Source organism: Mytilus galloprovincialis, chromosome 5 (genome assembly GCF_965363235.1).
Source record: "Mytilus galloprovincialis chromosome 5, xbMytGall1.hap1.1, whole genome shotgun sequence".
NCBI lineage: Eukaryota > Metazoa > Mollusca > Bivalvia > Mytilida > Mytilidae > Mytilus > Mytilus galloprovincialis.
The window spans coordinates 65,592,625-65,858,454 of NC_134842.1; the positions used below are offsets into that span (position 1 = coordinate 65,592,625).

The following is a 265,830-nucleotide window of genomic DNA, read 5'->3' on the forward strand; positions in this document are numbered from 1 at the left end:
TGAGTGTTGGAACTTTAGAAACAAAAGGTGCCTCAATTGTTTTTGATGGAGATGTTCACAAATTTGCACAAAATATAGTAAATCACAGTGTCCACGAGAAAGCATATGAAATTAATCTTGGATTCAGACTCAGTAAACCGAATAAAATGTTAAAAGGGAAAAAGAAACTCAATGGTAGCATAAAATTTGCAAAGGGACAATATCATTCATGCATAGTTTCTAAATCCGACATAGTAGATTCATCCGTTGCCGAACAAGTTATAACTGACCTAAGTAAACGCAGACAGTTGGATCATTCACTGTCGTTTTCATTTTCTGCCGAATTCGAAGGGAAAATATCACAACACATAACGAGAATTGGAAAAGATCTGGTGAAAGCTGTAGGAAAAGAGGCAATACAGGAAATAAGCAACATTCTTGCTACTAGATTAGGTATACCACAAGACATAATAAACAGTTTAGTATGTATCGTTGAAGGAGGAATAACACAGGATAAAGTATTTAAGTTCCTTAAAGCAAATCTCGATAGATTAAAGATTCCAGGTAATTTTTCTGCTGTATTACAATCTTTGCTGGTAGATGGCAATCCAGAGAATCTCATTTCATGGATTTGTGGTGCTGCAAACATTGATAAAAAACTTGTTTTGACTATAATAGGAATCGTTCGTGGTAAAACGATTAAGAGAGAGGAAATATTGACAATAGTTAAGCATACTGGAAAATATTTTGGTTTGTCCGAAGAACTTTTCCAATTTATAACCATTATAATATCATCATGTGACAATAAAAAGCTACAACAAAATCAGTGGACTATGGTAGAAATTTTTTTCAAGAGTCATGAGGGACAAAGAATAATCAAGGAAGTTCTGAATGCCGTGCATATTTCAGAAGAAATAATTGACTTCTTCACCACTATTCTAATCAAACCAAACAATTTGGAAAAGGCCATGTTTTGTTTACATGCAATTGGACAAAGAGTCGGTATTCCGAAAAGTATTCTTGAGGTTTTGATAGACATGATGCATGGCAAAGCGAATACAACCTTAGTAAATATATTGTGCAACGCTATTGGTCTAGATACCAATCTAACAGCAACTATAGAGTTGTCGTTAAATGACTGTTGCAATCTGAAATCTGCAGTTATATCTTTTGTAACTTCTCTATCAACACATATTGGGCTCTCATCGGATATGGCCAGAGAAATAAAACATATCATTGACGGCAATATGCCAGAATGTGGAATGCAGACATTTGTCTTACAAATCTGCATTCAGATAAGTAAGTCATCTGTAATTTCACAGGAAAATCCTGTCACACAGTTTTTTGAAAAGCTGTTACCTTTAGCATCGGAGTCAGCAGGACAAATAACAAATGCCATAAATCTTGGAAAACAAATACTAAACGGAGAGATTCCAACGGCAGGTATCCCATTTCTATTATTTCTATTGCAACATGTCAGAGTCGAAGGAGATACCATTAATGCAATCAAAGATTTTGCAAAAGAAGGGAATGTTGATGTACTCATCGCATGGCTGTCGAAAAAATCTGATGTAAATCAGTCTGTTCTCAATGAGCTTGGCACAACTCTTATGAATGACTGTAGTATTATAAGTATTTTCAATGTCATCTTTATTACTTACTCCAAAAAGCACGATCTTCATCCAGCTATCAGATCAGATTTAGAACTCATAATGAACGCGAAACCGCCAGAACAAAAACTAAAAGAAATACGTTACATCTTTAACCAAATTGAGGATACGGATAAAAGATCGACTGTTTTCATAGAATGTAAAGCAATTGGTGCTGATGATCAAGTCTCTAAACTTTTATGGAATTTACTGCAAGCTGATGCTCCTGAAGACATGATCTGTCAGTGTTTTATGTCAATTGCGATTGACTTTGGACTCCCCGAAGGATTTGTGCGTGGTGTCATTGAATTAGATCAGAAGAAAGATTGTACTTTGTTAACTTCATGGATTACACAAGCAACAGGTACAACAGGTGAGCTTGTAACGTTTGTCTTAAATTGCATTGTAAAACGCAAACTAGACTATACCAGCATAGTTCCCGTAATTAGTAGCATTGGTCAAATGATTGGACTGTCCAAGAATCAGCAACACCTTTTGGATTCGATTCTAGAGGGAAACATTTCAGTAAAAGATATTGGAAAGTTGTTTGTTCATATGCTGTTTGCGATTTTAAAACCGTACATCCCAGCACTTGCCAATGGATTTGGCATTCCACCTGACATTCTTGTTACACTTGTTGATTTAGAAGACCCGTTTGATCCATGTGAACTTTTTCTTGCTGTGGCGGAAATCGTCAGTGCAAAGATCGGAATACCGTTGGAATTGCCAAGGTCAATAAAGTCTATTGTATTTGAAGGCGACTGTGAACCTATATCTGAATGCTTAGGAACATGGATAAACATTGACTCAAAGCTGCTACTTACAATATTACAAACCATTCAAAATGAACAAAGTCAAACCACGTGGCTAAAGAAGATTCCTATTTGCATTGCCAAATACTACAACATATCAGAAAAAACTATTGAATGTTTTCAGAGTCTGTTGAACGGGAAAACACCAACATATGATACAAAAGAACTTATAGTTGCAATTATACAAGATACGTTGAAAATATTTATTAGTCAGGAACAGTTTGACACTTTTTTGCAATTGTTTGAACGAAGATTAGGAATTTCGAAAGAATTTTTATACATAGTAACAGATCTGTTGAAAAATGAAACTGAAAAAATGATGATAAAAATAGTCCAATGGGGATGCAAGAATTTAAGTATCGATGAACGCATAATGCCAATTATACTCAAAATATTTAAATGTGAAAAGAATTTGAAAGCAGTGCTGACTGAAGTTGTGGGTGGTATTGGAGAGTTCTTTGGCATACAGTCAGATGTCAGTATTGATTTGAATAAAGTATTGACTGGACAAAATCCTAAAAGGTCTATCCCATCGCTTATATTAGAGATTTTTTTACAAGTAGCTAAATCAGTTGAAGCTAAACCAGAACTAATCGAATCACTGGAGACCATTAAATCCCTAACACGGAAACCAACGAAGCAAACTGACAATAATGTAATATTAGATAAATTAAATCAGTACATTCCAATGATTTCCGACGAACTAGGAATTCCTTCTGATATCATTGAAAGATTAGTTGGTATGCGATATCCATTCAAATTATCCAATCTAAGTTTCATTCTCATTGAAATTTTGACAATGAAGGCAGGAGTGTCGCAAGACATTCTAAAAGCTGTCCAGGTTTATGTGTTCAAAGGTGAAATCAATATGTTGTGTAGATGGATCAGTGAACACAGTAAAATCGATAAAAAGCTAATTTCGTCTATTTTGAAATCTCTCTTGAATGAGACATCTCTACTGGAAGGAATGAAGAAGATTCATATTTGCATTTCTCACCACTATAACTTTTCCACTGAAACCATTGGCTTCTTACATAGCTTAGTTGACGGAAAGATACAGAACTGTGATATAAAACTTATAATATATATACTGAAAGACGTGAGTAAACTTTGTTTGGATAAACCCAAACGAGAAATATTTGACATGTGTTTTACGATCATGCAAACTCCTGACTGGTTGGATAGGGTCTTTTCTCTGCTGCGTTACTTTTCTAGTCAATTGGACATCCCGAAAATATATATTGACTGTTTTATAGACCTAGTGAAAGATAAGAATATTTCAACTCTTGTTGGGCACTTAGCAGTTAAACTTGAAATCGACAAAAGAATTTTGCTAACTCTCGTTAATGCCGTAAAGAACGGAGAAAGTCCTAAACAAATATTCAAAAACCTTGCCAAAATCGCTGGAGTACCCACTCCTGCAGTTGATATAGTTATTGAAGTAATAAAGCAGCAAGGTTTGAAAAATAAGACAGACTTGGCTTCCTGCTTTACAAAACGTATTAAATGGCCGGACACCATTAGAGCCATAACAGTGAAAGCATAAGTAAATGTTCCGAATAAAGAAAACATTTACAAAGATATTTTAGTTTTATTTTAGTGTTTGTTATTGTATTACCCTCCGAGTGAAATCTTGTGCTTTTTTCAATTTAGATGTATTGTACAGTTTTTATTCAGCATATTTTATTTTGTCTTTCAAGGTCATCAGCATTCCAATAGTCAGCACCTCAGAGTGAAATATCATTTCTTCAATCTTTTGGTGTTTTTATAAAACGTCTGAAAAAATATCCGATACATGAAGGTTCTTCTAACCCATGGATAAATAGCCTAAGCTAAATTTAGCATCACCTTGTAAAAGTTTCAGTTTTCAATGCCCTCCAAATTCAAATCTTTTTTGACCTTATAACTGGTTAGATTCGAGTGGCACTTGTGCTTCGTGTGTAGACTTAATGCGGTCTGGTGAATCAATTATCAATAAGTCTGGACTATTTGTTGATTTTTGTTTACAAACAGCGTTACTAATGTTTATTTACCACTTTTTCCTCGTTATTTGTTTGGGGGATTGTCAACCATAGTTCATTATTTCATCCTAAAATAGATCATAATGAAACCATTTTTTTAATTTTTTTGCTGTACATTTCGTAGAGTGACATTTATTTCCATTGCTTTATGCTTGATATTTTTAACGGCAACTGATTTTTTCTTGAAATGGATAATGTTTTATCATTCACGAAAAAAGATATAATATAACAGCATTTTAGATAAAACAATAAAATATCACATTTTTTAATATTTATGTAGTATTGATATGACATATATATTATGTATACATTTGTGCTTAACTAGATAGGAATGGCGGCGATGATCAACTAAGGTCATTATTTGGCCCCTTGAAATCTGAGATTAAGTTATTATAATTACATCTGATTCAAATAATTTATATCAAATATTCTGTCAGCTATCATTTTTCATCTACTTGATTTTGGTCTGAAAATATTTAAACTTCTACAATGATATTTTTTTCTTCATTTTCATTTGAAATTCTGTACTTTACAACCTCACACAACTATCGTGTTTCAAGATCATGTCTTATACGAAGATTGTAAAATGCGTCAGGGTAAAATGTTTTTGCAAGCTTTAACTTTCACATCTCTGTTAAGAACTAAGTGCATAATGACAGTTTGCCTGATATTTGCACATTTATTTTTATTGACAATGTAGTGATATCATAGGTAAGATGTTTTTTGCTTCCAATTTTTTTTTTTTTTTTTTACATTTTATTGTCTCATTTTAAAGTATCCTATTAACCATGTTAACACTTGATATGTGTTCTGTTGAAAAAAAATATACCACTGATGTCATAGTAGTGTACTGAGTATCATAACGTCAGAAATTCACGGACATACGAAATAAATGTCTATTCATTATACTCGATGTCCTCATTTTTACAAAATGTTAGGCTTTTTAGTATAAAAAATGAGAAGATGAGGTATTATTCAGATAAAACAACTATCCATTATTTACGGTATTTATTGTAAATATAAAACAAAATTATTGATCTGTTCATCATAACATTTGCAAACATAAACAAATCTAAACATGTTGTGAATTGACTATTTTTTTCTCATTCTAAGCATTGTATATATGTAAGAATTGCATTTCCCTTATTGCATCTATGTAATGAACTGGTAAATGAGTAAGTAAAGCTACGAAAGTTGTATTTATTTTTATTGTTATCTATAATTGAATTTCGTTTAATTCTATGATGAATTTTTGAATTTACTTCTATGCTCTTTTGTACTTTTTTGTAGTAATTTTGATTTTATTCGTATGCTTTTAAATCAGAAAGTATTTCTCGATCTATTTCTTTAAAAACGATTTAATAACATACGACTACTAAAGTATGACAGTGGTCCGTGTAATGATACCGGCGTTTATTATTTATATTGTTTTGCATATAAGTGTACACAAATTAATTTATTCAAATACCTTTGTGTTAACATACTTTTGTTAAATCTTTAAATACTTTTGTAACCTCTGTTATGCTATCCATATTTTGTATATAGATATTAAAAGTTTACATTTTATGAACATCAAATAAACAAAAATAGATGTTTGCAACATTGATAATTTTGCTAACTGCATGATATCCTTATCGGGCAGGAATTTTATTTCAGTTAGAATGTATTTTTTTCTTTTGTTTTTTTTCTTTTATTTATTCTGTTTGTTCTTCACAATGTTTTGAAAAAATGACAGATGTCATTTTACTCAGTGTTTTAATCAAGTGTATCAATAAATTGATAACATGTACTCAGCATTACCTGATTTCTTAAATTATAAACAAGTATTTCAGGTTTTTTTCAAGGTAACTATGAAAAGGAATCCTTTTGAAGTATCAAATCAATATCAGTTGCACAATTTTTTAAACATTGTTGTTTTAGTGCATAATTTTTGTACAAAGGTGTCTAAGTCATTTTCTGGTCTTTGTGACTGTATTTTTTTAAGTTTTACGACTTAATATAAGAGGGTATGGATACTGTTTAAAAAATTAGAGATATTATCAGAAAAGGGCAGCACAAACGGCAAAACATAATAGAGAAAATAGGCAAAAAAAAAGAGTTCGAATGATTGACAAAATTAATAAAGAAATGCGAACAATGATCTTAAAAATAAAAAAAACATAACGAATTGACAAACCCCCATGCAGACCTTCTCATAGGCTTACGTATTGTAGATTGATAAATGTGCAAAGGGTAGAAAAGGGGTAATGTCATATTCAGTAGTGAGGTTTAGATGAAGCAAGTTAGATATACTAAGTAATTTTGTAAATTTAGATTTTTATTTCTTTACTTGTGTTTGAGATATGATATAGAGGTTATCATTGTGTGTACTAAATATACACATGTATTAAGCTATTTAATGTAGATGAGTAAAGGCATGTGTAGTTGATTTATTGTTTTTCAAATTGTTTTTTTAATTACAGAAAATTGAATACATAATAAAGCCAGAGGTGAAAAATAGTTTTAATGCTGAAACAATATATATCATCCAGTAAAAGTGGGAATGATCATTATCTTCCCCCTCACCCCCACCATGGATCCGCATCTACTAAGTCCAATGGGCTGTGTTATGTGTTAAGTGATTAAGGGTCATGAGTATTGTGGAGTTTATGGAGTAAATTATTTATGTTACATATATTCGACCACACATTTTCTATAATAGATAAATGTATGGTTAGAGAGTATAATATTGAACTTGAATGGAACTGTTTTACATTTTTCTAGTTGAATGTACTTTTATGTTTGTTTGAGATTTATAACTATTTTTATTCTGACTGTTTTAAATATTGTTAATGCATGAATTGTTACTGTATAGTAAAAATTGCTACTTGAACTTCTGATTGAGTTAAGTTTGCATTCTTTTGAGAGGTAATATGAAACAGATCATCAATCAGTAAAATAGTGCATCAGAGTCATAAAATCGTCTTAGATTTTCTAAAACAAAATCTAGATTTCATCAAATCCTTGGTTGCATGACTATCAAACTTTGAAAAGATCATATACATGTACTGCAAATGAAAGAAGGAACTTAATGTACATTTGAATAGAAAAGGAGTGTTTTATTCTTGAATTGCTCTACATCATCAAACATGGAAGGGGAAAACATCTAACATAAGCAAAGAGATATGACAGAAGTTGACCTTGAAATATTCAACTGGCTCGGGTAAGAAACGTTAAATTTTGATTAACCTATTATACATGTAACGAAGAGTAAAACATGGCTACACCAGTAAAATCTACAAACAATACCTACCAATTAATTGCTGTGAGAAGGGAGATCTTGTTGCAGAAAAAATAGGGTTTATTCTTATTTGTCAAAAACAATCAAAGGCAACACTCCATCCTAGCATGCCTTATAAATATAAAAGAAAACACGATGATATTTATTTCTAATTAAAATTTCACACTTTTATAGATTGGAGAGAAATACTTAATGCATAGCGGGGTATCCCCAGCCTGTTTACTAGTAATTGTTTAATTATTAAGTATATATTACTGCTTGTAAATCACTGGCTTTAAAAAAAAACTATTTCTAATAGTTTATACAATTATAAAATCGAGGTACACCTACATGGCATATGCACAAACCAATGCAATGCTAAACATTGAATACTACAATTAAGAATGATATCTTTATAGCTCAACAGTCTATCATCAAATTGATATCATGATGACTCAATGACCTTACTTAATGCCAAGGACATCAACTATCAACTAAAATATAATGACATGGATTATGTAAAAAAAACTACACATGTAAAATTGTAAATTCAGAAACTAGTAACGTGCGATATTTTTATTAATGCGAATAATACGATAAGGTTTGTATTATTGCACGAATAAGAACTCGCATTATAATACCCGATACATATTTCTTTTTGCAGCTTTTACTGAAATCACAATAATCAAAATTAATCTTGATATTAGTTGGTCATGACGAAATTGCAATAATTTCTGAATTCACTATCCACATATTAAAGGTATCCATACAGCAAACAATAATAAGCGACACCCGTTACAGAAGACAAACTTAAAAATTTCCTGGTTTGCAAAATGTTAAATGAATCATTAGATAAAACTTACGGCATCTACTCATATTCTATTAAGGTGGTACCTAACACTGCAGGGAGATAACTCTGTAAAATCAGCTAAACGTTTTAACTACGTTAGGTCGTTAAGGGAACATTAAGCTTCTAAATGATCAAAATTATTTGCAATATAACCAGTGTAATTTTTCCCGATAAATTGGTTGGTTCAAATTTTTTGAAATTTTTATATTTTTGTCAAAGGGTCAAAGTAAATATTTTGTCAAAACTTTATGAAAATTAAACGAGCCAAATAATTTTTAGTCAAGGTGTTGGGTACCACCTTAAAGCTATCGCTTAGTGTTAAAGATAGCTATAGGCCTATTTAATTTATGAGTCGCTGCAGAGAAAATGCTACTTCAGATATGCTTATAAATTTTGCATACAATGTTTACATGTTTGATATACAGATGTACGTAGGAGTGTAGTGAGAAACACAAATTAAAGTGAAGTACAGATTGGACCTAATTTTAAAGAAGAGCTCAGAGGTACATTCCTTAACTCATTACAGATAAATTTACCAAAAATATTAAATAAGCTAGTATAATGGGCTGTAAAACGAACATCAAAAAAATGAAAAAGAAGATGTTGTATAATTGCCAATGAGACAACTCTCCACAAGAGACCAACTGACACAGAAATTAACAGCCTGTTTCCTTTTCAGTTCCGCACCACAGGCAAAATTTGCAAAAAGGCAAACTAGTGGACATTGATTTTTATTATCAACAATTATCTAAATTTTAAAAGAATCTGTAAATAAGTAATTCGATATACACACATTTAAGGTAGCACAATACAAAGATTTTATAACTCCAACTCCCAAGTTTTAAAATGCTGTAACTTTCTTAATAATGCTTGAAAATTTATAAAAGTGGTAGTTTTGGCTAGCTAACAGATTACTCTTTCAAATTAACGCAATGTTAGTATTATGCAACAATTCTATAACCAATTATAATGTTAACTGTGTCTAAAATATTTATCACCAAATTTCCACTTTCAAATGAAATTAGCTTCTGCATAGGTATCCCTAGAGGGTTGATTTTATTATATGTTGTTCCTATGGCCATTATCTACAAAAGGGTGTCTCAGGTTTCAGATAGAATGTATAGAGCAAATTTTACACCTAATTAAACATTATCTTCTTTTATGTGGTTAGGATGTTTATACTAGTTAGAGATTTATGAGAGAATGGAATACCATAGAGACAATGTGAGACACCCTTTTGAAGCCCATGATATGTTGATTAAGATTTCGTTAAAATTTTCTGTATAGTTAAAGAGATGATAGAGCTAAATTCATTCAAGTGAACTTACCAAGGTTTTGCCACTAATTACATAATGATTGATTTCATAATGATTGCATAATAAAAATATTGCATTCATTTAAAAGATTAATCTTTTATCTATCTATATATACCTCTTTTATTATTTGCTATGCATTCATAAGAAAGTTACAGCATTTCAAAGGTTAGTGATTGGAAGTAAAAAAATCTTTGTATTGTGCTACCTTAAATAGCTCCAAATTTCCTTTTACTATCAAACCATGAATACCTATTCACTTTGCGAGTTGCTGCATAGATGATGCTACCTTTACATATGCTTATAAATTTTGAATACATTGTTTACATGTTTAAAGTACAGGTGTACGTAAGAGCGTATTAGAACCACACATTAAAGTGAAGTAGAGATTGGACCTAATTTGAAAGAAGAGCTCAGAGGTACATAACATTAAGTCATTCTTAAAATTAAAAAAATCAATTTGAATTTGGAGTATTGACAGTTATCTAAATTTGATAAAAACCGGTTTACAAGTAATTCGATAACTACACATATAAATAGCTCCAATTTTCATTTTACTATCAAACATGTGGGTTGTTGCATAGCAGATGCTACTTTACCAATGCTTATAAATTGTGCATTCATAGTTTACATGTTTAATATACAGAAGTGTATTTAGAAGCACAAATTGGCTCAAAGGTACATCCTTAAACACATTATAGATAAATGTACCAAACAGATTAAATACGCTTTTAGAATAGACTGTCAAACGAACAGCATATATATGAACAAGAAGGTGTGGTATGATTCCCAGTGAGATAACTCCACAATGACACAGAAATAAACTGCAAAATGACACAGAAATTAACAGCTAACCCCAAATTTGTGAAAAGACTATCGGTACTGGCTATTGAAAAAAAATATTTTTGAATATCAACAATTACCTAAATTTGATTAGGATCGGTTAATTAGTCTTGGATATACATGCATATAAATAGCTAAATTCTAATTTTACTATCAAACTAGGACTACCAGACGTGATTATTGACAAATTGATGTTCACCTGCAACTTACAAAACTGATGAATTTTTAAGAAGAATGGTAATTATTTATTAATTGTTTAGTGATTTTAAAGTTTATTGACCTGCTCTATATTGTTTAAAATCAAGTGAAAATCGTACATTGATTTATATGTTTTGCTGTAAGTATAAAGTTACAAGTAGAATATTAAAAATTCAAATATTGTCTTCAACTTTTTAAAAAGGTAAGCATTATGAATTATTAACCTATTTCTTTTCGAGCTTTGACATCTGGCAAAAATGAATAATCTAAGTCTCGCAATTGCGAAAATTGATATGTAATAAAATCACTACTTAAATAATATAAATGCACTTTTTTATAATGGTTGCATGTTGGATGTTGTTTCGCATCAACCCCATGATTCTAGAATTTATGAGAGAAATAGGATAATTGTCTATGAAACAACCCAAAAAGTACAAAATGAGAAAGAAAAGACGAATAGTAGTACATACATGTACTGTTCGATGAAGAAAAGAGAAAAATAGGGTAGTAAAGAATAGGACATAAAGTGTAAAATCGAAAAGTTGGCCCAAAAAACAGTTACAGAAGTTAAGACCCTCCTTTCTTCAATCTGACCCACGTAGATAATTACCAGTTTTCCAATTATTCTCTTTGGTGCTATAAATAAAACACTCGTATCATGCAAGTTAAAATATAATTAGTAGAATAAAATATTTATTATTCATTTTCAGAAAACAGTTTCTTCAAAACGTCCAGAAACAAATCGGGCTCCAAGAAAGCAATGAAGCATCAAGGACATTTTCCATACTTTGAACTAGACACATCCTTATGCATGTACTAGTGATTTTAAGAAAAAAGACCACCTTTTCATTGATTAACATGTATATGATGATGAGAAATAAGATTGTGTTACTTTTGCTAACACATACCGGAAACTTGACTTGTACTTTGATTTTTAAGAATTTTTATTGAATTGAAAATTTAGCTTATGTGATTATAAAGTGAGTGGCATTAATAACGAATAGCATTACGATATGATACACGATAAATTCTGACTTGGGACAAGCTCATGAAAATGTGCTGGGGAACTTTTTTTTTGTCTTAACATAGTCTTCTTTTAATCTCGATCAATTATTTTTTTAAAGTTATATAAATAAAATCATAAACTATATACTTCTCCTAACATCAAAGAAACAGTAAAGAACAACGATAGTCTACTCATAACCTTTCATTATATTGTCGTTTGGTATTTATAGACAGTTGTCTTATTGGCAATCAAGCCACATCTATTCTTCTATGTATCATTATGTTGTCAAGTCATACAGACAGGTAACTTTGCTGTGTGTATGTCTAATCTAAACTGGTTAGAGGTATTAAGGGGAGGTTGAGATCTCACAAAACACATTTAACCCCGCCGCATTTTTTATCTTGTCCCAAATCATGAGCCACTGGCCCTAATTGTTCGTCTTCTATGGGATGTTCTCAATGTGTTGAAGATCCATTGCCATTGGTGGCCTTCTAAGATATTTTTGTTCTTTTTTATTTGTGTCTCTTGTTTTTTTCTCCACGGTTTTTCCTTATATTTCTGTTCAAAATCATCTAGTGATATGCCCAGTATCTCGAATCATCTTTTTAAAGGGAAATTCTACTGTTTCACAACTTCACATTGTCTCAACATGCTAGACAAAATTTAAGCTTTGCGTAATGTTCCACATGTCCAATATTGTAAACGGATATTATTACCGATTTCGTTTCATTTCTGACTTTGACAACAAGTAATTGTTGTATTGCTTAGGAATTTTTATGCTTGTTGATGCATGTATCACAGGAAGTGCTAATATAGTCGATATATCCGGTTCCACAACGGTCATAGCTCTGGGGTTTGACTTTCAGCTCACCTTGATCAAATATCAAGCTATGTCCATCACATGGCGCCTATCGTCGGCAGTTTTCATCTATCTGTCACACAAAATTTGTTTTCTTCTCTGAAACTGCTGAATGGATAACGACAATATTTGACCACAATCAATACATGTATTGTTGAATCTATTGGCTATTTTGTCCATAAGTTACTCGAGCAGGGAAAATTATCGCTGTAACTTTGAATAAAACAAAAATAAAGACGGCGTCTTTGACTTATCTCTTTAACGTTAGCAGTTGGAAACAAACTAAACAAGAAGGGATCAACCGGTTGAAATCTTTCAGTTTAGAATTTTCAAAGAAATTGGACAAACAATTTTGCCGTTAACATCCTTTGTAGATAAAGAGGAAATGTTGAGCAAGATGTGTAAGTAATTTGACGCCTTATAAGGTAAGTGTTCTTTAATTATGTGTTTGTCTATTTTGCACTTGTGGTTTGAGCGTTCCGTCAAATAGATGATAAGCACTTTGTAAAATTATGAAGTACAGGAGTTATTGTAAAAATTAGCGATCTCTGCATATTTCATGTATTTTGCTTTTAAGAAATACAACTAGGAGTCATTTAAAATATAACATTAAAAAGAGGGATTTTATACAATATCATTATTAGTGAGACAAGATCTACAAATATGTCACACGAACAGAATTAGTTCACTAGTTATTACTCTGCTAAGAGGATTTTTGTCAATAATAATAAACTTCTAACATATACAGGGGATGTCTTTGAATTAGTCGGAATGACCGATTTGATCAGTCGTCTGATCTTGTGGGTTACTGTTTTGCAATTCAATTTCCTAAATTATTTGGAGATTTGGCAAAACATTTAATCCATAGAAAAAAACTATACAAATAAAATAAGAAAATAATAAACACTATTTCTTATAATAAGTTTATTGTCTGTAATGATAACTATACGTTTAATGTTTTAACAGAAGACCGTTTTTAAGAACGAATATGACACCTTATTTATAAATGATGTGCGTTCGAATTGGGTTTTTGTATTTTACATTACCAACATTCAACAGGAACACTTAAACCCAACAATTTGAAAACCATAAACTTGAAAACTATTTAACTAATATAAAAAAGACCGAAATGTATTTAATTTCCCGGGTCTTATTTTAATTTTTCATAAGGAGTTTGAACCTGATCACAAACGTTTTAAGTTTTTTTACTTTTTTTTAATTTGATAATTATCATCAAAGAATTGTAGAAAGCTGATCATCTGGTAGTTTTATGCATTTATATATATAATATTGAAACCTGTAAAGTGTAAAAAATTACAAAAATCTGGAACTCCGAGGAAAATTCTCAACAGAAAGTCCTTAGTACATGTAGTTAGCAAATGAGAAAAAAATCAAAAGCTCAAACACATCAAACTGTCTTATTCTTGATTTGGTAAAGGCATTTTCTTTTGCAGAAAATGATGATTTAAATCTGGTACTACAGATAGCTAAACCTCTCACTTGTATGACAGTCGGATAAAATTTCATTATATTGCCAACGATGTATGAACAATACAAACAGACTTGAGACGTAAACATGTAAAAAAAAATATGTCAATAACAAAAAATTAAAAGGTATATACTAGACAAAGCATATTATTGTATAGCAATATAATATTTCCCACAGAAAGTAACCAAAAGTTAGCGTGCAATAAATCGTAAAAATTCATGACGTCATCAACGACATAATCTTAGTTTAAGTCAATTTTTACTTTCAAATATTATATTGCTATACAATAAAAGGGTTATTGCATGAATATTGGGGAATATTGTCCCTCGTAGAACATATATTGCACTCGCAAGCTCGTGCAATATAAAATTCTACTCGGGACAATATTCCCCAATATTCATGCAATAACCCTATATTATTAAACCGCGTCAATTGGATATAATAAAAAATTAACTACACAGTAAAAGTAATAATTTACAAAGACAAACATAAAAATACTATTACACATTATTAAGATGATAAACAACTTTAATGCCTAGAATAAAGACACATTTAAAGAAAGAGAAAAACTTAAATAACAAAAATAATTCGCTACCAAAAATATGCAATTAAGTCAGTGTGAACAATATCATCAGTCGAACCATATAGCAGTTACTTTTGTCCTATCAATAACGACTCTTACCGATATTTATGGGTATTTTAAATGACAATTGTTGCACAGAGAGAGATCAAGAGCAGCAACATTTATCAGCAAACAAAGATCACCAAATAAGTAAACATATCTTAAATCAGACTGTAATTAACGATTGCCAAATAAATTGATCACAAAGATGTAACAAAATGGATCTTTATATCAATTTAATACCAAACAGATAACAATAAGCTTGCGTCAAAGACGGTAAAGCACAAACATTAGGTGCTAACTTTGTTTTTTACACCATATCGGGATTTCGACAATTAAAGTCTCTTCAGTGATGTTAGGGATCGAAAAAGTATTCAAAAGGCCATATTATTTACCTCAATTTAGGAAAAACTCTTGAATTTTAAAGAGTCGAAATAGGATAAACGGATTATATAAATCGGAGGGAAAATATATTACAAGCCCAAACGAAATAAATATAAACACATCTAAATTGAAAACAACGTTCAAACCTATGACTGCGTACCGCAATTTTTATACGTGTGCATGTAAAACAAATTTCGTTGTAGAGGGGTCTATATATATTAAGTAAATTTGTTTCTGTTTAGAATTAAATTTATATTAAGATCCATTTTGTTACATCTTGTGATCAATTTTATTTGGCAATCGCCAATGGCAGTCAGCAGGGTTAAAGAACATCAGTTGTTCGACCTGCTAGTCAAATGCGTTTTGTTTAAATATACTTTTCACTTTTTTGGTCTTTTGGAAAATGTTGTTTGTGCTGTTTTTAGACCCTTCTACAACGAAATTTGTTTTACATGCACACGTATAAAAATAGTGGTTTTTATCCAACGCAATCATAGGTTTGAACGTAGTTTTCAATTTAGACTCGTGTATATTTTTTCGTTTGGGCTTGTATCATATTTTCCCTCCGGTTTATATGATCTGTTCATCCTATATTGACTCTTAAAATTCAAGAGTCTTATCTAAAAATGAGGGTACTTTTTCTAAAAATGAGGGTACTTTTTATATGGCCTTCCAAATACCGTTTCGATCCCTAACATCACTGAAGAGACATTTATTGTCGAAATCAGGATCTAGTGTACTAACAAAGTATTGACACCGTATGTTTGTGGCATAACATCGTGGCCACAAGTTAAAACATTTTTTTCTGTTTAGTATTAAATTTATATTAAGATCCATTTTGTTACATCTTGTGATCAATTTTATTTGGCAATCGCCAATGGCAGTCAGCAGGGTTAAAGAACATCAGTTGTTCTACCTGTTAGTCAAATGCGTTTTGTTTAAATATACTTTTTCACTTTTTTGGTCTTTTGGAATATGTTGTTTGTGCTGTTTTTAGACCCTTCTACGAACATAATACCTTGTTTGACTGGTCTACGAAGGTAATACCATGGATGTTAAGGGCCGATATCTAAGTAGATGGATTAGGGTCATTTCCCAACTCTCGTGCTGTCGAGAAGTTATTTAACAACATAGGAAGAGAAATTGTTCCCTAAACGAGATGTTTCCAAATGTTCATGTTTTCATCTGTCTCCTTATTATGTTACAATTCCACACTGAGAAACAACAGGGTATCTTTAATAATGTGATTAAACCAATTAGGTCAGTTATTTTAGCAATTAAGGGACAACATCAATGGTATACAGACATCAACCGTTGAGAGTTTGGAAATACGAGAAGTTAATGAATCAAGAAACTTTGGTAGACTATAAGCTCACCACTTGGTTTCCCACAACTTACAGATAACTCAGCCATCAGATGTCACATCAGAAAATACTTGTCACCCCGAATCCTCATCTTAACTCATAAAACAATGCCTACCCGTTACCGTTAAGTGTGTGTTAGTAGGATTATCCTGTATATATAGAGCATTACAACAAATTCATAACTGGTGTGAGTATCATGTGCATAAATTAATGCAGATCACAATTTCTACATACAAATGTATAGTTCCTATACGAAGAGGTTTACTTATATACAGAGGTAAGGTAAGGTTACCACACTTTTTAGTTTTTAATAGCCTTATTTATATGGTATTCAGATGTGTATTCGTTCAGAATTACTTCAGGGTCTCAAATAATTTGGTTCTGAATTAATTCCGATTAACTCACACTGACATCGACTGCACTGTTCGTTGTCTATATGACGACTGTATTAATGCAGGAAAATAAATATATGTCATCATGGAACCTTCATTTGGAGTAGATAGAAGACCTTTGCTTTATTTGTTACATATTTGTTTGTTTTCATACTGATTAAGATTATAACACAATGTTGACTGCTGAACCCCTTTTTGTACATGTCTGTTTGTTTTGTTCACACATCGTTCTCAATATAAAGGAATGTGATGCGACTGTCATACAAGTGAGAGATTTAGCTAGCTAAGAAAATGTCTGTACCAAGTCAGGATTATGACAGTTGTAATCCATTCGTTTGATGCTTTTTGTTTAGGGACTTTCAATTATCGTTGAAGTACACTCTGGAAAGGCCGCTCTTAATTTCAACATAATAAATCCGTTGTTATATACATTGGTGTTGCCTTACCATTATTGTGTACAGGACCTTATGTTTTCGTGACTTATGACTGCCAATCGGCAGACATATTTACAGCACCCCAACCACACAATATCAAAGCACATCTATAAGAAGTCAACAAACAAAATAGACAAGTATGTATATAGATACAATTTGTCAAAATGCAAGTCACCACGAGACTAGAAAAGTAATGAATATAACAGAAACTTTCACAGATCTTCCGTCAAATTCCATTGAAGACAAAAAATGCAATTGATGTCTAATTGAAAATTGCTGATGAAAAAATCAAATTTTCAATTTCAATTAACATAGAGTTAAATAATTAAGTCTTAATTTGTTGTATATGTTTAATTCTGTCTAATGGTATTCGTCTAATGCATATAAATATATATATATTTGTAATAACCATGTCACGTGTAATCCATTCTATTGATTTGATAAGTCCATGTTCATGTTGTTAGTTAGTTTAAAGGCTCGGTTCTCATGTAATTGCGAATTTTTTGCCCTATTGTTTGAATATATTTTTCTATATTTAGAATAACAATAAGCATCAAAACAATAATATCAAAATTATCATAAAGAATCCATATCGCTATAAATTTTATCACGCAAAGAGTCAGGGAAATGATAAATGCTACAAATAACGATAAGTTGAAGTTTTTTGATGCAAGGAGAAGAATCCCACATAATATTGAAATGTCATTTGCAACAAAATCGAACCAGTAATAAATATTATATGAAATAGACACAAGAATCATAATAGAGTAATAAAGAAAAATATATAACATATATACTACGAAACAGAACATTAACACTAATACAGTAACCATACCTAAAGTTAGGGTACACTCAAAATATTTGAGAAGAACTGTTAAAATAAGTACGATCCGTAAGCACATGCGTATTAGTTGTGAAAATGTATGGCTGTCAATAAATAATACATAAAGTAGTTTTATAAAAGCAACTGTGGCAAATCCTATCAAAAGCAATGTTCCTAACATAATCAAGATGTTTAAAATATCTAAGTTTTCCAATATGAATTTCTTTTTTACAATTATGCAATAAGTTCTTATATCCATCGGTGTAACAGACCCTTTCCATGACAGCAGTTTCAATAACGAACTAAGAACCTGGTGTTTTGATCCAACTACCAACGCATCTCGAACTACTGTTGCACAGTTACGCGCAAACAGATGATATTGTTTACTTGGCTTGTTGTGTTCCCACCAATTAGTTATTTTTGAATCGCTGACAAGATCACGTGGTATTATAAATATCCCATCTGCAGGTCTCATAGCAAAAGTTTTACAGTCTTCTTCGTATGATAGTGGTAATGCTTTTCTTATGGTAGTCTAAAATCAACATGATAAAGGCATATAAAAATATAGATATTGTAAAAAAGCCGTAAATCTATTTTTCTTAATAGGAACCATAAAAAAGCCGTTATTGTAAAGACAAAATGGTGGATTTGCCACTTAAAACATTTGTTTGTTCGCTATATAATGAACATAATTTAAAAAAGCAAAACAGTCTATTTCTACAATTACTGCAGCTTTCGATAATTTGACAGCTGGTAGAAGCTATATCTAATATACATGTACAGCAACAAAAGGGGGGTTAAAGAGGGGGATCTGGTCCTGGATCCCGCTTATTTTTTTGTCAGATTCCCGCATCTCGTTCATCTATACTACAATAGGATGAGACTGATTTTTTTAGCCGCAATTCCTCTGAAACCATACAAAGTCGGAAGTATTTGTGATATGACATATCCTAAATTTGTCTTTGAAATAATCTTTTTTTTTTCACCGAAAACGCCAATTTTATAGGAAATGTCCAAATTCGGAGACCGTTATCGATCCAGGTCTTATACGCTTTCGTACATGCTCAGTCGACTCCGATTAAGATGGGATTATTTTCATTGTGTTACTGATTTTGATCCCTTTCAGTAATGTCAACGGATTTTAAGTAACTCATACGGTTATTGAGGCTATTAAAAGGGGGGTAAATCTACTGAAAATCACACTTTTCCACAATTTTCTTAGGGTATTTAATATTTTTATTTTCCAACCGAGATGAATGGAACTAAAAGATTAACCGTTTCTAAATCCGGACTGTGACCACCTTATCATTTTTTCAACACTTGCACGCCCAATTGTACCTCGATTTCGCGGGCATCTTCGAGTCATTTTAGAAATAACGCTTGTAACTTAATATGTCCCATCCGACTTTGTTTCCCGTTTTCACATACACACACACACACACACATCACGTGTACAATAATTTGGCCAATCCTGTATCACGATTAGATCCCATTGAGACTGACCTCAAATGGAATGTCCATCGCATTAGAAATGAGGAAAAAGGTGAAAGACATATACAGCTTCCTCTTCAAAATAACCGTTAAAGCCCAAATATATTATCTAGTCTTTTTACATCTCTTTTCATCAACACTAATTTAATTAATTTAATTTAAACATATATTATTGTACAAAAAGACAAATGGATTAGACACAAGTTTTTCAACTTAGTAACGTCTTCTCAAACACTAAAAGTATATGAAACAAATAGTGTTAATTTCTATAACATATAATGAGCATCATAAGTTCTAGTTTTAAATGCTTACTTTTCGTTGAAGTTTAGTCTTGTTATCAAGTGGATACCAGCTTATATATGTTGAGCTGTTGTCAACCTCCAAGGAAACATGTCCTACACTCCCTATTTCGGCGTCTGGATTCCAAACATAAATCGTTACCATAGTTACACTGTTAAAACAATTAAAATGTTTATAAATCTGTAAAACAATGCTTTTTATCAATATGCATACTTACGCCAACAGCTACCAACTTTTCATTCTGGAGACAAATGCGTTTTGAAATCAAATACTTTACTATGATACTATTGAGTACATTTACACAATATAAATATTGATGAACTTCGTTTTACAAAATTTAGTGATACAAGTAGTCAGCCAAAATAAACTATCAGTAGACTGATTAAAAGATTACTTGAGTTGTAAATTTTATAGGATTAAACGCCTTTTTAAAGGAATGTATTGGTGTATAAACTCGACCAATTCACTCACATACAAATAAAAGTCCGAATGACTTTTATGATATGTTTGTGAGTGACTTGGTCCAGTTTATACACAAATAAATTCCTATAAAAAGGCGTTTAATCCTTATAATTCTTTAAAATTGGAGATAACAAATTTAATTTCCACATGCTTAGCTCTATCACATGTATAAATTGTATATTTATGTCATTGAATTGGCCCAGCGTATGAATACATATTTTGGTTAACGCCAAAAAAATGTACTACATGAAATTTGCTATCTGATAAAAAATAAACTGCAAACATATCTTATTATCATTCAAATGAATGTTTTTTGTGCTTATTATTGAATTTAATGATGCACGCAAATGAAAATAAATATTATAACGTCGCCGCCATCTTGTTTACATTGGTTACAAATAAAGTACTGGAAAATACAAGTACCTAAATATTACAATAATTCTAAAGTAACGAAATAGTACTACATGTAAATATTAAAAGTAGATTTCCAATACAACAGATTTTAAGTACAGAAATAGTACCTATGCAAAAGTAGCTGTGTATAGTTTGGCATTTGATTACATACTTTTAATGAACAGTTCTGTTGTATATTTATTTTTGTGTCAGAAAATATATTAGCATTAATTTAGAAAAAAAGTACCCCCCCCCCCCCTAGACAAAAAAAAAGAAAAAAACAATGATTGTCGTCTTGTCGAAAGCAGGGAGATCTTCAAGATTTATGAGTAAAATAACTGCCTACTTGGATCTTTTGACATACATCCTTCTTTTTGTTATGCTTGCGAAAATTATTTCGGGAAAGCGAGACTTGGCGATCCTAGATTCCGGCGTCGTAGGTTTAGTCTGTGGTTAAAGTTTGTTTTGCATCAAAATCTTTGTCAAACATAATGGAATTTTCGGGAAATTGGGACAGAAGTTTCTTTATGACTAAAATACAGTATCCAGTGCAAAATTTTGCAAATATTTATTTTCATTTTTCCGTATTTTACTACTAAATGGACTTTGTTTTTCCCCAACAGTTGAATTCATGTTTTGTCTGAGGTTAAAGTTTTTCATGCAGTCATCAATAACCATTTTGTTTAATCGTCTAGTTGCAAGTTAAATGCAGGTCAAGATCATGATAATGATATATATGAATGTTGAAACTGTTTTGTTCTACATTGCGCTGGACTTTTCACTTGTTTGTTCAAAATGCAACAGTCCGAGTAAAGACATTGTATAATAGATTTTTAGTGGGTGTGGCTTTTTTGCTAAGAGTTTAATTCCATACGACGACCTGTAGCTGTTTGTTTTTATAGGAACTTTTTCATTATGGGTTGAACAAGGAACGTATATACTGTTCCAAGATTAAACGATCAGACTATTTTTACAGTTTTGAAACAGCATTTATGAAGCCATGATGGTTATATTTTATTGAATACTACGCATAATGCATGTAATATCATTCATGATATCGACTTTGTGTTATGACCAGCAACAACTTTTCTAAAAGCTCCGTTTTATATGGCAATCATATGGTTTAAATTGTTTATCTATATCCGTCCGACACAAGCCAAAGAGAATAAATTATGTAGTGTCACCGTTGAATGATATACTGTTTTTGGCAATTAATGCCATTACGTTAGCATGTATCAAGGAATTATTCTCAATTTCCAAAGATGATATTTCTGCACATAAACTTCCTCAAAGTTCTTGGAAGCTTCAAGGGCCTTGTAGGCCCTCGTTCCTTCTTTATAAAACATTTCTTTTTGGTTATTTGCAAGGTAAATTTCAAGTTTTCTTCAAATTTCTTTCCCCAATTTTCTCCCGTAATTTTCAAACACTATGTCTCGAAATTTTACACAATATTGTTTTTACTTTTATATTAAATATAAACATAAACCAAAAAATAGATGATACTCAACAACTTTTAACTTCGAATATTGATTTGTACCAAATGACTTTGCCCCCAGTTCATCCAAATCTCACATTTTCTCGCATGAATTTTAATTAAGGGAGCTACCATTTGATTTTTATGGGGGGCTAGGATGAAATTTGAAAAAAATAGGCAGGACAGGAGTTTTGAGTTAAAAAAAAAAAGGCAGGATGAGACACTTGCAAAAAAATAGTCAGGACGACAATTTAGGTAAAAAAAAGTCAGGATAAACATAAAAAAAAAGGCAGGACCGAACAGAGTGAAAAATAAAAAGGCAGGACAGAGATTACAGCTAAAAAAAAATGCAGGCCAAAATTTTTCATCCTAGCCCCCCCCCCCCCCCCCCCCCCATAAAAATCAAATGGTAGCTCCCTAAACGTTCGACCCACTCAGAATTCTAGGTCGCGAACAAGCTTTCCCTGAACTAGAGTATTCCAACCGTCTCATCATATTAGTTCAGTCATCGAATAATGTCTAAACACTATTTATAAAAATTTCCTAAGTCCACATTATAAGAAAGACCCTGCATTAACAAGACATATCTATAAATGAAATGTCTAAAAAGACAAACGATCGTTCTTTATCATGGAGAAAGGAATAATCATTTTCTTGCAAATACTTATTATCCTTTCAAACTGACAAATGTGCTTCAGATAGTTGTTACCAATTCAAATATAAAATACTGTGAGTAACAAATAGAACAATTCTTTACATGCTTTACATTCATTCCTCACATGCAATGACAGAGGGCATAAATGAAAAAAAACATATAATGTGTCACTCAGTTTCCCTACCATCACTTGTTTTCAGTAACTCAAGCTTCCGTACTGGACTTATCAGTTTTGAGAAGTTTATTCCTCCCTCCAAACATCAATATTGAAAAAAATTATCAGCGTGACGGTATTGATTATTGTTAATTTGTATAGTGTTCAAGATTTCTATCTCAGTTTGACAACCACATGTCAAGATAATATTCATTTTACATCTTACTGATGAAGGATATTAGTTATCCGAAATATCTAAAAATTTGTTCATGATTTTATTATTTTTTGGTGATGTTGTACTCTCTTAGACTTGTTATAATTATTAAAATGTATACTTTACAAAATGCAATATATATATTGCGAGGTTGTGGTACAAGCTATAGCCTAGTTAATTTTTCTTCCTTCAACAATCAGTTCAAAAGGTTGCCCCTTCGTTTTTCTTTTCGAGTGCTAAAACGAAAGGGAAAGTACTTGAAAATGTGATGGAAATTTTAGTTTCTTTAATATAGAAATTGTTTGCATAAAAATGCAAAAACATAGATCTATTTTTTGGGGGGATTAACCAGTACATGAAGTAATCCTAGTAATACGAAAGTAATTAAGATATACAATTCCTTGGTAATACTTACAATTACTGCGTCGTGATAAGACAGCTACTTGTCAAACTATTTACACAGAACTTTCATCACACATACGTCAGGTAAAAATAGCTTACATATTTTTTTTAGATAAGGTACAAATTATACACAGTTAATGATACACAAACATATAAATGTCTTATTTAAATACTTGCGTACCTCTGTAGTGTCAAAATGTACAACGTTTTGTTTCGAAAATTCTATTGACATAATGCCAGGAAAAACTATACGTTAATTTTCGTGTAGGATCAAACACTGAAGGAGAACAATTTACCCTATCTTTGTGAGAATCATGATTTCACCTTTTGGAATAGTGTTATTTCGAGATTACTATTGTTGACATTGTCTCATTTAATTATTTCTTCTTTTGATATTGTGTAATTACATGAGGGTTTGGATGGGGTTAAATGATTAAAGAATAATGCCCTTAAAAATGAAGATTAGAGAATAGTGGGCAAAAACAAATGAAGATTAGAGGAAAAAAGGGGTTAATTTTTTGATGATCAGAGAAAATGGGGTTAATATTTTAATGATTAGAGAAAAAAGGGGTGAAAATTAAATGTTTACAGAATAACAGACCCCCATCCAGACCCTCTTACATGATACTCCTTTTTGTATTATGTGATTTTATGACAGCTCCAATAGGTAAACTTGTGATTTCATGATTACTCTTAAATTGGTATTTAGTAATTTTCATGATTACTTCTTTTAGTATTGAGTGACTTCATGATTACTCCTGTTGGTATTATGTGATTCCATGATTACTCCTTATAAAATTTGAGTGACTTCATGATTACTCTTTTTGATATTGAGTGACTTCATGATTATTTTTTTAATTTTAGTATTGAGTGACTTCATGATTACTTTTTTTAATTTTAGAATTAAGTGACTTCATGATTACTTTTTTTAGTATTGAGTGACTTCATGCATACTTCTTTTACTTTTGTGTGATTTAATGATTACTTCTTCTAGCATAGTATTGTGCTACTTCATGATTTCTACTTTTATTATGTGTGACTTCATGATTACTCCTTTTTGTATAATGGGATTTAATGATTACTTCTTTTAGTATTGAGTGACTTCATGATTACTCCTGTTGGTATAATGTGGTTTTATGATTACTTCTTTTAATATTTAGTGACTTCATGATTACTCAGGTTGATATAGTATGATTAAATGGTTACTCTTGTTGGTATTGCACTCTGCACTGTTAGCCACTAGTCCGTAGGCCCAGACTGGTAAACTATTATTCGGTTTAGTAAGTATTTGCAAATCTTTGTTTAGAAACGTAAGAAAAATGTTGGAATATTGGTATTCAGACTAGTAGAAGGAGATGATTGTGGTGCAGACTGGTATCCCTCGTCTCCTTTAGTTACAGAATACCGTCAACGTTTTGATAATTACTTTCCGGCACATGCCTGTATTAGGTTGTTTTCAGATAATTTCAATTTTTTTTTTATCTATGAAATTTACAATTTTTCTTTTATCTATGAAATTTACAATTTTTATAATTTTAATTTTTTATGTTTTTTTTTATATTAAGATAAAAACAATAGGCACATTTAGTTTAGGTGAGAGAATTATTTAAGGAGGACTTTATGAGTGAGTGCATCCTTAAGGCTGTCTGTTTGGGTTTGGTTTGACATATCAGGTGGTAATTTATTCCAATCTTTGATTGTTTGGCTGAAGAATGAAAATTCAAAACTGTCTTTGTTACATTGAAGTTGTCTGTATGTTTGTTGATGGGTAGATCTTGTTTTAGACTGACTTTTTATGAGTATATCTTGCGATGTTATTGCAATTTCATTGTTTATGACTTTGTGAAACATTAAGATTTTCTTGCATTTCAGATACGCTGCTGGTATTGTGATATCTGTTGCAAGTAAATGTATATCGTGCAGCTCTTCGTTGTTCTTGTTCCAATCTATAAATATTTTCTGAGGTGTGTGGATCCTAAACTGTGCAGCAGTATTCTAATGTTGGTCTTACTATAGTTTGATAAGCTCTTTCCTTTACTAATTTTGAGTTAATTTTTAGATTTCGTCTGATGAATAATAATGATTGATTTGCTTTTGCTGCTGATTGTTGAATGTGTTTGTTCCATTTGAGGTCTGAAGAAAGTGTAATGCCTAGATAGTTTGCTGATTGGACTTGTTCTGAGATATGACCATACATGTTGTAATAGAAATGTATTTGTTTTTTTCTTTTTTGAGACTCTTAGGATGTTACATTTGTTCGGGTGGAATGACATGAGCCAGTCATTCTCCCATTTTATAGCTGCTTCTATGTCTTCTTGATTCTTAAGACAATCGTTTTTGGCAGGTTATGAGCCGATAGATAATGCTGTCGTCTGCAAAGAGTCTTATTTTGCTGTGTTTTAGAGAGTCAGGTTGGTCGTTAATATATATGAGAAAGAGTATTGGCCCTGGTGCAGTGCCCTGAGGAACACCTCATGTTACTGGAATTATGTCTGAAGTTGTGTTTTCGAGAAGGACTGTTTGGGTCCTGTTGGAGAGGAATGATTCGATCCAATGAGTTGCCTGATCTGAAATGTCGTAGTGTTTTAATTTGTAAAGTAGACGTTTATGTGGCACTTTATCAAATGCTTTGGCAAAACTCATGTTTACTAGATCAGTTTGTATGTTTTTATCGTTGTTCTGAGCTAGTTGGTGAACAAGAGATATTACTTGTGATTCACATGATCTTTTAGCTCTGAATCCGTGTTGTAGTTCATATAATATTTTATATGTTTCAAGGTGTTTCATTATGTTACTATAGCTAGTAAATGTTCAAGTAATTCGCCGTTTCAGAATCTAATGCATCCTGGGTAATATTTTCAAAAGTGTACACCACAACGTCCTGATTGGTGAAAATGTCATAAACAATGGAAATTTAACCAATGACGTGGCGTTATTTTCATTTTGGGGTACGAACAATGAAATTACCCATGATTCTTTAGATTCTGAAACGGCTAATTAACATGAGATTCAGTTGAGTGATATTAGTCTGTAATTTCCTGATGATGTTTGTCTCCTTTTTTAAATACTGATGTAACGTTAGCATGGTTCCATTCTAAATGTACTTTACCTGTTTCAAGAGATTTGCTAAAGATCATTTTAAGAATATCTGAAGTTATTTCGATGTTTTTCTTCGGTATTTTGCCAGCAATAGTATCAAATAGTATTGTTTGTGTTTATATCTTTTATTAGTTTATATACTCCTTCTCGACTGCTGTTTATTTTTTCCATTTTAGGGTGTGAACTAGGTTCTTTCTTTGGTATTTCTATATTTGTTTCTGATGTGAAAGCAGATTGGAATTTCTTGTTTATGATGTTGGCTTTTTCAGAGGGGTTGCTATGAAGGGTACCTTCACTTCGTAAAGATGCAATGTCTGCGTTCTCATTACTTTGGCTTCTTATATATGAGTATAGCTTTTTGGGTTGCTTGCTGAAACATTGCTGGTCTGGTTCTTTTATGTCGATGTCAAATATCATATTTTCAATGGATGCCCAGTATGCTTTTCTCATCTCTATTTGATTTTTGGTCTTTATCTCTTTGTATGTATTGTTGTATGATGAGCCATGATTTTTCTTTTTGTAAAGTTTGTTTTTGATTCTGATGAATATTTTTAGGTCTTTATTTACCCATGGTAATTTTGGGGTTTTTTTTCTCCATTTTCTTTCGTTGGTATATTTTTATTGGTGGTTTCTGTCGTTTTGGTTTTAAATGAGATCCATAGATCATCGACAGTCATATTTGTCCTGTTCACTTTCAAATAATCATGTGTTAGAATGAGATATTTCTTTATGTTCTCCCAATCTGCTTTTTTACTTATGTGGGTGTTGTTTTGATGATGGTATATCAAACTTTATTTCACAAAAGACAATGTCATGGTCACCATAGGTGGAAGGGTCTCAATTCTATTGACAAAGGATAGATTTGTCATGCACAGTAAGTCCAAAGTTCTATAATTTCTGGTTTTCTTGTTTATTACTTGTGCTAAATTATTATCATCATGAATATTAAGCAGTTGTTGGTGTAATGCTGAGTCAGGTTAATTTGTTAAGTACTATCAAATTTTTCTCCCTTTATATGTGGCCAAGATTAAAGTCACCACTTAGCCAGATGTTTGCATTTGATTTTTGCACGCAGTATTAGAAAAGATACGAATGTTTTCTAATGATTCCCCTTTATCTGGAGGTGGTCTATAGTATGCACATTAGTGTAGTGTTTTATTGTTTAGATATGTTATTTTTGCCCAGATTATTTCGAAGTCTGTGTCAAATTCAGTTACTTGTGATGAGATGTATGTATTTGAGACTGCTAGCAATATTCCTCTATATCCATCTATTTTATTTTTGTTGTTAACAGTGTATTTGGACGGTAATATATACTCGTATGGTGATATAAAATTTAAGAATAAGGTTTCTGTGCCATTGATTATGTCTGGTTTAAAAGGACTCAATTAATATTTGTTCTATTTCAGGTAAATCTCTTATTTTTCATAGACTGAAAAATTATGGTTAGTGTTCTCATTGGGGTTTTATTTGGTTTATGTTTTTTTTATATTGTCTATAATTTTATTGGGCGATTTAATATAACTAATGTTGGTTTTTGTGTGATTCATTATGACTGCTGTTGGTATTGTGTGGTTTCCTGATAACTTCTTTAAGTATGGGGTGACTTCATGATTACTCCTGTTGGTATTAAATGATTTCATGATTACTTCTGTTAGTATTGTATGACTTCATGATTACTCCTTTTGTTATAGTGTGACTTCATTATTACTCCTTTTGTTATAGTGTGACTTCATTATTACTCCTTATGTTATAGTGTGACTTCATGATTACTCCTTTTGGTATAGTGTGACTTCATAATAACTCCAAAATGTGTGTGATATCATGATTACTGATGTTGTTATTGCATGATTTCATGATTCCTACAATTGCCATTGTGTAATATCTTGATTACTCCTGTTAGTAACGTATGATTTCATCATTACTCCTCTTAGTTACGTATGATTTCATGACTACTCCTGTTAGTTACGTATGATTTCATGATTACTTCTGTTGGTATTGTGTGATTTCATAATTACTACTTCTGTTATAGTATGAATTCATGATAACTCCTTTTTTATAGTTTGATTTCATGATTGCTCCTTTTGTTTTAGTATGATTTCATTGCTACTTCTTTTTTTCCTTTTGTTATAGTATGATTTCATGATTACTCCTGTTGGTAGTTTTTGATTTCATGATAACTCCTGTTGGTAGTTTTTGATTTCATGATAACTCCTGTTGGTAGTTTTTGATTTCATGATAACTCCTTTTTTATAGTATGAATTGATGATTACTCCTTTTGTTCTAGTATGATTCCATTATTACTCCTTTTGTTATTGTATGATTTCATGATTACTCCTTTTGTTTAAGTATGCTTTCATGATAACTCCTTTTTGATAGTTTGATTTCATGATAACTCCTTTTGTTATAGTATGCTTTCATGATTACTACTTTTGTTTTAGTATGATTTCATGATTACTCCTTTTGTTAATGTGTGACTTCATGAAACTCCTTTTGGTATTGTATGATTTCATGATGACTCCAAAAGGTAAAGCATGATATCATGATTACTGATGTTGGTATTTTGTAATTTCATTATTACTTCTGTTTGTATATCTGATTTCATGATTACTTGTTTTTGTAATGTGTGAAAATTTTCAAGATGCTCTGATTTATAGTTCCTGAGGAAAATGTGACAAATTTGTTTTGGATGACCAAACATACAGACTGATAGAAACACAGAGGTAAAACAGTATATCATTTCCTTTTTAAAACAAAGGACTGAAAATTTATGGTTAGTGTTCTCAGTGGTGTTTTACTTGGTTAAGGTTTATTTTTGTGATTTTTATATTGACAATGATTTTATTGGGTGATTTAATATAACACGACGGGTGCCACATGTGGAGCAGGATCTGCTTACCCTTCCGGAGCACCTGAGATCACCCCTAGTTTTTGGTGGGGTTCGTGTTGTTTATTCTTTAGTTTTCTATGTTGTGTCATGTGTACTATTGTTTTTCTGTTTGTCTTTTTCATTTTTAGCCATGGCGTTGTCAGTTTGTTTTAGATTTATGAGTTTGAATGTCCCTTTGGTATCTTTCGTCCCTCTTTTAATATAACTGATGTTGTTTTTTTGTGTGATTCATGATGACTGCTGTTGGTATTGAGTGACTTCATGATTACTCCAGTGGGTATAATGTGGTTTTATGATAACTTCTTTCAGTATTGAGTGACTTCATGATTACTTCTGTTGGTATTGTGTAATATCATGATTAGTCCTATTTGTATATGTGATTTCATGATTACTTCTGTTGATATTTTGTAATTTCATTATTTCTCCTATTTGTATATGTGATTTCATGATGACTTCTGTTGGTATTTTGTGATTTCATTATTACTTCTGTCGATATTTTGTAATTTCATTATTACTTCTGTTGATATTTTGTAATTTCATGATTACATCTGTTGGTATTGTGTAATATCATGATTACTTCTATTTGTATATGTGATTTCATGATTACTTCTGTTGATATTTTGTAATTTCATTATTACTCATATTTGTATATGTGATTTCATGATGACTTCTGTTGGAATTTTGTAATTTCATTATTACTCCTATTTGCATATGTGATTTCATTATTACTTCTGTTGATATTTTGTAATTTCATTATTACTTCTGTTGATATTTTGTAATTTCATTTTTACTTCTGTTGATATTTTGTAATTTCATTATTACTCCTATTTGCATATGTGATTTCATTATTACTTCTGTCGATATTTTGTAATTTCATTATTACTTCTGTTGATATTTTGTAATTTCATTATTACTTCTGTTGATATTTTGTAATTTCATTATTACTCCTATTAGTATATGTGATTTCATGATTACTTCTGTTTGTATTTTGTAATTTCATTATTACTCCTATTTGCATCTGTGATTTCATTATTACTTCTGTTGATATTTGTAATTTCATTATTACTTCTGTTGATATTTTGTAATTTCATTATTACTTCTGTTGATATTTTGTAATTTCATTATTTCTTCTGTTGATATTTTGTAATTTCATTATTACTCCTATTTGTATATGTGATTTCATGATTACTTCTGTTGGTATTTTGTAATTTAATTATTACTCCTATTTGTATATGTGATTTCATTATTACTTCTGTCGATATTTTGTAATTTCATTATTACTTCTGTTGATATTTTGTAATTTCATTATTACTTCTGTTGATATTTTGTAATTTCGTTATTTCTTCTGTTGATATTTTGTAATTTCATTATTACTCCTATTTGTATATGTGATTTCATGATTACTTCTGTTGGTATTTTGTTATTTCATTATTACTCCTATTTGCATGTGTGATTTCATTATTACTTCTGTTGATATTTTGTAATTTCATTATTACTACTGTTGATATTTTGTAATTTCATTTTTACTCCTATTTGTATATGTGATTTCAGGATTACTTTTTTTTTAGTATTGTGTGACAAATTTCAGGAAGCTCTGATTTATAGTTCCTGAGGAATATGCGACAAGTTGGTTTTGGGTGACCAAACATACAGACTGATAGAAACAGAGAGGTAAAACAGTATATCCCATTCCTTTTTAAAACAAAATCCAAGCAAAACCAGCAAGAATATAATTTTAAACTGAATGTAGATAAACTTATCATAGACACCAGGACTAAATCTAGCATACACGCCAGACGCATGCCCCGCCTACAAAAGACCCACCAGCGACGCCCGAATCCAAAAAAAGTTAAAAAGGCCAAATAAAGTACGAAGTTGAAGAGCACCGAGGACCACAATTCCTTACAGTTAGGAGAGATAAGTATTTAATACAAGACCAAAATATCTTCTTTTCTTTTATTTGTTACTCATAATTATCATTTCTTAATGAATAATATTACTTTTTTTTTTTAACAAAATAGGAAAAATATTGAGTAAAAACATTCAAAACACTAGTTTCAGCTACACAATTTAATACAAAGTAGCAATTTTGTTACCTGTTTTCACAAATTTGAAAGCAAGATGTATTTCAATAAAGTTGCCAACAATAAAGTAGGTGAAATCAAACCAGATTATTTTCAGTGAGAAAATGAGGCTAATAGAACAAAAAGGTCAAATTCACAACATCAATATAGAAAGAAGCTTTGATGTTTAAAAGAGAAATCTTTTAAAAAAAAAACGTGGTATGCATTATCATATCTGAGGGTCTGGATGGGGGTCCTCCATTTTTGTATTCTTTATATTTTTTGTCCATTATTCTCTATTCTGTAACCCCATCTATACACCCTCATATAAATAAAAAGAGATTGTGTCAATGAAAAACATGCTTTTGTGTACAAAGATTTCTTCTTACCAATTTAATTGTGTAAAACACAGTATAATCGATGGGAAATGTACTTTCCCTTATTTATGTACTTTCCCTTATTTCATATAAAAATTCAACAGTATGTATATGTATATATTTATTTTGTATATATTTAATAATAATAATACAATGGTTGAATATTGCAGTTCACATCATTTCATCTCCCTCTTCCACATCTTTCAAACTTATTACTTCTAGCTGACCTTTGCCCTTTGTATCATGTCTCACAAGCTCATCTATTTCCCGAAAACAACCAGGGTCAACCAATATGACCTATAAATACATACAGTAGTTATAATACCTGTAGGTCTAATTTCATGGTTATAAAACATAACTTTACTTGTTAAAAAATTTTCATTTGAAAGTCCTAACAGAAATATGATAGATAACAAAATCACAACATTTAAAGCCAACTATACAACATGTTTTCTCAATGTTGAAGGCTGTATGATTGCCTATAATTGTTTACTACACTCCATTTGACCTTTGAAGGATAGTTGTCTCATTGGCATTCGTTATTTTTAAATGAACAACAAATCATTCTGTAATAATGTGGATTAATTTATTTTTGTGGGTACCAATTTTCGTGTTTTTGCCAATCTCTGTATTCAAAGTCTATTAAAACATGTTATCCATTGAACATTTGAATCTGTGCTTCACCTTTACCCAAGAAACCCACGAAAAAAATAATATCTAACGAATGATAATGAATCCACAGTATAAACAGTTTGAAACACTTACCATTTCCAAGTCACCATCAAAATCATCAGACTCAATTTTCTTTGCAATTTTTCTTATTTTCTCCCTAACTTTTTTTCCATCTTTGGCTAAAAAATATTTGAAAGATGATAAATATTTGTTTGGACTAGCCTAATTACTAGGGCACATATGGTTGGATATTGTCCCCATGGGGTTGGAGATTAGAGCTGCTTCTTTGTATGACAAAATGAGATGTTAGGTACACAATTAGGTCATTTCTTTTACTATTTATATTGTTATCTTTGCATTATTCCACATCATTGAAAATTGATTGATTGAATGGAATTTAACTCCACTTCCAGCACTTTTGTGCTTTTTCGAGGCGATCAGTTTTTATTGGTGAAGGAAGCAGGTGTATCAACAGAGAACCATGACCTTCGTTTGGAAACTGACAATCCTAGTCAATTAAGACTAGGGTAGAGCTCACCTGCTACATGCAGGATTTGAAGAGACAACATTTGACGGGCTAGATACATTGTATACAGTGTTTTACTACATAAGACCACTTAACCATGAAGGCCCCTCACTGAAAAATGTGTAACATATTTATAATATTAGATAAACAATCAAATAGCAAAAATTGAACCATGCATTTAATGGAACAATGTGAAAATTGAACATGTCATGTTTTCAGGAGCAAATCAGAAGCAAAAGACTACAAGAGAGGGTCCTGATATACCTCAATACAGAGCTATGACATATAAATGTTAATTTGATCAATTGTTCAACCATATTCAAAATTTAGAGAACCAAACCTATTTAATGCAAAGTGTAGTGTACCCCTTAACTGTTTAGAAACACATATATTGCAATTATTTTTTATCTAGTGCCTTGTTCACACGTACATTAAATTCGAATTGAATGCGAATCAAATTCCCTAATCTCGTTCATACACTTTTCTTTTTTAATTCAAATTGTCCAATTCACATTAGAAATACGTTTTTGTCAATACAAATTAAAATTATACAGCAAAAACACGCATTGCAATTTGAATTAGAATTGACGTTAGGACGTAAAACATTTTGAATGCGAATTAAACTAATTCGAATTAGTTAATGCGAATTAAATTCGAATTATGTGTGAACTCATCATAAATTACCTGGCACTGTAATTTTCAGCCTCATGAAAGCCTTTTGTATTTTGATGGTTTCGGTTTCTGTTAATTGCTTAATGACTTCTAATGCCTGAAAAGACAAATAAAAAAAACTGTAAAAGAAAAAAAAAATATAATATATATAAAGCAAAAGTCGAAAGTCAACAGCTTTATACGACTCCATAGGTCAAACCCTGAACAGTTGGGGCAAGTATGGCCACAAAATTCAAGCTTGATACAGCTCTAAATTTGGATTGTGATAAAATTTTTGACATAATTTAGGTTTCTGACACAAAACAAATGTGAAGATCTTACAAATCTATTGTGCAATACTGTGCAATGAAAGATTTCTTCTTGAAACTTTTCAAAAATTTGAAATTTGAGACTCTTTAAAAAATTGGAACCCCCCAAACTTTTTGAATTCCTCCTTGGAGCAATTAGCCCAAACTTGATCTCAGCCGTTCCATTGTAATATGTGGAACCTTGTAGTACAATTTCAGAGAGATCCAAACACTTAAACACAAGTTATTGTAAAGAAACTAGAAAAATGCTTGATTTTAGCCCTTTTTTGGCCCCTAATTCCATTATGTATGATGGGGCAGTAGCCCAAAAACTCAATCCCAACCTTCCTTTTTTGATTTGGAACTTTGTGGTATAATGTCAGAGAAATCCACAAACTTCCACACAAGTTATTGTACAGAACCTACAGAAATGCTTGTTTTTGGCCCCTTTTTGGCCCTTAACTCCTAAACTGTTGGCACCATAACCCCCAAAAATGAATCCAACCCTTCGACTTGTGGTAATAAACATAGTGGTAAAATTGCAGAGCAATTGAAATACTCATACACAAGTTATTATCCTGAAAGTAGAAAATGCTTGTTTTGGCCGCTTTTGGGCTTAACGGTAGGGTTCATTATCCAAAAATCAATCCCAGCCTTCCTTTAGGGGTATTGAACCTTCTTATTAAATTTCAAAGAGATCCATTCACGTAAACTAAAGTTATTGTCTGAACACCAAATGTGTCTTCAGACGACGTAGATGACGACACAGACGATATGACAACACAGACGATATGACGACATCATACCATTATACGATTCCAAAAATATTTTGGCAGTCATATAAAAATGATAACTGACATAGTTCCCTAAGAATTCAAAAGATGTCCTTATCATCATTTTTACACAATCATTGGACAACAGGTCAATATGTTTTAGACCTAGGCGTGTGGACCAAAAGAAATTTTGTTTCCTGTTTTCATCAATTTCATTTTCAAACGTTCAAAAAGTCCTTGTAATTTACTTATGAAAAAAAAAGACTGTGTCTGAGGAGAGTTAGCATTTTTCCATATAAAAAAGGGGAATACACTCCAGAACAGTAATTTATAGCCAAAATTCAAACTCTGCTGGAAGTTTTGGTTTTAGCAGTACATATGAATTCCATAAAAATGTGCATGCAGCAAACTAAAGTTAGAGTGTGTCCAGAAACAAAATTAGGTCATACAAACAGAAGAACAAAAAGATGGTGGGTGGAAAGACAGTCGACGATAACACCTAATTCCCTTTACCAGGTACCTCAACAGGAGACACTCCCAAATATTTGTATGATTTTCAAATGCATTAATATAAACATTTAAGGCGGTAAACAAAACCTTGAATAAAATTTATCTGGCTGGTTAAATTTTCATAAAATTGTGACCAAATATTTAATATGACCTTTGACAAAAATATAAATATTACAAAAAAAAAAGGAACCACACACTTTATTGGAAAAATTTCATTTGATATATAGCAGTTGAGAAGCATAAAATTTCCTTTTAAACAATAGAATGTGATTAAAACATAGAGCTGATTTTTTCAGAGTTATCTCCCTGGAGTGTCATCATCATCACCTACCTGCTGTTTTGTACTTTTGGTGGGTTTGACTGAGAAATGTAAATCTTTCATGGCACCTTCTATCAGTGTGACTGTATACGGTCTATTCGTGTCAGGATTAACACATTTATCTGCTACTGTTGTAGCAATGTCTCTAAACATTGATTCTAACTGGGCATGCCTTTCTTTTTCAGATACTTGTAACTCCCCTTTTGCTAAAATCTGAAATAGAGCATTACTGTTATCATTTCATAGTGCTTTACATAGTTCGGATTGTTTTTACAGCAAATGAATCAATATCTTTTATAGCTGAAACAACAAGTTAAAATGAGAAATGTCAGCTCCTATCATTATCTTATTCATTTTCAAGATATATGAAAGATGTATTCTACACAGTACCACTTTTGTATTAAAGTTCCTTCAACAAGGTAACCACATAATTGACTTTCTTTGACAAATTTGCTTTTTCTTGTTATCTTTTCTTTCATATTTCTTGTATATGGAATCAACAAAATTTTAATAATCACATATAAAATGATAGTTATTCTTGTAACATGTATTGTAACCCTTTAAAACATGTATGCAGTGAAGGGTTGAGATCTCACAAAACATGTTTCACCCTGTCACATTTTTGCGCCTGGTCCAAGTCAGGAGCCTCTGGTCTTAATCATTTGTGTTTTTTTTATTTTAGTTCATTTACATGTTGTGGAATTTAATATGACATCCTTTTTTTCACTGAACTAGTTCACATTTTTATTTTGGGCCTGCTGAAACCCAGCTCTGGGTGAGGGATTTTCTCACTGCTTAAAAACCCATTGGTGGCCTTCAGCTGTTTTCTGCGCTTTGGTCAGGTTGTTGTCTCTTTGTCATATATATTCCCCATGTCCAAACTACAAATGTATTCCAAATATGTCATTCCAATTGTATTTCAGTATTTACAATTTGAAGCTTATTTGAGGTAGCACATTATTTCAGCAAAAGAAAAATCAGGGATTTTTCTAAATTTTGCAGTTCACCAAACAAGAAATGTAATAATGATGTATTAGTTCATTGCATTGAAAGGTCAAGTTTTGGTTAAAGGTAGTTTACAATGCAGTCATGGTCACATCTTTTGAAATTAAGTACACATGTTCATAACAATTTGAACTTACTGTAACTTTTGACCTACAAATGACCTAGAGCATAACATAATGTCTAAAAGGTATCCTGTTTAGTCTCAGCTTTTAAATATTATGGGTTTTTTTTTGTTTAAGCATTTCTAATGAAGGTTAATAAGAAAGGTGTATTGGAAATTGGCTGTATCTACAATAGGTACCTGTAGGCATATTTCTGGTTGGTTATCATTGCTGAAAGCTTTCTTCAGTATATCAGACTTAGCAACTTCTCCCTTAGAAACATTAGTGAACACTGTATGGGTCTGTAAAACTTCATCAATGTCTGTTTCACTGAAATTGAAATATGTATTATGTATATATATTTTGGTGATCCTATATTCATGATATTTATTATTTTTAATTGCATATTTCTAAGTAGGCAAAAACCATGCATTGACATGTGTGAATTACAACCACATCTGACAGTCAGGGGTAATACTTATACAAGCCATGTTTATATACTTGAGATGCATATAGCATGTATAGATATGTTCAAATAGGGCCAGTTGGCAGACCTTCATAATTTTCATTCATCAGCATTCAACTACTTTTCAGTATTGGGGCCAGCTGATACATTTGTGTAGGCCTTAAATAATTGGGGTTTAACTATATTTCATAAGTGAGGGTATATTCATGGACAAAAAATGATGGAGGTACATGTACCTTCAGGTTGATTACAGTAAAAATTTTCGCTGAATAACGTTAATGTTAATCATGTTAATTTTTGATGCCTCATCATGCTCATGTAAATGTACTTTCTTATAAACAATAAAAAATCCACCAAAAATGACAGTAACGATATCTATTTCAATATTTGAGACCTCTGATGAATCATGATCAAAATATTTCGACTAATCACAATAAAATTTTAACCAATTTATGATGCAAACAGAAGCCGATAATGATCATTTGACGCCTGACATCAAATCATTGGGGGGTTTTGATCCCTGATCCTGCTTACTGTTTTGTCAGATTTCCATATCCCCCTTACACTATATAATTATGCACGTAAGAAATTCTCATTTTTTTGTGATTTCCCACTAGACTTTATTTCACGTTTTCACAGCACCATAATTTGACTTTCCCATGTCACGCTTACAAAAATTCAGTAATCCCATGTCACTCTTAGACCCCAATTAGACCAACATCAAAGGGCATTACTACATTCATAAGTGGGGCGAATTGGTTTACATGTTCTTCATGAGAGAGGGGTGAGTTAGTAGAAAGTGGGGCTAGCTGGTAAAAATTTGGGGCAAATTGGACTGGGGCTTTTGATAGTTGGGAAAGCTATCATGGATTCTTGTTTAAATATTGAGCACTGGACATGGATGGATAGCTGAAGTATAAAAAGGGGGGGACATTTGGTAATTTTTTATAAGCAATTAAAATCAATCACAGATTTCTATCAAATGACTATTCAAAATTAAGCCTTACACTTTATTTCTCCATGACAATACTTTGTTTGGATAACATGCTATTTCAAATCTTTTTCCTCCCTTTTTCATCCGCACCACTGCAACATTGGTCAATCTTTTCTGTCCTGTCGGCTGAAAAACAGCCATTCTCCAATCTAGAAATTTGACTGATCAAAGATTTTAATTGCAACTGTCAAGACACGTCGAAGAACTAAACTTTTTCCAAAAATTGCCAAATATGAGCATTTACATGCTTGTCAGCAATACCGGAAGTTATTGTTTTTTGTACCGTTTGTGAATTCAACGCAAAAGAGTTCCTCTGCAGGTGCGCAAATGAAAATGATTGACAGTTGATGAATCAGGGATTACAAGTTGCTGAGGATAAAGATGTAACTATGTAGGAGATAACACATATTTCGTTAAGGATCTTGTTTATATTTTTTCGATAATGGTGGATTGACAATGACTAACAACAACAACAATACACCTCCAGTATCTATTCATGAGTTGATACAGGTATAATTTTTAGACACAGTATTTTATGAGTAAACAGTGACACTGTCACACACTTGCTCACAGGCCCTTGTTTCATACACAGATAGAGAGAGGGAGCCTTAACCTGTTAACCATTTGCATGAAACAATAGCATGTGATAAAAAACTGATATAACTACATGGCTAAGAATAAATAAATAATATGAGGCAGGCATTACCTGTAAATGGGGACGAAGTCTGTATGAATTATTTTTTTGTAACTTAAATATTTGTTTAAAAAAAAAGAAACGGAAATACCGTAACGTTTCCGATTTTGGTTCTGTTGTTAGGGATTTAATTGTGACGTTATTTAAATTATGACGTCATATGCAATGTAAACAAAGAAACGCTATCATCAAGTAACGTTTTTTCATATGAAGTAATTATTAAAAATGAAATTGGTATTGCGCGTTCCTTCCTATTTTATACTAGACTGATAAATATATATTTTACTCAAAGTTTCATACAAACGAGACCGGAAAAAGGAAGTACATTGTACATTTCTGCGCAGGTCCGGGATTTCAAAACATGACATAAAAAAAATTGAACGATTTTGAGTTCATTAGTACAATGAAAAATTCGGGAAATTTTCCCGAATTATTTTTTTTATTGAATTTTCTACTGTTATTGGGGACTTCGTCCCCATATTATGCACTAGCTCATATGTACAGTCATAATTTACATGTTTTTAGTTCTTCTTTGTCAACATTCCTTAAATATAAGTGGAAAACGTTTTCACAGGGTCTCAGACACTAAGGGATGTCCTATTGCCGGGGGCAAGTAATTTAATGCTGAATTATGACAATTAAAAACATCATCTTCATGATCTTGGTTGTTCAATTTGGCGAGTGAAAAAAAAATGTTATATGATAAAAATTTCACAAAGATTACTCAGTGATAACACTGCACAGTTGAGTTAAGTGGTCTTGACCTCCTTCTAATCATGAATGCACATATTTCGTCATTTGTTCGCACTGAATTCCCCAATTTTACCAAAAATAGATCACATTTAAAAATATTGGCCTCTCAGGCAGCCATGGTGTTGCTTCATCGTTATCATTATCAATCAGGACAGCACTCTGGCGTTTACGAGAAACGTACATGTTATTCCCACCGACCAATGGAAAGTGGATGTCTATTTTAGTTGTTCTAACTGTAGAATTTGACACAAATTTGTCAGATGTTGTCAGTTTATCAATTTTTTCAAACATAAATATATATATAAGAAATGAAAGAGAATAATTAACTTCATGAACAAAGCATATGAATTAAATAAAATGCAAACATGTTGCACAAGAATATCAGTCTATTATGTAAATGTAACTCACGAAATAGACCTCTCCGATTTTTATATGCCCGTCTAAGATGGGACATATTATGGTATACCGTTGTCCGTTCGTCGTCCACACTTCGGACAATTACTTAAAAACGCTTCCATCAACTTAAATGAAACATTGTTGAATTGTTAATATCAATTGACGTAAGCTCCCTTTCGATTTTTATAAATTTTAGATATTTCATTTCCATGTTATGAAGTTTTATCCTTAGAAAAAGGAGGATTTGCCAGTTTTCGGACAATAACTCAAAAATGCTTCCTTCAACTTTAACATGTTTAATGAAACTTTGGTGAATTGTTTATATCTATTGACAAAAAATGATTGACGTACGCTCCCTTTCGATTTTTATAAATTTCAAATTTTACATTTCCGTGTTATGAGTTTTTATGCTTAAAAAGGGGAGATTTTCCAGTTTTTGGACAATCACTCATTAACGTGATTAACACTATTACAAAAATTTATGAAACACTGGTGAATTGTTTATATCTGTTGACTTAGCTACCTTTCAAAAATTAAAAGAAAATTAACAACTATACATGTTTTAGGTAACAGTATGGCCTTCAACAATGAGCAAAACCCACGCCGTCACCGTTTCAGAAACTTATGCTGTGTCATCTGTTTAATCACAATCCCAATTCAGAGCTGTATCTATCAAGCTTGAATGTTGTGTCCATACTTGCCCCAACTGTTCAGGATTCGACCTCTGAGGTCGTTTAAAGCTGCGCCCTGTGGAGCACCTGGAAATCTATATCATTATTAATTAACAAATTTTGAAATTAAGTGTAACTTTTTCCTACATACATGTACATGTAAATATGAATTTGTTAGAACATGTTAGAAAGCACTTACAATTTAAAATTTTGATTTTTCCATGATTCAAATCTTGAACTCCTTTCACTATAAACTTCTTTAAGAAAATCTTAGTATATGTACAGGATTACTCTGAAACGTACCCATATATTCTATAATTCAAAATCTTATTAAATACTGTGAATTCATTATTTTTCATTGGATACCAATTTTCCTAGATTTGGTGGGTACAGGTAAATCTTCAACGAATTACAAATTTTTCATAGTACAAATCCTTGCATCTATAGGCTAGCTAAATGCATGCAGACTTTTCTGCTATTGCAAAACCACAAAATTGAATATCTATCCATACAAGCTAGTTTAACTTTTCCTCCAACTACGAAAATTGGTACCCACAAAAATAGATGAATTCACATAACTAAATATTTTTTAGCTGTCAAACATTGGGATACCTCCTGACCAAGTAACATGGAACAGAGTGACTATGACGTCAGATCGATGGATAGCCATTCGACACTGCAACAAGGAGGATTCTTCGTCTATGGTAAAACAAAAATTGTAGTTAAATTTTCACAATTTTGAAGTTAATTTATTTAAAATTGAAGAGTTTATATTTATAAGGGATGACATGTATTCCCACTTTAAATATAATATGTAATCACCACACCAAATGGTGAAATAATTTATTAAGTTGAGTTTCCTGAAATAGTTTTTTTTTTTATTTTGGGTGGTTTATTTTTCTCTCACTCAGATTCAGATACCTTTATTTTACATGTTTTATCATGTTTTATATGAAGCAATTTATAAAATAAGTATAACTTTTTTTTAAAGTTGCTGAAATTGATTTGAGTTTACAATTTAAATGGATGACCTGTACATGTCCCATCCGCATGCATAATAAGCTAAACATTGAAATGTACCAATGAAATATATAGAAAGTTTTATCAATTCAGTGCCTAAAATATTTTTTATTCCTCTCTAAAACTACAATGTACATGTACGAAATGTGTAATTCATTAGTGCATCAATTTAATGTGAGAAGTGTAATTTTCAATTGGACTATCTTGTTACATTATGTATCACTTAAAGATATACTTCATCATGTTCATATAATGCATCCTATTGTCATAATAGTTTTATATACATGCATATGGACATCATTTTTGTACATACTCAATACACTTAATAATGGGTCACTATATTTAGTTCATAATTTTATCCTGGACAAACCATTACGTTGTATAAGATATCTACATGTATGATATTCTAGGAGTACTTTTGTTCATAAAAAGGTTATTAACCACTATTATTTCATTAAAAAAAGAAGACAGTTTATATAGATTAGATCGTTGGTTTTCCAGTTTGAATGGTTTTACACTAGTAATTTGGGGGCCCTTTATCATAAGCTTGTTGTTCGATGTGAGCTAAGGCTCCGTGTTGAAGGCGGTACCTTGACCTATAATGGTTTACGTTTATAAATTGTTATTTCGATGGAGAGTTGTCTCATTGGCACTCATACCACATCTTCATATATCTAGTTAAAATATTGAACCTGAAGGTATATGATATATGGTCTAGATTAAGTGACATTTTTTTCATCAATTTGTCTTTAAGTTCACATGGCAGGGTTAACATTATAATCATCAAAAATGTACTGCTTTTGCTCTTTCCCCCAACTATTGACATTTAAATAAGCTAAGTTACACATGTAAAAAAAACTAATATGAAGAGCAATTAATTTAAAAAAAAAACGTTGTTACACTTTTTTTTTTTACAAATGTACATCCTCGATATACCTTATAAGAATCATTAAATAGAATTTAGCCATTAGTGATATTGAGAGAAAATAAAATATCTATCTCATCAACATGATCAACATAAAAACAATTTTGTCAGACTATTAAATCATCAAGGACAAAAGTGCAGTGGTTTCTCAAATAAAGGGAAAATTGAGATAATTTGATTATCATCGCTGCAGTGGTCGACTAACTATTTCCTGTATGTAATAACATGGGAAGGTTTATTTTTCTACGTTTATTGTCAACATCCTATTGTGATTATTTTAATTTTTCTCTATAAAATTACAGTAAAATCTGTTGTTTTTAGAAATACAGTAAAATCTGTTGTATCTGTTCTTTTTATATAAATTATTAAGATTTGCTACTAATGTTTTCATCTTTTACTTAATATTTTGTTACCCTTGTATCTAGACATAATGCATTAACACAATTTGCTTGCCAACTCTTTCTTTGTTAAAGTTTTTAGTGTAAAAAAATAAACCTTAACATTTCAAATTAAAATTCTAGAAAAATATTTTGAATTTCTTGATAGTAAAATAGTTAACAGGGTAATTTCAATCAGAATATCTTTCATTTTTTCCCATATTTCACTGTGCTTAATTGTTGTTATCTTTTCATTTTAAAAGCAAATATTCTTTAATATTATAAGTCTGACACTCTCTTATATACAAGCATTCCTTTGTTACTATTACTGTACAACTTTGTTTATCAAAATTATTAATCTGGATTAAGGGTTTTATGGTCATGTTTATTATGAATGAATAAGTTTACATTGTACATATTTTTTTTCTTTCTCACAGTTGATATGCTTAACTATTTAGTGACCTTAAAAAAAACACATAAACCATATGTCATGTGTGAAACTCTTTCAAGGGGTCTATTAAAATTTGTATGCTCATGCAATATTTTCAAAAATAGTATACTTTCAAAAACTGATCAGGTGACAGCCTTTTATAGTGTCAGATTTTAAGCATTAGGCATTAGAGTTGGCATTAGGTCAAATTCGGCTTAATAGATGAAAGCCATCCAAACATTTGGACTTCAACGTTTCAGTTTCTGAATCAGTAAATTGTTTTGACCATAAAACAACATGGACAAGTATCTACCAAATTGGACTTGATAATTCCCCATAGCATACAAAATACATGTGATGATTCTATTGATGGATAGAATTTTGGCAAAAGTTTGGTTTCTAGATATTATCTTTTGAACCCAAATTATCATGATAATGCCCAATTTTCACTAACCTTTATATGGGATAGGAAAAACTGGTACCCAGAAAAATTAATTTATTCACAGAATACACTGAGTTATCACCCTGTCATGAGTGCCATGTATTGTCATGGAATTTCCAAAAATAAATTTCAGAGTAAATCACCTATAATCAACAGCATTCAAGGTAAAAAATCACCATCAATGGTGTTTTCTGACAAATCACCACATGTGTACAACCCACTTAAAAATATCAAACACTGACAATACTAATTACATTTCCAGGTGACAGTATTGAATCCTAAGGAGGGCAGTATATCGTATGTAGGACAGACCACAGCAGACTCAGTACAAATCAACCCCACGGAACCTATCATAGCATTAAAAGGTAACCATAGTAATAGATCATGATTTGAAGTATCTCATCCTGAATTTGTATTTCTGCTTTGTTTTTAAGAATTTTTTTACTACCCTTGACTTTCCTTTTATGGTGAACCCTGGGATATATAGATTTTTCAGGATTCAAGATTAAAGCTCTATATGATTCTACTTCCACAGTATAAACTGATATCACAATAGAATTGAGAACAGCAATGGTGAATGGGTCAAAGGGACAGCCCGACCAATGAGCAGAAAACAGGCCATAGCCACCAATGGGTCTTCAGCACTTCAAAAAATCCTACACCTTGAAGGGGCTTCAGGTGGCCCTTAAACAAAAAAAGTTTACTAGTTCAGTGAAAATGGATTCCTAAAATATGTAGATCTGTGCCGTAATGTAGATATTCTTTTAAAATGAACATGATCATAAGTTGATTGTATTTTCTAATTGCAGCTGGGATACGATTTGAAGTATTCAATTTTAATACCAAACAGTTAATAAGTAAAACAAAACTGCATGATCCTGTTGTATACTGGACATGGCTGAACACAGAGGTCATTGCTATGGTTACAGAAACCCTGGTATATCATTGGCCAATATGGGAAGGTATGTTATAATGTATTTTACATAACAAAAATTATCAAAAATTATGGACAACACAAGAAAGCACACCAACAACCAACACCCGACTTTATGGTTGAAGCATCAAATGACAATTTTAAAGTCTTTTGTTTGACTCGTCGGGGTTCCAACCTCATGATTTGATTTCTCACACTTGAGACAAACAGGCTGCCACAAGACCACTGAAGTGGAAACTTGAACAAGATAATAACACACCAAAACAAAAATAAATCAGAAACAACAAGTTACATGAGGTACAATCATAAATTAAATTAAAACATGTGATGTTTGTGATGGGCCAATCAATTTTTTAAAGTTCTGCTTTAAAGATATAAAGGATATTCGAGGAAGCTATAATTTTAGCAAGCACATGAATATGAGTTTGCCACTTCTATTGTTATCATATTAAGCATTTGCTAACAGTTCCTAGCATACATGTCAAGTGACATGATATTCGCGTGTAATACACGCTTTTTCAACGGTTTACACGCGAGGATTTTGTCACATGGCGTGTACACGCTTTTCACCACTTTACACGCAATTACACGCTTTTTCGTTCTTTTCATTTTTTGGTCGTTAGTGATATCGCTATTCTCGGGTTTTTTCCTTATTCGGCAATAAATACCGAAAAATGCGAAGTAATTGTTGGCTGCCGTATTGTTTATTTTTCTATATGGACAAACAGATTTCTACAGGCCATGGGGATAAAAATATCACAGAACTGTTGGATCAGCTCTCATAGTACCAGCTTTCGTCTGATGAACTACCCAGTTTTTACCAGGCAATAGCAATGGGAACAATGGCAGAGATAATAGATGACATTTTGCATTGCCAAAAAAACCAACATTATGACATTCTTTCAAATCTTGATGAAGCTAATTCAGTCAAATATCATTTCCTACTGTGGGAGAGCCTTTTCAATTATAAAGAAATTGACACTGAATTCTGATCAGAACTTGACATTTGTATTGTGTGCTATTATCAAATAAATGTAACTAAACTTAAAACTGGCAGTTGTTTTGAATATATGCCTATAGCTAGTGGTGGTGCTTTAAAAGCAACATAACAGACCACTGCTTAATACAATAAAAGTTCACAGTAGAATATGTATTGTTTTTTATATTCACAAATTTGTAAGTATTAATAAGTCCGCATCTACGTCACGCGTTTTCACACGCTTTTTGACATATCATGTCATGTCATGACATGATTTCCCATTGTCAGAGGTTGACATGTATGGTTCCTAGTATTGCATAAAACTGATCTTGTATAATGTATATTGATTAAATAAAATTCTATTTTCAGATTGTGCTCCTGAAAAAGTATTTTTAAGACATCACCGATTAGAATTTACAGAAATAATAAGTTACAAGGCAGATCCCAGTTTAAAATGGCTGGCCATGACTGGTCTGATGCCTGAGGTACGTAATGCATGATTTGTTAACTATGCCAAGCAGTTTTTTCTAGTATTACATTCACTTTCTGTTTTGAGATTAAAGATAGGAGTAAAGACAACAAAAGTTTAGAATAGATTACTTCCACTTTACCTGAAGTTTAAGAACCCTAAGTTCAATAGGTTATAGACCTTGTAAGCAGTTACCCTTATAAAGTCATAATACAACACTAGTCCCTGGAATATCCTATCAAAGGGGAAATAATTACACCATATACAGGTGTTACCAGAATGTTTCAACATAAACTGAAAGCATATTTTTAACGTAAACTTTTAAAATTTTCAATTACTGTGAAAGTACTTTTATTCGAGGGGAACCAATTTTTGTAGCTTTCGTGGATGACCTTATCAACGAATTTAAGTTTCCAACGGAATTAAACAACAGTTGTCAAAATCAAGACATAATTTTGAAAGTCACAGGGCAAACACACTATGAACTATAACTGCAGGCATGATTATACCCATTTAATCTATAAAATCTTAACTGTGCAACTTTTGGTCTTTTAATTCTCATAAAAAAATATATTTTTGACCGATGAAATTCAAATTTCTGGTATTGATATGCTATAATAAAGTGTTCATTTTATATCCTCAAAATTATCGTACGGATGGGCAATAATAATTTCATGCTTGTCTTGCTTTTGAGACTTTAATAAACTATTGAATCTTGAATCTTAATAGTTTTATTTTACCATTCAAGATATGTTTATAACATTTCTGTAACTGTTTTCTTTAGGTGACATGTTTATGGCCTAATTAACACCTTTGATGGTCTTTAATCTGCTCTCTTTCACAGTATCTTATAGAACATGACAAATAGAAAATACTTAGAATTTCATTTTTTTAACTAATTTCATATAGCTTGTAGTTTTTATCCATTAGCTAATTGAATTGACCATGCACCATGTGCAGCAAGATCTGCCTACCATTCCAGAGCACCTAAGATCCCTCCCAGATTTTGGTTGGGTTTATGTTGATCGGTCTTTAATATTCTATTAAATGTACTGGTCTTTTTAGCCATGATATTGTCATATAAAAAAGAAGATGAGGTATGATTGCCAATGAGACAACTGTCCACAAGAGACCAAAATGACACAGACATTAACAACTATAGGACTCTGTACGGCCTTCAACAATGAGCAAAGCCCATACCGCATAGTCAGTTTATTTTCAATTTTGAGTTTGAATGTCTTTTTGGTATCCCACACCTTACTTTACCACAAATATATATTAGTAAGTGTATTTGACCTTTTCAGGAGGAGAAGATATCAGGTTTAACACAGCTTTACTATGTAGACGAGGACATTACTCAGTGTATAACAGCCCATGCTGTATGTTTTACTAATTACCAGTATAATGACAATCCACTACCATCAACAGTACTATGTGCTGCCACCAGAGATGCTGTGGATATAGGAAAGGTAAAGTTATATACATTACTTAGTAGCCCTTTTGAGAGCAGAATTTGTCAGATTTGCAGCTTGTAAAATATGTATACCTTTATAAATAAAGAAGATACCCCTCATGCTCATTTTATTGAACATTGTGGAGCAGGCTCTGCTTACCCTTCCAAAGCACCTGAGATCACCCCAGTTTTTGGTGGGGTTCGTGTTGCTTAGTCTTTAGTTTTTTATGTTTTGTCTTCTGTACTATTATTTGTCTGTATGTCTTTTTATTTTTAGCCATGGCGTTGTCAGTTTATTTTCAATCTATGACTTTTACTTTCCTTCTGGTATCTTTTGTCCCTCCTATTTTAAAGTTTAATAATCAACAGATATAAGAAGATGTGGTATGAGTGTTCGCCCATGAGACAACTCTCCATCCAAGACACAATTTGTAAAAGATAAAACATTATAGGTCAAAGTATGGTCTTCAACACGCAGCCTTTGGTCATACCGAACAGTAAGCTATAAAGGACCCCAAAATATGTTTAGTGAATGTCTATATGAAACTTCTTGTATTTAATTACTTAGTTAATTTGCATTGTGCACATACACCTGGCAAATTGTCAAAATTTTAATTTTGAATTGCTTGATATATATTTTCAGATCCATGTAATAGAACTTGGTCCATACAAGCAAGGAAATTTTGCTCCCAGAAATAATTATGATCATGTGCAATTTTATGATGGTGCTGATACTTATGACTTCCCTGTTTCACTCCATGTAAGTCTTTAAACAATACATGTCTCGGACTTCTCTTGAACTGAATTTTAATGTGCGTATTGTTATGCGTTTACTTTTCTACATTGGTTAGAGGTATAGGGGGAGGGTTGAGATCTAACAAACATGTTTAACCCCGCCGCATTTTTGTGCCTGTCCCAAGTCAGGAGCCTCTGGCCTTTGATAGTCTTGTATTATTTTAATTTTAGTTTCTTGTGTACAATTTGGAAATTAGTATGGCGTTCATTATCACTGGACTAGTATATATTTGTTTAGGGGCTAGCTGAAGGACGCCTCCGGGTGCGGGAATTTCTCGCTACATTGAAGACTTGTTGGTAACCCTCTGCTGTTGTTTTTTATTTGGTCGGGTTTTTGTCTCTTTGACGCATTCCCCATTTCCATTCTCAATTTTATGTGGTAGCTGTAAATTAACAAATTATTGAGTGGTTTTTATCACTGTGAATAATGCAACAGGTTTAGTATCGCTATAAGAACTTGCATCCTAATAGTTGATGCATATAAATGTATGTAAATTTTTTTTGAAATCGCAATACTAAATCTCACATAAGTATCCTTTCTTCAAAGATCACAATAATTTCAAAATTACAGTAACTAATGTATTTTTATACATCTTTATATTGTAGATTATGATAAATAAGAATATTCGTCCAGGGGACATCATGTCCAACTTGCGGTATCATTTTCCTATTCAGTGAATTGTGAAAAAGGCTTTAATACAGACAATAATTCAACATTTGATTTAAAAGCTACACATTATTTAGATGTGTGTAACAAGTTTCAAGTTGATGGGACCTTGATTGCATGGCGACCTACCTTAACCAAAACTTTAACCTTTAAGCTACGCATAGAAAGTAAAATTGAGTAATTTGAATTTTTATTTTTCAGGTTTCAGAGAAGTACGGTTTATTGTTCACCATTACTAAATACGGCTACCTCTACCTCTCGGATATGGAGACAGCAGCGTGTCTGTGTTGTAATAAAATCTCCAACTTTATCATGTTTACATCAACCCTCAACACGGATACACAAGGAATTATGGGTGTTACTAGGGGAGGCCAGGTAAGTTACTTTGGAAACAATATTCCTCATTGTTTGTAAGTCATATCTCAAGTCAATAATATTTAGAATGAGTCAATATAAAAAAAGATGTGGTATGATTGCCAATGAGACAACTCTCCACAAGACACCAAAATGACACAGAAATTAACAACTAAAGGTCACAGTATGACCTCCAACAATGAGCAAAGCCCATTCCCAAAATCGCCTGTAAAAGGCCCCAAAATGACAAATGTAAAACAATAAAAACGAGAAAACTAACGGCATGATTTATGTAAAAAAAATGAACCAATAACAAATATGCAAAACATCAACAAGTGACAACCACTGAATTACAGGTTCCTGACTTGGGACAGGCACATTCATACAAAATGTGGCAGGGTTAAACATGTTAGCGGGATACCAACCCTCCTGTTAACCTGGGACAGTGGTGTAACAGTACAACATAAGAACAAACTATAAAAATCAGTTGAAAAAGGCTAAACTCATTAAATGAATACACATATTTTCTCCAGTTATCTTGATGATGTTCACTTTATTCCATGAAACATTACCTAAGCTGAAATCTTGTTTAATTAAAGATTGACTGTAAAAAAAAATTGTCTATGAAGAATTAAGGACAAAAATGTGGTGCATACTGAATTACATGCATTTTAAGGTTATTACGAATAGACAAGAAAATTAATAGTTATTCCTTATAACTTAATTCTTAATTCCATTCTTTAGGATTAAATCATGAAAAAATGTTAATGTTAGGGTCACATGACAAAATTATGTCTAAGAGCTGGTAGACAAAAAGCTTTCAGCCATTTAGAAGAGGTGTGACATTCAAAACTTAATTATATGTATATAATTTTCTATGTCATATTAAAAAAAATCTATGCGTAGTTGATACTGTGAATTCAGAAATTATTGCATGCATTTATTATTGTGATTTTGTCATTTTAGACTAAAATGCTATTTCAATTTTTGCAATATCGCGAAAAATCTTGTTTAGTTCATACAAAAACATTTAAAATGCGAGTTTAAATGATTGCGATTCTAACCCTGTTCCATTTTTTGTAATAATAAATAATTTTTGAATTTACTGTACTTTATTTTCAATGCCTGTTGATCTTTTTTCTCATGTCTCTTTTATTTTTAACAGGTAATGACAATAAAGATAAAGAAAGAAGGACTTGTGTCACATGTCAGAGACAAAGCAAAAAGAACAAACCAAGCTGACAGACTTGAAAAAGCTATCTCATGTTAATAGTACCATTGTATTAGTATCTCATTTACCTGCCAACCTTTTACATCTTATAATACACCATGTTCAAATATACCATTGAAAGATCTTTATTTTACCAAAGCGATTGGAAGGAGTGGCTTATTATGATGGGTGTTTGTCTTAAGCTTGGTCAAGTCGTACAACTTTTACATCTTATGCACCAAGTATAGGTATACCATTGAAAGATCTCTATTTTTCCGAAGCGATTGGAAGGAGTGGCTTATTATGATGGGTGTTTGTCTTGGTCAAGTCGTACAACTTTTACATCTTATACACCAAGTATAGATATACCATTGAAAGATCATTATTTTAAACAGACACTTGGAAGGGGTGGCTTATTATGATGGGGCGTGTGTCTTTTATCCCTCTCTTGGTCAAGTCATACAACTTTTGTATCTGCACCATTGAACAGAGTTTTATAAATCTTTCACAGAATTTAACTCTCATAGTGCCCTTTTGAACTGCCTATTTCCTGTCTTTGTCCGATGGAGTTCAAGTTACCTTTCATTTGACAAGGACATGTCATATATGCAAATTAACATCAGTCTCTAATTCTTTGGCAATTTCTGGGCTCATTCTAGCTGACTCTGCTATAAGGGTTACACTCATTGTTGACAGTTTTACAATGAACTATTGTTAACTTCAATGTCATTTGGTCTGTAGTGGAGAGTTGTCTCATTGGCAATTATAATACATCTTTTATTTTATATATTCAAAGGTATGGGGTTTGCTCATTGTTGAAGGCTGTACTGTGACCTATAGTTGTTAATTTCTGTGTCATTTGGTATGTAGTGGAGAGTTGTCTCATTGGCAATTATAATACATCTTTTAATTTATATATTCAAAGGTATGGGGTTTGCTCATTGTTGAAGGCCGTACTGTGACCTATAGTTGTTAATTTCTGTGTCAATTGGTATGTAGTGGAGAGTTGTCTCATTGGCAATTATAATACATCTTTTAATTTATATATTCAAAGGTATGAGGTTTGCTCATTGTTGAAGGCTGTACAGTGACCTATAGTTGTTAATTTCGGTATCATTTTTGTCTCTTGTGGAGAGTTGTCTCATTGGCAATGATACCTCATCTTATTTTTTTTGTAAAACATCCAAAAATATCTTTTAAATTTAGATAAGTATTCTGTGTTAAGGTCAGAAGGTTGGCAGGTAAGATCAAATGAGGGCTATTCCAGAAAAAAATGTAAGGAGGGGTTGGAAGGCAGTTTTTGTCAGCACCCACCACCCAGACAATTGTAATTGAGAATTATAGTGCATTATAGTGTGAAAAGTTGCTCTGATACTAATCACCCATGTATTATTAATACAATGTGCCTTCCAACCCCCCCCCCCCCCCCCCCCCATACATTTTTTTCTGGAATAACCCTGATCTAAATATGCCAAATCAATAGCGTATTATTGTATACTTATGTTTGTTATTGTTTGATATTAGAATGCCATATTTATTGTTTGTATGAATTGTTATTTATTATGTATGTATTGTTTTGTTTTCTTTGTAAGATCTTTAATCTTCATTTTATTTGAAAGGAGATATTGTCTGATTATAGGGCTTTACTGTAAATGTTCTGAAATGGATATTATTTTTATGCCCCACCTACGATAGTAGAGGGGCATTATGTTTTCTGGTCTGTGTGTCCGTCCGTCCGTTCGTTCGTTCGTCCGTTCGTCCGTCTGTTCCGCTTCAGGTTAAAGTTTTTGGTCAAGGTAGTTTTTGATGAAGTTGAAGTCCAATCGACTTCAAACTTAGTATACATGTTCCCTATGATATGATCTTTTTAATTTTAATGCCAAATTAGAGGGTTTACCCCAATTTCACGGTCCACTGAACATAGAAAATGATAGTGCGAGTGGGGCATTCGTGTACTGGGGACACATTCTTGTTTTTACATTTTATGCTTAAGTTTTAAAATTGAATTTTGAGAAACTCAAATGGAAATGTATTGTTCTACTAAAATACGGTTGATATGTAAAATGATGATAACAGTCCTTTTTACACATTTTTTTTCATCTCTTTTTTGTTTATGAAATATTTTATTCTTTTAAACTAGTCTACTAAAGTAAGTTTGATATATAAAATGATAAATAACAAATTAATAGAATATTGAAAACAGTAATATTTACACATTTTATTTTTTTCTCCTTTTTTCTTTGTGAAATATTTTATCTTTTAAACTAGTATTATGGATTTATTATAGGGTTTATGTAATATATCTTTGTCACAGATATTATTTCAGGGTATATACAGTGGGTTTGAATGCTTATGATTAATGTATAACTCTATACTGAATTTGATACTTGCCAACATCAATCTATTATTTTACTGTCTCAATTAAGTTTCCAAAATGGAACTAATTTAAATTGCAGCTGTCTTACACCAAGACAAAAATTTAAATCATATTTATATTAAAAATATTTCAAAGACACCTGTTTGTAATTTTGTAATGTGGGATGTCAATTTTTTACATAGAAAATGTTTTAAAGGTTTTATAATCATAGTGAATATTAGCATTACAAAGGGTCTATTCACAGGTCACATTTTATTGCTTTTAAATTCATATTACCATATATGTGTTCATACCCATTTTGAAGAATTTATTTTGTAGTTCAGATTTTTTTTCCATTTAGTTTTATATTATTTTCTTAATATTTCATAATAAGACTGTCTCTAGGTTTTCATTAGAATTCAAGAGCAGTGAAGATGTTCATTAACATTTTACAAAATGATCCTTGCAAATCCATTTCAATTCAAAAAGTTAAAATAAAAAATCTAGAAAACTTTTTGAGTCAACATAAAAAATATGTTTTCATAGTCTCAGTAGCATTCACAAGCAGGGGATATTTTCATTTTCCATTTCCAAAATGATCATTGCAAATCCATTTCAGTTTTAAAAAGTGGAAAGAAAATCTAGGAAACTTTTTATGATAGCATAAACAATATGTTTCTAGATTCTTGATAGCATTTTACAAAAATCATAGATGTTCAAAACGATCCTTTCAAATCCATTTCAGTTTTTAAAAGTGGAAAGAATATCTGGACAACTTTTTATGATATCATAAACATATGTTTTCAGATTCTCAGTAGCATTTACAAGTATTTGAGATGTTCATTTTCTCAATTTCCAAAATGATCCTTGCAAATCCATTTCAATTTTTTTTTAAAGTTGAAAGAAAATCTTAATATCTTTTATGTTAGCATTACATGTATATGAAAATCATGAGAAGTCGATAATAGTCTTTAAACTGAATAGGAAATACTTGTTTGTTAAAACATGTTTTATATAAGTATAAATTTGTAAAATGTTTTGATTGTGGCAAAGAATTTAGAATTGTTATTTTTTTTTATTTCTTTGTAATAGAGAAAATCTTATTAGACTGTGATGGAAGATCTATGTGTAGCTTTTCTATTTAATTATATATTTCTTGATCATTGAGGGGATCAATGCTCTCACAAAAAAAACTGAAATTTTGTCATTATTTTCAAGAAAGGTTTTTTCTTTAATTTATACATACGTTTTTATTTATATGTATTACAATGTATAAACAATATATAGAAAAACATGTCCTCTCCCTGACTAAATATTAAGTAATTATGCATATGTAATTAAATTGTGTGTAACACATGTATTTGCAGTGCATATTGTTATTCATGATAGCATCGAAAATAGAATTCCATATCAGCTCTGTAAACAAACATATATATTCAGTGTAAACAGGATTTTTTGGGCATTTAAGATGTATAATTTTGTACCATTGTTAGAGATTACCATTTGATTTTTATGGGGGGCTAGGATGAAATTTGAAAAAAATAGGCAGGACAGGAGTTTCGAGTAAAAAAAAGGCAGGATGTGACACTTGCAAAAAAAAAAGTCAGGACAACAATTTAGGTAAAAAAAAGTCAGGATAAACTAAAAAAAAAAAGGCAGGACTGATTAGAGTGAAAAATAAAAACGCAGGACAGAGATTACAGCTAAAAAAAAATGCAGGACAAAATTTTTCATCCTAGCCCCCCCATAAAAATCAAATGGTAGCTCCCTTATTGGATCTTTCTATTCTTCAATGTTCAATATTTATTTATTTTTCTCAGTGAACGTAAATTGCTTTCAAACAATATTTGATTTGCAGCTTTTGTTTTGAATCTATACAAAATCATTAATTCTCTACTTATGTAATCTGATGTAACTTCATTGCCAGAATAGCTTTGCATATATTATACTCACAAAGCATTTTGCTTTTGATAGCCACAGCTTTTTAACTTGTCTGTCTCAAATACTAACAAATTTATAAGAGAATATCTGTTATTTATTAATTGTTATGAATGTTTTAGAATTGTTTTTGTGCAGCCTGTATGACTGACCATGGCCTCAATTATGATATTGGTTATGCAAACACGAAAAACTCATTATTTACAATATTTCAGAAAAAGCAACTGAAAAAAATGTTCTTTTGGAAAAACGCATGACAATATTTTTTTAAAGGATTGCATTCTGTAAACAAAAATTTTGTGTATTGATAGTTAAGTACAATGTATATCAATACTTTCTAATCTCTGCCTATAAAAGCAGTAGACATTATGACTTCCCTGTGGTATGTTTGTCAGTATTTTGAAGTGTAGTGGTTAGTGCATTGGACTACTAACAAAGGTTCATGGTTTGATTTCCGTTCCGAGATGAAAATTTCAGGGACTGAATTTTCGGCTCTCTCTTGAGACCATTTATGAGTATGGTCTTGAGGAAACGATGATAGTCCATCAGAAGGGGGCGATAAATGGCTGACACATGTTAAGATAGAGCCATATCTCTTGCACGTAAAAGACACCCTTGTAGATTTTCAATAAAGAGCAGGCTAATGCTGCTATAAGGCAGCACTCACATCTGCAATGTGGAAAGGGATTAATATAAGTTGCAAACTTGTTTTCCAATCCACTATAAATAAATATGTTTAAACTAGTATTTTGACTGTACTCAACTTATACCTCAAATTGATAATCTGTAAAATTTTACATTTTTGAGTTCACTTATGATAACATGTTCAACAAAATGCATTTAATGAAAAAAACGCTTTTTATTAAAAATATTCAAAGAATCAAACCATAAAAATTGCAGTTTTTGCACAAAATGAACTAGGGAGGTTATTTTTGACATTGAAAAAAAAATGTAACACAAATTATTTCTAGTTCTCATTTAGAACTAAGGGTATGGTCAGCCATATTTTGAAGATACATTGTATATAAGGGATATTATGTGATACTTAGGGTATATTTTTGTAGTAACTGGTATTTCTACAAAATGACAGGAGAGACTATGTTTATTTTACTCTATTAGTAATTATATGTTGAGAACATTGTGATGATTTTTTCCAAATAACTTTTATATCAAAGGACCTTTTGTCTTAGGGAAAACAAAATCTTAGAAATAAAAAGGTTTTAATGAAATTTGGTGGGACACCTTTCCAAAAGAAAAGTTAAATAGTGGATAATGAAATGTTGTCCGTTTTCACAAACTTTGCTGTTGTTTTATGTCTTAAAATAGTGTTCCATTTTATCACTTTTTCTCTCTCAAATTTCATTTAATATTTTATAGAACAATTTGGGATTGTTTCTAGGATATTCATTTGCATAACAATTAATCTGTACAGAAGACGGGTACAACAGGCAGGTGTAAATTTTATAATATTTTAGTGAAGTATTTTATCGTATTCTTTAGTTGATATTTAAGCATTTTTGAATAGAGATGTATTGTTATTGATATTTTGTTTTGAAATAAAGTGCTAACATAGCTTAAATAAATTGTTTATTCTTTGTATGAATAAAGAAAAATTTGAAGTGTATATCAAAGAGATAGCATCCCAACAACACAAGTAACCAAAATATCTAGAGGGCAACAAACAATAGTCTTAAAAAAATAAACCAGTGGCTATGCAATTTTTTAAAGCTCTATAGAATATAAGAGTCTGCAAAGGTTGAGAATAAATCCAATAGAAACCTAACATAGGTCAATAAAAATCCACGCCAAATTCTTTTAGATAACAACAAAACATTAAGATATTAAAGAAGACTGTTCATGACTTTAGACAGCCAAATGCATATGTGGTGGTGTTAGTTTTTCCAAGGTAGTATCTCTCCACTTTTCATCTCTGTCAGTGGACTTACAAAAAAACAACCTAAATGGATATAACAGTCATTTCGGGGCCTTTTATAGCTTACTATGCGGTATGGGGAGAAGCAGAAACAAAGGTGGAACTGGATGGCAAAATCTTGTGGCGACCTTATGCTTCGCCACCTATAGTTGTCAATTCCTGTCATTTTGGTCTCTTGTGGACAGTTGTCAACCAACTAAGATGGCTGCCATGTCTAAAAATAGAACATAGGGGTGAAATGTAGATTTTGGCATATATCTCTGAAACCAAAGCATTTAGAGCAAATTTGACATGGGGTAAAACTGATTACCAGGTCAAGATCTATCTGCCATGAAATTTTCAGACAAATCGGACAACCCGTTGTTTGGTTGCTGCCCCGAAATTAGTAATTTGAAGGAAATTTTGCAGCTTTTGGTAATAATCTTGAATATTATTATAGAAAGAGATAAACTGTAAACAGCAATAATGTTCAGCAAAGTAATATCTACAAATGAGTCACATGAACAAATTGGTCAGTTGACCCACTAAGGAGTTATTGCCCTTTATAGTCAATTTTTATACGACCCCAAAAAAATTTTGGGTCGTATAATGGTATGATGTTGTCGTCTGCATCGTCGTCCGAAGACACTTTGGTTTCCGAATAATATCTTTAGTTTAAGTGAATAGATCTTAATAAAAAAAATTTCAGAAGGTTCAATACCACAACAGGAAGGTTGGGATGATGGTCCGAACTGTTTAGGAATTAGGGGCCCAAAAGGGGCCAAAACAAGCATTTTTCTAGTTTCAGGATAATAACTTGTTAACCAGTATTTCAATTGCTCTGAAAGTATACTGCAATGTTTAAAATCACAAGTAGAAGGTTTGGATTCATTTAAGGGGTTATGGGGCCAAAGTTTAGGAATTAAGGGCCAAAAAAGGGCCAAAACAAGCATTTTTCTAGTTTCCAGACAATACCTTGTGTGTAATTGCATGGATCTCTCTGAAATTGTACCACAATGTACCATATAACAAAGGGGAGGCTGGGATTAAGTTTTGGGTTAATTTCCCAAAATATGTAGGAATTAAGGGCCAAAAAGGGCCAAAAAGAAGCATGTTTCTAGTTTCCAAACAATCATGACAATAACTTGTGTTTAAGTGTATGGAACTCTCTGAAATCGTACTACAAGGTTCAATATTACAAAGGAAAGCATGGGATTGAGTTTAAGGGTTATTGCTCCAAGGGTGGGGGTTTCAATAAATTGGGGGGGGGGGGGGATCTCAGTTTACCATTTTTTTAAGGGATTTTTTTTTTTTTCAACATTTTTCAAATTTCAAATTTTGAAAAGTTTCAATAAGAAATATTCAATTGCACAATATTGTGCAATAGATGTGTTAGATCTTGAACCACATTAATTTTGTGGCAAAAACCTATATTATGTCAAAAATTTGATCACAATCAAAATTCAATCAGTATCAAGCTTGAATATTGTGACCAAATTTGCCCCAACTGTTTAGGGTTCGACCACTGGGGTCGTATAAAGCTGCGCCCTGCGGAGCACCTGGTTAGCAATTTTCATAAATTTTTGTAAATTTTTAGAAAATATTTTCCATTGTAGTTATTTGGCCAAGTTCATTATAGATAAAGATAATTGTAGCAACAAGAATGTTCAGTAAATAAAGATCTAAAAACACATCACCATCACCAAACACAATTTTGTCATGAATTTATCTGTGTCCATTGTTTAATATGCACATAGACCAAGGTGAGCGACACAGGCTCTTGAGAGCCTCTAGTTATATTTACAGTAAATATGCATGAATCTAATTCACAGTGCTTAGTGAAAAAAAGTTACTTTTACCACACTTTTACTATTCTGGAGTTATGCCCTATATACAAATGATAAAATTTCTGAATTTTTTAATTTGTTCTCCAACTTAAGTTTGCCTCAACCTCAACAGTATGAAACTTATACACATCACTTATTACATGAACTACATAACTCAGATCGAATATGAAATTTGGTAACGTTAACTTTTACCTTTCATGAGTTATGTCCCTTTATAACAATAATTGCAAGATGTGTAACTGGTACTGTATGTCATACAGACCTATTTTATTTGGATTTTTGAAGTCATTACCTGGTTTGATGTTAAAGGTCAGTCATATTTTGCTCATTGTTGAATGTACTATAGTGACCTACAGTTGTTTAAATTCTCATTCATTGGTCTCTGGGCGATTTATCTCATTAGAATCATACAAACTCATAAAATTTGATTTTGAAGGTATACTTCTTGCAGGTCAAGGTCATAGAAACTTAAAAAAGATCAAAATCAGTATTGGTATATATTATCAACTGAAGAACCATTGGTTTCCAAATAACTGATTAGGGTTTAAATATTCTATTAACAAGAACTATTCTCTCCTTCAGTACTTTTTTTAAAAATCTTAAATTCTTCCTTTCCATTTGAAAATAAACTTTCTATGTGCATCTTTCTTATTGAAATTTTTTATGAATTACAAAAATGGAGATTAAATTTAACCTTCCCAGGAAACAATGCAATTAGCATACAAATTATGAGTCAAACATAAAGATGATTTTTTTATTATTTTTGAAATAATAAAAACATCACAAAAATTTCTCTGAATTTACATGGATATAGGAAGAATATCAACTGGCATCCAAAATATTATATACTTAAAATCCCATCTGTCATTGCAGGCAATAACCTTTTTATAAAAATTAAAATTGCAGGAGAAAAAGTTTATTTTTGTATGTCATACATTGTAAATCTGCATTGATCTGAAAAGCTATAGTTCCATATTAAAGTCCTCTGACCCTGGGAATTTCAGATGAATAACAGCAATCAATGCACTTTTTCTTGCATAATACACCCTACCATTCTTTTTTTTCAATATTAATTAAGATTTTTCTAATGACATAATTAGATCAATCCTTGAAATAAATTGAGGTTGAACATGTTAAATAAGGTTTCATCGTAGGAATTTTTCTAATCTTGAATTGAACTGATTACAGTAAATGAAAATACATTTAATTTCAAAATCTAATAATATAAATATCACAACATATACAATAACAAATGGACTATTTCTGCAATAAAAATTGTTCAATGAATTCTTTTTGATCATCTTCAGTCTTTTTTAAGGCATCATGTTGTATTCGTAATCTACAAAGAAATAAAATAAACAAATTAACATGTGTCAAGGGGAGATAATAAATTAATAAAATCTGATACAAATTTTAATTAAAAAATTGTATAAATTTAAAACATGCATGGTAAATATTATTTTGCAAAGAATAAACTATTTAGAAGTAACTTCAATATTTCATACAACTGTCATGGTTTTATGTGTGGATAAGACACATAGTACTGTCACATCACTGTCACAGTTTTGGGAGGTTTGGGCGACTACAAACATTTTTAAACCCATCACATTCTGTATGCATGTGTCTTTACCAAGTCCAGATCCTCTAACTCAGTAGGTGTCTTTTGTAACATATTTGTTTTTTTTTTTGTACATAAATTAGGCTGTTAGTTTTTTATTTGATTTGTTTTACATTTTTCATTTCATGTCATTTTATAGCTGACTTTGCGGTATGGACTTTGCTTATTGTTGAAGGCCATATGGTGACCTATAGACTAGTTGATTATTTCTGTGTCATTTGGTCTCTCATGAAGAGATGTCCCATTGGGAAGCATACCACATTTTCTTTTTTATATAGACATAGTCACAATTGTGAACTACAGAACACTACACCAGAATGTTTTTCTCAACTTGGGGAATTTATAGATTGAAATATTGTAGACACCTTTATTTGTTTAAGATTGTATGGTGACATCATGGATGTTTTTTAAATATTTTTATATGTAATTGTGCTTTTTCACTTTTATCCATCTACAAGCACTTAATTAATGAATAGAGAATATATTCACCGATTTAAGTGTATGCTTGTAGACAATATACTGTAGGATATCCTTATTAAACTGTTAATACAGATATGTTTCATCTTTTTGTTATTTTGAAAGTAAAATGCAAATGTTGAAATTAAAATATCAATACCTTATATATAATTAACATTTAAGTTATTCAAAATATGTGGCTCAATGAACCATGACTGAAGGTACAGGGCCAAACAATCTCCATAGATTTTTTTTATGTATGATAAATAACAAGTTATAATAAATAATAAATAAGCTTTATCTAGAGTGGGCAAGGTATACAAACAGAGACAACATAAGCTCTAATGAACTTTTAACCTTTTTTTCAAGTTGGTGTTAGAATTTCATATAATGAACTAACACTCATTATACCATTTAAATCTTTACAGCAGATTCCATTGATTAGTTTGCTTGCTAGCTGAACTGTGAAGTTCTTATTAGGTCATGTAAATAACCCTCCATTAAAAGTAGACTAGTCCGAAAGATAACCAATCTATCTGTCTGTAGAACTAGGCTACTTCGAAAGGTGGGAAGTATACCTTACCTAATAATGACTCCATGGTACAGCTAGCAAGTAAGCTAACCATAAATATTACTTTTGCCTACACACTCAATGGAATCGGCTGTAATCATTAAAATAGAAATACAACCAAACTTAATTTTTTGGGTTTTATTGAGATCAAATAAAAACAACAAAGAACTATTTTTGTTTGTAAGATTTGTAAATTTTTACCTCTCTAATTGCATTTTCTTTTCTGTGATTAAAGCATGCAGCTGTTGTTGCTGTGCTTCTCTTTGTTTTGCTATAGATTTTAATAAATTTCTAGATCCTATTGCCTGAAATGTACAAATAATAAAAAAGATAAGAATTTTTAAAAAAAAGTTGATTGATGTACTGTGACAAAACTTCTTGCCAAAGTTTAATAATTCTATGGATTGTATGTTGACATCTTTTATTCAACAGTGTATGCATTAAATTACATATAAATTAAGTCTTTATGAGAAAAAAAAATATTAGTAAGCCCAAAAAATCTGTCTCCAGTTCACTTATTTATTTATTTTCATGGGTAGCAATATTAATTTCAGTGTATTTTCTAGATGATTTACACCGCATTGATTATTTGAATTTGTGGTTTGCCTCTACTCAAGAAATCAACAAAAATTGGTACTCATCGAAAAATAATTCAGTATCATAAAATTTCTTAAAACTAAAATGGCATCATTTGAATGGCCTTTGTCTAAACCTGATCTACACATGATTACAATATGATTAACAGCTATAAAAAAAATCCCATACTGATATATTTGTTTGAAATAATAAAAAAAAATTAATTCAATGTATAACACATTTTAGCAGTTCATCTTCTTTCTATTATATATATTCTGTGTGGGCCTGTACTAAGCATAAGAAAGGAGGCTGTTATAATGTATTTGATGTTTGACCTTGGTAGATGTCTGTCATGTTTGTTGTTTAACCAAAAGTCAGGTTATTTTCTCATTTGAACTGCTTTAAAGTTTTTCAATGTATTGGTCTTTTTAACTTACTATGCGGTATGGGGTTTTCTCATTGTTGAAGAACACACATTCACAGAGCTCCAGATAAGCTGCGTATTTGCGTGATCACGCAATACAAATAATAAAAAAACCAATGCAATTGCCCATTGCAGGGTTCAATAACCCAATTAATTCAAAGGAAAACCCAATTATATTCCAAAACCATGAGTTCTCAACCCTTTTATTGGCTACCATTTGCGGTGTTTACCCTTATCTGTTTACAGTCGTCGCGTAAACTATTTTTATTTTTCATAATATTTTATAATTGGATATTTCCTTTCATTCTAAAAATAGATCCCTGCATCAAGTAGCTGAAATGGGTCCCTGTTAGAGTTTGCCGTTGCTCAATAGGTACACGTGTTTTTGAAAACATTTCGATCTTCTCTCGACGTTTATCCAATTAGCGTGTGTCATGTAGTCATATTTCTTTCGCATTGCTCAGGATTTATCATAACATACATTGAATTAAAACGAAAGTGAATGTTCGGTTAAAATATTGAATAGAATAAATTTGAGAAAGGAAATGGTGAATATGTCAAAGCGACAACCACCCAACCATAGAGCAAACAACAGCCGAAGGCAACCAATGGGTCTTCAATGTAGCGAGAATTCCCGCACCCGTAGGTGTCCTTCAGCTGGCCCCTAAAATATGCATAATAGTACAGTGATAATGGACGTCATACTAAACTCCGAATTATACACAAGAAACTAAAATTTAAAATAATACAAGACTAACAAAGGCCAGAGGCTCCTGACTTGGGACAGGCGCAAAATTGCGGCGGGGTTAAACATGTTTATGAGATCTCAACCCTCCCCCTATACCTCTAGCCAATGTAAAAAAGTAAAACAATAACAATACGCACATTAAAATTCAGTTCAAGAGAAGTCCGAGTCTAATGTCAAAAGATGTAACAAAAGAAAATAAATAAAATGACAATAATACATAAATAACAACAGACTACTAGCAGTTAACTGACATGCCAGCTCCAGACCTCAATTAAACTGATTGAAAGATTATGTCTTCATCATATGAATATCAGGTACAATCCCTCCCGTTAGGGGTTTAGTATCATACTATCATAAAATATATGAGAAGAACATAACCCGTGTCATGCCAACAACATGTTTTCTGCTTCTTTTGAAAAGCTGAGGAAAAGTTATGATGATAACAACACTCAGTCAGTGTTTTTAGGAAGCCGTCGAACACACGGGCGTGTGTGCTTACCTTAACGAGAACATTGCTAATAAAAACAGGGTTTCCTCAAAAAGAAATCAGTTGGAAAAAGTGAAAGGCCAAACACGTGAGGCCATATCAATTATGACATGATAAAGCATCAGAAACCAAAAGTTCTAATAAAAGACAACTAAACCTAGATTTATGAAAATTGGAATAAAACAAAAACATTCAAGTATAATTAGAGTTTATAAACTATTTTTTGTTTCATTTTACACCGATCTCAGAATTTATTATATAAAGGTATAAGACGAGTGCATGTGAATACACATATCCGTTTTATACAGTATATATGAGAAAATACAAAACTGGCAGAAGGTTTGAAACGGAACAAAAATTAAACCTACAATTGCTCCTCAGTGAATAAACCAAATAAAACAGCTAGCAAATAACCCTAACTCTAAACCAAATAAAACAGCTAATCAAAGAAAGAAGCATATTTAAGATGGAAAAAAATCTGGGGTTGATATTGCCTAAATATTCAATATTGTGTTGATGAAAAAACCCAATACAATAAGGAGCTTGGTGGTGAAAAACCCAATTTGATATTAACATGAGGGGTGAATTGGAATTGATAATGCAATTAAAAAAGTTTATCACCCAATTATATAAGGAAATGGTGGGTAAAAAACCCAATTTGTGAATTCTTATCTGGAGCTCTGCATTCACCTATATTCATTTTAGCATTTCCTCATTTTGTCTCTGCTAGTTGTCTCATTTGTAAACATTTATCACATCTACTTATTTTAGATCAAATATATTATTAAGAAAAATTTAGCAAGACAGTTTAGGAAATCCACCATCTTCTTTTATGGGTAGTAAAAATTAGTTATATTTACAATGTATTCTGAGTTGTGTTTAAAACCCACCTTCATCTTTTCTTTTTCTACTTCTTTGGAAACATTATCAACAACTTCTATAAAAGTTCCTACAATCTTCTGAAAATCTCCAATTTCTGCAAAGAAAGAGAAAAAAAATGACAAGTGCTAAAAAATATTTTCACATCTCTAGGCAGCTGGCTGAAATTTTAGTCGTCATGCAATCTAACGAGTTTAAAAGATATATAAATATTTCCTTGCCATGTGAGTTTTCATGCTATTTATCATGTTAATAGGATCTCACTTATAAGTGACAAGAAGAAACAATGAAGGATAGTTAATACATGTATAATCAAATGATTAATTTTCTATAAATCTATTGTTTTGACATGTTTGATACAATAACAGTAAATAGTTTCTTGTCACAATTTTTTCTTCTTGTTCCTTATAAATTTCTTCTTGTTGGTATTTATTGAGACCATATTATGGGGACAAAGTCCCCAAAAACAGTAGAAAAATCAATAAAAAAAAAAAAAAAAAAAAATCGAGGAAAATTTTCCCGAAATTTTCATTGTCCTACACATTTGTCCTAATGACAATGAATGAACTCAAAATCATTCAATTTTTTTGATGTCATGTTTTGAATTCCCGCATCTGCGCAGAAATCTACAATGTATTTCCTTTTTCCGGTCTCGTTTGTATGAAACTTTGAGTAAAATATGTTTATCAGTCTAGTACAAAATAGGAAGGAACGCAATACCAATTTCATTTTTAATAATTCCTTGATATGAAAAAACGTTACCTGATGATAGCGTTTCTTTGTTAACATTGCATATGACGTCATAACTTAAATAGTGTCACAACTAAAATCCCTAACAACAGAACTAACATCGGAAACGTTACGGTATTTCCGTTTCTTGTTTTTTAACAAATATTTAAGTTACAAAACAATAATTCATACAGACTTCGTCCCCATTTACAGGTAATGCCTGCCTCATATTAAGAATGTATTGTGACCTCACAATTTCCATTTAAAAAGCATGCATAACACGAAAACATATGATCTAACCAAAAATAATTATTCAATACAATAAAATTGAAATGGTTTAATCAGTATTACAATATTTCTCAATTAGTATATGTCATACTTTCAACGAATTCTCTACATTCTTCTTTCAATTCTTGTGTTTGCTGTGCTACTTCGGGTTCAAGGACTCTAATTTTGTTAATTTCATCAAAGTGTAAACCAGCTCTTGAAAGAGCTTCGTCTGCCATCTTCAAACAGAATGGAATGTCAAGGAAGTTGTCCAATCAATTTTGTGCTTGAAAGAATAACGTAGCTACTGTGAAACAAAGCGCAAATAAAACAAAGATTTTTCAAACCAGCAGGTACTTGTTTACATTTACTGTTTCGTATAATACAAAATATTAAAACATAATAAAATTAATTTTGTATTTTAAGTAATATAATAAAAGATTTGTTTGTAACTTCCAAACTTGAAAGGAAAAACTTAAACAGAGATTAAGTTGTTTTCATATGCATACGAAACCAACATTCTTTTAACTTTGCATATCACTCCCAGGACATTACGCATTACGTCAACTTTGCATTAAATAATTCTATATTTAGAAATTGGTATAAATACACTGTTTAAAATGTCAGTAAGACAAACATGTTCTTTCATTCAAGAAGGAAACATGTTGAATTATCATATCTCATAAATAGGAAAACAATTATTACAACAATTGGACAAATTTTACCACAGAACAAACTGTATTAGCAGGTCCACCTGATTAGTGAAGATTTTATAACAAATTTGTATTTAATGTCACTTACTATGTCTGGGGAGACAAAAACTGTGATAAAAGGAACATCTTCCAAGTATGTGAAGCTGAATGTTGGTGGATCACTCCACTATACAACAATTGGGACATTAACCAAACAAGACACAATGCTGAGGGCAATGTTTAGTGGCAGAATGGAGGTTCTAACAGATTCAGAAGGTAAAAATCATGTTAAATTAACTGTGATGACACAGATGATGCTATTAAACTCTTGTTCATTTAGCATTAAATGCTGCATATATATTAGTGTTATTATTCCTAATCGGTAAACAATAATATACATATAATTTGATATTTTCATTGCACTTTAATTCCACTTTGTTTAAATTGGAGTAAAAATATTGTAAATAATCCATGTATGCCAACAGCATGTAATCATCGGATGTCGATGGAATATTGTATACTAAAAGAAGAAGACATGTATGTGAAATCAATGACGATGTTGGCATCTGTTTCTGATGATACTATGTACATGTATATCTAATGGGAAGCAGGACAAATTGCCCCACTCTTTTATAAACTAGCACCATTTTCTAAAATTGCCCCATTTCTGAAAAGGGTTAGATCCTGTTTCTCCTGCCAACTCAGTTGGTAAACAAGAGTGGGGCGAGTTGGTGAAAAAGTGGGGTGATACAGTGGCAGATCCAGGGGGGGGGGGGGGTGTCCGGGGTTGGAATCCCCCCTTTTTTTTGGCCGATCAATGCATTTGAATGGGAGCATATAGTTGGAACCCCCCTTTTACTCTTGGTTGGGAACCCCCCCTTTTTAAAATGGCTAGATCCGCCACTGCGATATGTCATGGATTCATCTAATGTATAGGTTTATACAGTCGATTGGTATAAGCTGGTGGTACACAGTCTTTAAAATTGAGTCTTATATTTTTGTAGACTAAGAACAAGCATATAAGAGGGGGTATAGCACAGTAGCACCAATATACATGTACATGTGGAACTTCTGACAAGACTTGAGCTGCTGTTGAATTTGCTCCGTTATGATTTAATAGAAATGATAAATGTCATAATCATGATAACGAAACGGTTCTTTTTTTTTAACTTTACCATGTTTATACTTACCATTGCTTATCTTGGGAAATAAGTACATAAATTGATCATCATGAACCCACCAATTAATTTTAAATTTTAAATCTGTCCCTCATGATAAAATTGATACTTGAAAAACTAATTAACCTTACACATCTTATATGTTTACTTAGCCATAGAAATTAGATAAGCATTATATATGTATATATCAATTTGTGTATATTTTAGGATGGATATTAATAGACAGGAGTGGAAGCCACTTTGGAGAAATCCTGAATTTCCTTCGAGATGGGTCTGTACCATTACCAGAAACCAGAAAAGAATTGTTAGAACTTTTACAAGAAGCTAAATACTTCTTAGTTCAAGATTTAGTACGAATTATTGAAGCAGCTGTAAAACAGATGGAAGCTGCTGTTGATCCTATCTGCAAAGTACCTCTAATCACGTCAGGCAGAGAAGAACAACATTTAATCACAAATACACAAAAGGTATACAACATGTACTGTTATACAATTATACTTGATGTTATTATCTAGAGTAAAAAAGAAATAATTAACTGTACACAGGGGTTAGGTCATGTGTACCTCTGACTGTTTATGATGTCGTTTAGACCTTACAATAAATTAAATTTGCTCGATGTTTATTGATTGATAATCTACATTTGTACATGTAGTCCCGGAAAACATGATCATATATAAATAGAATGTATCTAAAGCCAACAGAAAAGTTCAATAGAGTATATCATGAATATAACAGTTTGATTACAAGTACATGAAAATTTCTCATTTTGTATAGGCTGTCATTTTTTACCTTATGACATGTATGAAGAAAGATTTTTTTAATATTACAATAAGAAGATGTGGTATGATTGCCAATGAGACAACTACGGTATCCACCAGAGTTAGAAAAAATGACATGGATATAAACAAATATAGGTCACTATATGGCCTTCAACAATGAGAAAAATCACACCATATAGTTGAAAATTAAAAGCCCTGAAATGAAAAAAATATTTAAGATTGAAATGCCAATGGGGAAACTAACACTCTTATTAACAAATGATTAATAAAAATGCAATAAACTTAAAAAATGGTACTGAACTATTTATTTAAAAATGTACATGGATGGATGTCACACTAAAAAGAGTGCAAGACAAGGAAATCTCATACACATAGATACAGCCTGACATGGGTTAGGTTTCTTGTGTGTGATTGATTCTTTTTTTTCACCCATTGTCATTCATCTTTGCTAAAAAAACATCCAAATATATTATGTATAATATTTTTATTAACTTGCTGTTTATTTTTCAGCCTGTGGTGAAGTTAATTTGCAACAGACACAACAATAAATACTCTTACACAAGGTAAGTACAGGTAGTGTGTATTTCTGTACAAACAAGAGGAAAGTTGTTTTATTTATGATTAAACAACTATTAGTTTCTAATTAGAAAAAGAAGAATCTTTGATAATTTCTAGTTTAAACATATTTTTTTGTTCAAAATGACAAACGAATTAGACAATTTGAACAATAAAATATGTTTAAACTAGAAATTATCTTCTGATAATTTTTGCACACACCAAACCTGATATATACTCAAAGAATGAAGCAATATGCCTGTAGCCAGCTAACAATACACTGAATACAGTTTAATATTCATAAGGAAGGTCAGGAGACACAGAGTTTAGTGCATTTTTTTCAATACCTTTCTTGGATTTAAAACTAATTAACCCTATATAATTGTTACAAAAGTTTTGTTAATCAATATCATTTTGGACCTCTACAGTACATTTTTGAAGGTAATTGTTGATGGCAAAACATTGTTAAGATTTAATCAAATAAAAAAAGGTTAATGCCATCATATATACTTTGTACAAGGTTACTTTTTTGAGGAAACAATATTTGTTCAGAAATAATCATAGAAATTTTACAGAAATTCAAACATTTTTATACGACCGCAAATTTTGAAAAAATTTTCGTCGTATATTGCTATCACGTTGGCGTCGGCGTTGTCGTCGTCGTCGTCGTCGTCGTCCGTCGTCCGAATACTTTTAGTTTTCGCACTCTAACTTTAGTAAAAGTGAATGGAAATCTATGAAATTTTAACACAAGGTTTATGACCACAAAAGGAAGGTTGGTATTGATTTTGGGAGTTTTGGTCCCAACATTGTAGGAATTAGGGGCCAAAAAGGGCCCAAATAAGCATTTTCTTGGTTTTCGCACTATAACTTTAGTTTAAGTTAATAGAAATCTATGAAATTTTGACACAAGGTTTATGACCACAAAAGAAAGATTGGGATTGATTTTGGGAGTTTTGGTTTCAATAGTTTAGGAATAAGGGGCCAATAAAGGGCCCAAATAAGCATTTTTCTTGGTTTTTGCACAATAACCTTAGGTTAAGTTAATAGAAATCTATGAAATTTAAACACAATGTTTATGGCCACAAAAGGAAGGTTGGTATTGATTTTGGGAGTTTAGGACCCAACAGTTTAGGAATTAGGGGCCAAAAAGGGACCCAAATAAGCATTTTTCTTGGTTTTCGCACTATAATGTTAGTATAAGTAAATACAAATCTATGAAATTTAAACACAAGGCTTATGACCATAAAAGGAAGGTTGGTATTAATTTTGGGAGTTTTGGTCCCAACAATTTAGGAAAAAGGGGCCCAAAGGGTCCAAAATTAAACTTTGTTTGATTTCATCAAAATTGAATAATTGGGGTTCTTTGATATGCCGAATCTAACTGTATATGTAGATTCTCAACTTTTGGTCCCGTTTTCAAATTGGTCTACATTAAGGTCCAAAGGGTCCAAAATTAAACTAAGTTTGATTTTGACAAAAAATGAATCGGTTGGGTTCTTTGATATGTTGAATCTAAAAATGTACTTAGATTCTTGATTATTGAAGTTTTTTGGTCCAGTTTTCAAATTGGTCTACATTAAGGTCCAAAGGGTCCAAAATTAAACTTTGTTTGATTTCATCAAAAATTGAATCCTTGGGGTTCTTTGATATGCCAAATCTAACTGTGTATGTAGATTCTTCATTTTTGGTCCTGTTTTCAAATTTCAAATTCTACATTAAAGTCCAAAGGGTCCAAAATTAAACTAAGTTTGATTTAAACAAAAATTGAATTCTTGGGCCTCTTTGATATGCTGAATCTTAACATGTACTTAGATTTTTGATTATGGGCCCAGTTTTCAAGTTGGTCCAAATCAGGATCTAAAATTATTATATTAAGTATTGTGCAATAGCAAGTCTTTTCAATTGCACAGTATTGTGCAATGGCAAGAAATATCTAATTGCACAATATTGTGAAATAGCAAATTTTTTTTAATTAGAGTTATCTTTCTTTGTCCAGAATAGTAAGCAAGAAATATCCTATTGCACAATATTGTGCAATAGCAAGAATTTTTTTTAATTGGAGTTATCTTTCTTTGTCCAGAATCAACTTAAATCTTTGTTATATACAATATACAATGTATATACACTTTTTACTACCAACTGATAAATTTAAATAATCTTTACCATTCAGTGATAACAGGCAGTTTTTTTACATCTTAATATTTTATGATGTATTTAAATGAGTAGTTATTGTTGCAAACTCCATTAGAAATTTGAATTGATATCAGTTTTGAAAAAGGGAAACGGGGATGTGAAAAAAAAGGGGGGGGGGTTAAATTTTTCTCATTTCAGATTTCATAAATAAAAAGAAAATTTCTTCAAACATTTTTTTGAGAGGATTAATATTCAACAGCATAGTGATTTGCTCAAAGGCAAAAAAAACCTTTTAAGTTCATTAGACCACATTCATTCTGTGTCAGAAACCTATGCTGTGTCAACTATTTAATTTTAGATTTAAAAAGTTTGAAGAAGAAATCTTTAATTGATTTGTAAAATCTTGGCATTTGTTTTGTGTAAAAAAAAACCATGTAATGTCAAAAATTTGATCACAATCCAAATTCAGAGCTGTATCATGCTTGAATGTTTTGTCCATACTTGCCCCAACTGTTCAGGGTTCGACCTCTGCGGTCGTATAAAGCTGCGCCCTGCGGAGCACCTGGTTTGTTTTGTCAAATAAAATAAAAATAAGGAAATGTGGTATGATTGCTGTAAACACCGAAAGGGCACTATAAAAGGCCATGACAATAAAAATGTGATGAGATTTGAATGACAAAATGAACAGCTTAATTCATGACAAAACCAATTAAGATTGAAAAAGGGGAATGTGTCAAAGAGACAACAACCCGACCATAGAAAAGACAACAGCAGAAGGTCACCAACAGGTCTTCAATGCAGTAAGAAATTTCCGCACCCGGAGGCATCTTTCAGCTAAATAAGAAAAACAGATGAAAACATAATTTGGATACCTTATTTTTCATGGGTACTCATTTTTATGGGTACTCATGATCATTTTCATGGATTGAGAAAACATTATATTTCATTGTAGCCCAAAGTCAGCACACAAATAAAAGATATCAAATTTATCTCCCCTTGACCACTGATTCTTTCCTCATGCATTTGAATTATTATTTTATGTTTCTTTAATCACTCTGTAATGTTTATGTCATAATATATCAGCAGTATAGGAAGAAAATAATACTATTATTTTCTTTAAATATATTTTTTGTCTTTTTCAGCAATTCTGATGATAATTTACTGAAGAATTTAGAATTATTTGACAAATTATCATTGCGATTCAACAGAAGAGTTTTATTTATCAAAGATGTCATTGGTAGTAATGAGATTTGTTGCTGGTTTTTCTTTGGACATGGTACAAAAATAGCAGAAGTGTGTTGTACATCTATTGTATATGGATCTGACAAGAAAAATACCAAGGTATGTTATTTTTACAAATATAAAAAGTAAAATCACAAAAATACTGAACTCTGAGGAAAATTATAAACGGAAAGTCCCTAATTAAAAGCTCAAACACATCAAAAGAATGGATAACAACTGTCATATTCCTGACTTGGTACTTGGCACAGGCATTTTCTTATGTAGAAAATGGTGGATTGAACTTGGTTTTATAGCTAGCTAAACCTCTCACTTGACAGTCACATCAAATTCCATTATATTGACAAATAAAAGGAACTGGTCAATGTTGCAACTGCCAAAAACGCACACAAAATAATGAAAATTATTTTACTGAAATATTTATCAAATATTTTGACACTAGGGGTTTGAGAGAGTTGTTACCATTAAAAATAAAACCATAAAAGCACAAGAAGTTAGGAAAGTACATAACAATAGAATTAAAAGTCAGAAAATGAAAACCCAACATTTTGACCTCAATGTATGTTATTTGTTGTGATTATAACTTGGTACCAATACTGGTCTCTGCATCAAAATGTTAGTGCAAGAAAAATATCTCTGTGAAAAAATTATATTTGGTAAATATATTAAAACAAAAGGAATATCAGTGAATGTAAAAAAGTCCATACACACACACACTTATCAAAAGGAACATAAAAACCACACTTTTAACATGATTCTTCATTTCAGTCTCATGAAAGCAGACCTTGATCTTACTCCAAAAAGTCTATGTACCTTACAATACTTCTAATGTTGTTATATTTTTCTAACTACAGGTTGAATTCCCTGAAGCAAGAATTTATGAAGAGACATTAAATGTTTTACTGTATGAAAATAGAGATAAAGGTCCTGATCAGGAATTGATGCAGGCTACTAGGGGATATACTGTTGGTGTAAATGGGTACCAGAGTGACGAAGAGGTAGATGACAAAGAAAGACGTGGACGACGAAAATAAAGAATTCATATTGTAAAATTGAATATTGCTTAATTGATTTGTTTAGGCTGCATCTGTGATGTAAATGTTCTATGTCTGTGTCATTTGATTATCATGTGATGTCTAGTCATTTTGGATATTTTTTTTTATCATATTGATAAAGGATATTTTGTTCTGTCATTCATATTCATATTTTCCTATCCTTTCCGTATGGTCTTAATGACGATAGTTGTCTTATTGGCAATTAATCATACCACATGTCTTTTTTCATACTTGTACCTTGTATTTGATTATGCTTCTTTTGTACAAAATAAATTAATGATTAACTTTTGATATATTTCAACCCTGTTAACATTTATATTTTCATACATATTAATATTTAACATTTTTTTTTTTTAATATTTTGAAAAATTTAATTTAATTTTATAAATATCTTTGAATAAAGGGTATTTTTTGTTTAAATAGTTATCAAAAGTACTATATCATTTAAAGATGTATATCTTTTCCTTTTTATGTTATTTATAATTTAAATCAACAGCATTATAGCATAAACAGATATGACACAATCATAGTGAAAAAGGGGAAACAACTGTTTTTTTTTTTTTTAAATTGAACTGCCAGAGTTATCTTCCATTAACTGTAATATTGCATAAGGAGATTATTATTGTTTTGTTAAAAAAAAATATACAGTTCTTAAAAACTGAGAAGTTGCAATATACATGTGTTTGAAAAGATTTTAATCATATGAGTTTAAAAATTTATTTCAAGAAAGACATCATCAAAATGGACATAGTAAAAATTAAATGACTACAATATATTTTATAGATTAGTTTTACTTTACAAAACATTACTTTTGGTCAATCAGTGTATTGGTCTGTTGTTGCAATGACAAGATATTGTTTACTGTTTCTTTATATTTAAAGCTTTCAATTATTAAATAAAATTGTTATACATGCTTTTGAATTTCTTGAATTATCAGTCAAATATTGTTAAAGTTTTAAAAAGCGATTGCATGCATTCTGCAGTGGTCATTGCAAAAATACTTCTAAAATTCATAAATTTATAGTAAAGCAGGTTAAACTTTTCCTTTACCACATATTCCTACCTTTGTTTGTTGAAAATTTTTTAATAACTGCTCCTTATTTTGAACCTTTATTATAAAGGCATTTTTTATTAACACTTTTTATAGAAACATTGAATAGAGGATATTTTACCAAACATTATAGAAAAAAATGCTGAGTGGATATTGTTACCTTGGTACATGTTCATCTGTCCATATAGCAAGATGTGCAACAAAAGTCACAGAATAAGAGGTATAAGGTTTACAATCTGGCTGCAGTTATATAAATGTAAACTTTTTGTTTAAAGGTTAATATTTCAAAGGGTGGAAGATCTAGATGCTTCATACCTTGTGTACAGATGCCTTATAAAACGATTTTTACTTTTGTCATATCAGACATATTTCCCTTTTCCTGGACCTCATTTTACTTGGCTCAACAACTGCTTGCTGATATAAGAGATTACAAAAAAATGCTTAAAGACGCATTGAAACAAAGAAGGCACTTGAAATCTCAATCTCAAATTGGATGTTTTTGTTCAGTGAAAGTGTAATAGAAAGTTTGAAATAAATAGAATAGATATGAAGATGATTATCCCAGTTTCAAAGTGTCTTCTGTGGATACCTTATAAGTTTAAATGAGGGATTTCAGAATCACTGATCAGACCCCAAGATTAGTATTCTTGTTTCCTGTCTCATGGCAGAAAAAGAAGAGTAGGTAGGTAAAAATGTCAAAATTTAAAAAAGTGCTTTTAAAGAAGTCAAGAAATTATGTAAGGATGGGTTATGCTACTTCAAGAAACATATTCTCAATTTTCTGTGATGTCTATTAAGAAAAATGTGTAATCCATGTCAGAAAAAATAGTAAAACAATGACTTAAATCACTATGATGTATTAAAGATAACTAGAATTATCACATTTTATCAAAAAGGTATTGTAAGTGTAATCAAATATATCAAAGATATTAGAAATTACCAATATACAATAGACTTAAAGAAATTACCATGAAATATAATAGTAAAAATTTCAATGATTTTTTTTTTTTGCAAACCAAGAGATTCTTTTATAGTAAAAAATGTTCAAAAAAAGGTAAAACATGCAATTAAGTCAACATGAACACTTCTACAAGAGATATTGCCTTAGAAAAGCTAATTGTTACCCATTTTTGCGCAGATATGATGGAAAAAGTAACAACCAATAGAAAAATGATCAGCAAAATAAGATCTACAAATAGGCTACTAAGCAAAAGTTGTGAAATAACCCTTTGTAGGAGCTGTTGCCCTTATAGCTGTTTTTTCCTCATCTTTGCAGGATGAAGATAGGTAGGGAATTTATTTTAAGCAAAATGGTTCAGCAAAGTATTTTTAAAGATCTACAAACAAATTACCACAACTGAAATTGTCAAATGAACCCTTATAGGAGTTATTGCATTAGAGAGACAACTTTTCCACATTTTTGCTGAAACTATAATAAAAAATTATAACATCAAATAGCCAACAAATGTGCAGCAAAATAAGATATACCAAAAAAAATATCAAAATGGCATGTTTTTACCAGGTGAGCGATTCAAGAAAAGAGTGAATACCAAAAAAAAAGACCATTGGAGTTTATTGACTTTAATATACGGTAGTTAAGAGAAAAGTAGAATCCAAAAATGATTAGCACAAGTTCAAATTCACTCCACCTGCCTTTTTTTGTTCAGTTAATTTTGAGTAAATTATCATTTTGATTTAGTTATTTTATTGCTGGAGTTATTTCCCTTTTGTCCATTTTATAACTTTCATTTAGAAATACAACTTAGCTGTGATGTTTTGGCTTATACTTTTCATCGTTTAAAAATAGACGTTTCGTTATTATGATAGCAGGTATAAATTGTGTATACTTTCATCTCCTTATATATATATTAGTAAGAGTGTTGGTTTTGTCAAGAATTAGTATAATTAGTCTAACTATACAAATTTTAGACCGTTGGTTTTGAATGGTTTTACACTAGTAATTTTGGGGCCCTTTATAGCTTGTTGTTCGGTGTGAGCCAATGCTCCGTGTTGAAGGCCGTACATTGACCTATAATGGTTTACTTTTATAAAATTGTTATTTGGATGGAGAGTTGTCACATCTTCCTATATCTAAATCCATGGTTTAGTACAAAACAGATGATAAATTAATGAAAGGAGTAGGTCCGGTAAGGACCGATTTTGGCCTCAAATTTCAGGTTCATCTGACATAAGATTTTGAACACCTTTTAAACACTTAAGTGTCTATTTCATTGAAATCAATTAGTTTATGTGAAAGATTTTGACTGATTTAGTCATTAAAAACGATCTGATTCAAGCTCAAATAAAAACAATCTACAAATTATGCCGAAAAATGTCACTTTTTAGATGGTTTTTGTCAAAAATGAAAGTGGCAGCATCCGTGTTCATCCTCAACCTTTATATATGTTATGTATTATCATTAAATACAACTAACATTTCAATATTATGGATGAACACGAATGCGGCCACTTTTGTTTTACACGAAAACCGTCTAAAATTTAACTAAAATGATAGAATAGTAAAGATTTCAGTAATTTAGCATGACTAAATGGTGCTAGTACCCGATATTTGTGCATTGTATTGTCAAAAACAGGCTATATTTATGTAGCAGAACCATTCTACTGTCCAATAAATAACTAATAGTTTAAAGTCTAACAATTTTGTAAAACTGCTATATTTTGGGGCCAAAAAGGGGTCTTACTGAACCTACTCCTTTGATGCATTAAAATAATCTAAAAAAATATGGGTATGCATGAAATACTTGCTGCTGGATATTTCACAACCATACACCTATCCATCCAAACACCTTCGAGTAATGTGTCTTAGAACATGCTACAGAAGATGCTTAACATGGCACATTCTTGGACAATTTATTATTTTTATTATTACTACCGGCATACAGGCCAACCCTGTTTTTAAACGACAACAAAAATTGAAAATATTTTGGTCGTATATTGGTATCACGTTGGCGTCGTCGGCCGTCGTCGTGGTCGGCCAAAGACATTTGGTTTTCGCACTCTAACTTTAGTAAAAGTAAATAGAAATCTATGAAATTTAAACACAAGGTTTAGGACCATAAAAAGAAGGTTTGGATTGATTTTCGGTGTTTTGGTCCCAACAGTTTAGGAATTAGGGGCCAAAAAGGGCCCAAATAAGCATTTTCTTGGTTTTTGCACAATAACTTTAGTTTAAGTAAACAGAAATATATGAAATTTTAACATAAGGTCTATGACCACAAAAGGAAGGTTTGGATTGATTTTGGGAGTTTTAGTCTTAACAGTTTAGGAATTAGGGGCCAAAAACAGGTCCCAAATAAGCATTTTTCTTGGTTTTTGCACAATAACTTTAGTATAAGTTAATAGAAATCTATGAAATTTTAACACAAGGTTTATGACTACAAAAGGAAGGTTTGGATTGATTTTGGGAGTTTTGGTCCCAACGAATTAGGGTCCAAAAGGGTCCAAAATTAAACTTTGTTTGATTTCATCAAAAAATGAATTATTGGGGGTCTTTGATATGCCAAATCTAACTGTGTATTCAGATTCTTAATTTTTGGTCCTGTTTTCAAATTGGTCTACATTAAGGTCCAAAGGGTCCAAAATTTAACTTAGCTTGATTTTAACAAAAATTGAATTCTTGGGGTTTCTTTGATATGCTGAATCTAAACATTAACTTAGATTTTCAAGTTGGTCCAAATCGGGGTCCAAAATTATTATATTAAGTATTGTGCAATAGCAAGAAATTTTCAATTGCACAGTATTGCGCAATAGCAAGAAATCTTCAATTGCACAGTATTGTGCAATAGCAAGATATTTTCAATTGCACAGTATTGTGCAATAGCAAGAAATCTTCAATTGCACAGTATTGCACAATAGCAAGAAATATCTAATTGCACAATATTGCGCAATAGCAAGAAATTTTCAATTGCACAGTTTTTATGAAATATTCTTTGAAAATTGGAGTTATCTTTCTTTGTCCAGAATAGTACCGTAGTTGAATCAACTTAAATCATTGTTTTATACAATATACAATGTATATTCACTTTTACTACCAACTAATAAATTAAAACAATCTTTACCATTCGGTGATTACAAGCACTTTTTTACATTTTTAAAATATTTTTCTCCTTTCAGATTTCATAAATAAAAAGAAAATTTCTTTAAACATTTTTTTGAGAGGATTAATATTCAACAGCATAGTGAATTGCTCAAATTTAAGTTCATTAGACCACATTCATTCTGGTCAAAAACCTATGCTGTGTCAACTATTTAATCACAATCCAAATTTAGAGCTGAATCCAGCTTGAATGTTGTGTCCATACTTGCCCCAACCGTTCAGGGTTCAACCTCTGCGGTCGTATAAAACTGCGCCCTGCGGAGGATCTGGTTCTATCTGAAACCTGAAAATCGATCACATCTGTATTGTAGACTACGATTCCTTTTAAACAAGAGTAGAAGTATACATAAGCATGTCATAGTATAGGCTCATTCAAGTACTACTTGTGTTACATATGGAATAAATTAAGGCTCAATTTACTTAAAACATTTCGACAAGTGTTTTAAATCTGATGCAGTTCATATATCTAATCTCGGACTATTCATATATAAATGTGAGTCTATCCATCAAGTGTTTGAAAAAATTGGGACGGCAGTAGTCAATCAGCTGTCATTTGATTCTCATAAATATGTTTGTTACCCATTTACTTACTTTGAACAGAAGTGTACAATTATTGTAACATTCTAACCTTACATAAGCTGTGAAAATTTGTTTCCTTGGCCATACCACATTTCTATCTATTACTCTATCCTAGTTATTGACCTATATAACAACACATGCTTGAGAGTGTTTAGTGAACAATGTAGCTAAGTTTTATTCATTGATATATAAACAATTATAAGGTGTAGTCGATGTGTTTCGTCTGCAAGGAAAATAAATATTTACAATAGTTTGGTATCGATACTATACTTTGATCAGCAAAAATCTTCTGCCCAAATTTCATCAAATTCCATTAAGGTTTAACAAAGTTATGGATTACTGAAAAACTTAAACTTCAGACTGTATAAAAAAGCTAAGTCCATTTATCAGTAAAATATGATGAAAATAAATATTTACAAAATTTTGCTCCGGTTGCTGTCTTATATATAGTCATAGTGAAGCTAATGTCCAAATGTTCTAAAATCCATGAAAGATTGACTAAGTCATTGGTAACTGAAAAACTTTAAGACTAAATCTGAATATCAACTATAAGAAAAATTACCGTTAGTCCACTTATCAGTGAAATACAAAAAAATGAAAATTAATATTTTCAAACTTTACTCTGGAAACTGTATTTTGATCATAAACAAGCTTCTGTCCAAAAAAAACGTAAAAGAAAAATGTGAAAGATATAGAACATGTCATGCATGTTGAGAGCTCCAGTTCTGAACTGAATCGTGTTAGCTTATGACTTGCAGACAGTATAGCCTTTACTCGATCTGCGCTAATTCTGATTTTCTAGTCCGAATACATAGGAAATGCTGCATCAAATGTCAACTCGTCTGTGCATTATAATATAATTCCCAGGTCATCAGACGTTTCCCCTTTAACCGGTTAATTTACAAGCCGTTTCTATACTTGCATTATGAATTGTTAGTTTCAACTGACATCACAGTTTTTGGCTTTATAAGGACATGCATCGACCTTCACAATGCGATGGTAATGTTCAATTAATGCACAATTTATTCGCGTAATCCATCATCTAAAGGTTTATATATACATGTACTTTAACATTTTTTTAAATAAAATGTGTATAATGATAATAGGAACAAGTGACATATAAACGTGAGATTGCATTGCATTTTCTTGGTTTGTTTTCGGTGAATTGTTTTTGCATTGCATGTCTTTTCATTGCAGGCATAAGTTATACACATTTTTGTCTAGCAACTGATAGTGGTTCAGTTTTTAACTGAAATCTAAAGTTAACTGAAAATAAAAACTTAAGTAAAGCCGAGTGATCTTTGCAACTTAAATTTGAATACACAATCATCTATGTACTGTTCACAAACTTTTGATTTTGTTGAAGATATATATTCTACCAAAGGAATAGATTACCTTAGCTGTGTTTGGCACAACCTGTCGGAACTTTTGGTCATCCATGTTCTCCTACTTTGGACTTCTTAAGCCTTTTAAAACTTGTTGACTCGATACACTGGCAGTATTTTGTAGACGTACACAATTTTAATTCTGGTATCTTCGGTGTTTTGCTTTAGCGGAGCTTGAATAATTGTTATTTCAACCTCAGAAAACGTTTATAGAATATCTGCACATAAAATTGAAAAAAAGAATTGATCATGAACTCATAAGAATACTGATTTAAACTCGAATAGATTCAATTGTAACTTGATAAATGTGTACAACCTGGTCATTTGTCTAAAATATTGAGATAATCAGACATATCATAAGGATGAATGTGAATTCAAAGATGGTTTAAGTATTAACGCAGTAGTTTTTAAAAAGATATTTTTTGTCTCGCTTATGTCATTTCGGCAAGTTGAATCGCCGATCCTTTCCATGGTTTTAAAAGAGAACTTTCAGTTTCGAAGTAAGGTCCATTTGTCAGATCATCCTTTAAAACTATATTTTGTGCATGGAACAATTGTAAGGTGCAGATTGGTTTCATTTCTCAGATATAGTTAACAATAGATTGTTTATTAGGTGAACACGTAGCCTGTAATTCAGTGGAAGTTGTCGTTTGTTTATGTGTTACATATTTATTTTTTCTTTCATTTTTTTTTATATCAATAAGGCCGTTGGTTTTCTCGTTTGAATTGTTTTACATTGTTATATCGGGGGCTTTTGTAGCCAACTATGCGGTATGGGCTTTGCTCAAGGCCGTACGGTGACCTATAGTTGTTAATGTCTGTGTCATTTTGGTCTCTTGTGGACATTTGTCTCATTGGCAATCATACCACATCTTTTTATACGTACATGACGTACGTCTGTTGGCCTCTTCCTGGTTTACCATAGTTCCTTTGCCGCAACGTTTAAGTGTTTTGGTGTATGAAATGATTGTAATGTGCACATGTCTGTCTGCCAGGTTTAATCTTACCTTGACCTCACTTTCATAGATCATGTACAATGCAAAGGTTGGGGAATTAACGTGTATTGCAACTGTTATCTTCAAGGCTTTCATTGATATACAAACAAATCATGATTAGTAAAGCAGGCGAGACTATTGAGGAGGGTATTTTGAAATTCTTATGGTGTTTCGTGTTGCCTTTTTTGGAAGCTGATTATATATACCCGTTTTAAGCATAAGAATTGTCAGAGTACTCATCGACTATTTCCTGCATGGTTGGATAAAAATCAGTTGTTGTTGAAACAAGTAACATATATATGTTTGTATGTTTGTCTGTCTGTCTCTGTTGAAATGAATTGATTTATGATTTTTGAAATCTTTAATGGACATAGAATGTGTTAACTACTAGACTAAGTGATGATTACAACAGATTTGGTATCAATATAATAATACAAAGGCCAAACAATGGTAATATCGTCGCTGCTTATAGTTTGCTGGTACAAACACATTTAAAAGTATTATTTTTTTTCGATCTTGATGTTTCTTTAGTAATGGTAAGCTGATAGACTAATTGTTTAAAGCTTATCATGCGTTATGGATTTTGCTCATTATTGAAGGTCGTACGTTGACCTACACTTGTTTTAACTATTACATGTATCTCATCTTTGTCTGCATGGTGGAGAGTTGTCTCGTTTGCAAGTATAATACCACATGCACCTTCCTATTTTTATTTTTATGGAAAAAAAATGCAATATACCACGTGCATGAGTACCAAACACAGAATAAACAGCATGTGATAAAACCACATGATAAAACCACATACTATAAATGTCATTATGATCAAAGAGGTTGTCACATGATCCTTCCCATAAAACCTCCTTGTCAATTATGATGGCATATACGGTTAGTCAGTTCCGCATTATCTTGACATCATTTCGAAGACATTAATTCACGACTACTATGTTGGGGAAAATTATTTTTTTTCTAATTTTAAAATCCTTTCCATATATATATAATATGCTACAGTTCCTTGCTTTTTTTCTAAATTTAAATTCCTTTCCATTATATAAGCTTTAGTACCTTGCTTCTTTCTCAACGCTTGTCGTCAAAACTTAAAATATGTTCTTATAAACAGTATTGAAAGATTGTCTACAAATATACTATAGCTATTATCGATCTGAATCTGTGTTCCTTTTATAGTGCCTTACGTAATAATACATCAATTAAGTTTTTACTGAAAAGGGAATATTAATTGGGTGTAAATAGGTTTTGAGGTAGCTTTCAGGCAGTAGTACCGCATCACTTTCGGTCTGTACTACTTATATGTGTAAATTTGCGAGATTTTCATCATTTGTGTGGTTTTTATAGTTCTGATCTGACGTGTCTTGCCCTTTCAATCGATTTTTTGTGGTTTGTTCTATTTTTTTCTATTCAGGTGCAGGGTTTACATTATCGTATCTAAATATATATATTTAAATTATATTAGTTCCAAAGTTGTTTATATATATAAATAAGTTTAAAAAATCACATATACATATTTTTAGTTTTATATTTAGTATTATTTCAAACGTATAGTGGTTAGTACGTCGAGTTGTGGCGGCTACATGTTCGAATGCCGGCAAACGTGCAACTGCATGTGTAAAGTCGAAATTACAACATTTTCAGGTACTTTTTTCCCTTTATATTCAAGAAATTGTTAATAGTGCCATATATTTGCAGATATATAAGATATATGCTGATAACGATTTTTGTCGAACCTGTGTATCGTAGTAAGCACAGGTTCTTTGGGACATAGGGATAGTGATCCGGCTGCAGTAGCATTAACTATAACTTCTTAAAAGCTTAAAATTCAGAAGGTATAGACCACTTGAATCATTCATACTTTGTTTATAGATGCCTTATGTTACGAAATTTACGTCCGTCATATATCCATTATCCTGGACCTCATTTTCATGGTTCAGTGACATCTTTGGAAAAAAAATTAGAAATTTAGTATACTTAGTTTCTGTTTCTTATTTTGAGAAATTTGATGACTATATATTTGGTATGTGTGTATCGTGTCCGTCAGACAGTTTTCACTTGACTCGATCTCTTTACATTGATCAGTGAATTACAAAAACTTTAGGTTATGTTTTCGTGGTCAAGTCCATATGATCTCAGGCACTTTAAGCACTAGGTCTACTATACTTTGTGTATGGCCGGAAGGATTGTAATTTGTACATGTACACCTTGCTGGTGTCATGTGACCTTGACCTCATGTTCATGGTTCAGTGGTTAAAGTTATGGGTTTTTTTTGTGTTTTGTCTGTTTTTCTAGCACTGTATGCAATAAGTCAACTATATTTGGTGAATGGAAATATTTTATACCTATAATGGTTTATTTTTATAAATTGTTATTTGGATGGAGAGTTGTCTCATTGGCACTAATACCACACCTTCTTATTTCTATGTCAGTCTGGCATGTTTTATTTGACCTTGACCTCATTTTTACGGTTCATTGCTTAATGTTAAGTTGTTTTTTATCTGATTTTTTTTATGCTATATGAAAATAAATTGCACATTACAGAATAATGGGTCAAAACCATAATGAAGGACATAAAGGGTAGAGACAAACAGAGCGCTAAAATATAAAGAATAGAGAAAAAAATAGGTTAAAAGAATCAATGAGTATAGAAACATGTCTGAGTAAATGAATTAAAAAGCAACATTGACAGATTTCAGAGGAGCCGTCATGATGGCGAATGACTATTTTTAAAATTGTATCTGTATGGTGTGACTTGTAATTGTCCAAAAATTTAGCATCGCCACACCGAGTGACATTTTTTTCTCTCTTTTTTAATTGCTCCCCCTTCTCTCCCCTTTTTCCAGAATTCTGGTATCGACCAGGTATGAGAATCCCATACTTACCCGTCTTTGATGGTGCAATTTATGTTTCAAATAAATGTTCAACAAATCTTTTTTTTTACTAACTAAAACTAAAAAGGCACACCGTGGCAGGTTGAGTCTGGTTTGACAGCTTGTCAAACTTTGAACTTCTTTGGTCACAGCACCAGTTTTTTTTTTTCAGTTCTGAGGTGTATTAAATAAAATATACAGGACAAGAATAATAAAAAAAACTTAAGACTGCAGGACCAACTATATGAAGACCTTTCGCAATGATAAAGACACACATGCAACGGCTGATAATTTATACAAAGTTCCCTATATATGAAATTAAGAGAGAGAACAAAAAACAGAGCTGTATGTTTACGTGTCATTGGTGGGTGGGGTAATTAAGGGGGTTGTTGTCCTCATCTTTATCCTAGAAGTCCCAATTAAGTTTCATAATAACGACTGTTCTAGTATTTTTTTAATTTTTTTTTTCATTTCAGTATATTACCTCTGACCTCTTTACACCGATGTGCCGAATATGAAATATATGTTGCTGGGCATTTTACAAGCTACAAATAATCGCGCAATTGTCTCTTGTTAATTGAATTAAAAAAAAAAAACCTTCAATTTAATATGAAAAACATGACGTTGGTAATGAGTGGTGCATTTATATATATTCAAATAACCAAATATTCGTACTCTACATGCATTGCAATGCTATAAGAACACAAAATTTATGTCTTGTATGAAATCATAATTTAATTATTACTAATTAAATGTACATTTATACCCCGATGGGTTGAAGCTTTAAAAACAATTGATACAGCGATGTAATTTAGAATCGACAAAATTTGAACGAAATCGATTATGAAAATTGCTAAAATTTAAATCTTTGACACTGCCAAAGAATGTTTCTTCTTTTACAAATCAATTGATACGAAACGTCAGTATGGCTGTATTCGTGCCGCTATTAAGATGCTCCTGGTGTGGTTCGATATATCCTTTGTTTTGTCTTTTTGTTTTTCTTCAAAATTTACTAACGAATGTGTATGCGCTGTTCATTAATCTCCACAGTGGCGGATCCAGAAATGTTCATAGAGGAGGTGTAAGAGCACTGATGCCAAAGATGGACCCGCTCCTGACATACTTTGAACAGTGATTCCCTAAATAATCAATTAAATTTTTCCAACAAAAGGGCGACTTGGGCACAATGCCCTATTTAGTCAGTCTCTTGTTCATTATTCTTAAATCGTTTATTGTGTTCTTTGATGCTTTTTATGTTTATTTGTGTGTTTATTCTGGTTCTCATTTTCTATTTCCTGTAAGTCTGGTTTTTTTCGCGCAGCGTTTTTCGTAGTTGACTTCATAGATGAAGATTAATCTGACCACACTGGCCGACTGCATGGTTGTTAACACATATATAGCAAAAACAAGGGCTAAAATATTTTGGTTTATATATAGTCAAATTCCGTGATATTCTTGGTGAGTCATTAAAGCATTTTTTCCTGGGGAGTAATATATATTGCATTAGGTCCTAATGGTACTAACAGTGGCGGATCCAGGGATCCAGAAATTTTCATAAGTGGGGGCCAACTGACTGACCTAATGTTTTGAGTTTAAATATATGTTTGCGGTCTACCTTCACCTCTGTTTCTTTCTATGTGTATTTTGATGAATACTCTTTGACGCGGCTCGGTATTTATACATCCCACCAGTTCGTTATAGCGTTATGATTTTTTTAATATGTTTGCTAGTATGTTTTTTTTCTCTCTTTGTATGTTATCAGGGGTTGTTAGACTATTAAATTACCCTGTTGTCCTACGTAGTTATTTATATTTGTATATACTATGTCGAATTGTTACACTATGTTGACTGCTCTTTTCCTTTTAATGTCACTGACTTTTACCTATTGTGTCTTTTAGTTTTATTCAGTTTAATGAGATTTAAAGCAACTTACATACAAATGAAATATGCAGCTAGCTGTAAAACTAGGTTTATTCATTTATACAAAATGTCCTTTTTTTAAGTTTTCCCATTTACTGTAAATCTTGGCCAGTGTGCCTCAATATCACCGTTCGCAACGTCCCAGTGTGTCCAGATTGACACCCCTTTTATTTTACTGTCAATGCAGATGGGATTTGTTTTTGTGGGGATGAGAGAAAAGTGTTTTTGGCTTTTTTCAAAAATGACGGAAAAATTTTGTGCACTTAAGTCTCGTATAGTCTATCCACTGCATGCCTGGGCAATTTGGGTTCCCCTCCAAAATCCCGGATTCACGCTACCCTTGTCGTTGCTGGCAGAAAATCAGTAAGTGTATACATGCTACATGTATGTGTAAAAAATACTTGTGTAGTCTACTTGTTCAAAAATAAAAACGAACAATGATGTTTCAACAGTTTATCTGCTATGATCGGAAACAACCCTCCGAACTAGGCGATTCGGGTACCCCGACGTTATACAAAATGAGACCCGAGTTTTGCGGATTTATCGTGATTTTTTTCATATTTTTCCCAATTTTGTCTTCCATCGATACAATGAATTATATCATACTAGACATCTACTTCGTTTTGTGAATATGTATTCGATGCAATCTCTATCATCAGTTTAAACATTACATCCGCGTATGTCGATTCTTTGAAAGTTACGGACATCTCTATTGGTATGATGAAAAAAGTTACGGACAAGCTTTTTTGAAGTTACGGACAGCCTAAGTGTTTTTTAAAATCGTGCTGTGATCGTTTATTTTGTAGAATTTAATCACCTTTCCAGTTAAGGGGTTTCCCTAAACGATTAATACAACTTTTAAATTCAGTTGTTTAATTAATGCATTCGTGGTATTGTTATTCTATAGAAGAAAAGTATCTAACCGACGCAAGGCGGCTCCATCTTGGGCTGTGGGTAACTTAAGTTACCCACAGCCGTTTAAGCACAGTGAGAGGGGGCCCGCTCCAGTCACGCTTCAGTGATTCCCTATATAAGCAACCAATTTGTCAAGTTCCCATAAACGGGGGCCCGCCCCCCCCCCCCCCCCTAAATCCGCCTCTGACTAACACGGCTTTAAAATTTTAATTCAAATTATTATTTTTTTTTCTATTATTACGGTGTCTTTTACAAAAAAAAATGGATTTCATCTTCAATTTGTTTGCAGTTTTTGCATAATCTTCTTTTGGTATTTTAAGGTTTTCTGGTCACTTTTATTCTAAAATCGAGTTCTAAATTTCGTTATCAGTTTTCTAAATTCGTACAGATTTTAAGCAAGTTAAATATTTTACTTCTGAATTATTTAGTTTCACATGTTTAAAAAGAGTGAGTTTGCTGTTATCCTTTACACTTTTTTTTCATATTTTATATTTTTCATTTTTTATATTTTCATATTTTTAAATTTAAATTTTTTTTTTTTTTTTTTTTTTTTTTTTTTAGATATTTGGACTGTAGAAACTGAATAGCGCTTTAAACCCATCGACCAAATTAAAATTGATCAAATAAACAAGAATTTGATCAAACAATTAAAAATTGCTAAACATCAAAGACATCAAATCTATTCCGGAACATTTACACGCGCATTACAGGTGAAGGAAGCGCATTAGAATCGCCATTTGAAAAGAGGAATGGAGAAGAAATTTGAAGATACAAGAACTTGAAATATTCCACTAAGAAATAGTATTACTTAGTAACTAATGTTTCCATTATCCAAATTTATAATGCAACATAATTTTCTTATATTTTACCTGTATACAACACAACAGTTCAACAAAACACTAGAAACATAATTCTATTTAAATATGCCGGGAAGGAATTAGCTCCCCTTAATTTTCACCTGAGTTTTTCTGTCCAGGTGTGTTTATAGCGTCTGATACCTATGTAATATGTATATACGGTAGTCAGTTTCACTTAACACCTAACTATGTTATCTGGATATATACAACAATATACATACACCTTATGAATAGTACTGGGATTTATATGAGAAATTGTGATAAATCTAGTTTCTATAATATTCATAATTAGGATTATAAAATTTATTCACTGAAATTGATTAGTTAGAATTATCAACAAATATGGCGGATAAATATTAGTTGTGTTTATAAAATGTAAAATACAATTTACCTTTAATAGGTGTAGGAATTATTCTTAAGACAGATGAGGTGTGGAAAATGGAATGGCATTGCTCGTCTAATTTAAAATGGATCGAGCTGAAACGAAAGGATCAAGAAAATCTGGGACTGTCAGTAAGGTATGAGGCAAAAAATAAACACATGTTTGATAAGTTAATTAACATGTTAATCAAGTCCGACATTTAATACTGTCATAGGTTTTTATTTATAAACAACTTGTTAATTGAAATCAATTATCATCACATAATCAATTTCGCTTATCAAATTGATTTTGGTTGACATTCAATTTACATTACTTAGACCACCTTCGCAATGTATTTTCAATGCCTACAGGTAACAGTTTTATTAGTTTTGAGAAATATAAAGTATGGGTCATAAAACAATACACCAGAATGCTTGACACCTGACTTTAAGTTTATATGACAGTTTTTATGGTTTCAACAGTACATATTGTGATGTTCTGAAGTGTCATAAGCAATCGTTAAACAACAAAAAAGAAATATGATTTATATTGGTCTGTACACAAATTAACATGCCATGTAAACTTCCATATATACAATGATATACAAACTTGTTGAGAAAACAAATAAACAATAAACGTATCATATGTATCAGGAGAAATCAATTTATGTCTTGAATGTTTTAAACATGAATAAGAAAGATTGAAATAATAGATAAGGAAATATTATCAGGAAGTTTTAACCTTGTGAAGACATACACATAACTCAAATGTACACAAAGCGCATACATGTACACTAAAATGTACTTTATTTTTGATATTTTAAAACATTAAGTTTGAACAACACTATAAATTTTTCAGGTACAGACTTGTACTAGACAGAAATTCAGTAGTACCTGTTAATTCTAGCAAAATATAATACAATATACACAGATACATGTATAGCGTAATTTTTTTTGGCAATTTGTATTTTTTTCTGATTTAGATTAACCTGTAATAAAGTAACTATTCAGGTCAAAATTGAAATTAGGTAGGCTCCTTTAGTTCGATTCGTTACAAATTCTATTTTGGATGTTTTCATTTTGTTTATTGATTTATATAAAATGTTATAAGTATTAGGAAATATTGATATGAATTTTGACCTACACATAAACAGACTTCATTTGTAACATTTCCATGAGTGACAGGTCTGTCTATCATGGGTTTGTTGATCAGATATAAAGTCTCAAACTGTATCAAAACATTATGTTTATCCATCTGCAGTTGGTTTTTTTCCCCCGTCAGAACAATGATAAATTTGTTAATTTGATAATCTATATAAATCCTTGATCCAAAATTTTAAGACCTAATATCTTAGATTTATTTGATGTTTATATACAATAAATTGTCATGTTTGAAAATTTCAAATGAATCCTTTTCATAAACAATATATTATTAGAAATTGAAATTTTCTAACAATTATAAACACTTTGATAGACATCATAAACAAATAAGAAAGTGAAACGTTACTTTCTCAGATTTTTTTTTTGTCCAAAAAAAGAATAATATAAAGTTTTCTTACAATTATAAACACTCAGACATCATGTACATCAAAGACTAATTATTTTTGTATATTTTGTAAATGTGTTCTCGAAATAACAATAACAACATTGGACCAATTGTTTTGGAATGTCTTCTCATTGAAACAATTATAATCCAAAACAGTTTTCCTAATTCATTGAATAAATATTTTCACAACTTTTTAATGAAACATACCCCCTCATGGGTACCTTTTTCTAAAGATAATACAAATGTTGCCAAATATGTTTACAAAAAAGATTATTTATTTGTTAACCAAAATCTCCTTTTATTGTACTGTTTCGAACAAGACAATGGACAAATAAAGCCTTTAAAGTTATACAAAGTGCTGAACATTCCACAAATTCATAGCTAAAAGAAAGAAACTTTTGATACAGATAGCTTTATGAAACAATGTATATGATAATCTCAAAAAGCTGAATGGGGAATTATACTATATTAGGGGAATAAAGATTGTGTTTGAATAAAGACCTTTTAAAATGTTTTCATTGTTGAAAGATTGTTTTTTTGTTGTGAAGTAGTGACTTTACAAATTATTGTAATAATGTTATGAAATTTAAAAGAATTTTTTTAACTACTTTTAATGTGTTAGTTTTAAGTAACACATTTTTATGAGTAGGACATTATAAAGCTGTTAAAATGTAAATTGTATCTTTGATGAATAACATATAATATTTAATTGCCCCAGACATGTGAAATTCATTTAAAATTGAAAAAAAATGAAAACTGCCTAAAGTCACCAAGTTTGTAAAATTCATGCACAAATGCATGTTTAGTATGCTCTTTACTCAATTTAATATTAAATATGCATATTGAAGTAGCATAAACATATGTTTAACCTTTCCCAGTCCATGTGTATTTTATTCATTTAAATGATTATGCCACTCTTATTGTTCAGATAATCCAAAGTAAAACTTGAAAAATATATTGTACTAAAAAAAACAAAAAAAAACTTTCAACACAATGTTGGTTACCCAAGATCTCTGTTTTGTTGATGTATGTTGTTGGGTTGCTTGCTTTTTGATGTTGATCCCTTAAATCATGCAATAAGTTCAGTTGTGAAAAGAGACAGAATTTGAAAAAAAGTATGTTTCAGAATTTGTTGCATGTATTTCAAAATTTACATATCAATGCATATCATGAAGAGGGGGGATAGGAGGGGTCTTGATCCCAAAATCCCGGACTTGAAAAAACGAAATCCCGAGGTCCCGAATTTAAATAAAGCAAATCCCGACATCCCGAAATCCGAAAAAAAGGATTCCCGGATCCCGAAAGGGTCAATCCCGAAATCCCGAGCTGAAAAACACCCGATCCCAGAGTCCCGATAAAGGCCCTATCCCCCCTCCATGAAGATTGAATGATAGATACATGTACAAATGTATCTTAGAAATTGTACAAAAAAATCCCTGTACAAGTAGAACATTTAGAATAATGAATTGTTTACTAAATATTTAGTTTATTTACAAAGCCTGAATTACGTAATAAATACACAATGTTAATTTTTATTTGACCTTCTTAATGCTTGAATTGAAATCGAATATTCGTGAATAAGTAGACCAAGTGGTTTCATTAACAATTGACTATTAAAAAATCGACCAAATGAGAGAGTTTTTTTGGACATATTTTATGACAGTTAGAAAACACAATGCACCAAACTGGACCAAGTTTTAAAATATTTAGATACTTCATAAACTGCAAGAATTTTTTAATCTCCTTTTTATGACCCCATGCAATCAAGATTAGATCATATTCAGTCACCGGGACAAGTTCTTTTGTTATGCGTATTTTAACTGATCAAAGCTGATCATACCTGCACATTATTGTACACCTGTCTAACAGGTAAAAAAATACAGGTGTAACAGTAATAATTACAACTATTTATATATCGTAAGAACACAGTGAACATGGATTATGAATGTATACCACATATATCTACTGAACTTGTCTAATTTGGAGAATTTGAGAAATTAGTCACTCGTACATGAAACAAGAGTTTTCATTTTTGTGGTACAAAAGTAGAACAAACATCATGTTAGTCATCTCGTGTGGACAATGGAGTTGTATTTGTCGAGGACAAATATCTTTTTCCAATGTGACATCTCTTGAAAGGGAGGGGGTGGCATTCTACATAAATATTTTGTGTATTCTTGTGAAATTTTACAATAGAGTAGAAAGCTTGAAATCAGTACAACTTACAGGGTTGAATCAAAATGGAAATGTAGCCTCTTTCTAAATGTGTTGTTTGTTTCTTAAAATAGACCATTTTATTTCATATTTAGCATGTTTAGAATTTCTTTGAAACTTGGAAGTAGTTTCAGTCAAATTTATATAAATTCCTAAATATATTCCCCATTTCCATTCTACTATTTGGCAAAACCTTTCAGAATTTTTTCTTCCTCAACGCACTTCTACTACCGGTAATGGATAGTTGTCACATTCCATTCTATATTCTATTTAAGATTATCATTTGCTCAAATCATTGAGTTTCACTTGCCAGACTTAAGATAAAGAAAATTAAACAGCATATCCACTTCATAGCAGTCAACAAACTAAATTTTTGCTCACTCTGTGCCCAATCCCTCTGTTGAGGTAAGAAAACTGTACAAAATATTTGTGCTGTAGCGAAGGTAGATGAATTTTCTTTGAATGAAAAGCAATTAAGAATCAAGCTTTTTTGTTAAAAATGGCCTCATTTTTTAACATGAGAAAAGTATTTAACTCCGACCGAAATAAGAACATGATTGGAATGTTTTCATAAATAAATTCAGTTTGAAAAAAAAGTTTAAAAGTTCAAGAGCTGTTGATGATGTAAAAAGATCACAAAATAATAACCTGTTACTCCAAATTTGAATATATTTCATTACACAAAAGTCATTATATTACAATTTATGGGGTTTTAAAATGTGCAGTATCGTTTTCAAGTTTTGTATCTGCTAATGCGCGAAGTGCTCTATGCATTATTCTTTTGTTGGGTAATGTAACTGTTTAAAATTGTAATACTTTCTTAAGGTGTCTTGTAACTGACAACGAATGAAGATGAAATAAGATTTAATAATTGGTATATACACAATAGGTAGCGTTTATAATATTGAATTCACAATCCATTTGAGAAGGAGAAAAAGTTGTAATCGATCTTTATTAGAAATTGTATCATTCGGATACATTTGACACCGTCACGTCACGCACACATTTTGCTGTAGCACAAGGAATGTATTGTCTGTATATCGGCCAGATGTTTACTGTTAGTTCGTTCTCACATAGACTCTACGGTAAACTGCCACCAAGTGCATTTGTAACTTTTTGTTGTCAATTGCGTGTTATACAATTTTTCAGGGGGTTGAAATTGAAACAGTTGTCACATTTTTGGACTTTTACTGTTTTGTTTTATGAGAAAATTAATATCAACGTATAAAATTTGGTTAAAAGTCATTAGTTATTCGCGTCATGATTCAAAAGTTTTATTTTAGTATAACAGTGTAAATTAAGATAAAAATTAAGTTTAACAAGTGCATAATGATGATATGTATTTTAGATATTAATTTGGCGATAAATGTTTTTTATTTTAAAGTAACAAAGTATAACTTTATACTTGAAATAAACATGCTTGTGTAAATACACTTGTTACACATCAGGAGTATCTTAGTGAAATTTATTTAAGCCTTAGTAATATAGATGTTGAAGTGTTGTCAACTGGAAAAAATATTAATTTCAAGCTTAGAGATTCTATTGACACAAGATCTTTGAGAAATTTATATTTTAAAGACATATTTTTACCTATCCATGTAAAACTCAATTTTAATTAGATTTCTTAATCATATAATAACTATAGGTGCCAGTATTTGAAATTTGAAGTCTGGTTTCCAGGTTGAAACTTAAAAGGGGAAGATTAGGTCAGATCAAAGAATGTACATGTATGATTAAGATGACACTTTTTGCACTCAGTTATTCCTGATATTTTGAAACTTATGCCTTTGCTACTTAACCTGCGTTTGTAATTTGGTTAATGAGTATTGATGTAGCAGATATTTCAATAGAGGTGCTGGAGTCTCTGTATATGTTTAAAATGTTTTATGAAATGGCTTATTGCGATTAAAATTATTGTTAGTAGTTGTAAGTCTGTGTTCTTTTAGATGCTGCTGCTATATTAACCCCCTTAAAGAATAATAGTATGGGGTTTGCTTATTGTTAAAGGCAGAACAATTTCAGGACTTTTAGTTGCTTACAGCCCTTTTTTTGGAGGATAGCTGTCTCATTGGCAATCATAACATATACATGTACATCCCCTTATTTTTATACTATGCACATGGTGTATAACTAGAAGTAATATTTACATGCCTTTCTTTCAATGTTATTTGTTGAGCTATCCTGCCTCAGTACTGATTATTTGCTTTGTATTTTTCTCCCAAAGGAAGTCGTTTTTGCATACATACCAAGGGTTTATTTCTCATAGGTGGTCAGCAGGACATGATTTCATATTACTAAACATGGTGTTGTACATATTATTAATTATTGAGAAAGCATGTATAATACATGTTTGATGAAAGCCGTACAAGGAACTGTTCTGTGGTAATATTAATTAACCCCTCGTAACTCATTTGTATTCATATATGTAGATGATCTAGTTAACTCTGTCTGACACCTACAACTGTTATTAATACCTTCCTTCTGTTAATAGTTTTTTAAAAGGATAAGATTGGCATGCATTAGAATGTCATAGGGCTGTTGTCAAAAACTGCATGTAAAAAAATGACTGTAGTAATATACCCTATAAATGCATGATTGGTACTTAGATTATGTTTTTTACAAGGGGTAGTTGTAAAAAATGAAATTGATTTATCATAATACAAAATAGTCCGGACCCTGATGTTCAGTGGTTGTCGTTTGTTAATGTGGTTTATAAGTGTTTCTCTTTTCTCTTTTTTATTTAGGTTAGACCGTTAGTTTTCCTGTTTGGATGGTTTTACACTAGTCACTTTTGGAGCCATTTATAGCTTGTTGTTCAGTGTGAGCCAAGGCTCCATGTTGAAGACCGTACTTTGACCTATAATGGTTTACTTTTGCAAATTGTGACTTGGATGGAGAGTTGTCTCGTTTGCACTCGTACCACATCTTCTTATATCTATTGGCAATTGATTTTGGCAACCCTATACATCTGTTTTTTTGGTACTGTATTTGTATATTTATTGATGTAAAAAGGTGGAAATTGATTAAGTCTACCCCTAAAAATAAGATTGTAGAATGCCAAATGTTTTACAATTTAAACTTGTATCCTTATTTTTAATTATTAACCATCCCCATACCCTCCCTGCCAAGTTTATGTACATAAATGTTCATTTGAAGTTGTTTTCTCTATGTGAATTAAGATATCAGGTCATTTAGGTGGAAAATTACCTTAAATGATTTATCCATCAAAACCAGTGGACTCAAAGTCTCTTGTTTAAGGTCATTTTAAATTCCAAACAATATACCTAAACATTAAAATTTAATTTACTTCTTCAGTATAAGAGTCAATAGAGTTTTAAGATTGAATTGTTACAAAACATGGTTTAGGGCTATACATAAGAAATCATTCACAATTTCAATTACGATCTATACCAGTAATGTACTATTTTTGTAATTAACAAAACAATGTCAGTTTTCGCAATAGCCTTAAACACCATTCTTTATAGTGATGTATCTTCTTGAGTGCTACATTTTTGACCTGCTTAATACTAATTGTGTTGTCTAAAGATTTGGTTCAATATTTGAGTACAATTCCAGTATAATTCAGTGATTTACTGAAATACTCATTTATATTGTCAAAATACTTTTGGAACTGGACCTAAACAAGAAATTGACTTCTTGACTTGAACAATATTGAGTGGCTCAATATTGTTCGTCAAGAAGTCAATTTCTTGTTTAGGTTTTCTTGTTAAGGTCTCAATATTGTTCAAGTCGAGAAGTCAATTTCTTGTTTAGGTCTTAATATTGTTCAAGTCGAGAAGTCAATTAGGTCTCAATATTGTTTAAGTCGAGAAGCCAATTTCTTGTTTAGTTCTCACTATTGTTTAAGTTGAGAAGTCAATTTCTTGTTTAGGTGCAGTTCCAATAGTATTTTCACATATTATAAGCAAGCTTGAGCGGGAGCATCTTTTTCCTCAGACACATTCTTCTTTAATTTCTTTTTATGAGAGACTTGAGGATTGCAGTAAAATTTATACATGTCATAAATTTTCTAAAAATATAAAAATGAATTTTGACATGATGTAAAACAGGCATTCAAACTTGACAAGTCGCATGTTTTCACTTTTTTCCCTAAAACTTGTACAAATAAATTTCATGTACCTGTATAATACTACATTGTATAATAATTTTTCATAGACGGATTTATTATACTTCATGTAAAAAAGTTATATACATTTTGCTGAATACATCCTAACGTAACAGCATTGTATTCGATGACTCAGTATGGTACTAAAATTGTCTTTCCTGATAATCCTGACATGTACAATTTTTAAATACCATAAAGTTATACTGGTCTAACATTTGTCTGGCTGTCCTTCCTTATAGCTTGGTCTGTGTTCATCTGTCTTTCAGTCATACTTGTCAAGTAATACCGTCTTTTAATGTGTAAAAAACCCACTCATGCATAGTCTGTACTCCCTTTTTTACCCTTGAAACTTGAGAAAAAAAGTTTTATCTTGTGCAAATTTTTAACCAGAATTACAAGCACTGCCACATTCTGTATATGCCTATTTAAACTCAGGAACCTGCAATTTAGTGTTTGTCATTTGTTGCTGTTAATCATATTTATTTTGCATTTATTGTTTTGTACAGTTATCAAGCAGTTAAAATTTTCAATTTTGATTTTTTTACATTTGGAACATTTTAGTTCATGTAGTATAAACAATATTTTATTCAAAAAGTGCATGAAATATAATTATACAATATGAATACAGGGTTTCGGAAACAAGAATAAAGATAAATCCGTCTCCCTTGGAACCTTTTCTAGCTAATACTATGCAGTTTAGGTTTTGCTCATTGTTTAAAATGTTTTAACTATGCCAGTTCAGACTTAATATGATGTGTCCTTCATTATGGTTCAGGGTAGATTTAAAAAAATCTATAGATAAAATATAGGTTAAATTTACAATTTGAATGAAAAAAAGTATAACAATTGAGTTAAAATGAATATATTCCACACATAAGCTACTTTTTGGCTGTATTTGGCCATAATGGTGCAGGTTAAGTTAAAAAAAAATATATATAAAGTATAGGTCAAATTAACATTGTTAAAAAAAATAACAATTGAGGTCAAAGGAACACATTCCATGTATCAGCTACTATTTAACTGTACCTCCCAATGTATTTGAAAAATTCTGTGATCCTAAGGTGAACAATAGAAGCTAAATGGGATAAATTCCAAATATGTATAAATTAGCTTTATTATGTAGCCTATTATAACATGTATAATACCTTGTCAGGTATCACACTTAATACTGCTACATAGGGGTAATTATAGATAACTGGATAAATCCATGTCATACTAAAACCAAATCCATGCCAGGATTCTCGGGGTGTTAAGTGGCTGCCAATTATAGGGACTGTTTCAAAAGTTATAAATGTTACTAAATCTATTCCTCAAATAACAACAAAAAAAGACTTGAAACATTCAGTTTTATTTTAATTTTTGTTCTTTAATCTTGCTTTAATGAAATGTATGGGGCTTTGGTAACCAAGTGGTCTGAGTAGTTCATCTAATATCACTACCCTCTCAACACTAAATATACCAGGGTGAACCTCTCAATTAGCAGATGTGTACGACTCTAATCTTAAATAGGGGCCTCGGTGGCCCAGTGGTCTAAGTAGTTACTACTGTAATCACTGGCAAGTCAACACTGAGGTTGTGTGTTTGAACCCTTCTCGATCGGGTGCACTTAAGTCCAATTTGAATTGACTGCTTAATTGTCAGTTTTCCTATCAAAGGTCAGTGGTTTTCTCCGGTCACTCTGGCTTCCTCCACCATTAAAAACTGGCCGCCATGAAGTAGCCCAAAAACGGTGTTAAAAGTGGCTTTAATACACCAAAAATCAATCAATCTAATTTTAAATGACTCTGATCACTCCAGGTTTCTCCATCATTAAAACTGACAGCAAAAATAGAGCCAAAAGTGCTGAAGTTGGCAACAACAATCAAGTCAATTAAATGCATCATTTGTAATTTTGATCATTTCTCCAATCTAATTAAAATTAAATCTCTCACTCGCTCATTTTTAATGCTTGGTTGTTGCGTGGGAGCATTAAAAATGAGCGAGTGAGAGATTTAATTTTAATTAGTTAGAACATTTCTCTGAAATTGTTTCTGTTGCTTATTTGCATTATGCAAATCCACCATTCTGATCAAGACCAGTCCCTACAATACACTTGCATTTGCACAACAAACACAAGTAGATAGTTGTTTTATTCAGACTGGCAAATCCACTACATAGGACATACAGTTATACCCTTTCCCCCAACAAATTAAATATCATGCTGAAATCAATGGTTCTTACTGACACATTATGATGTAAAAAACATAAAATTATTTATATAGGAAATGTTTCTGTATAGACTACACTTTACTGCAAAATTGTGTATTGAGCAATTAAGTCAAAATACAATAAAAATTATGATTATTTTTAATTTTTATAAATCTTTGGTGAATCAGTATTTATAGCTATGACAAATGATTTTAAAATTTCAACAGAAGAATTCGTATTTCTGGTCAGATAAGGATTTTTCTTAAAGGTATATGGATTATTAAACATATATATATCTTTTTAATGTGACATTCTCATGTTTAACAATTTTAGATAACCTGTATTTGTAAGTTGAAGGTTGCTTTTGAAGGCATTATATTTGTTGATATATTGGTAACATTTTACCTTATTAAGATTTTACTTATATTATGGCTTACAGATAAGTCACAAGATACCTTTGTTAACTAGAACTCATTTTTATTTATGGGCCAGCTGAGGCCCACTTTGGAGTGCAGAATTATCTCGTGTGTTGAAAACCCATTGGTGGCCTTCTGCTGTTGTCTGCTCTTTGGATGGGTTGTTGTTTCTTTGACATATTCCCCATATCCATTCTTAATTTTTCATCATGCATGTGGCAAAATTACAATGCTGTCTGTAGAATTGAAATGTTTGGTATTACTGAAGAAATAGGTACATGTACAAGCATTTTCAATATTTTCAGTGTTCAAAATTTAAAGATGGGCCACAAACTTTCATCTTTAATTCAAGACTGAAACTGAGTTTTTTATGTTGATAAATTAAGAATAAAAGAATATAATTCTTTTTTAAAGAATTTAGGTTTACTGGTAAGCGAAAAGGTGAAACGTTTTTAATAAAAAAAGTTGAATAATACCCCAAAAGTTTGATCATACAGTTTATGGCCTATCTCAGCACCAGATGATTTGCCTTTTAATTACCTTTTTATCAAGCCAATCCTAAAAATATTTGGATGTCATTTTGTAGACATGTTGCTCTTTAAAAAGTAGGTAAATTAGATTTACTTGTAGGTTTCTACTTCACATTCTTTCAAATTTTAACAGTAAATCATATGTTTTGAAATTACCCCTCAAATTACAGGTCCCACTATTTAGAAGATTGCCACCTTATTATAGTGTGTCCCGCAGACAATAAGTAGACTTATTTATAAGATGATGGGAACTGAAGTGCCTGATAAGTCGTAGGTTTGTTGTGGTTTGGCATTTCAAGAGGTTAATATTTATTGTTATTTTGATCAATCAAGTCATATCTGTTTTTGAAATCTGATAAGGAGTTATATCATGGGTACACTCAGGTGAATCAAGACATTTCCACACATCCAGATCCTCATTAGCTCAGTGGGCCAATATTAGATAAAAGGTCTTGATGATCCACTGTGCCCTTGCTGTAGAGGGGACATGCCACATATCTTTTTTTTTCATTATAAGACTTGTGCATATCAGTGGCAGATCCATGAGACGTAGAGCATGTATGCCCTCCTTTGATCGGCAGAAAATAAATCTCAATGTTTGTCAAGATATATAGGATTTTGTAGCATGAATTGACCAAATTATTTTTTATATATTCAGGTTCTTTTAAAAATACACAGCTGACAACAATACCATATAAAAAAAAATAAAGCTTTAGCATAAAGATTTTGAAGTAAAATTGAATTAAGCAAGAGTAGACTGTTAGAAATGCAAAACTCTTGTGTCTTTGTAGTGTAACTTTATACTCTATATGTGGCATTCATGTCTCAGAAATAAATGTGAATCTTTGTCTTTGAACATAGAAATACATTCCTATTTAAGTCAGAAGGATTGATTAAAAGAGGAGTTTCAACCACATTTCAAAACTGCTATCAAACACAATTAAACCAAAATAGACATTTTAAGGAGGTGTTCCAATTTTTGACTTTGTTGGTTTTGTATTGCCTCCCTTTTATTTGCAACTGTATTAGATGAATTACTACATTGTACATGTTGTACTTAGAAATATGCTATATATCTAGCTGGTCTTTGATCAGAAGATGTATTAGGAATTTTACCTTTTGATATTTTGGGTAGCAACCTTTTAAACAATAAACTTTGTATCCTTTGTACCCTGATGTAAAATGTCAAAAAATATTTACTGATGATAATTTAGGTTCATTTAAGTAATATGAACAGTTTTACAAAGAGGGAGTGATGTGGTTAAACTTCAAAAAAGAATTTAATTTGACAGGAATTTTATAATTTCCATGTATTTATTGATTAAATTGAATTTCTTAAGAATTATTGTTCTGGAAATTAAACCACGATTGTGCATTTAATTTATAATTTCCCAGCAGACGACATCTTTTATTCTATCCTTAAACACTGGGTAAAGAGAACATTTATGATACCTCAGTATGCAGTTACCGAGGAACATCAACAAATATCTTGTTATCCACAGTAAATCTGCACAAAAACATGGTAGGATATTAAATAACTTGAAAAAGCTTCTCTGATCAAATTTTTAATCAAAATACCTTGTTTCACCAATTTCGTGTAATTCTTTTTAAGAATTGACAGTAAGCACATCGATTTAGATAAACTTGGGTTCCTCTGTTGCCTGGGTCATGATGATCTCTGTGTATAAATTAGCTTCCTGTTTTATCCTCCACGTTTTTACTGTTTAATTAAGACGACCGTAGCTAAAAATGTTTTCTTTGATAATGGTAAAGTTAAGAAAATCAGAGGAAATTATATCCGTAGAACTGAAATAGTTAACATTGTTTGGTATCCTTAATTTTGTGTGTGTTGTGCAATTGAAAAATAAATCTTGAAAAAATTAAAAACCAATTGTTCAGAGAACCATTGATGGTCTTTCCACCAGTAAAGATTTTTTTTATATGAAAATATTAAAATTTGGTTTTAAATGTCAATTTTAGCGTCAAATGACAGCTTATTTAATGATTCCAAAAATATATGGTTTCTATACAAAAAGATATAAATTAGTTAGATCATTTGTTACTTCCGGTAATTTTTTATTGTTTTCTTGACACTGATTCCAAAAATATATGGTTCTATATACTTTTTCATTGATTTAGTACAAAATATAGCTACTTCCGGTTTACAAAAGGTCACTTCCGGTTGTCTTTTTCTAGATCACATTGCTTGCAACCTAATTTAAAAAGTCCCATGTCTTGATCATGTATACATATGAGGTAAAAGCAAAGGTCAAAATCTAGAACGTTACATTTACCTATGACCTTGAGCTCAATTTCGAGGTCATCAACCAAGGACCTCAAATCAAAAGACTCTAGGCCTCTACTATATATTGTTAATGAGTTGTATTACCTTACAACTAATATTAGATATAAAAGGGGGCAAAACTGGCATCAAATGTCTACGTACTCTTTCGACTAAAATTTACGTGTTACGACATGTCGCAACTAACAATTTAGTAAAAATAATTTGTCGATATGTTATACGGCTTTTGAAAATAAGTGAAAATGATCCAAAATCAAAATTTAGAATATGACCTTGACCTTCGACCTTGACCTTATTTTCAGTTTTTTGGACCAAGGATCTCAAATCAAAAGACCCTAGGTCTCTATCACTTATGGTTTTCCAGTTAGAAATGCATATCACTTATATCAAACATAAAAGGGGGAAAACTCTCATATGGAATCTATATACAGCTTCGGTCAAAATAAAACAGAACATCCTGAGGATATAACGAGCAATTTGGAAAAATAAATTTGTCGGTTTCTTATACGGTTGCGAAGCCTTAGGAATAACAAGAAAAACAGTGTTCTGGGAGATAACTCTTATATGGGAAAGTATTCGGTTAAGCGGTGTCAGTTTCAAAAGCGTATAAACTGTTCGATATCATATTCCAAATATCTGAGCGACCTATTGCGAAACAAAAATAAAGCGAAGGAAAAAAATTACTCGTAAGAAAAAAAAAAAAAAATAATAATAATAATCAGAAGAAAACCAATAGGTCTTTCCACGGAAAAGTGGAAAGACCTAAAAAATGGTTTTAAGATCTGAATAAATCAGCCAGTTATTTTTGATATTTTTACTGGTGAACTTAAACAGGTAAATACAACTGATTTTACATTAAATTATTTATGGTTTGAAATGTGATTAAACATATTTGTTAAAATTTGTTATGGTTTGATAATTCATACCTTTACTATAATGTTCTTCTTAAAGCAGGAATCAAAGTGATTGAGACTAATTACTGAATGGAGAGGTGGTCTGAGGTCAGTGACCAGTGTGTTTGGGATGGGACTATTCTTACTTTTGTCAAGGACCTCTTTAATTTCTATACTGATGTTTCATACAAGGCTTTTGACTTTCACAAGGAGGACCTTTCATTTTGTCAAGCAAATTTAGACTAAAGTCCTGCATGGATAGTTGATGTTTATATTTCTGTTATCTAAGATAAGAAAATCATGTATATCATGCATTATTAGACCTACATGTATGAAGTTTCCATAATAGATAGATATTTATGGCATAAAAGGGCAGAATAAAGAGTAAACAAATAAAAGATAAGAGAATTATGTGGTGCCAAAATATAATGAATAATTATAGGAATAATGGACAAAAAAGTTCATAGAAGAATACAGAAATGAAAGACACCCTCTTTTCGAGATATTTACGGAGCTACCATTTGATTTTTATGGGGCGCTAGGATGAAAATTTTTGTCCTGCATTATTTTTTAGCTGTAATCTCTGTCCTGCCTTTTTATTTTTTACTCTGTTTGGTCCTGCCTTTTTTTTTTTTTTAGTTTATCCTGACTTTTGTTTACCTAAATTGTCGTCCTGACTTTTTTTTTGCAAGTGTCTCACCCAGCCTTTTTTTTTACTCAAAACTCCTGTCCTCCCTATTTTTTCAAATTTCATCCTAGCCCCCCCCCTAAAAATCAAATGGTAGCTCCCTTATGTTTCTCAACCAGAGATTATCTTAAATATGTAGGCATTTCCTTATATCCTGAATGTGCATAGAAATGAGCATTGTAAATTCAGAAATTATTGCTATTTTTATTTTGCAATAAATGCGACAGGGTTATAATCGCAATTTTTAATAATTTAAACTTGCATTTTGATTTTTTTTATATATGAATAGAACAGGATTTTTCTCAATAACGCTTAAATTAAAATCACATTTTAGTCTAAAATGACAATTATGTTGCAATAATGAATGCACACAATAATTTCTGAATTTACGTGCAGTACATTGTATATGCATTGATGAGAACCTCACAGCTTGGTTAATTCATTGATTTTACTACATGTGATAATGAATTCTAAAGCTTGAGATGTTAGCTTATAGGCAATGTTGAGCAACACAACAAGGAGCTGTGAAGTTTAAAGTACAATGTATAATGTTCATGTATAAAGAGTTCAAATTCCTAGGTTTCTTGCATATTTCTTAGTCATTCAAATTGTTCTTACTTCATATTATGCAAATTTTTTTGATAAGCAGCATGAAATGTAATTCTAGTAAAATGAATACATAACCAAACGTTTTGTTATATAGTATTTAAAAAAACATTAGGCAGAGAACTTTTTAATAATTATAATAAAACTTTAAAGGACACATGCTGATGAAATGGTTTACATAAAAAATAATGTCAAAGTATATAGCTTAAATCATGTTTTTGAAATTTTGTTTAGAATGAATATTGGATCTATAAAATATCCAAAGGCACAGCATTTAGGATTTGAAAAAAGAAATACTTCCATTTAATGGGATTTTCGAGAAAAAAGATATATGGTTAGAAAATATTTATTTCTCTGATGTGTCATGAAATGTAGAATTAAATGCATATATGCATCAAATGTGCAAGAGAGCATTATAAACTATTTACCTGGTTTGCATGCATTATAAGACTTTAAAATTATTTCTCGTTAGAAACCTTTTCAGGTGATCAGTCATAGGTGGCAAATAGCATTAAACTAAAATCAATAAAAATACGTCAGTTTGTGACAAAATCAGACATTGTTACAAATTATCAAGACATTTCTAACGATAATGTATCAGTCACGCTTTGTCTACATTCTTGAGCATTCTTAACGGGTACATTACACCGAAACTTCTTGACGAATTGGTGTAACGGGAGATATTTCAAAGAAGAAGGTCACGATATTTCAATAAGTAACTGAGAACTAGGAACGTCTTAAAATGGAATGCAACTCTTAACATTCATTTATTATTCTTTGTTGGGGTAAAAATATGTCCCGATCAGCACTCGTATAGATAACGGGTGTCTGGTGAAAATCGATACCTTCAGGCACATTCAGGATCAATAGGTGTAAATTGAAGAGGGTTGTCACGAGTTATATTTCAGTGTGTTTTGTATTTACCCTTCGGATTAGGTCTACAATTCATCCAAATTTAGTTCGGAAATTTATGAAATTGAAAGATATGTGGCAACACCAATTAGTACTTTTGAAAAAATATTTATTTTTGAAATGTATGCCCTTCATTGGGAAGGTTGTTTAAAAAATTAAGTGATTATTTATGACGGGTACAGCTGTATTTACAATTTCTAAATTTAAAAGATAAACATATTTTGTGTCTAACATTTACAATGTATTGCAGAATGTTAGAAAAATGTATATGTGTGTACTAACACAATTTGATTGTTTACAGCAAAATAGTTATCAAAGGTACCAGGATTATAATTTAGTACGCCAGACACGCGTTTCGTCTTCATAAGACTCATCAGCGACGCTCGATCATATCAAAATATTTATAAAGCCAAACAAGTACAAAGTTGAAGAGCAGTTAAACAGTTATTTGTAAACCAATATTCTTGCAACTTGTCAGATTTAATATGAGTTGTTTGGATTGCAGTTTATTTAAATTGATATTCAGCAATGTATACTTTGGGTGAATTAACACAAATTATTCCTGAGTAGTTCGGGTCTTGCATCATTTTTTTTTTCTAAACAATTTTTTCTAAACACCTGATTGATGGGTTCACAAATGTTGTAATTTTATATATGTATAAAAATCTCTGGAATTCCTGTCGTACCCCAGTAGAATCCATTGGATTTTCACTGGAAAAAAATTCCACTGGAATCCGAATAAATAATTATGTGAATACATTGAAAATGAAGCCTAGTTTATGGATGTACATTTTTTAATAGTAGAAAAGAACATAACCAGTGTCCCACGAGATCTCTTTCATGTGGCGTTCAATAGGTGAAGGGGTAGATAATCCATTAAGAACAATGAGATAGCATATCTGTATTACTTCATGTTAGGGATTAGATTTAGCGCATCGTAAGAATAACTCAAACAAAAAATATTGCAACTTCTGAAGTATGTTTGTTTTTAGTAACAAATCTTTAAGATTACATTAAATCCCAAAATAGTTTTATAGATTGATATCTCTAACATTATCTTGTCACAAAATGAAATTTCTTATAGTTACAGTGCATTCTAATGAAATGTTTTACTGTAAATGGTATGTCACTGTTTTTCAAAATAGATATAGGAAGATGTGGCATGAGTGCCAATAAGACAACTCTCCATCCAAGTCACAATTTATAAAAGTAAACCATTATAGGTCAAGGTACGATATTCAACACAGAGCCTAGGTTCACACTTAACAGAAAGCTATAAAGGCCCCTAAAAATTACTAGTGTAAAACCATTCAAACGGGAAAACCATAAATAGGAAAGATATGCAAAGTTCTGTTTAGTCCAGAATATTAAAGCATGCATGCCTATACTTCCAACTGCAATAGTTAGTTGTTTGTGAAATTTCAATAGAAGGACAAAAATCAATGTCTGCAACAATAAGGCTTATTATCAGCTATTGGTTTTAAACTGAGCAAGACATTTTTTTGCATTAAAAATATCAAAAAAAGAAAAGGGAAACAATGCTTCAGAATTGTGACTGAAGGCCTTAGACTGAAATATACTTTTAGATGCTTCCATAAAATCATAAAATGTAAATGAAAATCAAGCACAAGAGTGTTTAATATTTTGACCAAGAAAAAAGACTCTTGCAACACTTTTAAGGCTTCTGTAAGTTAAGTATTGGGGGAAATGAATGTAGATATGAAAATATATACATGTATATTTAAAAACATAATCATTTATTATGTATAGAATATACATTTTCTACAAGCTATGTTATTACAAGTTATTGCAAAATGATTTAAAGTTTATTTAATGAATGGAGACAGCATAACTACTTTATTAAATACTTCATTTTAAAATTTTATTTTGTTGCTCTGCGAATTTGATCTGATAATCAAATATTGAAAGATCTATTTGAGCAAATACATGGAAATTTTAATCCATTGATTTCAAGCAAACTGTTGAAGAATAAGGGTGTATAACTTCAAACCGAGATAAATTCCACCGTTGCCAAAATGAGACACTTTTTTTTGTAACCAAGGGTTGGTCGAGATATTTAATATTTAAGAATTTAGTGAAATGTGGTTATGTATTGAAAAAGTTGAATTTAAATAGCAGTGTAAATAGTACAGGGGGATTTTTGGATAGAACATTTGTAATATTGAAGACTTTATTTAATTTGAGGCGCTCAGAGAGGATACATGTAAAGTGTAAATTTTAATAGCAGAGTAAATAGTGCAGGGAGATTTTTAGATAGAACAGTTGTAATATTTGAAGACTATTTAATTTGGGGCCCTCGGACAGGATACATGTGAAATTTAAACTCATAGGAACCCAATCATTTAAAGACAAACTTCACAAAGAAGTATAAAGCCTGAATAAGTTGGAAGTCAATTAAAGACCAAACTCGAGCTGTATTTGAAATGAAAGTAGGTTGAGTCAAATGTTAATGACTTTCCCATTTGGTGTATCCTTATTATGGTCATGTTTTGCAGATTGTTATAGTTTTATATGTAACAGAGATATATTTTTAAGTTGATAAGGTCAGAGTAAAGGGCAAACAAAGCTGAAAAGTCATCTTTGACCTTCTAATTTTTGCAAAATGTTCACAAGTTTGAAAAGGGTAATACATCAACAGTGACTGATATGAAATAACAGCTGACCTTGAAAAGTAATACATGTATATATATATATATATAAGGTCATATTTATAACGTTTCTTCAAACAAAATGAAGAGAAAATGTGTTTCATATTTATTTTCTATCCCTTACAGCTAATTTCCTAATGCATGTAGAACAAAACTTTGTTTAGCTTGGATGCTTTGTTTGTATATTGTACAATCATTAGGATAACACCCAATTAAATTCAAATATGATATATACAGGTTAAACTATGCCTATATAAAGTGTTTAAGGATGTCAATCTTATTTACAAAGCTTGTATAAACAATTATACAAACAAAGCAAGCAAGCCAACCAAAGTTTTACATTGCAAGCATTAGGAAATTCGCTGTAATATGTGACGTAGCTCAGAAATGTTAAAAACCTATTAACTACCACAAAGAAAACAGGATATGCAAGTTATAGAAATGAAACCATTGAAAATTATATAAAACTGATGATCAGATTTGCCTTTTGTGTACAAAATACTTTTCATTTGGAAAGATCGTTGAAGTAGAAACAATTTCTTCAAGTAAACATCGTAAATGATATGAAAATGTACCATATGGAGGGAAATGATATATTCTTGACAAACCATTTATAAATTTTCCATTATTAATATATTTTCAGATATATTTAACAGATAACAGGTTCTTTTATTAAAAAAATCATTATAATTTGACTTAGGGAACTATAAAACTTAAAAGCATCCTGTGGCGTTTTTCATAATCGTATTTTGCGTGTTATGCATCTCTAACCAAGAATGTATTGTGAAACTGATAATACAAACACGTTTAGAATTGTAATGAAGTTTTTGAACTTTGAACTCCTAATAAAAAGAGTTGTATTTATAATGGGAAAATATGACTTTGGTTAATGAATAGATATTCCATTACGTGTAGTTTACTATAAAGCATTTATGCATAATTTGTCTTTATCAATTTTTGTTTTGTCAGTATATCTTCCTTTTAGAAATTAATGATACTATATTTCATACAATTTGTATACCGTTTTGTTGCATTAAAGTGAAATATAATTTGGAATCATGTTGGCCCCCAATTTGCAGATTAATTGTTGAATCTATGGAATTAGATGAAACATTTCAGTTTTGGTTAGAAGTATTTCCTTGTTAGGGTTCTAAAGACATTAAACAACAGTTAAGTTAGTAAATTGATATTTACAGGAAATCTTCATTGTTTGACACAAAACTGCAATAAAAAAAACTAACATGATATAGAACACAACCCTGACCAACAACTGAAGGGTATTTTTGGATGTCTTTCCTTGTAAATAAAAGATGTTTGGAATATTGGCAACAATGTTTCTTCAATGTAACATATGTTAATTAGCCATATATACATTTCAGGAATCAGCTTATTTTTCACAAAAGCTGACAGAACCCTATGTTCGAATCAGTGTCTAATTTTGTCATAGAGTTCGGAATTGTACAGAACATGGGTATGTTTGGTAGATGTCCATGATATGGCACTCCAGTAATGTTCAATAAAAACCAATAAATAATATAAAAATAAGAAAAATGTGGTATGATTGCACACAAAAGTTAGAGCCTTAGACTCAGGTCAAGGATGCTAACAACTACACTCAGGTCACCGTTTGGACAAAGTTTTCTTCTTTTTCGACACAGTCCCCTGAAAAGAACCTCAGCTTTATTTTTGTCAATGTCAAAGTTTAAAAGTACTGATCAAATAAAAAAAAAAAAGAAGGCCTAGGTGTATGTTTTTGGTCTTTGTTATATTTGGTGGAAATTGTGGTATTTAGTTCGAGTAAATAATTACATCATCATAACCTGTATTTAATTAGAACACACAAGAAGTTGTATTGTGAATAAGAAGAGTGTTGCATTGTTAATAAATGGAGGGTAATTTAGTTCACGACATCTTTACTTGGTGGATGACAACGAATACCTATTGTAGATTTTAATTTTCTTCTGCAATTAGATATTTTTATGGCGCATATCCCTTAAACCTGGTTTCAGTTATCTATTCTTGAGTAATAATCCCAAATTACAATTTTATCTCCACCCAGAAAAACAGTAAATCAAAAATGCATGTTAATTGTATTTTCTCTGTGGGGGACTAAGTGACTGACACTGGGCTCAGTTTAATATCTGTTTTTCATCTATGGTCACAGTTCACTGCTTCTATTGCGACTGCAGTTTGGGTGTTTAATTTATGTTTCGGACACTGTGGATTCACTAATTTTTGTAGGTATGAATTTTGTGTGGAATGAAGAAAATTTGTATTTTCTTGAAAACTTTATTTCATGGTTGTGCCAAAGTCTGACAAAAAGTGTGAACTTGATTTACTTTTATAAGAAACATGAGCATATTTGGTTGTAAGCAAGACGATTTATGTAAGGATCATACAGACACCAACATAAAACGGTACATATTTGTATTTATTAACTTATTTTAATAAAAGTAGGTCAGAAAGTATTGTGTCAGAATAGACTATTTTTAAATTGTACCGTTTAAAACAAAGAAAATTTGCTGCAGACATCTGAATTAATGAGCTTTAAGTTTCTGTAACATTTATCAGTGAGATTAAATCGGTGACCTGGTAGACTAGACATTCAGTTAACATACATGTGGTGACGCAGAAATATATATACTTATTTATACAAAGTTATACGGGTACCATTTCTAGCTAGACCTTGGAAATATTTGAGGAAGAAAAGTACCTTCAAAGTTGAAGCAAAGGGGGTAGGTTGGGATTTGGCAATGCTTATTAAACAGAAGCTTCAAAGTTGATGCAAAGGGGGTGGGGTAGGTTTTGGAGATGATTATGAAAGAGAACCTACAAGTGAATGTAAATGGTTTGGGATTTAGTTTGAATTTATATTCAAAGAGTATGGTCAAAGTTGATGCAAGCAGGATGGGGTGGGTCTGGGGGAGGTGTTTATCAAATAGTTCTGGCAAGTTGATGCATATGGGATGGGGTTGGGGGTTGGGAGGTGATTATGATATTCAGGTAGAATGTTGATTTTGAAACCAACCTGGTTCTACATTAAAAAGGGTTATTTGTGTTTTTTTAATGGTAAAATTCTCTTTATAATTTCTAAAAATTTTGTTTTATAAGCCTGTCACCATAAAATCTTCATTAATAAGTCATACCATTATTAATTTTTAGGAAAAGATAAAAGTCTATGGTAGTGGTATGCTAGGATAGCTAAAATGGATACCTAGCCATATTTTTAGGAAAAAATACACTGTTAATTATCTCAATATGGTCATGGTGTTGTCTCTTCGACGCATAACCTGTTTCCATTCTCAATTCTTAAGATTAATGTTGCACTTTAAAACTGTTACTTAAGATGACATTTAAAAAGTTTATTTCACACAAATATATTGAAATTTATAACTGTAAGTGAAACAGTCGTATCGTGACTTGTCTTTGTTCCTCGAAGCAACAAGTTACTAAGTGAGATAACATAAAGATATCGTACGAGATGAAATACCGATAATTGTTTTAAAAGTTTGTTTGATGGACAAGTCAATTATGTCAAATCATATCAGATGAAACGAATTGTATTTTTATCACTTTATTGTGTTATTCCTAATTATTGAATTCTTGTATCTTTAAATACATTAGCTTTAAGCTGGATTTAAAAGTTTTGTCTAGCCACTAAATAGTCTAGAAAGCAACAAGATACATCTGCCGTTACATTGATGGCTGTGGTGGCTTAAACATTGTAATAGTTAATGATAAGTCTGTTTAACAGGAACTTCTAGTGGTAGGTCAATGATATTTGGTATGCAGTTGTATAAGCATATATATGCAGATCTCATTTCTGTGGAGATAATTTGGTCAAGTCCCCTCAATCACGCACTTTCACAATTTGAAAATTTGGCAATTTTGCATATTAAAACTGAATGAGTGGAACTACTAGATTTTTCTACATTTAATATTACTGACAATCTAGAGTTTTGTGTGTAATATGGTTTGTGGATTTATGTACTTTGTTCTTTTGGTTTTTAGACAATGAGACCAAATTGAAAGGACATAACATTAAATTTATTTACAGATAACTCAGTAATCCAGAAGTCAGATTCAGAATCTTTGAGGCTTTTCTATGCACCAATGTACTTGTAAACATTTTAAATCAACATACAGATGTACACACAAAATGTAGACAATGTACACACAGAATGTAGACAATACCATATTTTGTTGAGGTACCTGGATTACTGAGGATAGTATTTTCAAAAAAAAATATCAATAAAAAGCTTTATGAAAAATATGAACTCCAAGATAAATTCAAAAATGGAATTTTATGTCCATAAAAACTGCCTAAATCAAACTGTAGACTCTTAATTAACAAGCAAAGGAACAAAAGGAAATTTTAAACACACTATACACCAAAAGACTTAGGTGAATTGAGTCTGATGTTCTTTGAAGCCTATAATCATCCAAGAATGTAATCAAACCTATCTATATATAAAAGATAACTCTTGTGTCCAGAGTATTAACTTGACAATACAGGTTTTGGCTTGATAGAGGTGATTCATCTTTAAAGCATATTTAACTGTACTGGCACATTTCTGTTGGAATTGCTAATAAGTTGATTATGTGAATAAAGGCTGTGTGTTTTAATGATTTGCTATGAACTATTGGTGTTTACTGATGAGTAACATTTTTTGCATGTGCTAAATAATAAAATATAATTACGTAGAGAAAAAAAACAGACTAAGAAGTGTTTCCAAATATTTTCAATATTAACATTTAAATTGTCAGTTTATTTTTCATTTCATGAATATTAATAATATTTGATGATAACATTCCCTCATTTTCATAAATGTTTATAATTTTGAATAGAAATGTTTCATATTTGATTTGACAAGTTATCGTTAAACATATTTGACAATTATGTGTTAAACGGCATGTATAATGTGCTTCAATATTTTACGATATAGGTACAAACAGTAAATTTTAAAACGTGATTTACAAGGGCTAATTTACTTTGATAACTAGAGACATTATCAACTCTTCATTTATGAGAGGAACTTTTGGAATTTATAGACCCAAATTTATTAACTTTGATTTGTCACCCAATTTTCCCTGCCGTATGAGTAAAGAAGTTGAGGTATTTTAAATTTAGACTGAGTGTGACAGAAATCATGAATCACGGTAAAACCTAAAAAATTCGGAGATCCAACAGTTAAATGAATGGAATTTTTCTTAATAATTAAAACAGAGTAAAAGTTGCAATCGTTTTTTTAAATGAAGGTAAATATACAAGTTGCTAACAAAATAGTGACTGTTAAAATTTTGAAAAGTTTATGTTTATACCTATCTAAAAATAAATTATGGTAGTTATTCATCAAAATAGAAATATTAACTTTGACCACATGATTATCAAGAGCCAAACTATTTCTTTGACCTTCTATAATCCTATAGCTATTTTTTCTTATTAATTGTTCCGAATTTTAAGAATTCAGACATTTTTAATATTTCAGAAGTCTACTATTGTTGTTATAATTGAATCTTGACAAAACAAAATGAGAAATGTGGGCTGGTTTTAACTTAATTCCTCGCACCACAAACACAATTACATTTTAGTCATAGATTAGACCAGATAATCCGTACTGAAAAGGAAAATAAACTTTCGTTTGGATGTGCATTACAAATTTTACAATTTTAATCTTTTGTATGTGAGGGTATGACCATTTTAGGGATTATCGTTCAAATATCATTTACTCGTCTTACGAGAGCTTAGGGAACAAATGTTTTGATACGTTGCTGTTGTAAAGGTTTTATTTTTTGTGCTATTTCGGGTGTAAAATTATAAATTATATGATTATATTGATTGGAAATCTACCTTTGCTAACTAATGAAAGGAAAGTAATTTGGAAAATCGGCTAATGAAAATCTTTTGTTAAAAGTAAAGCTTGACAATATGATTGAGAGTGTGCTTTGTAAAAACCTCCCTGCAAAGTGATAAGATATAGATTGAAAAGGGGAGATAATATCTAGGATTGGTCGGAATACACTTGTTGAAACTTCAGTCAGAATCAGAATATTCTGTCAAAATTTAGAAAATACTGGGTTGAAAAACAAGAGGGTTTCGTTTATACCTTTTACAAATATCCTTGAAGTTCTGTTGGGTAATCAAGTTTATTTTTAGTTATAATTCTTAGTTGGAGGTTGATTGAGGGACCTCACCTGGTTGCAGCTAGAGTGGGATAGCTTCAAACCTGCTATCAATCAATTATGCAGCCACACAGATCAAGATCTCTAGGGTGGAGTGCTGTCCCATTTGGAAAATTTTTTTCATTAAATTTGTATACCCATAATAGCATTGTGATCATGCATAATAAATCATGATGTGTTATAAAAAAAAAATAAGAAATCCACATGAAATTGAAAAACAGACTAATGTAGTTTCATTTATTTTTTTTGGAGGATCATTTTTATAGATTGAGGAAACTTGCATTTTAGTTGAAATTTTATTCATTTGTTTTGCTTATATCTGCATACAAACCTATAGAAAATATGTAATTTTTTTTTATCATTTGAATTCAATGTTCTTATTTGAATGATAAATAATAACGAATCCTGCACAGTGTGTCTAAATACAAAAACAATGATTAAAAAAAATATGTCGGTCAAAAGAATTCATATTATGTATGATAATGACCTCTAAGTCCATAACTATATATAATGTCTTTTAAGATTGCCTGGAACCCTTTATACTTCCTTTCTCCTGGTACAGAATTTCATGTATGCAAATATTTTTTGTGATTTATAGTCATCAAATCATAGTTAGGGAAAAAATACAAATTACCCAATGAATATTTCAGTTATCAATTACATCAAGCTAAAATGGGATTTTGGTTTTTGTTGTCGTTTTTTTTGTGAATTTTGTAAAGAGTAAATTAAATTTTGAAAAATGAGCTATGTTGTTATAGCATATATGGTAAAAACTTTTAACATTTGATAATTTGCAATTTATAGGATCGTTTCGGATTCATTAGTATTCACACAGGTTTCTCTATAATAAGATTACGTTATTTGATCTGTCATGCAAGGATATCGGGAGGGTCATTTTGGGGTAGCACGCAATTGAAACAAATTTGTGGTTGAAATTTCAAATCTGGAAGTTCATTTAGTGCACTAAATTCAACTTTGTAGTTTTAAATCATGAGGCACTGTTGGATAGATGATGTTCATACTTAACCTATACCTAGTTAAAACATGGTGTTCCATGTTGTTAATTGTTGGGTTGCTGTCTGACTGATGCTTATTTCATGCAATTTATTGTTTAGTCACCTGGCCGACACAGAATTCTGCACACAACTTTTAGAAGTGTCTCCACGATCCCTTAGTTCAGTTCTATTAAATGAATTAAAGTTCAAACTGTTGAACACCCGTTGATGGCCTTGGGCTGTGTCTGCTCTTTGATTGGGTTGTTGTCTATTTGACTCATTCCCCATTTCCATTCTCAATTTATGGATCTGTTAGTGTTCTTTTAACTGCACAACACAATTTCAATGTTTAAATTGAGAAAAACGGCACCACAACTCGACCCTAAAAGCCAACGTCAAAGGCCATTTAAGAGATATGATTTAATTTCATTATAATAGAATTAGAATGGAAAAGGAATTGTTATTTTATGATGCATCTGTTTAATTATTCATATTGTCACTGAAAAGCATATTATTCGACTCCATCTCCTTCTCTCCAATAGAGAGAAATTCTATGGTCGTGTCGTTTGTCCTTGTTAAGGTAGAGTGTCGGGTTTCTGCACATCTTTTATCTATGTAATACTTTTCACAAGAAAATAAATATGGCTCCTTTCAGAAACCTCAGTGGGTTCTTTTTACTGTCTAGCAACATATCTATTTAATAAATCATCCTGTGTTATAATGTTACGTCATTTGTAATTTGCTGTTTAGTAGTCAAATTAGGAGTAAAACATTCATGTGCATTGGAGTTTGTGATGCGTCTTTTTGGTCATCTGCTGGAGCATAACATTAAATTTTGAGGTGCATTGTACATTGTTGTGTTTCTTTTAGGTTAGTTGTCAAAGCGTATCATTAATTTTGGGACTTGGTGGATTTTGTTGGTTTTTGTAAAGGAAATTTGAATGTTTTTGAACATGCTTGATTTATTAATAAAAATAGTTCAGGATCCATGAAAGAATGATAAATTTGAAATATTTAAAAAAAAAGATGAATTTGATTTAGAATATTATTATTATTCATGCTTTTGAAATGAATATTTTACTGACAAATAAGAAAAGATCAAATAACAGAATTGATATTTTATATACTATAGATATGTAGAGTCGTTAACATAATGAGGATTTTATTGTTAACATTTATTCGTTAAAATGATACCTTTGCATTTGATGTAATTGAAATATGACCAAAAGTGCATCAGTTGTACACAGCATAGAATTTCAACACATAAATTCATAACAATTTTAGGTACTACTACTGATTGTACAAACACATTATATCCCTTTCCAATGTCAGCCCTAGATAATGTAATTTTCAGTAATACATTGTATTATATATAATGTAGATTCGTTTTTATTTGTAGGGTACCATTTTTCTATTATTCTGTCTGTAAAGGGCAGTGGCAGATGGGTATACATTTACAATTAATTCTCCATAGGCGGTAATGGTAACGTTTTCCTCCGTTGCTCAGTCCATATCGTTTACTTGAACATGTATGATGGCTCATATCGAAGCTGATACATTTATACATGTCTGGTTAAATTTTCTGGGTGGCAAGTGAGATTACTTTTTTCGCAAATTGATGGACCCCGGAAGATGGTGAAAAATGTCACTCTCCTCATGAAATAATCCCAAAATTCTGATCATAAAATTCAATAAAAAAATTGTCCTTTCTAATAATTTATTTCAGGTCAAATCTACATCTTTCTTTTCTCATCACACCAGCTCTATAAAACAGTTCTTATTGTTCATTTATGTCCATTTTTAAAATCACAGCATCCACAATTGTATGGCGGACTAATATTTTTTTTAATTACGTCATCTGAGTTCCTCATCTCAAGGTCTATTAGGGATCCTGACCCATATTGAAATTCATACTTCTGATTTTTCCAAATATTTTTATGTCATCTTTATCGGTATAACATTCTGAATAAATCTGTGTATTTTTGTCCATTTCTGAAAAAAAATAAAGTTGTTTTAGCACTATAAGGCAATGACACTTTCGTCGCTATATTCATTTATTTTGAATACAATGTGTTTGTATAATTAATTTCTTCCAGAATACCTTCACTAGTCAAAACAAGGACAAAACTTCTGATTATAACCTTTAATTACAATACACAGACCCTGTTAAAGCATTCTATAAAATTTTCTTGTGCCTTAAAGTGCATTTTGACAGAGAAATTATGCAAAAATGAAGATTTTATAAAAAAACCAACACCAAAATAATTATTCTTACTAGTGGAAATCTGGTATTTAAAACTGTGGAAAGCACTCTTAACTACTTGGAAAGTCATCCTTATCATATAATTAGAGTGCAATATAGTGCAAATTTTCAAAACTTGTCCTTTCACATAATTCTATTTGAGAAAAAATGTTTTTAACATGTATTTCAGTGAAAACCTTTTATTAGTGAGAAATCCACATGAGGTTTTAAAGGAAACATTGTGACATCACATGTATTATGGCGTCATTAAATAACGACAGATCAAAATAGAGCTAAATATAGTTTGCAGTGTTACGTGAGAAACAGTTGCCGCAAGATTTAACTCGAAATATTGAGTCGAAACGATCTGTAACTAAGCCTTTTCATTTAATACCAAGACCATAGCAACAGTTTTCATATTTGCATATTTTTAACATACCGACTGTAATTTCAATTGCATAAATACCATAAATAAACAATTTAGAGCTTGCCTAATAAAGCAAAATGCTTACCAGTTATTCAGGACTTTTTAAAACCTCTAGTTTGCCATCTCAGGTTAAAAAGTAATGATATGTTTGGAACTGAAATAAGACAAAAAAATTACTCAGGCTGTGTTATCATTTGATTTAAATACATAAGTATTATTGAGAGAGAAAAATCTAATTCTTGAAAGTTTAATCACAAAGAAAGACAAATGCTTCTCCCTTGTGGCTTAGTCACCTTCATTTAAACCTTTTATTTTAGAAGCAATGGGTAGTAGCTAACTAGCTTAATAGTTGAATAGGTGCAGAAATATTGTTTTCAAAAAGGTTTGACCCTCCCCCTTTTTCACTGAGAAATGACAATATCTATTGTTTTCCTCAAGTGCATTAAAAATATTAGTTCATGATTTTCTTAAAACATGTACATGTTTTTTCTGTTTTTTTGCATATGATATCTACTGACCAGGGGTCAAATCATTGGATAAAAGCACATGCGATGATGTATCTCACTTTACTCGTATGAAGTGTGTTATCTCCCTTGATTATCAGGTATTCCTGTAGACCGAAGTGATAATTACATAACAAAGACTATATTGTGTCATTTTTACTTACAATTTAATAATATTTAAAAGTTGTTTCTTGCCTTTTTCAATATAGTAAACAAATTCCTTTCGGATCTCTCGGAAGTAAACAAAGTGATGATTGTGCCTAAAAAAAGTGTTCAGCCCCGTGCCAGTAATGCATTTTAAAAGCAAAGTTTCATTGAGTTTTTGCTGATCTTTATCAATAATATTTATCTTAAACCATTTATAATAACTAGGTATAAATAAAAAACTACTAACCATCATTTTCGGTGGTGTACAAGGTGAAATCATCCATAAATCAGCCTGAAAACTTCTGGAATTGAGCTTCTAATTTGGGTATACATTTACAATTAATTCTCCATAGGCGGTAATGGTAACGTTTTCCTCCGTTGCTCAGTCCATATCGTTTACTTGAACATGTATGATGGCTCATATCGAAGCTGATACATTTATACATGTCTGGTTAAATTTTCGGGGTGGCACTGTGAGATTACTTTTTTCGCAAATTGATGGACCCCGGAAGATGGTGAAAAATGTCACTCTCCTCATGAAATAATCCCAAAATTCTGATCATAAAATTCAATAAAAAAATTGTCCTTTCTAATAATTTATTTCAGGTCAAATCTACATCTTTCTTTTCTCATCACACCAGCTCTATAAAACAGTTCTTATTGTTCATTTATGTCCATTTTTAAAATCACAGCATCCACAATTGTATGGCGGACTAATATTTTTTTTAATTACGTCATCTGAGTTCCTCATCTCAAGGTCTATTAGGGATCCTGACCCAGATCCAGCCATTTGAAAAAGGGGGTTTCCCAACCCAGGACAAAGGGGGTTCCAACTATATGTCCCCATTCAAATGCATTGATCGTCCAAAAAAAAGAGGTGTACCAACCCCCGGAACCCTCCCCCTGGATCCGCCACTGAAGGGATACCAGAAGCTTATAATATTGAACTTAATAAAAATTGTTTATAGATTTCTATACAAACACTGGCCAACTTTAATAGATCATGGGCTTTGCTCAGTGTTGAAGGCAGTACAGTGACGTATAGGTGTTATTTTCTGTGTCATTTAGACTCTTTGTCTCATTGTCAATCATACCAAATCTTTTTTTTTTATAATAAAAGAATAATTTTGTCGTGCACATCAAAGTTGCATTTTCAAATAGACATGTGGGAACTGTTCTGGAACTAGTACGTCAGTATTATTTTAAACTTTAGCTGTGTATCAATATATTTTTTTAAATTTGACCGAATTAAAAAAATATCATATAAAGCTTTAACATTCCCACTGTTATTGATGTGTTCAAATTTTGCCGTAATAATGAATTTGTTCAATATTTTATACGCCATGTCAAGAGTGCACATAAAATTTCTTTACAAATAAAATAGGTTGACATATATAATAATCCTTTTGTTCAGTATCTATTTGGTATGGACAATAAAGTTTTTATTTCGTGGGTAATAATTCATATTTTTCAGGATGATCCGATTATCATTTTTCATAATTTATTGTTGCAATACAGACTGCAGTGTGAAATGATATTACAATGCATGGTTTTGTATTCCTTGTCTGTTGATTTGTGTTGAGAGAGACGACTTCCTCTGAGTGTTTTATTTTAAAGTTGTTTATTGTGACCCGGCTGTAAGAGATGGGGGCTTAAAGTGTTACGTCTTTCCATCCTTCCGTTCATCCATCATCATGATCTTATTCCATTTGTTGGAAGCTTGAGCGGGGGCATTTATGTCCACAGATTTTGGACCCCTGATGTGCACATTTTCGTGTACAAAAGTCTAAGTATTGACATTCTTATAAAAAAAGTAAAAAAGGGTAAATATTGTATGGAATTCACTAGCATTGCCTACCCAAAACTTTCAAAGGTTTTACCAAATACAGCTAAGGTTATTTATTCCTGGGGCAGAAGTTAAGGCATTATTTCTCACAAATATAAATGAACGTTTATGTGTGCGGGGTATACACATCCCTTATGATTAATATTGATACAATTATCAGATAGTTAATTATCTTTCATGTGTACATGTATTTATAGAAAATATATTTCTAACTGAATCATGATGATTACAAGTCAATACTGTATACACCTCTGATATTTTCAATAAATCAATTAATGTTTTTTGTCTGACTGCTCAACACTACATATGACAAATACAAATTAGAGCTTGTCACGGCATTGTGATGCTACAATGTACTGCTGTATTTCTAACTTAATCAGTATCATGTGGCAAATGTAAAAAAGAAACAAGGTTACAGAATAATAAAACTGACATTCAATGCAGGCTAGGATAATAAAGTCAATTATGAAACGAAAAGTTGAAGTCTTATGTATTAGTACTTTGGATGTGATGACTATGAACTATAAACAATTTGTGAATTGACTGTATTTTACAATTTTATCTCCTATCTGGATGTTCTTTTTTCATTGGTAATAAAATATATATATATATATATATAACTACTATTTCATGTTTTATCATTTTAGGGTGGAGATGGGAGGTGGGATTATAATTAAGGATAGAATTTAAGTGCAGTTAGAAATGCATGATAAATTATGACCTTCGCTGCCACTTGAGTTGACAAAAGATTTGGTAGTAAAATACTAGAAATAGACACATAAAAGATTAAAAAATTTAGAAATATAAATAGAATTTAATACATTCATAAAAACTATTTGTTCTAATCTAATGAAACTGCTATCTCATGCACACATACAATGTATACTCATGTCATTTTTGAATGAAATGCAAAAGACATATTTATTTGAATTTTCGAAATATTTCTTTTTGACAGTTCCATTTAAATTTTTAACTAACTAATTACGTATGATCTTATCATAAAATGAAAAAGCTCGCTGATAATAAAACAATTTTTACGATGATGAAGGATATCACTTTCCCTATCAGAGCTACACATTCTTTCTTTTTAAAAAGTTTGGGAAAAAAATGAAACATTGAACAATTTAAGAGTTTTATCATAATGTCTGATTGCTTTTTGAAAGCAATTTCAAGATTTTAAAAACCCTGACAAATTATATATGTTACCCTGATAGTGTATCAGTTTTACTTGTGGAGCAAGCCAAATTTGATTTTAATGGTACTGTATGTTTGGAAAGTGTATTTTGATATGGTATAAGATCAATCAACGAGATCAAAATCATTCACATTTATTACGAAATCTGTTTTTAGATTGATTGACATGTACATAGTCGCTATCAGCAAAGTGTTTGGTTTTCGGATTTGTAATTTGCCCTTATGCTTTAAGTTTGATATTGGGTAACATTTGATTATAAATGTTTGTTGACATTCATTTGATAATTTTCTGTAAGGTCATTTCCCCATATTAATACTGAAATGGAAATTATTTATTTTGATAAGGGTGCACTCAACTCCTATTCATTCTTGTTAAAAAAAAGTACATGATGTACTCAAATCACATTTTATTTCATCCATTTTACTGAACTAGTATAGAGAATTGTTTAGAGATCAGTTGACCTCCAGGTGCAGTATTTTCTCACTGCATTGAGGACCCATTGGTTGCTTTTGGCTGTTTTCAGCTCTTTATCTGGTTGTTGTCTCCTTCACACATTCTCCATTTCAATTCTCTATTTTATTCATACAGTTATAAAGTCTGACAAAGTGTTATTGCTGTTTTTACAATGACTTTTTATTTTGACATGTAACTGATATACACGTAAAATATGTTTCAAAACATTACGTCACACAAAGTTAATGTTTACCATTGAAAGACGTGCTGTGATATCTTTGTCTTTACCTAGCATTGGAGTACTCTAATAAATACAGTCAATAAATTCATACTTGTACATGTAGTGCAAAATACTCCATTAAAGAATGATGTATGATCTTAAGATATTAAATGGCGCAGTACATAAATTATTAATTTGAGTTATGGGACTATGTAATTACAGTGCATAGTTGTAGAACTAGTTTTGGTTGGTGTTCTTGTGCTTGAGAAAGGCCGACTGCACTCACTGAAAATAGGTGAAAAATGTGTAAAATCTTAAACATTCTGTTAATCATCTATCTCTCATTTTAAAGACCCTGTAATCTAAAATCTCAGAATCGTCCAGCCAGACACAAATATGTACAGGTATTTCATGTTAAGATACAGTGTTAAATTTTGAGTGCTCTTACTCTTAGACAATAATCCTGATCTTTAAAAACAAATGTGTACAAAACTTAAATTGGTCAAAAATGCATCTTTATGAACTTTGAAATCTTAAAGTTAATATCATTTTATTTGTAGGTCTCTGAGTTCCATGGTCCTCCTGTAGCTGGCCCTTCATTACCTGGCCCTTCAGGTCACATGCAGCAACAGCCACAAGCTGGATCATCAGTCAGTAACAGTAATCATGCCCTCTATCTACAAAAAGTTCGGGAAAGTTCAGAGGCTGTCAACAGCGGTGATTTTAGACGAGCTGTTCAATTATATTCAGAAGCCATTAAACTAGATCCCTCAAATCCTATCTTATTTACTAACAGATCAGCTGCTTATGCAAAATTACAGCAATACCAGAAAAGTCTAGAGGATGCTCGAAAGGCCAAAGAAATCAATCCAAAGTGGGCAAAGGTAAGAATGAGTAGCTTGTGGAATGACAAGTTGTCTCCCTTGATCACCGTTGTATTATGTGATGGTGTATGTCACAAAATTCTGACCTGTATCTTTAACAATGTATAACTTGTTTTTTTTTTCAGAAAAAAGACTCTTCATATGAGTCTTTGAGGAAGCAATAGCTTGTACAGACATTTAATTTACCTATGATTGGGAAAGATTCTGACAAAAAAAATGAAAAAAAATATCCAGAATCCAGAAATTTTGAAATGTTTGCTGCATTTCTATCAAACAAACAAATAATGTGACAGAGTTTAGTATCTCTAGCATTCCACACTCAGAATTTATGTTGTCAAAAGATTATATGCTTGGGACTAATACACTAAACCCTTATTTTACAATCATAAAATATTTAGGGGAAAGGTGTGGAATGCAGTTCCTAAAATATGTGTTTTATAAATGTTTGAGTAGATAATACAAATCTTGTAAATTGTAAACATTGGGGTGATGTAGATGCTTGTGAAAATATTTTTGTCACCATTTTCATAATTTAAGATGGCTTAACCTGAATGCCATTTTAATTTATGCTGTTTACACTGTAGAAGTGTTATTTATGCCTCGATTACAGTATTTATAATTACCGTTGTAAATTACCGGATTTTAACATAGCTTCTCACTTCTATTCAAAAGACGAAATCTGGCTTGTGACCAAATGAATAGAGCCTTTTCATTGACGATAACAATAAAACCAGTTGTTTGTTAACAGTATAAATTATCATCGAGGATTTATCAACAGGCTACGAGTCAGATTTATTACGACTCAACTATCAACGAACGGATACAAGTTTTCATTTGTACTCTTCCATGAACAATGGACTGGACAATCGACAGACTCTTTACAAAAGGGCCTTACTAGGAGTCCTCGTAACAATTAAGATATCTATTTCAAACTTTAAATTTATTTTTTAGAAAGGAAAGAAACTATGTTAATAGTAAGGGTCAGGAAATTTGAAAATAAAGATTTTTTTTTGACATGTGCGTCATACAATTAAAAGTTTGAAACTTGATTTTCAATAAATTTGTCTCAACTTGAAATTTGAAAATTTTAATTGCCATCGGGAAATATTTTGGTCTGTAATTAGGTGAAAGTTGTGAAATTTGACATGATAGGTTAGAATGTTGTAGTACTTGTGGCATTCCTGATTCTTTGTGGGCAATTACACTTTGAGACCCGCTATATTTACAGTATAGAAAACATGCATTAAGATGACCTCGAGCATTCCGTATACTAATCTGAATGTTCTCTGATTTTCTTTTTTCACAATCATTGTTCCTGTCTTTCAATAGAAAGTTTTTTCTGTAAATTTTAGTCTTCCACCTTTTGATGCTGGTTGTTTTTCTCAATATGTACTTGAAAAAAGGGGGAGTTGAAATGAAATTTCAAAATTGAGATATAAGTGTTAAGTTTTTTAATAGGAAAAAAACATTTTCTGGCAGAAATACATGTATTTAAGATTTTCTGATTAAACGAATAAAAAAACAATCACCATGCAATAATCAATAAACAAATAACTTTAGGAGCTGGTTTTGACTTTTTAGTTTAATGTTGATAATATTGGATACTAATTTTAATGAATTTCATAGCTTACAAGAACTATGTATTAAAATTCTTGATAATATTTATAGACTATAATTACTGATCAAATGATAAAGAAAACTATCTTATCTTGAATATCTTTTTCAAAATATTTAATTTTAACTATAAATTTAAACTTGTTGTAAGATGATGATTTTTAAGCATCATTTACATGTTACATGTACCACATTTAAGTATTGAGGTGATTAATTGATCACATGATTTAGATGTTGATAAATTAAACCCATGATTTTTAAATGGTTTATCATTCTGAATGTGAACTTGATAATTCCACACCATTGGTATTTTCTATTGTCCGTGAAATATTTCAAAAAATTAATATGCATTTATGCAATTGAAATTGAACTGTTTAGTTATCAAAATTATAATATTGAAATTATTCCATATTCATATGATATTACAATCATATCTATTTCAATGCCCATGTTTGTTATTTCAAATTTTACAAATTTGCTTTTCTATGAAAACAAAATTCAGGTTGAATGATTGTCAAAACACGTAATGCGATTTCTGTCATTCGGAAAGCAATTTCTCGTTAGCTATCACTTCACTGAACAATACCTTTTGTGGGTATGAAATGTGATGAAATTTTAATGTGTTTGGGAGGTCTTTTTCTTCAATTCAATATCAGCGACAAATATCAGATTTAAGATACTATTTTTTGTCAGAATAAGAGTATTGTGATGAGGTGTAAGTCATTGTATTGGAGCTTCCTTTAATGGGGTTCTGACTTTGTCTGTCAGAGTTAATAACACTGAGTGTTAGATCAGGTTAAAGATCATGATAAAAGGGGGGGATTGAATAAAATGTTATTAACCAGTAGACATGTACCTTAGTTTAATTTCTTATTTTCCTACTACAGTTGAAATCTCTCACCAACCCCAACACACAACCTTGTTATCATTTGTGCCATTGAAACAACTAGCTTTGCTCATTGTTGATTGCTGTACGGTGACCTATAGTTGTTAATGTCTGTGTCATTTTGGTCTTTTGTGGATAGTTGTCTCATTGGCAATCATACCACATCTTCTTTTTTATATATTGTGGTTGTGTAATTAGACAATGAATTCTGGGCTCATGCTTTTATTACTCAAGAGGTATTTTGACTGTATTTTATGCGTAGAAATATTTAAAAGATGAGTGTATATAATCTCCTTTTATGTAGCAGCAGACGTCTGAGGTCACAGGTCACATTTCAAAGTCTGCAGGAAGTGTATACCAATATCATTGAACTTAAACATGTTTAATAGAAGTAATGAAATCATGAATAAATCTATAAAATGTTATTCTTGAAAAGGAAATACTTTGCATACATTTCAATATTTTTGTTGGTTTAAATTTTATTTTGGGATCAGGAAATAATTTCTATGTTTAGGCTTAGACATTAAATTTGTGGTTTCATCTTTGGCCACAATAAAGTTATCTGATAATTTGTATTTACACAGATTATTTAAAATCAATCTTACACCTTAAAAATCTACAGAGGAAAGTATCCATGAATAATAATGATTTCATTGAAGATGAGTAGTGTACTTTGTAAACAATATTGACCGCTCTTCTATACTGATTCGGCTTCCTATCGCACGATTTGTCAACTATGTTAACGATAAAAGAAGCTCATTAGGTACTACACGTTTATGGTGTGAAATTATATGAAAAATCTGAGAAATATTGATGAAAAAAATATTTTAATTTTTAATTGGTTTTATGTTAAAGCTTTGATGTCTGCAATGTATATTTTTGTTAAATTCACCATTAATTTTTGAGGTATCAAAAAGGTGTTTTAGGTCAAGGTTTGATTTTTTTTTTATCAAAGGGGTTTAAATAAGGGAATCTCAAAAATAGAGGTTAATAAAAAAAAAAAAACACTCGTTCACAGGATGGAATATAAAGTATAAACATGATAAAGGGAAGAATGGTAAAAAATTCACTATAATCATGTATAATGGTAAAGAATTCACTATAATGGTAAAGAATTCAGGAAATTCAAATCAGAACATGAAATGATATAATAACCCCACTTGTGCCCCAACCGATCACGCATGATAAGTAAATAAATACAAATGTTTCTTTTTTCTCACATTTCTACAAACTGGTCATTAGTTTTGATTTAAAATATGTTCTAATATTTTTTTTTTTGAAGAAAAATGATTTTATGATTCTTTCATTTATTTGATAGAATAATTATTATGTTCATTTCAAAGTAAAAATTTTCCGTATGAGAATTTGATTAATGTATGAAATAAATCTATATTAGTACTGAGACTTTAATCGTGTATTATGTTTGTTTACTCAGAATAGCGATGGTATTTCTAATTGAATTGTATGACTATCTATTGGTAATTGGGAAATTTTGAAAAATGAAAAATTCAAATAATTTGTTTAATTATTTCTAGCTTTATGCTTAAACATTTAAATTCTTTCTCAGTTAGCAAAGAATGAAAATAACTTTTGAATTTTGGAATTCATTTGTGAAAAAAATAGTCAAAAATTATGTCAAAATCTATCAAGGTTTAAATTCAACCATAACAATGAAAGGGTAAATAGTCACACAATGAAATAGTCTGTTGAAATTTTTCCTTTATTCACTCTGCGGATATTCACCCTGTTGGAGTTAAATTCATGCATAATTTTAATCTGAAGTAGAAACTTTTCATTGGCCAGCATAAGGAATCAACTATGATTATGTAGATTTTCTTCAAATGGAAGGTTTCATCATCACACCATATAGCAAAATCAAATCTATTGCAATTACTTGCTGTGAAAAATGGGTTTAGAACGAGACACTTTTAAAATCTTGTTACAAGCTCAGGGGAAGTAGAAATTAAGGATAACGCTTAATTATGTCTTTACAAAAAAGTCAATTTAAGGTACCTGGTTGGCTGAGGAGTCTAAATAGCTCATTGGATTGATTGATTATTGGTTGCTTAACATCCAGTGGCCAATATTTCATGCATATTTTTAGGACGAGGAACTAGCTCATTGAAAGGGATCATTATCAATATGGTTTTGGGTCCGAATCTAGCTCAAGGGAAATTTCCTCCATTATTCAATTGACTATAGCTATAATTGCTGGTTTTCCTGCCTTAGGCCCAGGGGATCTCTTTGGATAAAAAAAACTGGGGCCATGAAAAACCTAAGAGTGCTGAAAAGGGCATTTGACATCTCAATCATCTATGTGTTTGAAAAAATAAAAAAAAACTCAATATCTCGGATTTCATAATAATGTTTGAAAGTGAATAAGGATTCTAAAAAAAAAAAAAACTTCACAAAAGAAGATTTATTTACAGATGAAAGTTTTCTTGGCATACATTTTGGGTACATTTTAAGTGTACATTTCCCATAATGGTCCAACATAAAAGAAACATATAACTGAAAACAAGGACCAAATAACAAGCACTTGAAATATCAGTATTGATATGTATATCAGTGGAGTGGCTCGTGATAAAATGTAATAGAGAATTTTACCACATAATAAATTGTTATTTTGACACCTAGAGTTATGGTTCTTGAGATTGGTCTTGTTTGATGTAGGTATGGTAAGAGTAGCTTGTTGAAATGTCCGTCAACTCAAGTGGAATTTTTTAACTAAAAAGAAATTACTTGTACTCTATGGATTTGAAAACCTTGTTTGCTAAGAAAAGGATTTTTTTTTAAAAGGTGCATGAAAGGTTGATGTTTCAAAGTTCTTGAGTTGCATGGAATAAAAACTTTAAAGTTTAGTTCACTTTTTGAATGGCTGTCTTTCAGAAAATGTCTGGTCTAAATAAATTCAATAATGAATATTGATTAAATAAATGTAAACGTCAAATTTTCTCTCATTGTATAATATTTGTAGATTAAGACTTCATTTTTTTATCAACCTTGAATATACTCAAGAAAATATAATATGAACATTTGAAAATCTATATTCAAGTTATCAAAATTTGTATACAGAGTTAATTTCCTGTAAAAATTACATTAGAACTCTTTCTGAAATATGGTTACATATAAACCTCCCACAAAGAAGAGTAGCTGTTAAAAAAAATCGTCTAGATTTCACGATATCCTTGAGCTAAAAACGATTCTTTTGTAGTTCCTGCTTATCAGGTGCAAATGTGAAATTATTTTGACATTGGAAATTAATTAACTAAATTCAAATTTAAATATTGTTATTTATAATTTTGTCAATTTCGACTTGTTTTCCATTTAGCCTTTAAGGTATTATAAAATGAGTATTATAATTTCTTATTCAAAAAGGTTAGATTTAAATTCAGGTTTTGTTGTTGATTTGCTATTATTTATGATTATGTATTTATTTATTGTTAATGTTTATTATTAAATTAGAGTTCGTGTCAATAATTAGATTTTAAATAAGTTAAAGATGAGTAAATTATAGTGTCTCCTTTCTATTATGTTCAAATAAGAATAAGAAAATTTATGTGAACAATTTACAAGGACTTTAGCATTTTGCCATTTTGTCATGTCTGGTGAATGGATTATAAAATGGGAATACTTCCAAATTAGTCATTAGAAATTGAATGTTTATATGTTTTATAATTTGACAAAAGAATTTAAGTACTTAGGAATTAAGACAGAATGTTGGAAGGTTCCTTCAGCTCAACCTTTAAAATGACAGCCAATTGGCTGAAACAAAAATAATTACTGGGAAATTTTATTCAACATAAAATATCAATTAATACTTATATATATGGTGTACATCTAATTTTTTTTTTACTTGTGAGCATTATTTTATTAATGAAAAAGATATTATCTCTGAAGAGATGATTTTTACAGGGCTGAAAGCAATTTTGCAAGCTTTGACTGCTCCCCTGTTGTTAAGTGTGAAGACTGTTTCCAGATTTGTGCACCTTTCTGTACTCTCACCCATGAACATGTAGTAAGAAAAATCAATTGTACTCAAAATGTGTGAGAAAAACACAAAAATTTACAAACTTGTCATTGTTTATGTTTTGCTTTATTTACATGTTATATTAATATTCTGTTTATGTGGCAATGAAACTGTCTTCTTTTCCATACTTGCTCGTCATATTAAAAGAACTTCTGAGTAAAGTTTGGTGAATAAATTTATGAATGGCATCTTAAATGTCATGTTAGCATGTATTCCTGTCCTTTGATGATAGAACAACATTCCTTATGTGATTTTTTTGTTGTGGTTATGTTTTCATGTACTTTTATGGCATTTTTTATAAGAGTTATGAATGGGGTCTTTCTTATTTCTGTATTTTTAGATTTTTTAGCCAATTTCTTTATAAATTTTGCCTTTTACACTCTATTTTGTATATTAAAGAACTGTGACCATCATTCTATTTTCTTTATTCCACGGTCGCTTTTGTTATATTCTTTTTCTGTAGAAACAGCCCATTTAAATGGTTTTACACTAGTTATTTTTGGGGCCCTTTATAGCTTGCTGTTAGGTGTGAGCCAAACTTGGTGTTTAAGGCTGATCCGGCTGGCCTTGACCTATAATGGTACTTTTATGAATTGTTTCTTGGATGGAGAGTTGTCTCATTGGCACTCTTACCAAATCTTCCTATAGCTATTATTCTCTATTCTGTAAACCCCATCCAGATCCTCAGATATAGTGTAATATTAAATTCATGACTCAAGATCCCTACAAGTACTTGATCAAATCCAGAACTGTTGAACATCACTTTTATTGCTCTACAACATCTCAAAATCAAAATCAAAGGCAGATATCTCATACTGCTTTGCATGTGCAAGATGGACCATAATGCACTGATCTGAGTGCATTTCTTTTCTTAAAACTTATTTCTGTGGCTGCAACATGGTCAAATTGGACCTGCAAACTAAGGGGGTTACCATGGTGGGCAATTGTGTCCTGATATCTCTTTATAAAAAAAGGGTGATTGATTGATTGATTGAGTGATTGGTGTTTAATATCACTTTCAGAACTAGTTGTTATTTTTTTGTGGTGGTCAGTTTATATTGCCGGTGGAAGCTGGAAGGAACCTTGACCTTTCGGCTTTGTTAGGAAAACAGTCAATCCTAGTCAATAAAGTTGGGAGTCAAATGCACGTGCCAAGTGCAAGACTTGTACTCAAATCCTAAGTGTTGACAGGCTACGTGAAACAGTTGTTTAAGTACTTCATTCACTGAGGCTCTTATTGAAGGGGTATACCTTACTGGAAACTTAATCGTGCACAGATTACAACTAAGGGCAATGACTAGCAAAAATTGTTTACAAATTCTGTCATAATTAGTCGCCTGACAATCTCAGTTAGGAACATTAAGACAACTTTAAAAGTGGAGGTTAAAATATATGACTTGTCGTTTAGGAAAACTTCTGGACGGCTTTTGAAGTTATTCATCTAGAAATGAAAAACTGAAAGGTTTCCTGAAATATAACTTGAAAGCATACATCAGAGAAATTTAGCTGACCTAATGTAAACTTCCGCTACAGCTTCGGGGCTTTCACTTAAATAAAACGTAATTCTCATGTGCCGTTGAACTCCGCATGACTAAGAGAGTGTAAAGAAAATTATATAAAAGAGAAGAAATTCTGTAAATATTAATTCTTATAATTGAATTTAAGTGGATATTTGTGAGAAAATATTTTAATTGATTTTATTATGATTTTTTGATAAAATCTCAAAATTTTAAAAATATTAGTTTTAGGAGTGCTTTATCACGGCAAAGCTGTAAAAAAAAAAGAGAAAATATAAGTACTTAATTTAAGTACTTTTAAAAACATCAAGGTACAGTAAATAAGTCAATGTCCATTTATGTTGGTGTTTTACATGTAAATTTAATCCCTTTCAAATGATAAATAAAAACATTGCTTCCAGTTTTAGAACTTTTTGCAAGGAGATTACTTTCCTGCCTATAAAAAGCTGTATGGATTGCAAAATTATCAATAATGCATTCAGGTCTGGATATGATTAGAGAAAACAAGTGTCCTAACATTTCTATTTTCAAAATTCCCCTTAAAATGAACCTCAAATAATATATCCCCTTTGCCATTCTTTTGAGGTAGATATGTCTGTACCTAAGATAAAATACATATTTATTTGCAGTATAATTAATTATAAATAAATATTATTTCCATTTTTGCCATATTTGATGTCCTTAATCCCGTTGTAATTAATGTCAGAAAAGATGTTGACATGTGTAGATCAGAATCTTCGCCACTATATTTACCTAGTGAAAAATTATAATATCAAACACTGTTGACAAATAGATTTGAATTTATCGCGTTAAATCTGCCTTTATTTCGAACCTTGTTTATGGCCGGAAGATGGCAAAATGGAATTCTCAACATGTTTGTTTTGTTAATGAAAAAGTAAAAGCTTTGTTTGTAAAATGTCAACATTCGGAATGGGATAAAATTGTTACACAAAAGTCTCGTTAGAAGTTTTTCATAAAGTGAAATGAAGCCAAACATTCAGAAGATTTTTTAATTTATGGAGGATTTACAAGATTTGGTATGTTGTTTTAGTAACTTATTTCTAAACGTTTTCTTAATATTTAATGTGTTTTCTGTGTAAATTAGTAACTTGGTACAAACATAAAACATTAAATGACGAAGCAATTTGTTTTAACTTTTAGCTACATTTCAGTAGTCTGAAGGTATTCTTTATTTCAAATGGGAAAAAGCACTGTTGGTATTTCGTCAAATGTATTCGATATATTTAGTGACGTTGCAGATTTTGATATATGAAATATTTTGAGTAACTTTAAACTTAACATTAAATTATAATTATCTAATCAATTATTAGAAATTTTAAACGTATTAAACTGTCAGTGCTTAGATTTTGAAAGAAAATCTTCAATGTCTTCGCAGTTTTTGAATTTCGCAACAAACGTGAAAATCATCCTCCAAAACCTAGCTTTTCCTAGCTAATACCAATGGTACAGAAAACTTGTTATGGAAGTTACTGTGTACTGTTTGGTGAAATCTTGGCATCTGCTATTCGCACTTAAAACACTATTTGAAACAATATTATTTATTGAGGCGGATTTTTAAGATCACTTTAGTGAACTACTCAAGATTCCACCGTAAAGTTCCAAAATAATTGAAACTGACCTTTCACCGACATGAGCTTAGATTGCTGCAAGATATAACCTTTCAAATCTATCTGAGAGAAAAGAACTAAATAAAACAATATTTTTTATGCCTGACAGGAATGATTTTCGGAAAAAGCAGGTCAAAATTAACATGTGAATATGATTGAAGATGATAAAAAAAGCTTTTTTGGCAGAATATTTGGAAATCTATCATTATATGCTAAAACTTTGAAATTAGGCTCATTTCTATGTAAATATAAAAAAGAAGATGTGGTATGATTGCCAATGAGACAGCTGTCCACAAGAGACCAAAATGACACAGACATTAACAACTATAGGTCACCGTACGGCCTGCAACAATGAGCAAAGCCCATACCGCATAGTCAGCTATAAAAGGCCCCGATAAGACAATGTAGAATAATTCAAATGAGAAAACTAACGGCCTTATTTATATAAAAACATGAACGAAAAAAAAGTTTATTGGAAAAAATATATTTTTGTTGATTTAGCTTTGGAATGTTCAATGCATTGATCTGAAATTCCATTGGATGTAATATCCAATTATTTTCCTTTATAATTTAAATGCAGCCTGGGCACATTCACAGAGATTGAGCAATGATTCTTCAGGGTTCATTTGTGAATGTAATTTTTTTTTAAATTCCTGAAATTAACCATTCACTAGTCATGCTAGTGGCAATCTAGATATTTGCATCTTTTGGTAGTGTAACTATGCTTTAGACCTATTGATAATTATTATGATTAACTTGCTGGAATGAGCATGATATAGTTGCCACAAGAAGGAAATAAAATTAAAAAATGGATAAATCAATTTGTCATTTTTGGTTACAATTTGTGGAGGAAGAACCATATACAACATGTTACTAAATATAGATACAACATGTTACTAAATATAGACACAACATGTTACTAAATATAGATAGAAGTTGTCACTTTCATTTTATCACAATTTTATTTATTCTATTCAGCATGTCTATTTCTGGAAATATTTAGCCCAAAGGCTTCCTCATTAAAGATAGTTAATTTAAAGTAATTAATTTTCTTTTTATAAATGTTATATTTAGTTTCAAGGAAAAATTTACAGGAAATGCTCATTCATAATCAAACAACATTTATCGTATTTTGTTTAAGATTATTTTGCCAGGTGTTTTAAAAAAAAATAGAAAATAAATAAATAATTTTTTATACTGAAAAGGAATGAGCATTTATCATACTCTTAATACATTAATACACTTGGCAATACTTGTTGTAAAGGACCCTGCAAATCTACACATCTGGGCAACTCTTTAGTTATGAGATACTAGTACATGTAGTATAATATCTAAAGTGGGCCTTTCTTGAAACTGACAATGCAGCATGGACAAAAAAAAAAACTTTGAAAAGACAATAAACAGAACACAGAAAAAAAGCTCATATCTGTTACCCTGCAACTTTGGAATTAAATCTCACATCACATTTCTTTTCATTTTTACCCAATATCTGGATCATTTTTATTGTTACTTTTATAAGTACATGAATATGTAACAGATATATATAGTCTATTCTATCTAAGAGCAAAAAGAAGAAGAATGTTATCCTAATAACCCACATTTATCATAGAAAACAATGTACCTGTATGTATAACTATGATACATAAAGTTACATGTAATAGTTGACCTTTAATATCATGTTCTTTTGTCCTACATCCAGAGTAGAATGTGGACGATCTGACTCTGGGATAGTTATATGCATATATACCAAAAAAAATCCCTGCCAAAAATGAGAGAAAACAAAGAAAGTGAATTGAATTTGTATTTTTTAGCTCACCTGACCTGAAAGGTCAAGTGAGCTTTTCTCATCACTTGGCGTCCGTCGTCCTGCGTCCGTCGTCTGTTGTCCGTCGTCCGTCGTCCGTCGTCCGTAAACTTTTACAAAAATCTTCTCCTCTGAAACTACTGGGCCAAATTCTACCAAACTTGGCCACAATCATCCTTGGGGTATCTAGTTTAAAAAATGTGTGGCGTGACCCGTCAAACCAACCAAGATGGCCGCCATGGCTAAAAATAGAACATAGGGGTAAAATGCAGTTTTTGGCTAATAACTCAAAAACCAAAGCATTTAGAGCAAATCTGATATAGGGTAAAATGGTTGATCAGGTCAAGATCTATCTGCCTTGAAATTTTCAGACGAATAGGACAACCTGTTGTTGGGTTGCTGCCTGTGAAATGGTTATTTTAAGGAAATTTTGCAGTTTTTGGTTATTATCTTGAATACTATTATAGATAGAGATAAACTGTAAACAGCAATAATGTTCAGCAAAGTAAGACCTACAAATAAGTCAACATGACCAAAATTGTCAGTTTACCCCTTAAGGAGTTATTGCCCTTTATAGTCAATTTTTAACAACTTTTTGTCATTTTTTGTAACTTTTCTAAAAATCTTCTTCTCCAAAACTACTTTGCCAAATTTAACCAAACTTGGCCACAATTATCATTGTGGTTTATAGTTTTAAAAATGTGTCCGATGACCCAGCCTGCCAAACAAAATGGCCGACATGGCTAAAATTAGAACATAGTGGTAAAATGCAGTTTTTGCTTTATATCTTTGAAACTAAGACATTTAGGGCAAATCTTTCAAGATTTAAATGTCCATCAGAATAAGATATATCCCCTCACAAATTTTGAGTTGAATCGGACAACCTGTTGTTGGGTTGCTGCCCTAAAATTGGTGATTTTAAGGAAATTTTGCAGTTTTTGGTTATTATCTTGAATACTATTATAGATAGAGATAAACTGTAAACAGCAATAATGTTCAGCAAAGTAAGATCTACAAATAAGTCAGCATGATCAAAATTGTTAGAGGACCCCTTAAGGAGTTATTGCCCTTTATAGTCAATATTGAACAACTTTTCGTCATTTTTGTAACTTGTATAAAAATCTTTTCTAAAACGACTTGGCCAAATTTAACCAAACTTGGCCACAATCATAATACTAGGGTATCTATTTTAAAAAAAAGTGTCTAATGACCCCGCCTACCAACGAAGATGGCCGACATCAGTAAACACATTAACAGGTGAGCGACACAGGCTCTTGAGAGCCTCTAGTTTGTTCTTGTCTTAATATTGATTGGTATTTCCTCCAAGTCTCCTTTTATTCAAAGGAATAAGGGACTCATTTATAGCAAGCTTTACATAGGAACAGAGATACAGCTGAAAATCTAAAACAAGAGAAGGCTTTACTTTCTTATTTTTTGTCAGTTTTTTCATGGATGAAAATTGAACCAAAAAGTACATACTTTTGTAGTTTAATACAATGACAAAATTTGCAATAATATAAACATTTTTATTTTATTATAATAAGGGAAGACATCAAAAGATCGATGTAGGATAAAAAACTTTAATCAAATAGTTTGGGGGTGGGGGGGGTCAACATTGCTCCAAGTTTTGTTAATCTTAAATCGATTTTACATAAATCCCTATTGGTCAATCAATTTTTCCCAAATTAAGTTAAGAGGGGGGGGGGGGGGGGGGGGGGGGGTCAGTGAAAAAACTATGTGAATTAAGTTTTTTATCCTTCATTGAACTTTTGATGTAGTCCCTAAGGTTATACTGGATTCCTAGTAATTTTCATTTAACATTGAGTACTTTATGTGTACAACTATTCTTATGATCCTAACCTTTTCTGATCCTGTTTAGAAATTGTACCTATTTATTTAGCCCCATATTTAGGTTTCAAGTCGGCTTCAAAGAATTTGTGCCACGAGTTTCTAACAGTTTTTCTTCTTCATGAAGTCTGAGTATATAAGATTAAGTCTAAACATTACTGTGTAAATATTTATTTAGTTGGAAAACTGTCGATATTTTCTTTGTGTAGGTTAAACAGGGGAGATAATTTGCCTTTGTATTTAATTGGTATATAAATATAAGTAAGGGAATTAGATATTTACGGAGAATCTTAAAGAAACGTTGCATTTTAGACTTTATTATAGAACCAGGCAATTTTCCATGACGTATACCTAATAATTTCATTCTGTTTAAAGGACATGGATATATATCTTTATAACTGAGAATATGTCAATATTTATATGTGCCATATTAGAAGGCGAAAAGCATATCCTAGACAAGAATGACTTATTGATGTTCATTCCGTATTGAAATTAGAGTTTTGATTTGAATAATTTCAGTTGCACAATAAATCATTGTGAAAAATTGGTGAAAAAAATTACAAAGTGTATGAATTGGTATTTGCATTAAAAGCAATGTCATATTTCATTTCCTTTGTAAATAGACCTTTATAGCACAAAAGTGCAAATGCATTGACAATCATAAATTCAAACTTAATAAGATATTGGTTTCAGTTGTTGAAATGGATATGGAAATTATATCGGTAATAATAAGATATGTTGCATACAAATGATGTATTTGAAATATTGAAATCGTTTAAAAGTCTCAGCAAATATATAATTAAAGTAGTGCATAGATATTGGTTACTAATGATGCATACATTTATTTAAGGGTACCAATTTATGGGGGATTGACTCTGGACGTCTGGAGGAAAAATTCTTTTTTCTGAATACATTTGTATTATGATATTGAAGTTACCCATACTCTTCACAATAGTGAGTTATGATAATATACCTATTAACAAATAATAATGAATCCATAGTCAATGAAAACATATGTGGTTGGGTTTGTGAAATGTTCAGGATATAAATTTTCAACCCTATTTAATATTAGAACATGATGGCAGGCTCCGTCACACTTCTAGAAAATCATAAGAGAGGTGACTTCTTATTTGGAACTGATAATTTAAGGAGAAGAAGTGTGGAAATGTATGATGACTTTAAAGAGTTTTATTGAGGTGCTACAATGTACTAATAATTTATGCTTCATTTTAAGTGTAGATTAGCACTCATTGTTAACATTTTTGTTTGACCTTGAAACAGATTATTTCCATATTTCACTACAAAATTGACAAGCATGATGCTGGACAGTCATGACTGGGTTATTGATTCTTGTTCTATCAGAGTCAAAATAATGTGTCCATATTTGGAATAGTTATGCCCCCAATGTAGCAGAAGCATTAAGTTTTACTCTTGCCTATCTATACCTATGTCTGTAGACTCTGTACATCCCAAAGTTGGCTCCATTCTCTAACTTTAGTTTGCCTCAACCAAATTTTATTAATCTTATACACAATGCTTATTTCCACATAATTACAGATCAAGTTTGAAATTGGTGGGGTCGATTTTACTGTTCTTGAGTTATGCCCCTTTATAAACAGTTCAAACCATTATCTTCATGTTCATACCACATTAACATGTTCTCATCTTAAATATTGCTGAATGATTGCCCTTTTGACCTTAAACATCTATACTTCCACCAAAACCTTGTACAGAGCTGCATCATCGATCTGAATTAATTGAAATTATAGAAATATTTTGTTACTATTGGTAATTTAAGAATGTGATGTTTCAATGAGTAAAACTGTCTCTGGATTTTTTCTATTAAAATAAACATTAAATTTTGATGTTAAATGAATTTAATTCAGTTTATCATGCAAAACAGCCATAAAATAATTCTTAAGAAAATATAGAATGACAATCAGTAGTTAAAATGATTATTGTAAATAAAAGAAAAGTAAATGATTATGCCATTTTGTCTTGCTTGACGACTAGCAATAACTATATTTAAAATTTGGTGTAAAAAAAAATATGAAGAAAGTTAAAGTTGGCTGTCATTTAAATATTTGGGCTTGTAGACATGCAGAGATATTTTTTGATAAGTTAATTTGTGTCATTTGAAATGAAAGCGGTTCCCCCTGCTGTTTTCAAACTTTTTGACAAGGAAAGTAAATTTGTATAGAGTGTATGATTATCCATTGTAAACACCTCTATTTAGGATTCTTATTAAACAGATCTGGAATGTATAAGGGGCTTCAACAAGGAAAACAATAAAATAAAGCTCCAGTCTGCACCGTAATTCAATAAGTCCAATTTCTCAGACTAGTAAATTTTATTTGGACTAGCAAGTATTTTCCAAATTTTGTTAAGGCATACAAGAAGAATGAGGCCCCTCATGGGGGGGGGGGGGTCCTAGTAATCACATAATCACCATTTTTTTGCCAATATAATCACATAATCATTAAATATTTGCTTATCTTTAGTAATCAAATAATCATAAACTAAAAATACAGTCCTAGGTAATCAAATAATCATGAAATATTTGGCTTAATAATCAAATAATCATTAAAAAAACGGCCAAGTAATCACATAATCAAAAACCCCATGAGGGCCCTCAAGAATGGAGGTATATTGGTCTTCGGACTAGTAGTTGGAAAAGTTTTTGGTGCAGACTGATTAGCTCAATCAGGATTTCAAATAAATCTATTCTGGAATCATTTTAGGGCTTTAGAAAATGAGGGTCCCAGTTGAATGTTACAATTATAAAAAAAAAGAAGAGGTAGTATGATTGTGGCCTGACAATTACCAATGAGACAGCTCTAACACAGAGACCAAGTGACTTTGATGGTTATTTAGCTATAGATCATCATAAAATACCTCATTCAACATGTAAAAAACCTGTTCTATTTAATAAATTGAAGTTTGTTGTTTATAAATAGAGTACAAAGTTCCCCAATTTCACCCCTTAAAACATATCTTACAAAATTGATTTGCACAAAATAACCCGCTGATTTATTTTGTATTTTCTACAAAAAGACCCAAACAAAAACTTTTTAATACCTTTTCTGTCATCTTTATGAAATGTGAATTTAATACAAACTATCGTAGATCATAGGATTAAATGGATTTGAAATAATTCATTGTCGTGTGTTGACCCGTTACTTAGAACTTATAGTTAATCAATTTAACCCGGCTGAAATGTAATAGCTTGTATATTGGTATCAACAGGAAATTGACAAAAATAGCTGTCTCTTGGTTGATTGACAATTAATTGTCCGAAATCATTAAATCGATAGAATTTAGGATGTTTTTGATTAAAAATATGTGACATATTGGAAATTTACGTTTGTCAATGAGAATTTTTTGAATATTTGTTGAATGATCAGGTTGTTAAAATGGTTTATAATTCCATTCATTAATATGTTCATTAATGGGTAAATGGAATATCAATATTTATAAATTACATGATTTAAGGTTACCTGTTTAAAAATATTAACTGATGAAGAGTGTTTGAGTTATCTCCCATTCATAATTTGAACTGATGTTGAAAGGGAGATAACTCTAACTCATTTGTGATTCTTTTTAAACAATTCAAAAACTTTTTTTAGTCTATATGTTTTATAAATAAAAAGAAATGATTTAAAATTGTAATTTTCATAAACAAATATTCAAATGGAAGAAATTAAAGCTTTATTTTGTAAATTAAAACTTGAAAACATATAGATATTGTAAGAAAGATTAAATCAATCATGGTAATTTTTTGCTATTTTTGTTAATTCTCCCAATTTGAATTTTTTGTCAAAGGGACACAACTCTGTCTTCCTTCGTTGTATTTGGTAACCAATGTAAATGTTTATACTATAAAAGACCAATCAGTCATTCTACTAAAAGCATGTTTTTCATTATCAAGAACTAATTTAACTTTTGGGGTCATTAAGGGCAAAACAATTTAAGCATTAATTATATAATTATATAACATCACATGAGTATGACAATATGTGAAAAAAAATATCATGCGATATTTGAAAAAAAGTCAATGATGCACACAGAGTTCTATTTTTGAATTGAATGATAATCGGTCAATTTATTTCCTGCTTTGAATTAATTTCTGACCAATTAAGTCATATTAGCACCGAATACTTCAGAGCTATTGTCCACGCTTTTAAGTTATCTAAAGATAACAATCTTATTGTGAAAAATGTTTATAGGTAGGTATCCCATTGTTATAAATTCTGTGTTATGCATACTGATTTGATGTTATCTACTAATCATTTATATGGCGTGGATTAATTTAGCATAAATTTGAACATATTTATGCCTAATTAATTCTTGAACATTGTTGGAATGTCTTTAAATATTACCCAACTTTTCTGTCATACCCTGTTTGTAATTGTTCACTTAATAGAAACTGATGAATGAATGAGGGATGCATGTCCTCAATTTGTTTTCAGTCTTTTTATCACACACAATTAATTTTACTGGTCAGGTAATTTTTAGCCCCAGGGGAGGGAGAAGGTGTTGGCAAGGCTTAAGATATACCAGAAGTTTTTCAGAGTAATAAAAAGATAAACCGAAATGGGGATCAATAATCTGAGATAATAAGAGGAAAAAATAAAAGATTGAAAACGGGAAAAATCTAAAATAGACATATTCATATAAAGAGGGGAATGAACCAAACGAAAAACAAAAGGTGTATGCCTACTATTTAGGACAAAAATTATATTAAATAGACATCATTTAAGTGATTTTTTAAAAGGTTTAGATCCTGTTTTGTGATATAAGTCATTCATATTTATTTATTTTATAGGTCATATTTTAGAATAAGTTTTTTTTGGGGAAAACATACAAATCTTTTGTTAATTGAGAAAAAGTATGTCACAGACATATTTAAATTCAAAGGTCAATGCTTTTACTGTATATATTTATGTGAAGAAATTTGAAACTTAAAAAACTCAGCTTGTGACCTACAATTGTTGAAAGCCAAAAGCTAAATTATAAATACTATAATTGTGTTAATAGATTACAGTCAATTTGTATATTCATATTTCATAAATCATTATTTATGAATTGGGAAGTTTGCATGTCATAAGTAATTTTTGGTCAATAAATCTTTATGGTCATGACTTGGGCCGCCTTGACGATTACTAAGCATTTTATGTTTGGTGTTGGTTTAAAATTTAAAGAACACCATGAACTTGTTTATATAGATCCATGTTGGTTTTCCTTTTTGAATATTTTTTTCACGTCATTTTTGGGGACCTTTATAGCTTACTGTACATTTTGAGCTAAGGCTCTGTGTTGAAGAAGGGGCCTTGGTGGCCAAGTGGTCTAAATAGTTACTACTGTAATCACTAGCCATTCAACACTGAGGTTGTGAGTTTAAACCCCACTAATGCAGGTGCACTCGAACACTGAGGTTGTGAGTTCAAACCCCCCTCATGCAGGTGCACTCGACTCCAATCTTTAGGATTGTCAGTTTTCCTATCCAAGGTCACAAAGTAGCCCAAAACAGTGCTTAAAAGTTGCGTTAAGACACAAAAGTCAAATGAAATCAAATCAATGTTGAAAACTGTACCTTTACCTATATTGAATTACTTTTATAAATTGTGACTTGGATGGAGAGTTGTCTCATTGGCACTCATACCACATCTTCTAATATCTATTATAATTAATTTTATTCTGAAGTTTTACTTGATTGGCCTTTCTCTCCTTAGATATGTATTTCATGGTTCTCTGCTTAGAGCTTGTTGTCCACAGAGCCTTTATCTTATGGTCTTCAACCATGCATCATGTTTTTATCAGTCTGCATTTTGTATTTCTCTCTTTCTATTTTTTGTAATCCTCTTATATTTTTTTAATTATTTCAGACAGATTAAATGATGTCCTGTCACATATTAATCCTCGCTGATAAAATTTATCCTCAGATTTGTTAATAATTTACACATTTTGAAGAAAAATCAATTTACCTGCTGATAGTTTATGTTTAAAGGTGTCAAAATACTTTATCTTAGAAATTGAATGTCAGAAGGATTTAAAATTGGCTTTGTCTTCAGAAAACATACGTCTTACTTATTTTGGAAACTCACTACTCTATATTATGTAATAGGATCATGAGGATTTACATAAATTCTAAAACAATTCTTGGTGCAATCTAACATTAATGGAAAAGTTTTACATGTACTGCATAAAAATTGCACATTTACAATTTATTTTTCATCATTCATGCTCTGTGCCTCATATTTATAAAATCCAAAATTAGCTTTTATACACTTTAAAGTACGCACTGATACATTACGGGAAAAGGTCACAAAATATAGCCAAACATTGACAAGGAAGAGCTGTGTATGAGGGAGATGAATACTGTATAAGTCGCTATTTTAAAAAGGTTTTTCAAAGATTTGCAAGCCATCAAAATTAAAACTGCTGTATCCATAGCTTAAATGGTAAAGGGTTCCAAAGTTAGTCACATCCTACAGAATTTTATCAATATCTGAACAAAAAGTCCTATTCAATTCACTGTATATCATCTATATCACAAGTTTTCCTTCAGGTTTTGGCAATGTTGGTGATAGTAAGTGTATAGAGTTTTTTTATGAAAGCTAGATATATTAGATTTTCATGAAAAACTTGCAGTATTTACTGATATAAATGAACTGACAGTTCGACCCATTTCAAACATCTGATTAAAGAAATTGAAAAATCTAAAGTCCAGTTTATAAAATATTAGTAATTACTAGAGTTTACAGTTGTAATTGTCAATTTCAATATTTATTTTTGATTCCATTAATATTTTAGGATTAAAGTTCACACCCGTTGAAGTTAAGCTTTGTATCTCCGTCAAAAAGTAATTATGACCACTTTATATACAGTAATTGAAAGGGTGGGGTTCATGTATACGGTTTTCGTTTTTTAATTTGTCTTGCAGAATAAGAGTCGAAGGGTAGATACAAAAATGTCGGGATAGTCTTTGATCGGTGATATACAGGGTCAATATTTGCAATAGTAAAATACTTATACCGCAATCATTTCCTTCTAAAGAAACATTTCAAGAAGTACAATGAATCATTGTAGATTTAGACCTATGACACGTCCGAGCTAGGGTCGGTCATATAAGTAGTAATCGATCAATTTACACCAATAAACAAAAACATTGATTAATTGATTACTAATTAGTTTCCTGAATGCTGGCTGTTTTGTTTTAGCTATTGTTTAGTAGGGAGACATTTAATTTTGACATCATTTCATGGCTCCATGAATGAAATCATGCTTACACCAAAGGAATTTCTTATGTTCTTAATTGTTTATTTATTAGTTAGCAAAGGTCTTTTTGTCTGTTGTTTAACGGTGCCATAACTTTCTTTCTTCATTATGGTTCTAAGGTCAAATTGATTAGTGAAAGTACAGTTTTAACAGTCTATAAACTTTTCTTTTGTACCTTTTGTTGTTTTCATGGGTTAAAGTTTTTTAAATGACCCTCTTGTTCAAGATAAGGACAGAAATTGAAAACTGTTTATTATTTATTTTTTTATAATAATGTGAGATAATTTTGGTAAAAATCAGAAGTTAGCTTTTTAGCAGAAAATCTTAAAAGCAAAGTCAGTATAGTATAACTGTACATGTTGCAGCTATAAAACAATTGACCATGTAATTCTTTTGCATACAAACCTATATAGAATTTGTAATTTGTTGAGCATTTTTATTTGTTGTTCACCTGTACACTGGAAATCAACGAAAATTGGAATCTACAGTAGATGTTACGAAGTTTGAGTTGAGATTTAATTAACATAATATTTGCGTTCAGCATTTAAGAATTGGGGAATCTTTTATACTTTCTCAAATCAAAATGCTCCCTTTTTAGAAACGGGGAAACATTTGTATATTTTAGTATATTTAATGCGTTTCCCTCGGTTTTAGTTTGTTATCCCGATTTTGTTTTTTGTCCATGGATTTATGAGTTTTGAACAGCGGTATACTACTGTTGCCTTTATTTAGTGTTATTCTTTTTCTTCACTGAAAAAGTTGTGGGCGGTTGAAACCAGATATTAAAAATGATATTTTCTAGTAAGTTTCAGAATATCAAGGGATCACAGACTAGGTGTTCAAAAGAGTTTCTTGATTCTTTTCATGAATATTTCATTAGCAGATGATTTCTTTATAAATTATGCATTTATATAAAATCATTTTAAATTTCTTTGAAACAGATATTTTAGTCAGAAAGAAGAAAGAAGACACGTTTGAATAGAACAAAATTGTTTCATAGTAACAGATTAAAGCAATAGGTTACTGCAAATGGGCAATCATTTTGTAAGATTTCTGTGAGCCTTTTGTTGAAGTAACTTCTTATTAGCAGGAAATGTGATAAAAAATATCTTTTAAAATTACAATTTTTTGCAAGTTTTATACTTTAAACCTTGATAATTAAACTCCTCTACTTCTATTTATTTAATTTTCTCAATGAAATTTTCACCACAGTCTATGTGAATTTTTGATTGTCATTGGGTAGTGTAACCACGTCAATTTCACTTTGAAGCTCCGATTGAAAAGAACGTATTGAGAGTGAAATCTATTGATGATGTCAGTTTCTCTATGCACAGGAAGTTGACAAATTTTGTTACAATGATTAGCGGTTTGAGAAGCCGACTTCGGCATGTTGTAATCTGTTATACTGAGAAGCTGTCTTAAATCGTAGTTCAAACAAACATTTCAACATATAACAGTAATTTAAAGATTTTCATTTAGTATTTACAGCTTTCAAAACATTTTTTCAACATTTAAAACTTCTTTTTCATAACTTTTAATCATTATTACATGTTAAAAATCGCTGTTATAATCTTGAAAGAGAATTGTTAGGGTTTTCTGTCAACGAGTTTCAGGACAATTAGGTCCGTTCGTTTTGTTGTTTGACTTAAAAAATAAATATATTTTTATATGAAGTGTAAGACGAAAATGAACTATGTAAATATATTTTATTTGACTTAAAGCTTAATAATATTGGTAATCCTTATGATTTCTGGTGGCAAAATTTCAATAACATTGAGTTTTATAAAACGTTAGCCCCAGGTCAGTATTTGAAAGGAAAAGTATGCTGTTCAAATTTACAAAATAAAAAAGATTGTTGCTCTCTGTTATATTTGATTAAGAAAGTTTCAGCTGTGAACTTCACAAGGGTTGTATTATGGGTCAGTGTGCTGTTAACCCTGTTTTAAGAGTTTTTTCTCTCAATAATATCAATAAAAGGCAATGTGGGGTCCATTCTCAATGAGATATCTACACAAAAACAAACCAATAACAAAAAATATATTAAATTTATATGAGCGTCACTGATGAGTCTTATGTAGACAAAACACTCGTCTGGCGTCCTGGTACTTTTGATAACTATTATAGGTCATGTGTTAGTTACTAGATGAAGACAGAATTTGTCAAAGCATAAGCATGATGCTATATTTGATTTTGTTATTGTCAAAAACATTGAGCGAACCATATGATAGGGGAGTTTTATCAAATTTTATGAAAAATTCTTATCATAAAATGCCCTTATGTAAGATATATATTGTGTGCCTAGTTTACTGAACTTGGGTCGTTAAGTTGTTGCTTATATTTTGATTAATATATTTCCTTTTTGGGCCTAAATTAATATATTGTTTGTTTCCCCAATCTCGATCCTGCCAAGCCAGGTGTAGGTAGGTAGGTACGGAAATAATTTTATTTTTCCAAAAAGATTTAACATTATTGGACGATGCAGCAAGCTTGAAAATCAGAAATTAATAAAATAATATTCGACTTAGATTTGACAATACAATTTTATGAGTAGCACCATTTTTGCAGGGTAGGTCGGGATTGGGGAAACAAGCAATATTTTATTTTAGGCCTTGGTATCAGCCAAATAAACAAATAACAAATTGTCAATAGTATTAAACCATTAAATTACTTTGAATAAAGTGTATTAAAATATTCATAATTAAATGATTATTAGGATAAATATGTAATACACAGATTTGGTAAAATGAGGTCCCTGGGAACATATGTACAGGTTGTACCAGGTGTTTAATTTTACCTATATAGTCCTAATTGGAACAGAAATGGCCTGACTATTTTCTTCACTTGAAACTTTGTGAACCATATAGGTATAAAAGAAACGCTTGTCTAATCATATTTAATAAATTTATATTTTATTTATATGCTATACATAATTAGGTTTAGGTTTCGTTACATTTGAAATCGAAGGACGGACATTAATTGTGCATTGTTGAAAAGACATAAAGACTAATTTTGATTGATTGCTAAGATCTGATTTCAAATTTGTTCTCAATTTTCGTGACTGGTATCTTGTTGTCAAAAGATAGGTTAAGATATTGACCTGAAAAACCACATACTTTGATCTTTTGCCATTAACTTATGTACAGTTTATATCAACCTATTTTCTCGGTTTTCTACACTGTAAACCTGAGTTAGTTTAAATATTTATTTATAGTGGATTGGAAAACTTGGGGAGTGCGACTGCTGCCTTGTAGCGGCATTAATAGCCTGCTCTTTTTCAAAATCTACAAGGTTGTCTTTTACAAGCAAGAGATATGACTCTCTCTTAACTTGGGTCAGCCATTTATCGTCCCGTTCCGACAGACTATCATCCTTCCTTAAGACCATACTCGCAAATGGCGTCAACTGTAAAACAGTACATTTGCAATTACCAATAAAACTTAAACTGTTCATCTGCTAATTGACGCTCCATTCATGTAGATATGATTCATACAAGGGTCCAGTTAACAATAAAACTGGGCAACTTAGTACAATCACACAAACCACAAATTCCCCCCAAAAACAATACGAAACAATATAACATATATATATATCAAAAACCTGGTTTATATCAACCGCTCTGTAATTACATGTGCTATAAATCGATTTCACCTTAACAAGCGATGATTTATTACTGAATAGTTATATATAGCATGCAATATGCCTAAAGATAACAATATTTCATTTAATGTTCAAATATTAAACTAATAGATTTAGGATATAATCTGCTAAATCATAATCGTTCAATTATATTAATGCCTTGTGCCTTGCAGCAGAACGTAAATAGTTGTATGTACAGTTGGATAGCATCAAAAATTTAAGGTGTTCAATCTATAATTTACATGCCTCATTTTTTTTTGGAATTTTAAACCAGATTAGAATTTGGAACACTTTTTACCGTTTGAATACTTTTGAAATAAAAACTTTAGACCCAAATAAATTTATTACTAATTGGGTTTCAATGGAGCCTTCTATAGATAAAGGTAAATCCAGAAAAGCTCTTTAGAGGCACAAAATGAATAAAGTGTTAATTTCATTCCATAGACTTTTGGCAGTTTTGTTTCCAATTTTCAATCCAAATTTCAAATAACATTGAAATCAAAATTCAAAAGATTGCAGTGAGTTAACATTGAAGAAGATAAATAAAAGTCAGAACAATTTCTACTGTAACTTAGACGAATTAAGATACCAGTAATATTTTTATTATTCAAGATGAAAACCAAATCAATGATTATTGGAAAATTGATAACTTCATTCATTTCAAATTATCATTTGCTGATGAGAATTTAATATCCTCAATGAAACTGATATCCTGAACTTGCTTTTGTGGTTTTCTTGCACGACAATCTATACTAGACAATGTTGTATAATACCAAAGAAATTAGTCCTGATCTTTATATGTATTGATTCAAGATTGGCTAGAAATATATACATAAGTCTGAGGCAGATCCTGGCATTAAAGTTCATAAATATTTTTGTTGAGTAGAAATTTAATATATTTTACAATTTTGAACAGTTTCATAAAGTAATTAATTATCTACTTTACATATTTTTGACCTAAGTGAGGTGATTTCATCAGCTGGAGTACCTTTTTAAAAATACTATAGCTCAAGAGTCCATGCCTTTAGAAGACCACCTTCAGAGCATACTATTTTCTTACTAATTAAAAAAAATATTAGTTAAGGTTGAGGATTTTCAGAGTTTTGAATGAAATGATTATAAAATAACCACATTTCACAACAGTGTTAATTATTTTTCACAGTTACTAGTCTTAGATTGTAAGGCAGCTGGTTCTACCATAGTTACACTATTGTTATACAGGTTTTTTTTAAACCTTGGTGTTTTAGGAAAGGCTAAAAGTATCTAGCTTATAAACCACAAATACCTAAGAAATCAATCTTGTATCAAAAGAAAACACTGTCAAAGAAAGTAATTGTCCCATTGTTGATACAAACCATTGCAAGAAATGTTGTACCATACCTCAGAAATTTGTCAACTTGAAAAGAAACCTCCATCAGTTTAAGCTTTAGGTTTAATGGGGTTGTAAAGTTAGGTGGTCTATAATAATAGAACCTAATCCATCATCATTCTGATTTGTTCCCCCTAATCCAAATCTAGTTCTTATTCTGTTTACAGTGAATTTAACCTTATGATGTTCCTCCGTTTATATCAATAGTTGTAAATAATCAAAAGAATTATTGCCGAAATAGACTGAAAGGTTTTTACATAACTGTTTTATAGTGGGTTTTCGCTGTTGAGGCGAAAGTGTTATTGTTCCGAACGGCTTAGAAATTCTGTTCATGTCCAATTAACCGTTACGACAAAGGAAATAAAGTGCTGATTTTGTCATTGAAAGGATGTTTAGCTCTGTGTTTAACAGCAATGTCTATTTCCTTGTTGAAGGCGTTATTGTCAGCGGACAATTAAAACTTTTACGACCTTGTGATGCACGGTAATTTCAGCATGATAATCAACAATTTATAAAAACTTGATTAATTTACTAGGGTGAAATGGCTGTAAAGTTTTATTAGATTTCCTTGTGCAGATTGGCACTGATTGTTTCGTCAGCTGTAGGGCTGGGATCAATTTAAAATGTACTAATCAGGTGCAGTTCAATATTGATATTAAATTTGTCATTTTAGGGGTTACATTTGAATATGTGTCAATGTGGGATAAGGTGTTGATAAAAAAGGGGTTTGTTGGGTTAAAGAGGATATGGTACTGATTTATGGGGTAAAGATCTGCTTACCTATTTTAATCGATGCACCCGAGATTCGCTTGTGGTTTTCTGTTTGATTCATCATGGCTCAGTCTTTATTTTACCATGTTGTGTTTTAAGGATCTTAATTGTTTTTGTTTGGTCTTCTTATTGCTTGCATATTGTCAGTTTTCCCTCGACTTTATTGTAATTTGAATGGCCCTTTGGTACTCTTAAATCCACTGTTTTGTGGCTCAGTGGTATATCTTACTTATTTACAACTGGGTGTTATGAAAGTGACACAATCCTGATCAGTTATTAATTATATATAATGTTTTGATATTTCATAATTAGTTTATATTTATCATTGTTTTTTTTTGCCTCTTATCAATTTAGATTGCATCTCAATAAATTTCATTATGTATTGGAAAGACATGAAGGAATTTGAAATTGAGGAGTTACGTAAAACATTTTGATTGACATTTAGTTATTGACAGTTTTTTGCTTAATTATTATTGCAGCAAGAAATGATCAAATTTATGACAGATTTTGGTGTTGTATATTGTACAGGCAGTTATGCATTAATTTGTTTTTTGGTGGGTTACCTAAACCTTTTGAAAAAATAAACATGTTGGTCATTTGATCGCTAATGGATAGTTGTTATCTTTATAGCAATCATACCACATCTTTTATTGAATTTCTTGGGTATATTAGGAAGCCATATATTCAAATTGCACATTTTCTATATAGGCTTGCTGCATAATGCAGACTTTGGCAAATTCAAAGATCAATTATGGTACCATTATAAACGGTACATTCTATTAAAAATAATGAATCATTTATAGGATGTCAGCTTTGATTTCACATTCTGAGGTGAGAATTATATTTACATCATGAAAATGATTAACTGCTATCTGTTAAAAAAACCAGACTGTATTTAATTGTCCTTGTCCAATTCAAGATCCATGTGGTCAAATTTCTGACCATGTATTTGATAAATGCTTGAGCCAGTGGTGCCATTTTGGGTGTTTTCATTTAACAACAAATGTGTTCTTGTACATAAAAAAAAAGCCTTGACGTCATTTTGGAAAGAGTATTGTAAATTACATAATGAGTACATGTATGTACAAACAATGTATTATGAAATATTCTTGAGGCATTGTTTTCATGATCACATATATGACTATATAAAACTTGTCAAGACCATAAAAAGCCTGTAAGCTGTCTGGTGTTAGATGAATTAGCAATGAAGCAATAAAACATTGAAGAGTTATTTATTTTCCTACCAAATTTTAGAATTAAAATTTAATTTAAGCGTATGTTTTAAACATTTTGTATTCATTAGAGTATGAATAAGACATCTGTTTTGAATATCATATTTGCTAAAGGTATAACAATAAGTGTGTTATCTTTACCATTGTGTTTAAATTTTTTCGCCCAAGTTTGAAGATTTTTCACTTTGTAAATTACATCTTTACAAATTATAAAGGATAATGTGTTGAAGATGATCTTTTAGGTATTGTGTTACCACCAGTGTTGTTTTTTTTTTGTCATCTCGTTTTGTATATTATTACGATTTCAGAGTTAGGACACCTGGATAATCTGTTAAAGGGACCTGTAATTTTTTCTATATGAAGTGAATCGTCAAGGATGTTTAAGTGGAATATTAAGTTATATTATTACCAATTTTTTTTTAATTTGCATTATAAATTAAAAAAAATATCTTCAGTAATTTAAACCTTACCTTTGAGTTAAGATTTGAAGAGGGACCCTTTTAAAAAAATTGTTTGTGTCAGAAATAAAGTTACATACTGAATTACCCCCAAAAAATTGATTAATTTTATAAGAGTGTATATCAAAGCTATTTATTGAGAGAAGTAAGACTAAATTTCATAAAGTTGTATATACTTTGTTTAAATATTAGAGAAAAGAAAGCTTTTACTCAAAGTTTATGAGGGTTTAAGGAATTAACGTTTAAATATTTATTGGAAACGTGTAACCATTTATTTGAAAATGTCAATGGTTATATTGAGGCAATATCCCTATACAAATCCCCTACTTTACAAAAGTAAATATAATTGAGGATAAATAGCGTTTTATATTGGTGGAGATATGTATCATATCCTCGTTGTATTCCGTAAAATTTGGTATGAAGAAGGCATTAAAATTATTTCTAATCTTTACCTACGATTTAAAATCTTTTCATAAAAATTTAAGATAGCAAATAAATTTTAAGGCTGAATAAAGCCTTCGTGTGTTTACGATTTAAGTTTGGATGTGGAATTTTACATAATAGACATGTTTTTATGTTGTCGATCGGCTTATTGTAAATCTGAAGAGATCTATTACAATGAATCATAATATAGAAACGTCAAAATCTGACAAGAAATGATTTTCCTCTGTTTAGACATGACATCATAGATTTTGGGTATAGATTGATTGATATATAGGATAATTTCTCAAATATTGACTGATTTCAAAATCTTCTCCCTTACAATAGATGCAAATTATTTGTCTCTCAGACTCTTGTGAATTTAAATCACTGATCACATTCTATTGAAATTCCCGATTCTCTAGGTAGAACATGTAGATAAAATTTAAATCTGACTCTATGTCATGTATGTCTTGATATGAATAATCGCAATTAGGCATGCTTGTTTTAAATCTTTAGATCCCCATTCATACATAAACTTAACAATATTAAAATCTTGGCCCTTTTATTTTGGACACGGCATTCAGATCACAGTCCATTGCACACATCACTTTAACCGATTGGCCCATAAGAATAATATGTTAACGTTTATCGTTTGGTTTACCTGTGTTTGAATGTACTATGCTAATTAATCAATAGTTAAAGGTGACGGGTGTCTTTGTACAGTGCATAGTATTGTTATTTTGGAATAGTCAATACGAGTGTATGCAAAATTGTTTTGTCGTTCTAAAAAGGAGTAAAAATTGTGAAAAAAATCAGAGGAAAAATAGCAACAAAAATTTATTATAATACTTGAATGGAAATACGTTTAATTTGTTATTATTGCGTTTCTGGTGAATGAAATGAAATAAAAGAAAATAACATTACCTGTAATTTTAACACCATGAGAAGCACACCTGGATTTTCTAAGTCTTTGAAGTTATGATGTTGGAAATAATTGTTAGATAGTGGCTAAATCAATTGGAAAGTTGAAACAAAATATCAGAAACTTTGGATATCTACAATGATCTATCATGGATTTTTTTCTATCGTACGGGAACAAATGTTAAATGGATTATAATAAAACAACAATAGATATATGAAAGTTTCACAATAGAATTTAATTTGAATTAAAGGTTAATAGAGATTAAGTTCGTTAATTTGTATAGGAAAAATCCAGTGAAAAAAATGGAGTAATATGGTGCTTGATTTCAAAATTAAAATTTGAAATGTGGATGATTTTTTGTGTGGAGTTTAAAAATATGTTTCTTCCATTAAAATGATGAAATGGGCCTATCGGTCACTCAAAAATGGGAAGGAATTTAGAAAATATAAACGAGAGGTAAGCAAGATATTTTGATAATTATATATAAAGGATTGTCCATATTTAATTATAACTCGATAACTTTATAAATCATTGTCTATAAAAATAAGAAGACAATAAGACAGCTCTTTACTAGGGACTTAAAATGATGTAGAATGTCATTATTATTATGTAAATTTCATATCTTGATTTGAAATGGTGCATGATCTTTGTTGACGTTTATTTCAGTTCAGATGTTAAATTTTTCCAAGTGGTTAATTGAAATTGACAGCTATTGCTTACTGAACAATACCTTAATTAGAAAATAGCTAGAGAAATTTTACGCTGAGAGGCTTTTACCTTAAACCTAAGAGAAATTAATTGCCTTATAATGCATTATGCAAAGAGTGTATTTAACCTTATGCAACAGGTTTTGATGTAGAAAGCAAAAACCAGGCCTCTTTAACAGTTGCAGACTCAAGCTAATGCTTGAGGGTCAAGTGCCTAGAATTTTAATGAAACAGCTTGATATTTTCTTATTAAAAGGTCTGAATTTTGAGACCCATTTGTATATAGTTTCCTATTAGCTGTGCTAATCAGCTAAGTCCCATTGAGCTTTTTGGAATATTGGAACAAATAATTTTCTGCTCTCCCTTGACACCATTTGCGAGTATGGTCTTGAGGAAACGATGATAGTCCGTCGGACGGGGACGATAAATGACTGACCCGTGTTAAGAGGGAGACATATCTCTTGCACGTTAAAGACACCCTTGTAGATTTCGAAAAAGAGCAGGCTAATGCCGCTACAAGGCAGCACTAGCACCCGAAAAGTGGAAAAGGATTAATATAAGTTGCAAAACTTGTTTCCCAATCCACTATAAATAAATATGTTTAAACTAAATACTTGGTTGGCTTAAAATCATAATGCCAGAATAATGAGACTTATTTGGACAGAGTCTTCTAATGTTTTGACTCTTAATATTGTGAGTTAGAACATTAAAATGTTGCACAGTGGTTTAATTGATCTTGTAAAAAATGTACGAGATGTCATAGAACGACTCAATACATTAAAGTCAATGTATAAATAATATTGGCCCTTGTGTCGTAATATCTCTTCAAATATAATCCTCACTCAGTCCAATAATCAATTGACTGTCAATAAATATATAATGTTAGCGGAAATTCTCGATAATATTGCATGGATTTCAATGAAACTTTCAAGTAGTCCACCATATTAAGCTACATTTGTATGTGTGTATCAAAATATTTCCTGTCGTTCATCATTTGAGTTAATCTTTTTAAATGGGAAATTGCAAGCAGAAAGTTTAACGTTCATACTATATTTCTCTAATTGTATTTCAAATGAATCTCTCTCATTTAAAATATATTTGAAATCTGATTGTAACAAATGAGAGTGTAATAGAGGATCAAATCAATTTTTTCATTACAAATATTTTAATTTGTCTGGAAATTTAACACAGCAGTCGATCATATAATCAATGAAAAAAGTTTTGTATATGTATGTATGTATGTATGATTTACCGCTGCAGACGGCTATGAATCTATTCATGTGTATTGATTCAGAATTATAAGTAGCAAATATTTCATTGAAATAAAGTTAAAATTGTATTTTAAAGAATTTGAAACTTGAAATTAAATTTCAAAGAGTTTATTTTCTGAATAAACCTGTTCGTACTAAATGAGGTCTTAATGAATACATGATGTAATTTCAATTTCATTCAGAATACTGCATTATTAAGGCACCAGCTGTGCCTAATTAAGTTTTACAAATGCATACATATATTGCACTATTGTTGGAAACTATTTTAGTTTTTTTTTTAACGAATCCAAACTTTGAGTTTAATGTAAGAATGGCATGATTTATGTCCTAAATATTTCCTTATAGAGCTTGTTGAGATCAGAAACCTTTATATAAGTTTCATGAAAGAGGAAATATAGATTCCTCAGGGTCACATATTATAATAGTTGTGTGAAAAGGTCTGAAGAAGTGTGACATTTTACTAAAAATGGTCTATTTTTAAAACTAGAAACTTAAACTTTGCCTTGATTAAATTTTCCTTGAAATAGCACTACTACAACTATTGAACTTCATAACCCTATTGCAGAGATTTCATGCAAGGTGAACTGTATAAACTTTCAAAATTCATTTTATTTTGCATTCAAAGGACAAAAGGTCTTTTCATTTGTTTAGGTGCCGTAACGATGTGTTAACTTACAAGATAAACTGATTAGAGCGATTAAGTGAAAGTGTTTGATGTCAACTACAGATAACTCGTAATTGCGGGAATAATAATGGCGATTACCTAACATGACGTTTGTACATTCTCACAATGTTTACTATCAGTTTATGCTAGCAACATGATGTTTACTAGACTGAAATACGATTTTCGTAATTGAATTTTTCGAAAAGCATTTGATGCTCCATGCAAACAATAGAATAACATGCAAATTACTTTCTTTGATCCTTTTTTCATGCAATATTTACAATAGAAGCGGACAGAAAACATGTAACAACGGATCATTTACGCAGCTGTTGTAAGCTTTGAAATGGATGAATATTAGTTTAAAACAAACATATTTTTTTTTGCAAATTTTAGATTTGCAGTAATAGTGATTTCCCAAATGTTGCAATTTAGAAAAATGTTTTAAGACTAATGTATTCTGTTTCTTGTGAGGATTACAAGATAATGATTGATGAATTACGTAATAATTAAACAAATTAATCTTTCCCATTTGGGACTGTTGTCAAGTATTTTTGTAATTTAATTCAATCTTTCCCATTTGGGACTGTTGTCTAGAAGTATTTTTGTAATCTCTGTTAGTATAGTCCCATAAAACCTTTTATGGTGCAGATTCTGATAAAATACAACTGAGCCTGAAATTAAAATGTTGACTCTTGGTTCGTTGAATAAAGTACCTACAAAAATCTTTTGTTTCTTAGCTTAAAGTACCACAAAAAAAAAGACTTTATGATTTCAAGATTAAGCAAAAATGCCAACTGAGTAATAATTTTCGTCTGCATTATTTTATTTTTTAAGAAAAATGTTATTTGAGAAACAAGGTATTTTAGGTATTAATTCATCTTGGTCAGTAACATTTTACATATGTCTTGGCTAATAAAAAATATGACAATACATGTTGTTGTACAATAAATAAAGACATCTATTTGTGTAAATCTGACAGGTTTAGTATCAATCAGTGGTCATCTACCCTCAAACCATAGCATGCCTCACTGCAAACTTGTCACCAAATCTTTTATGATAGATTTGGAAGATCATGACTCTTGGAGGGGCCAGGAATCTGAAATGGGGAGATTTTTACTGAGTTTGAAGTTGACTCTATGATGTTTTACCTTACAAAATGTTTGTTATTGTATCAAAACTGTAACAAAGTCTTAATTTCGAGAGGTAATACCTTTATATACAAATAAATAAATGTAAATAATTCTAAATTTAGAAACATACATGTTTCCCTTTATATAGAATTGTAAAAACCCTTTAAGTGCCTCAATAGCTCGCACATAAAAATAATTGGAACAATGGATACATAGATCAATCAATCCACCTGATTTCTATCAAACTTGGTATGATACTATCATTGCACTAAATTGTTTTGAGGTACATATTAAGGAGTATAAAGTTGTGATACTAATAATGATATTTTTAGATTAAAAAAATAGATGTTGAAATTATATTTGACATCTACGATGATATCAGCATTATTATTAAATTGCTTCTATGTACCATAATTTTTCAAGGTCGTACATTCCTTTCAACCTTATATGGGTTGATGGCTTCATAAAGATTGCGATAAGCAGCGCTGAATCAAAAACAGATAAAATCATTGATGCATGAAATTTGTATTCTGCTTCAAATGCTTCATAATTGTGGAATCTTATCTTTATCAAAGGGAATATTAAGATTTTTATGAACAACTTATTTTATGGTAAAAATGTGGGTTATTTATTTCTCTCCTAATGAAGTACTCAGAGACCTTTAAATCAAATCATAAAATATTGAAAGAAATTCTTGAAATGTTTGCCAAAGACTTAATTATGTTGTTCAAAATAACTTTAAGTCCATTTTGGAAAATATAGAGTTTTATCTATATCGTTAGTCAAATTGACTTCTGTAAATTGCTCATGGATAAACAATTGGTTCTTCTTCTTCTCAACTAAATTGTGACCTGATTGGGTGGTTGTCAAACATCAATTTTGCATCACATTTCTGGACTTTGAAACATTAGTTTAGTGACTTGCATTAAAAGGGACTCTTTTTTAGACCCTTCAACAACTAGCAGAATGTTACTTTAAATCATTAGTACTTGCAAAAAGGAACTCATTCTGGACCCTTAATTATTACTAGCAAAATGATACTTCAAAACATTAGAACTTGCATAAAGAGACTCGTTTTGGGGCCCTTCTACAACTAGCAGAATGATACTTTGAAACATTAATACTTGCAATAAAAGGGACTCTTCTTTAGACCCTTAAATAACTAGTAGAATGTTATATCATGGCTTATGATGAGATAACCAATCAGATGTTTTATTGCCCTCTGACAGATTACTGAAATAATTTAGTGACAGGTATGGCTGCTTGATGTTATTGTTTACAATGTAACAAGATTACAGGTAATGAATTATATGTCCATTTCAACTCAGTGAAATGTACAATGGTATCTGTTGACAAGTATTGTCCATTTCTATGGTGATATTTGCAACCTTTGAAATTGATTTGATTTGGGCTGTTTTCGATATCTCGCTGCATTGAAGAGTGAAGACCCATTGGTGGCCTTGGGCTGTTATCTGTGCTGTGGTCAGATTGTTGTCTTTTTGACATGTTCCCCATTTCCATTCTCTATTTTATTTGTCAAAATTCGGCTTAATTTAAAATCATTTGGACAGCAACCCAGCAATACAATTTTGCTGAAATCAGACTTCAAGAGTTCAATATAAAACTAATTGGACAGCAACCCACCAATACTTAAGTTTGATAAAATAAGACAAATAGAGGTCAAAATGCATGACTTAGAATTTAGTAACTGCTTTGAAAATTTTATGTAGTTTCTTTAATTGTCTCTTTGATTATTTATCTTATAAAGCTGTTACTTGATTTGAAATGGAGGTTCAATATTGTTTTATATGGTGAGAGATTTCGTATCTTATTTCATACTTTACACAATATGAATAGGAATCGTTTTCAACTATTAGCAATTTTGCTAAAAACAGCTGTTTCTAATTATCATGTTCTGTAGAATCAGTGAGTAATTGAGTGTCCTCTCTAACAGGTTTAAGTTTTGGATGTGCAAATTTTATTGGAAAGCCAGTTTAGATGATAAAATATTAACAGCTTGTTTTAAGAAATTCATGATCTTGAATGCAAAGTTATCCAAAACCAGTAACTTGAAACCCCAACTTGATGACATTTGACAGTTTACAAATCAAACAAGTGCTAAAAACTTAGATGCTGACAATATCTTTATTTACAAAGCCTTATTATTCATCAAAAACTGCAAGGTACAAGTCCACAGAAGGTTACAGTTTTTAATGAAGTCTCGAGAATGAAGTATATATAGTATAAATAGAATAACATTGAATCATTTTGTTAACCTGTGTACATTAGGCTATTTATCACCGATCGTAAAGATTATGAATGTTAATGAAACTGATCATTTCATAAACAACGGATATTTATAGTTTTAATTTTCACCCATTCAAGATGAAGCATTCTATGTAGACCATAGTTAATAGAATTCGGTATTTGACAAAGGTTTATGGGATTTGCCTTAATACTAAGATTGTGTAATAATTTTAATCCCTACTGAGTTGAGAAACAGTAGTGTTGTATTTGTCTGTACTATGTCCTTTATTTTAATGACCTAACATTAGGTGAAAGTTTTCTGAATTAAATGTTTGTTTCGTAGTTCAATATAGTGTGATGTGAAGCTATTATTTAGGGGTAATTGGTCAAGGAGGCTTTTCATCACTAAAAGGTGTTATTAAGTCGTGTGGAAGTCATTAGCTCATTCTGAAGTATTTAGAGTTGTTTTTATTACTTTGATATCTGTAATATTATATTTTGAATCTTCAATATTTTTTAATGAAATGGACATCTGCCAAAATTAAATTAAATTTTATAAAAATTGAAAAATGAGGCATGTGTATTAGTAGTTACAACACATCTGCTTCTCATGCTTTAATATTTTTTTTAACTTTTATTAAGAGAATTTTATAACTTTTTGTAAAAATTTTAAAACTCCATTAGAGTTTTAATTGTTTTATGTGATTTTTCATAACAATTGATACAATTGGCTTGAAGATAAAAGAAACCATGAAAGATTGGAAATATAACTCAAAATTAAGTGCTAGACAGAAAATTGGTTGATATTTTAAAAAACTTGTTTTACTTCAGTAAAAGAACTATGATTTTCATGATCTGCTAGAAGCTTATTTCATTAATGTCAATCTGATTTCCAAATTATTTTTCACTTAATAGTTTTATAGCTGACTATGTGGTATGGGCTTTACTCATTGTTGAAGGCTGTACAGTGACCTATAGCTGTTAATTTCTGTGTTATTTTGGTCTCTTGTGGACAGTTGTCTCATTGACAATCATACCACATCTTCTTTTTTAATATTAAACAGAAGTCATTGCATTAACACCCCCAAAAAAATTAAGATACATTTCTTGAAAGTCAGATTCTGATGTCCAAAGAGACCTTGACCTTAAAATACACTTGCATATATGAACACTAAGAAGGAAAGGCAGTTGGTCTTCAGTGATTTATCTTTTGTGTCTTTTTCCCTGTTACTAAATAAAGCGTGAATTCTGGGTACGGCCAAGCAGCAGGGTATCCACATGACCATGAAAGCAACAAGTCGGTCGGAAAAGATTCTCCGTATGTTTCAGAGGAACGTCAACTTAATAAAATATTGTCTGGCTTCATAAACGGTTTAAATGTCAATAGGAGCGTTTGATTAAATGCAGAAAATGGAAAATCTTTGATAGTTAATGCATCTGGACCTGAGCAAAGTCAACTGAAGCCTTAGACAGATATATAAGCTTGTTAAGCATGAAACGTTTGAATAGAATTATATTGAAATGGAAAAGAGACTCATTAAACTATAATGTGTTTGCACTCGGTAACTTCTTAATGGAGTAATTGATTTGTTTATTAATTAATTAATCAATAATATTTTTGAGGGACAAGGTATTTTGGACGGCATTAAATGATAGATAATGGATTTAAATGAATATTTTGATCTTTCAGGTTTCAAAATAGTTAAATTTGATTGAATACAAACAAAAAGATCATTAAATGACACCTGTAAATAGCTCAAATATTTCTATTTTTAAAATTCATCTCAGATAATTTTTTTAAAATATGAATTAATAATGAGATGTGGGCTGTATTGTATATGTCAAGGGTGACAGGAACCTGCTTGCAATTAAAAAAACCTATTCTAATTAGCTAAGAAAACTCAATTATATATAATGAACTGACAGTTTTACACTCAAAAATCATTTTGGGCCCTAATTATAGTTTGCTGTTCGATGTGAGCCAAAGCTCTATGTTGAAGGCTCTCCTTTGACCTATGATTGTTTACTTTTTATTCATTGTGACTTGGATGGAGAGTTGTCTCATTGGCACTAATAGGTGTCCAAGTAGTCTTAGTGGTTGCTACTGTAATCACTTGCCAGTCAATTGAATTGTGAGTTCGAACTCTGCTCGTTCAGATACACTTGACTCCAATCTTAATTGACTAGGATTGTCAGTTTTCCTATTGAAGATCGGTGTTTTTTTCCAGACACTGTGGCTTCCTCCACCAATATACATTGGCCGCCATGAAACAATCCAAATATGATGCTTGAAAGTGGCTTTAAAACACCAAAAATCAAATCATTGGCATTAATACCACATCTCATTATTTATATTGATAACGCAAGAAATTTGTCTCACAAGTTTTTTTTATGAAATGATGCCAGTTTAGGGAAATTATGGTTAGGACACTTATGTCTATATGAGAAGACTATGTTGACAACAAGACAACTGTTTTAGTTTCATTGGGTTTTTGCGATGCTCCCTGATTGATGTTGATTGATGTATACAGGTTACACCTAACTTCTGTTTTATAAGCATTACAAAGCATTTCAGAGCCTTTAGGCATATTTGAATTCCTTGTATTCAAATATTTATATCATAAGTCAGTATAACCCTATTATGTGTTAAATTTAAATGAAATTGCCAATTTACAAAGAAGTGAAATTGATTTTGATTTGGTTCGAAAATAATTTGATCTCTTTTTAGATATTAGATATCTTTAAGATTAATCAAATCGGTTTTCAATTTGATAATATGAAATGAAATTGACGATGTTATAGTTATGACGGGTTCATGAAAGAAAATTAATTTCCTTCGTAACGATAATGGTCAGCTATAAGAATGGAGCTTCGGTACCTGTTTAACCATTATTCACACTTTTTCAATTAATATTTGCAGGTTAATGGCTTATCTGTTGATTATCATATTGAGTCGGTTGATGAATATTTTTAACTTGGTCATGGTGTACTCAGAGTTTAATATCTTATGCCTGTCACTCAGAAAATTAGGGTGCATGAAGATTACATATGTTTATTTGGTACTGTTTCTACCAGAGATATTGCTTTGATATGTTTTCTGCAATAATGATGTAATAAACACTTACAGCATTTATGAAGGTCTGAGTGATCAAATTCACCAAAAAAAAAACTCTCGAAGTCAGGAACATTTCAGTATATTCCTACGATCCTTGTCGTAGGATTTTTGGTGAAAAAAGTGTCTTTTTTGTTTAAAATTTGTTCATACTGCATAAAATTTGACTAAATAATGCTGGTTAAGAAGAACATTCAATAGGGATAACATGTTGAGTTTGAAGCATTTTTTTCTTGATTAACAGTCGTACTAGAAAATACCAGAGATGTGTGAATATTTGATTTAGAAAAAAATCAACCCTAAAACATTGTTTTTAATTAATTAGGGCTTAGATATTTAAATAGATATAAGTAGATGTGGTATAAGTGCCTATGACACAACTCTCCCTCCAAAGTTTACATCAAGTCAAGATATCTTAGGAGCTGTGGCTTTGTTTTTGAGTAGATATGGTGTTTTTCGCTCTAAAGAATGTTGAGAATTGACAGTGATAGGGGTGGGTGGCAGATTTGGTACAATTAATGCATGTTAAATGAGGAAGCTTTAACCAACAGAGGTATGAACATCAAAGTTGTCAATACTGACATTGTAAATTAGCACTTTACCACAGAATTGCCCTTTGACCCAGAACACATTTAAAACTATTTTGTGGTAAATGGTTTTATATTAAGTCTCGTTTTTTCCTTTAAGTGAGTTTTTAGACCTAGATAGTTTTCAACAAGTACTGTCAATCTTATTGTTAATAGGGTTATAAATAAAAATACATGAATATACCATTTAAATATTATATTTATAAAGTTGATTATAATAAAGCCTTTATTCATAGTATTCAGGAGGTCATGAGTTTTAGTTCTGTAAAAAAAAAAATCACTTTAATATGAACTTTTATTACACAGTGTCTGACTGTAATATCATATCTGTAATACTGTAAATTCAGAAATTATTGCGATTTTGTCATTTTAAACTTAACGTGATTTTGATTTTTATGATTTTGAGAAACAATCCTGTTTAATTCATATAAAATATTTCAAAATGCAAGTTAAAATTATTGCGTTTAAAACTCTGTCGCATTTTTCCCAATAATAAAAACCTCGCAATAATTTCTGAATTTACAGTACTCTAAATTTTTTTCTTAGATAGATGTACCAATTTTGTTGATTGGCATCAACCTGAACTGCATTTTCATAAATACTTGTTTGAATAGCTTAAACAAATTTTAGATACAATACAAAAATAAGGAGAGGTGGAATGATTGCTAATGGCCCGGACAACCTTCCACCAAATTTGATTGGTCTTGGATGTAAGCAACTATAGTTTACTGTAGGTCCTGCAGCAATGAGCAAAACAAAACTATAAATGGCCCAGAAATGCCAACTTGTGAAACAGAAACAAAACTTGAAAAAAATCCAACTGCCTTCTCAAAATTTGAATCTTTTTCAACATTTAAATACATGGTTAAACTTAAGGCTACCAACATCTTAAAGTGGAACCTCATGTGACAAAAAATTATGCAGTGATTGTGGTGGACTTTTACTCTACGTTTCAATGTCTTTTATAGTGTCTTGAGTATGATTGTAATTGAAAGATTTAGTTAAAAATTCAAATCATTTAGATACCTTATCATTAGAGGAAATATTTAACTAGAGAGGTAATTTTAGAGTGAATATTTTCATAATCATGGCTTGATAGTTTGGATTTAATACAACTTTAAAATTAACTTGAATCCTTAATGCCATTTAATCAAGTAGAAATAATTTATGGGGGGTTGAGTCAAGTAAATTGCTAAAAATTACCCCTGGCTATCAATGTCCATTCAGTTTTACAAAGATTTCGACATTGGTGTTAAAGGTTTAAATAATAATTCAATTTCAGAACAAAATTCTTAACACTTTAAAATGATTTTATCTCTGAAATAATTCAAATTAGTGAAATTTTCTTTAAGTGTAGGTAAATTGAAGAAAAAAATCCTCACTTTGTTTAAATCATGTAAATTCTTTAAATTAGGAGTATTTTTTAAAGGATTCTATATAAAGCAATAATTTGAATAATTGGGAGTAATTTAAAATTGATGACAAAACGAAATTGATGAAATATGGCTGAGGGCACAAGAAAAAAAAGCCAATTTACACCAAATTATCTATGTTTAGAATAAACGTATGTTTTCAGTAGATCGTCTTCAAAAGTAACAATGAGTGTTGATTTAAAAATTGGATAATAGCTCTCAAAAGGATTTCACACAGCTGGGTTACCATTGTCAAATTTATTTGTTAAGCGGACAGTGTGAAGAAAAATAAAACCATCAAATTTGTTATCTTTTCCTGAGTTTGAGGAAAGATTCATTAAAAATATACATGATTGAGGAAGGCTCCATGTACTTTTGCCTTTTCAGTCCACGAATCTTTATCCTTATAAGGTTATATATCAATATCTATTACAAGGTTTAATACTGAGTGTATTAAATTTATTTTAGGTCTGTATCCAGCCACTTCTAAAAGGGGGTTCCAAGTTTTAATAAAGTGGGGGTTCCAACTAGGGATTAAAAGGGGGAGGTCCAACCATGATGTCCCCTTTCAAAAACATGATAAATAAAAAGTGGGGTTCCATATTTACCAGTATGTCTATAAACTTGTTTAACCATCAGCGATAGTCACCAGGGGCGTTTTACCATCAGTGATAGTCACCAGGGGCTATATGTAGTCATAGGAAGTCTGTAGGATCTGTGTCAATCTGTAGTTAGTAATAAGCTGCAGGAATTTCCATCTTCATCGAAACTAATGAATTGATTTTCATGTGATATTCAGAGATCATTGTTAATAACATTCAAAATTTGTCATGGCAAAACATTGTTTTGATGGATTTTTGGAATGGCAAATTTAAATCTTCTCTTATACAATATGCACCTTGATATTGTCAGTGTTTTTAAAAATATTAATATTAATATTAAAATATTGAAATCAATCTAAACATGAACATATGGTTTAGATCTCCATTTTATGTGGAAAAAACAAACCATATATGTCAGAATGTTTACATGAAATATTTACTTTACACAAAAATAAGAGACCATTATGTCTCTTATTTAAATATCTTCTATTGTTCTCTAGGTTTTTCCTTTTTGTTGGTGCATTTGTGCTTAAATTAGTGCTTCAGTACACCTCTAGACTATTCTCATGATGAAGTAGACATTTAAGGTCAAAATAAGTACATTTATCTTATCCTTATAAAGTATTCCAAGTAATTACGTAACTTTATTGTTGATCTATAAAACACTTGCAATTAGAGAAAAACTGTCTCAAGATGGTTGTGTTACCTGATAAGAAAATCGAAACATGGATCTTTATTGTCCAACGGGGAATTACATATTATTGATAAGCATGTTGTGAACTGGTTTACCTTAAGATCGATTTTTTTGTCTTTAAAACATAGAATTTTGATTGAGACGTTGTCCCCTTGTATTAAAATTGACTGTCAAAATTTCATTATTTGTCATATCTTTCAATCAACTAAGGGTGAAGTGACATACCAGGTAGATTTTGTCAATATTAGGGTAATAATTTGAAAACCGTGCTAGCTGCCTAGTAAATGTGGAAATTAGCTACATTGTAGTGAGGATTGTGATATTGTTACGTAATATTGTGGAAGGCAATACAAAATTTCAATTGGAAAAACTCATCTGAGATACCAGGCTAACATTAATTTGTATGCCAGACATGCTTTTCATCTACAAAAGGCTCAGTGATGCTGGAATAAAAAAAGATAAAAAATTAGATAAATAAAATGTGTTTTGTTATACAGCAGACTGATCTAAGAATTATTAGACATTTAAGTCACGATTATTTGAAACATTTAAATTTCACCAGAATTTTCTCATTTAAGAACCTGTGTCGATTTCATGTGAAATCAATGTCCTCTGAAAGTTAAATTTATTTACATATATTTTGTTTTAATTCCAGTACAAATAATACAGGGGAAGTTTGTTGGTGAATATGTATAAGAATGTTCCGGCCATGTCTCCGTCTATTGTTTGTCTCCAACTCCCTCTTTAAAGTGTTTGTTACTTGTTTCAAACAGTTGCCGGCCCCAACAATTACTGAATAAACAATCCATGTTGACAGTGGTGATAGTTTAAAATAGCGATGTCATTTGTTTACAAATAATTAATCAGTGGGCATTGAAGTGGAGGTCCGGACACCGCCGTTAAAGTTTTTCATACCTTGGTTACTGTCGGTAATTATAAACTGGACATTCACCACAATTGTATCAAAGAGAGAAATTTTGACGTTTTAATTTATTTGTAAATAGATATATTGATTTGAATGGAGATTCGAAGACAATGAACTAGATTAAATATAGCAAGACTTTATTATTGGAAATTGTTCCAAGATATACAAACAAAAGTGTATTCACTACAGGTTTACAAAATAATTGACTCCCTACCCATTTAGTAGAGATAAAGTGTTGATTTGAATGTTTACAAAGGCGTTGGAAAAAAAAAAGAATTCCCTAATTTCTCATTTCATTTACCACCTGAAAACATTGTTGAACGGAATCGCAGGTGTTTTAAGAAACAGGTTTTAGTTTTTATTTTAAAGGAACTCCTTAAGATATTGTCATCATTGAGCCGCTGATTGCCTTTAGAAATTGTAATGTTATTTGTGATTAGGGTCTCACTGGCTAATAAATGTCACCCCTGATATCAGTATCTCATGTTTAAAAGTATTGGTGACCGGGAGACTAGAGTATTGGTAGTTTTATCTAAGCTTGAGGACAAACTTTTCAGTTAAAAGAGGTTCAAAGCTAACTAATTGTACACTATTATATGGTAAAGTGGCCAGATGGGGCTTATACAAGTAAGGGTATCGCTTCTGAGGGTTCAGCTTTTATTTAGCATTTTTACATAATTCTTCCAAATCATTATCGGCAGATATTATACTGTGGAATATTAAGTGAAAAAAAAGGCAGTTAGTTTTCCACCTTTAAAATTACACTCTTAAATTGACCATGAATTAAGCGAAACTTTCAAAACTTTCAAGAACAGATTTTTTTTTCTTAACAATATCATTTAGTGAATTTCAATCTGCAATAAGGGGGTCCCATTGGGGGGAGGAGGGTGGGGCTTGATCCCAGATCCCACTTATTGTTTTGTCAGAATCCCATATACCTGTTAACATTATAATAATAGCGGTTGCCATTTCACTTGTCCCATCCTGCTTTGTTTCCTGATTTTCACACAAAATAATTGAACTTTCACGTGTCACACTTACCCCCAATGAGAGCCACTAATAACTGTAATGTCACTTATTATATTAAAAAATTTCAAAGCCAAAAAAACTTAATAATTCTATTTGAAATATGAATATGTATTGAAAAATTATTAGAAAAGATTGTATATACATGAGGATGACATTTTAACCTCATCAAAGAGAAAAAAGTTTATTTTGATATATATCTTTATTTGCCAAGACAGTGCCAGGGGTAGTTAATAACCCTGTTAAATTACACTTGAAGTCATCATGAATTATTATATTTACCGATATCTTACAAAAGCATAATAAATATAAGTGTCACTCTTTTGTCAAAGTGAACTGTAGACACAAAAACTAAAATTTCTTGTTCCTTCGTTAAACAAATTTTTAAAGTTTTTATCGATACCTGTATTTAATCTCAATGATAAAAATGAAGTCTAATTAAGTTCCTTGGTAGGGGGTCGAAGGAATTGTTTTGTATTGATCAGATCTGCATTCAAATCAAGGAATACTGACTTCTCAAGTCAAAAGTGAAGTTTTGTATATGTATTTTAAATCCTTATATCAACACATTAGAACAAATTTACTTACGAGAGAAGTATACTTTTTATGGAGATGAAAAGAAATTGCAGTATTTGCAGGAAATTGGGTGCAGTTGTTGTTTATTAAAAATATTTAAATCTGTATTAATCCATTGAATTATTTAGATTTCCTAGTGTAAATACTACATACAGGTTGTGGTCTCTGTACTCTTGAAAGTTTAATGTTTTCTTTTGGAATTGGGACTTTTTTTGGTTATATAAGAATATAGTTAAAAGCTTCATGGAAATAATTTGTACTTATAGAAAGGAAAGTGCAATTTAGGCAAAACAGGCTTAGGTTTTACTGACACTTTTTAGTTTAAACTGTTTTTAGAATCAAAACTCAAAGAACTGATATACCGGTATGAATAAAAGGTGATGTGCTGTTGGATATTAAATAGGTCAATGAATGTGACAGTAAACCAACAATGCTGGCAATCAAAAGACATCTAGACTTTGAGATGTCTAACAACCTTTAAGCTTGTAGTCATTTTGATTTTTTTCAACTTTTAAGTTAAGTCCAATGTGAAACTATAGAGCAGTTAAGTCTATCATAGGGTCTTGCGTTCTACTTTTTCCAAATTCAATATTATATAGCTTAGGAAGTCAGTGCTCGTTCATTACTCTATCTTATATATAGTTGACAGGTCATGATGCATGTTTATCAAAATAAAGCCCACCTGTTGTCAAGAATTGATAGATACAAAATAAACATATCAAATGAGTTTCATTAATATTTTACACTGGTAGTAAACTTCTTTTCTTCAGGTGTTAGAATCTGCATAATTAATCAGTTTATTTCTAGATGGTAAATTGGTTTCATGTTTAGAGTTGGTGGATCTTGAATGTATGGAAGAATTAAAACTTGACAGCAGAAGCTATATTAAGGAAAAGATCTGATACTGACCTAGTTTTATTCCTGTTTCTTATATAAGGACATGTAAACTAAATTGATTTGAGCTTTTGATATTTGAAGGAGTTTTCAGTTTCCTGGTGACTTTGTCTACAAATGTATAAGCAACCTTGTATCAGATATTTTTACAAGTTTTCTTTTATCAAAGTTATGGCATGTATGGTGCAACTCTGAAAATATATTATTAAGTATCAGATTTAAAGAAATGTTTTGTTCCAAGGTTTGACTGCATGAATAATATGAAAACGATTTGAAATAGATCATATTATGGGCAGATTTTTCTTTACTCCTTTTAATATCATGGCCATGATTTTAGTTATAGTCTGGTTAAATGTTTCTGGTCAAATTAACAATTTTCAATAAAATCATGTTTCAACTTCAAAGATTCCACCATAAAAATAAGTTTCAAATTTTCTAACAGAAATTCCTTGACCTGAACAATAAGACAAATTAATTTCTCTGTCAGATTTGTAAATACATATACAAAAGGTTCAGATAATGTTACTTGCTATAAAGTTGGACGGGATATATTATTGCCGTGATCTGACATTTTTCATTAAATAGTTTGGATTAAAACATTTATTTTCTTGTAAGCTTGATTTAATTCGTGAAATCTGGACATGAAATGTTTAATTGAAATCATTGTTATGATTATGTTTATCGACAGATGACATATGTCACATGGGTTATTTACGATTGTTCAGGTATTTGTCGTAGAAGTATCAAATCAACACTTCGGTAAATTGGTGTGCGTTCGGATAAGAGGGTTAGTCAGTTAGATACCTTTGGCATCTTCGGAACAAAAGAGTTTGTTTTTGATTTGGCGTTTCATGCCTTGACCTTTAACCTGGTTGCAATTTGAAAAAGTATACTGACACTATAGGGTCTGTTGAAAATGTTGTTTGACCTTTTGCAATTTAGTTTGAAAATAATCTGGATTGTAGTACATATTTGAATTGTATTAGTATGTTAAAAGGGTCATATATATGATGACCCTGAAACTTGCAGGTATACAATTACATATTCATTGCAGTTATATAACGAAGCAGACATTTTTATTTCTGTTCAGTCGTCAACATGCTAAATGAACTACATTTCACAGTTGAGCATATGTTTCTTAAGAAAATAGTTTAGTCATTTTTGAAGTATAATAGAAACCCCAAAAATGCGTAAAAAGCAGTTGGTTTAATTGTTGGTAAAATTATATTTTTATTGTCCTGAAAACTTCTAAAAAGAAAAATAATACTTGTCAGTTTTGGTAGAAAGATTTGATTGTACTTTGTAAACGACTTAGAAAATCAATATATCTCAACACTCTTTTAAGAAATGATGTATATTCGGTTATAAGCTTCTTTAAGTTATCAACACAGACAAAATGTCTGCATGAAATGTCTATTGTGTATGAAACAAAGTGATAAAAGATTTGATTTAGATCACTTTCGCTTTTTTATGCATGGGTCCTTTTGTTGTCCGTCAATGTAGAAAGTGATTTCACACTTTCAATTTTTTCCGGGGCTCACAATAATAACACTGGAAGATCATTTTTCACTCGACCTCTCGTTTTTCATGGAAGTTTATGTGAAACTATGTACCGTAAGAAGATAAGATATAGATCACAGGTCTATTGTCATATTACGATCGGTGTTCATGACAAGATGGCGTTAAATTGATATGTCTTTATATTTCAAAAGCGTTCACTTTTAAGTATTTTTGTATTACAAATTAGACGGTTATATATGGTAAACTTAAAAGACGAACAACATTTTTTTGTCTCATTATGTCTTGGGTATAATAGATTTTACTTTCATGTGTGGATTTTTATGTCGTCTGGGGTGGAGAGTGGCGAAACTTGATCTCTTCATAGACCTATCCATTAGCATAGCAAATGCATAAAACCTAGCGAAATTAAAAGGTCATATTTATACCTATCGTCATTTTTGTTCCCAGTACTAATTACAATTCTGTGATATTTGTAATTAAAAACTTCAAACCTTGAGTTAATCAGTTTAAATTTGAAAAGTTTGTTGATATTTTGATATTCAAATCATAACGTGCTGGTAAATTGATTCTGAAAAAGGTAGTTGAATACGAAAGTCTTTGAAATTGGAGATAATATCAACTCCTTCAATAAAAGTGGCATAAAAATTAGGGAAATTATAGCTATTAGTTTACCCCCTGTAAATGAAAAGAGAAAAGCCATTAAAAGTAATTTGTGGGTAACTGATCTTGAATTAAGAAGTGTACAATGTATAAGTATGTTTGTACCTGAAGATAAACATGATAAATGCTTGACACATTCCAGTTTCTTTTGTAATATGTAAAATGGCTAGGTGATCTGAACAATGTGGTCAACCGCTGATATACTACTTAAGTTGAAAAATATTGTCTCTATTTTCCTGATCAATATTTGAAGTATTGAATTGATATTATAAGGTAACATTCAAGACAATACTTTACTATTTATACTTTTTTCCTAAAATGCTCAGTTGACTTTTGATTTTTTTTTTATGTCTTTTCTGTACTTCACTATGCACTTAACATATATCAATGCAATACCATTAGTAAAATTACCATTGTCCTTTCAGGAGGTCCCCAAAAAATTTGAAAGCAATTCAGTCAGATATCGAGCTACCAACTTTCTTACTTAAAACAAATAAATGCTAATTAAAAATGGCAAAAACAAGATAGAAATAGACACAATAAATTAAGAAGAAGTTCCTGAATTGGGTTGCAAGATACCCTTACAAACTAAAAGTAGACTAAATAAGTATTAGCATATGATGAGAATTGCTTACCATCCAAAACAGTGTACCCAAAATTGTTCATATATTGTTCAAATTTACAGTAGCAATCAAAGATGACAGTACACATGTACTAATGTTTTGTATTTTATTTCAGGCCTACTTAAGAGAAGGTGTAGCTCTACAACAATTAGGACAACATGGAGATGCCCTGGCAGCGTTTGCTGTGGGACTGGCACAAGATTCTTCCAATACTAGTTTGTTATCCGGACTTGTGGATTCCGCCTTGAAGTCACCACTCAAAGGTAAGTTTGATGTCAATACAGTATTTTATGCAATGGAAAATAAAGGAGGAGCGAAAGATACCAAAGGGATAGTCAAACTCATAGATCAAAAATAAACTGACATTTAATTATGCCATGGTTAAAAAAGAAAAAGACAAACAGACAAATAAGAGTACACAAGACAACATAGAAAACTTGGAAGCCTAAGCAATACAAACCCCAACATTAAGAAATTGTTTAAGGATATGTAATAGTACCATTCATGACACTAAATCACTACAAGCACATAAAAAAATGAAAAGCTGTTTAATGCCTTTCTTCATCTTATAGCAATAGCATCCTGACAAATGACAAAATATAAAATAAAAATATTGCTCAACTATGATTATTGCTTTAACATTCATCGAATCCTTGCTGGAAAAAAAAACAATCAGCATTTTAATAACTTCAAAAATAATGCAATTAAGTTCATTTGTTGTAAACTTATTGATATTTCTATTTCAGAGAAACTGGGTCCAACATTTCAACAACTGCAGAAATTAAAGTTACACCAAAGTCCATTTGTTATAATCTCTGTGATTGGTCAGGAGCTGTTAGCAGCTGGTCTCTATGGCTCCTCAATTGCAATGTTGGAAGCTGCGCTTCAAATTGGGACCTGCAGTTTAAAGTTACGAGGCTCTGTGTTCTCAGCCCTCAGCAGTGCACATTGGGGACTTGGCAATATAGACAAAGCAATAACATACATGCAGCATGACTTGTCTGTAGCCAAATCTCTAGGTAGGTTTAAAGTTAAGAGCAGTCTTCACAATAAGCTTTTGCATCAACAACCATGAAGCTCAATATTACAAAAATTTAAGTTGGATTCTGTTGGCCTGTAGAGAGGATTTTTGACAGGCCCGAAAGCAATTTTACAATACCAGGCTGGTAGACCTGTGGTAAGGCCAGATGACTGTACCTTTGCTCTGTGTTTGCAACCCTCAGAAGTGCACACTGGGGATTGCATATTAAAAGGGCCGGGCATAAAGACTACACAGTATAAGAATTTTTTAGATCTACATGATAGTTCCTTTCATTTTGAGGATAATTTTTTTATTATACCCATAAAGCATGGAATTTTTATCAATTTCTTAAAACCAATTTGCTTAAAATTTGCATGATATCATGAGTGATGACTAACCTTTTGTATTTTTTTATATAAAACAGAAGAAGCATATATTGCACAATATGGTTTAGAACATATAAAGTACACATATATATATATATATTTTTTATCTTGTCAAAGGTATTAGATGCCATAAAAACATCTGCTATATACAACATCTTTAGAATCCTATTGTATGTTTACTGAGTATCTTGTTTCAAATCACTATTTGAAAGCTGTTGTTTTTTTTAAATAGAAAGTTTATTATTTTGCAATATTTCAAATGACTGTTATTTGATAGTACAACAGCTGACAGTTAAAAAATTGAGTTAACTTTGAAATTAATCGGTTTTTTAGTCACGATAAAGGAAATTTTGAAGTTAACTAAATGACTTACTTAAAATTTTAATAATAAATAATACACAGAAATAATATTTCTCCAGCTTGAAATCTATAATTTATAAACCTGTCATGAATTCGAAAACATTTAGAGATTAAAAAACAAAAATGTCTGCCATTCTTTCAATATTCTTTAAGGGGAGATAATTCATTCTCAAAACAAAATAAATTGCCAAATTTCAATTTATAAAAATCAGTTTAATGGAGCAAAGATCTTAATGACATCAAGCTTTTTCCTAAGGGCAAAGTTTAAAATTTTACTTGTTAAAACAACTTCAAAATCATTGTGGTAATAAGAAAAGGCGAGAACTACAGGTACTGTCACTGAATCAACACAAGGTCGGAGTTATACTGAATTATGGCGATATAAAATTGATTTCCATTGAAGAGATGTATTCATTTGTATACCTAAGTCGTTAAACAACTTGTTAGATGTTAACATTTAGAAAATTTAATTTAGTGAAAAGACTTAAATATAGTCATTTAAACATAAAATTAACTCAGAACCTCATGGTACCTTAGGGTTTAGGGGAAGGCGGTGACAATGAAAGTGTTATGAAACCAAATTTGACAATTATTTTAAGAATTTTACTTTAAAAGGCTACAACAATAAAATGGCGTTAAAATGTCACTAAAATGTTTCTGTTAAACGGTAAAAATTCCATTTAGTATATTATGTTAGATACTAAATGTGTTCTCCAAGGACATGTACAAACAAAGGGGCGTGAAAGTTAAATTCTTGTTGTAATTAGGAGTTCAGATTTTCTTTGAAAAACCACTTTCATTCAAATTCAAATTCATATTTTCCTACTTTAGAATTAACTGAAGAGATTTAACAAAAGATATATTTTGCAGAATAATTTTAATGAACATTCTAGAGCAATTCCAAATGAAACATACTACACTATAAGAGAGGGGTCATAGTACTGTACCCTTGTCTTTTAAGGGCCTTATAGAACAATTTAAAATAAATTTCAATAAAAATTTCTAACCTTAAAGAAATGATTAGTAATCATTTTACTTATGCAAAGTCTTACTGTTCAGTTTTGAAAATAGCATCTGATAGTTTATTTTTCTAAAAAGCCAAAATGACATTACAGTAGAATTGGCCACTCATCACAAAAATGGTGAACGGTATAGAAAAAAAATAACATTTTAGGTTTCCAATTTTTTACACAATAATTGTCATTAATAAATCAAGTTATGAGATTTGCAAAACAAATTTCACTTTTCGTAGATATTAACTTTCACATTCTTCGGTGTTTGTTGGATGACGATTTCTGTCATTTACAGCCACACCCCCTTTTTTATTAAGTAGGTTACAATAAATAGTTGTGAAGATGGAGATCACAAAATTCTTTAGTTTATGTTCAAAATGTGACCTTGCCTGTAGGAGTCAAACTTTTAAATGGTCATTTAATTGTATGGTTGGTGGCTGACCATTAACCCTGTTCTCTTTAATTAGAGGTTTACCATCAGATTTTAACGTGTTGACTTTAGTCGTGATTGAACCAAACCTGTGATCACGGACAAAATAGGTGTCGAAATTCTCAAATTAATGTCCTTAAAAGCATTTGGTCATAATTTTCTATTATTGGTTACATATTTTAAGTAAAAATAATTTGAAATGAAAATTTTTAAGAGCCTTGAGCAATATTTTATTTTTCTAATCATGCCATGATTTTTTGAAGTTATTCCGATTTTTACATTTTAAGTGGAAAGCCATTAATTTGTAATTTTTAAATGTTTGTTTTATTATTCTTTGTTTATATGAGTGTTAGAACAAGCCTAGGGTCCTTATGCATATCAAATTTGTTCTCTTTTTCATTAGATCATTGTAATAAAATATTAACTAATGCCCTTTTTTATAGCAATAAAAAAATATAAATGGTATAAAGCCTAGTTATTTTATTATCTAAATCATTAAGAACTGTTTGCTAAAATCTGATAAATTGGTGTAAATTGATTAAAATAATAAAAATATTGAAGTTGTCAATAGTCATTAGAAGTACGTCTGTAGGGAATAGGAAAATTCATGTTAAACATGAAACTAATACTTCTAGTTATCTTGATGTAATAATGAATGTACAGAATTTTCATCACAAGTATGAAATTTCCCTCATCACTGATTATATTGTAAATATCATGGAAATGTATGTAGATGTATCATTTCATATTTCTGACCGTAGTTAAATATTCCTTTTTTATTCCCAGGTGTAAAATTTCATTGACCCCTGATTACTCTAATAATTATTATGGAAATGTATATCTATGCATCATTTCAAATTGCTGATCGAGTGTTATTATAGTCAAATATTTCTTTTTGAATTCCTGGATGGAAAAAGCTTAATTGATAATGCTGCATCACCACCCCAATGTATCAAACTTAATTAGGAGTCTATGAACATTTTTATTAAAGATTGGTCAATAATAATGCTAATTTGCATGCCCTTGGGTCTCATTTTTGTTATGTTTTCTTTTGCCAAATTAGGTTTGATTTCAATCATAGAAAAATTCCCAAGAAGTACAATATAAAAATAATTGATACTAAATAATTTATTTTCTGTGAATGTGAACTATTGGCACTATTTCTTTGAAGGTCAACAATATGAGCATTTTTCAATAGGGTTAATTGTAGATGAAAAAGAAAAACTTACATCCACAATGTCTGAAAATAAAAGGATTTTATAGATCATGTTTTGGGAGGATATATTCTTGTTAAAGTCCTGGTTATAAAAACAGAAAGTTAAACAGTCAAACAGTCAGAAGAGAGGTGAAAGATTCCAAAGGAAATAAACTTACAATACCATGATAAAAGCTTAAAAACGATCAAAATACAACATAGAAAAACAAAAGACTAAATCTGATAATACAGTTAATTTAAAAATGAAACAGTCAATTCAACAGTTATACCGTCAATGTTTTCGAAAATCTTACAAAAAGAAAATATATATGGGGGAAAAATTTTTACACAAATTCAATCTGTCGACTGTCCTATGACATATAATAATAGTCCCCATTGTTAAATTTGGAATAAAAAATATCAACCAATTGGACTATTCATTGAATTTTTATTAAGTATTGTATATAACCTGATATAAATACTACTTCTCACAAGGAGGTATTTCCCAAATTTATTGCAATGTCTAACATCAATCAGTCGTAAATCAAGCCGAAAAAAAAGAAAAGGTAAAAAACTTGTGTTTTTTGTGTTGTCTAACATTAAAACCTTAGTGACATCTCTTTATTGACGGTTTCTTTGAGAAAAACAATAAAATGTGATCCATTATTTTTATATCAACATAAGCGCCTACACTTAAACTGAAGACATTAACCTATGTGTAGTTTTTTGCTCGATCAGTTTTCGTTCCTTGTGCGGAAGTATAAATGTCAATGGGCTGTCATGATTTATTTCTTGTTTGGTCCCACAGTTCTGTGTGTTTTATGATAAGTTAACTGTCGTATATATATATATATATATATATATATAAAATTGAGAAAGGAAATGGTGAATATGTCAAAGCGACAACCACCCGACCATAGAGCAAACAACAGCCGAAGGCAACCAATGGGTCTTCAATGTAGCGAGAATTCCCGCACCCGTAGGTGTCCTTCAGCTGGCCCCTAAAATATGCATAATAGTACAGTGATAATGGACGTCATACTAAACTCCGAATTATACACAAGAAACTAAAATTTAAAATCATACAAGACTAACAAAGGCCAGAGGCTCCTGACTTGGGACAGGCGCAAAATTGCGGCGGGGTTAAACATGTTTATGAGATCTCAACCCTCCCCCTATACCTCTAGCCAATGTAGAAAAGTAAAAGAATAACAATACGCACATCAAAATTCAGTTCAAGAGAAGTCCGAGTCTGATGTCAAAAGATGTAACAAAAGAAAATAAATAAAATGACAATAATACATAAATAACAACAGACTACTAGCAGTTAACTGACATGCCAGCTCCAGACCTCAATTAAACTGATTGAAAGATTATGTCTTAATCATATGAATATCAGGTACAATCCCTCCCGTTAGGGGTTTAGTATCATACTATCATAAAATATATGAGAAGAACATAACCCGTGTCATGCCAACAACTGTTTTTTTTAAGAAATAAATGTGTTTAGTTCCGATGCAAAGACCCTATCAGTGAATCAATGTTAAAGCCAAAATATGCAATCTTTAATGACCTGACAACAGTATCGTAACTATATCCCCTTTTAATAAGTCTATTTAAAGGTTTTGTTAGTTTCTGAGGAGAATACTGACATTTGTCTACGTAAAGGTTAAACAAGTTCTTAGTGTACATGTCCTTTTATATTCTCTCAAAGTATCTTTGACATCTTTTTGGGAAACAGTGCTGCTTATCTCTTTGATTTTTTTTACTTATATTTTTACTATGTTTCTTTGACATCTTTTAAGGGTTAAAATGCTGCTTGTTTGTCTCTTTAAATGTTTATGTATTGAATGTTTACAAACAAGACTTTTAAAGAAAATGAAATAACATTTTCATCATATATGGAGTCTCTTTTTTATGTTTTACAATTTGCATACCATTCATTTGTTTGTACATTTTATTGTTATTTGAATAATTTTTTCAATAGAATGTTATCAGATAAAATTTGGAGAAAAATTAAATTTAATTGGTATTTTACACAAGATAGCTTTGACAAAAGAAGATAAAAAAGAAACAACACTCTTTATATTGTATTGTGTTATTTAATTTCATGCTTTTTTAAATTGAAAGTTGGCAGCTAGAACTAAATAAAAATAATTATGCAGATTTCAAAGGCCATTTTACATACCTTTAATTGATTCTTCTTGTGAAATTATGAAAGAATGTTGATATCTTTAATTACACTGTGAAAATTATTATTTTGACAGTGTTTGAAATTGAGGTACATTTAAAAGAATTTTATCAACTTTGAAATTATCAATATTGAACAATATGTTTATAAGTATACAGTATGTTTATAAGTATACAATGATTTTTATCTGCAGTGAAGGGTCTTATAATTATTTTGTACAAACAAGCTAGATTAATGATGTTGAATATTTTGGCAACAGTTGTTAAATATTTATTTATTTATAATAATCTTCTTCTTGGTTAATGAAGCGTTTTTACATACAAACCGTATAAACCCTTTAATTATACTTTAAATTGATGATGACTTTGTAAGGATAAAGTACGTCTGCTTCTAGAACTGAGGTCATAAATAAAATTTTAAAGATGTGAATTCAACTTTGAAATATTTTGGAGACATGTGTCTGAATTTAGCTTTAATTTTAATGTTTAGTGAGGGCAGAGTTATCACTGTAAACATTAGGTCCCTATTCTCCGAGGTTCAAAAACTAAATAGTACATTGTTTATTTAGTCAAAATGTTGCAACTTGTTTGATACAAGATATAAAGAGAAGAACAACATTTTGTGAAATAGGATCGCTCATTCTTCATCAGATAAGCTAATGTTAGACAAACTTTTAACTGACGACTGCGAAATAATCGATACACATTATATCTTTTGTGTTCCGATACGATAACAAATGAAACAAATTTTAACAGGTTGTGTCGGATAGCAAGGTCGCAGAGTATCATCTGCTTGAATGTCAAAATATTGCAAATCAAATATTTACGCACTTGAATGACACAAAAGTCATGGTTAATATTAAGCTTTATTGTAAAGTACACAAAGCCAAACTTGCAAACACTTGACTGACACAAGACCTTATGGTGTGAATGCAGTTGCTATGCCATTGTCTAACATTAGATTGCTTGTAAACTATACAATAACAAACGTTTTAAACACTTGTCTGTCTTAAGATCATTTGTATCTAGGTTCTTAAAAAGTATTTCACTTATTTTCAAACAAACTTTCAAAAACATCAAAGCTTTAAGAAATTGAGCTAGCCTCCTGCTTTAGTGAAAATTTCTGAAAACATCACTTCAAAACTTTTTAAAACACCTGTGGGTTCATGATAAAACTGGTCTCTGCAAATGAATATTGATATTGAACTATTACATCTTTGCACACTTTAATCTTTCCAAGACTTACAAAGAGAAAAAAAATGCTTGAAAAAAGCTACTTTTGATGAATTGAACAATAATGAACATGTAGTGGAATATATCACAAGACCATCCAGCAGAATATCAAAATCTATATTAAAAAGTATAATTTAAGAAACAATCTCTCAAACAACTTCAACCCCCATGACAGTCTCTTACCTTCTTCCGTAAAAGGTTCTGTGCTGATGATACCCTGGCTTGGTTAAACTATTAAATCTATATTTGCTGCTTCTCAACAAGCACCAGTTGTCTTTAGAAGTAAAAACTAATACTGTTTGCCTTAGAATCAAAGATATGTTTCAGAGTAAGGATATGTTTCTTATAGCATACTTGAACATGTGAGCCTGAAAATATAACTGCATATTGGTAGAAAGTAAAACAAGATGTCTACATGTTTTTGTATATTTTTTGTAAAAAAATAATTATGAATCATATTGCGCATCAATTAGTATTAAAAGTTAACCAATCTTTTGATAAATGTAAGTGGTTTTATATCAAATTGCTCTCATTTGAGTGGTTTCTTATGCCTAAAAAAATAAACCAACTAATTGTGTTTTTGCTTTTTTCGCAGGTGACATTGAGGGAGAATGCAGAGCCCATGGAAATCTTGGATCCGCTTATTTCTCAAAAGGACACTACAAGGAAGCCTTATCAAATCATCGGTACCAGTTAGCATTGGCAATGAAACTGAAACATCGTCAGTCAGCAGCCAGTGCTCTGGGCAGTCTTGGACATGTATACACAGCAATTGGGGATTACCCCAATGCCCTACAGAGTCATAAACAGTGTCTATTTCTAAACAAACAGTGTGGCGACAAACACGCTGAAGCTCGTGAAATTGGAAATGCTGGTGCCGTATATTTGGCAATGGCTGAATTTTCTAGTGCTGTTGAATGTCACAATAAACATTTAGAAATTGCCAAAAAGTTAAACAATAGTACTGAAGAAGCCAGGGCATATAGTAATTTAGGCAGTGCTTACCATTATAAGAGGGATTATGAAAAAGCAATAAAATTTCATGAACAAGTGTTGAAAATAGCAGAACAGAAAAAAGACAAAGTGTTAGAAGCCAGGGCATATGCTGGTTTAGGTCATGCAGCAAGATGCAAGCAGGATTATGAAACAGCGAAAAATTATCATGAAAAACAACTTGATAATGCTCTTGAAACAAAAGACAAGGTAGCAGAAGGAAGAGCATGTTCAAATTTAGGAATTATATATCACCAACTAAGAGAATACAAATCAGCTCTTAAACTTCATGAAGTGCATTTAAAAATTGCCAAGAGTCTCGGTGATCGTGCTAGTCAAGGTAGAGCTCTAGGCAACATTGGTAATGCTCATATCGCATTAAAACAGTACGATCAAGCTGTGAAATATCATAAACAGGAAGTGGCTATATCCTCGGAGGTCAACGATCGGCATTCTGAAGGAGCAACACATGGAAATTTAGCTGTAGCCTATCAAGCTCTTGGAATGTTTGACAAGGCTATTCTCCATTACATGTCTCATTTGAATATTTCAAAGGAGTTAAAAGACACATCAAGTGAGGCAAGAGCTCTGTGCAATTTAGGGAACTATTACAGTTCAAGGGGAGATTACTTGTCTGCAGTGAAATATTATGAGGATTATTTGATTTTGTCACAGGAATTACACGACTCTGAAGGTGAAGCTAAGGCCTGTTTTAATTTAGGATATGTGCATTTTGGTCTTGGCAATCACTTAGAGGCAGTGCGATACTATGAACAAGATTTGTCTATAGCACGGGAGCTTCAGGACCAGTTAGGGATAGCCAGGGCATACTGTAATCTAGGTCTTGCACACAAGGCATTGCATAACTATATGGATGCTTTGGAGTGCCAGAAAAAGTGCTTATCTATGATGAAAAACATGAAAAACACAAAAGGTATTTTCCGTGCTTTGGGAAATATTGGTGATATAACGCTTAAAACGGGTGATACTTCAGAAGCAATAAAAATATACAACCAGCAGTTACAGCTGGCAAAACAATGCAATAGTAAGGATTTGGTAGCAACTGCTTATGGAGCTCTAGGTGCTGCTCACAGAACTTTAGGTCAATTTGATAAAGCTCTAGGTTATCATACGCAGGAGTTAAGTATACGACAGGACATGGACGACAAAAGAGGTGAATGTAGAGCTCATGGTAACCTAGGTAACGTACACATGTCATTAGGAAATTATATGAATGCTTTGAAATGTTATGAAGAACAGCTGGAGAAAAGCCAGGAATTACAAGATAGTGCCCTTGAAGCACAAGCTTGTGGGAACCTGGGTATTACAAGAATGAACATGGGATCTTTCGAAGATGCTATTGGCATGTTTGAACAGCAGCTTGCCATGCTTGAACAAGTTTGTAGTGCTAATTCTATATACGATAAAGGACGTGCCTTAGGTAACCTTGGTGATTGTTACGAGGCTCTCGGTGATTATGAAGAATCGATTCGGTGTCATGAACAATATTTGGCAACTGCTCAACAAGCCAATAGTCTTTCCGACCAGGATAAAGCATACCGAGGTCTGGGCAATGCTCATCGTTCTGTAGGCAACTTACAACAGGCATTGGTATGCTTTGAAAAGAGACTGGTCGTCGCCCATGAGCTGAACAGCTCCTCAGCAAAAGCATCAGCATATGGGGAGTTAGGATGTTTGCATAGCCTGCTGGGTAATTTCGAACAGGCCATTTCTTGTCTTCAGCATCAATTGTCTATTGCCAAGGAGATTGGGGATAGCATGTGTGAAGGAGAAGCAGCCTGTGGTTTAGGAGGAGTTTATCAGAACATGGGAGAGTATGAGAAAGCTTTAGAATACCATCAGATGGACCTGCAGATTGCAGAGACAACAGAAAATACAGCTTGTCAGTGTAAGTAAAACAGGAAGTTAGGGGTAGTGCAGCAGTAAATAATTTTAGCTAGATTATTGGTTGGTGGTGTTATGTAAAGTTCTAACAACACAACATTTGCTATTCAAATCAGTCCTTAATCTGTTTCTCCACTCTGGATTTTAAAATTTAAAAATCTGTCCAGGGTTTTTCCTTTTCCCTTAATTTTTTTACTTTTACATGAAATTTGCTCAAAATTGACCTGGGAAAAAATTAGTTGAATGTATAATAGGTTCTGCTTGCTAATAATGGAATTCATTAGGCAAAAGTTCATCTGTACTCTCTAATATAAACAGTAAATAATAAATAATAAGGAGATGTGGTATGATTGCCAATGAGACATATAATGAGGGGGGATAGGACCTTTATCGGGACTCCGGGATCGTGCGTTTTTAAGCTCGGGATTTCGGGATTGACCCTTTCGGGATCCGGGAATTTTTTTTTTTCGACTTTCGGGACTTCGGGATTTCGTGTTTTTAAGTCCGGGATTTCGAGATCTCGTTTTTTTAAGCCCGGGATTTCCCCCTCCTACCCCCTCTCTATAATTTACTCTCCTACACAGTTTAAATGAATGAAGTGGATGTCAGCAATTACAGACAACCGTATTCATATAAAAGATATTTTACTATATTGTTTGAATAATTGTTGTCTGTAATTGTTTATTGATTGTAAATCTTTCATACTCAGCTCATTAAAATCTCGCATTATCATTTCTGTAAAAGGATTGATTTTAGGAGAAAAAAAGCATTTTCCCATATATCTGTTACAGTTATACGATATATATTTGATGTCTTCATTTTTATTTTACATGCACTTAGTAACTAGTTCATTACTAATGAGTAGTTTCTTGTGAGGTTTCAAATTTCACTTCCATATGCTAATTAATTATTCATATGTTGGTTTTGTCATATAGTCTTTATTAATTTGTTGTTTTTTTAAAAATTAATATAACACCCTAGTATTTTCTTTCTTTTCAAGGTACACTTTTAGATTCATTGTTAAAATTGATGTGCAAAAAAAGAAACAATTGAAAGAACATGGAGACTATTAATTTTTGCAGTTCATGGACATTTTGATATCATTTAAGTTAATGTGCAATATATGCTAATTGTTTTACATGTTTTAATAAGTTGTCTTTGAAGTTATTTGACAAATATTCTATGAATCAAAGTTTAATGCCGGAAACATTTGTTTCAAACCAAAGTCTAACAGAAAAATACTGTTTTACAAATTCATATTCAAACAACCTGAACTTTTTAGAACATCCAGCATTTCAATGTCGACTGGAATTAAATCAGAATTTTGTACGAGATTCTGACAAAACAGAAATAGGTTGAAGAGCTTAGATATGTTTTAATCTCTGCCTTTGCTAATTTTTTTTTTCAATTCCTATTTTTTTCAGAAGTTTCTCAGATTCTGATTTTCTTTATAAAATTTCTGAGATTCAGATTTTTTTTTTTTTATTTAGTTGTTAAAACAAATCAAACATGTCAAAAGCTTGTTATCAAACAACATGTTTTTAAATTGATTAAAAGGTCATATGTAATTATATTTATGTATTAATTAGCCTTTTGTCTCTTTTGGCTATTAGGAGCCAATTGAACTTTTAAACTTTGCTGCCATTTAAGGTTAGACTTCTCGTTATTGTTGTATATTTGTATATATTGTCCTGTAAGTGACCTGACCAATGGCAATAGATGGACAGATAAATAGCATTGTCCAGCTTAAAGTGATAAATTGTCAATTAGCAATTTGAAGTTTAATTTAATCAGATATTTTTTGTTAAATATTGTTTTTGATTTTTTTCTTTCTAAAAGTACTCAAAAGTTATTGAAAACTATAAGTGAAGTGAATCAGATGGAATCGCTGAAATCAATTTAAAAAAATATAATTTAACAAACAATGCTGTGAATTGATTACAATTCATGGGAATCAAATATTCATGAATTAATTGTATTCATGGATTAATTGTATTCATGGATTGTGGTAATCCGTGAATTTATATGTTCAAGGAAGTGTTCTTTTCCTATAAGCTTGTACATGTATTTTGACTTTGGCAAAACCATGAAATAAATTTTTTTTGTGAAAATGCAAGTTTTGCTAAATTCTTGAAAGTTGATTCTAACGAAAAAATAAATGAATCCTCAGTAATCCCAAATAAAAACTGATAATCTATCATTTAAGGATTCAGGGAGATAACTCTTTAAATCAGTTAAGCGTTTGTAATAGACAAGTTCATCAATGTATTTTAAGCATTTACCTGAAACAGATTGAAAATAATCTATGTAACCTAGAAGCTTAGAATATATTTTTGAAAATAGTTGACACAAACGTACTGATGATTTTAAGAGTTATTTTCCTTAACCTAGGTCTACCTCCTTAATACAGTTTAAAATAAGGAGGAACACAGATTCCCTTGAGGGATATTTAGTTGGTGTTCAGTTTTAGTTGCTTCAGCTATTGGTTTGATCACTTTAAGTATGTTTAAAAACTCTTCATAATTAAGTTTAAATTTATGCACGGATGAAGGAAAATTACATGTACTAGTTTAAGGTTACCTTGCTTCAAAAATTGCTGTTTTCCATTGTCTTTTGTTGCTATATAATTTAAAACTTATACCTGAAGCTTAATTTGACATTTTTGCTATTCCAGGTCGAGCCTATGGAAACTTAGGATTATCACATGAATCACTTGGAAACTACAACGATGCCATACAGTACCAAGAACAACATCTCAGTATTGCTGCTCAAATGAATGACAAGGTCGCCAAAACTCTTGCATACAGCAGTCTGGGTAGGTCAAATGCTTGAAAGCATATTGAGACACTCATTTAGAAAAATGATGAATAGAAAAACTAATCCATTATAAAAAGAAGATGTGGTATGATTGCCAATGAGACTACTCTACACAAGAGACGAAATAAACAAATTAACTGTACAGCCTTAAACAATGAGCAAAGCCCATACATTAGCTTGTATTGTTTTGAAGTATTCAAGATTGTCATCTGTCTTCACCAACTCGACAACTGTCAAGAAAAAATGTTTATGTAAGAAGCACTTGATTTTTTTGTCTGTAGGAATTCATGATAGAATTGAAAGACATATTTTTTGCCTTTTTTGCCCTACTTTATATGAGACTATGATCGAATTTTAATCATGGCTTCAATAATCAAAAGTCTCGTACAATTAATGAAGCTAGAATGACTATAACACAATCCTAATTGTCTGCCTTCTGATTGATCTCATGTACAATTATAACCAAATTAACATAGAATTGATCGTATTATTGGAAAAAAGAGTGTACATGTATTTGTACCTATTAGCTGGATGTAAATGCCTAAATCAGTTGGAACAAAATTAGTTGATATTAAGTGACATATATTTATATAAAATTGAGATGTTATAGTCTGGTAATATATTTTTTTGAAAAATGGACCAAGAAATTCCCATTAGCATCGAACTACTAGTTTTCACATGGGACAGACAAACATCTATAAATACATTAAGGTCTTTATTAAAACTTTGGTGCCATAAAGAGGTGGTACAGAATGTAAAAAGCTATTTTTATGTGATGAGCCATTATTGTTTGACAAATCGCCTCATTCTGCCTCATTTCAGCTGATTGACGAATATCTATGTTTTTCCTTTGTTGTTCTTTTGATGTATCGGAGATCAAATTTAAATTGATTGATTTTCAGTTGAAATCGTACAAGATTATGATATTGTATTCATAGCAATGGACATTACAGTACACTGGTGCGATTTTTATCCCTGGGTTAATTTATGTTTTATGTACCCAGGAGAAAAGTTAATAGAGTTGTCAACTTTTGACAATACTTGGTGTTTTATGATGTTTTGATGAAGTCATTTGATAAGTAAATAAAAAACTTATTAATACTTTGAAGTGAAAAAGGACAATACAAAAAAATTGTAAATCATCTGACCGATAAATGCAATATATAAATTGGTCTTTTTGTTGGAGTTTGAAAAAGGTCATGAAAATATAAAGTTATTTTTATTGTGATATTTGTTGTGGAAGTGTGACTCCGCATTTTCTTTAAATGAAATTATTGTACATTAACATTGAATTGTAGAAATGAAGAGTGTTATTTTATTGCTTTTTAAATAGATTAAGAAATATAGAGTCTGGGTCTAGTAAAGAAATCATCTGTGAAATAAAGAAAACATTCAAATTTAGGTTGTATTTAAACAAATAAAAAATTACTTCAAATTTGTTATTTTAGTGTAAATGATTTAGAAACACTTGGGTTACATTTTGACTTAATATATTTTAATATTGCATTTGTACAAGAACACTTAAAACACAACAAAGCTACAAAAATCTTAAAACACATTGTTTACTGTTATGAGGTATAAAAAAATATACTTAGCAAGAAAAACATGTAAATTGAAAGCTTATCTAATCTGAATTCCTGTACAATAAACATGCAATACAATGTGATGCATATTCTTTAGTTACTTTACCTGCTTAATCCTATCCAAACAGAATCTAGTTACAAAGGGATTTATATTTTATTTGCATATGTTTTGAAAAATATATACTGGTATTGGCTTATTTATACATAAAATTATAGAAATCATACATGATCTTTTAAACTTATAAAATATGTTTTAGGACGAGTCCACCATGCTCTGAATAACCACACTCAAGCAGTTGAATACCTGAAGCAAGGTCTTTCAATAGCAGAACAACTTGGTCGCCATGAGGATGAAGCCAAGATTTGCCATCGCCTTGGTTTGTCCTTGTGGGGCAAAGGTGACCTTGAAGAGTGTCAGCTACAACTACACAGAGCAGCGGACTTGTTTGAGGGTATCCGTAGAGACGCACAACTCAACAGTGAATACAAAATGTCACTGTTTGACCTTCAAACAGCCTGTTACCAAGCTCTCCAGGTTAGTACTGGGAAATATTTGGTGCAAATTTATTTTTGAAACTTTAGTAGCAACATTATCCAAGGAATTCAAATGTTTGGAATCAAACATGTTTTCAGCCTTTATTATTAAAAATATACAAAAAAGAAAGTAAACTCCATTTTACAAGCAAATTGCAAAAATCACATAATCGATGTAAAATTTAAAATGTATATTTAATATGAAAAACCAGCAAATACTGTACAATTAGTATGAAGAATTTCCAAAAAAGTATAAGACGTGCGAAAAAAGAACCAAACCAAACACAATTTTCATTGCATACAAAGGGGAGATAATTTATAACTGTTATTGAGTTCTCCATATTTTTTAGGTATGAAGATTGCACTGTTCACTTTAAAAAAAAAAAAAAAAAAAGATTTCTTTAATAACAATACAATTTCAGAAATATTGATAAAGATAATCAATAGAAAAATTAAGACAGTATCATAAAACCAAAAAATCTAGAGATACCAAAAAAAAAGAGACAGAGACAGAAGCACATATGATTACTGAAGAATAGACACTTTCAAACAAACACAATATTCTGATAATTATTTTTTCAGAGAGTGTTAGTATCCTTGGGTAGACATGATGAAGCCTTAGCAATAGCAGAGAGAGCCTGTACTCGTGCATTTATTGACTACCTCCTGGAGCGACAGGCTGGAGCTGAGGGTCTGTACAGGGGTAATATAGACCCTCCCCCTGTCACACCCGCTCAGCTTACCAGTATTGTAGGGAAACAACAGGCTTTGGTGATGTACTACTCCATTGCTGCTGGGTATCTGTACTGCTGGCTTGTCACACCCAGAAATGGTAAGTTTTCTAGTTCTAAAAATAGAGAGATAATTTTCCGATATTTTATGCATATTTTGTATACTTTGGATGGATTTGTTTTCTTAGATTGAGGAAATATTTTTTGCAAATACACCAATCAATAACAAGTTCCTAACTAGACAAAAATTACATTGATATAAAAAAAAAACCTGGACAACTGAAAAATTGATGACTATAAAAGCATTTTGGTACAAAGTTTTACAATTTATATAATTATATATTTTTGTCCTGAAGTCACTGAACCAATGGGTGAAACATTTCAACCAATAAAAGATGCAGTTTTCTTAACTGTTGTCGTCAATTTAGCAGAATTTATATAAAAGTAAGAATGGTTATCAACAACCGTACTCTAATTTCAAACGTTTTAGAAACTGTGAAGTGTAAATATGTTATATTCAAAACAGTAAAAATAATTTCAGTGTTTGTTATGAAGTGAAAGTTATAATGAATTGTTTTTTGTAATCTTGTAGGTATTGTAAAATTCCATGAAGTAAATATGACAGAATTAGAAGCTGATTATGACACCAGTGACACACTGAGTATGAAGAGTGTTAGTTTTGGTTCCAGTTCTCTTATTGACCAGTATGTTGGCCATGTCAGAGAATCTATGGGTGTTGAGAGTCACAATATCAAGTAAGTTGATAGTTTGGAGCTTAAACAAGCAGCACTCAATCAATAAAAGCCCTTTCTGCACTAGATGATATATAATCAACAAGTTAAGCAATCAAAGTCATCTCTAGATAAGAGCAACATCGAAAGGGTAATTAATTTTAAGTAATTTCAATATCAGCTTCACAGTCTATTTAATTCACATATTTGATGTTTATCCAGTTTTACAGGTTATTTATAAGTTATTCATTTAAATTCTATTTACTTTGATGCATTTTCACAAAAAAAATGTCTTCTTTTCAAATTTATTTTCTTTGATGCAGATCCGTAAACAAGATCACCATCATTGAAAATATTGATAAAATCCCATGAGACTGGAAATATGATTTCTAACCATAACGCTTTACTTACCTTTTATATTTTATTAAGTCTCCCAAACAAAGTTTGGAGACTTATTGTTTTTGCTCAGTTCTTATTATTTTTATTATTCTTCTTTTTCTTTTTCTTTTTCTTTTTCTTTTTCTTTTTCTTTTTCTTTTTCCGCCACTTTAAAAAATGAACTTGTCCGCAGCGTTTCTCCAAAACCACTTGTCAGATTTACTTAGGATTTCATAAAATGTTAGACTAACATGTCTAGGTGAGCCATCAATCGTTCGTTTGTGCATTGGGGTCTATTAAGGGGTATTTTGGGGGGCTAAAAGAAGGGAGGGGTTTACTATAGAACCCTATGGGATTTTATTTTAGAAAATTTTCAAATGACTATAACTTTAAAACTTTAAGTGATAAACACACACAGTCTTCAGAAATGATCAAGTGACAATAAAACAAATCACGTGAAATAAAGGGGGAATCTCTAGGGGGTCATCCCCACCCCTTAAATTTGAATTATGCTATTATCTTGTAAAGGGTCTAAATCCCCACCCCTAAACCATGTATATTCTTGAATGGGACGATAAAACAAATTTAATGAATTAAAGGAGAAGTCCCTGGGGGTCGCCCCCACCCCGTTCAATTTGAGAATGTGCTATTATCTTGTAAACGGTCCAGATCCCCACCCCTAAACCATACATATTCTTGTAGGGGACAATAAAACAAATCGAATGAAATTAAAGGGAAGTCCTTGGGGGTCACCCCCACCCTATTCAATTTGAGAATGTGCTATTATCTTGTAAACGGTCCAGATCCCCACCCCTAAACCATATATATTCTTGTAGGGGACAATAAAACTAATAAAAAGAAATCAAAAGGAAGTCCCTAGGGGGTCACCCCACCCCGTCGTGTTTGAAAACTTGTAAACGGTCCATATCCTCACCCCTAAACCATGTATATTCTTGTATGGAACAATAAAACACAACAACTGAAATATAGGGAGAGTCCATGGGGGTTACCCCTACCCCGCTCAATTTGAGAATGTTCTATTATCTTGTAAACAGTCCAGATCCCCACCCCTAAACCATATATATTCTTGTAGGGGACAATAAAATAAATGAAATGAAATAAAAGGGAAGTCCCTAGGGGGTCACCCCACCCCCTCTTGTTTGAAAACTTGTAAACGGTCAAGATCCCCACCCCTAAACCATATATATTCTTGTATGGGACAATTAAACAAGTCAAATTAATATGGGAGCTTTGTTTGGGAGACTTCGTAACAGCATCCTGTTACAATTACTTCTTGTTTTCTTTGAAATAGTTATTTTAGTTAATAATTTAACGGTAAATATTTTCTCAATTTCTTTTTTTTATTAGATTTATTTTATATATTATTTCATTTCATTATGTCACAAATATGTACATGATTCTTATAACAATAACCTTTTTTTTGTCTTTTTTTAAATGCTAAAAAATGAATTTAAATATAGAATGTAGCACAAATCTGAAAAAGACAAAACTTTATAAAAATAATTGTTTTGGGTTCAAAATCTAGACTGTTTAATAAAATCCAACTTTTTTTTAACAGAGCGTCCACAGGGAGTATTAATAGAACATTTAATGATGGCGACAGCGAATGTGATGATGTCTGGCAACAGCATTTAGAGGAACTTGGTGACAAGCTCAATGCCGAGAACGACAAGACAGGATTCCTCCGCATGGTCAATCGTAATCACAAACTTAACAGTAGTAACTATAGTCTCAGCAGTTTATTCAGTCTTTCAACATTAAACGGAGTCAATTCTAGTTTTCACAGCACACGGAAAAACAGTCTACGCATTTATAACAAATCCGGGCACAATTCAGGGGCCAAAACTCCTTTGAGTGTTTTGTATCATATTTTGATTGAGCCTATGGAGGAGGCTTTAGAAACAGCGAGTGAAGATTACGGGGCAGGAACAATTGATTTGGTCTTAGTGCTACAAGGGGAATTGTATTTAATTCCTTTCTCAATTTTGAAAAAGGACCAAAAATCAGAATGTCTGTTCGAACGATTTAATATTAGTATTATGTCTTCTGTGACGAACTTACAAAATGCTCAAAAACATGAGAAACAAGGACGACCAGTTATTGATTCATCTGGTGCCGTTGTTGTCGGTAATCCTAAATTGTCTCCTGGGGCTAGTCAACACTGGATTTTTAAAGACATTCCGGAAGCGGAATATGAAGCACGTGTGGTTGGAGAACTCCTGACAAGTCGGCCATTAATTGGTCCAGATGCTACGAAAGCAGCTATTTTACACCAAATAGAACAGGTTGAAGTGATTCATTTTTGTACTCATATTTCATGGAAACTTTCATCAATTGTTTTAGCACCGAGTGAAAATATCCCCTCACAACACCGTTTCCCGTCAATTGATTCCGATGACAGTTCTAGTGATATCACAGGTTTTGATGGTCCAGCTATGTCTGAATACCTGTTGACAGCTGCTGATATCCTAAACTTGAAACTTCACGCCAAACTTGTTGTGTTGAGTTCTGGTTACACTGACGATCGAGCCGGTAGAATTAATTCTGACGGTGTGGTTGGATTAACGAGAGCCCTGCTTTCTGCAGGTGCCAAGTGTGTTTTGTATTCACTATGGCCTGTCCCTGACGATGCATCAAAAATGTTAATGAGGTCACTTTACACTGCGTTACAAGAAGGACAATCTGTTACCCATGCACTTCAGCATGCAATGAAAGCAGTTCAGTCGGCCAGACAGTATTCACATCCTGCCAACTGGGGAGGGTGGATATTAGTGGGACATGATATAAAGCTAAGCAGTAAGATAGCTTTGATGGGACATGCTATTTGTGAGATTTTACTGTCACCTGGACAGTGTAGAGAGGCAATGAGGGTGTTGTTACACTTGGTAAGAAAAATTCACATGCTTAAAATAATTCACATGCTTAAGATAATTTCAAACTTCTGTGATTAAACTTTATTATTGACACTATTTAAGTTATTATCATGGAGTATTTATATATTGATAAGGGGTGAAAAACCAGAGGATTTTAGTTTTCAAAATTTTAAGGATTATAGGTAATTTCATTCCAAGCTGTCAAAAAATTGAGTATTATTTAGTATTTTGGTCTAAAACATGCCCTTATTTGCTTATTTGCTTAAATTTATTTCATATGGACTGTAGTGAATAATTGTTTCATAGGCAATAACTCACTCACCTAGCCTCAACTACAAGCCAACAGAAAACGAACTAAAATGTTGTAAAATTGAGCTTCTGACTTTATTGTGAAGATTATATATCTCCTTCAATGATTTTATACTATTAATAATCATTCTTTAGATATGTATTGATTATTAAGGTGGTACCTAACACTACAGGGAGATAACTCTGTAAAATCAGCTAAACGTTTTAATTACGTTGTGTTAGTATAGGAATATTAAGCTTCTCAATGATCAAAATTAGTGTTTGTCAAACTGCTATATAACCAGTGTAATTTTTCTGATAAAACGGTTGGTTCAAATTTCTTGAAATTTTTATATATTTGTCATAGGGTCAAAGTAAATACTTTGTCAAAATTTTATGAAAATTAAACGAGCCAAATTAATTTAAGTGAAGGTGTTGGGTACCACCTTAAGTACATAAATTGTAATTATACATTTTATCTTTATGTTTACAGATTGAGAAGTCATTGATGAGAATTCACCAGGGCATTAAAAACTCTATGTATACAACCTACACCTCAATAGAGAACAAGGTTGGAGGTATTGCAGGATGGAAGGATTTGTTAAAGGCTGTAGGATTTAGGTTTGAGGCTGGACAGAACGACCTACCTCCAGCAGTGTTCTTCCCTCAGAGTGATCCAGGAGACAGGCTTACACAGGCCAGCTCTAATCTACAGGCACTTCTTGGTAAGAGGAATGTTATTAGTCGTAAAGCTCTAAGTGAAAAAGTCATGATGGTATTAGTGATGTGAGATATTTGTTTATAAGACAAATTTATTAATTAGTGTATTAAGGATTGAAAGAATTTCAAAAACACAAGAAGAAAATGTTAATAATTTTTTATTATTATTTTCAATTCTTCGAGTATGTTAGAACACAGACAATTTCTTAAAGAGGGACTTTTATAAAAGAGAAACCAAATTATCAATATTGTCTGCTTTTTGAAAGTGACATACATTTGGATGCACTATACTTATACTAGAGTATATGGTAATTTGGTGGGACACAACATTCTATGAACTTTAATTTTGATCTCATAGACATGCTAGATTATTTATATTGATACAGGCTAAAACTTATATCTCATTTAAAAAATTAAATAAAGATGAATATTTTTCTCATTTTAGGATTACCACCAAGTTGTCTCTCAGCTCTGTCCAAGTTTTTACCCAACTATGACGCTGGAGAGGCCAATATCAGAGTGGTAGGTTTAGTTAGCTATATGCAGATTTTTTTAGTGAATCTAAAATATTTTGCAACTGATTCATAGTTAGTTTAGCTATCTGTAGAAAATCGCACTGCTTTGCAAACAAAATGAACTACCTCAACTAAATGTATGGGTATCTGAAGAAAAAATAGTCCTTGTATGATGCCTTTATAAAAACAATATTGTCAGAAGCATTGTCATGTCGATTTCTTTATTTGAAATATTAAAAAGTATTTCTATTTCCTGAATATATTTTTATGTATCCTTATATTTTCACTCAGAAACATTCTCTATTATTGCTATTAAAGAAAAAATTTTGATTTTGCATGACATTCTACAAAATTTTTGTTATTTATTTATCATTGGCCTGACATATGGTATAATTATACAATGTTATTTCAGATGAGAGACATACTCAGTAAAATGGCTGCCAGAGAGGTCAATGTGGACGTACAGCTGAATGTTCAGCTATGGAGAGTGCCTGGATGTCATGAATTCTTTGCTTCACTAGGTAAGGGAGATAACTTTTTTTTTTCTATAAATATTTGTTCTACCATTTGAGTAGACAAATATTTGATAAATTTTGAAAGTCAGATTAATTTTAATAACAACCAAAAACATGCTCTTGTACTTGTTTTTAAAGTCATAAATTTAAAGATAAGAAAAGAATATATGGACATAATTTATATTTTTATATTTTTTTGTATTGTAGGTTTAGATTTGGTAGAAGTGGGGAGAGATGATGTTACTCTGAGACTTGGTAAACAGGCAGTCAGACGTCAGTTACAATTTGCCCTTCAATCACTGGTGGCAGTCTTTGGTAAGAAACCTTTCTTCTGTACAAAAGAAAATTCCACTGACTAAAACATAAAACATAAAACATAACATAAAAAAAATCAATTTCATGAAAATGAAAGATTGACCCAAGTCATGCTGAATTAGTAATAGTTAGGTGTTAACAAGTTCATTGTAAAGATGTGTTTCTCACTATTTTTATGATAGATTTCAATGAGTTTCCAATTTCTATTTTTGAATTGAGAAAACATATGAAATTACTTTAAATGTATTTTGTCAGGAAATATCCCAATAATTATGAAAAAATAAAGTGTTTACAATTATTACAAGAGGAAATATAACTTCATATAATTATGTTAAAAATTGTCTTAAAATTTACACTTTATTTAAATATCTATTATTGAATTTGAACAGACACACAAGAAGCACCCAGATCATTGACAATGGACAGTTCTAGTAGTTTGGAAAGTTTATCCTCATCACACAGTGGTTCCACATCTACTTCTAACTTCTCCAAGGGAAGTACACCTCCCATATCACCTCGGTGTGGGAAGAAAAAGTCACTGTTTAATCCGGCAGAAATGGAGAAGATGAGAATGATGACAAAAATGCAGCTGATGAACCAGGTAGGTTGTAACCATGGAGATGAGTGTCTTAACTTAACACCTTGACCTCTGTTTTGTTAACATTATGATACAGTTAGAAGTTGTAGGATAACAATGTTTTTTCTAACAAATCAGGTTTTAACTGATGTTTATTGCAAAATGAAGGTCTTTTGATTCAACTAGATGATACAACTTTATATTAATTAACCTATAAGGTCATATTTTTTATTATGACATGAACCTAGGTGTAAAAGAGGTTATGCAAACATTAACGAATGCTTAGTATTGACTTAAGGCTACACAAGAGATCAGCAAAAAAACAGAAGAAGATACAAATAATATGATTTTAGTTTAAGCAACAAAAAAACAACCCTAAAACAAGATAGAATTAATGAACTGATGCAAATACAAATATTCAAAAATAAAAAACAAAACTGAATTGAAATTAAATTTTGAATTTTACATTATTAACATATTAACAGTTCTGTTATGTGATAAATGTAATTCATAAATATATACTTTACATCAATTTAGAATTTTAGTAAGTATTACTTTTTTGATTATTTTAGGGAGGATTGTCAGGGAGAAAAGTTTCGTCCAAAAGTTCAAAGTCCGGACCAGTGGATCCATCACTGAACCTATCACATCAAAACAAGATAAAAAATATGTACCCTCCTTCAAATGCCACAATGGCTTTACATTCCGATATTGATGAGATGCAGGAGATCGTCAGTGAAAACAGTGAAAGTGAATTCGACTGTCGCAGAAGTGAGGGGGCAGGAAGTTGGAATGATTTTCGCATGCAAGTTTCGTCAAATAATTCTGAAAGTGATGGAAGTACAATTCCAGAAGGTCGTCATTCTTCTGAATCAGAACCTTTAAAAACAATCGAAGAACATGTTGATGATACGAAAGTAGAAATTTGTGAAGAATTTGAAGAATATACATTTAGTCGGCAAGCGAGTGAAATGAGTGCCGATGGTGATCAATTTTCTCATGAATTTGATAGAGAGGATAGTAATCGGCAGTCGAACATGTCTGCTGCAAGTAGTGACGTAGAAAGAACATACTTTGAAAATCAAAACATGAATCGAAATTCTTATTCTGACAGCAGTCAGGCTGATGATGCCTTTCATAGAGACGATCTAAAAAGGCAATCCGATATGTCTGATACCAGTGGAATAAGTGACAATTTCATTACATCGAAAAGTTTGACGCTGACTTTACCGTCTGAATTGGTTACGGAAAGTGGACAGTTATCCAGTGAGTCTGGAATTCATTCGGAAGTGACTTCTAATCAAAGTGACGCAAGTCAACAGAGCATGGATGTTTCACAATTTCCTTTGAATCCATCGGAAATTGCGTTGCGTGTGTTAGCAGACGTCGGTCCAGAACATGCTGCTTTAGAGGAAGTACAATCTCAAAGTATTGCAGTATCTCAAAAAGAATCTTTTCAACAAAGAACAAAGTTTTTCAATTCTTTGTCTTCAGGAGGAAACTCATCCAATTTTAAAGCAGTTCAGCAGTTAATGTCAGGTGGTTCTGTACCAAATACTCAAAACTCTTCAGAAAAAATAAAACCACCTGTTCCTCAACGAGGGGTAAAAATGCCTCCTCCTATACCTGCTAAACCGAAACCGTCACAGAATCTATCAGAAAATTTTCAAAAATTAAAATTATCCAATCAGAATTCAGGGAATAATTCAGTGCAAACAAACAAACCATTATCAGAACAAGAGAAGTCAGAATCTTATGATTTTGAAGATGATTTATCATATACAATTACTACTTCATCTAACCGCAAAGGTGTCAAAATATTGAAATCTGGAGATTCAAATTCAACCTTTAGTTCTTTTAAACCTCCACAAAAAGGAAATTTTCTCTTGAACAGTAGTCGTCCAGAAAGTAGTGCTAGTTTAAGTAGTGTTTACTCCACAGGATCCTCCGTCCAAACAGTGATTCATCGCTCACGTAAAGGAATGTCACCAAATATAGCAGCAAATATTCATTCCCCAGAACAGTTTACAAATGGACGTAGGCAAAGCCCGGCAACATCAGGTTCTGATAATGATATTAGAATCAGAACAGGGCTTGCACATAGCTCATGGTACAATGTAGACAGTGACAGTTCCCAGAATGCATTATTTGAAAAAAGATGTTCGAATAGTTCGTTAAGTAGTACTTCCTCTTTCTCTGATGTCAATAATCAGAGGAAAACAAAATCTATTTTAAACGGTTCACCTAACAATCCTCGACCAAGGGGTAAAAAACCTAGAAAACGGGTCAGTTTTTCCGACTCTGAACCAAGTGATTTAGATTCCTCTAATCATAGTCGGTCATTGCATGATATTAGTCCAGTAGATGGATATGTTAGTCCCTTAAGTAGGAGTAGGAATATTTATCAGGGATTTCACAGTCGAACGCCATCACCTTATGCCAACAAAACAGTGCCAAAACAAAATCAAAATTCCGCTGGAAATGATTCTGTGAAATGGGAACCAGTGATCAATGGTGGCGTGCCAAATCCTCTTATGATTAATGGAACATTAACACAGGAACAAGTTTTAAATGGAAGTGTTCCAAATTTGACAGGAAATAGTGCTGATAATTCTAATTTTAGAGCCAGTACTGGGACTATTCCAAATTATAACAATACGAATGGAAATATGCCAAATTATTATCCCAACAGCAATGCAAACATGACTGGATTTAGTGGAACGACTTTTATCAAACAGGGAACAAGTTTCTCTCCTCAGTCAATAGGAAACAGTAGAAATTTATCAACTTTTGGTCAAAGTGCATTTAATCATATGTCTTCTCAGCCTCAAAGTAATTTACAGTCGACAAATAACATGAACAATGGCTCAATTCCTAATTTTAATGGTACAACATTCAACAAACGGCCGAACAATTTAACATCACAATCATCCAACCATATACAAATGCTTTATTCTGGACAGCAGAGACCTCAGTCCAGTAGGCCACAGCAAGTGATGCAATCTTCAAAATGTTAATGGGATGTTTTAAATTTTTATAGTTCATGTATTTCACGCCTTTTACGTTTCAATTTTCAGCTTGACTGTGTAAAAGAGTTCCGGAAAGATTCTCTCATATATTTTTTAAGTTCTTGCAAAATAAACAAAATTTGGTTTAAATTTAATAAAATGGATCAAACATTATGCATATATACTTTTTGAATAACGTAAATACATTAATGAAAACTAAGTCTGCCCCTTTTCCTTTTTTTAGTAAATTTGACAGAGTGAAAATGCCCCATAGAAGCAAAATGGAACATTATGTATATTCAAATATTTTTATAAATCAAGGTAAAATTAATTTGATACATTTTGTTTACTTATTTCAGTTAGATGAACTCCCAAAATCTTAATCCTTTTTTCCCAAACCTGATGTTTTTTTCAGGTGAGAAGGAGTCATATTTTTGTGCTCTGAAATTTTTTTGTGATTTATGTTATAATGAATAGATAAACCTTAATATAAGCAATACGTTACTATCCATTTTTATAGCAGATGTGCAATTTAAAAAAGAGTATTTCTTTCTTCATTTAATTTACATGAACAGAATTTTTTTTTATTATCTATATTAGATTTACATTACATTTCATTTAGCCTATTTAAATCTAGAATTTCAAATCTAACAGGTCATTTTAACATGGAATTAATCGAACTTATTAATTTATTGTGAAAGAGATATTTTTTTATTTTTAGATGCCTAATGTTAAATAAAGAGATAATTAAGTTTACAATTTTCTGAATTTCTCTGAAGAAACATTTCAATGTGTTCAAAGGACCAAATAAAAAGAAATCATTTAGGTCATATTTAATCTGTACTCATTTGGGCTTGGGTTTTGTAGTCTATTTTTAACTTAAGATCTTTACATACAGTATTTCGTAGAACAGTAATATGTTATAGATTTGCGCTAATAAAAACTATTTTACAAATATTAACATATGTACGTCACAAAATAATGGTCTGAAATTTTTTTTCATCAACATATTTAATAACAACACTGACATGGGATAAGGAACAGTTGTGTGAGTAATTGCAACAAAATAGAAAGTTTGTAACAATAAATCATATTTTATGTTCACAAATTTTTAAAATAATTTTAATCAAGTTAAGAATTTTTATACATATAGAACATATATATATATATATATAATGAGTTCTGGAAGATCTGTCTCTTCAAGTATACAGGTTTTTGAATAATTGAATCTCATATAAATATACAATTGTGCATTTAAAATATTTCAAACACATTCCATTTACTTTATTAATGTATAATTTTGCCATTCCAAAAATAATCAAAACAGTGATGTACATTTTCGGTAGCATTTATTTATCATTTTGTATATATGATTATTTGTTTATGATATGTATATATTATTGTATAATTTTCATTGTATATAAAATATCATTGTCATCCTATCTGACATATCAAAAGAAATAATTTATATTCTTGCCTTTAATCAAGAGGCAAAATAAAATATGAAAAATCCTTATTCCTTGTTTTTGTTGATTGAATTTGAGAACAAATGAAGGACTGGAGCAGGTACACAGATTTTAGATATACTTAATATATAAAAAGATGATGTGGTATGAGTGCCAATGAGACAACTCTCCACAAGAGACAAAAATGACACAGAAATTAACAACTATGGGTCACTGTATGGCCATCAACAATGAGCAATGAAGTTCATCATCAAATTTAAGGTTAACATAACATGTTAATCTGGAGCCTTAAAAATATGTGGACTTGTGTTTTTGTTGATTTCAAAGTTAAGGCAACCAAACATTAAATATTTGAGGAAATTCAAAATTTAGGTTACTTCGTTGTCAATATAATGGAATTTGATCTGACACATACAAGTGAGAGGTTTAGTTAGCCATAAAACCAGGTTTAAACCACCATTTTCTACATTTGAAAATGCCTGTACCAAATGATGAATATGACAGTTGTTATCCATTTGTTTGGTGTGTTTTATCATTTGATTTTGCCATTTGATTAGGAACTTTCTGTTTTGAATTTTCCTCGAAGTTCAGTATTTTTGTGATTTTACTCTTTATAAAGAATAAGTTATGAAACCCTGACATACATGACGTATTAAAGGTACCCTGAAAATAGCATATTTTGTTTTTCTCTCAACAACAAAAATTGATACAAATGAAAATTGAAATGAAATTATAGATTGTCCACTTGGTCATTCATGCTCACAATGATCAAGAGAAATTTTGTGTGTCTTTACAGTACACACAAAGTGATTTGTTAAAATCTCCCTCTTCCTGGCATTGAGCTAAATGCTGTCAGAACTATATGACTGCTGAGCCACAAGTAGTGAAGTAGTAGGAATTTTGCAAAACATTTATGCAACACTTGTTTCAGGTCATAACATTGTTTTAACCTTTTCTGTTGGACTGGTATACTTCATAAATAATGTTATCCACCGATTACAGTCTCAGTGTTAATCACATCATATAATTTTAACCCAATGACTCAACGTGGACATATAGTTGTTAATTCTGTGTCATTTGGGATCTTGTGAAGAGTTGTCTGATTGACAATCCAACCACATCTTCTTTTTTTACTCAACAGTAGGAACGACAGTGGAAAGCTCATGTATGCCTGGATTGATTTTTTCACAATATTATATGTGTGTTTTGGATAAAGTAACTTTTTCACATGCTGTACCATAAACATAATCAAAGAAAGGCGAAAGATACCAGATGGACATTCAAACTCATAAGCCGAATATAAATAAACTCATCACAGATACCAGAATTGAAATTTTATATTTTACAAAAGACTCATCAGTGACTCTATAAAAAAATGTTAAAAAGGCCAACTAAAGTACGAAGTTGAAGAGCTAGAGTTTGTTTGACTTGATTTACAAGAAAATTTAGAGACTTGTAATAGGTCAGTTCGTTTGCTTTGTGTTTGTGATTTTTAACTGTGCATGTACTGGTTTTGTGTCGTGGATGGATACCCCATTTCCTTTGTTTTACAATTATTTGAATGTCTGTTAGAAGACATTTTTTAGAATAAAATGTACTAGCACTAGTATGCATGAATCAAACTAAATAGTGTTGACAGGATTGATGAATGTAGACTTGCTTTTGATTTTGAAAAAAAATTCTGGTTTGTTTTAAAGTAAAAGGACCTTTGTAACTGAATTTTTGATGTTGGTATGCATTTCTGATGTCAGACATTGGTGGTTGGTGCATGAACTCCCTTTTATTGACACTTTTTACAAGAATTTATTTAGTAAATCTTCTGTATTTGTTTGTTTGTTTACTTCAGCGCCACAATTGTTGGAACTCAAAACGAATGAAGACTATGAAATTAAGCATGTCTCTTTGTATAGGACTTTAGTTGTAACTGAAGGTATACATGTTTTTTTTTTTTTTTGTAATTACAAGCATCGCTTTTCTTTTAAAACAGAAATTAACTGCCGTAGCGATTTTCTATTCTGTTTTTGATCTCAATGTCTCTAACAGGATTTGCATGCCACATGTCATTACCCCATACACCTTTGATTTTTTATATTGCAAGTCAGTTGTGTTGTAAGTCTGTCATGTACTTTTACTAGGTGTTTGCTACTTGATTTCTATTGTCACTTTAGCAAACTATAATTATAAAGAGATGTGATATTTACATTTGTTTATTCTTTAGTTTTCTGTGTTGTGTCGTGTGTACTATTGTTTGTCTGTTTGTCTTTTTCATTTTTAGCCATGGCGTTGTCAGTTTATTTTAGATTTATGAGTTTGACTGTCCCTTTGGTATCTTTCGTCCCTCTTTTACAGAATATGGGTGTTTATTAAAAATGTTTTCGTTCATTTTATTTTTACATAAATTAGGCTGTTTGTTTTCACGTTTGAATTGATATATATTTGTTATTTCGGGGACTTTAATTACTATGTATTATTGGCTTTGCTCATTGATGAAGGCCATACGCTGACAAATAATTGTTAATTTCTGTGACGTTTTGAATCTTTTGAAGAATTGTCACATTGGCAAGAACACCACATCTTCTTTTTATAAAAGTGATACGAAAAACTAATATCTATAAAACCTTTCCATATAAGCTTAAATAATCTTACTTTAAGATAAACTTCAAAACGTGTCATCCAATCGATATTGATTATCCCCAAACTTTTATTTCGTCTTTTAAGGAGCTTGGGTAAAATAAAGTTTTAACGAAAACGTTCATTTCTCAGAGAAGACAAAAATGTTTCCATAGCTTGTAACGACAAGTAACTCTTTTCTTTTTACACTGTAATAAACTGCTGTAGCACATTTCAGTTCAGTCTTTGGTCCAATGATTTCCTTAAACTAATATTTATAAAATCTTTCCCTATAAGGTAAAATAATTAAAGTATTCGGAAACTTCAATATATTTCATTAAATCGATATAAATTATCCTCAAACTTTTATTCCATCTTTTAAAGAGATTGGGTAAAATAAAGATTTAAAAAAGATTTTCATTTGTGAGAAAAGACAAAAATGTTTCCATAGCTTGTCACGACAAGCAGCTCTTTTCTTTTTACACTGTAATGAACTGCTGTAGCACATTTCAGTTCAGTCTTTGGTCCAATAATTTCCTTAAATGATTTACCATCTACTGACAGGGCACACACGTTATTTGACCTGTATCCACATGCAAAAAGAATATTGGAATTATTGGATGTTATACCATGAGGCGATTTAAGTTTTTCATTTTGAAATTCCGATATCTTATTGCCATCAAAATCATAGCAAAAGATCTTGCTACTTTTATAATCTACAAAGTGTATTTTGTTGTTTAAGCACACGGGTGCATGATAGGCTGAATCATCAAATCTAATTGGGATATGTTTGATAAGATTTCCCTCCGAGTCCATGATTTGGTATCCTTCCAAGTCTTCGATAATATATTTATTGTCGTAGATGATTACTGAACCTACTTCTTTTTTTAAATGAAATGTTTTCATATTCAAAATATTATGGTCATCTAATTTTACGATGTGCAATTTCATTTCTGACGTAGCTGCAATGCTGTTTTCGTCCACAACTGCAAATCGCACAGGAAAAAATGGTAAATCGATTTGTACAAATGCGCTTCTAGTATCACATTTGATTAAACACTTCTTGCTCCTATCAGAAAAAAGGAGCTCACCATTTGGTAAAATACCACAATCCAATATATCGTGCCCATCTTGGATTTGATTTTGATATACTTCTTTGAATTCCATGGTCTCAACTGTTTTGGAGAAAAAGCCAGTCGCTGTAAGTTGTGCTTGTCGAGACTTTTGAACTTTCATGTTTAGATTAGAAGCCTTTCGCTTTATATTCATTGATCCAAAAGAAGTAATGTTATCTTTAATTTCCTGAATACTTGTGGGATTGACTAAAATACTATTCCAGTTGAAGGATTCAGTTTCACATAAACTCTGTAACGCGATTTCCTCAGAGTGTGCAGGTTTTATGTATTCGGGAATCGACATAAATGTTTGAAAATTTGATGCAGCGTCTCTTATAACGTTCACGTTTGCCTGCATTTCATTAACCTTAGTTTTACGCAATTCAAGATCTGCCAACACATTTTGTAACTCAAGTTCTTTCGATGTAAAGGTTTCTTGCATTTTATTGTTTAAATCTTGTTCCAACTGATCTAAATACGAATTTATAGCTTCTCTTGTTGATCTTATTTCTTCTGCACAGGTTACTTTTTGTTTCGATAAGTCTAGTAGATTTGCTCCTATATGTTCAATGATATTTGATATATTTGTCAGCAAATCTGACAGTGTGGTTTGTAGATCAAGAAACGACGGGGACTGCTTTACGTCCTGAACTGCCGTATCCATATTGACAAAACAACAAAATCCGCTGTGTAATTTGTCTTGCAGGCATTCGATACAGCATGGCCGCTCATGTGTATAACAAAACTTAACAAATCGTTCATTGTGATCAGTGCACTTGTATTTGATTTCTTGGACAAACTGTGGAAGTCTAAGTGCATTTTCAATTGAAATTGTTTCATGTTTCTTTGTTGCGTTTGCTACATCATGATGTGTTTTGCATTTTTTGCAAAAACTCTCGTCACATTCAGGACAACACACAGTAGCATATTGGGCAACATGATTATTACTGCAAATGTCGCAGTACCTATGGTCACTTGACGCCATACCTAAAACATATACCAAACGTATTTAAAAATGACAAAAAGACAAATACAAATTTGACTTGTCTACATAAATGGATATGAGATATAAAACAAGTGAAACTGCATGCGAGATATTGCTTATTGATACCCTCGCCCGCCTAAATACTTGACGTTAGACAGGAAGTTGTTGAGTAATGAATCTGAAAACACGTCATATAATATAGCTTGTTTATATAAATCCTAAAACCACTTTTCAGAAATCCTTGTAATGTTATTCCTGAGAAAAATGTAACGAACATTTTTAATTGGATGTCATGTGTCAAATCATGTAAAGTGAGTGATGAATCTGAAAACGCATTTATAACCGTATAGCTAACTTATATAAACCCAATAACCAAATTTGGAAGTCCTTGTAATGAAGAGTCAATTTTCATATTCGTCTCCATTATCAAATTAAAATACCAACGCTTCTCTTATATGAAGCCATGAAAATAATGCGTTAATAGGATTGACTGCGTTTGTGTGTGTGTTATGTACAAAACATATTCGTAACTCGTAGCTTCCAAATATAAAACTCGCCTATATCATATGTTTAATTTTAAAAGGAAAGGACGAAACTAACTTGCACATGGAAATGAAACATGGCACAAAATGTCGAAAGAAGGCCTAAATATGATCGAATTTTATGATTTATGATTATTTTGTGCCAAATAAGGAAAACATGAAAACATGTACCGTCACCCTCTTTCGAAGCAAGGGGACCTTACATTTTAAATTTACTAGTATCGTTGAAATATCACAGATTTTCCTTTACATGGAATGTATATACATTAAAATTACAAAATACCAAACTCCTAGGAAATTCAAATATAATATCTCATCGACAATAACCCTATCTTTAATTAAAGTCAAATATTAATGAATGATTTAATTGAATGTTATCGTTGAAATATTAGAGCTCTTTTTTTTTTAAATGCAATGTGTTTACAGTAAAATTACAAAATATCGAACTACTACGAAATTCAAATGCAAAGCAAATGGAAAAATCAAAAGGCTGAATCACATCGAACGAATGGATAAAAACTGTCACATTTTAGCTGATAACAAAAAGTAAAATAACAATAAACGAAACTCCGTGGAAATTCAAAACAGAAATTCCATAATTAAAGGGCGAAATCAAAAGTTCACGCACATCAAACGGACTACAACTGTCATATCTGACTTGATATTGTCTTATATAAAAAAAACGGTGGATTTTTAATTTTGTAGCTATCTAAATACCCAACTTGTATGACCAATGTTATTACAGCTGATAGGGCGGAGCTTACGTTTTAATTTGCATAAGGACAGTCTATTTGAAGATGTGTGTGATAAGGATGATTGCCGTTATAATTATTATTGATTTCTAATCACCTATCAGTGTCATCAAAGGAATTTACATAAGAATGATTAGACACTTCAGTGATGCGTTTATCCTAAAACACCTATCTATAGATGGACTGGTTTATTATAAGCGAACCAGTTAAACCCCGCCCAGTCAAGTGAAATAAATCGAGTAATACGACAGTCGCCAAAAAAAAAATCGTTATATTGATGCATATTGATAAAATAATGAATTGTTTTTCGTTTATTATTTGTACATGAATCATGCCGTTAGTTTTCTCATTTGGTTTATGTTTTATTATTGTCGTTTTAAGGCCTCTTAGAGCTAACTATGTGGTAGTGGCCTTACTCATTGATGAAGACAGTACGTTTACCTATAGTTGTTCAAGTCTCAATTATTTGATTTCTTGTGGAGAGTTGTCTTATTGGCAATCACATCATATCTTCTTATTCTAAATATTAAACGGAAGTGTAGCTTATAGAGTGTTGTCAATGGCAGCGGTTCTACGACACAATTGTTAAACAAACTGAGAAACATTGAAACATAAATATAAATCAAATCCAACAGAATATTTTCTAAATATAAGAAGATGTGGTATACGTGCCATTGAGACAACCCTCCATCCAAATTACAATTTGTAAAAAGTAAACCGATAAAGGTCAAAGTACGGAATTTAACGCAGAGCCTATACTCACACCGAACAGCAAGCCATAAAGCCCTCTCCCCCCACCCCCACCGAATTTACTGTACGACATATCGTTGTTACCAAGTGAAAGTTCGAACTGCTTAACCGACTTGACATGCTATTTATGTCTTTCATTCTTTGTTTTCAAATTTTTAAATACATGAAATATAGAATCCGGGAATACATTTTACTTTCCATATGTATATTTACCTGCACGTGAGTCTTTATACTTATAATTTGCAGACACGGAGGAATATATATCTGCAACTTATGCAACAAGGAAGGTATTTTTATGTGTCACATGATTGACTACGTAAACATTCTACATTGTCAACTGTATATATGATACGTTAACGTTATATGAATGGTATCTAATTTGAAACACACGAAATGGCATGTATATGATAAAAAATTTATATGGTTCAATTTGATATTTTGATTTTGTCATTTTTCATCTGTGATATAAAATTGTTTATTAGTTTATATTAGTTTTACAACAACTTGGTTAATGTCACTGCATGCTGGTAGACATTAAGTTCTCTATGGTATCACCAGTCCCGTAGTTTGCATTCTAGTGTTGACTTAAATTTTCATTGATATGCTCGTTTTTTATTTTTTTTTTATATAAAATGTTGAACTTTTCGAAACTCTAATGATTTGGTACCCTCATACATACGTATATTGCCTTATATTATACATCTTTGGTTGTCGTTTGTTGCTGTTGAACATATTTTTTTAAATTTTTTTTTGAAAAAATAACCAGACTGTTGTTCTCTCAATTAAACCGTTTTTCATTTTTCATTTCGGGTCCATTTATAGCTTTCTGAGAATTGTGTCTAATATTCATTGAATTATGCGTCATTTTTCGAGCAGAGTTGTTCCATTTGAAATCATTCAACATCTCCTTTAATTTTTATATTACCCCAGGATTGAACAATTTTTCGGAATATTTTGTTTAAATGATCTTCATGTTATGTATCTGTATGTTGAATCCTTACTTTCCGGAACCGTTGTATTGCTTTAACCATAATTGTTGTGATGATTACATGTATCAGCCTCTTTTGGCGTTTGAATACAAAGTGAAAGGATCATAATTTGAAAGTTCTTCTTTTTATTTACAATCTATATTCTTCGTCTTTAGTCCCCCAAACCTAAGTGAGGTATATCACATGGTGTAGGAACCTTAAATCGAACAATAGGTACCTAATATAAACAAAATGAACATATGAAACATTAAAATGAAGATAATTGTCAACAGTACAAAACACGTGGTTTGACTCGCAAGGCAGAAAATGGCTGTATATTTGAATAAAACTGTTTATTTATGTATGTGAGATTTATCTCATTACCTTTGAATTTTCTATGACGAAGAAGGTCGAGCGTTACTCATGAACCGATATAATAGTGAACACAATCTATCTCTTTTTCATGACACTTATATGCCACGAAATTACGAATCTGAGGATGCCGAATTCAACGAATTATTTTCTTTAAATCCTACAATAAACACTCCCAATAATTCTGTGTCATTGGCAAATCAACCAGGCATCCGATTGGAAATGGAAAAATTGGCTGCTTGTCGCAAATTTGGGGGATATCCCCACAGAAATGCGTCGGTGTTTATGAAAGAATTTACTTCATTTGCAACTCTTCACAAAATTGACCATGTCGATGATAAAAGAAGGATTGCCGCTTTTCACCTTAATTTAACAGGGCCTTCATTAACATGGTTTAATTCACTAGATTCGGGAAGCAAACGCACATGGAGACAATTTCTTTCAATTTTTGATGAAAAGTATACAGTTAGATTGGCAAAGTCCGACTGTGTTCCTTGAGAGCGAACATTTTCAAAATATGAAATTAAGTAGGGGTCAAATTTTGGAAGATTTTTATGGACAGATTGTTGAGAAAGCCAGCATTTTGAAAAAGAAGGACCAGAAAATTCTCTCTCAATTTATCAAGGGATGTACCGGAACAGCTTGCGTTTTTTATTAGGGCTGGTACACATAAAGACAGTGTTAGTGCGTGAAATGCCTCCAAAATATCAAAAACCTCGTTACAACAATCCTCGTTACAACAATAACTTTTTAAGTCAGATAGGAAATAACCGACCAAAACATGCTTTAATTGTCAGGCTCCTGGTCATTATTGAGCAAATTGCAACTAGAATGGTCACGGTGAAATAAGTCAAACTATGCAGTGTCAACTTTGTCAGCAATTCGGTCATGGTGCTTTTCAGTGTTTCCATCAATGTAATCCTGGAAACCAGCCGAACCCGGGGGTCATAGGGCACGCTCCCACGTGCGTTCATCTATAGATGCCAGAAAAAGGAGTCAGCTTCAAAGTCACCGTGAAGAAATAAACTATGCTAATTATTGCACTGATACTGAAGACTGCAAAGGAGTAGATCCAGTATAGCAGTTTTACAAAATTGTTAAAATGTAAACTTTTAGTTATTTATTGGACAGTAGAATGCTTCTGCTACATAAATATGGGCTGTTTTTTACAATACAATGCACATATATCGGGTTCTAGCACCATTAAGTCATGCTAAATTACTGAAATCTTCACAATTCTAGCATTTTATTAAAATTTTAGACGGTTTTCGTGTAAAACGAAAGTGGCCGCATTCGTGTTAATCCTTAATATTGAAATGTAAGTTGTATTTTATGATAATACATAACATATATAAGGGTTGAGGATGAACACGGATGCGGCCACTTTCATTATTGACATTTTTTGGCATGTTTGCTAGATTTTTCATACTTGAGCTTAAATCGGATCGCTTTTAATGACTAAATCAGTCAACATTTTTCACATTAACTAATTGATTTAAATAAAATAGACACTTAAGTGTTTAAAAAGTGGTCAAAATCTTTCGTCAGATGAATCTGAAATCTGAGGCCAAAATCGGTCCTTACCGACTACTCCATTACTGATAAAAATTTAACTAGCTTCAAAACTTAATTTATACATATGCCCGTCAAGGTTAATCACATATCCGTCGCTGCACTTGTAGTCTCTGGAAGTTCAATGAACATTATTTCTAAAAGTTTTTATGATTCCATGCCGGACACTTGTAAAACGTCAATATGTTCAGTATCAGAGAAAATAGTTTTGGCGAATAACCAGTCAGTTTATATTGTTGGCAAATGTACCGTAAAAATACAAGTGCCACAGGGCAAGCATTGGATACATACATATATTCTAACTCAATCTTCACATCCATTGATTTTTGGTACGAGTTAATTAATTTCAAAGAAAATTGTATTGGATTTTTGTCATTTTTCTGTCTCATATTAAACAGCGAAAATAAAATTACAAAAGCATGTTACTGTAGATCCAAATTCTGAACTTTTGATATGGGGTAAAGTGGCAAACTTTATTATACAGGGACAAACAGGAATGTGTCAGAATAGTTCTCATTTGTTGAAAAGAGGATTTCTAATTTCGAAAGCAGTTGTTACTGTAAATAGTCATAAAACTGTTCTGATCAAGTTAATAAATCCTACTAATGATCAAATATTTATCTCACGTGGAGACATTACTGCTAGTTTTGAACCGTTCACGGAAGATTACTTGTTAATCAATGCAGATGAAAAGGGTAAACACTTTGTTCAAAATGTACAATTATATAAAAGTAGTCATACATTAGGTGAAGAAACTGAGTCCAAGATTTTGTTAAACTTTGAATTGCCAAAGCATTTATCAACCGATGAGCAGCGGCAAATATCACAATTTTTGATTCAATATAAAGATTTGTTTGTTACCGATGAAAATTCAAGGTTAGGATATACAGAACTTGTTAAACATAACATTTGCTTAAAACCAGACTTTACACCAAAGCATCAGCAACCTTATAGATTGTCACCGGACAAGAAAAATGTACTACGTGATCACTTGGGTGAATTACTAAAACAGGGCATTATTTCACCGGTTCAAGAAACGGAAGATATACCGATTACTAGTCCGATAGTTCTTGTATCAAACGAGACCTCAATCAAAAAACACTTCAATGAATAAATCTGCAAGTTTGTCATAGTTCAGATTTTGTTGTGACTTTAGGTACTTAAATAGTCAATGTCAAGACTTCCAGTATTCAATTCCAGATTTACAAGACTTAACCGAGTCTTTTTCTGACCGAAAACCAGTTTTTCTTACATCAATAGATTTGAGCTCTGGATTTTTCAATTACCTATTTCAATGGAAATTCAACGATTTACCGCGATTAACACTTTTTTTTATTCATATAAATTTCTCTGTTTACCAATGGGTTTAAGTTCCGCTATTGATGGACAAAGTTTTGAAGGGCTTGACATTGAAGGGCTTGACATTTCGATCTTGTTTATGTTACTTGGACGATATACTGATAGTTTCTGAAACATTTGAGGATCATATTGGTGATTTAAATGAAGTTTTCAATCGTCTTGCCACTGCCGGATTATAGCTCGGACCGAAGAAATGTTCATTCGTACAAAGTTCTTGCGTTTTTCTTGGACATCTGATATTAAAAGACGGAATTCAACCTCACGCCGATCGTGTTAGTGCAGTACTAGATATGCCACCGCCAACATCGGTTAAAGATTTACGGCGAGCCATTGGACTTTTTAACTGGTTTCGAAAGTACATACAAAACTTTAGTGCGGAAGTTGAACAAATGACCAAGTTACTGAAAAAATCTGTAAAATTTAAATGGGGAATCGAACAGGAGCAGGCTTTTAAGAAAGTTTAAAATTTACTAGCGAACTCGCCAGTTCTTGCGTTTCCGAGGTACGACCTGTCGTGTTACCTTGCAGTTGACACATCGTGTAAGGGTATAAGATATATATTATATCAACAACACCCAATGGATGATTCTAGTGAAGAATTGCGTGTTATTCGTTTTAGTTCAAAGTTTTGGTTTGGCAGAGGTCCTATGGTCCCACTAAATTGGAGCTTCTTGGTATGTTTACAGCAATATTAGACTGTTCAATGTATTTAAGGGGACAAAAAATAGTAGTTGAATGCGATCACCTAGAACTTAAGCCACTTTTCAAAAACAGTTTAAAGGAGCAATCTATAAAAGATGGATCGCCATATTACAGCAGTTTAATCTAGAACTGAGATATAAACCGGGAAAAGACATGCAAGTCGCCGACGCTCTGTCACGTGCGCCTTACAAATCAACAACAACTTTGAAAGTCCGGACCAGCTTGATCCATATTTTCCCTATCACACCGAAAAAGTCGGAAAAATTATTACACCGAATGGCATGCCTTTTACCAAATTATTGTGTAGTGAGAAATCAAGTGACACCGACGAGCTACAGCTTAATAATATTGATATTTTGCAAATTTGTTTAGCAGGCCAGTCAGTGAATCTTTCAAACAAACAGACTTTGAATATGATGGCGATACCGATGAAAATGATGATTGTGTTATCCGCAAATTTACAAAGAAACGAGTTCGCACGAATCAATGTTGATAAGGGAACATTATTATTTTTCAAATTTAGCAGGAAAAGTCTCCGACTTCATAAAATCGTGTCATGCTTGCCAGTGTCGTTAGATGACTACCAGAAAGACTACAGCCGTCCTATTCAAGTTTGGGAAATTGACCTTTTTGGTCCTGTTCCAGTGTCTAAGTCAGGCAACAGTTACGTGTGTACTGCAGTCGATATGTTTAGCAAGTTTATTTTTACAGAGTCTATACCAAATTCCGACCCAATTACTGTTTCGCATGCACTCTATAAAATAATCACTCAGTTTGGTGTTTTTTATACTCTTATTAGCGGTCATGGATCCGAGATGATAGGAAAATGCACAAAAGAAAGATGTAGACTTTTAGATATAAAACAACAATTCACTGAGTTTTGCACATTACTGTTTGGGAACACAGAACTTTAGCAGAGCGAATTACACCGTATTTGTTGAACAATACAAATTGGGAGGATTTTATTCCAAGCATCGTCTTTTCTATGAACAACTCCGTGAATGAAGGAACAAAATATTCACCATTTGAGATTATCTATGGACGAATGCCATCATTTCACTTATCGTGTTTATCAAAAACCGCATTTTCAGAAATTCCCAAAGATTATCACAATTATATTCAAGATTTTGCTGACAAACTTGAATTCATTCGAAAACAAGTGCGTGAAAATTCAGAAAAATCTAAAATATCAATGATTGAACGGGCTAATCAAAAAGCTCATAATTTGTCTCTAGAAAAGGGGATTATGTTGACTTAGGAAAAGACCCCAGAGGGGCTGGTCAGGAATTTAAGCTAAAACATTTAGGACCGTATTTCATTTATCGAAAAGACAGTCCCTATCTTTATTCATTAATGGACCCACATACTAACAAAATTATTTCAAAATTTCACATTAATCGCTTAAAGCCAGCTTACATTCGTGTACCAAATCCATGTGAGTATTTTATTGATCGTGTCATAAGCAAACAAGACACCGTAGATACTGCGTCAACAAGTAGTGATAATTCAATAAAGGACAAACCTAGGACAAACAATGACGAAGCGCCAGAAGTGCCAAATCTCCGGAGATCAATAAGACAGAGACAAAAACTTTTTCGCTTCAGAGACGATAATTTTGTTACATCAGACACCGAAACAAGATATGTGTAAGACGGGACATTATTAAAAGTAAAAAAAAATTAGCAAAGAAAAATCACGTTGGAAATACTCGTTACCTTTCACATTTAATAGGGGAACCGACGCAAAACGTAATCCTGATCGAAGACAATCAGTTAGGACCAAAGGTGCGTGCCTTATTGAAGACGAGACCACCTCTGATTATCCCATAAACGCGTGTCTGTGAGATTTATCTCATGACAACGCAATCAGAAGGCTGAATATGACATATTTTACTGTGAGATCTCATGAATATCGAAAGTTACAGAACAAGATACAATTTACTTGAACTGTTTGAAGATACATTTTATTGATACATTTTCTGTGTACACACTTTTATGATTAGTATATACCATTTATTGCAAACATATGTTGAAAGATTTATTTTTTTTGGTCACAAAACTGGTAATTTTTTATCTTTCTTAATTGAATATTACGGCATACAAAGTTTTGAAAAAAGTATTTTCATTTCAAAAATTTCCATTTGAAAAGAGTTTCATGTTTTGGCTCACGTAAGACAGTTAATTGTTTTATTGTTAAAAGATTTAAATGAATCAGTCAATTATTATTTGAAATACTCTGAGTGCAAAAACACCGTCAAAGTTCACTATGTTGAATGATTTTTGTTTTTGTACATGTGTTAATTAGATTAGATAGGCCAGCTATCTTATTGGATTTATTGTTGTATTTTTAAGGAGTTGAGTTGCTAATGGTTAGTTTTTGTTTATACCTCAACCTGTGAAATATTTTAAATAGTCAACGTTTTGAAAAAAAGTACTGAGATACTTAAATTTACTTATTAGTAAAGATAAATGAAGACTTTTTGGTATAAAACGAACATTATGTATTACCGATTTGACGGAAATCCAAGCATTTAAGTTTTCAATTTGTCTGTGCACGGTAAGACAAAAAATCTGAATTGTGTGTTAGTGGTGCATTAGAGATGACTCAGAAATAAACCCTGGTTGATAGTCTTGTTCTGCTGAAATTTATTTGTATCACTTTATTTTATGGAGAGAATCTGTGTATGATAGGGATGGTACCATGAAAGTTGGCGCAATAGTAGATTATTTTTTTTCATAGTGTAACATATACATTTTGTTCATTATAAGGTGTATCTAACCATTAGCCAGGAGCAGGGACTCCACTGAATCTTATCTCGTGCTGTATATCTACCACTTTTTAACAAGCGCACTAAAATTCAGTAAAATGATAATATGCTATACTTTATTAGATTTCACCACATCATATTTATGTTGAAGTCAAAGAGTAACTAGCATTTGGTCATATGTATGCGTATTTACATGTCTGTGAAACATGAGAAATTAACAGATTGATGCTGAAGTTGCCTGTTATTCTGTATGTTGTATTGTTATATATCAATTGAAATTTGATTGATTTTCTTTGGGGAGGGGGGGGGGGGGTGGGGAGTACTAATTCAACATTTTAGAAAAATTTGGTAATTTTTCATTTTTGGGCAGGGATGTTATATATCTGTATGTTGAATCCGTACTTTCCGGAACCGTTGTATTGTCTTAACCATGATTGTTGTGATGATTACATGTATCAGCCTCTTTTGGCGTTTGAATCCAAAGTAAAAGGATCATAATTTGAAAGTTCTTCCTTTAATTTACAATCTATATACTTTGTCTTTAGTCCCCCAAATCTGTCAGGTATATCACATTCAACTTCGATTTTTTTTTTGCATTTCAACTGTATTCACTCAGCGCTATCAATGAGTCTTATGGAGACCAAACGTGCGTTATTATTATATGAGTTTAACATTGTCAAAAAAAAGGTACAGAATATAAGTGCTTTAAATATAAGTGGAAATTATAAAAGTGGAAAATACTTTTAAAAATTCTTTTGAGTACTCGCTTTTTCGCCAATTTGTACCAAACATTAAAAAAAATAATTAATTAATAATTGAAAAATTGTTCACGGTACTCAGATCAAATGGAAGTTGCTAGACTAGTCGGTCATCCAAATTATATACATGTAGACATATAACAAAGCATAGCTCAGATCTATTTTGTTTCTGGAGATGGATTGGTAAAACTAGTCCATGAGAATAAAGCTAAAATAATCTAATACTTTGGAAAACTTCCAAATATTTCACCAAATCAATGTAAGTTATCTCCAAACGTTAGTGTGGTCTTCTAAAGAGATTTGGTAAAATGTATTGTGAGAGAAGACAAAAAAGTTTCCATAACTTGTAACGACAAGCAACTCCTTTCTTTTCACATTGTAGTGCACTGCTGTTGCACATTTCAGTTCAGCCTTCGGTCCAATAATTTCGCTAAATGTTTTACCATCTGCTGATAGCACACACACATTATTTGACTTGTATCCACATGCAAAAAGAATATTGGAATTATTAGATGTTAGTCCATAAGGCGACATTAGTTTTTCATTTTGAAATTCCCATATCTTATTGCCATCAAAATCATAGCAAAAGATCTTGCTAATTTTATAATCTACAAAGTATATTTTGTTGTTAAAGCACACGGGTTCATGATAGGCGGAATCATGAAATCTAATTGGGATATGTTTGATAAAAATTCCCTCCGAATCCATGATTTGGTATCCTACCAAGTCTTCGATAATATATTTATTGTCGTAGATAATTACGGATCCTTCTTCTTTTTTTTAAATGAAATGTTTTCAAATTCAAAATATTATGATCATCTAATTTTACGATATGCAAATCCTTTTCTGACGTAATTGCAATGTTTGTATCGTCCACAACTGCAAGTCGCACAGGAAAAAACTGTAAATCGATTTGTACAAACGCGCTTCTAGTATCATATTTGATCAAACACTTCTTGCTCCAATCAGAAAAAAGGAGCTCACCATTTGGGAAAATACCCCAATCCAATATAACAGGTCTATCATGGATTTGATTTTGATAAACTTCTTTGAATTTCATCGTCTCAATTGTTTTAGAGAAAAAGCCAGTCGCTGTTAGTTGTGCTTGTCGAGACTTCTGATCTTTAATGCTTAAATCAATCGCCCTTCGCTTAATACGCATTGTTCCAAAAGAAGTAAGATTATCTTTAATTGCCTGAATACTTGTTGGGTTGACTGAAATACTATTCCAGTTGAAGGATTCAGTTTCACACAAACTCTGTAACGCTGTTTCTTCAGAGTGAGCAGGTTTTATGTATTCGGGAATCGACATGAATGTTTGAAAATTTGATGCAGCGTTTCTTATGATATCCACGTTTGCCTGCATTTCATTAACCTTAGTTTTACGCAACTCAAGATCTGTCATCATATGTTGTAACTCCAGTTCTTTCGCTATAAAGGTTTCCTGCATTTTATTGTTTAAATCCTTTTCCAACTGATCTAAATACGAATTTATAGCTTCTCTTATTAATCTGATTTCAGCTGCACAAGTTATTTTTTGTTTTGATAAGTCTAGTAGATTTGCACCTATATGTTCAATGATATTTGATATATTTGTCAACAAATCTGACAGTGTTGTTTGTAGATCAAGAAACGACGGGGACTGCTTTACGTCATTAACTGCTGTTTCCACATTGACAAAACAACAAAATCCGCTGTGTAATTTGTCTTTTAGACATTCGATGCAGCATGGCCTCTCGTGTGTATAACAAAAATAAACAAATCGTTCATTGTGATCTGTGCAGTTGTATTTTATTTCTTGGACAAAATTTGGAAGTTTAAGTGCATTTTCAATTGATATTGATTCATGTTTCTTTGATGCGCTTGCTACATCATGATGAGTTTTGCATTTTTTGCAAAAATTCTCGTCACATTCAGGACAAAACACAATAGCACATGTGGTAATATGATTATTATCACAAATGTCGCAGTTCCTATGTTTGATTGACGCCATACCTAAAACACATACAAAACGTTATTCAGAAATAATGACAAAAAGACAAATACAGATTTTACTTGTCTATAGAAACATATATATCTATATATGTCTGTTTATGAGATATAAAACAAGTGAAACTGCGAGCTATTGCTCACTTATGACACTCCCGCCCAAATACTTGACGATAAACATAAGGTTGTTGAGTGAAAATCTGAAAACACATCACATAGTATAGTTATCAAATTAACTATTTGCTAAAGTATGAATTATTCGAAATACTAATGATTTTCCTATCCCAGGCATAGATTACCTTAGCCGTATTTGGCAAAACCTTTTGAAATTTTGGGTCCTTAGTGCACTTCAAATTTCTAGTACTTATTTGACTTTCTAACTATTTTTATCTAAGCGTCATTGATTAGTCTTATGTAGACGAAAAACGCGTCTGGCGAATCAAATTGACGCCAAATTGATAACTAATTATGTAAATCCTGAAACCACATTTTAGAAATCCTTGTTATGTAGTTCATGAGAAAAATGTGACGAAAATTGTTGACTTGGGTGCCATGTATAAACTGATGTAAGTGTTCGGTAAACAGGATGTTGTTGAGTGATGAATCTGAAAATATGACTTATATAAACCATGAAACCAAAGTTCAGAAATCCTTGTAATGTTGTTCCTTAGTAAAATGTAACGAAAATGTGCAACTTGGATGTCATGTGTAAACTGATGTAAGTGTTCAATACACAGGAAATTGTCGAGTGATAAATCTGAAAACGCATCACACGGTATAGTTGACTCATATAAACCCTTTTACCAAATTTCAAACATCCTTGTTATGAAGTTCATGAGAAAGATGAGACGGAACATATAAATGGGATGGACAAACGAACTGACGGACGGATGGACGGTACGACAGACAGAGGTAAAACAGTATACATCCAATTTGTTTAAAACAGGGGTATAACTATAGAATAGATCTTGTGTGTCAACTTTAATATTAGTCTCCTTAATCAAATGAAAATACTAAAATTTCTCTCATATGAATCCGTGAAAATAATGCGTTAATCGGTGTGACTGTGGATGTATGTGTTATGCACAAAACACATTCCCTTAACTACCACCAGCAGATAAATATTCAATGATTACAGACTTTTTGTTTAGAATTGTCCTCGGAGTTCAGTATTTTTGTGATTTTACTTTTAACTCGTAGCCTCCGAAAAAAAACCGCCTATATCATATGTATAATTTTAAAAGGACGAATGCAGAAATTATTTAACTTGTTTTAATAAAACACATCTGTGTCACGAGCAGCATTGGAAAACGAACCACATGATGGTTTGTTTTATTGAAACTTACCAATTATATAAAATATTTAGATCTGTTATAACAGTATAGGAAGTTCCAATTGCAACAATGTATTAAGCTTGACGATATGATTTGTGATAAGACATAATTTGCAATTAAAGCAAAATAATAAGCCCCATTTGATTATTTATCTTCTGATGGTATTTGTGAAAAGCCTAATAAATATCTGCCATTAGAGCGAAAAGAGAAGTTCTAATTGAAATATCAACAAACTGAACGGTATATTTAATTGTGAACAATATCCGTGATATGAGTTTTACTAAGCCAAAATAGAAACAGTTAATACTAATTATATGCAATGTGTACACAGTACAATAACAAAATACCGAACTCCTAGAAAATTCAAAACAGAAAGCCTCTAAGCAAATGAAATAATCAAAAGCGTAATCACATCGAACGAATGATAAAAACTGTCACATTCTAGCTGATACCATAAAGTAAAAATACAAATATACCGAACTCCGAGGAAATAAAAAATTAAACATGTTCAAGTCCATAATCAAATGGCGAAATCAAAAGTTCATGCACATCAAACGAACGGCTACAAATGCACTAATTGACTTGATATTGTCTTATATGAAAAATAATTGACGTCCAATTTTTGGCCTTTCTGATCGACGTCCAATTTTTAATTCATCGATCCTACGTCTGTTTTATGGGCATATGCAAAGACTCAAACGCTGAAATATTTGGGCCGACATGCCGTATTATATGGAAATATCCAAAACAAGTTAACAAAACTGCAAATGGGGACCACAAAAGGCTATAACAGACCTTAAACCTGGATTTTCCAAGAGAGATGTAGACAGTTTAGGTCAATATTGTTTTACAACCAAAAACATTCATTTATTAGGTCTTTCCACAAAAAAAGATATCGATAAAATTCTTTTTCTACATTGTTTGTTACATCCTCAGGATTTTATGGCTTATTTGGGTGGAAGCGATTCCATGAAATTTTATAGGAGTTATCTACCTTTACGAAATAAATTTATCTGTTTATTTTTTTAACTCATAAATCTTTAACCGTATAACCATGTAACCTTTTTATTTGAGGTCCCTTGGTCCTAACTTAGAAAATGAGGTCAAGGTCAAAGGTCAAATTCAAGTTCTAAATTTTGAATGTTTTTGCATTTTCTCCAACACTTTAAAATATATGTATGATAGAACAAATGCAAAATGATTGTTAGATGGTAATAAATAGATGTTACATTTGGTCTGATACCATCTAATGACATCTTACAAGAGTTAATGCTCCTGAAATGTCTGATTATAAGGTTATTTGAATACAACTTCAACTTGGTTCATTATAAAGCCATATAATTTAACAAAAGGTTAGGTGACATATGAACTTGATAAATGACAACCGGAAGTGACCTTGAGAAAACCGGAGGTACATATTTTTGCACTCTTTTTTCATGTAAAAGTACTCGGAATCCATATATTTTGTAATAAAGATACATAAACTTATCACTCAAGACAAGAGATAACTTTCGATAAACCGGAAGTTGCCAATTATCTCCCGTTGTACACCTAAAAGAATAAAAGAAACTATATATTTTTGGAATCAGAGTGAAACAAACTATCATTTGAGACCTGAATTAACATTTTCTTAACCGGAAGTAGCACATTATCTCCTTTTGTCCATTTTAAAGCATATCAAAACCATTTATTTATAGCATCAGTTTGAGAAACTAGCTTCTTTTCAAAATTTCTTTGATGTGGAAAGACCTTCAATTATTCTCTGAACAATTTGTTTTAATAGTATATGAAATTTTTTTTTAAAAGATAAAAGAATAAAATATAAATTTATTACCTATGTTTACAGGTTGTAATATCTTTAAGTAATCTAAGGGATTAATTAAAAAAAGCCAATGATATGTGGTGTGATTGCCAATGAGACAATTATGCATTACAGTTCAAACGAAGTGATGCACTAAGCAATTATCATCAATAGTAAGCCCTTCAACAACGACAAAGTCGGCAATTAAAGACCATGCCATGAAAAATTCAAAACAATTGGAACTGAACACTAACGGTCTGACTTACAAACACTTCCGAAAAACAGACATGACAAACAGAAACAAACGAAAACTAGTGAGCTACAGGCACGTCAAATATTTGGCTTGGTTAAACATTTTTAAACATGTTTTTGAGCGGTACGTAACCCTGAACTAGAACAGTTGTGTAATAGCACAACATAAAATCATAAAGCCTATTTATTTATTATATGTTTCACTGCAAGTGTAAAACTATAAATTTGTTGAAAAATATCTTTAAGAGTCAAAATTAGAATACTCTCAAAACATTTGGCTTTACTTCTTCATTTTGTCCATTGTTGAAGACTGAATGTTGCCCTTTATATTTCGTTTTGTTTTCTTTGTCGTCGGGTTCTCATTGATGTATACTTTCATGTTATTTATCAATATGAATATGAATGAAATTCATCAACGTAGATAGACTGAATTAGTTTGTATCAATATATATATCGTTATGCAAGTTACCTATTTGGCGTTGAAGAAAATCTCTATGGAAAATATGTATAACTGTTTGAAAATTAAGTTGTTATATTAAAGAACCCTACAAATTAGACCAAAAGTAGTCGTTTATTTCGTATTTGAAAATTTCAAAAGCAATCAAAGTCCTGTGCATGCACATGTATAAGTGTAAGTGCAGTAATTTGTTATTTTATTAGTTATGGACATCGATTATAAAAGACTACACTCTATAGGACGTCGTTTTGGCAGTACATGAATTCACAGTGGACGTCGATTAGAGGATCATAATATTGGACGTCGATTTGAGTATGTGACGTCACATTTGGACGTCGATTTGAGGAACGGACGTCGATTAGAGACCGGACATCGATCTGAGTCTAACATATATGCTCGACAATTACTCTATTTTTAATTCTAGTCCTACACTAGTAAATGATTTAATTGAAAGTTACTAGTATTGTTAAAATATCACAGCATTTCTTTTTTATATACAATGTGAATACATTAAAATTACAAAATACCGAACTTCTACATGTTCTAGGAAATTCAAATATCATATCTCATCCACAATTGCCCTATCTTTAATTTTAGTCAAATACTAGGGAATGATTAAATTGAATGTTATCGTTGAAATATCACTGCATATTTTTTTAATATGCAATGTTTATACAGTAAAATGACAAAATACCGAACTTCTAGGAAATTCCGTAAGTAAAGGGCAAAATCAAAAACTCAATCACATCGATAAGACTCATCATTGGCGCTCAAATAAAAATATTTTAAAAGCCAAACAAGTACAAAGTTGAAGAGCATTGAGGACCCAAAAAGTTGTGCCAAATACGGCTAAGTTAATCTACTCCTGGAATAAGAAAATCCTTAGTTTTTCGAAAAATTCAAAGTTTTGTAAACAGGAAATTAGTAAAAATGACCATATAATTGATATTCATGTCAACACCGAAGTACTGACTAAAACTGTCACATTCTAGCTAATACCAAAACATGAAATGACAAATAGACCGAACTCGAGGAAATAAAAATTTAAAAATGTTAAAGTCCATAATCAAATGGCGAAATCAAAATTTCATTCACATCAAACGAACGGAATGCAACTGTCATATTTCTAACTTGATATTGCCTTATATGGACAAACGATGCATTCTTAATTTTATAGCTATCTACCCCCTTCCCCCCCTCCGCCCCTCCCACACACACAAACTTGTATGACAGACGCAAACAATTCAGTTATTTTGATAACGATGTGTGAACAAAACATGATAGGTAAGAGGATTTTCTCTAAAAGATAACCTTTCAAGGACATTTTTTATTGATTGACTAATACTTTGAACTCCATCTACGTTGCATTCATGTGCATATCAATTAAATAAAGTATTGTGTAAACAACCATGATCAGGGAATATAACACATTCAAATCAATTTTAGTAGACATAAGAGGTTGTCATTTTTTGCTGAAAATCATATTTGTTTTTCGTTTATTAATTTGAACATTAATCAGGCAGTTAGTTTTCTCATTTGAACTGTTTTATATAATTGTCATTTCAGGGCCTTTTAAAGCTAGCTATATGGTAGTGGTATTTCTCATTGATAAAGACCGATCGTTGACATAAGGTTGTTAATGTCTCAGTCAGTTGTTTTTTTGTGGACAATTGTCTCAAAGGCAATCACTCCACATCTTCTTATTTTAAAAAATTAATCGGCAGTGTAGGAGGTTTAAGTTTATACATATTTATTTATAGTGGATTGCGAAACAAGTTTTGCAACTTATGTAAATCCCCTTCCACTTTGCAGGTGCGTGTGCTGCATTGTAGTGGCATTAGCCTGCTCTTTTTCGAAATCTACAAGGGTGTCTTTTACGTGCAAGAGATATGGCTCTCTCTTTACACGGGTCAGTCATTTATCGTCCCCTTCCCACGGACTATCATCGTTTCCTCAAGACCATACTCGCAAAATGGTGTCAAGGGAGAGCCGAATATTCAGTCCCTGAAACTTTCGTCCCGAAACGGGAATCGAACCAGGAAATTTTGTATTAGTAGTCCGATGCACTAACCACTACACCACGGCTCTTATGTGTCTCAGTGTTGGGTGTTGTCAATGGCAGCGGTTCTACTACACAATTGTTAAACAAACTGAGAAACATTGAAACAAAAATCAATTCAAATCCAACAAAATATTTACTAGATATAAGAAGATGTGGTAAACGTGCCATTGAGACAACTCTCCGTCCAAGTCACAATTTATAAAAGTAAACCAATGAAGGTCAAAGTACGGCATTTAATGCGGAGCCTAGCTTTGGTTCACACCGAACATCAAGCTATAAAGAGCCCCACAAATTTACTGTATGAATTATCGTTCTTACCAAATAAAAGTTAAAAAAGTACTAAACCGACTTGATATGATATTTATGTTTTACATTCTTTGTTTTTTGTTTTCAAATTTTCAAATACATGAAATATAGATTCCAGGCATACATTTTACCTTTCCATATGTATATTTACCTGAACTTTAGTCCTTATATTTCTGAATCATAGAAGCACAGAAAAAACATAGCTGAAAGTGTATGCAACAAAAAAGGTATTTCTGTATGTCACGTGGTTGACTACGTAAACATTATACATTGTCAAACGCGTGATACGTTATCCTATATGAAGGGTATTTAATTTGAAACACACCAAATGGGACCTATATAAGAAAGGTAAAATTTAATTTAAGATAAAATGGTTGAAGATATCAAAAAGATATTTAATACGCATATCTAAAATGATCACGAGATATTCAAAATCAATCTCAAACAAAATTTGTATAATCATATATGGTACAATTTAACTATTTGATTGGTCAATCTTCAGATGTGATGGAGACATGAAATTGTGTATCAGTTTATACGAGTTTTACAACCACTGTGTCAATTCAACTGCATGTTTGTGGACGTTTGTCCACGATGATATCACCAGTCCCGTAGTCAGCACAATAGTGTTGACTTAAAGTATCATTATTCATTGATATGCTCGTTTTCTATTTTTTTTTAATAAAATGTTGAACTTTTCGAAACTCTAATGATTTTCTACCTTCAGACATATATTGCCTTATAGTATACATCTTTGGTTGTCGTTTGTTGCTGTTTAACATATTTGGTTTTTTTTTTCGTTAAATATTATTGTTTTGAAAAAATAATCAGATGGTTGTTCTCTCAATTAAATCGTTTTTAATTTTTCATTTCGCTTCGTATGAATTGTGACCTATATTCATTGAATTATACGTCATTTTTCGAGCAAAGTAATTAGTTGTCCCATTGGCAATCATTCAACATATTCTTTAATTTTTATATTACCCCAGTATTGATCAATTTTTCGAAATATTTTGTTTAAATGATCACTAACTTCGTGGTTTTTTTGGCATTTCAACTGTTTTACTCAGCGCTACCGATGACGTGTGTGTAGATCAAACGTGCGTCTGGCGTACTAAATTATAAGTCTATTATAATATGAGTTTAACATTGTAAAAAAAAGTACAGACTATAAGTGCTTTAAATATAAGTTGAAATTATTAAAGTGGAAAATAACTTTAAAAGTCCTTTAGAGTACTCCCTTATTTCGCCCATTTTACAAAAAAAATTGATAACAAACTAATTCAATAATTGAAAAATTGTTCAAGGCACTCAGATCCAGCGGAAGTTGCTAGACCGACCGTTCATCTAAATGATATAAACATATAACAAAGCACAGCTCAGATCTTTTTAGTTTCTGGAGATGGATCGGTCAAAGAGTCCATGAGAATAAAGCTAAAATAGTCTAACACTTCTGAAAACTTCAAAATGTTTCATCCAATCGATGTTAATCATCCCCGAATTTTTATTTCATCTTGTAAAGATATTCGGTTAAAATTAAGTTTAAACATAACGTTTATTTGTCAGAGAAGACAAAAAAGTTTCCATAGCTTGTTACGACAAGCAACTCTTTTCTTTTCACACAGTAATGAACTGCTGTAGCACATCTAAGTTCAGACTTTGGTCCAATGATTTCCTTAAATGTTTTACCATCTACTGACAGCGCACAGACGTTATTTGACCTATATCCACATACAAATAGAATATTGGAATTGTTGGATGTTAGCCCGTAAGGCGATATCAGTTTTTCATTTTGAAATTCCCAAATCTTATTGCCATCATAATCATAACAAAAGACCTTGTTACTTTTATTATCCACAAAATATATTTTTTGGTCAAAACACACGGGAGCACGATAAGTCAACTCATCAAATTTAATTGGAACTTGTTTTATTATATTTCCGATAAAATCTAAAACTATGAATCCAGTTAAATCTTCGACGATATAATTTTGATCATAGATCATGACTGATCCAAGTCTTGATCCCTTTCCAAAATCAAATGATTTTGAACTTTTGGTATCTAAATTAACAATATGCATTTCGTTTTCTGAGGTAGCTGCAATGCTATAATCGTCGATAATAGCAAATCGAGCAGGTATAAAGGATAAATCCATCTTTGAAAACACACCATCATACTTAAACAAATATTTGCTGCTGCTATCAGAAAATAAGAGCTGACCATTTGGTAAAATACCACAGTCGAATATCTCATGTTTATTTTTTGTAGCTGGGATTCGATGTCGAAATTTTTCTTCAAATCGTATCGTTTTCATGTCTTCAGAGACCATACCGGTCCCTGTACGTTGTGCTTGCCGAGACTTTTGAACTTTTAAGTTTAAATGAGAAGCTTTCCTTTTGATACTTATTGTTCCAAAAGAAGCAAGATTATCTTTGATTGATTGAATATTTATTGGAATGACTGAAATACTTTTCCAGTTGTAGGAGTTACTTTCACATAAACTCTGTAACGCTGTTTCCTCGGAGTGTGCAGATTTTATGTACTCGGGGATCGACATAAATGTTTGAAAATCCGATGCAACATCACGTATTAGATTTACATTTGCATGGATTTCATTGATCTGATCTTTGCGCACGTCTAGATCTGCAAGAGAAGTTTGTATCTCAATTTCTTTCTTGGCAAACGCTTTCCGCATTTGGTTGTTAAATTCTTTTTCTAACTCATCCAAATACGAATTGATAGCATCTCTTGTTAATCTTATTTGGTCTGCGCATATTACTTTTTGTCTTGCTAACTCGTGTAAATTTGCTTTTTGGTCTTCAACTATGGTTGAAATATTGAACAGCAAGTCTGAAAGTGTTGTTTGTAGATCAAGAAACGAAGGGGACTGCTTTACATCCTGAATAACTGTTTCCACAGGGATTAAATTGCGACATCCCATGTGACGATCGTTCAGGCATTTGATGCAACATGGCAGTTCATGATCTCTACAGAAGTAAACAAATCGTTCATCGTGGTCTGTGCAGTTAATTTTATAATTTATAACATGGTTTTGAAGCTTCAGCGCATTTTCAGTAGAAATCGTTTCGTGTTTCTTTGTTGCTTTTGCAACGTCATGATGCGTTTTACACTTTATACAAAAATACTCATCACATTCAGGACACCATACAGTAGCATCTGTGGTAACGTGACCTTTATGACAAATGTCACAAAACCTGCGTCCACTTGTTGCCATTTCTAAAACATATATGAAGAATGTAAAAGATAATTCGAAATAAACACTTTTCAACAATAATATACTATTAAGACATACAACTATAGAAAAGTTATATGTGTTTCATGTTCCACTTTAATCTTATTTCTTTTATGTAAATATCAAAGCTTAAGTTTCAAATATATGAAGTCAAGAAAATGACACTGTAATCGGTATTACTTTGCGTAATTTACTAAGTCTAGTTCTCAAACATTATAGTTTTTAAAAGTCGCCTTCATTGTTTAAACATGCTGGATTCATGAACTATTATTTGCTTCTCTTAATAAAAAACTATCAAACATGCGATAAGAGCGACAATCCTAGTCCCAATTGGAAGACGGAAGATTTACTTTGTGGTAAATTTTATTAAAAAATAAGTAATCAGTAACGGCACACATCCCATGCGAATTGTATCTGCAATAAGAGCAACAGAGCAAGTTCTTATTTCATCATTTTTCACTTGACAGTATGAATTATTTGAAAGAGTAAGGTATTTCATAAGAAATACAAACCAAACAAATAACAATTGAAATATTCGACAGAAACATACATATTCAAGACTCCAGTTAAATTTTAATCTTTGTAACCTATTAAATCTACATTACCGAAAGCCGGCTAAAGGGTGTAACATTTCGTAAAGGGCTAAACATGAAGAGAACATGCACAGTTGAGATACCAACAGTTTGACATCTTACACACATGGAAATTAAATAATGCATTAAATGTCGAAAACAGGATAAAAATGTGTTCGGATGGTGTTCTATATAAGTTTAATGGGCTAGTATGTAACAAACGACATATAAATTGAGAATGGAAATAGGGAATGTGTTAAAAGAGACAACAACCCGACGGTTAAAGACCAACAAACACCCCACGGCCACCTATTTGTCGATTCTAAATCTGTTATTTTCCTCATTGGATCAGCAAGCAACCCTTAGTGTCAAATTTTCGTGCAACTGTCATTCATGATGGTAATTCTTTGAACATCATACACAGTTTTTGATCAATCTTATTTAAATAGGAGTAACCAATTTCCAACATGAAATGAAATTTGCTAATATTCCATATAAAATATTAATACTATTATATTTCTAGTTTCAATCGAAATCGTATGCATACAACATTCTAAACCCTGCACAAGTAAACATTTTGTGGCAATTAACTTCATTTTAAACGTCTCTTAAGGTGGCTCAGGAGTCTCCCTCCATCTTGGATTTTGAAGAAGCAGATAACTTTGGTCTAGATATTTGATGAAATGTGCAAATTTTGTGAGTTGTATGTAATTTATGTAAAAGACATTTGATATGATTAATATAGAAAATTTTGTGTTTTATCGTAATTACAGCTGTAATTTCTAAAAAAAAACCCGTTTGTGTTTGATTAGATTTTTTTCAATTTTGACAAATAAGGGGAGATAACTCGGCTTACGTATTTTTTTTATAAAAGAAAATGTTATGAATCTACCTATTTTGATATGTTGCATGAAAACAAGTTCGGTGACTCCATTTTTTCTTTTTTTTTTTTTTTTTTATCTGAAAGCATGTTATAAGAGCAATAAAGTTCTGATAGAACGTTTTCTTTTTATCACACAAAACTTGATTTTTCATGCATAATCTATGCAAAATCTGACAATTTTTGCAGAACCTGTAGCGTGAAAAAAGTCCGGTGACCCATATTTTTTAATATATTTTTGAAAAAAACATGATAAAAACTTCATTTTGACAAGTTATCAAAAAGTTTGATCAATTTTAATTAAAACTCCCTAGCCACCGTTATTTCACTTAGACATAACAAATGCAATATGAAGGAGATGTTAAACATCTAAAAAAGTTAACAATAGTTTGTTATCTTTCCTTTTCATCCAAATATTTAATCGTCAATGTTGTTACAAATTTCAAGATACAAATACAAATCAGCTTTCGGTTGTTTTTTTTCTTTTTTTTCGGGTTCTTGTCTTTTTTAAACATTCCCCATTTCCATTCTTAATTTTACAAAATCACGATTAATATTTATATAAGAATAGGTTAGTAACTGACTTACCCAATGTAATTGTACATAGATATAGGAAGATGTGGTATCCATCCAAATAACAAAATATAAAAGTAAACCATTATAGGTCAAGGTAAGGCCTTCAACACGGAGCCTTGGTTCACACCGAACAGCAAGATATAAAGGGCCCCAACAATTAGTAATGTAAAACCATTCAAACGAGGAATTCAACAGTCTAATCTATATAAAAACGAGAAACGAGAAACACGTATGATCTACATACACAGACGACAACTACTGTATTTCAGATTCCTGACTTAGGACAGGTGCAAACATTTGCAGCGGAATTAAACGTTTTAATGGTACCAAACCTTTTCCTTTTTTTCTGAAACAATAGTATAACATCACAACATAGAAAAACACACAGAAATATCATATTATTGATGTCACACGGATTTCTATAAGCAACGTTTGAAACCAATAATTGATTTGTTTAATTTTGCTTTTATCGTGAAACACTACTTTGAACAACGTTTCAGACATATGACATAACAATGACAACAGGTTTACTAAGGCAACGTCAACAGCTATCAAACGTTTTTGGATACTATGAAAAGAAAATCATAGATAGTCCACTAGCAGAGGTATCGACCTAGTATCACAACGGACAGATACACTCCATTATTGTATCCAGTATACTAATATGCCATATAATCATCTGAAAAGATGAACAAATTATTCACATGTTTCAGTGCAGAACACATTATCTGAAAATTACACAAGACGTAATCAACTGTCAAACTGCAAACTTTATTTCGACAATGACGAAATGTATGCAATTCATGTTTGTACATATAATCATTTAAATTAGACCGTTGGTTTCTTATTTGAATGGTTTTACACTAGTCAATTTTGGAACCCTTTATAGCTTGCTGTTCGGTATGAGCCAAGGCTTCGTTTTGACCTATAATGGTTTACTTTTACAAATTGTGACTTCGATGGAGAGTTTTCTAATTATCCCTCATATCACATCTTCCTATATCTTTTGGCGTTGTCAGTTTGTTTTAGATTTATGAGTTTGACTGTCCCTTTGGTATCTTTCGTCCCTCTTTTATATGTTCATTTTGCTAGTATTGCATATTTGAATATGAAAATTAAAAAGAACAACTATATATTTCGTTTTTCAAGCCCGTAAGTATATATCCTAAAATAAAAGCAGTTTTTTCTTGTAATTGAATTAATAGATTAATGCCTACTATTAAAATGCATCTTACAGTCATATGTGACATGTAAGGTGCCATAATTTCTTCTAATGGTCAAACATTCATAGTTCTAATTGATTGATTGATTATTTCATGGCACTCCGCGTTTTATTATTGTGTATAGCATAGATGTAATACCTATAGATGAAGCTCAACCCTGACTTCAAAGGTTCTATGCGCGTTGTAATGGCTTTCACACTTATCCGATAATGAAAGTTGGTCGTTGAGATGTCGATTGACAATCTAGACAAAAGAAAAAATGACAATTAAAAGCTACTTAGCAATTAAACATGCTAAAAATCAGAAATATACAAAATCAAAATATATATTTTATATTGACTTGATTATGAAAAAATATTTTTTGTATATATATATATATATATAGCTATAGATAAAACAATATTACAAATTATTTTCGAAAAGAAATTAATAAATGTGAATATCAATTAACCTAACTTTATCTTAACAATGTATTCTTACTAATATAAACAAGTTTATTGAAAGTATTATTGGTAGAAAACATTGAAAAAATTGAATATATGCTCATAATATTCATTTTCCGTGCCTTATATGTTTTGTTTGAACACTTATTTAGAAAAAAAACACTTTACCTAGACTTATTTCATAAACAACAAGAATTAAATTATTATAATAGTCATAATTAGCCATAGATGTATACAATATATAGAATACAACTATGATTTAGTAACTAACTTATTCTGAAATTTTTTAAAATGATATAAAAAGGCAATTTCTCTTTTAAATCTGTAGAAAAAATAAAAAAAATGAAATAAAATGTTCTTCCTTATTACTTTCCCCCAAAATTCGACACAGTTCGACACCTCAATGAAACATATATATCAAATAAAAGGTGTATTTGAAATGTTCAACAACGTGCTATTCCCATTTTCAGGAAATAACAGGAACATAGCTTTTATAAAATAGAAAGATACAAGCCTGAAAAATACATTTGTGAATTTAGTGCAATATTTCTCTAGTAAAATGCAAAATTTTTGCCCGATTTTATCCATGTTTTATAAAAAAACAAAGAAGATGTGATATGATTGCCAATGAGACAACTGTCCACAAAAGACCAAAATGACACAGACATTAACAACTATAGGTCACCGTACGGCCTTCAAAAATGAGCAAAGCCCATACCGCATAGTCAGCTATAGTAATGACCATTTTATTTGTCTGTACAGTACGCTAAAAAAAGACATCATTTAACAACAGAAGGGACATAACTCGAGAAGACATTTAAGTAAATCTATTATGCTGTACTGATCAATGCAGATCAACAGATAACAGAAGAAGCTAGATTTGCTTGATTTAGGACAACACACATACAACATCAAAGACAGTCAATTTGGTCATGATTCTTGTATCTAATAATAACGTGTGGCGAGGTTTTTCTATGGGTATCATGGGTATTATGTCAATATGAATACAATGACAGAAAGTTCAAAGTGCTTTGATATCTGATTCATCCATCTATATTCATTGTTCAAATACCTCTAATGTAATTAACTTCAAGGCATGATCGTACTTTTAAGAATATATTTACCTATATCTGTAATTTATAGGCAGACGAGTCACCAAATGGAACAAATACCTGCAAGACAAAAACAAGGAAGGTATTTCCTCAAATCACATGATTGACTACGTAAATAGTATGTGTACATTACAAATCGTGTGAATTGTTGCATAAATAGTTTCTATTTAAAACACACAAAATGAAACTGTCATGTATCTGATGCATGTGTTATGGAAAACAAAAATAAGCGGAAGATATCAGGGAGACAATAAAAACTCGAAAAGAAACTGACAACGCTACAAGTTACGTAACAACCACATAAAAATACGAACAAACTGGAAACATTGGAAGGTCAAAACTGGTGGTCGATGTTACTTCCAAAATGTTTGCGTAAAACGCTTTAGCATCCTATCATAGTCATCCTTATGTAATGTCATGATTTTATTTTCAAGTTCATGAATTATATGTAGTTCTACATTTTGTACTAAAACTAAGGTTATACATTCCTGAGTCAATGGTTACATAATAGTCAAAAGTACCAGGATTATAATTTTATACGCCAGACGCGCGTTTCGTCTACATAAGACTCATCAGTGACGCTCAGATCAAAATAGTTAAAAAAGCCAAATAAATACAAAGTTGAAGAGCATTGAGGACCCAAAATTCCAAAAAGTTGTGCCAAATACGGCTAAGATAATCTACTCCTGGGGTAAGAAAATCCTTAGTTTTTCGAAAAATTCAAAGTTTTGTAAACAGAAAATTTATAAAAATGACCATATAATTGATATTCATGTCAACACCGAAGTGCTGACTACTGGGCTGGTGATACCCTTGGGGACGAAACGTCCACCAGCAGTGGCATCGACACATAAGACGTTTTATCTGTCATCGCCCTATTAAAACTTATGTAGAAAGAAACGTTTATGAGTTAATCACCCAAAGCTGTCTGAAAGTACCATGAAGGAAATGATTCTATTAAAACGTTTCATGATCATGAAATTGATGTTATACATTTTTCATGATTATTACAACAACATGGTCGATGCCACTGATTGTGGACGCTTTGTATTATGTATGTGAGTTTGTGTTAAAAAATTCTAGCGCCAATTATACTAATTCTGCAGACAAAATGCGCATCTGCAATTTCCAATTATATGCTGGTATCCTTATTGTTTTTTTTACATTCTAAAATATTTCAAAAATATATTGGTTCTTTAATTTAAAATTGAATTTGTTAAACGTAAATAAATTTGGAAAAAGTAAGATAATTTGTCGAAGCTTGACTTTTTTCTTCTTTTTCGCTGTGAATAAAGATACAATAATTGAGAACTAAGTAACTTCATAAGAGTAATATGGCACGTGATAGACAGGCAAGTCTTCTAAACACTAAGTGAAGCAAAGCGAAGCTAAGATAAAACAAAATATTCCGATGAGATAACTAAACTGTCTAAAAACGGATATCTGATCCTCCATTAGCCGCAGAACCATACGTAGCTCGTAAACTTTGAATGTTATTGTGTTTTGATTTCTGATTAGTGCCATAGTCCCACACAAAAAAATAACATGAAACAGTCAACACTACCAGAGTTACGATTCATTAGCTAGCCTGGAGCATTTGTGGAGTGAAATGCAGTATTCATTCCTATCTATATTACCAATAAACTGTTTTTAAAAAAGTATTCTAACAAAACGACAACAAATATATAAACATATAGTTGTGGTATGACTGCCAATGAGACAAGTTTTCACCTGAGACGAAATTACGTATAAGTTAGCAACTGTAGCATTTACAGGTCGTTTATAAATAAATCTATAAATCAATAAATGAATGAATAAATATATAAAAAAAATCGTAAATTTATAAATAAATAAATGAAGAATATTGCTATTTTCAGCTGTGTTAAAACACCTGAGTGTATATTAATAATGCATTATTGTTAATATATGTGTCATGTATAATTAAGTCTGGAACATCTTAATTTTGTATATTTGCATTTTCTAAGTAACAGCATTCCTTTTCTCAATATTAACAGGTAGTATACGTTTCATTAGGGGTGTGATAAACAGATTAAATGAGGCAGATTTTGCCAAGAGAACACTCAAAACTCATCGAGAGATTCTGACAATTTTAAATAAGGGAAGTAGAAATAATTCGGTGATTTTGTCACCAGAAACAGCACGTTAAACGCGTGATAAAAGCATAAAAGGAATGGTTCATAAATAAATCATCCTATTTACCAGATTGCAATTTATATTTGTGCCAAAAACTTGTTTAAAAAGCCAAATGAATTACGAAGTTGAAGAGCATTGAGTGCATTTAGGACCAAATATTCCTTTTGCAAAATACAGCTTAGGCATGTTAGGTAATCTATCTTTAGTGATACTTTGAAACAAATAGCGTGGCTATGTACTCCAACATTCCGTTATTGTAGTTAGTTATCAAAGGTACCAGGATTATAATTTAGTACGCCAGACGCGCATTTCGTCTACATAAGACTCATCAGTGACGCTCATATCAAAATATTTATAAAGCCAAACTAGTACAAAGTTGAAGAGCATTGAGGATTCAAAATTCCAAAAAGTTGTGCCAAATACGGCTAAGGTAATCTATGCCTGGGATAAGAAAATCCTTAGTTTTTCGAAAAATTCAAAGTTTTGTAAACAGGAAATTTATAACAATGACCACATTATTGATATTCATGTCAACACCGAAGTGTTGACAACTGGGCTGGTGATACCCTCGGGGACGAAACGTCCACCAGCAGTGGCATCGACCCAGTGGTGTAAATAGTTACCAATTGTGCTATTGTAAAACATGTTTCTGTGCTTGTCGTTCATTTTTGCTATGTGCTTTGCCTATATGCCTTTTTCTTTTTCTTTGATATATATATATATATATATATATATCAATTATTGGCGTAAAAGTCAGCATTTCGTGCGTAAAAATGACCACCAAAGTAGGCACGGGGTTTAACTATGCATTTACCTGCATACTTAAACTGTAGCGATATATTTCTCTATGAAAAACTTATTTGTTCATTGAATTACGGTATTTATCTTAAAGGCTTTTACATTATCTTCCACATGCACCAAAAATTAGCTCAATTGCGTTTATTTTCGTGAAATGCCGACACTTCGAAATTTCAAGACGTATATATGATGACCTATGCGCTTGCTTCAAACATATAACTTAAGAGTGCACGGTCTTTAATCATATATTTCTCATTTAAACTGATATATATATTGCTTTTTATTTATGAAATAGATAAAGTGTAAAATACCTTAATTTTTGGTTAAATTATATAAAGCCAACTTTCTTAGTTAAAAAGATATATTTAATAAACCGATATATACGCCTCGTTAAAAGGGTTTTCTTTTCTAGCAATGAATCTCACGTGATTAAATACGTCACATGTAATGTGAAGGACATTTGATATCATGTACAGTCTGTAGAAAATGGAAGTTATATATTTTGAGATTTACACTATATTACGAGTTTATCAAGGTATGAGAATTCCAAATAGGATTTTATTTGTATTATTTGTTTATTGTCAGTATAATAGATATAATAGATAGGTATTAAATGCATTTAGTTGTTATTTTTGGCTAGATGAGCTCTTGACCTACTTAACGTAATAAATAACAATAGCTTATTTTGATTTAAATTTATCACAGACCCTGGCGGATCTAGAAATTTTCATAAAGTAGGGGCCCTCTCTAGTCAACTTTCAATTATTCCACAGTGGCGGATTCAAAAGCGGTAAGATTTTGTGTTCCCTATATAATCCCCCCTTTTTTGTCCTGGGTTGGGAACCCCTTTTTAAAATGGCTTGATCCGCCTGTGTTCCCTTAATATTTAACCACTTTTCAGAAATAGAACCCTGCGCCCCCTTAAATCTACCTCTTGGCTCTGGGTTATATCTCCAATTGAGGTCATATTAGAGAAATCAGGTGTACAAACACCAAAGTAGGCACGGGGTTTAAGTATGCATTTCCCTCTATACATAAACTGTAACGATATATTTTTATATATATATTGCTTTTTATTTATGAAATAGATAAAGTGTAAGATACCTTAATTTTTTGTTTAAATTAAGTAAAACCAACTTTCTTAGTTTAAAAAGATATATTTAATAAACCGATATACGCCTCGTTAAAAGGTTTTTTTATTGCAATGAATCTCACGTGATTAAATACGTTATTACAATGATTTTTATAGTTGTTACAATAATGAAACAATAATGACACAAATCATAAACATGAATTTAACTATTTCTTAGATGTTAATCTACAACCAGATCAGAGCCATATACATAAAAAGGCACAACAATATATTTATTAGCTAGATGAGCTGTTGACCTACTTAACGTAATAAATAACAATAGCTTATTTAGATTTAAATTTATCACAGACCCTGGCGGATCTAGAAATTTTCATAAAGTAGGGGCCCTCTCTAGTCATTATTCAGTGATTCCACAGTGGCGGATTCAAAAGCGGTAAGATTGTGTGTTCCCTATATAATCCCCCCTTTTTTTGTCTTTGGTTAGGAACCCCTTTTTAAAATGGCTTGATCCGCCTGTGTTCCCTTTATATTCAACCAATTTTTCAGAAATAGTTCCCTGCACCCCCTTAAATCTACCTCTGGGCTCTGGGTTATATCTCCAATTGAGGTCATATTAGAGAAATCAGGTGTACAAACACCAAAGTAGGCACCGGGTTTAAGTATGCATTTCCCCTCTATACATAAACTGTAACGATATATAATCATATATATATTGCTTTTTATTTATGAAATAGATGTAAGATACCTTAATGTTTTGTTTAAATTAAGTAAAACCAACTTTCTTAGTTTTAATAAACCGATATACGCCTCGTTAAAAGGTTTTTTTATACGCCCGTCAAAATTTTGACGGGACGTATTATGGTATACAAATGTCTGGTGTCCGTCCGTCTGTCCGTCCGTCTGTCCGTCTGTCCGGCGTAAACATGTCGCACCGTAACTTGAGAACGACTTATCCAAATTTCATGAAACTTAATATAGTTGTTTCTTATGATGGTCAAATGATCTGTATACTTTTTGGTGAAAATAAGATTTAAACGTTTTGAGTTACGGCACTTTGTAACTAAAACAGGGGTGTGCTTTTTTCACATGTCGCACCGTATCTCAAAAACGTTTCTTGATTATTGCTTAAAACTTTACACACTTCTTAGTTATATTAATCTTAATATCTGTATACTTTTTGGTGATGATTCAAAATTTCCTTTTTGAGTTTTTGAGTATTTTGTTAAAAGGGGGAGGGTTTTTTTACATGTCGCGCCGTATCTCAAAAACGATTTATGATTATTGCTTAAAACTTTACACACTTCTTGTTATATTAATCTAAAGATCTGTATACTTTTTGGTGATGACTCAAAATTTTATTTTTGAGTTATTGAGTATTTTGTAAAAAAGGGGAGGGTTTTTTTTACATGTCGCGCCGTAGCTCAAAAACAATTTATGATTATTGCTTGAAACTGTACACACTTCTTTGTTATACTAATTTAAAGATCTGTATACTTTTTGGTTTGATTCAAAATTTTATTTTAGTGATATTTGTAAAAAAAACAGGGTGGGAAGGGGGGGGGGGGTTCACATGTCCCGCCGTGTCTCAAAAACAATAAATGGTTATTGCTTAAAACTTCCTCAGAAACTATTTATGATTATTGCATAAAACTTCCACACAAGACGTCGGGCGTAAGCTGTTTATTTTTTATAGCAATGAATCTCATGTGCTTAAATACGTTATTACAATGATTTTTATAATTGTTACAATAATGAAACAATAATGACACAAATCATAAACATGAATTTAACTATTTCTTAGATGTTAATCTACAACGAGCCATATACATAAAAAGGCACAACAATATATTTATTAGCTAGATGAGCTGTTGACCTACTTAATGTAATAAATAACAATAGCTTATTTAGATTTAAATTTATCACAGACCCTGGCGGATCTAGAAATTTTCATAAAGTAGGGGCCCTCTCTAGTCATTCTTCAGTGATTCCACAGTGGCGGATTCAAAAGCGGTCAGATTTTGTGTTCACTATATAATCCCCCCTTTTTGTCCCGGGTTAGGAACCCCTTTTTAAAATGGGTTGATCCGTCTGTGTTCCCTTTATATTCCACCAATTGTTCAGAAATAACACCCTGCTCCCCCTTAAATCCACCTCTGGGCTCTTGGTTATATCTCCAATTGAGGTCATATTAATGCAGTTTTCATCACTTATTTTTCAAGATTCATCATAACACAAGTTCTTTATCTAATAATGTATATGGCTGAATCCGCCCCTGTAGAAATTATCTTTCTGAAACACAAAATGCATTTAACTTTTACACATCTAGTGTATGACAGATCTTAAAACTTTTCCAACTGAAGCCAAAAGCCAGAAAACTTTTTATTCTCATAGTGGTGTGAACATGATTGTTGTTCCCATAATACTTGTTCCCCCTGGAACAAGTCTTTGAATGGTAATAAGTTCTTTGGAACAAACATAACATAATTTTATTTCCACCTTCTTAAGATATTTTCCTGGAACTAAAATGTTATATGGTTTCATAATATCTGTTCTTTTAGAGAGAGTGTCATTTGATTTTTTTATACTTGATCACACCTTAGTTGATATTCACCTCACATTTCATTTACCTGGACATGAAGTACATACAAAGAACATGGAGAGTGGGCTAGAAAAGGGGAACGTGAACCCTGGAACACATATTTTTTTTTAAAATCTCCGGACTGACTTTAAATTTAGTCCCTGTTTATATTTTTAATAGACTGTGAGAGAAATCAGGTGTACAAACAAGAAACACGAGGCCGGGATAAGGTACCGGTACTTCATGTATCTCTAACAAATGTAAAATTCAAAAAAAATATTATAACACAAAAAAAAAATTATAAAAAGAGATACTGAAATGTTTTATTTAGTGTATAAAGTGTTTTTTCAAAACTAATATATTTTCTCGTTTCAGCTGAAAGTACCTCTCTAATAACTGTTTATGTGCTGCTTAAAAATATATTGCAGCACTTCACAGTTGCTTGAAAGGTTGAAAATGTCATCATGCAGAAATTAGAGCAGATTCCTCAGATTAAAATCATTGAAAATGGATAGATGCACTGGTCCTGGTGGTATACATCGATACAATTAATCTTAATTACATTTGGAATGAAAATTGTCTTCTTTTTTGGTTTTTTGCACGATAAAACCAATATTTAAAGTGAGTCACTCGTTAAAAGTAATGTTATCCCATTCTTAAACCAATGCATGTATATCATCAACTTAGTCTTCTGTGCATTTCTAATGCAAAATAAGGCAAAATGTTTGGTCCGATTTGATTCTGTTATTACAAACTTTTTAAACAAATTACTTCCCTTTGTTAATCTGAGACTGGTTCCATACCGGACAATTTGGCTTTTGCCAATGCAAAGTATGATGGATTGAAAATGATGTATCGGCGGTTAAACTAATTTTGTTTGAAAAATAATTTCTGATGTCGTAAGTATTTATCTAAACAACAAGAGGGACGAAAGATACCAAAGGGACAGTCAAACTCATAAATATAAAACAAACTGACAACGCCATGTCTAAAAATGAAAAAGACAAACAGAAAAACAATAGTACACATGACACAACATAGAAAACTAAAGAATAAACAACACGAACCCCACCAAAAACTAGGGGTGATCTCAGGTGCTCCGGAAGGGTAAGCAGATCCTGCTTCACATGTGGCACCCGTTGTGTTGCTTATGTGATTACAAATCCGGTAAATAGTCTAATTCGGTAGGTCACATTCATGAAAGTGTTATTCCATAACGGTCAACCAACTCGTGATGGCGTCCGTAAAATTTACGAAGGGATGATTTCAACTTCACCATTTGGAACTCTTGGTTTAATAGCTTCCTTGTGAGCAGTAACCCTCTATCAAGAAAATCATGATAGGAAATGCAAGCACGGGAATATCGTTTCAATTGGGAGATATATACCCCGTATGCAGGTGCTGCTGGAATGTTGCTACTTAGAAATGGAAAGTTCACAATTGGAAAGCTGAAATCATCTCTTTTGTCGTAAAGTTTTGTTTTCAACCGACCCTCATTGTCAATTTCTAGATGTAAGTCAAGATATGAAGCCGACTTAACTGTATCTGTAGTATCCTTTATCTCCAATTCGATGGGATAGATGCGTTCCACATAGTTACCAAATTTTAAATTGTTTAGTGAAAGAACGTCATCTATATAGCGGAAAGTAGAGTTAAAGGATATTGCTAACTTCTTATCTTTCTTCCTAAGAAGTTCCTGCATGAAGTCAGCTTCATAATAATAAAGAAACAAGTCGGCAAGTAGAGGGACACAGTTTGTTCCCATTGGGATGCCGACAGTCTGTTGAAAAACACGTCCTCCAAACGTTACAAATATGTTGTCAATCAAGAAATCAAGCATCTTGATAATATCGGTTTCAGAGATTTTTTTGTCTGAATCAGAGTGATTCTTTACAATATGATTTATCCCTCCCTAAGACAAGATACTTGTATCTACGTTGGCCGTTCTTTTTTATGAAGCAAAGTAATACCAACTCTTTCGTCTTTTAGTTTGGAATGTGGAATACTTGTGTAAAGAGTAGAAAAGTCAAATGTTTTAACACTGTTACAAGATGAAAGAGAGTTAGATTGTATGTACTCTAAAAGATCTTTGGAATTTTTAAGTATCCACATCTGATTCACGCCACCTCTAGAATAGGCAGTTTCACAATAACTTTGAAGCCCATCTTTGATTGCTGATAAAATAGATGTTAATAATTTAGAAAGAGGTTTCGTGGAGCACTTGGAAGTTTTTAACAATAATTTCTGATGTCGTAAGTATGTATCTAAACAACAAATTAATGTAATTAAAAGATTTCAAAATCTAAGATTACGCACAGGTAAATTTGCTGTTCCTGCTAGCTCTCCATTGTATTAAAAAAAATGAATGTCCCTCATAATGGAGACAACTAAAAAAAGGTATCTAATTACAGGGTCGGGAATTGGCAAATGGACTATAATAATGCTTTTTTTCTGCTTATCATGTTTGTGGCTTTGATCTTTTTGTACGTGGTTTAACATGTTGATGATGGAAGTATTTAACGACATTGACTGGATATACATCCCGCGGGCAATTGGTGAGCTTTAGATATTTTCTGCAGTTGGTAATCACAAGGATTTGTATAGTAAGACTTACTATACAAATCCTTGGTAATCAGCAACAGGTTGAAGGCCGCTATTTTGGTGCGCGGCTATCTTGGTTATGCTGAGTTATTTTTGGTTTGTTTACTCTTTTGATGTTTCTTTTGTACTTCACAACGGCTACTTTCAGGCCCAGGTTGGTTAGCTTGATAGCCCGCTAACAACGATGATGGCGTACTAGTCTACGAGTTTCTGACGTAGTAATAACGATGACAGGTAGCATAATCAGTACCAAAGTCGTGAGACAGTTAAATGAATGTCCATTATTCAACACCTCGGTTACAGCTCTCGAGCGTTTGTCGTCATAACACTCCCCCATCAAAAATGAATTTTGGAGTGTATGCTGACGCGGGTTGGTTTCTGTCATCGAAAGAAGTTAGTCGTTAATACATCTAATAATAAAAATTCCTAATTTTTGAAGCAAGAATAAAACTAAAATTTTCATCGCACGAAATTAAAATAAAATATAGTGTACGAAATTAAATGAATAGACAACTTTCGAGTTCGATGCATTTCCGTCAAAAACTCTAGTTTTAGTGAACGTCATTTGTGCGTTTAGGGGCGTCGTCACTTCCATTCCAATATTGAGCGAGTGGTTGGAAAACTATACTTCTATATTGTACGGCAAATTGAATTCTCAAAATTGACAATCAGCACTACTGTCATTCGGAATTGTCATTAAGTACCTATATAACAAGCATTATTTCTAGTTTATCCTGCATAATGACGATCACTAAGACGCTTGATGAACGTTAATAGTGCAGGGATACAGGCGATCCCCTCTATCTGGTAAATGACGTCATAAAGGCGCGTATAATTGACGAGTTTTTTTCCGGTGACGGATGAACTCGAAAGTGGTCTATTGAATTAAAATTTCCAAACTATATATGTAGATTTCTCATATTTCTCGACTGTCTTCAATTATTACAAACAAAAAGAAAAATGTTTATTTAGCGGGTTTTTTCTAAAACAATATATCTTCATTGTTTTTTGATATTTCAAAAGACATCTTATTTTGTTTGTTTGCCAAGCTTACTTGTATGCGGTTAGTACCATCACTAATAACTCCTAACTATTAAAGACCAAATGACCTAATAAACAACAACAAATGGAAGTTTTTAACGACCTTGACTGGCTAGGCAAAATAAACCTGATAATTGGTATTCAATATATATAATCCTAGGTCATGCCTGACATATTTCACAAAAACGGCCGATGAAAACTTCGATAACTCCTTAAATGTTAAAATGTTAAAATGATTTTATCAAAACAAAAATTATTAGATGAAGAGTTATATTATCTATCGAATGCATACCTTCACAACACACTAAAACATATATTTCATGTCCTGAGTGCAGTTTGTATGTCCTGAGTGCACTCAGGACGTCCTGAGCGGTGTTTAGACGTACCGGTGTCTTTTGTTTAAGTGTTTCATTTTTTTACATTGTCATTTTGGTGCCTTTCTTAGCTGACTATGCGTTATGGGCTTTGCTAATTGTTGAAGGCCGTACGGTGACCTAAAGTTGTTAATTTCAGTGTCATTTTGGTTTCTTGTGGAGAGTTGTCTCATTGCATGGCAATCATACCACATTTTCTTTTTTATGTTTGTAAAATTTAACGCAAGACAAATGATGAGAATTATTCACCTAGCCCTGGTGTCAGGTGAGCTAAAACATTTGCATTCAAGTATGACTACATATTTTGGAATCAAAACCAGGACACTATTGACTATTGGGCGCGGTTTTTATATAATTATCCTTAAAAGTGTTTTGTGTATGTTCAGTGGAAAATATTACAGAGTAATGAAATGGAGTTTTGAAAACGATCTGTAAAATGTCGAAACATATACAAGAAAAACATACAATCTTCACGCTATACAATAATTTCTACGGAATTGGCTTGTACAATTTCTTTCGACAGGCTTGTAAAATTCTTCTTTACCAGTCAACAGAATTATAATATACATTGTTTAACGCAAGCGTACATTGTAGATAAATAAATTAAATTGTAGTGACCTGGGGTCGTGTCATCGAAGGTGTCTTAGGACTAAGCCATGTCCCAAGACCATCGTAGGAGATTTTTTTGCTATTAGCCATGTTATTGAAACGATCTTATTTTAAGAGATGTCCTAATGGTGGTCCCAACTTTAGGGCTACTACTAAGGTCTTAAGGACATTTTCACTTTAAGGATAACTTTATGAAGTCTTAGCATATAAAATTAAAGAACCTTAGTGAGCACGCTCACATACCCCACGTCCCCACATTGTCACTGGAGAAATTGAATAAGTGTAAGAAAAAAAAATTGTATAAGAAAAAATAATGACTAATAATTTCCTGTCAATATGCACATCTACATACAGTAAAACCTGGGTAAACCGAACCCTGATAAAACCGAATTTCAGTTTAAACCGAACAATTTTCAAAGTCCCACACAATTTCCCTATTAATTAACGTTAATCTAACCTGAAAAAACCGAACCCTGTCAACACCGAATTCCGAACGCTTTTTGAAGGCTCGTTAGTAAATTTGTATCTAAAAATTACCTGTCAAAATCGATCAATACCAATCAAAACAATAAAATATAATTAATTATTTGCATGATTTAATTAAACAAACACAGGGTGGCAGAGTATCCCCGAAGGTATTTGAGGTTTAATGAACTTGTGAGTTGTTATTACAAACTAATTAGCATGTCTGTGTGCATGTATAAAGTGATTTTTTCGTAAAGAAACGTTAAACTGGTCAGTTACCCCCATCGCCGATAATGACAAGAAAGGAACTTTCCCTCAGATCAATTAAATGAACCTTACTCAAATAATTACGGCCACAAAATCAAAACTGCCATTCTGTAGCTAAACTGTTTAATTAAATAATAGTTTGAAAGCCTTTCACCGGATTAAGAAGTCGTGCAACACAACAAGGTCAATGGATTTCGATTGCTGGATTCCCATTAGAGGCCCTATATATTTGATTCGAATGCTCCCGAAGACTTCCGTTAGTTATTTAGCAACGATAAAGTCCGAGAATGTCATTGTACACACGAGTTCTCGGACTAAACTGGTCACCCGCTGATTGATACTTCGGCACACGATAACAGTGAAACAACAGCAGGGGTCCAGTTTATTCTCGGAATAAGTTCAAAGGGGCGTAACTCCTAGAAAAAAAATTGAATCGTAATTTCCTGACGATATGCACATCTAATAGTATGTCCTTATTATCTAAAAAGGTTTCATGAAATTCTGTAGTGTAGTTTTAGAGGAGTTGCGATGACAAACTGTTGCAGTAGTAAATTGAAGCAAATAAGTTCAAAGGGGCGTAACTCCTAGAAAAAAAATTGAATCGTAATTTCCTGACGATATGCACAACTACATACTATGTCCTTTTCATCTAAAAAGGTTTCATGACATTCTGTTGTGTGGTTTGAGAGGAGTTGCGATGACAAGAAACAGGACTGACGGACGGACTGATGGACTGACGGACGGACGGACGGGTCAAAAACATTATACCCTCCGCAACTTCGTTGCGTGGGGTATAAAAATGAATCCTGCAATTAGCCAACTATTGTACAAATAACAGGTAGATACAAATAAATGTTTGCTTTTTTGTACTTGTCCTGTTACCCCAATTCCACGTTGAGCAAGCAGTAATATGAACATTTCTGTTTCCAAACCAGTTCATTTTGGGGTCCTCTTCGCGGTCCGTGTTTCAACGATGTCGATTTTGTGAAATTAGAGACAATGATTTTGATTTTATAACTAAAGTTTCAAGTGTTGGGAGTAAATTCAGGATTCCTCTTATATGCGTTGCGGAATATATCGACTGTATACCTTTTGTTCCTCTGTTAAAAAGCTTTCGAATGAGATATAGGGTATATCTATAATTAGAGCTAAAAGGTCGCAGCAGTTCATTCCATTTTTCAAATTATTCATTTCATTATTCAAAATTTCTTATTTTTCTTAATTTTCACGCGTATTTTGGCATTTAGGTCCTCCGTAACCCCTCTAATAGTCAATGCTGCACATATCGTTTATACTCAGTTTATTCCATTACCAATAAGCTCTCCTTTGGTGTATTAATTTTGTCTTGATTAGGGGCAAACGGCTTGCAACAATCCATTCCGTTATTCAAAATAAGCTATTTCTTAATGTTCAAACGTATTTCGATGTTTTGTTCCTTCTGTACTCCTCTAATATGCGTTGCAGAACATATCGTTTATCCTCAGTTTATTCCTCTATCAATAAGCTTTAATTTGTATACAGTTTGCCTTGATTAAAGGCCTAGGCCTTGCATCAGTCCATTTCATTATTTAAAATAAGCTATTTCTTAATGTTCGAGCGTATTTCGATGTTTAGATCCTTCATTACTCCTCTAATATGTGTTGCTGAACATATCGACTATTTATCTTGTTTTCCTCTCTTAATAAGCTTTCAAATGAGGTATAAGGTATATCAATAATTAGGGGCTAAATGGTGGCAGCAGTCCATTCCATAAATCAAGTGTATTTCGATGTTTAGGTCCTTCGTTACTCTTCTAAAATGCGTTGCGGAACTTATCATCTATATATATTTTGTTTCTCTCTTAATAAGCTTTCGAATGAGGTTGAGGGTATATCTATAATTAGGGGCTAAAGTCTCGCAATAGTCCATTCCATTATTCAAAATATTCATTTTATTATTCAAAATTGGCTATTTCTAAATTTTCACGCGTATTTTGGCATTTAGGTACTCCGTAACCCCTTATGGTCAATACGGCACATATCGTTTCAAATAAAATTATTCAGCTATCAATAAGCTTTAATTTAGTGTATTAGTTTTGCCTACATTAGGGACTAACGGCTTGCAGCAGTTCATTCCGTTATTCAAAATAAGCTATTTCTTAATGTTCAAGCGTATTTCGATGTTTAATTCCTTCGTTACTCCTCTAATATGCGTTACTGAACATATCTACTATATATATTTTTTCATCTCTTCATAAGCTTTTGAATGAAGTATAATGTATATCTATAATAAGGGACTAAAGGGTTGCACCAGTCCATTCCATTATTCAAAATATCCATTTCGTTAATCAAGATTGGCTATTTCTTAATTTTCACGCGTATTTTTGAAATTAGGTCCTCCGTAACCTCTCTAATGGTCATTACAGCACATATTGTTTAAACTAAATTTATTCCTCTATCAATAAGCTTTAATTTGGTGTATTAACTTTGCCTTGATAAGGGGCTAACAGCTTGCAGCAGTCCATTCCATTATTCAAAATAAGCTATTTCTTAATGTTCAAACGTATTTTGCCGTTTTAAGGTTCTTCGTTATTCCTCTTATATACGTTGCAGAACATATCCACTATATATTTTTTTTTCCTCTCTTAATAAGCTTTCGAATGAGAAATAAGGTATATCTATCATAAGGGACTAAATGGTCGCAGCAGTGTATTTCATTATTTAAAATATCCATTCATTATACAAAATTCGCTAATTCTTAGTTTTCAAGCATATTTTGGCATTTAGGTCCTCCATAACCCCTGTAATGGTCATTGCTGCACATATCGTTTATCCTCAGTTTATTCAATTATCAATTTTCTTTAATTTGGGGTATTTTTTTTGCCTTGAATAGGCTCTGACGGCTTATAGCAATCTATTCCGTTATTCTAAATAAGCTATTTCTCAATGTTCAAGCGTATTTCGAGGTAAAGTTCCTTCTTTATTCCTCGAATATGCGATACGGAATATATCGACTGTATACCTTTTGTTCCTCTGCTAAAAAGCTTTCGAATGAGATATAATGTATATCTATAATTAGAGCTAAAAGATCGCACCAGTCCGTTCCATTATTGCAATCATTCATTTTGTTATTTAAAATTTCTTATTTGTCTTAATTTTCAGGCGTATTTTAGCATTTAGGTCCCCCACAACCTCTTTAATAGTCAATGCTGCACATATAGTTTATACTCAGTTTATTCCATTACCAATAAGTTCTCATTTGGTGTATTTATTTTGCCTTGATTATAGGCTAACGGCTTGCAACAGTCCATTCCGTTATTCAAAATAAGCTAATTTTTTTTATGTTCAAGCGTATTTCGATGTTTAGGTCCTTCGTTACTCTTCTATTATGCCTTGCGGAACTCATCAACTGTATATATTTTGTTTCTCTCTTTATAAGCTTTCGAATGTGGTTGAAGGTATTTCTATAATTAGGGACTAAAGTCTTGCAACAGTCCATTCCATAATTCAAAATATCCATTTCATTATTCAAATTGGCGATTTCTACATTTTCACGCGTATTTTGTCATTTAGGTACTCCGTAACCACTCTAATTGTCAGTACGGCACATACAGTTTAAACTAAATTAATTCCTCTATCAATAAGCTTTAATTCCGTGTATCAATTTTGCCGAAATTAGGGGCTAACGGCTTTCAGCAGTCCATTCCGTTATTCAAAATAAGCTATTTTTTAATGTTCAAGCGTATTTCGCTGTTTAATTCCTTCGTTACTCCTCTGATATGCGTTGCTGAACATATCGACTATATACCTTTTGTTCATCTCTTAATAGGTTTTCGAATGGAGTATAATGTATATCTATGATTAGGGACCAAAGTCTCGCAACAGTCCATTCCATTATTCAAAATATCCATTTCATAATTGAAGATTGGCTATTTCTTAATTTTCACGCGTATTTTGGACATTAGGTCCTCCGTAACCCCTCTAATGGTCATTACGGCACATATCATTGATACTCATGTTATTCCTCTATCAAAAAGCTTTAATTTGTTGCATTAATTTTTCCTTGATAAGGGGCTAACGGCTTGCAGCAGTCCATTCCGTTATTCAAAATAAGCTATTTCTTCATGTTCAAACGTATTCCGATGTTTAGTTCCTTCGTTACTCCTCTAATATGCGTTGCAGAACATATCGTTTATAATCAGTTAATTGTTTTATCAATAAGCTTTAATTTGGTGTATACTTGCTGCATTGATTACAGTCTGAGGGCTTGCAGCAATCCATTTCATTATTCAAAATAATCTATTTCTTAATGTTCAAGCGTATTTCGATGTTGAGATCCTTCGTTACTCCTCTAATATGTGTTGCAGAACATATCGACTATATATCTTTCTTTCCTCTCTTAATAAGCTTTCGAATGAGGTATAAGGTATATCTATAGTTCAGGCTAATTGGTGGCAGCAGTCCATCCCATAAATCAATATCCATTTCATATTCAAGATTGGCTATTTCTTGATTTTCTTATGGCCATTGTCGCACATATCGTTTATACTCCGCTTATTCCTCTACCAATAAGCTTTAATTTGGTGTATAAATTTTGCCTTGATTAAGGGCTAATGACTTGCAGCAGTCCTTTCCATTATATCAAAATAAACTATTTTTTTATGTTCAAGCGTATTTCGATGTTTAGGTCCTTCGTTACTCTTCTAATATGCGTTGCGGAACTTATCAACTATATATATTTTGTTTCTCTCTTAATAAGCTTTCGATTGTGGTTGAAGGTATTTCTATAATTAGGGGCTAAAGTCTCGCAACAGTCCATTCCATTATTCAAAATATCCATTTCATTATTCAAAATTGGCGATTTCTACATTTTCACGACTATTTTGGCATTTAGGTACTCCGTAACCACTCTAATGGTCAGTACGGCACATATCATTTAAACTAACTTTATTCCTCTATCAATAGGCTTCAATTCCGTGTATTAATTTTGCCAAAATAAGGGGCTAACGGCTTACAGCAGTCCATTCCGTTATTCAAAATAAGCTATTTCTTAATGTTCAAACGTATTTTGATGTTTAATTCCTTCGTTACTCCTCTAATATGCGTTGCTGAACATATCGACTATATACCTTTTGTTCATCTCTAAATAAGCTTTCGAATGTAGTATAATGTATATTTATGATTAGGGACTAAAGTCTCGCAAAGTCCATTCCATTATTCAAAATATCCATTTCATAATTCAAGATTGGCAATTTCCTAATTTGCACGCGTATTTTTGACATTAGGTCCTCCGTAACTCCTCTAATGGTCATTTCGGCACATATTATTAATACTCATTTTATTCCTCTATCAATAAGCTTTAATTTGTTGTATTAATTATTCCTTGATAAGGGGCTAACGGCTTGCAACAGTCCATTCCGTTATTCAAAATAAGCTATTTCTTAATGTTCAAGCGTATTCCGATGTTTAGTTCCTTCGTTACTCCTCTAATATGCGTTGCTGAAAACATCGACTATATACCTTTTGTTCATCTCTTAATAAGCTTTCGAATAAAGTATAATGTTTATCTATAAGTAGGGACTAAACGGTCGCACCAGTCCATTCCATTATTCAAAATATCCATTTCCTTATTCAAGATTAGCTATTTCTTAATTTTCACGCGTATTTTGGACATTAGGTCCTCCGTAACCCCTCTAATGGTCATTACGACACATATCATTAATGCCTGATATGCGTATGATGAAAACATAATCTTTTTATCAGTTTAATTGAGATCCGGAGCTGGCATGTCAGTTAACTGCTAGTAGTCTGCTGTTATTTATGTATTATTGTCATTTTATTTATTTTCTTTTGTCTCATCTTCTAACATCGGACTCGGACTTCTCTTGAACTGAATTTTAATGTGCGCATTTTTATGCGTTTACTTTTCTACATTGGCTAGAGGTATAGGGGGAGGGTTGAGATCTCATAAACATGTTTAACCCCGCCGCAATTTTGCGCCTGTCTCAAGTCAGGAGCCTCTTGTCTTTGTTAGTCCTGTATGATTTTTTATTTTAGTTTCTTGTGTATAATTCGGAGTTTAGTATGACGCCCATTATCACTGTACCAGTATACATATGTTTTAAGGGGCCAGCTGAAGGACGCCTACGGGTACGGGAGTTTCTCGCTCCAATGAAGACCCATTGGTGGATTTCGGCTGTTGTCTGCTCTATGGTCGGGTTGTTGTCGCTTTGACACATTCCCCATTTCCTTTCTTAACTTTATCAATTGATTCCTCTATCAATAAGCTTTAATTTTCGTGTATTAATTTTGCCTTGATAAGGGGCTAAAGGCTTGCAGCAGTCCATTCCTTTATTTAAAATAAGCTATTTCTTAATGTTCAAACGTATTTCGATGTTTAGTTCCTTCGTTACTCCTCTAATATGCGTTGCAGAACATATCGTTTATACTCAGTTAATTATTCTATCAATAAGCTTTAATTTGGTGTATACTTGTTGCATTGATTACAGGCTGAGGGCTTGCAGCAATCCATTTCATTATTCAAAATAAGCTATTTCTTAATGTTCAAGCGTATTTCGATGTTGAGATCCTTCGTTACTCCTCTAATATGTGTTGCAAAACATATCGACTATATATTTTTCTTTCCTCTCTTAATAAGCTTTCGAATGAGGTATAAGGTATATCTATAATTAAGGGCTAAAGGGTGGCAGCAGTCCATTGCATAAATCAATATCCATTTCGTATTCAAAATTAACTATTTCTTGATTTTTTTATGGCCATTGTCGCACATATCGTTTATACTCCGCTTATTCCTCTACCAATAAGCTTTAATTTGGTGTATAGATTTTGCCTTGATTAAGGGCTAATGACTTGCAGCAGTCCTTTCCATTATATCAAAATAAACTATTTTTTTATGTTCAAGCGTATTTTGATGTTTAGGTCCTTCGTTACTCTTCTAATATGCGTTGCGGAATTTATCAACTATATATATATTTTGTTTCTCTCTTAATACGCTTTCGATTGTGGTTGAAGGTATTTCTATAATTAGGGGCTAAAGTCTCGCAACAGTCCATTTCATTATTCAAAAAATCCATTTCATTTTTCAAAATTGGCGATTTCTACATTTTCACGCGTATTTTGGCATTTAGGTACTCCGAAACCACTCTAATTGTCAGTACGGAACATATAGTTTAAACTAAATTAATTCCTCTGTCAATAAGTTTTAATTCCGTGTATTAATTTTGCCAAGATTAGGGGCTAACGGTTTTCAGCAGTCCATACCGTTATTCAAAATAAGCTATTTCTTCATGTTCAAGCGTATTCCGATGTTTAGTTCCTTCGTTACTCCTCTAATATGCGTTACTGAAAATATCGACTATATACCTTTTGTTCATCTCTTAATAAGCTTTCGAATGAAGTATAATGTATATCTATAAGAAGGGACTAAATGGTCGCACCAGTCCATTCCATTATTCAAAATATCCATTTCATTATTCAAGATTGGCTATTTCTTAATTTTCACGCGTATTTTGGACATTAGGTCCTCCGTAACCCCTCTAATGGTAATTACGACACATATCATTAATGCCTGATATTTATATAATGAAAACATAATCTTTTTATCAGTTTAATTGAGGTCCGGAGCTGGCATGTCAGTTAACTGCTAGTAGTCTGCTGTTATTTATGTATTATTGTCATTTTATTTATTTTCTTTTGTTTCATCTTCTGACATCGGACTCGGACTTCTCTTGAACTGAATTTTAATGTGCGTATTTTTATGCGTTAACTTTTCTACATTGGCTAGAGGTATAGGGGGAGGGTTGAGATCTCATAAACATGTTTAACCCCGCCGCAATTTTGCGCCTGTCTCAAGTCAGGAGCCTCTGGCCTTTGTTAGTCTTGTATGATTTTTTGTTTTAGTTTCTTGTGTATAATTCGGAGTTTTGTATGACGTCCATTATCACTGTACTAGTATACATATGTTTAAAGGGGCTAGCTGGAGGACGCCTACGGGTAAGGGAGTTTCTCGCTCCAATGAAGACCCATTGGTGGATTTCGGCTGTTGTCTGCTCTATGGTCGGTTTGTTGTCGCTTTGACACATTTCCCATTTCCCTTCTAAATTTTATCAATTGATTCCTCTATCAATAAGCTTTAATTTCGTGTATTAATTTTGCCTTGATTAAGGGCTAATGACTTGCAGCAGTCCTTTCCATTATTCAAAATAAACTATTTTTTTATGTTCAAGCGTATTTCGATGTTTAGGTCCTTCGTTACTCTTCTAATATGCGTTGCGGAACTTATCAACTATATATATTTTGTTTCTCTCTTAATAAGCTTTCGATTGTGGTTGAAGGTATTTCTATAATAAGGGGCTAAAGTCTCGCAACAGTCCATTCCATTATTCAAAATATCCATTTCATTATTCAAAATTGGCGATTTCTACATTTTCACGCGTATTTTGGCATTTAGGTACTCCGTAACCACTCTAATGGTCAGTACGGCACATATCGTTTAAACTAAATTAATTCCTCTATCAATAAGCTTTAATTCCGTGTATTAATTTTGCCAAGATTAGGGGCTAACGGCTTTCAGCAGTCCATACCGTTATTCAAAATAAGCTATTTCTTAATGTTCAAGCGTATTCCGATGTTTAGTTCCTTCGTTACTCCTCTAATATGCGTTGCTGAAAATATCGACTATATACCTTTTGTTCATCTCTTAATAAGCTTTCGAATGAAGTATAATGTATATCTATAAGAAGGGACTAAACGGTCGCACCAGTCCATTCCATTATTCAAAATATCCATTTCATTATTCAAGATTGGCTATTTCTTAATTTTCACGAGTATTTTGGACATTAGGTCCTCCGTAACCCCTCTAATGGTCATTACGACACATATCATTAATGCCTGATATTTATATGATGAAAACATAATCTTTTTATCAGTTTAATTGAGGTCCGGAGCTGGCATGTCAGTTAACTGCTAGTAGTCTGCTGTTATTTATGTATTATTGTCATTTTATCTATTTTCTTTTGTTTCATCTTCTGACATCGGACTCAGACTTCTCTTGAACTGAATTTTAATGTGCGTATTTTTATGCGTTAACTTTTCTACATTGGCTAGAGGTATAGGGGGAGGGTTGAGATCTCATAAACATGTTTAACCCCGCCGCAATTTTGCGCCTGTCTCAAGTCAGGAGCCTCTGGCCTTTGTTAGTCTTGTATGACTTTTTATTTTAGTTTCTTGTGTATAATTCGGAGTTTTGTATGACGTCCATTATCACTGTACTAGTATACATATGTTTAAAGGGGCCAGCTGTAGGACGCCTACGGGTACGGGAGTTTCTCGCTCCAATGAAGACCCATTGGTGGATTTCGGCTGTTGTCTGCTCTATGGTCGGGTTGTTGTCGCTTTGACACATTTCCCATTTCCCTTCTAAATTTTATCAATTGATTCCTCTATCAATAAGCTTTAATTTCGTGTATTAATTTTGCCTTGATTAAGGGCTAATGACTTGCAGCAGTCCTTTCCATTATTCAAAATAAACTATTTTTTATGTTCAAGCGTATTTCGATGTTTAGGTCCTTCGTTACTCTTCTAATATGCGTTGCGGAACTTATCAACTATATATATTTTGTTTCTCTCTTAATAAGCTTTCAATTGTGGTTGAAGGTATTTCTATAATTAGGGGCTAAAGTCTCGCAACAGTCCATTCCATTATTCAAAATATCCATTTCATTATTCAACATTGGCGATTTCTACATTTTCACGCGTATTTTGGCATTTAGGTACTCCGTACCACTCTAATGGTCAGTACGGCACATATCGTTTAAACTAAATTTATTCCTCTATCTATAGGCTTCAATTCCGTGTATTAATTTTGCCAAAATAAGGTGCTAACGGCTTACAGCAGTCCATTCCGTTATTCAAAATAAGCTATTTCTTAATGTTCAAGCGTATTTTGATGTTTAATTCCTTCGTTACTCCTCTTATATGCGTTGCTGAACATATCGACTATATACCTTTTGTTCATCTCTAAATAAGCTTTCGAATGTAGTATAATGTATATTTATGATTAGGGACTAAAGTCTCGCAAAGTCCATTCCATTATTCAAAATATCCATTTCATAATTCAAGATTGGCTATTTCCTAATTTGCACGCGTATTTTGGACATTAGGTCCTCCGTAACTCCTCTAATGGTCATTACGGCACATATCATAAATACTCATTTTATTCCTCTATCAATAAGCTTTAATTTGTTGTATTAATTTTTCCTTGAAAAGGGGCTAACGGCTTGCAGCAGTCCATTCCGTTATTCAAAATAAGCTATTTCTTCATGTTCAAGCGTATTCCGATGTTTAGTCCCTTCGTTACTCCTCTAATATGCGTTGCTGAAAATATCGACTATTTACCTTTTGTTCATCTCTTCATAAGCTTTCGAATGAAGTATAATGTATATCTATAATTAGAGATTAAAGGGTCGCACCAGTCCATTCCATTTTTCAAAATATCCATTTCATTATTCAAGATTGGCTATTTCTTAATTTTCACGCGTATTTTGGACATTAGGTCCTCCGTAACCCCTCTAATGGTCATTACGGCACATATCATTAATGCCTGATATTCATATGATGAAAACATAACCTTTTAATCAGTTTGATTGAGGTCCGGAGCTGGCATGTCAGTTAACTGCTAGTAGTCTGCTGTTATTTATGTATCATAATTGTCATTTTATCTATTTTCTTTTGTTTAATGTTCTGACATTGGACTCGGACTTCTCTTGAACTGAATTTTAATGTGCGTATTGTTATGCGTTAACTTTTTTACATTGGCTAGAGGTATAGGGGGAGGGTTGAGATCTCACAAACATGTTTAATCCCGCATCAATTTTGCGCCTGTCTCAAGTCAGGAGCCTCTGACCTTTATTAGTCTTGTATATGCTTTTTAATTTTAGTTTCTTGTGTATAATTCGGAGTTTAGTTTGACGTCCATTATCACTGTACTAGTATACATATTTTTTAAGGGGCCAGCTGAAGAACGCCTACGGGTACGGGAGTTTCTCGCTACATTGAAGATTCATTGGTGGACTTCGGCTGTTGTCTGCTCTATGGTCGGGTTGTTGTCGCTTTGACACATTCCCCATTTCCTTTCTAAATTTTATGAATTTATTCCTCTATCAATAAGCTTTAACGTCGTGTATTAATTTTGCCTTGATTAGGGACTAAAGGCTTGCAGCAGTCCATTCCTTTATTCAAAATAACTATTTCTTAATGTTCAAGCGTATTTCGATGTTTAGTTCCTATGTCATCCCTTAATATGCGTTGCGGATCAAATTGACTTGATAACTTTAGTTCCTCTCTTAATAAACTTTCGAATGAGGTATAAGGTATATTAATAATTAGAGACTAAAGGGTCACAGCAGTCCATTTTATTATTCAAAATATCCATTTCATTATTCAAAATTGGCTATTTCTTAATTTTCACGGATTTGAAGGGTTTTTCAGGCCCGGGCCCCCACTCTTATCGAGATATATATATATAGTGAAGCGCCGTAAACACACACAGAGTTGAGTTTTTCAAATGCAAATAATGAAGTTTAAAGATCTTATATATGTGGTATTTTACTTTATTTCTTTAAAGACTGCCAGGTATATTACTGTAAATTCTTAAATTATTGCGAGGTTTTTAATTATTGCGAAAATTGCGACAGAGTTGTAAACGCAATAATAAGATTCGTAAAAGTTAAAAATCGCATTTAAGTCTAAAATGACAAAATCGCAATAATAAATGCACGCAATGATTTCTGAATCTACAGTAAGTAGTTATATAAAATCCATTGTCCAAGTTTAAACCATTTTCACTCATCACACCATTTGTTAATAAACAAATAGTTAAAACCCAAAAGTTTTGTGTTGTTAGATTGCTGTCTCGTCAATGTATACCTACACCACCTATTATTCAGATCTCTAAGAGATATAAATATGCTAAAAGGTCATGTGTGTGAGAAGTCACCTTAAAACAAATGTCTAAATATTAAAAGAAATAAGAAATGCATGCATCTATTTGTTTTAATTATATTATAATTGTGCAGATCAGAAGATCTTTCTATATAATGATATTTCCCAGTTCAAAGTCTTTTTATTAAAACCATATATTTAACACCAAAACGAAATTGTTCTCCAAATTAATACTCAGATACATGTACAAACACTTTGGTTTGTTTTGAGACTAAGAAGGAGCGGGAAATGTAACTGTAAGCTATACATTATAAATCAGCATATGTTAACCCAACTAACATGTTTATTTAGATAGTGTCCAAAATTGTTAAATGATGATAGGGCGAATGAAGCGGGAAATATAACTGTAAGCTATTATACATAACATGCTGATTACGCATTTCTCACGGATATTTGATACAGGGAAGGTCGTTGTTTTATCATCTCTACCACAAGTACACATTCCATCCTCTAGTTTCCGCTGCAATTTATAATTAATCTGACAGTGCTCGACATCATTCTAAAGTATTTTGCTTCACCGATAAAGGATTAGATATAAAAAAGAATCAAAAAATTATTAATATGATACTTTAAATTGCAACAGTCTTTTTTTAACTATTTTTAAACATCGACCATCTTTTCATTTATAAAAGGAACCATGTATATTGAAAAAAGGGAATATGTTAGTTTGTTCCAGGGCGTTTTATCCTTCGATTTGGAAAACAAATGTTTGTTCCGAGCAAATATAACTATACCCCCTTGAAAAAATGAATGTTGGGGCTAAACAAATATTTGGTTTTCATTTAGAAAAAAAAAATAATTATGAAGTTCATTTCATGATTCAAAATAAGCTATTTTATAATTTTCACCCGTATTTCGATTTTTAGGTACTTCATTACTCCTCTAATATGCGTTGCGGAACATATTTATTGATCATCTTTTAATAGGCTTTCGAATGAGGTAAAAGGTATATTTGTATTTGGGGGCTGAAGTGTTGCAGCAATCTAATCCATTATTCAAAATATCCATTCCATTGTTCAAAATTGGCTATTTCTTAATTTTCACGCGTATTTTGGCATTTTGGTCCTATGTAACCGTCTTGAACGTAATTGTGGGTTTTCTATCAATAGCTTTCACATGGTGTATTTAAAGTTTTTCTTATTTAGGGACTGAGTTACTGCCTCTAAATAAAGTTTTATTACTGACGAGTCACAGCAATTCATTCTTTTCTTAAAAAGAACTATGTCTTAATTTTTATATAAAAAAGAAGATGTGGTATGATTTCTAATGAGACAACGGTCCATAAGAGTTTTAAATGACACATAATATGCATTATGTATTTTTCGACATGTTAGATCCTCCGTTTCTCCTCTAATATGCGTTGCGGAACATACTAACTACATATATTTTGTTCTTCTATTGATAGGCTTTCGAATGAGGTATCATGTAAATATGTAAGTATGGGTTGAAGGGTCGCAGCGATCCCTTGCATCATTCAAAATTGGCTATTTCTTAATCTTCACGGTTATTTTGGCATTTATGTCCTCCGTAATCTCGAGCTCTCTAATGGTCATTGCGGCACATATTATTTATAACCTAAACCATTTTGTTTCTCGATCAATGAACTTTCAAATGGTTATAACGTTTTCCTTAATTAGGGGCCGACAGTCTCAGCAGTCCATTTCATTATTTAAAATAAGCTACATTTGTACTTCTTAATGTTCACATGTATTTCGATTTTTAGGTACTTCGTTACTCATCCGCGTTGCGGAACATATTAGCAATATACATATTATATACCTTTTGTTCCTCTATGATTAAGCTTTCGAATGAGCTTGAAGTTATTTCTGTAATTATAGGGCTGAAGGGTCACAGTAGTTCATGTCATTATTTCAAAATATTCATTCAGTTATTCAAAATTGGCAATTTCTTTCTTTTCACGCATTTAAGTCCTCCGTTACCTCTTTTATGGTCATTGAGGGACGTATTATTGATACATTTTGTTTCTCTATCAATGAGCTTTCACGTGGTGTATAAAGTTGTCCTTCATAAGGGGCTGACAGGTCGCATCAGTCCATTCCATTATTCAAAGTAAGCTTTTCCATAATGTCCACCCCCATTTCGATTTTTAAGTCCTTCGTTACTCCTCAGATTTGCATTGCAGAACATATTGACTATATATCTTTTGTTCCTCTATTAATAGGCTTTCGAATGAGATATAAGGTTCATATGTAATTAGGGGCTGAAGGTTCACAGCAGGCCATTGCATTATTCAAAATATCCATTCCAATTTTCAAAATTGTCTATTTCTTAATTTTCACGCGTATTTTGGTATTTAGGTCCTCCGTAACCCTTCTAATTGTCATTGGGGCACATATTATCAATAAAAATTTTGTTCCTCTATTCATAACCTTGCAAATGGTGTATAAAGTTTTCCTTAATTATAGGGCTTATGGGTTGCAGAAGTTCATTTCATGATTCAAAATAAGCTATTTTATAATGTTCACCCGTATTTCGATTTTTAGGTACTTCATTTCTCCTCCAATATGCGTTGTGGAACATATTAACTATATACCTTTTGTTCCTCTTTTAATAGGCTTTCGAATGAGGTAAAATGTTTATTTGTAATTAGGATCTGAATTATCGAAGCAATCAATTCCATTATCTAAAATTGGCTATTTTTATTTTATTTTCACGCGTATTTTGGCATTTTGGTCCCCTGTAACCCTATTAAACGTCATTGTGGTTTCTCTATCAATAAGCTTTCACTTTGTCTATAAAGTTTTCGCTAATTAGGGCCTGAGTTACTGCCTCTAAATAACGATATTGTTACTGACGAGTCGCAGCAGTCCATTATATTATTAAAAAAGCTATATTTCATAATGTTTATGCATATTTTGACATTAAGATCCTTCGTTACTCCTATAATATGCGTTGCGGAACATATTAACTACATACATTTTGTTCTGCTATTAATAGGCTTTCTAATGAGGTATTATGTATATCTGTAATTAGGGGTTGAAGGGTCACAGCAATCCATTCCATCATTCAAAATTGGCTATTTTTAAATCTTCACTGTTATCTTGGCATTTATGTCCTCAACCTCTTTAATGGTCGTTGCTGCACATATTATTAATAATCTGAACCATTTTTGTTTCTCTATCAATGAACATTCAAATGGTTACAACGTTTTCCTTAATTATGGGCTGATGGGGCGCATTCATCCATTTCATTATTTAAAATAAGCTACAATTGTATTTCTTAATGCTCACATGTATTTCGATTTTTTGTCTTTCGTTACTCCCCGCATTACATTTTAGCTATAAACTTTTAGTTCCTCTATAAATAAGCTTTCGAATGAGGTTAAAGGTATTTCTGAAATTAGGGGATGAAGGGTCGCAACAGATCATGTCATTATTCAAAATATCCATGCTATCATTCAAAATTCTTTCTTTTCACGCGTATTTTTGTCATTTAGATCCTCCGTAATCCTTCTAGCTATATATAATGGTCATTGCGACAGCAATGAACTCTCAACTGGTACATAAAGTTTTCCTGAATTAAGGGATGAAATGTCGCAGCAGTTCATTTCATCATTTAAAATAAGCTATTTCTTAATGTTCACGCGTATTTCGATATGTAGGTATTGTTACTCCTCTAATATGCGTTGTGGAACACAATTAACTATGTACCTTTTGTTCCTCAATAAATAAACTTTCGAATAAGGTATAAAGTATATCTGTAATTAGTGACTGAAGGGTCGATGTAGTCCATTCCATTACTTAAAATATCCATTCCATTACTTGAAATATCCATTCCATTACTTAAAATATGCATTCCATTATAATCAAAATTGGGCATTTCTTTCTTGTCTTGCGTGTTTTTGGTATATTTAGGTCCTCCGTAACCAATGTAGTAATCATTGTGGCTCAATCGACATGTTTTATAATCAGGGGATAAATAACAGCAAATACATAAATAAAAATAACCTTAATCATATGGGCACAGGACGTTTGCGCTTTTTTACCTGTAAAACGATACGACATTTGCGCTTCAAATACTATGGACATTTGCGCTTTAAATTTTGATTCACCAGTATTAAATTGACCGGACATTTGCGCTTTTGCACCTATTGTCGTCTATCTGTAATTTTAAAGAGAAGTAATTATTGCGTAAATAAATTTAACTTATATTTGGCATTAGTACGACAAATGGTCCAGAATCATTCCCTGTACATTATAATGAACAGTTCTACTCGACTCATCCTGATATTTTTATCTTTTTAAAGAGCATCATTGAACAACAGTATGTGAATCACATTAGATTCGTTATATTGATGAACAGGCACCCCTGTCAAGAATTGGGAAAGAGAATATTGAATATATATTTGAAATGTGTGCGAAATGCCAGTCTGAACAGATAAACAGAGCTAAATTTGTCCAATCCTTGGTCTTCATATATCAAGCGAAAACTGACCTGTGATGACTGTACGTGTTTTTGGTCTTTAGAATGTTTACCTTTAGCTCAGTGTATATAGACTTTTAAACACATATCAATGTGCTATGAAATGAATGTGCTATGAAATGTGCTATTAAATGATTTTTTTTAAACCTTTAACCATAAAGAAAAAATATTATTCTGCCAGTATTAAAGAGGAAGATATGATAGTCATAAAAATCAAATATTGCAAAAGGGCAAATGTCCTATGTTAACAGCGCAAATGTCCTTTTTTAAAAAGCGCAAATGTCCTATGATTTGAAGCGCAAGTGTCCAAAAAAATAAGCGCAAATGTCCTATGAAAAAGCGCAAATGTCCTATGAAAAAGCGCAAACGTCCCGCGCCGAATTATATATATGTCTTGGTTTTCAGGTTGTCCATACATTGAACCTTCACTTTTTATCTTGAAAACAGAAATACAAACTATATATCATTATTCAATATACATCACTTAACATTGAATTTTGACTACTGAAAAATTAATAATGGACATACATCAGTGCAATGCTTTCTGTTCTTAAATTGTCTGATCTAGACAAGAAATCCTTGCTAAAAATTATGTGGACCTCCTATGGCACCTATTAGTAGTTAAAGATTTGTTTTTACTAAACAAATTAATTTAATGTATGACCTGCATGTACGTATCGCTTAGAAAACGGCCATATACCATACGGCGCGGGACGTTTGCGCTTTTTCATAGGACATTTGCGCTTTTAATTTTGGACACTTGCGCTTCAAATCATAGGACATTTGCGCTTTTTAAAAATGTACATTTGTGCTTTTTACATATTGCGCTTTTGCAATATTTGTTTTTATGACTTCCTTCCTCTTTTATACTGGCTTGGGACCGACAAGTCATATTTTTTTAAATGTTTAAAAGTTTATATACAGCTAAAAGTTAACATTTTAAAACACATAAAACACGAACAGTCATCACAGTTCATGTTTCGCTTAATATCTGAAGCCTAAAGAGTCAAAATAAGTAGCTCTTGTTATCTATTCTGACTGGTATTTTGTCCACATTTCAAATACAAAAATCAAGTTTTTCTTTCTCAGTTCTTGACTGGAATGCCTGATCATCAATATAATGAATCTAAATGTAATTCACTGAGTGTTGTTCAATGATACTCTTCAACAAGATAAACATAGCAGGATGAGTCAAGTAAATCGTGATTCAATTGTCACATAATTTTTGCAGATAGTCTGCAAATTTGGAACATCCAAGTTCACTTATACAAAGGTAAAAAGCGCAATTGTCCAATCAATTTAATACAGGTGAATCAAAACATAAAGCGCAAATGTCCATAGTATTTGAAGCGCAAATGTCCTATCGTTTTACAGGTAAAAAAGCGCAAACGTCCTGTGCCCATACCATAAGGTCAATATTAATCATCGATGTAATTTGCTCTATTGGATGTTTGAAATTTCAACGGAGGCAATTTCTTGGCATGACAAGCCAGCCTCTTAGCGATAAAAGAATATTTTTGAAAGAACTTAGCATTTTGCTACCTTTTTATTCTTCAGTTCGTTTTTAAAACCTCTTTGTTTCTCCAATTTGAAAAATTCAAATAAAACGAAAACTGAATTTTCTTTCATTAGTGAATTCGAAAAATACTGCTTCATTACTTATTTCAGAGTTTGAACACTTGGTGCTTAGTTTCACTTCATTCGTAGTTGACAAGGATGGACAGATTCCATGTCGAAGGTCAGTGTCTCTCTCCAGGCGTCCCAGTTTTTCTCTACATGCCATGAAATAGCGAATAATGATAAAAGTGGCGTTAAAGACCAACAATGAACACATCAATCATTATATATCCTTCACGTTTCACAAACAGATCATAGTTTTGTTAAACATAAATATTATTATTTGAAATTGAATTTGACAATAGAAATTTCCCCGAATCGTTTAATAGTGAATCCGGATTACACTGTAATATGTGCCGCTGGATATGAAAAAGCTCAAACTCTAATAATTTTGAACAACTAGTGGAATAGATAATTTTAAAGCAAAACTATCTTAATATTGTGTCAGCTACCTTAATGGAAAACAATAAGTAATGAGAAGATATATAACATTTCCAAGGATAAGGTTACATTCCTTACTTAAAGTCGACACCTAATAATGTAGAATATCTATTTCCAATAGAAAAGAGTAATTCTGAGAATAAAGAGAGCAGTCGCTATTCAAAAGGAGCATGTTTGGAGGGTTGATATCTCTAAAAACATGTTTAACCCCGCCGCAATTTGCCCCTGTCCCAAGTCAGGGACCTCTGGCCTCTGTTAGTCTTTTATGATTTTTAGTATTAGTTTCTTGTGTATAATTCGGATTTTAGTATGACGTCCATTATCATTGAACTAGTATACATCTTGTTAAGGGACCGGCTAAATGACACCTCCGTGTGTGGAAGTTTCTCGCTACATTGAAGACCCATTGGTGGCCTTCGACTGTTGTCCGCTCTATGGTCGGGTTGTTGTCGCTTTGACACATTCTCCATTTCCATTCTCAATTTTATGTCTTTGACAAGCAATGCTTTAAACCACTGACAGTCTCTTTAACGATCCCGTGCACAAAAATGACAAAACTAAATAACAAAGTATATTGTCCCAGCTAGCCTGAATAGTGTAGGTTTCAGCTCGAGAGTTCCCACTAAAGGCATTTCGTTTTTTTTTAGATAAAAAGATTTGAGATACCCAGTCTACAAAATTAAACAAAAGTTCAAAATCTGACTCTCGTCTGTACTAATTGTTTCGTTGGCAATTTTACTACATTTTCTCATTATTATGTTACTTCATAAATGTCTTTAAAGATGAAACTTCTGTTGGTGGTTACGGTTCGGAGATGGGCTGTTCTGTCCTTATCAGATTTCTCATACATGTTTTTCTATATTAATACTCTAGTTAGAAGAAAATAGCTTGCAGTTATCCGCTATCTCAAGAAGTTTAGACATTTGCTTTAAATAACATGCGATGAAATAAACACTTGAAATGAGTGAAATTCTAAAGATGTCGTAGACATATTGATTTATTAATTGATTAGGATAAGATATCTTGGTTTTCAGTTGATTGCATCCGTTTCGTTCTCTCACAAGTACAAATGAAGATCTCGATCATTGATTATACTGTTCTGTTGATTTCTGTGTAATTTTGTCTCTTGTGGAGAGTTGTCTCATCGGTAATCGTACCACATCTTCGTTTTACAAGTACAGAAAATTTTGGAAAGCTCATTTTTAATTATTTTCTTTTTTTTAATCGAATATTCCAATCGTTACACCATTTTTCAAGGTCATGAATGCTTGGCGCCTTTAACATGATTTAACCCTGTCACATTATGTATATATATATAAATATATATGCCTGTTCCTACTTAGGAGCCTGTAAACCAGAGGTTGTCATTTGTTGCTGTATATCATATTTGTTTTCCGTTCATTGTTTTAGTACATATTTCATTTTTTTCATTTGTCATTTTGAAGCCTTTTATAGTTGACTATACGGTATGGGTTTTACTCATTCTTGAAGCCCGTGCGCACGTGGCGACCTAATGTATATCTGTAAATTTCTGTGTCATTTGGTCTCTTGTAGAGAGTTGTCTCATTGGCAATCATACCATGTATTAATTTTTATATTGATACCAGTTTATAGGTATTCAATTGCACCAGAAAAAACTTAATATGGGGAACCTTTAACCTATTTTCAATACAATTCAGAAAGGGAGCTTCCCGTTTTGATAAGATCTGTATTAGATATTTTTTTAATTATTTGTTATTGACTTTGAACTAACTGTTAGTAACTACGAGTAACGTTATGTGTCTGTTGTTGTTGTGGGGTTGAATAAATCCCTGGCACGTCCAGGATGTGTTCTGTTAGTTGTTTTGTGCTTTCGATCAATCTGATGAGTTAAGCCCTTTTCAATGATTTTTTTTTATAGTTTGTTCTTATGTTCTATGTACTAGTTCACCATGCACTGTCCCAGGTTATCAGGGAGTTCTTGAGACAGCAAACTAGTTTAAATCCGCGTCATTCTAAATGTGCATGTAGCAAGTTAGTAGCCTGTATAAATCTGTATGCTTGCATTTATTGCTATATATCATAATATTTTTCCGCTGTTGTTGTACATAAGTCAGGCCGTTAGTTGTTTTATATTTGTCATTTGAGGCCTTTCATAGCTTGCTATATGTGGTTTGGGTTTTGCTCATTTTTGAAGACCGTACGTTAACTAATAGTTGTATAATTCTTGTGCATTTGTTCTCTGACCATGTGGAGATTTGTCTCATTGGCAATCATACCAAATCTTCCTATATTTATATATATAAATATACTAGTTAAGCATTTTTTGTAAGGGAAACCCCGAAAGATTACACGATTAAATAACTGGTGAAAAACTTCATTGATTGTAGAGTAAAATTATCTCAGTGAATTGAGATATGTCGATGTTAATCCAATTGCGTACTATATATCATTAATATAAGGGACCTATAATCATGATAATCATAAATTAAATCGTGACAGTACCATAGAAGAAAAGTTCCAGTCGGTGAACAGTCCATTATGCGGACTGTGGCGACTGGGCAGGCGCGGATCCAGAGGGGGGTTCCGGGGGTTGGAACCCCCCTTTTTTTTGGACGATCAATGCATTTGAATGGGGACATGTAATTGAACCCCCCCCCCCTTTTGTCCTGGGTTAGGATCCCCCCCCCCTTTGTCCTGGATTAGGAACCCCCCCTTTTTAAAATGGTTGGATCCGCCCCTGCTGGGCCATGTACTCTGCGGCAAAGAAATGAGATGTTCTAATATTATTACACCTGCATACCAAATATTAAGACTGAGCAGCTTTATATGGGTCCATCTTTGATTGACAGACATTCCATCACAAACTTCAACATAGAAAGTATATATAATATATAAGCAAAAGTTTCAAAGTCGACCATGCATTCATATAATATTCATAATATAGCTCATGCCAGTGGAGTGCATGCATATAGTGTTTATGCCTGTTTTATTTTGCTTTTATTTTTTGTGTGACTATATGATTTGTGCAATCTTATTATTAACTTGTGCTATGTTTTAAGTGTACTATATGCTTTTAACTTATATATGTCATTTATGGTATCTTACTATGCATTATATGTTTAAAGTTGTGTTGTTTTTCATGACTTTTGTATGTGTGTATTGTATTGTGTATGTGTGTATTGTATTTTGTTATTAAGTCGATTTGAAAAGCTCACTAGAGCTTGTGTTATGTAGTTTATTGAATATCGACTCTAAATAAAACTTTGAATCTTGAATCTTGAATCACGGATATGAGTTTTGCTAATGCTAATACAACTGAGTGTTTTTGTTAATTAGTATCGTCCTGAATATCATGAAATATTGTCCATTGGACGTGAAGCATACAACTTATATCCATACATTGTTTTTGATGTTTGGTCTATTATATCATAACGCAGGAAAACGAAACCATCCAAATTCATGTTTTCGGTATAAATCTTAACGTCATTCTTGTGTTGGTTACAGTTTGACATTATTACATTGAAAAAAACAAAACAACAAAAATTAATTAAGTTAATTAATTAATTAAGTCTCATTATAGGTTATTAGAAAAAAATGAGTATGGTTAGATTATTAAATGCATGTAAACCTAATATTATATGTAAAACTGAAGTTTCTTTTCAATTTCCTTCATTCTTTTTAATGCATTAAATGTATGTGTATAGATAATCTGTCAAAGTTGTCCCATTTCTAGAACATGTACTATATTTTTCTATCTTTGAGTGGTTATTAGAAAATCCCAAAACCTTAGAACTTGTTGTTTTAGCATGTTATTATCTGCATGCCATAACAGATTAATAGCTTTATTTTGCCTTTTTATAACTGAGAAAAAAATCTCCACGGCTAAGATCATGCAGGACTGTATCCTACTGATGTAAAGTTTTAAAAAAATACAAATCATAATACTAAATTACATCTTTTCGCACCTTTTGATAAAACTGTTGCATATAAATGTTTCACTCAATTGATGTATTTACTTTGGCGTTGCTAATGATATAAGTGCGAGAACTATTAGACGGTGCATCATTGAACTGAATTGACCTGCGTAGGCGTAGGTGCAATAAAGTTGTCATTTCACTTATCAAGCTTTTAACCACATCATGCACATAACGGTAACCAACTCATCATGCATGCTGATTTTGAGCACGCGTCTAATCGTTTCAGTCCCTTTAACAAATACCGCTGTTATGAAAGACCTTTAATAGATACTTTCAGCTTCCTTTTTTTAATCATTAATTAAAATATTAATTCTTCCGACTTGGGTATCTTGTTATTTAAAAAGATGCCTTTGGTCTTTGTTTTAGATTGCATTTCTGTAATAAATAGGATTTTACCGAAAAGCACTAAACTTAAATATTTTGATATACGTAATTCCAGAAACATCTCTTATTATCATATATATGGGATGTGATATGACTGTTGTTTCTCTACTATCTGATACTATCTAATATTTGAGACCATTCAGGTAAATGGTATTTTTTTCAATCAGATTTTCAATCGGTTTTGTCTAAAACTACTACATATAAATTCAACATATAAAAATACAAATCATAATACTAAATTACATCTTTTCGCACCTTTTGATAAAACTGTTGCATATAAATGTTTCACTCAATTGATGTATTTACTTTGGCGTTGCTAATGATATAAGTGCGAGAACTATTAGACGGTGCATCATTGAACTGAATTGACCTGCGTAGGCGTAGGTGCAATAAAGTTGTCATTTCACTTATCAAGCTTTTAACCACATAACGGTAACCAACTCATCATGCATGCTGATTTTGAGCACACGTCTAATCGTTTCAGTCCCTTTAACAAATACCGCTGTTATGAAAGACCTTAAATAGATACTTTCAGCTTCCTTTTTTTAATCATTAATTAAAATATTAATTCTTCCGACTTGGGTATCTTGTTATTTAAAAAGATGCCTTTGGTTTTTGTTTTAGATTGCATTTCTGTAATAAATAGGATTTTACCGAAAAGCACTAAACTTAAATATTTTGATATACGCAATTCCAGTAACATCTCTTATTATCATATATATGGGATGTGATATGACTGTTGTTTCTCTACTATCTGATACTATCTAATATTTGAGACCATTCAG

At 31.6% G+C, this 265,830-nt stretch overlaps 5 protein-coding genes and 4 long non-coding RNA genes across 11 annotated transcripts; 5 read left to right on the plus strand and 4 right to left on the minus strand.

Moving 5' to 3' along the window:
• The first annotated feature begins 6,441 nt into the window (after positions 1-6,441).
• On the plus strand, positions 6,442-11,903 carry LOC143076264 (uncharacterized). Its single transcript, XR_012978586.1, has 5 exons — positions 6,442-7,663; positions 8,996-9,073; positions 10,226-10,302; positions 10,889-10,963; positions 11,635-11,903. It is a non-coding gene; the product is annotated as an uncharacterized LOC143076264 (long non-coding RNA).
• A 20,476-nt stretch (positions 11,904-32,379) lies between these two features.
• LOC143076271 (ribosome maturation protein SBDS-like) lies at positions 32,380-38,882 on the minus strand. Its single transcript, XM_076252004.1, has 6 exons — positions 38,610-38,882; positions 37,337-37,466; positions 36,043-36,243; positions 34,154-34,238; positions 33,037-33,122; positions 32,380-32,568 (listed from the first exon to the last, which is right to left on the minus strand). Exons 1-6 carry the CDS (start codon positions 38,735-38,737, stop codon positions 32,443-32,445), a joined length of 756 nt encoding a protein of 251 aa, XP_076108119.1. The 5' UTR covers positions 38,738-38,882; the 3' UTR covers positions 32,380-32,442.
• Positions 38,883-38,903: 21 nt separating this feature from the next.
• On the plus strand, positions 38,904-57,042 carry LOC143076270 (clathrin heavy chain 2-like). Its single transcript, XM_076252003.1, has 9 exons — positions 38,904-39,106; positions 41,704-41,814; positions 44,567-44,669; positions 45,114-45,266; positions 46,587-46,702; positions 47,991-48,155; positions 48,783-48,899; positions 49,803-49,976; positions 51,121-57,042. Exons 1-9 carry the CDS (start codon positions 39,053-39,055, stop codon positions 51,223-51,225), a joined length of 1,098 nt encoding a protein of 365 aa, XP_076108118.1. The 5' UTR covers positions 38,904-39,052; the 3' UTR covers positions 51,226-57,042.
• Positions 57,043-60,405: 3,363 nt separating this feature from the next.
• On the minus strand, positions 60,406-66,247 carry LOC143076266 (intraflagellar transport protein 20 homolog B-like). Its single transcript, XM_076251998.1, has 4 exons — positions 66,086-66,247; positions 64,989-65,074; positions 62,065-62,168; positions 60,406-60,557 (listed from the first exon to the last, which is right to left on the minus strand). Exons 1-4 carry the CDS (start codon positions 66,210-66,212, stop codon positions 60,476-60,478), a joined length of 399 nt encoding a protein of 132 aa, XP_076108113.1. The 5' UTR covers positions 66,213-66,247; the 3' UTR covers positions 60,406-60,475.
• A 318-nt stretch (positions 66,248-66,565) lies between these two features.
• Positions 66,566-74,521, plus strand: LOC143076265 (BTB/POZ domain-containing adapter for CUL3-mediated RhoA degradation protein 3-like). The gene is made up of 5 exons (XM_076251997.1): positions 66,566-66,941; positions 68,051-68,310; positions 69,133-69,185; positions 72,456-72,654; positions 73,407-74,521. Exons 1-5 carry the CDS (start codon positions 66,764-66,766, stop codon positions 73,584-73,586), a joined length of 870 nt encoding a protein of 289 aa, XP_076108112.1. The 5' UTR covers positions 66,566-66,763; the 3' UTR covers positions 73,587-74,521.
• A 13,917-nt stretch (positions 74,522-88,438) lies between these two features.
• LOC143076268 (tetratricopeptide repeat protein 28-like) lies at positions 88,439-198,760 on the plus strand. Of its 3 annotated transcripts, XM_076252000.1 has the most exons (16): positions 88,439-88,819; positions 122,522-122,845; positions 171,028-171,175; positions 171,659-171,931; positions 179,336-181,642; positions 184,313-184,453; positions 186,296-186,573; positions 187,155-187,404; positions 187,896-188,058; positions 189,992-191,318; positions 192,088-192,319; positions 192,760-192,836; positions 193,242-193,350; positions 193,552-193,659; positions 194,049-194,260; positions 194,809-198,760. In XM_076252000.1, exons 1-16 carry the CDS (start codon positions 88,769-88,771, stop codon positions 197,251-197,253), a joined length of 8,445 nt encoding a protein of 2,814 aa, XP_076108115.1. In that variant the 5' UTR covers positions 88,439-88,768; the 3' UTR covers positions 197,254-198,760. The 3 variants fall into 3 exon arrangements, with proteins under 3 accessions (XP_076108115.1, XP_076108117.1, XP_076108116.1); XM_076252002.1 differs by lacking the exons at positions 88,439-88,819; positions 122,522-122,845 and adding an exon at positions 131,894-131,929; XM_076252001.1 differs by lacking the exons at positions 88,439-88,819; positions 122,522-122,845 and adding an exon at positions 152,033-152,717.
• Positions 116,373-119,028, minus strand: LOC143076267 (uncharacterized). The gene is made up of 3 exons (XR_012978587.1): positions 118,495-119,028; positions 117,683-117,751; positions 116,373-116,920 (listed from the first exon to the last, which is right to left on the minus strand). It is a non-coding gene; the product is annotated as an uncharacterized LOC143076267 (long non-coding RNA).
• Positions 198,761-223,328: 24,568 nt separating the features above from the next.
• Positions 223,329-230,446, minus strand: LOC143076269 (uncharacterized). Its single transcript, XR_012978588.1, has 3 exons — positions 230,235-230,446; positions 228,806-228,910; positions 223,329-225,400 (listed from the first exon to the last, which is right to left on the minus strand). It is a non-coding gene; the product is annotated as an uncharacterized LOC143076269 (long non-coding RNA).
• Positions 230,447-233,241: 2,795 nt separating this feature from the next.
• Positions 233,242-237,421, plus strand: LOC143074656 (uncharacterized). Its single transcript, XR_012977993.1, has 2 exons — positions 233,242-233,709; positions 237,221-237,421. It is a non-coding gene; the product is annotated as an uncharacterized LOC143074656 (long non-coding RNA).
• Positions 237,422-265,830: the final 28,409 nt, after the last annotated feature.

Bases quoted from the DNA above. Each gene is read 5' to 3' on its own strand.
- LOC143076268 (XM_076252000.1), top strand. From the start codon at position 88,769: ATGGATCGAGCTGAAACGAAAGGATCAAGAAAATCTGGGACTGTCAGT. The intron at 88,820-122,521 runs GTATGAGGCAAA...TTTTATTTGTAG, and splicing joins AATCTGGGACTGTCAGTAAG to GTCTCTGAGTTCCATGGTCC. The intron at 181,643-184,312 runs GTAAGTAAAACA...TTGCTATTCCAG, and splicing joins AGAAAATACAGCTTGTCAGT to GTCGAGCCTATGGAAACTTA.
- LOC143076270 (XM_076252003.1), top strand. From the start codon at position 39,053: ATGACTAACAACAACAACAATACACCTCCAGTATCTATTCATGAGTTG. The intron at 45,267-46,586 runs GTATGTTATAAT...TTCTATTTTCAG, and splicing joins TCATTGGCCAATATGGGAAG to ATTGTGCTCCTGAAAAAGTA. The intron at 48,156-48,782 runs GTAAAGTTATAT...ATATATTTTCAG, and splicing joins ATGCTGTGGATATAGGAAAG to ATCCATGTAATAGAACTTGG.
- LOC143076266 (XM_076251998.1), bottom strand. From the start codon at position 66,212: ATGGCAGACGAAGCTCTTTCAAGAGCTGGTTTACACTTTGATGAAATT. The intron at 65,075-66,085 runs GTATGACATATA...CTTTCTTTGCAG, and splicing joins ATGTAGAGAATTCGTTGAAA to AAATTGGAGATTTTCAGAAG. The intron at 60,558-62,064 runs GTAAAAATTTAC...ATTTCTTTGTAG, and splicing joins AAGAAAATGCAATTAGAGAG to ATTACGAATACAACATGATG.
- LOC143076271 (XM_076252004.1), bottom strand. From the start codon at position 38,737: ATGGCTGTTTTTCAGCCGACAGGACAGAAAAGATTGACCAATGTTGCA. The intron at 36,244-37,336 runs GTACCTATTGTA...GCTCTATTTCAG, and splicing joins AACCAGAAATATGCCTACAG to ATTTTAGCAAAAGGGGAGTT. The intron at 34,239-36,042 runs GTAGGTGATGAT...TTGTCTTTTCAG, and splicing joins CCAAAAGTACAAAACAGCAG to GCATTAGAAGTCATTAAGCA.
- LOC143076265 (XM_076251997.1), top strand. From the start codon at position 66,764: ATGTCACTTACTATGTCTGGGGAGACAAAAACTGTGATAAAAGGAACA. The intron at 68,311-69,132 runs GTATACAACATG...TTTATTTTTCAG, and splicing joins TAATCACAAATACACAAAAG to CCTGTGGTGAAGTTAATTTG. The intron at 72,655-73,406 runs GTATGTTATTTT...TTCTAACTACAG, and splicing joins CTGACAAGAAAAATACCAAG to GTTGAATTCCCTGAAGCAAG.